The 273,290-nt window shown below is 36.4% G+C and overlaps 8 protein-coding genes, 1 long non-coding RNA gene and 1 pseudogene across 14 annotated transcripts; 5 read left to right on the top strand and 5 right to left on the bottom strand.

Moving 5' to 3' along the window:
• Nucleotides 1-21,082: 21,082 nt before the first annotated feature.
• Nucleotides 21,083-45,176, bottom strand: LOC127786690 (uncharacterized). Of its 2 annotated transcripts, none has more exons than XM_052314270.1 (10): nucleotides 44,882-45,174; nucleotides 43,357-43,744; nucleotides 41,727-41,927; nucleotides 41,369-41,611; nucleotides 31,426-31,492; nucleotides 31,204-31,314; nucleotides 27,294-27,385; nucleotides 23,653-23,829; nucleotides 23,438-23,574; nucleotides 21,083-21,530 (listed from the first exon to the last, which is right to left on the bottom strand). In XM_052314270.1, the coding sequence occupies exons 1-10, from the start codon at nucleotides 44,992-44,994 to the stop codon at nucleotides 21,293-21,295; spliced, it is 1,767 nt and encodes a 588-aa protein (XP_052170230.1). In that variant the 5' UTR covers nucleotides 44,995-45,174; the 3' UTR covers nucleotides 21,083-21,292. The 2 variants fall into 2 exon arrangements, with proteins under 2 accessions (XP_052170230.1, XP_052170231.1); XM_052314271.1 differs by having other exon boundaries at nucleotides 21,383-21,530; nucleotides 23,404-23,574; nucleotides 44,882-45,176.
• A 13,196-nt stretch (nucleotides 45,177-58,372) lies between these two features.
• Nucleotides 58,373-63,470, bottom strand: LOC127787621 (3-isopropylmalate dehydratase small subunit 1-like; annotated as a pseudogene).
• A 1,168-nt stretch (nucleotides 63,471-64,638) lies between these two features.
• On the top strand, nucleotides 64,639-66,219 carry LOC127786950 (RING-H2 finger protein ATL51-like). Its single transcript, XM_052314747.1, has one exon. The coding sequence runs from the start codon at nucleotides 64,774-64,776 to the stop codon at nucleotides 65,623-65,625; it is 852 nt and encodes a 283-aa protein (XP_052170707.1). The 5' UTR covers nucleotides 64,639-64,773; the 3' UTR covers nucleotides 65,626-66,219.
• Nucleotides 66,220-105,335: 39,116 nt separating this feature from the next.
• LOC127787457 (non-specific phospholipase C4-like) lies at nucleotides 105,336-107,604 on the top strand. The gene is made up of 3 exons (XM_052315512.1): nucleotides 105,336-106,119; nucleotides 106,325-106,905; nucleotides 107,035-107,604. The coding sequence occupies exons 1-3, from the start codon at nucleotides 105,374-105,376 to the stop codon at nucleotides 107,400-107,402; spliced, it is 1,695 nt and encodes a 564-aa protein (XP_052171472.1). The 5' UTR covers nucleotides 105,336-105,373; the 3' UTR covers nucleotides 107,403-107,604.
• A 1,474-nt stretch (nucleotides 107,605-109,078) lies between these two features.
• Nucleotides 109,079-238,902, top strand: LOC127787456 (putative acyl-activating enzyme 19). Of its 2 annotated transcripts, XR_008020162.1 has the most exons (19): nucleotides 109,079-109,455; nucleotides 117,033-117,533; nucleotides 119,583-119,779; nucleotides 146,759-146,962; nucleotides 149,267-149,962; nucleotides 174,902-175,551; nucleotides 182,645-182,720; nucleotides 182,811-182,897; nucleotides 183,103-183,146; nucleotides 184,730-184,838; nucleotides 208,706-208,765; nucleotides 213,892-213,976; nucleotides 214,351-214,415; nucleotides 215,258-215,317; nucleotides 223,395-223,439; nucleotides 236,469-236,578; nucleotides 236,653-236,881; nucleotides 237,319-238,635; nucleotides 238,754-238,902. XR_008020162.1 is itself a non-coding variant. In XM_052315511.1 (17 exons), exons 1-17 carry the CDS (start codon nucleotides 109,101-109,103, stop codon nucleotides 236,867-236,869), a joined length of 3,561 nt encoding a protein of 1,186 aa, XP_052171471.1. In that variant the 5' UTR covers nucleotides 109,079-109,100; the 3' UTR covers nucleotides 236,870-237,263. The 2 variants fall into 2 exon arrangements, 1 of the variants encoding a protein (XP_052171471.1); XM_052315511.1 differs by lacking the exons at nucleotides 237,319-238,635; nucleotides 238,754-238,902 and having other exon boundaries at nucleotides 236,653-237,263.
• On the bottom strand, nucleotides 156,263-157,625 carry LOC127787459 (uncharacterized). The gene is made up of 3 exons (XM_052315518.1): nucleotides 157,513-157,625; nucleotides 156,595-157,398; nucleotides 156,263-156,448 (listed from the first exon to the last, which is right to left on the bottom strand). The coding sequence occupies exons 1-3, from the start codon at nucleotides 157,604-157,606 to the stop codon at nucleotides 156,411-156,413; spliced, it is 936 nt and encodes a 311-aa protein (XP_052171478.1). The 5' UTR covers nucleotides 157,607-157,625; the 3' UTR covers nucleotides 156,263-156,410.
• A 2,049-nt stretch (nucleotides 238,903-240,951) lies between the features above and the next one.
• On the top strand, nucleotides 240,952-248,995 carry LOC127787458 (probable xyloglucan endotransglucosylase/hydrolase protein 30). Of its 4 annotated transcripts, none has more exons than XM_052315517.1 (6): nucleotides 240,952-240,989; nucleotides 241,139-241,166; nucleotides 243,400-243,445; nucleotides 245,235-245,335; nucleotides 245,490-245,698; nucleotides 248,190-248,995. In XM_052315517.1, exons 1-6 carry the CDS (start codon nucleotides 240,967-240,969, stop codon nucleotides 248,722-248,724), a joined length of 942 nt encoding a protein of 313 aa, XP_052171477.1. In that variant the 5' UTR covers nucleotides 240,952-240,966; the 3' UTR covers nucleotides 248,725-248,995. The 4 variants fall into 4 exon arrangements, with proteins under 4 accessions (XP_052171477.1, XP_052171475.1, XP_052171473.1 ...); XM_052315515.1 differs by having other exon boundaries at nucleotides 241,076-241,151; XM_052315513.1 differs by having other exon boundaries at nucleotides 241,076-241,166.
• On the top strand, nucleotides 245,703-247,692 carry LOC127787460 (uncharacterized). The gene is made up of 2 exons (XR_008020163.1): nucleotides 245,703-245,842; nucleotides 246,458-247,692. It is a non-coding gene; the product is annotated as an uncharacterized LOC127787460 (long non-coding RNA).
• A 7,790-nt stretch (nucleotides 248,996-256,785) lies between the features above and the next one.
• On the bottom strand, nucleotides 256,786-257,608 carry LOC127787620 (uncharacterized). The gene is made up of 3 exons (XM_052315681.1): nucleotides 257,453-257,608; nucleotides 257,255-257,359; nucleotides 256,786-257,157 (listed from the first exon to the last, which is right to left on the bottom strand). Exons 1-3 carry the CDS (start codon nucleotides 257,606-257,608, stop codon nucleotides 256,786-256,788), a joined length of 633 nt encoding a protein of 210 aa, XP_052171641.1.
• Nucleotides 257,609-266,914: 9,306 nt separating this feature from the next.
• Nucleotides 266,915-267,453, bottom strand: LOC127787619 (LOB domain-containing protein 17-like). Its single transcript, XM_052315680.1, has 2 exons — nucleotides 267,175-267,453; nucleotides 266,915-267,058 (listed from the first exon to the last, which is right to left on the bottom strand). The coding sequence occupies exons 1-2, from the start codon at nucleotides 267,451-267,453 to the stop codon at nucleotides 266,915-266,917; spliced, it is 423 nt and encodes a 140-aa protein (XP_052171640.1).
• Between the last annotated feature and the right edge of the window lie 5,837 nt (nucleotides 267,454-273,290).

Raw genomic sequence — 273,290 nt, 5'->3', positions numbered from 1 at the left:
ACTAATAGTCTCCTATGCTTTACTCTGAGTTTCCTTTAAAGGGTAAAAGGACTTATAATATGATTTTAATACCTAACAAAAGTATACTTAAATTTTAAAATTCCTCTATTTTTTAAGAGATTGTCTTTGCACGATCTCCACTATTCGTGCCCTTGATTTTAACAAAAATAATAAATTACAGGTGTGAGACTTTATCTCATTATGCTGGACAAAATTCCTCTACTCTTTGTTCTTATAACATAAGATGTGAGGAGTTGGTAATATTAATTTATAATTAATATTTAAAATTATTTTTGTTCTTAAATTATAATAACCCTCCCGTATATACTCTACTAGTAAATATTCTAAAAAATTACATACATAAGAAAAATTATTTCTAATAAAAAAAATAAATAAAAAATAATAATTATTTTATTATTATAATAACTATTCTTAATAGCACATAATAGAAAAAATGGCACCCAAACAGAACACAGATCGTGCATCTGACATGGGGAGAGGCGAGAGGGGTCACGTGCCATGTCGAAGTCAAAAGGAAGGTAATACAGCCAATAGATGTCGGCCACGATATCATCGGGAATCGGTCAAAGCTCAATAAAAGCGCGGAATTTTTTAACCGCCAAAAATAGGGTCCATCTGGACGGGACGTGGGTTGCCTCCACGTGCCACCCACCCCCCTTCCCTTCCCTCATGTTTTCTCCTTTCCTCTACCTTCTCACCTCTTTTCATTCTCAAAATATTTTATTATTATACTACTAATTATTATTAATCAATGATAAATATAGCTTATTGGTTTAATCACCTGGTATGATTGTTCCTAGCACTAGGGGTGAGCAAAATTTTAATAGTTGAAACTGCAAATTAATTCGGTTCAATTTTCAAATTTAAATGTTTCGATTATTTTAATTTAATTCGATATTCGTATTAAAAAAATAAAAATAATTAAATTTCTTTGCTTCAACTGACGACTTACCTCAACATTTTTCCTTTCCTTTTTGCTCCAATTAACCCCAACCCTTCCTACTCTTTGCCTTTGCCTTTGGCCCTTTGTCTTCCAATTCCGATCAACCACAATGATCTCGACTCTTCTTCTTCCTATTTACTCTAATCGACCCTAACCCTTCCCATCTCTCTTTATCTTTGCCTTTGGTCCTTTGCCTCCCAATTCAGTTGTCCCTCTTGCCTCGACCCACTATTGGCATCCCACACCCCTCATGCCTCGTTGTGATGCCTATCATTATTTGTGACACCTATCACAATCATTGACCATCATTTTCTTTGTTTTCTTTCGTTCTTCATCCTTCTTTTTTATGACTCGATGTTGTTGATTGAGCCAACCCACACCTCTGCAAATCGACGTCGACAAACTCTCATTTGCAAATTGTCTTCTTCTTTTATGTTTGGCTTCATCTTTCAAACAAAGATTTTTTTTGGCAGGTTTGATTTTTTTTTTAATTTTTGGTTTTTTATGGTTTGTTCAATTTAAGCATCTATTCTATCATTTCATTCATTTTTTTTTTAAAATGGTTCGGTTTATTCAATTTGAATAATTTGATCAGTTCAATAACTATATCGAATCGAATGCTCACCCCTACTTAGGAGTAATTCTCTCACGTGTTAAAGATTGGAGAGTTCAAATTCGAGTATTATATTTCTTAATTGTTCTACTAATCACTTAATTAATTTAGACGAGTTAAGTGTGTTTTTAATCAATTAAAATTTTCATCATTAAAGAAGATATAATTTTTGACATTTATTATTATCTTAATCCGGCCAAGTTAGTGTGTTGAGATTTGGGCACAAAATTTTAATATTTTGTGTAATATTTTACATTAATAGTTGAAAAACTTCCAGTAATTATTCACTATATAATTGTTTTGTATGCATAAGAAAATATGAGCGATCTTTTTAAATTGTTTTGAAAAAAAAAAATTATGATAAAGTATGAATTTGAAGACGAAAAATTAGAAATTATTATTTTTAACTTAAAAAAGACCATAGTAACTTTGTAATCTATCAATTCAAAAGTTTAAATGGAATGAAACTTAATTGACCTTGAAAAGCTAAAAATTATAAAGTGTATTAATGATGATGCAAAAAAAAAAACCAATAATCGATAAAAAATCACTAGTAAAATTTATATTACTTGAACAATCAGTGAGATCGACTCAATAACTAGGTTTTCGTTACCATAGAATTACTAAACCAAGCATGTGTATCCAACAAAACAAACTTGTTATAGGGTTGCTTGGAGAGAGTGAAAGTCTTTTGGTATTTAGATCAATAAACATGTGAAGATGTGAGCCTCTAAGGGTTGGAAGGCACCCAAAAAGATGATATGTGAGAGCTAAAGATAATTGTGAAAGAGAAGCTAGAAATAGTCGTAAGAAAAAAAAGAAAAAGGATGTAATAATCAATACAACTGTGAAGAGAACTAAAGTTAGATGATTTTCTAAAACAAGAGCATTTATAGGTTTGAGAATCCTTATTCCCCAAGACATTTGATAGGATCTTTGGCTTATCTATATAGATAGGGATAATCACACGATTTTTGCTAAGGTTAGGTGAATTTACACAAACTACCCTTATATTTTTGAAAATTCCACTCTGCCCTCTAATTAATTAAATGAATTAGTTAGAATTTTTGGAAGAAATTAGGTAGTCAAGACTATTTGAGAGCGATTTTGGACCATCAGGCAAGGGATTGACTAGACAAGTGGATGCGTAGAGGTTTAAACAAGGAAAGCTAGCTTAAGGGAATTCATGGCTTGAGATAGGCATGAGAGTGGTCAAAGGTAAGGATTAGGTTTTAAGCAAGGAAAGCTTAAGGTAATTCATGGCTTAAGATAAGTATGAGAATGATCAAAGGTATGGAGAAACGAGTATGGAATAATTATCGAAGCATGAAAGACTGCAACTCATTTTGCTTATTGGACAAATTTGGACATCCAAATTGAGGGTTCAGATGACCAAACTAGGGCTTCGAATGCTTAAATAGAGGCTTGCTTAAGTGACGGGTTTTTTTGACTAGTTTGAGTTACTGCTGGGTCTTGGAGCATGGGCTTAGAGATTTGAAAATATATCATATATTCAAACATTAATAACCACTTAATAATGGGACATTTCTAAGGGTAAAAAGTGGTCAATTAAGGCTCTCCACGATTAGACTAATTGATGGGAATTATGTGACTACTTGGAGTTAGGACAAGAGGAATTCAAATGTCTAATTATTAATATTTTTTTTATAACCAATGTCTAATTAATTGAGGTGTTAAACCGAGCTAATGACAAGGAATATTCCCATTGGTGTCTCTAGAAATTGTGGATAGATTTGGAGAATGAAATAAGAGGAAAATGAGGGAATTAGCATGTAAGATGGAGGGGACCATTGTATATAGAATTAACTAGAACTTATATAGGAATAAATCTGCACTATTGTTTCCAAATCTTAGTAGACCAACATGCCCTCATGAAAAGGGATTGATAAGGCATCAACCAGGGGCAAATTGGGTAATTGCTGGGGCAATATAAAAGGGCTTGGAACAAGGTTTTTTTTTTTTTTTTTTTGCTTATTCCATTCTATTATAGAGAAAATTTGAGAGAAAGAGATGAAGGGTAAAGATAGGTCCTGGGAGCTTCAGAAGACAATCTATCTCTTCCAAGACAAAAGACTAAGGAAAAAGGTGAGCAGCTAGCATCATATATAGGGAGAACTCTTGGTACTTGGAAGCTTAACCAGTACTGCAAGTCTTCCATGCATTAAACCCTTAATTTTGTTGTGCATAAAACGCGATCTATAGAATGACATGCATGGCATGTGGGGGTTGTGTGTATGGTGCATTAATTTGGGAAGCATGGATAATGGTATATATATGGCGATGATTGTCCAAAGAGGACCTCCATTGTCGGCGTGATGGGGTTCGTTTACTCCAAAGATGGTGACCATAGAACACACTAATAACAACACTAAACACTAAAATCCTTTGATAGCAAGCACTAATACGTACGTACCTCGAGCACCAAAGTCCACAAGGCATTAATTAGTTTTTATTTTGTCGTCTTTAACACACTTGCAATATAAATAATAATAATAATCCAAATTGGTTATATATAGTGGGGTGGTGGTGGTGGACCACTGATTAAGAATTAAAAGTAATTGGCATGCATCTTTTCTTTTCTTTTTCATTCTCCCAAGCTAGTGCTCAATTCAATTGGATAGAGCCTAATCTATAGTCGCCCATCTTTTGTCGCCTTCCATCTTAATTAAATGCTAATTACCAACCTTTTAATCCCATCGATCTTTGATTATCTCAAGGAGACAGCGTCGACGTCGCCATCCACCAATCACACTTGCCACTGCGTCCACGGACACAAGCTTTGTAATTAACGTTGTCTAATCCATGCTCAAATCCGAGCTAGGTCCCCCACCCACCATGTTTGATTAAATTAAATATATTTAATCTCTTCTCTTGCCAACTGCATGTTCAATGCAAAGAGATAAGACCTAATTAATTAAATATTAACTTTCTTTTTTGTCCTAATTCTTAGTTTGAAGGATTCAAACAAATTAATCCGAAACAGACAAGCTGGCAGTCGGGGCCTATATATATGTGTTATAATTAGAACAACAACCATTTTAATATAAATAATAAATTATTAGGTCAGACCGGCCCTTTAATTATTCTAATATTTTCTTGGTCTAACTACCGACCTCTTCAATTGCCCTCCTTGAATGCTTCTTAATTTGTGTTGACAACTTAAAAGAATGAGGGGTCAAGCTTGTATTCTCTAAGCTTAGCAAGATTAAGGATTTTATAAATAAATTTTTTGTTCTTTTAGCAATGAATAGCAATATTGATGGAAATAAAATAGAAAAGGGTAAGTTTTTTTTTTTTTTAAAAGTCATTGGAAATATAATTGGATTTTTGTTGGTTTTCCTTTTTCAACTAAATTTGGAATAACCGATGGATATTTGTGTATATTTTGTGATTCGTAATATTATTCGGTATAAAATTACTACTAACAGTAAAGAGATACTGTCTAGAGCAAGTTCGAAATTGACCTTTGCTTGATTTCGTAAAAACAATCTTGATTATAGAACAATATTAGTATAAATTATGTTAATAAAGTCCATGACTTCTCATTTTTTTTATTAAAATATCTATAAAAATTTAACTAATTAACAAAAATGAGAATCTTTTCAACTTTTACAAAGATTCAAGAAAATTAAACTCGAAATATGAAAAAATATGAAATCATACACGATAAAGATTACAACTTTTGTGAATGCATGTACTTTTGTTTTGTTGGGGGGGGGGGGGGGGGGGGGGTTTAATTGTTTAAGACAAGTGATATGATAGATGTGACCAAACCTTGAGATCGAAGAATCTTCCAACAATCATTTGGTGATTAGCACATCTTCAAATTAAAGTCTTTAATTTGGGGAAGCTTAGATCTTCCAACAGCAAAGTACCATTTTGTGATCTCAGTAGTACAAGGAGTAGTGGTGCATAAAATATGGGAAAACAGTAACTAAAGCTAAAAACTTTGAAGGACACTATATAATAACACATTAAGTACTCTCTCTTTCCCTACCTTCCCTCCTCCTAATACAATATTTGATTCTAAAACTTGTGATCTTAATTTGTTTCATATTTAATTAGTCAAAACTTAGGTCACCTAGCATTGTTCCATTAAAATAAATATGCCATTTTTTCATAATGTAAGTATATGTGAAAATTGAATCATTGTATATGAAGCTAATCTTCAAATTTAATGGTTTTTAGCTTATTTTAGTGTGGAAACAGTAATTTAGATCATCATCAACTTCTAGTGCTCAGATTATCTTAATTGATCCAAAAGTTGATGCATCTACTTGTATGTGGCCATAATTAAGAATATAAAATGGCTTTAAGGATGTCTCAATTTGCATGACATAATCTTCCAAGTAGGTAAAGATTGTTGATTAACAGCTTAATTAAATGTGTCTTCTGCAAACTAATTAATTAAAAGGGGGAATGAGCATTACCACAAAGAGGTTGATTTTGTTCACAATGCTATATAATATTAAACGGTTATATTAAAAATTAATTTTTAAGTTAAAGTAGTCCTTAATGGGAATGTGGCATTTTCTACATGAATATTAGTGATAAAACTGTCTGCATCTGATTTGGGTAAATGTATAGGTTGTAGCTGCATGGCCCCAATTCTGTTGCAGTCCAACAATTTTCTTTATTTGTTTGGCCCAACAGTTGACTCAGCTCGGCCCAGCCCAAATACCAATCCCATTGAAGCTTATCCTGTTTGTTAGTGGTGGGTGCTTCGTTTTTAATTCTTTTTGTTATTTTAGGAAAAAAAAAATGTAAGATGATGTTTAATATGTTTTTATTTTTTGAAACTTTTAAAAAAATTGAAAGTAAATTAAAAAGAATAAAATAAATAAGTAAATTATATTATTACTATTTCGACAAATATACTAAAATACCATTTCTCATGAAAAAGATAAGAGGACTGTATCAAGTAAAAAAGATTTTCCGATAACCTATATTTGATAACTCTAATTGCTGTCAACAAAAGGAGTAGATGGGAAAAAAATAAAAAATAGAAAGTAAATTAAAAATAAACCCTAGTTCTCAAACTAGTTTTTAAATTAATATTATTTTTTTAAGAAAAATTATTAAATTAACATATAATTGAAATATTTTACTTAATTAGCATCTAAGCACACAGATCGAGCGTATCTTATTCACTCTTCAATTGATCAAGACAGTCTTAAGTCTTTTAGCTGAGGGTCTAAAACTCACTAATTAAATAAGATGGTCTATATAAATTATCTAGTTCCCCCCTACTTTTGATAGTCTAAATCCTTGGATGTGACTTAGTTTGATTAAAAGTATTGTTACTCAAATATAACAATTTTTTTTTTTTTTACAAAAAAGTATCTCGATCAGGGTTTATGAATAATAAGGAAGAAATCAGTTAGAGACACGAGTGAGCCTCACCCGTGGACCCTTTAATGTTTAAGTTTGTCTTTTAGATGAAATGTAGAAAGCCAATAGAGTTATAGTTCCTATAGAGTTATGAGTGTACTATTGTTAGAAAAGAAGTCTCTTATTTATAAGGGGAGGAAGGATGTTCACTAACTGATTGATCCGCCCAAACTGAGCCCGACCAAGCCTAACCAAACCGAAAATCATGGATTTAAAATATGTTCGATTAGAAAGCTAGACTAACCAATAGGTCGATTCAATTAGTCATTATGACAATCCAAATCGGCTGACCGAACTGACTATATACATATATGCAAAACTATACTGTTTAAGTTGTAAGTATATATATGGACAAGGGCAGATCGGGGGGGGGGGGAAGAAGCACAGGCTACAGCCCGTGCCAACCTTAGCCCTCTTTCAAATCTTTCGTGAGATTTGGACTATTTAGGAGGAGAGGGGGACTGAAAACATTGACAGATCTAGGGCAGCCCTCCCCCATATCCATTCCTGCATTCGCCCTTGTATATGGATATATAGCTATTCTATTTTCCTAACCCCTATTTAAACACTTTCATCTCTTCTCTTCGGCAACAAGATTCATTCTTCTCTGTGTTTTATCAAACTATTCAGCAAAATGCGAACTCATCTTTGCTTTCCACTCTCCACCCTCACCAGCAATTACTGATTTTATCTTCTTTATCTCAACCTTTAAGTATCCTCTATGCTCTATTGAACGCCAAAGTGAAGTTGTCTCCTCACTACTCTCTCTCACGTCGCAGCGATTTGTTCTTTGTTTAAGGTAATTAACTTTAGTTTTGATTTTGTCTTGTGTGGGTTGTAATTAATGAGTCTAAATCAGATAATTAATTTTATCTGGTGCTGTTTCTGATATCCTTTATCACTGTTCATGACACCTCCTTTGCAAGTGGGTGCTTTCTTATTTGAAGCTACTATATATAAATTTGGATTTCGATGTTATAATGTCATCAATTTTTGTTCATTTTATAGTGTTATCGATGTTATAAATTTGGGTTTGTTGTCATAGTGTTAACAATTTTGTCATCTAAAATTTTTGTTTCAATGTGTGGGAAATAATTAATACAAAAGTCAATTAATTGAGATATTGGTTTTCCAAATTGAAAATGCTTAGGGTTCAATGAAGATACTAAATCCAAATGCTTATCTTAGCTTAGGGTAGGGCATAGGCTAAAAATTTCAAACCTTAATTTTGCCTTTCCTTTCCATAGACTTTATAGAAATTTTTGTTTCTTAAGGAATGAACCTGTTGATCCCAAAATCTGTTCTCTTGGTCTCTTTGTTGAAGTTGAAAGTTTGGAGCTTTATGTTTAGATTGTTGATTTTTTAAATGTATTGAAATGAAATTTCTACATGAGCAATTGAGCATGATATAGTTGCTCTTGTTCTGTCATCTAGTTTGGGTTGAGATAGGATTATTTTTCCATCTCTATTATATATATATATATATATTTTTGTCTAATCTGAATTTTATTTTATTTTTTTTATTTTTAGATGGATGAAGAGTTCATTGAGGAGAGGGATCCTCCACCAAATCAAAGTGAAGAAACTCCCCAAGCAACAATAATGGATCAAGTACTGGTGAGGGGATATTTTACTAAGGGTGAATTTACTCTATTATCCTCGGAGACTACCAACCTGGGGACGTGTGTGCTAGTACGCAACCACCATGTGTCTATCTTAAGAAGCGCCACAGCTCCTCTGGATCTCCGTCCTGGATTTGACTTGAACGAGAGGGATCCGATCAACCGAAATTCTCTCCAACATCATCTTTCAAATGTTATCTTATCTCTTTGGAGTAAACTTTACGCCATCTATAAATAGAGGTCAATTTCTACAGGTATGGGCATCTGAGTACTGAGTGACTTTCCATTTTTGGGTATTTTCTCTTACTGATTTGAGCGTCGGAGTCCTCCAGGGGGAATAAAGCCCCGTCCCTGTAGGTACTCGGTTCAAGGCAGATCTCAGTGATCGGTCCAGTATCATCAAGTACCATTAATAAATGTGGTGGAGAAAGACAAAGAGAAAGGTAATAAACCTCATATTCCAAAAAAAAGTTGGTTAGAAAGAAAGCAACTATAAATGACGAGGGAAACAAAGGTCTTCCGTATGGGATCACTTTACCAAGAATGATGATACAAATAATCTTAGGGCAACTTGTAATTATTGTGGTATAATATATGCAATTCATAGTAAAAATGGAACTAGTAATATGTGGTTCCGTTTGGAGAAAAAATGTGATAAATATCCTTATAGGGTGATTGATAAAAGACAAAAAAACTTTCTTTTAAACCTAAAAGGGAAGTAACAGAGAGGGATGGTACTAATGTGAGTAGTTTAAAGGCTATTAAGTTTGATGTTAACGAGGATAGAAAAATGCCAAATAAAATGGTTATTACTAATGAGTTACGTTTTAGCTATGGTTGAGGGTGAGGGTTTTCGAGCATTTTTGTAAATATTTGGAGCCTCGATTTGTTGTTTCTTCACTTATTACTGTATGGAGAGATTGAATGAAACTTTATGTTGAGGAGAAAAGGAAATTAAAGAGAAATTTAAAGAAGCAACGTGTTTGTTTAACTACCGATACTTAGTCATCAATCCAAAACTATAATTGCATGTGTTTAACTGCTCATTGGATTTCCCAAGATTGGAAGTTACATAAACGAATCTTGAATTTTTGTCAAGTTCTTCATCACAAAGGAAAGACAATCGGTAGTCATTGAGGTTTGTTTGCTAGAGTGGGGCATTGAGAATATTTTGACTGTAACTATTAAGAATGCTAGTTCTAATGACTTAGCTATTAGTTATTTGAGGGATGATATTCAATGGAAAAATAATGTTTTAGATAATGAGTATTTTCATGTTCGATGTGCAACACATGTTTTGGATCTTGCTGTTAATGATGGTCTATCATAATATAATAAGTGATGAGAATGTAAAATGTCATATTTTACTCCCTTAATATCAGTCTTTTATACTTATTTGGTACTTAAATGTACTAATTATTCTTATATTTTGATTTAGGATGCAAATGGAGGCATTAAGTGAAAAACGAAACTAATGGATAGTTTCGACATTGTTTCGTCATCCAGGCATAACTCTCTCATATGAGCTCTGATTGAGATGATTCAAGATACTATGGAACGAAAAGAAAAAGATCTACAGCTTTCATGTTTTGAGTTTTGAGAGATACTCGTTGCATCAAGGTCGAAATTGGGCTTGAAGTTGTTGCACCTATACTGTCGATGTTTTGGAATGTCCCTTAGCTTGCAAGTCTAATACACAAATTTGATGCGGTTTATTTTCTAAACTTTCTAGATTTGGTGCACGAAAATTCTAGCTAAAATCATCATTTTCCCATTTATATTAAGACTTTATTTTATTTTAAATATTTTCCTTAATTAATCATATTTGAATATTGTTATTTTAGGATAACATTTAGCTTATTTTTAGGGGATTTTGTAGGCTTCTAAGGGGTGAATTAACGGGAAGAGAAATCATCAAACTAGGAGTTGTCTCTCTCTCCTCTCTTCTCTAACTTCTCCTTTGAGTTTTCATCATAGCTCTGTGTGGCTAATTTTTTATAATTAGTCAGAAAGAAACAGAAGTTTCAGAATCAATAAAACTGTGAGATCTAATTTATTTTTATTATTCAATTTATACTTTGAGTATCAGATGCTCTTTTGTACCTATCTTCATGATTGTCTTGTTTAATTACTAAGAAACCTACTAGTTTATTATTTGTTGCAATCTACTGCTAAGTTAGATATCAAATCCATAATTATTTGATCCCTTTAATTTGTGAAGCAACTAAGATTTAATAATTTGCTACGTAGAAATTATTAGATCTTAGGAAGAACGCTCAACTAAATTAAATGCAACCGCTTGTGTTTATGTTATTTAGCTTCATCGATCTCTTTAATTCTTAAGACTGCTATTAGATTAAACCTTTAGCGTTTGTCTTGGGTTATTTAGTAGTTATATGGTTGATTAGATCGCCTATTTTCTAATTAATTATAACTATGAAAAGAAAGGAAAATAGTTTTAATGGTGAATATTCAAAGTGTGAATTGATATATACTTGCACCGATGATCAGTTGTAAGATTCCGATGATGGATGTTGACTTAGACCAAGGTTTATTCTTTTGATTGATTTCAATATTTCAATTTGAATTGTTCATTAGTCATTTTTCTTAAAATTATTTTCATTATACTCAACCCCCTCCCCCCATCATTGTTCATGTAGCATAAACTAGACTAGATATTCTCTGTGGGAACAATCCTTACTCGCACCACTACATAAATTTTTAGGAATATAAGTTTTATTTTTAGTTACCTGCGATAACACACCAATAAGTCTATTGTTAAGATTAGCAATGCAGTTAGATATATTAGATAATCTCCAAATAGGTTAAAATCCTTTAGAATTGTGTGGAGAAAGTGAAAATAGAATCTAAAAGCCTATAGAACAAACATAAAAAGACCTTTATGCGAGTAACTTTGAAATAGTTTACTCGATTAGGAAGAGACCTGCTTGATGAAGAGAAGCTTGAAGCTTGATTTATTGATCTCTCAAATAAGGTATTTATACAAGAAATATCCTACAAAATCTCCTAAAAGATAGGAAAGAATTTTTGAAAAAACAAGAAGATATAATGTACATCTGTTACAACGGGTACACCAGGGTTTATCACTTGATTCTAATCTCCAACTAACATTATCTCTTGATTCTTATCTATTTATTCTAATCTCCTTCTTATCTCTTAATTTCATCCATAGGATAAAGAGACCATCATTTTTGACTTTTGAATCCTCGTTCTTCATTCTCGGTATTCTTCAACACTCCCTCTCAAGCTGGCATGAAAATGTCATCCATGGCAAGCTTGCTTACCAGGTTATTAAATTGATTTTTTGTGTAGACCTTTGGTTAGGATATCTGCAACCTGGTTAGTAGTAGATTGTATATAAGGCATGCAGATTAGCCCGTTGTCTAGCTTCTCTTTGATGAAGTGTTTGTCTACCTCTACATGTTTTGTCCAATCATGTAGGATTGGGTTATGTGCAATTGAGATAACTGCCTTATTGTCACAATACACCTTAATAGGTGATGGAGAAAAAAACTTTTAATTCTTCTAAAAGTCTTTTTATCCATATATAATACCTCGCAAATTCCATGAGCAACTGATATGAATTCAACTTCTGCATTGCTTCTTGCTTCCGCATTTTGCTTTTTATTCATCCAAGTAACTAGATTGCCTCCAACAAAAGTGCAATAGTCAGATGTGGGCTAGCCTAATTTGCACCAATATAGGCTTTTATCTGTTGGTGTCATCTCTTTTTGAAAAATATACCTTTACGGGGAATGCCTTTCAGTTATTTTAGAATTCTAAACACAGGTTCAAAATGTACTAATCTAGGAGAATGCATAAACCATGTAATGACCCGCTAGTAGGTCTAGCTTGTTTTGTCGTCATCCTTGTGTGAATAATATTTTGTTATTATTACTCAATGTGTTGAATTTTATCTTGACTTGAGAAATGATTTTGAGGAATTATATGTGATGTTATTTTTTATGTTTGAAAAGTCTAGTAAAGAGGAGTTGCAAATTTTGTGGAGAAGTCAAAATTCAATTCGAGGATTCTAGGAGCAGGGTCGCCACAAACCAACTCACCATACCAACTGCAAAGGCAATATTCAATTGTGTGTGAGCAAGAAAGATTAGTCTGCCTATTTATCTTTGGTACCTTTCCTGGTCCATTATCTCTTCCGTCATAGCCGGCTCTAGTTTCATATTAGGCTTCATAGGAGTATCAAATACTTTGCACCCAAGCATCCATGTTTCTTTTAGTAAATCAAGAACATATTTTCTTTGATTAACAAAAATCCCTTCCTTGGATATTACAAACTCCATTTCAAGGAAATATTTTAGTGGACCTAAGTCCTTAATTTCAAACGTAGCTGTAGGTTTTTATTTCAATTTCAGAATCTCAACATGATCATCTTCAGTTATAATAATATCATCAATGTAAACAATTAGAATAACAATTTTACCTTCTTTGGTATGTTTGTAGAACATGCTGTAGTCTGCTTGGCTTTGGTGGAATCCACATCTCTTGATAGCTTTTCCAAACCGCTCAAACCATGCTCTTGAAGATTGTTTGAGCCCGTATAAAGACTTGTTTAGCTTGCAGATCTTGTCGATACCAAGCTGTTTCTCAAATCTTTGTGGTAAATCCATATAAACTTCCTATTCCAAATCTCCATTTAAGAATGCATTTTCTTTATCCAATTGATGTAGTGACCAATTGGAATTTACTGTCAAGGAAAGAAAGACCCTAATAGAATTTATTTTGACAACAAGAGGAAAGTTTCTTGGTAGTCTATCCCTGTAACATCTCGCATTGAGTGATAGGAAGGATCAGAACAACTTACCCTGATGGGCTTACGCGAACTTTACAGGGGGGTCACCTATTCTTGGATTACCCCAGGTCAAGCACGCTTAACTTGGGAGTTCTTTGTCAACATTCAGCCCAAAAGGTATCCAGCTGGTGTTGTTTCATTCTTTACTTATCCTCGATATATACTATTCTCCTCTAGGCTCCCGAGGTATTACATTTTCCCTCTTGAGCAAATGGCGTCCTCATCATGTGACCTTACAACTGGTCCCAGATCTCCCTCCTTGCATGGACGATGTGGGATTTGCATAAGGTGCCTACACGCACCTCCCTTAGGGACTTAGTGTCTTCATTGAGGTTTGCCCCACCACCGCGCTTAGAGGCTCAGGGGTCAGCTCTGATACCATTTGTAACATCCCGCATCGAGCAATAGGAAGGATCAGAATAACTTACCCTGATGGCCTTACGCGAACTTCCCATAGGGGTCACCCATCCTTGGATTACCCTAGGTTAAGCACGCTTAACTTGGGAGTTCTTTGCCAACATTCAGCCCAAAAAATATCCAGCTGGTGTTGTTTACTTCCTTACTTATTCTCGATATATACTATTCTTCTCTGGGCTCCCAGGGTATTACAATCCCATAAGTTTGTGTAAACCCTTTTGCCACAAGCCTTGCCTTTTATCACTCCACGCTCCTATCTGCTTTACACTTTATTGTGAACACCCATTTGCAGTTAACAATCCTTTTATTTGCTAATAGATCAACCACACTCCATGTATCATCTTTCTTGAGAGCAGCCATTTCTTCTATAACTGTCGACTTCCAATTCAAGTCACCTAGCACTTTCTGAACAATTCTTGGAACAAACAGGTTAGAAATCCTAAACACATATGCCCAATGATTATTGGATATTTTTTCATAGGATGGGTATTTAGGAATGTGATGTTTTGTGCAAGTACGAACTGCTTTCCTAATGGCAATTGGGAGATCTAGGTCAAAAAATAATTCTGTTGAAAAAGATAGAATAGGAAGGGAATTACTTTGAGTGATTGTTGACGGATCATTACTCGGTAGATTTGATCGAGCTTGTGCTAGAGAATCTAAATGAGTTGTATGATCTTTGTGTGATTTCCTTCTAGTATAAACCTAAAGCTCATATATTGGATCATCATCATCTCGTTGTAGTAATTCTCCCCCTGTTTCTGACACAATGATACTACTTGGCAAAGGTGTTTTGGAGTTTTCCTCATTTTCCATATTTTCAACAACATTTTCTTGCATTTGTTTGTTAGAAAGGATTGGTGAATCAGACCTAGGAAATGTGGAGTCCATAATAGGCAAGGGTAAAGGGCTTCAAAAAACATCTTCCTGATTTTTCTTTTCCTTCCTTGAAGATGATTCTTGGGAAAGTGAGGTTGATTTTCAAAGAAAGATACATCCATACTGATGAAAAGTTTTTTAGTGATAGGATTGAAACATTTATACCTTTTTTTTATTAGGTGCATAACCTATGAAAACACATTTTTCAATGTTTGGATCTAATTTGGACAGAGAATTGTTAGGTATGTAAACATAATATGTGTAACCAAAATTTTTTAATGGAAGATTCGATTTCAAACGACATGCGGGAAAAGATTTTTTAAAATGATTTAAGGGAGTCTCAAATTTCAAAACCTATGTTGGCATTCTATTTATCAAATAGGATGCAGTTAGAACATCCTCACCCCATAGATATTTAGGAATATGCATAGAAAACATAATAGCACATGCTACTTCAAGTAGGTGTCTATTCTTGCATTCAACAATTCTATTTGTTGAGGCGTTTCTTGACATGTGGATTGATGAATGATACCTTTGTCTTTCAAAAAATTTCTCAAACATTCATTGAAATATTTAGTTCCATTATCAGTGCAAAGAATACCAATTTTTATTTGAAATTGGTTTTCAATCATGTTGTAGAATTCTTTGAACAAGTGTTCAACTTCAGATTTTCTACTTAATAGATATACCCAGCATAAACGTGTATAATCATCTATAAATGTTACAAACCTTTTTTTCCCAGAAAGTGTATTGACTCTAGATTGCCCCCAAATATCACTATAAATCAAATAGAAAGATTTTGATGCACAATAAGTTTTTTGAGGAAATGTAACACGATGACCCTTTGACAAGTGGTAGATTTCACACTGAAATTTTGAATAATCCATTCCTTTAAACAAGTTAGGAAACAAGTGTCTAAGATATGAAAAATTTGGATACCCTAATCTATGATGCCATAGAATTATTTCATCATAAACCGAGATTGAACAAGTACTAAAGCCCTGAGCTTTTTTATTATTAAAGATAAACTCCTCAAAGTAATAAAGCCCATTCATTCCTTTAACATTGCCAATCATCTTCCTCGAGTTCTACTCCTGAAAGATTCAATGAGAGGGGTAAAAAATAACACGACAATTAGAATCCTGAGATAGTTTACTAACTAATAAAAGATTGCATGCAAGCTTAGAACATAAGAATAGATTTAAGGGTTAGATTAGTAGAAACTTTTATATGGCCTTTGCTTGCAATATGAGAGTAACTACCATCTACTATGCTAATTTTTTCAACCCCCGAATAAGGGAAATAGGTACTGAACAAATGAGAAACACTTGTCATATGGTCAGATGCTCCTAAATCAATGATCTAAGGAGTAGATTTGGAAAAAATTGATAGTGCATTAGGATTATTGCTTGTATGTTTCAGAGAACTATTAGGAATACTGGGTAATGAATGAGATTTTAGTAGCTTTAGAAGCTAGTCTATCTCCTGCTTGTTGAACGGATTAGATTAAACTTCATTTGTAATAGGAGTTACATGGTTAAACTGTTCATCGATTTTGCTTCTCTTTCCATTTGGTGGTTTTTCATGTATTTTCCAACAAGCCTCCCTAGTGTGCCTTGGTTTTCTGTAGAAATCACACCTTAGTTGGGACTTATCTTCAGTCTTGCATTGGTTTGGGGTGTTTTTGCAACTAACAAGGGCTTCAGAAGTCACCAATGTCAAGCTGTCCATAGACTTGTTGAAACTAGATGTCTTTTTTTTCCCAACATCACATGTCTACGGCTTTCTTTATGATGAACTTTGGCAAACACCTCTCCAATAGAAGGAAGAGGACTTATTCCAATGATACGACCATGTATTTCATGAAACTCAATATTAAGACCAACAAGACATGACTGATATCTACCATTTTCTTGTTGTGAGTATAATCATCCACAAATTTCCATTCATAATCATTGAATAGATCAAGATCTTGCCAAATCCATTTAAGAGAATTAAAATATTTTGTAATCGTACCAACACCTTGGTGAATTTTTGCAAGGTTCAATTTTAACTCATAGACTTATGATTGATTACCTAGATCAGAGTACATCTGTGTGACATTATCTCATAGCTCATTTGAGGTTGAATAGCACATATAGTTAGCACTAATATCTTCAACTATTGAATTCATCAACCAGGTTATGACCATCAAAATTTCAACATCCCAAGTAGAGAAAACATAACTCTTTTTGTTGGGTTTCCAAATATCTTATGTGATATATGAAGGAATTCACATATAGTGGTGCGGGTAAAATTAAAAATTTTATGTGCATTAGATATACACAGTAGAAGCAATAAATACACACACCATACACAACTTAGATATTTAAGCAACATGTTATTTCATCATATGAAATACAACAAATAAATACCTGATGTTCAATGTTAGGTTGGATACAGAAACTGTTTCTATATCGAGACCGAATCCACCTCAAGTTATGGTGGTCATAGTCCATCCACACCTAGCGTGTTACCCGATATCACTATGTGGACCTCTTCCCGTGATAGCTAGAGGATTCCATACTACCAACATTTGTTTGTCTCTTACATGTGACAATCATGTACATGTAATTTGAGACATAAACAGAAAAGGGCAGAAGAAACAGAGGAAGTAACAGAATAAAAGCTAAGTAGAGAATACTCTACAATTTCAATTGTTTCTCATTCAATTTGAGTTTCATCGCCACCCCACCTCTACCCCTCCAATTGCTTGCCACGTGGACTACACCAAGAGAGGCTGAGGCGGCACCGAAAGTTGATTCTCATCCACTGCCAGTCGATTGTCGAGGCATTCGACTCTTAGTGCTCCAGCACGCTAATAATTAACGCACTGCCGTCATTAATACTTAATGACATATCTAAGACATAATGGGTACATAGTGTTGATACTAGATGTAACACTATATGATGTGTGACTTTTTAGGTTCACTACTCATTAGTAAACAGATAGCACTAAAACTCGTTTGGTATCGATTAACACTTTAACCCATCACAAGAATCTCTCTATATCTCGGTGATGATCCGAGAAGTCCTGAGAAGCAACTAGTATCGGTTCAGGACAATATAGAGACAGTGAAATCTCATTTCAAGTGAATCTATTACAGTTGATGATTATTGTGTACTATGATTCTTCCATCATCTAACGTCCTGACTAAGCGAGAGTTATGGAATGATAAACTCACAAACTCAATAACTCATATGTCCGATCTTATTAGTATGACTAGATGACACCTCAGGAATACACTTTTTCTAATAATCAATCTACCTTAGCTAGGGATTGTTCTGTCACACTAATAGTAAACCACATAGGACGTTCATCTCATCAATACCGACAAGGGTGACAGATCATATCCCTGAAAACCTGCCTTCATATACCAGCAATATGAAACCACATAGATAAACCTCTCCACCTTGTAATTGGATAGTTCAACCCATTAGCAAATCCCGCACACTAATATACAAGACAACCGTGTTAATTCAAGTCTAAGGATCAACTATACTATCACAACTAGACGACATGACCATTATCCATAATGTCATGTCGTCAATCATTAGCGTCACATTCTGTGCATACTAGATGTCATCTAAATATAGCATTAAAGCATACTACACTAACAATATATCCTACCTTTCCCTGCCCTCGTATATATATTCAGATTAATAGTGACCACTACAAGAAATTGTCACCATTGAGTCGAATGGTAATGATTTGGATAGGATGATTATATGCAGGAGGCCGAGAGGTTTGGTAGGTGACAGTGGGGGTGGACTCGGTAGTGATGTCAGACATGATGGAAGAGCAATGAAAGAGAGGCCAAATCGAATTCGACTATGGCTCTAATATGATGAACAAAAAAAAAAAAAAAAAAAAAACCTTTATTTGAGTAACTTTGAAATAGTAAACTTGATTAGGAAGAGACTTACTTGATGAAGGGAAGCTTGAAACTTGATTTATTGATCTCTCAAATGAGGTATTTATACAAGAAATATCTTACAATATCTCCTAAAAGATAGGAAAGAGCTTTTAAAAAAATAAGAAGATAGGGTACATCTGTTGTAACAGCAGGTACACCAAGGTTTATTTCTTGATTTTAATCTCCAACTAACTTTATCTCTTGATTCTAATCTTCTTCTTATCTCTTTGTCCTAATCTCTTAATTTCAACCATAGGATAAGAGACCATCATTTTTGACTTTTGAACTCTCATTCTTCATTCTCGGTATTTTTCAACACCTATTATATCTTGATGTGGAGACTAGGTGGAATTCAACTTACTTGATGTTAGAGGCAATGGAAAAGTTTTTGAAAATGCATTTGTTAAGCTGCAAATGGATGATTCTAAATATAAGAAGTACTTTGAGAAAGAAAGGAAGTTGGGGACACCTGAAAAAAGGGATTGGGAAATTGCTGGACCTTTTGTCAAATTTCTAAAGGTGTTTTATGATGTTACCTTGAAATTTTCTGGATCTTTTCATATTACATCAAATTCTTTTTTCAAAAAATTGGTGTCAATGCAAAGAACATTGCAAAAGTTAACTAGTGGTGGGGGATAAAGTATTGGTTTCTCGAGCAATTGCAATGAATGAAAAATTTGCCAAGTATTGGGAGAATTTCAAAAGTGTGAATTACTTCTTGTATGTTGCTATTGTTTTAGATCCTCATTGCAAATTGAGGTATGTGAAATTTTGTTTTGACACTATGTATGAATCAAAAGAGACTGTTGATGTTGAAGGTGATGTTGGTAGTCCATCTTCTTAATCAATGCACATTGATGAAGAAGATGATATGGATGATATTTTTGCAAGGAAACTGCAGGAGGAACAATTTATGGAGAATATATCAGAATTAATGGGGAGGTATCTAGTAGACAATCCTGAAAAAAATGAATTCATCTTGTGATGTGTTGGGTTGGTGGAAGTTGAATTCTTCCCTTGGAGTAGGAAACCAAAAGTGTTGTGCCTTAAAAAGGGAATTCGAAGCTTACCTGTTGACAAGAATAGTATTCTTATACCTAATCATTTCTTCAAAATTCGAAAAAAAATAATTTGTTACAGAGTTTCACAATATTAGAGTTTTAGGTTTAAAAATAATTTGATTACAGTTTTTAAATTAGTAAATGTTTTTAAGAAAAATTTTAAATATTAGATTTTCTCATATGCTGTTGGACCCATAAACAACAAATTCTAGCAACTAATTGAACAGAATTAGGCAACACAATAATGTGCCTTCAACATCTAACCTTTTACCCCTTATAGAGAAAAACCAAGAAATGGGCTTCATCATGCCCTTCCTCCTCACTCTTCTATATATATATATAACTCAAATAATCATTTATAATGGTAATATAAGGTAAATCCAAGCCTAATTGGTTTGTTATGGAATTTGTCAAATGCCTTTACTTGAAAATGCAACTCGATCAAATGCTTTTAGAGTTTTGATGTAAGAATTTATGATGGGACACGTATGGTTCTTAATTAAGAAATAATTAAAAATATCATATCTCTAACTTTTTAAATTTATTGTAAAAAAAAAAAAAAAATACTATCCCAAAATTATGGAGACACTTCTCTTAACCTATTTAGTCACTCAAAATTGAAAAATCTTGAATTGAGGATAATATCACTTGTAATACAACACTTGTACTTGACCTGTGACATCATAATAAATTACTGCCTATCAAGGTAGCATTTATTTTAATGAATAAAATAAATTATATTAACATAAAATTAAATATTTTTTTAATTAAAAAATAAAATAATTAAAATAAATCTGAAAAATATTTCAAAATTTTTATCAATAACTTGTTAAATTTTTTAAAATATATTAAAAAAACATATTAGTCATTTTTTCTTATCTATAAGATCCTAAATAAATATATCTAAAAGAAGAAAAAATAAATTTATCTAAATAATTTAAAAAAAATCATATTATTTCTTTTTATTGAATTATAAAATAAATTTAACAAATATAATAAAAAAATACTTTTATTTAAAATACTTTTCATATCTCACAATTTTTTTAGTTCATATTTTAGTTAATAAATATGAAGATATATTTAACATCAGATAAACATATTTTTGCTTTGTTAGTCTCTATTTCAATGTTCCTATGTTTGATAAACGGAAAATACTAAATTTATTGAGATGACCGTCTTTACGCGGCTTCCGATGCTCATGCTTTCAATTATGTCATGGGAGATAAATCGCAAGTTGGGCCTTTCATCCTTACGTAGGGCGATAATCGAACTCGCAACCCACTGAATTGATATCGACATATTACTCATCTAATTGCTCGACGTATGCTTGAGGGCTAAAAAATGCTAAATTTATTGTAATGATAACAAAACGCACAAGGGACAAAACACATATTTCCAATCTAACTTCCAAGGATCATGTATTAACAACTGGAAACACCCAGAAACCATGACAAAAAAAACCTAAGGAAAAGCAGAATTATACACAAGGAAAAAAGAGCTCCCACTATATTCATATTGCTTCCGAAAGCTCATTTCAGGAGGATGACATTGATTCTTCCTCGCAACACCTACCTTCAGGAAGGCTTATGCCTTTCGAGAAGATGAAACTGTCAGCTACACCGAAGGCGTGGGCTATCTGAAGAATTGCTGTTTGACATGCTTCAGCTGTGGGCAGGAGAGCCTCCGGAAGGTGAGGTACGCACTCAGGAACAAAATCTTCTTTTTGGTAAGTAGGAGCATAGAGTTCCAGTACTGCCCGACAAAATATGAATCTGCAAAATTTGCAAGGAAATTACCTCGTGAACAGACATCAATATATCCAGGAGAAGTTATAGCTGAGGAAACAAATCTATTGTAAGAAAAGACGGAAGAGTTCTTCCAGGGACTATTCCATTGAATTTCCATCGATATTGGTACAAGAGGCACCTAATTAAACATTTCAACTAGCTTGAAAAGTCTACAATAAAATTCTGCCATAAATGTGGTCTCAAAAACTTCCTACCAAACTCACTTTTGTGGAAATGTCACCTTCAGGCCTGAAGAAGACAATTGAACCCACTTTTTATCCCTTCCTCCAGACAAAAGTTAGAGTCCTTTCTTTTCTTTTCTTTTTCACATTCAGAAAAAAAAGGGGGTAAAATGGGGGCAAAGATGGTTGCACTCCACTAGGACTAGGATGCAGCCCAAGACCCCCGAATTAACTCCATTTTCACTAGCTCTCATTATTCCCGACTGCTATCCTCTGAAATGGGTACCTAAAAGTTACCTAGAAACTAAGCAAATACACAATTTGAACAATAAAATCTAAGCTCGGAAACCTTTTTGGTTCATCCAATTTTAGAGATCATATCAGACATTTCCTCATATGTTAGGGATTTGAACAACGCCACCAGCATAGCAAGCCTTAATTCTATTAGGTAGGGTCAACTACATGAAAATCTAGCTCACTAATAATTTTTATTTATGGACATATGACATAACTTCCATAAGGCCCTTATCCATCATATCATGCTTAAGAGTCACCCCTAAGTTTTTCTTGGTCTTCTTCAACCTCTATTGCTAAAAACATGTTCCATTTCACCCACCCTCATAGGAGCCTCTGTTGGTCATCTCCTCCCATGACCAAATCATCTTAATCATGTTCCACGCATTTATCTTTAATAGAGCTATAGAGGTCACTCCAATCTTATTACAAATAACCTCATTTCTAATTTTATATTTTCTTGTATGTCAATAATCAACTTTCAACAAAGCCAGCGCCAGAGGACTATAATAAGCTTGCAAGGAATTTATATGTTTACAATCAGAATACATGTCAGTCATCCTTGATTGCAAGTGTCATTTGCCCCCCTCTACTGATGAGAACGCACAACCATTACCCTTCGGTGTGCACTGGCTAAATTCAACAAGCACGTGCCATAAGCATGTATAAATATGTGTGTGCGAGCTCGTCCTTATGGAGGTTTGAACATGGTCTTAAAGAAGATTGCTATGGTTTTTTACTATCAAGCTAACATTTGACTATTTGAGAGAATATTATGGATTTAGAATTGGGCCAAAATGACAAAGTTGAAACCAAGGAATATATGTTACATCAAAGGACCAACACTACAAAATTATCCAGAATTTTTGACAGATTCACTCTAAATATAAATAGTTTGGAAAGTGTAAACAAAATCAAAAATGTGTTTTGAAGACAAAACAAACAGGTTAAAGGACTATTTTATTCTGTGAGATATCCTGCATTAGTTTTACCATTGATTAGGCTAGGCTCCAAGAAATAAATCAATAGAAAATTTCAAAATATTCCCAAGGAAAATTTTCTCACTCTGAAATCACAAGTTCCTTTCAGTTTCCAGTAAATCTTGGAAATACACACAGATTTTATTTTCTTGTTGCCACATAATTTTACAGTTCAAAATGATAAAATTCCTTCAACTTCAAGAATGCGTTTAGTTTCTGTCCGGACTGGTCCGTACATTTACAGTGAGGTGCATAATACTTTCTTAATTGATTCATTTAATTTTACTTCCACCTAGAACTTGTCAATTAAGATTATTAAAACAACAAATTCTAAAGCTACTAATATTTTGAAAAAAGAAAAAAAAAACACTATCATGACTAGGCATAGAAGTGAAAACCTACCAAACAGAAAAAACCTTAGAATCATATAAAGTACCGTAATAGAAGCCTCCTCAGAAATGGATCATTTAAAACTTGAGACCAAACAGGATCAAGGGGTTCTGATGCTGCTAACAACGACCCCCAATCATTTAATGAAGACGAAAGCAAGTCATCTGCTTTGTTGTATGCATCCTGAAGCATACTTAAACTTTAGCAACAAAATTATGCAATTAGGAAACAAGAATTGATAACAGTATTGACAGCATGTACCATCTCAAGATCAGAGCCAGAAATTCCAAGCAAGAGGCAAAAGGCTTGTAAAGGAGTTGTAAGAAAACAGGTGAATAGGCTCCCACTTGGAAGACAAGAAGAATCTACAGCGTTGGGGATTGAGCTTGGAGATAGGAGCATTGCCGGTTGCTCTCCTTTTGCAGCTTCATTTATACTCTGCCCAAAAAGGAAGCGGATAATCTTCAATATGATTTTAGCAAACAAATGAATGAGCTACACTTGTTTAATAATAAATCTGACTCCAAATCTTTTAGATAGAAAATGAAGCTGCCAGCTCAGTGGTTTTCTTTAAAGTTGTAAACATGAGGCAAACCATTTTCTCTGATACATGTTACCAAAAAAGAAAAACTGAACAGATACCTTGAACTTCATTCATGTTCCATATGATCATCCTTACTGCTCTGAGTAACCAACTTCCTCACATCAGAGCTCAAGCATAACAAATGGTAGAAAGTTCATAGCACAACTTACTTTTTTTTTTCTTCCGCTCATAAATCTATTAACTGTTAATAGATAAGATACAAAGTTTCTTATCTGTCTAAGAAAAAGGATTACTGTGAGTGATGCCAATGCTTAGGCAGGAGCAGGACAATAAAGAAGCCAAAAGTTGCAGATGGAAGAGTCCAAAGATAGCAGTTTGACAACTAAAATCATCAGCCAGGCAAAAGAATTTTCCTAAGATGACATAAAGAAGCCACTGAATTCAGTTCCCCTGGCCACCCATGGGTAATAAATAGACCTTTAAGCAGCAACAAGTTCTAAGATTGATTGCCAGTAGAAATCGAGAGTTGTGCTCAGTTTCAAACTTCTTTAGCACTAAAGTTTCAGTCATTAACCTCTCTTCTAAATCTGCAAGAGCCCCTTACACGCCACCTAATATATCCCTTTGAACCATCATGGGTCACCTATAACCTCCTCGTCAAAGGCTCTACAGTCCACCGGGGGAAAAAAAGTAACTTTCACGAATCCCAAATTTAGTACCTGTATAAAATGACAGCATTAACCCAATCTAAGGGACATAACTAATTAATGAATCCAAGCATACAACTCAAGTATGTGAGACACGAGTGACCCATAAGCTCATCAATGGATATTGATGACTCCCTGCGTGTTCATCAACAGAAGCCTAATTCCCTTGGTGAATATGCTAAAAACATCTGATATCCCCCTCCCTCTCATAGACCAACCCAAGTAAGGCCATCATCACCACCTGATCCCACTGAGTCATCCCACATCTCCATATCGGTGCTCACAAAACCACCTTTCCATGTCTCTCAGACTCATCAAATCCGAATCACCACCACCATCTACCAATTCAAAGCATTGCAAAACTTCCCTAAGCCAATTCCATCAACCAAATCACATCAGCTAGCTATCACCACCTACCATTGGCCACCACAGCAATCTTCTTTGAGTTTCTAACCAAACTCAGGCAGTTTTGGTCTTTTTTGGCCCCAAACAGGCATATTTAAATGCATTTACCAAACTCAGACACTTCCCTGAAACTTTCCGCTGACAGTGATGACTCAACAAGAAGTGACTACCAACAATGCCACATATTTCAGTGGAGCAATGAAGTCATCAGCAATAGCTCCAATCAAGTTCTACCTATGACTTCAAAAGCACCTGGGTTCAGAACTATGGTTTAACTGTCTAAAGTTTGGGTTGGAGGGAGGCAGTTAGAAAAACTCCCCACCCATGATTAAGAACTCATCACTCACACCAAACCACCATTTACACATACAGCAAACATACACATCAATTTCACAATCAAATGCTATAATCATACCCACATGGAAACGTGGTAATTGGTTAATCAATTTGAATATCTCAGATCAATTACTCAGAAAGAAGAAAAAAGAATATTGAGAATGTACTCAGAACCAAAGCTTGATGGTTAAAGTAGAGAAGTGCATTAAGGATTTTATACTATAGTAAAATCACTTTCAAACTAAAAATCAGATGACTATACGAGCACCTTTGTTGTATGGCTCAAAAATGTTAAGAATTTAAGTATCAGAATGTACAAAATATGAGCATAACTGAAATGAAAATGTTATGGTGGATGTGCAGCTATAAAATGTTTTGGTAGAAATGAGACTATATGCCATAATGTTGGAATCACACTTATTGAAGATAATGCATGATATGAAATTAAGATAGTTTGAACATGTGAGAGAGCCAATAGACTCACCTGTGAGGTGAATGGATGGAACAAATGAAGTTTGCAACAAAAGACGTAGAGAAATATTAAAGAAAACTTGATGAAAAACCCTTAAACATGATATGGGGTATAATAGTCTAATAAAAGATATGGTCATAGACAAAGATTGTAGAAAAGTTAGAATGCATGCAGTCCACTCCACCTAATAGGATTACGGCTTTTAATTGTTGTTGCTAGAGAGACAGGGAGACAGGCCACTAAAAGGAGAATGATGGCTGGGAAACTGTTTCTACTGCTCCTCTGCATATGACTATGTTTTGTCACCTAGTACTATTTGTACATGCACTGTCAGACAGGGAGGCAGCTGTCCCTAACAAGGACGGACTGAAACTAAAGAATGGTCACTGGTAGGTAAAGTAGTTCTTATGGATACAATATTCTTTGATATAGGAGAGGGCATATAATATATATATATGTGATCCAGAGGATTTGAGTTTAGGGGAACCAGTTAAATGTTTCCCTGACCTACCAAAAGCCATGGATGTCACTGGCAATATGTTCTAGTGGTGTAGCAGGTCATGTGGTGTGGACATGATGGATCTTAAAGAGGTGCTATTTCCCAAGGCAAATTTAGTTAATACTGATGACAGAATATACTACAGATCTTGGATTCAGTTCACCTGATTGAGAGAAAAGGGGAGAAGAGAGAAGTACAGCAGTTCAGTTTGCTAGTAAAAGAATATTGTTGCGACAGGATTGGCTGGTCAGATGGTGTGTGTGTGTGTGTGTGGGGGGGGGGGGGGGGGGGGGGGGGTGGAGCGCTACCAAGGAAGGCTGAATGGTCTCAAAGAGACAACAGAGAATCCATTTGCTTGGATTTTTTCATAAGCTTGTCAGTGGACTTAGTCATAGTCCAATGGTTATCTTAAGGCCTTTTAACAGGAGAGAATCTTTGCACAAGTTATAAAGCATGAGAGCGGACACTAATTACCAAAACATTAACACATACATCTCTTGTTTGACCAAAACTCAGGAGAGATTAATGAATATTTCAAGAATTAAATATATAACATATTAAAAAAGGGATAACATGTGCGTTTAGGTACTTATTATCAACTCATACAAACAGAGGCACTAAGTTGCTTCTTTTTTTTCTCTTCTAATAAATCTAAAATTCACCAATAAGGTTTATTTTAGTAAAATATTATAGTCATCCTTTTTTACCTTATTCTTGGACAAGTTGTGTTCTGAATACTGGGTCACCAACATGGTGTCTGTTAATATTACATACCATAAAAATGTCTGTATATATGTCTATATTTCTCATAAAAACCAGAATTTTTTATCAAATAGTTATTCCTTGGCCCGAGGGAGGGAAGACATGGAGAGGGAGAGGGAGAGAGAAAGAGAGAGAGAAGATGAGGAGGAGAAATAGAGTAAGTGGTAGCCTGCTTGCCTTGAATGCTTTACTCCTGTCACTGTCAACCACAAAAAACAAGGGCCTTCTTGTGAATGGAGTGAAGTCACAAGGATAAATGCAATCTGAACCTGAAAATGGAAATTTTACATTAGAATAAGGGTAAATTACTCTCAGCACCTTTGAGATTTGGCAAAAAGACACAAAACCCCTTGACTTATAAGAAAAGTCAAGGACCTCCCTTGACTTTATGATCACACATCACTTTCTCCACTGCCGTGAGAAAACGGTTGTTAAATTTTTAGAAATGCTTAACATGCCCCCCTCTCTCTCTCCTCTCATTCTCCAGCAGCCATAGCAGCTGCAAGGCCTCTCTCTCTCCCTCTCCCTCTTGCTCTCTTACACCAGCGAGGGGGGTTGCAGGACCCGTCATTAGAAGTTGAAGAAGCATTCTGCTGCTGCCTTTGACAAAACAACCGTGATTGTTTGCCAGATCAATTGCTGAAAATCAGCCATCATGGTTGATTGCTGAAGAGGAGACCCATCCTCCTTTGCCGCCCACGCCCATTGCCTGAGGAAGAAGAGTGTTCATGATTGTAGCCAACGTTGAAGACCAACCTCATTGATAGAAGCAGATCATCCCTGGGTAGCCACTGTCGTGGATTCCATTATTGCTGTTAATTAAGCAGGGGTTGAGGTAGATGAAGACCCAATTGGAGAGAAGTTTGAGTGTATAAAGGGAGGCAAGCCCCCATTTGCACTGTAAATCCAATTTGCTCCCTTAACAGACGTGTATGTTAGCAATTCCATTCTCCACTGGTCTTTTCTTGCTTTTGTTGACTACACTCTGATCTCTTCTCATTTCCATTCATACAGATTCTCTGTCCCAACCTAAAACTTCAAAACCCTAACCCCTTAAAACCCTTTGCTAATTGTGATCGCATCACCATCTGCTCCTAGTTTCTCCACTTCCTTTCACTGTTACTGGGCAGAGTCAACTCACTTTGTCTGATTCCCCAGCTTCTGATACCACTGGACTCACACTCCAGCGGGGCAGCTCACTGTACTCAGGCATCTCAACTCTTCAATTGTGTCCAATGGCTTTGTGTCCCCCAACAACAGCAATCTCTAATATGAGCTCCAGCACAGGGTGTCGCCCTCGCACCACCACCACAAGGGATCCTCACTGTTTGTGACCCAACTGCGACCCTCATCAATAGGGTTGCATCTGGGCCTGGTGATGTGGGCAGCCGCCATTGACATATTTTTTTAATTTTTAAATGTTTATATATATGTAAATCTTTATCTAATATATATTTATTACTCATTTATTTAATTTATATTTATATTTTAGTTTCAGTTTATATATATTTTTGTAATTATAAAAGGAATTTTGTAATTAAAAAAAAAAAATATATATATATATAGAGAGAGAGAGAGATGTAAGAAAGAGAGGAGAGAGAGTTTAAAAACCAGGGGCTAAATAGTCGGCTTACATAACGTGTAAGTGTTAACAGCAAGGGGTCATTATTATTTCTAATAACTTGGGAGAGTTTTGTGTTTTTTTGCCAAACCTCAGGGGTGCCAAGTGTAATTTACCCTTAGAATAAGTAGCATCCAGTGCTGGATCAAACAAAAAGCAATTAATATAATTGGCAAATAAACAGAGTACATCTCATTCATTAAAAAATCTTTAAGTAAAGCCTGGCCAAACCAAGAGCAATCAGAAAATATGAAGCATATAATGTGAAAGCAACAAAATCTGAAAGTCCAAGAAACCACTTCTTCTCTGTAAGACAGTCATTTATCTAAGAAAACTAGTGGAAGGGAAGGAATCAGTCCATCAATCAAAAGAAAATTTATCTCTACAATGTCAGCATGCCCAAATGATGTGTCCTCTGTAAGAATGAGATTAAATCACCATTACAGTCCTACGTCCTCCACCCCCACCCCACACAAAAAAAAAAAAAAAAACATTCCATGCCAACCCCTCTATACCATATCTTGTCACAGCAATACACTTTATATGCCACACAAACAGGGTAAAATATTCCCACACTGTATCAAGTTATCTTGTCACCAATTTTGACATATTTTGTCATAAAGGCTCACTTGGTCAAGATTCAGAGAGGTTGCAGTGCAAAGAAGAAGAAACAAGAAAGGACACAAAATAATTTCTATGACTGGCCAACCCAAGAATTCATATGAAGTAATGATCTATACCTTCTAAGTGTGAACTACGTAATGAAAGAAACAGTTGACCAAAAATACTAATCCTCCATCTCCTTTCCATTTCTCATCAGAAATCTTTAAAGGACTTACATGTGAAAGTGAGGAACTACTCTGGTCTTTTCTTGTCATTTCTTAATCCAAAATCACAGAATGCCCTCAAGAGGCCTTTTTTTTTTTTAGAAAAACCAATTAGGTACATTATAATTTAGGAACGACATTCAAAATGAATTCCCAGTGTTTTTCCTAGATCAGAAAGAATCATGATTTTAGATTGGGGTTCTCCATTTCTCAACTTCTTGATCTTTATAATTAAATTTATGACAACTTAATCTTTCAGTGGCTGGAGCCCTTACCACCATTATCATCTGCAAATATTCAAATACATTGGAAAATAGAGAAAAATACAATTTAACCCACAACTTTAAAGTATACATGGAATAGTCCACATTTTCTATGATGGGTAAGTGAACTCTGACATGATTGAGTACATATCCACAAAAACTTGGTTGAACAAGGACACTTTCTGGAAAGCAAACAATGCAAATGAATTTTGATAACTCTTTAGTTTTCTGACTTTGGGTGCATATAGCCATGGTTAAAGAGCCTCTTGAAATGCCAGCATCCAAGTAACAGCAGCCTTCACTAACATAGCATCTCGAGGTAAGACCTTTTCTTTTTTTCTTTTTTTTTTAAAGTATTTCTTTCATGTAATTGCCCGAATTAATTCAAGCTAAGGGAATAAGCCTAGAAGAAATGCCTTGACTGGTGGTCATGCAGCAAGAGACTTAAGCATCAATGAAGTTGGTGATGCCTAGAGAGATGAAAACAGAATCAAGAAACTCTTCCGTGTCACAAGAAAATAATTACAACTGTAGTCAACCTGAGGAGACTTTAGTGCATTTTTTTCACAAAGAAATCCAATAATCAGAATAGAAAAAGCAGGCACAATCCACGTTCTCATGTTTATTGACCAAGCACCTATTTTTAGTAAATTGGACAAGATACAGAAAGCACTACCAAGAACCAACGTGACTAACCTATTTTAAAAGAAATACCTTGCTACACAGAATCTCTAAAAGTACAAAAATATTAATAACTGGTTTATCATTACAGATTCAGACTTCAGCACAATCTTGGGAAAATGTTTTGAGGCATCTTCATAATCGAAGTGCAAGATTAGCATTGACCACCATGGGGCCACCAAGATTAACTCTAGACCAGGGATATGGAGCCGAAACAAAGACACATGTATGTGTCAACTTGGCAATTTTCAAAAAATTAGGGCACAACACAGTGCGGATATGACTAATAATAAATTATTCAAATGAACTATATCTTCCTAAGATGTCATTTCCATATATAATTTTACACTTACAAGAATGAACTAGACGTCACTAGCGAACAGAGACATGGGCAATTTGCCGAGGCCAGCAAGTTGGGGAGCTGAAATAAGACACCATAAGGAAGCTCATACTGTATGACCTAATTAGGTTGTCCAAATTAGGTCATCCATGCCTCAAAGCTAAAGGCATGGTCACATGCAAAATGCTATTGCCAGATTTACTAAAACATGAGTTCTTAATGTCATGCCCAGGAACAAGCATAAATAACAGGAGGAATAGGAAATGTGCATGCTGAAGACTAGACAAATACTAGGAGCTCAAATGGTGAGTTGCTCCTATGTTATTAGGGCTAGAACTGGATGCATGTAGAATACCTCCATTTCCACGAGTACCAATATGTAAGCCACCAGGACAATAGCTGAAGCTATCCCCTTTGACTTGCCCAGGAGAATGGTTGGGGCTACCAGATATGCTGCTAGTGCTACCTGAAGCAATTTTAATACATAAACATAGTCATCTGAAGCAGTTTCAGTGATCTCAAATTCAATGAAAAATAACATGTCCAAGAGATAAGCTGAGATGAAAATTTTTGTTACGTGAAGCTGACAAATATATTAAGAGAACACCATCAGGAGGGAGTTCCTCGCACATTGTAGCAAGAACCTGACAAATAAAACACAATTTGTGCCTAATGTCAATAACACTTTGGGATAGAAAATTTGCAAAATAAATAATTTCTCCAAATTCTTCAAGGACATCTTTTATCATGGATTTAGGAAAGAACACACTCTCCATGGTCAAGGAGACTAATATAAACAAAGAAATCTAAGTTATACTAATAAAAATGGTAGAGAACGGGAATGCCCACATGTATAAAATTGGTTGAGAAGGGGGCCAAGCCTTAATCTTACTAGGTGAGATTGACTACATAGATTCTAGCTTGCCAATCATCTCTATTCATGATCATCTCTTTCTGTACGGCCACTATATCCTGCATTATGCCTAAGAGCTTCCCACCAAGTTTTCTTTGGTCTTCCTCTGCCCCTTTTGCTATAGTCTTCTTCTTTTTCATCCACTCTCCTCATGATGCATAATTGTTCTTATTAAAACCAAACCAACAAAAAAGAATCCCCCATACAATTTTACAAATATTTTCTTAAAGGTAATAACAAGTTGTAAATTGGTATTTATTATCTCAAGCTAGATTCATAAGAAATATTTTTGGAGGATTCACTGAAATGATATCAAACTAGCTCAAGCCCCAACAAGAATATGTTAGATAAACATAGATAGGGGAATTGAGTGCAAGCATGTGCTTAAGTGTTGCATTCATCTAATTCGTATTTACAAGTGCACAAAGGATGGATAAAATCATATTTCTTAAATGCTTATTTTATTTATTTAAAGTAAATGGCTTTTATAAGCTTACTTAGAGCTTTTTATGCATGGAGTCATCATTTCATGTGATACAACAGCATATTCTATATTATTAGTGTTTTAGTTTATTTGATTTGCTTAGTCAGTGTTCTAAAACGCGGCCTAGGCGGCCGCCTAGGCGTTAGGCGGACTCTTGCCGCCGCGAATATATGCAAGTCGGCATCCTAGGCGCCGGGCCCGATTAATCAAGTCTAGGCGACCCAGGCGGTGCCCAGGCGACCAAAGCACAAAACAACGCCTAGACACCATTTATATATATATATATATATATAAATATAAATATATTGTTTATTGTTTATATATATATATATATATAAGTTTCATTTGTCTTTTAACTTTGATTTATCTAAAAATAACATGTAATTACATCAAAAACTTTAAAATAAAAAATAAAAAAACAGCAGTCCGCCTAGGCGTCCTAGGAGCTAGGCCCCAGTCTGGCGCCTGACTAGTGCCTAGCACGTTTTAGAACACTGTGCTTAGTTATGGTTAGTATTTTAAGTTATTAGATTTCAGAAAGTATTTTATATTGTTAGCTTTAATGAGTAGTCATGTGACTAGCATGAACTTTAATAAAGATGGATGGCCAAGATTAGAAGGATTCCTTTGTAATCAACAACTAGGAGTTCATTATAGCTTCAACCCTAGTATAAATAGCTTTTTAAGACACCCTGTAAGTCGCCATTTTACTCCAACTGTTGAGGTTTTCTTAAACCCTAATTTTCATATCTTTGCTCTGAATTTGATCTTAAGCTGTTTTAGCCTAATTTCTGCACTTGTTCTCGCAGATTCTTCCTCACATAGTCAAACAATCATATAGTTGTGTTATGGTTTTCACTTGAGAGCCATGGCTCGATGCAGTAGAGGACATGGAAGAGGCAATCAAGTCCCAGACACATAATTGGTTGCAATGTGGTGTGTAAGATATGTTGTGAGCTGTGCATGCTTTCCAATGGCAGGAACATGTGGGAACCAGTATGGAGATTCCAGAAGGTGACCACAACCCTTTTTTTGGCAAAACACAACCCTTATAACATGCCAAAAGGTGGTCTTGACAACCAACTTGATGATGGAAAAGACGAAGCCCTTTCATGATGTTTGAACTGCAGATTTCATGGCACAAGGTAGATTGGAAGAGTGGTTCGTGCACGCACTTGATTTGTCAGGTTGTGGAATCTAAGTAGAAGTTCTTGATTTTTATTGTAAGATTCATGTTGGGACTATTTGGACTGGGAAGCAAGCTTAGAAAATTACTCTTTAAGTGGAAGCCTATGGCCAAAGACATGAAGGTTGCTTTTTTGTGAAGCTGAAACTGAAAGGCACTACCCTTGAATGGTGGAAAAGAGTTTTAGAGCAGTGTGCTTACCAAAGGGAAGCCAAAAATTCAGACTCAGGAACATGTGAAGGCTAAGACACACAAGCAATTTTTGCTAGCTAATTATGCTATGGAGTGGTATGAGATATTTAATTCCTTGAAGCAAAAGGGGATGACTGTGGAGTACAAAATTGACATTAATAATCTATCCATACATGTTGGGTTAAGTGAAACTAATGAACAGATGACCTCACAATATTTGGCCAGTTTAAACCAATCTATAAGAGATGAGATGGGAGTTGTATGCCTGTTTAACCTTGAAGATGTTGACAATATGCTTTAATTGCTAAAAAGATGGCAGTATGATGCTAGACATCCCTTAATGATTTGAGACACTTTTGTGTCAAGCCCCAAGGCTCCAGCTGCTGTTCAAGGCTGGTAAGTGCCCAAACAGCTTCAAGAAAGAACCAAACAAGCAGTAGTCTTGGAAGGACAGCTTCTAGACTTGTTGGGGGCTCAAGTTGCAGCAAAAGGGGAAGGAGTTCATGCATTTTGGAGCTTCAAAGGATGCTGGCAATAACTCTACACAATCTGCCCTTAGATGTTTCAATTGTCATGAGTTGGGCCATGCCTCTTATTCTTGTCCTCAACATTAAGTAATTTACTAGAAGCTGGAGCTGAGCATGAAGAAGACATTGAATAACCTTTTTATGATGAATAGATTGAAGAAGGCAAAAGTCTTGTTGTACAGCGGGTTTTATCTACTCCTGAGATGACAGAACAAGAAGATTGGAGAAGATATAGCATATGTCATACCAAGGTAACCAGTGGGGAAAGGTTTGTGATGTTATTAACAATGGTAGTATGGAGAATATTGCATCGAAGGAAGCGGTGGAAAAGTTAAAACTTGGCAGGGACAAACATTCCCAACCTTACAAAATCTCATGGAAATGGAAGGATCAGAGATTCATGTCACGTTGAGACATTAGGTTCCATTTAACATGGGTGGTGATTTCTATAAGGATGAAATGTGTTGTGATATTTTACCTGTAGATGCTTGACATATTTTATTGGGTCGTCCTCCCTGTTTGTTTGATTGTGATATGGAACATCACACCAAGTCAAAACACTTACACTTATGCACGATAATATACATTTTAGCCTATGAAGAATGAACCTATGAAAGCTACTAAAAGGACAAGACTAGTTATTTTCTCAAGCCTAACTACTTTGAAAAGATGACTTAAGGAATTAGGAGTTCTTGATATGTTAGTTGATAGAATTGTACAAAATGAGAGTGTAGAAGTTTCACATCCACCACAAACTAAGACATTGCTTGATGAGTTTGTAGATATTGTGAGCGCAGACTTGCCCAAAGGGCTACCAACAATGAGAGACATTTAGCATGCAAATAGATCTAATTCCAGGGGCTGCCTTACCTAATCAAGCCAGATATAGCATGTCACCACAGCATTGGGCTGAAAAGCATTGCCAAGTGGAAGCCCTAATTACTAGATGATTTATGTGAGAGAGTAGAAGTCCTTGTGTTGTGCCTACACTACTTGGGACCAACGCGCGTGTACGGTCCCAACTGCCAGGTTATGCCCGTGGGGGCTAAGTGCCTACACTACTTGCTCCAAAGAAGGATGGATCATGTAGGATGTGCATGGATAGCTGAGCAATCAATAAATCACAATTAAGTACAAATTCCCAATTCCAAGGGTAGAAGAAATGTTGGACCAACTTGTCAGGTCACTGGTGTTCTCTAAGATTGACTTGAGAAGCAGTTATCATCAAATTTAGCTCAGGTGTGGGGAAGAATGGAAAACAACTTTTAAAACTCCAAACAGCTTATCTGAATAACTTTTAATGACTTCTGTCCTTTCCAATACCCCAAGCACTTTCATGCCTATGATGATAGAGGTATTAAGACCTTTCCTAGGACTTTTATTTTGATGATATATTAATTTATAACTGCAATGAGAATAAGCATTGTCAGGACCCTAGTCCTAACTTCTGATTTTCTTGATAATAGAATTGAAAGAGTAGGAAAAATAGAGAGAAATGAGGGGGAATCGGAGTGAATAAGAGAGGAAAACCAAGAGAGATGAACGAAAATTAGACAGAAAGTAGGGAGAAAAAGAGAGAATCCAAGGGAAAGTAAGGGAGAATTGCAAAGAAAAGGAATATCTTTTAATTCACAACCGTAAGAAATAACTGTAAGGAAAATAACTACACTGCTCCTAACTGCAAATAATAACTGCAATTAAACTACAATTACTATTATATTTACTATTATATTCTTGGAGTCATGACAAGCATCTACACCATGTTAGAAAATTCAAGGAGGTTCTTTTACCTGAGAAGCTTTATGTTAAACTTAAAAAAGTGCTCCTTTTTGTGTGACCGTGTGTTCTTGGGTTTTATTATTTCAGCTAAGGTCTGAAGCTGTCTCAACAAAGTTGAAGACATAACTAAGTGCCTTACACCTTCCCTTGGAGATGTTTGTAGTTTTCATGGTTTGGCTTCTTTTTACAAAAGGCATTTGCAACTTCAGTGCTATCATGAGGCCTACCACAAAATACTTGAAAGTGGAGACATTTGCATGGACTAAGAAGGCAGAAGAAGCTTTCAAACATATCGAGACAGCCATGACTCAACCACATATTCTAATGCTAACGGATTTTGAAAAGCTCTTTGTGGTGGAGGGTGATGCATCACATGTGGGGATAGGAGTTGTCCTTAGCCAAGAGGGAAGACCTGTTTCTTTTTTCAGTGAGAAGTTGTCTGATGCTAAGCTTCAATATTTGACCTATGCCCTAGAGCTCTATGCTTTGGTTCATGCCTTTGAATATTGACAACATTATTAGTTATATCAAGATTTTGTTGCATATTTAGATGATGAGTTGCTTTGGTATTTGAATTCCCAAAAGAAACCCAATCTAAACATGCAAGGTGGAGTTTTTCTACAACAATTCTCTTCACTTTGAAGCATAAGTCTAGGGAGTCTAATAGAGTGGCCGATGCACTTAGCAAATGAGATTGCTTGTTGGCTACCTTACATGCTCAAGTCATTGGCCTTGAGGAGCTAAAAAATCAATACCAAGAAGATCCTTATTCCAACCAAATGAAGAGAAATTTGCACAATATATGGAGTCACCTAATCCTTTTATTGTGCATGATGGTTACTTATTTTGAGGTGACCAATTATGTATTTCAGAAGGCTTTTTTGCATGAGTAAATCATTCGAGAACTTCATGGAGGTGGTTTGGGAGGACATATTGGGCGAGATAAAAACTTTGGCAATGGTGAGTAAATGTTGCTATTGGCCTAAGATGAACTGCAATGTTAAGAGATTGCAAAAGCAGTGTAGACTTTCCCAACTTGCGAAAGGCCAACCCAAAATACTGGTTTGTATACACCCTTACCACTTGCTACTTCCCCTTGTCCTAGTATTTTGTTCTTAGATTGCTAAAACTGTTAAGAGGGCATGATTCTATCCTTGTGGCGGTTGATCAATTTTCCAAAATGACTCACTTCATTCTTTGTTCAAGAACTATTGATGCATCACATGTGGCTGAATTTTTTTTCAAAGAAATAGTGCGTTTACTTGGGATTCCTACTACTATACCATCGAACAGAGACAGGAAATTTATGGGACATTTTTGCTGTTCTTTGTGCAGGAACTCAATTTCAGGAAGCCTTGTTGATGACATTTGAAGGTTTGGGATACAATCCTTCCCCATGTTGAATTTGCTTCAGCAAGCCACACCAGTAAGAAGACCCCCTTTGAAACTATTTATCATCACGAGCCTCAACGTGTTGGATCATGTGTCATTACCACAATTAACTCAAGTAAGTGAAGATGTAGAAGCTTTTGGTGATCATATTTGGAGGATCCATCATCCATGAAGAGGTACATCCTACCATTATAGCTAGCAATGAACTTTACAAGGAAAATATTGATCAACATAGGACGTTCAAAGAATTCTTTGAAGGTGACCAAGTTTTGGTGCATCTTAGAAAAGAGAGGTTTCCCAAAGGAACTTACTATCAAGAACCCAAGCCTAACTATAAGTTCTTCGATGATAGATTTGAAAGAGAGGAAGAATTAGAAAGAAAAAAGAGAATGAATTAGACCGATTAAGAGGGAGAATTGGAGAGAGGAGAATTTAGACAGGGAGTAGGGTGAAATAAAGAGATCCAAGAGAGAGTAAGAGCGAATTGCAGAGAGAGAACACTTTTTAATTCATCCAAAAGCATAAAATGGGCCAAGAGGTGTATAGCTTTATACATAAGCTAACCACACCTTTTACAGGGCAGTTTCCATGCCTCCAATAGAGGTAACTGTTCCTAAAACTACTCCACAACTATCAATATTCTATAAATAAGGCAATAACTAACTCTTCTGTAGATTAATACAATTTGCAAAAAATAAAAATAAAATATAACTAGCCTAAGTCGTGACATTCCCTCCCCTTAAAGATTTTGTCCTTAAGAAATCTCAGCATTTGGCCCCATTTCTTCATCCAATCCCTGCAACATCTTTCCCTTCTTCTCCTTCATCCAATCCTTCGATATACAGTAATTGCCTCTTACACTGGTGGCCTGGACTGAATTTCTCACCACACCTGTAGCAAAACCCTAGCTGTCTCCTCTGATCCATGGGAAGGGATTTGACTGAAGTATTAACCCTAGGATTCCACCTTGATGTTGCAGTCCCCAAATTTCCTTCCAATTGCTGCCCTGTCGGGGGTTGACTATCTGCTAGGATCTGGTGCCTTTTAAAGATTGCTTCCAAAGTCATTTCTTGTGATCTTGCTTTCTTGGCAGCCTGCTTGACAGTTACAGGCTGCATCATTTTAACAATCGACCTCAATTCATCATTTAATCCACTGATGAAGTTGGAAACAAAATAATCTTCAGTCAAGGCAAGATGTGCATTCATCATTAGAGGCCTCAACTCTTTGAAATGGACTTGGTATTCTATCACTAACCTTTCTTGCTTCAACTTATTGTTGAACTCCTCGATTATATCTGTCATAGATTTCTCACCAAACCTTACACAAAAGTCTTCCACAAACTCTATCCAATTTGTCTCAACCCTCACTTTGTTCCACCCTTGAAACTAGGCATCAGCCATGTCATTGAAGTAGGCTGGTACAAGGTTTATCCTCTGACTTTCAGCCACACTATAATATTGGAATAACCTCTCACACCTCCTAATCCACCACCTAGGTTTAGCATCTTCAAACATGGGAATTTCCAACCTAGGTAGACATGTGTGGGGTGATTTGGGTGAAATCCCCTTATCTGGACTACCTGGTTTATTTCTGGATGTTCCTCATCTTCCTGTGACGTGGAAGCATGACGAGGAATGCCCGCTCTTGCCAAGGTTGGCTCTGAAGTGCCTCCTCTTGTCAAGATCGATTCTGATACGGTTCTTGGAGGGAAATCTTCCGACAGCTGGCCTGAGGCATCTTGAAAAACATTTTCAGGAGCCCATTCAACCTCTGGCTGATGATAGCCACTTCCCTCTCTAGCGACTACACAGCTTCTCTGGTGGCAGTGTTCTCCTCTCAACAACGGCTCAATTCTTCCGGGGTCTACCACAAACCCAAGTCTATAGTGTCCAACCTCGCTTCCAATGCTTCATGCGGGTCCCCTCTACCATTTCCTTAGTCAATTTCTTCTAATCTTCACCCTGAACAGCTAATGTAACTGTCTCCAAATTCCAGTAACTACCCTAAATTGGCTCCAAAAATCGGCTAGTCCTACTCGCCTTCAGGTCTTGAGTGAAAACACCTAGATCCAGCCAAGAACCAAACTGATCTAATACCAATTTGTTAGGAATCCCAACCTGAGAGTAAGTTCTTCAATGAGAGAATTGAAAGAGAGGAAGAATTAGAGAGAAAAAAAGAGAAAGTATCAGACTGATTAAGAGAGAGAATTGAGAAAGAGAGGAAAATTTAGACAGGGAGTAGGGAGAAATAGACAGATTAGAGAGAGAGTAAGGGAGAATTGCAGAGAGAAGGAATACCTTTTAATTCATCCAAAAGCATAAAATCGGCTAAGAGGTGTATGGCTTTATATATAAGTTAACCACACCTTTTACAGGGCAATTTCCACGCCTCCACTAGAGGTAACTGCTCCTAAAACTACTCCACAACTGTCAATAATCTGTAAATAAGGCAATAACTAACTCTTCTGCAAACTAATACAATTTGAAAAATATAAAAATAAAATATAACTAGCCTAAGTCATGACACTTACCATATGCTCAAGCCTAGAAAATCTAGACCGTGCAAGATTTTGACAAGAATAGTTCCAATGCTTCTATGGTAGAGCTTCCATATAATCTTCAGATCAGCCCTATTTTTAATGTTCTAATTATTTGATTGTCACGACCCCAAGTGAAATAGTCAGTTATGTTGTTAAATATTTATTTAGTTGTTATTTATAGTTATGTTTTATGAGTAATTGGGTATTATTTATAATTAATTTACAGTTATGGAGTAATGGGAGAGTAGTGGTGTAGCAGTAACTGCTACTATGTAATTGCCAGATAGCTTTATATATAAGGTTATGCATAGTTCCAGGAATCACATCAGAATTATTGGAATATCAAAACTTAGTTTCTCTCTTACTCTCAAATCTGTCCCTACATTGTTGTCAGTATTCTCCCCCATTTTTGTTTGTTCTCCCTATTATTTTGTCTGTTTCTCCCTCAATTATTCCTATTTCTCTCTCAATTCCAATTCTATCTTCAAAGTAAACATTAGTTAGGACTAAGGTCCTGACATTGATTTCCATGGACTTGATGGAGAGAAAGATAAAGCAACCACAAAGAATAGGTTAATCAATTGCCAAAGAAATCAAAAGAAGTTATTGAAGATGTGCTTGATATAAAAGAGGCTCGTTCTCAACCAGGCAATCTCTATCTTTGATGCCTGTCAAGTGGTTGGCAACCCTCCAACAGAAAGTACTTGGATATTCACAGAAGAGTTGTGGAAAATTGATCCTATCATTTATGATCAATACATCCAAGCTTTCTCGTCTGAGCCAAGTTTCTTTTCAACCAAGTGTAGGCCAATCTAGGTTAACAAAGGACAAGAAGAAAAGGAGAGAGGAAAAACCCAGACCAAGTTAGCCAAACGGAAATGCAGAAGAAGGAGAAGACAATGAGAGGGGAGGACCCAGATCAGGGTTCTCTGGCAGGATGAAAGAGAAGAAAGAAAGAAAGAAGAATTAAGAAAAAACAAAAGAAGAAGAATAGGAGAGTGAGAGAACCCATATCTAAAGAGCTGAATCTGGTTGGTCAGTCTTGCCTCCGGCTAAAATAATCAATGCATATTTTTAAAGAAAATGGCAAAACAGCCTTTTAGTAGATGACATGTAATTTATACAAAAACAAGAGATACCATATGTAATTTGTGCCAAAAAAAAAAAAAAGCGATCCATGCCATTGTTTTTTACTAGTTCAGTTCAGCAACACAGAATGACAAAACCAGAGACCTGTGGATGTCTCATGTTTGAGCCGCACACTGCATTAGCTGCATGCTTCAATTTTTTTTTATTCATTCACACACAAAAAAAAAGATTTCCGTTGGTATTTGTCCTATGTAACACTGAGGAAATAACATGCTTCATTTTCTTTTCTTTTTAACTCAACAAGAAAAAGAAGAATGAACAGTACTTCATTCTGGGCTTTTCTCATTTTTTACTCTGATTTGCTTAGTATAGAAAAGTGTATAGCTAAAAAGAAAATTGGACTAGTTGATACTCACTGCTATATATTGTGTGATTGTTGGGCGATACAAAACAGCTTTACGAGGGTTTGGTGGCAATGTAGGATCAGCAATATCCTGTGAGTAGTTAATGCGACTAGGCCCTGATGCTCCATTTTGAACACTGCTAGCACTCAGCCCACTCAAATGAGCTCCACTTGGCTGATAAAATGAACCACTAGGTTCCCATTCTAGACATTGAAGAATTCTAAAAGTGTCTAGTGTAAGCTCTGAAAATTTGACCTGAGAAAAATAATAACATAGAAAAATGGAGCGGTCACAACTTGAAAGCAGTAAGGGCAGATTAACCAATCAGTTAACTGCAATTATGACTAAGAAAAGAGAAAACAATACCAACCTCACTAGGATAATAGCTAGTCAACATAGCATCTCTTAATCTTAGGTTTCTCTTAGCAGCAGCAACTTGTGGTAGAAAATCTGGATGAAGGTCCAGTACAAGACTATATCTCAAAGGCCTGATATTCATAAAAGCTGTGTCAACTTTCAGAAACTTAACTATTTCCTGAACCACCAGCTTCCACTCTTTAAAGTCAGTTTCCTGGAAGTAGAATAAAAAAAAGGTCATTGAATTCATCCGCTATCATAATACAACAATATTTCTAGAGCCGATGATGCCGGTCATTAGATGAAGGAGTGCATATTTATCTCCCACGCAAATGAGCTATTTTAGTATCCTCGGATTGATCATATGAAGATTGCATGCAATGATGCTGCTTCCGTGCTACAATGTAATTAGTGTAGTTCATAAACATTGCTAAACACATTAAAATAACTTCCTTCATCATGATGAGATCGTACAGATTCTGATATCTCAAACGGAAGAATTCAATTTTCTTTTGAAATACAAATGCATCTATTTAACCCATGGGAGAGGATAGCCTAAAGTGGCAGAGCTAATATTTAAGACCAGTGGGGTCAGTTAGACATAACCATTAAACAAAATAAAGTAATAAAAAAACATATCTATGCTTATAATAATATTTTAGGTGCATAAATTTACTATAACAACTATCCAAGAGTTTCATATTTTAAAAGTTGCATTATTATCAGCACTGTTAACCATGTGCATAAATAATCCAACTTTAATAATGGGCATCCAATAATACAAACTCAATAAAAATCAAATCATATATACCATAATCTCTAATGTTCTATTTGATTCTCAAACAATTGATTATTACTAAATCTAAATATAAAGCTAAGGACATCCTAATCTAAAGTTAAGCAATAACTAACATACCTCAAATGTAGAAAGAAATCAGGAAAGGTTGAGTTTTCTCTCTCTTCCAACTTGGCTTTTAACAAGTGGGGTCAATTTGAAATTTTTCATTTTTTTAGTGGGTCAAACTATAATTGACCTAATTACCCAAAAAAAACAATAATTGACCATAAATTTTATATATGCATAATAAAGAAAACAAATTCCAGTGGGGTCAATTAACCCCAAGCAAATCATGTTGGCTCCGCCCATCATAGCCTACATTAATCATCATTTTAAATACTCCTGATCAAACAAACCCTTGATTAAAGTCATAAGTAGCTTTAGGTACACTTGTACAAAAGCATCGCCATTTCTTGAATCCTATAGGGATTCTTTACGACTAGTAACAGATGACTTCCATTTTTCCAAAGTCCTTAATAGTAATTTATGGACATACAACAAGAATTTCAAGTTCCCCCTCCCATCCAAATGCACAGGAAATGCTTTTATTCCCATATTTTATAATCATTCACAAGAACAGATACAATCCTACAAACCCATCAAAATTATGGGTAAATTTTGGTTTTCACAAAACAAAGTATATAAAAAGTGATGAAGTAATTATATTATTGCGTTTTTATTGTCATTGAAGAAACTAAGTTATCAGGGGTAACTTAACAATGTCCTCAGATATATATCCAGGTCCCAGAAATCATGAGAATGCCAAAACATAATACAAGAACCAAGGTCAGTAAATTGAGTTGACCTGGAAAGTCCGCTTGCAATCATCAACCAACAGTTTGAGCTGATTTACCAATTGGTAGACCATTTCTCGCCGGTTCAACATCAAACATACCATCAAAAACCTTGCAAGAAATCTTAGTTGTTTGTTGGCAAGATTAAGATCTTGAAATAAACCCTCCTTGAAATATTCCCTTGTTAATACAGCTTCATAGAATATGTAAGACTCAGCCAAATAACTAGCATCGCTTGTCCTCATATACTGTCCAAAATAAAGCTGCCCAATTCGAGAAGCAATATCACCAATCTCCCATCTCTTCAGCCCTGCTTCCACAAGCTTCTGCCGATTCTCTTGCTGGAACTTCCAGATTTGTGTGTAGACCTTGAACACCTTGTAGAAGTAAGTATCATACCTAAGAAAATTCCACAAACAATAATATCCCAGAATCATCATCAACATCCCAATTCTAAATAGCAACTTCAATTAAAAATCACAACACCTTAAAACCCTCAATTTATTTTTCATCACAGCACAATAATTAGGCAACGTCAATCACAATTCCAGTCATATGTTTTTTGTCCAAACAAAAAAATGTGGGAAAATGAGTTGAGAAAAATAAAATAGTCATGCAGCAGTTTAATTGATTGGTTCAAATTCTTCCTTTCTTTCTCGTTTCTTTTCTTTTAGCATCCAAAAAAAAAAGGCAATGGCATACCACTGATGGTAGTCTGGCATCAATTCAAGAACACACTAAACCTTCTAACACTATCACATTACAGAGGGATGATTAAGATGGTTTAGAGGCACATGCAAAATGAGTGACTGTCATGAAAGAAGTATGTGGCCAAAGACAAAGAGGAAGACTATGGCAAACCTGGTGAGAAACCAGTATATATAGCATAGGATATAATGATTATCATAGAGATGATTGGAAAACTGGAATTCATGTCACCGAGCCTACCTAATGCGATTGAGGTTTGTGATGTTATTGTTGTTATTATCCGTTCTTCCCTGTCACCCAAATCCCAATATAACTACAACGTCCACTACAAAACAACCACGCAGCTCGGTAAATCAGTTCAAATACTTCCTTGCTTTCTCCTTTCATTTTCTTACAGCAACCAAGTGAAGGATAATGGCATGCCACTGATAGCAGTCCGACATAAATTCATAAAACACTAGAACCTCTTAACACTTCACATTTTAATAGAACAATACCCCCATTCCCCACACCCAGATTGTATTTTTCATGGAAACAAACAGGAAAATTAATGGGAAAATGAAAATAGGAGGGGCGCGACGTAACAGTCTCTCCGAATTAATCGAATACCCAAGAAAACTACAACCTCCAGCACCCAAAAAAAAAAAAACGATTCAGCTTTTGTTCTGCATTTCATTGACACCAGTCTGACACAAATTCCATGACAGAATAGAACTTCTAATACCCTTGCATTGCAATTCAATAATTCCCTCTCTTTTTTTGACACAGATTGCATCTTCCCCTGAAACAAACACGAAAAAAAATAAAATAAAAAGTAGATGGAAAAACCTGCTGCGTTCGTGGTAGGGTAAATCTCTGATCTTAGAGAATTTCTTGTCGGCCTTGGCGACCAGAGACCAGTACACTTCGCTCACCGGAATGTTGTTCGGGTGCTGCGCCATTTGAACGCACACGCCTTCGATCCTTCAACAGCCACTTCGAATCATAAATTGATAATTTGATCAGCGATGAGAGAGACGTGGCGCCTCCTAGGATTTTACCCAATCGACAGTTAGGGTGGACTGCAACTCGAAGAAGGAGAAGACCAAAGAAGAAACTAGACGCAAAATAAGCAGTTTCATCGTACTGTCTCCTTTTATTCATTCCAGTAAAATAAGGCAGTTGATTGCGCTAACATTGAAAAACTAAAAAATTATATTTTTAAAAAAAATAAGAAATAGAAATATGGAGAAACAGTGTAAATAAAAAATTTAGGAATTTTTTAAATATAATTTTTAATATAAGAAATTATAAAAAAATAATTATTCAATCAAATATAAAGATAAATGTTATCATTTATTTAAGCATATAAGTTGTTTCTGTTTTTAACGTGGTCGTTAAAACAACAAAGACGAAATTACTTTCATTTCTAATATCATCGTAAAATAAAAATATATTTTTAATATTTTTTATAAAATATTTTTAAAATTATAAAAATAGTCTAAAATTTTTTTTATTTATATTTTTTCACGTTTTGAGATAAGAAACAATTGAAATGACATCATTTGGGTATTTTGTGTATCGAAGCATACTAGTATTAAATTATGTTGTAGAAATAGACTTATGATTATTAAAAAAAATATTTGGAAATGACCTATATTTGCCAGAGAAAAAGACACTCTCCAACGAAAGATTTGTTAAAGAAAAAGAAGAAGAGTCTCCAAGACATAAATCAAATAGTTATATAAATAATATGTCGGATTTGTATCGGTGGGTCGTGAATTTAATTCTCACCATTTGTAGTAAGGTAAAATCTCACACTTATAATTTACTTCTTCTGTTAGAATTGAGGATATGAATGATGGGAGTCACGCGAAAAAGAAAAGAAAAAAATAAAAGACCGGTGGATTGTAACCCAATATTCGTTGGCAAGTGTAGTGATCGCCATTGCTTTTCCCCTTTTGTCACTGCTACATTAAGACAGCACTACTCCACATTCCTCGTTGTTCCAGTCGTCACAACACAACACCAATGTAACACCTCCTCATTTTCTACAGTTGCGTAAAGTGAGGTATTTCAAAAAACCTAGCAATCTCACATTGCTAAGAGAAAAGCCTTTAAAGTACTTTAAATAAAGTGATCCACTTTATGGGCTTGAGACAAGAAGAAAGAGGCACGGGCTTGCGTGCACGTGAAAATGGCCTAATGAAAGACAAAACAAGCCAATAACTGCACGATATCCCGTGAGGCCTTGGCCGTGCCCAAAATTTGAAATTGTCTTTAATAGCTATTGTCAGTTATAGTCTTTAAAGACGGCCTTAATTCTTTTGTTACTATTATTATGTTAATTTATTATGTGAAATAAACACACAACCAGTTATAACAGTATCAAGATCCATGTCGAAACAAAATCAAATAAACAAAAATACAAACACAACACACATAATATAAACAGAAAAATAATAAACATAGTGTATATGTGTTCGAATCAAAACGATTTTACTCATAGTAGGTTTTCCTCCTAGTCAATCCACTAATATAATAGACAATAGATTACAGAGATATAAAAGAAATCTCACAGTCATTCGCAAATAAGAAAACACAACCAATCCAAACGCAACGGAGTACATTGCTCAATTACCGAACAATACCAACACTCAATCTCGTCAATCTCTCTCCCAACCAATCAAATAAACAAGTGATTCACACTTACAAAGAGTAAACATTGGATTTACCTTGCGTAATCCTTTTTCCCGATCATTGAGTTCTTTTTTCTGTTATCGCTTCTAGGGTTCTTGTTATCTTTTGTTTGTGTGTGCAAAAAACAGTGTCTATTGAAATGCTAAGAGAATAGCCTCATATACAAATGGGGGAAATGATGGCTGCCCTTGGATCAAGGGTTTTCTAGAGATGATCAATGGCCCATAAATAACTAGCCATTCTAACATAATAGATGTAAACCAAATGCAAATGAAATTAAATCCAAATCTAAATGAACATTTATCAATTGATTTTGAATCATAACTCAATATATTAGTATTTTAAAATTAAAGATGTTACAACTTTTAAAATTATAGCTATTAATATAGTATTATTTCCCTCTTAATTCTTTCTTTTGTAACTAAAAATCCCTCTATGGCCACCAGCCTATAAATTCATGTTCATGTTAGCTTCCAAACAACACATCTGCCAAGCCAATTCCTCTATCTCTTTCCTACTATTTATTCTTCTCTATTAGTTAAATAAAATTGTTATGTTGTTCCAGTTTCCAAATTGGTGAGTGCACACCAATTTGAAAGCCCATTGTATCCTAAGAGCTAGCCAGTTCAACCCTTTTGCACCTAAAAGGCGAAATCTATCTTTAAGGACAGTGTTATACATGCTTCAAGCAAATTATCTTATTCTACAGTACTAACAATCTTAAAGGTAGAAATGTCTGTTGCAAATAATACTATCCTTCCTTTTTCTTCAAGTAACGATAGTTATGTTGCTCCTGTAATCTATACTTTTGCCAATCGTGCAATCGTAATGCCATCCTCTATTACTGTTCATGTCCCAGTCATACAGTTTGCCAATTTGTTTTCTGACATCTCTAAAACTAAAGTTTTTTATGGAAATAATTTCAAAAGGTGGCAAGAAATGATTTTATTCGTGTTTGATGTTCATGGAGTTGCATATGTGCCTTATTTAGTTCTAAACCAAATGAAGCTGCTAATCCTCAAGCTTTGCAAGCATGGGAGCAAGCCAATAAGGTATGTAGATATACAATCTTTAGGACATTATCTAATGAATTGCTTGATGTCTACTACCCTTACAAGGAGGCCAATAAGATCTAGGATTCCATGGTGACAAAATACAGATGTTAGCCAATAGAAATTTATGATTGGTAACTACTATCATTGGGAGATGACGGAATACAAGGATGTCAAATCACAAATTAACAAGTATCACAAGCTGTTAGATTAAGACTTGAAGTCAGAAAACATCGAGTTATAATTACAAGAAGAGTACTTCATGACTAGAATGCTGATAGAGAAGCTACTGGAGTCTTGAAATGATTACAAGCATGGTTCGAATAACAAACATAAGCAATATCCATTTCTTGAGTTAATTGTTCATATTATTACAAAGCTAAAAAGATGGCATCCTAAATTTAAATGTTGAGTATAGTAACTAATTAAAAGACCATTTGTTTTTATTGCTAATCTGACGGTTCAAGCATTAGAAACTAATAGGTTAAGTGACAGATAGAAATCTCAAAATAGAAATGGGAACATATCATGATAGACATTGTGATGGGATTCCCTAGAAGCTAGAATGGCAATGATGTTATATGAGTCATAGTGGATTGACTCACGAAGTTCGCACACTTTTTGGTAACAAGAATGGGTTAGCTTGTGCACAAGTTTGTAAAGTAGTATATTGATGAGATAGTTAGGCTCCATGTAACACCTACGAGCATGAAATTGTTAGCTTAAGAAGGTTGGGAATTAAGCTCATCAAAAAATGAAATTTAAACTTGATTAAAAAAAGAAGAAATTTAAAGAATGTAGAACACATCATTTATAGTGATTCGGCTTCACTGCCTACGTGCACTATTTTAACTCTTTGTTAAGGATTTTTCAACCAATTTACTATATAACTTTTAACAGAATAAGCTAAAATCTCTTTACACAACTTCTACCAGGATCAGTTGAAACCTTCACAAGAGCTTTTTCAAGACTCAAGAACAAACCTCAAACAACTCACAACAAGCTAGATTTAAAACACTTGGAGAAGCTTACAATGAAACACACAACAATAAAAGGGCTTCTCACAAAATACAGAGATTAAAAGATGTGAAAATGAGGCACACTCTATCTGGATTTAGAGTGAACAAAAGATGTGTATTACATATAAAAACTCTTTTAATGACTTAAACAATGTTCATATTAGCTTTGATAAGTGTCTGACTTCATTATTTATAGTTTAGAATCTTTAATGTACTGCAGCATTATCCATTGGATAAAAGCATAAACCATGTCATTTGTAGAAAACATTCCCTCACCATGCATTCCAACAGTTAGTAATTGATAATTCAATTTAAATTTCATTCCATTTGCATGAGAGAAACATCATATCACTTTTAATGAACTGGTTTGGTCTAAAAAAGTTAATTCTACATGCATTAAATGCTTTACAATAATGGTTATATTTTCAAATTTTAGCATATAATTACTCAAGTATATTTCAATATTACTTGAGTAAAATTAGCAAATCCTTGAGTAAGGTCAAAGGTTAGTCAATTATGCTCAGGCATTACTTGATTACAAGATTTACTCAGTCGATTAACATTTAAGTTACAAAGACCCACTCTCTATTTAATAAATCTTACTCAACTAAGTCCATTTGTTACTTGATTATATAATGACATTATTTGAGTACAAACTGTTTCACAATTGATTTTCGACTTCTGACTAAATATTCGATTACGCACATTTAGTAGTTGATTACACAATGGTATTACTCGAGTAAAGAATAGATCTTATTCGATTAACATTTTAACTTCATATTTGTTACTTGATTAAACATTCTTGATATTTGATTATAGCATATCATTACTCGAGTACAAGATACCTTTGAGACTATTAATAAAATAGATACAAAGACTCACTTTCTATTTAGCACATTATACTCAAGTTTCTTAACTATTCGACTAGGGTAAAAGCTACTTGATTAAGCCTTCCCCTAAGTTGATTTATGTCTAAGTGTAGATACTTGACATTTTTCACCCAATTAATCATTCAATTAAGATTTTTGATTACTCAACTAAAAAAAAGAGATACTCAATTACTATTTTATTTTGGTCGATTAATAACCCTAGTCCAGAGACTATTTTCTTTCTCAATTACTAGATATGATTACTCGACTAATATCACAATTAGTCAAATATCATTTAGATTATTCGATTAAAGTTTTTCAACTCAATACTTGAATATATCAAACATATACTCAATTCATCCTCAGATTACTCGAGTATTAATCAATTAAATTGACAAGTTAGTTGAATATGAACACTTATTACTAAACTAATCATTTCCTTACTCGATTGACTTTAAGCCCATATATTGTCTTACTCAATTGACAGTATCAAGTATTTGAGTAATGTTTTCAAAGTTGGTAAAAACTAACTTTTCCAACCACATATACTCCATCAATATAAGAGTTTATTAGAATAAGTAATGTGTTACCCAATTGTCACTTTAATCGTTTAATAATATAACATTAAAAGTATTAAAGTTTTGTTTAGATTTCACCATCAAAACATAACTCAACAGACCTAAAATTACTTTGAGGTTTTGGTGAAGTCTCCAAGATTGCTTGGGGACTAAGTTGAAGCTTGGCATTATTTATCATTGGCAAACCAATGGACAGTTGGAAAAGATGATCCAAACCTTTGAGGACATACTGAGGGTTTGTGTCTTGAATTTTATAGGTGATTGAGATGAGTATCTACCATTGAAAAAGTTCACATATAACAATAACTACCATAGTAACGTCAGGATGGCTTCTTAAGAGACATTATAGGGATGAAAGTGTAGATAGCCTATTTGTTTCACTAAAGTTGGAAGAAATAGATTAGGGGACCTGGGTTGGTGTGAGAGACAACCAAGAAGGTACGACAGATACAAGAGAGGATTCGAGCTACATAGAGCCGACAAAAGCCTTATGCCAACCAAAGGTGACATAACTTGGATTCAAGGTGGGAGATTGGGCGTATCTCAAGTTGTCCTCATGACATCTAGCATCAAGGGATGATAAAAGATGGAAGTTAAGGCCACCATACATCGAATTGTACCCTCATGGAACAAATCAGGTTGTTAGCATATTGTTTGGCACTTTCGACATGTTTGTCCAACATTCACAATGTCCTCGACGAGTCAAAACTGTAGAAGCACATACCAGACTCGATGCATTGTGTGGAGATGATCGAGTTTAGAGATAATTTAAATTATCACGAGTCATCTGAGCGAATTTTGGATTATTGTGAGCAAGTTTTGAGGAATAAGATAATCCCACTAGTTAATATTTACTGGAGAAACCATATGGATGAAGAATTAAATGAGAACTTAAGGATGCAACCAAAAAGAAATGCCCTCACTTGTTTGAGGAAATGAAAGTAGAATAGCAAGACTCACTATATTCTTCCAAAATGTTGTGGTGTTTTGACTCATTAATGAAACTAAGCATTTTGAGCAAGTGATAGTCCATTTTATTTGTTGAAGGCTACAAGTATAAGCTCAAAAAGATTTCAAAATCAAAATTTCTTAATGGGGATTGGATATAACACTCCAAAATATTATTACAATATCTGAAGGCTTAAGGAAATAAATTCATATTTAATTTAGCGAACAATTTATTGGGCTAAGAGAATGGGTCAAATGGTTTCAATATATATATATATATATACACACATATTAAACAATAATATACGTGTAAACAAACAAAGAAAAAAAAAAGCCTAGTGGGTTAGCTGATGTGCTAGCCTACCAGGCTACCATGGGTGTGAGGTCCCATTCTATCAAAGGGACCTTACGACCCCATGACCCCTAATAGTGAGTGGTGTCACTTGGTTGATGTAACAAGTTGCACCAAAGGGTTGCCTTGGACAATCTTCTTACACTAAAAGGGATGGCTTGTGTAACGGCCAGCCTCCTGGAGTCCCCGTTAGCATAGAGGATCCGTGAGAGGGTCATTACTATAATGATACTGAACAATACACAACTACAATTCATGTACAATTCTTATTAAAATCATGTTCTTTTTATCATTTAACATCTCATAATCATTTTTTTACAAAAGCATTCATCACTTGGGCCCACCTGGGCTTACATAACATACGACAATCTCAAAAAAACATAAATATTAACCTTAACAAAGACACGATGACACCCAGGTTCTAGTTTCAGGAGAGCTCTGCACTTGCTACCATGACACGACGGTTTGGACCCAAACCCCGCTGAACGTATCTGCTATCACAGGCGTTTCTCTTACCTAGAATGATGTAAAGCAAACGTGAGTCACGAGACTCAGCAAGCTCTAAAAAGAAAAGCTGAGGGTTTAGGGTAGGACTCTTCCCATGACACCCCATGCAATTCATGTCAATGCAACCACACCATATCATGATTCATACGGCCTTATTTCTACATGCATAACATAAAGTTAACTGCACATAAGGGACCAGGGGCCCACATAGGTCACACATTGGCACCCCGGTCCCCCATACAAACCTGTTGCAGCCTAACATAGGCTACCATATCATCATTCTCTTAGACCAACCTTTTCCTGACATGGTCGGCTTTTCCTAACATTCAACATTTGTCTTTTCCTGATACTCGTTACATGCTCTTGTTGATACCCATTATACTCTCATGTGTTCTTCTTGTCATACATCACATAATCATATACTTCTGCGATCTTGGTCTTCTCTCGGGCCAACCCCGAGATAATATCTAAGCCGAGTCGAAGCTCGCATGAGTCGGTACTCCCGACACCTGGCACGGTACTCTCGTCCAGAATAATAATAACAATAAAATCATGCAATGCAACACATAAGAAATGCAATGGCCTTTGTAGCACAAACGTGATGACAAGGCCCTCATAAACCAAGCATCAGGCCCTGCTACGCCTCACATAGGAATACACACATGCAGCATGCTCTAAATGCATATGCTCACCTAGGATACCCAAGTTAGCTCATAGACCAACCGGGTCATGCAAATGCTCACACATCCCATCACACACAAAACATGTCCCCAAGTGAATGCAACCCAATCCCCTGTAGCACACACATCATGATATGCACAAATCAAGGCGGGAATTTGGAGTACCAGCTCTTCTGACCCATCTAGCGCTTATTGTAACAACCGATGACTGGTGCCCATACATCCAGCCATCAACTGTCACCACCCACGGTCGACAATTAGTGGCTTTGTACCCATACCCTTAGACACATTTACTGACACCATTAACTTTATATCTTCTAAACTTAACATTACCCATCATTTCTCCAAAACTTTTCATGTACATAACCACATAACATCATGATACCATTCTTATTCGTAGAAAACCATCTCAACATACATAATAGACTTTTAACATGTTTCCATAATGCCATATCATGTTCTAAGAACCTAGCCCCAGTGGATTCGGTATCATTCCCAAATGAAGCAGAGCGATGCGAAGCCCCGTGACGGTTGAAATGGAAGACACAAAGACGTCATTGCTTAGCTCTTTCCATTAACAATAAACCCATTAATAAAATAAAAGTCATAAAGCGGTTACCACGCAGATTATTATTATTAATGCGTGGAACCAAGTCATGGTGACGGAGGGTTTAAAATATGGAAAATAACGAAAACTCTCGCAGAAAATGAAGAACATGAGGAGATAGTTAGGAGATTGCCTGAAAACGGTTGATTCTTGACTTTTACACACTCCTGTTGCGAAATAAAACGTTTAACAAAAAATAATAAGTTTAGAGCCTATATTAATCAAATCTAACCGTATAAAATACGTAATTTGACCGTGTAAAACTTATAATCTAAACATAAAGCACTTACACTAATTTTATCTACGTACCTAATTATCTTTACCACGAATTAAATCAGACTTCCTCCCACCTCTTCGCTGCCGCTCGCTGTTCTCCTTCTTCAATCTTCTCTTCCAAATTTTTGTTCCCTCAATTATCCTCTCCTTTAACTGACTCGACAGACGCTCATGCCTTCCTCATTGTTTCACCATTTTATTTCCTTAACTTTTGACTTTTCTACAAACATATCCCTTCCATCATTATACATATTCCAATGCTAATATGAGCTTCCACGTTTATGGCTGGAATTACATTAAAATTGGAGAATAATTGCTTGGTCCAAAATTAAATTGAAATTGGTGAAGAGATAAGGCTATATTAATATATATATATATATATTATGCCATTGATATAATATGTGATATTATTATATATATTGGGAACACATCATGCACAACAACTTGCACCCATTTGTAATCTTTTCTTTTACTTAATTATTTAATTATTTTATTTTATATATATATACATATTAATTTTTATAGTATTTGATTTACCTTAATCACTTAATAATCTAAATTCTAGGAATTCTATAAACTTCCGATCACTTCCCTATTTAAAAATACAATAAATTTAATATCCTCATTTAAATTTCTTTAACTCTCAAGTATTCCATGAATCACCAATCACTCTAAACGTTGAAATTAATAGTTATTATTTATCTCCAAAATTTTGGATGTTACAACTTGGAAACCATCCATGTCTCCCCCAATTGATCCCCATTGACTCCTTTCCTTTTTCTCCTTCTCTCATGTGTATTTTGATATATTTTACAAGAAAATAAGGTTTTAAAAAATAAAAATCTCTCAAGTTAATTCATTTCTTTATGGGGAAAAGTAGGAGTCCTATAAAATGGGAAACTAGAGGATAGTCTCCTAACTTGATAAAGTTGAAGCAAGCGTAAGGAAGGAAAGAAAATATAGAAGAATAGATAAAGAAGGAAATAAGAGAGAAAACTAGTGAAGGGAAGAATAAGCTTTCATCAATGTGACCAATGAGAGGTTGGGAAACTAGTAAGAGCGAGTAAGATCTTTTCATTGTTTTTTCGTGTTGCATAAGATATTGACTTTTGGGAATTGTACTCTGATCATGTATGACCATACTAGTTTGCTATTCATTGCCCAATCCTAATGTGACATGGTTGGGGACTTTCTAAGAGGTTCTTAGGGCGTTGATCAAGAAGACTCTTAGAAGTATGCCTACATTGTCACAAATGACATTATGAAGTAGAAACTTGCATTTTCTTTAATGCACACTTTTTACATAAATGTTTTATTTTAGAGTGTTCCTTACTTAGAAGATTCATCTTCTAGCTTAGGTTAATTCCCTAAAATATTTAAATGTTTCAAGTGAGGTAAGCAGTTTGAAAGGAAATGAAGTTTTTGAAAAATAGGTTTTGAAAGCTTCATTATTTTTGTGGCATATCATGTTTTGTGGATGCTATGCATGTTTTTACATGATATGCTAGATGCATATATAAGTCTTATTTTGGTGATATCAAATGTATTAAACATGTCAAATCCGTTATACGAACTAAGTTTTCATTTAAATATACTATTTTATTTTGGTGGAAAAGAATGAGTTTTATGTTCATATCTTGAGTTATAGTGAATTATAAATTTATTATGAGAGTTTCTAAAAACTTCTGGTCAAGATGCTAGAAGAGTCCTTTTGTTTTTCCCTATTTTAAATTTAGTATTTCAAAATGAATTAAACATTTGCACACCTTAATATGAGTTAAAAACTAAATTAGATTTGATCTGTGAAAATGAGTGCGCATGCAAAGGCCCTGCCTTAATAAATTGAACCTGTAATACCCCATGTTTGTATGAGGTTGCCACATAATTTCGATAAGTTTAGAATACTGAAAAATTGGCTTGATAGCAGTTATAAGTACTGAATCGACTGCAGGGAAGGCATCAGAGTGAAATTATCTAAGGAAAATGATATGTTCTTGATGAGCATTCCAAGATAAAATTTATGGTATTGAAAGAAATCAGATCGAGAATGATTTTCGGTACAGCTAAAATACAGCTGCCATTTAGACTGTAAAATCGAATCATCGTAAGGGACTCCCAAAAAATCAATGGAACCCTAGGGAGGCTTCGATTTTGCGTAATGAACCCTTCAGTGGTTTCAGGATGAAACGATAGCCCAATGAGGATATTGAGGAGGAATCGTCATTATCGAGTAACTTTAAAGTTATTAATTTTGCGATTTCGATATCATAATGCAAATTAATTTGGTGTTTGAGGATATAAATGCAATTAGATAATTATTTAAGTGAAATAGAAATGAAAATTAGAATTTAATTGTGTAATTTTCTATATATATTAATGTGTTATATAGTGTATATATATGTGGGTATGCGTATGCCTCTGCAAGCATCATAGCCATGTCCCAGCCATTCCCTGCATCTTTAAGCCATCCCTCTGCAAGTTTTGGAAGGCTTTGCACGTAATGAGGTATGGGCAGTGAGGTGAGGAGCGGTTGACGGCCTATAAATAGAGGAAGCGTGGAAGAAGGAAGCAAACGAATAGGGGGAAGGAAATGGAAGTCGCGGCCAAGAGCTTGAGAGAGAGAAAGAGTTCGAACTTAGGCCGGACAACCCGAGAGAAGCGAGGGAGGGAGAGAGAAAGAGAGCTGGAAGGGAGAAGGGTCGCAGCCATGGCAGCACCGCAACGAGCAGGGGACGACGAAGCAACAGTAAGTGTGTCAGGCAGCTTGACCGACGGTGTGTGCGTTCATGGAAGCGGTTGCAAAGTCTGGTGGAGGCTTGAGAAGCGACCAGAAGCAACGAAGCCACAGCCATGGCTGCGAGCTCCAAAAAGCCGATGCGTCGTAGGAAGGCTGGCCGCGGTGGAGGAGGCTGTACGAGCGGCGACTGTAGGGTCCGGGGAAGCCGAGGCGATCGGTGGAGGGCCAAGCAGCGACGACCGTGAGCTGGTGCGTGGGAGTTGTAGGTCGCGCGGGGAAGAAGAAGAATGAGAAGAAGAGAAGAAGAAGAAAAAAAAAAAAGAAAAGGAAAAGAAGAGGAAAAAATAGAAAAATAAAATGAAAAAAATATCAAAAAATCCCAAAAAATAGGAAATGAATAATTATTAATATTTCAGATATTTTGGATGAGAAAATTGTTCGGGCACGCATTTTGAGTATATGACACGCATACTGAGGAAGCTTACAAGGCTAAGTTAAGGTAAATAAAATTTCTTAAAAATTTTCAAAAATTCAGGAATATTATTTTATGAATTGTCATAGTGAAATATTTGAGAAATATTTAGTTTGGATTTATTGAGGAAAAAAAGAGAGAAATAGAGAGAAAAATAAAGAAAATGCAAGAAATTATGGAAAATGAGTTTTAATATTTATTTAATCAAATATGGTGATTAGGATGCTTTGAGACTTAAAGTTGAAGTGACTTGTGCAAATTTTGAGGTTGACACGTAAATCGAGATGATGCACGAATTTTGAGGCAAGGTGCAAATACTGAGGTAGCTCGATAGGCTTGAGAATGTAAGTGGTACTTCTCAACGGGATTTAGGTTTATGAAAAATGTTTGGTTTGTAGGTGATTTATGTTTCCAACCCTGATCCTTGGAGATGCTTTCATCATATTAACACGCTCTAATATGTATCCATCACTTATACTGTATACATGACAGGACTATGAAATGCATAAATACACATTGATATCATTGATCACGCGCATGTTATCCGTTGGGAGTACAAACTGGCACTGTTGCTTTACCAATGGTGCCTCCATACACCCCGGCTTTGAAAGAGGTGACCGTAAAAATGATGAGTAGCATGAAGGGTGCAGTTGACCCCTACGATGAAGTAAGACATTTAATACATGCATGATAAAATATTTTGTGCCATTACTACTTAGATGATTCATCATCTAACTTGGGTTTTGCCCCTGCAATATTCAAACTTTCTAAATGGAGATTGTAGCAAATACGAGGATGAATGAGGCATGAAACGGCACTTAACAAAGTGTATGATGAATTGAATGATGAATGAAATGTACGTTATGTAGCCCATGTATTTAAATTCTACTACTTTGAAATCTGAATGTTTTGAGAAATGATGATGTAAGAACTAATTTATGATTAATGTTAAGATATCAGGTTCGATTCTTACATCCGCATTTGATGTGTATAATGATTCTCTTTCGAGAAAAATGTTTGAAAATTTTGGGATAGATACGAGAAATGATGTGATTTAGTTTTGAGTTTGAAAGAAAAAAATTTATTGTCCCAAGTTATACCGTGCTTGAGAAAGTGGGGCGTTACAGAACCAAATATAAGATTTTATATAGAAAAGTGAAGTCACTAGCGGTAAACCTCCCTAAGCATTGAGAATAATCTCTAATGGATTTAGAAAAAGTAAATAATGAAAATGGAAGGTTAAACGAATAATGGTAAAAAGAAAGGTGTTTCACCGTTAGAGGGTGTTTGGGAGGGAAGGGGGAGGGAGGGGGGAAGTAATTTAAATATAAAGATGAAATAGTCGAGTCATATAATCTAGGCCGAATAGACTGAGTTATCTTGAACTTAGGGTCATATTACAATTTTATCCAATTTTGACATTTGCTTCAATTTGGTCTACAAATCTTAACTTTGGTTTTAATTTTATTCTCAATTGGCTAGCCATGTGCCCCAATATACACGACGCTGAGATGGCGTGCTGATGTGTTCAATTATAGACATATTAACAAAACAACATTGTTTTGCCCATCTTCCTAGCATAGGCATAGGTGAAAGTCCCACTCTTCTTGGCATACACGAAAATCCCGCTAACCTGGATCATTGGCCCAGCATCCCTCGCCAGCTTTAGCTTGTACTCATTCCATGTCGTATGATTAATCAGCCTACTCCTACTACACCCTTCTCCTATCTTGATCGCCACCTATCCAACAATCCTCACCGATCTTCCCTTCTGACTCCAAGGGATACACCTCACCAGTCGCCATTGTGTTCCTGAAGAATATCCTGGCATAGGACTTTTCCACCATTACCCCCGTGCCGACAGGGCCGACCCTGGGCATAGACTGTCTAGGCAGCTGGCTAGGGCCTATGCCCATTTCAAGCCACTAGGGGGCCATACCCATTTTAATTTTTAGATTTTAAATTGATTAAAAATAATAAATTTAAAAATTAAAGAGACGTTAAGGGGGCCATGCCCATTTTAAACCATTGTAAATTTTTAATTAATCTCAATCTCTCACTTTTCTTTTATCAATAATTAATTTTATGCGCATCACTATAATTTTTAATTAAACTTAATCTTTCACATTCTTTTATTAATAATCAATCTTATTCCCATGCACCTGGCAATGGCACTCATCCCCTCACAACTATTTCATGTATTTTTAATTAATTTCAATCTCCCCCTTTAATGATTGTATCACAATTATTTCCATGCGCCTTGCAATTATCGCAACTCCATCATCTTTCTTAATTTCTCTCATTCTCAATTTTTTATCCATCCATTGTCATTGGTATCTGCCATCAATCTGCGCAGGCGTAGGTCCTCAATTCAACCAATTTCACAACTACGCATTCTCTTCAACGATTCTATTTTCGTGCTCATCATCCTGTTGTGTGACTTATCAGGTATATTTTTTGAATTTTTTTATTAGTCCTTAAATTATCAATTAATTTTATGTATACATTTCAATATTTATGATCCCTCTATTATTAGTGAATCTACACTAATAGATTGGCGATGGTATCTATTGAAAAACATATATTGGAATAAATTAATTATAATAGTTTTATTGTTAATTTTTCATTTAAAAATATTAAAAGAGTAAATTTAAAATGAAATATTATGAATTTTATTTTTAAATATATTTGTAGAGGGTCCTATAAAAAATTTTGCTTAGGGCCCTTAAAATCTCAGGGCTGGCCTTGCGTGTCAGTCGACCATCTCGTCGCCGAGGTGTTCTCACAAGACGAGTTGCAACCGAAGCTGGTGCCTACAATGATGACAGAGAACTTGGACTTGTGCTCATTGAGATTGATGCATCGGATTCGATAGGAGGAGGGGATACCGATAAGGGTGTAGCATCCGAGCTTCCAATACTTGTCGGGGTTGGAGGGGACGAGAGTTAGGTATTCGATGGGGATGGTTTGGTCGGTGTCGATGTTGTTGTCGATGACGTAGCAGGCGCCATGGATGGTGGTAGCGAAAGCTTGGCAAATGTGGGAAATAGGTGAGGAAATTAGGTGTTTGAAATGGTGGTGGTTTAGGGAAGTGGGGAGATTTGAAGAGAAAGAATGGGGTTTTTTGTTAGGAGAGATACAATTCCTAGAGTGTGAGAAGTAGTAGCCGCCATGGATGAGATGAGAGCTTGATCTTTTTCTCTTCTTCTTATGTTTGTAAGGCAATGATGGATCAGAATGTCACTGTTTTAGTGATGTGTCCATAATAATTAGACATATTAGCACACCATTTCAGCGCCACACACCTAGCTGATTAGGAATAAAATTAAAACTAAAATTAAGGTTCGTGAACCAAATTAAAGCAAATATCAAAACTAAATAAAATTTTAATATGACCCTAAATTTAGGATAAATCAATCTATTTAGCTTATAATCTATTACACTCAAATGAGGTCAGTATCATTTTTTCATAACATTTGGGTTGTTGTGCCTTTTAATCCAATCTCCTAGTGTTGTGTAAAATTTACTCATTTTACTTTTCAAATGCTTATATATACTTTTATTAGTTAATGGTAAATATATAATATTTTAAATATTTTATTAACAAATAAAATTATTTTGAATTTAAAAAGAAAGTATAATAAATCTATTAACATTATACTATTTACTAAAACAATTTCACTTGCAAGCAGGAAATGCCATATGATGCCCCAATGGGCATAGCACGAATGACAGTCAGATAGTAGATTGCAGATAAGGATGTAGGTTTGAGTCATGACAGTCGCAGTGTGAGAGTTTCATCCTCATGTGGGGTGACTCTTTGTGGGCACTATACACTGTGTCTCCTATCTGGTAAGCCGTCGTGTACTGTGATTAACCCCCCACGTGTGCGGGGTAATATGTAGGGGGCCCTTAAAGTAAGGAACTTCACCTTTTGCAGACAAGGAAAGGCCATATGATAGCTTCTTAGTTTCAAAATGTCACGTGCCAACTCTTGATTGAAAATTTTAATTAATTTATTTTGAAATTAAACTATCCAAGTATATGAATAAAAATTTTAATTTGAATGATTCACATTTAATATTATTTCATTTGAAAATTTTAGATTTAAAATTATATTTTTTGGATAAAAAAATTTAAAATTTGATTATTTAAAAAAGCTTTAAATAAAATCATTTTAAATTAACCTATTCAAATATATCCCATAAATAATAGTCTTAATTTGTAATACTCACATTTGAAATTACATGATTTAAAATTAAATAATTTGAATAAAATAACTTTCAATTTGATCAATTCAAATTAAAGCTTTTAAATAATAAATATTTGTGAATGTTTTTATTCTTATTTATGATCATTTGAAGATATTTTTATTTTTAAGGTGAAAAACACGAGAGATTCCTGATCAACAGCTTTTAGTTGGGAGTGTACTACCCTTTCAAAACCCTCACTCTTAGATTGGGTAGACAAGCAGGTGAGTCACAAGGCCTTGCCCTTATGAATATACGTAGATTATCAATAATCGTAAGAAGATAGATTTGATTTCATAATCTTGCAGTTATGTGGTTGACTATTTACACTATCCTTAAGAGGTTGATGATTAGAAAATATTATAGCAGTGTTTTTAGAAAGATAGGTGGAAGTTTTACTTCAACAATTATATTTTTGTTAACATAATTTTAAATTATAATTGTTCAATAAACTCTTTGAAAATTATTTTATTTGTAAACTAAATCATATTTATTTTTTTTTTCATAGTTTCCAATACTGCTAAGTTATTGTTATTTTTACATATTTACTCATTTCCCTTTTTATCTCTTACTTTTCAAGACATTTAGGTGGTGTTCTCTTCGTATTTTAGTTTTGAGTTTTGAGTTTTGAATTCATTTTTAATTTTGTGTTTTGAGTGTCTGTTTTAAAATTATTAAAAATGCGTTCTTTTTGTTATTCTAAAAAAATTGTTTCTCAAAATAAAAAACTAAAAAACGCGTTTACTTTCAAATTTTGAGAAATTTTATTTTATAATATTTTATTCAATAAATTTAATTCAAATTTATAAATATTTATTAATAAATTATAAATTTAATTTAAAAAAATTAAAATATAATACAAAAGATAACTAATAATCTAACCATATATAATACATTAAAATTACAAAGTATTTTCTAAAATAATTTTAATTTCACTCAACTATTAATTTCATGATAAATTTATTTTTACCTATAAATTGAAATCTCTCATTAATTTTGAGATTTAGATTACCTACAATATAAATATTAAAAAATATATAAATTATAAAATTACAAAATATTAATTTTTCAAAAATTTTAAAATATCATTAAAGAAATTATATGACAGAAGCTATAATATTAAAAATATCATTAATAGAAAAACTATAAAGCTTATTTGGGCATGGAGGGCCCTGACGAAATGAAGAAATTGCAGATGGTAAAAATGGTAAAAAGGCATAGGAAGAAATGGAAGAAGGGCAAGAGGAAGAAATGATCGACAATGATGGCGAATCTGGGCGTGGTAGTTGTGGGTGTGGAGGATGAACGAATATGGTAGTTAGAGGAGGACGAACAATAGCTGTCGGTGGCGGTGGCGGGTGTGGAAGACGAAAAACAATAGTGGCTAGAAGAGGACGAACGATGGCGGTCAGTGGCGGGTGTGGAAGTTGAACAACGATGGTGGCTGTAAGAGGACGAACGACAGTGTAGGATGGGGCTAATCTCAGTTGCTTGCTGGGAGAGAAGAAAATACAAAAAGAGAAAGAATACATAAGAGAATTCAAAACATGGCGTTTTCTGCGTTTTGGTTTTAACGTGTTTTGGCTGAAAACAGTCAAAATGCATTTTTTGTGTGTAAATTTTTTGTGTTTTGAAAAATGCATTTTTGAAAATAGGTAAATAAACGCATTTTGAGTATTTTGAAAAACTGAAAATAGAAAACAGTCTGAAAATAACAAAGAGAACAGGCCCTTAGATTTGAATTTTTTTTCTCTCTATACATATTTTTTATTTCTTTATGTTTATTTGATAATTACTCCATTTCCCAAGTTAAAATTTTAATTTTTAAGAACAAATAAAAGTTCAAGGTTATATGATCAATTTAATTAATGTCACCGTGACAAATTTTAAAAAGTCTAACGTCTAACTGACTAAATTTTAAATTTTAGAATATGTCTGAACCAAATAATTAAAGTTTAGAGGATATACAGTTAATTTACCGTAATTTAGGTCATACGGAGCAAAATTTGATTAAAAAAATTAATTGTATAGCCTTTAGACTTTAGTAGAAATATTGCTTAAATTTTAAAATTTATTATTTAATTTTTTTAAAATTAACCACGACACGCTCTGATGCTGTGATTAATTTAGGAAGATTGATGTTAATATTAAAAAATTTAAAAAGTAATTAAATGAATTTTAAAATTTAAAAAATACCCAAACTTAAAATACGTGTTTAATTTACAGAATTGTTTTCAGGGTTAGGAGCCCTCCACGCTCCAGGTGCCCCAAGGCGCGCCACCTAACGCGGCGCGCTTGATTAATCATTTCCATAAAACAAAAAAGAAAAAGAGGAAATTTTATATGGACAGCCGACATCGGTACTCTTGTCTTACGGTCGGATGACGCCATGCCGGGTGTCAAGATGAGTAAGAATTTTTTTGCTGGGGCATTATAAGTATCATTTTTGTATATCTTGAGCTACATAAGGGATATTATGACTAAAATATCTTACATCTCTCCATCCACCTCATGCGCCTCTATACGCCTCATGAGAGATATTTTTGTCATTGATATACCTTTGTGTAGCTCAAAGTGTACACAAAGGTGTACCAATAGCATTATTCTTTTTACTAATGGGTGAGTTTTTTTTCATTTTATTTCTCTCTTTTTTTTTTGATCCTTCATTAATTGCCTTTCTCCATTGATTTCGTCGCCAATTGTCACGGATTACTAGAAAAAGAAAAGAGAAAAAAGAGAGAAATATGATTGAGAGAGAGACCCACCCCGTTAATGAAAATTAATAGGAGTTATGTTTATCTATGTTGTCAGAAGGGGTGACCAAATCATTACTCGATGAAAATTAATATCAATTTGTTTATATATAAGGAATCATGCTAGATGTATATCATTTTTGTATATCTTGGACTACACACAGAGATATTATGACCAAAATACCTATCGTCTCCATGCGCCTCACGTGTCTTTATGCGTCTCATGAGGGATATTTTTGTCATTGATACATTTTTATGTAGCCTAAGGTGTACCAATAGCATTATTCATATATAAGTTAGGCAAAATACACACTTTTTCTATTTAAATACTTAAAAAGTTTTATTAATTTAATTATATCACTGAATTTATAATTTTAAATTAATTATATTTTTAAATTTTTTTATTATTTTAATTACATGGTTGACTTCATTATTCTCAATAAATTTGTTGAATAGGTAATTAACTTAAAATTGTATAATTTAAAAATATAATTGAAAAATAAAAAGTTTAAGAGAATAATTAACTTAAAATTATATAATTCAAGGATATAATAAAAATTATAAAAAGTTTAAATAGAAAAAGAGGTAAAGTAAAAGAGTTAAAAGTATGTATTTAACCATATAAAGTATGTATATATATAGTGTTAGATAATTGAATTTATTTTATTTCGGAAAATGCGTTGGTTCGGTGTTACATAGCACGTACTTTTTTACTATAAATATCAGTTAATATTAGTATTAATGTGAATTCTACCACACATTTCCTGTGGGGTCCACAAGCAAACCATCAAAGCTCAAAAGCTCCACTCAAGTCTCTAAGCCAACACAACAATCGCTCCAAAGACGAGAACGAAGGAAAGAAGGCTCTAGAGAAAAGAAACCCAATATGGCCTGCCTCATGATTTTGCTTCCTTTCTGAAGAAATTCACCGGAGATTGGCCATGGATTCTCTTGGGACCCCAGATCCCTGGACGCCGCCGCCGGACTGTTCGCAGCCAATTTGCACCGCCTATTGCCCCCAGTGGTGCTACATCATCTTCCCTCCCCCGCCGCCTTTCGACTACGATGACCATGCCCGCACCAATCTCTCCCCTCTCATCATCGTCGTCATCGCCATCTTGGCCGCCGCTTTCCTCGTGATCGCCTACTACACCGTCATCTCCAAGTATTGCCGGAGACGAGGCGCCCTAAACGCTAGTCCGGAACTCGAATCCAGCCTCAACGAACTCCACCATGGCAGCCGCTGGGAACCTGGTTCGGGCCACGCCGGCTTGGACGAGGCGATGATCAACTCCATCGCGGTCTGCAAGTACGCCAAGGGAGACGGCCTGGTCGAAGGCACGGAGTGCGCCGTTTGCCTCGCGGAGTTTCGCGACGGCGAGAGCCTCCGGCTGCTGCCGAAATGCGGCCACGCTTTCCACCTCCCCTGCATCGACACTTGGCTCAAATCCCAATCCAACTGCCCGCTTTGTCGCGCCGCCGTGGTGGCCGCCCCACCGCCGAGCTCTCAGAATTCTAATTCCACTCTCAACATTTCAGCTCTCGAAATCCGCCACCGGAACGATCTGGTCCTCGTGGTTGATGATCGGGAAAGAGTTCGCCGGGAAGAGGTGGTTCTCGGCGTCGCTAGCGATCCGCCATTGAGAAGATCGGTTTCAATGGTTTCCGTCGCTGATATATTACAGGTGGAGGAACACTATGAAGATCTAGAAATGGAGATCCAGCGATCGCCGACGGGGATCGGATCGTCCCAGGAAAACGGCCGGGAAATCAAATGGAAATGGAGGGTTTGATTTGCTTCGAAGATCAATCTCCACAGGGAGGCTCTTGATCACATGGCCCGAAAAAGGAAAGAGTCCCATCGTTCCCAACTGATTCATATCCTCACTTTTCTGTTCTTTTCTTTTTCTATTTTCCATCTTTTCCTATAGATTCAAGGCAAAACAGGAACATAGTCTATACTAAGTCTGAATTCTGATCCATAAGAGTTACTAAAACAGAGTTAATGAATCAATATGATAGCTCATGTAAGTTGATTAAATTTTGTGGGAGGGTTAATCACAGAAGTGATCTATCTTCACAATCACCACTTCCAATAGCTACTTTTGTTGGGTACAGAATGAGAGAAATTTTATTAGTATGGTTATAGCTAAGTATATGATCAGTTGCTTATGCATATGTATATGTCTGTATATATGTTTACAAGAAAATTCAATTTCAGTAGTGAAGTGTTCATTGCTCCTGAGTAATCCCCCTGCCTGCCATTGGGTGTCAATGTCATTGGCAACATCATAGCTTGCATGAGATAGTGAGTGGGGCACTTCCAATATTGTGGCAGTGGACTTTGAGAAGTCACTATGCCTCCATCAAGTACTTGGACTACCACCTCAATACTAACTATATGCTCATCAAGTACAGTGGATATGAGGCACTCCAAATATAGGTTAATTTGTTGAATGAGCAATATGTCCATGTCAGTGTTAATTTGATAAATTATAAGTTCAGTTCTTATCCTATGTAAGGGTCAAATGTCTAATCTATAATTTATTTTAGGATTGTTCAAAAAAACCACTGCACCGTAGTTTTCGGCCGAACCGGACCGGACCAAACCGGCCGATTTTTTTGAACTGGCGGTCCGATTTGGTTTGGAAAACTGCCAAACCGCACGATTCGCGGTTTGGCAAACCGACGATTCGGTTCAAAATCGAACCGCCCGTATATATAATATATAATTTAAAAAATATATAATTTATATATTATAAATATAAAAACAAAAAAGAGGCAACGGACCCTAGCTCTTCCTCTCCCCTTCCCCCCAACCAAACCCTAACCTTATTGCTTGAATCGAACTGCACCCACCCACGCCCGTCGCACCGCACCCTCTTTCTCTCCCCTTTCCCTCGGATGATCGTCAATCGACGCTAACCCACCGGCGGCCCCCATGCCGTCGCAGGCTCGCAGCAGTCAGCACCTCACACCGTCGCAATCGGCACCTCACACCGGCGGCCCCCACGTCGTCGCAGTAGTCCGACGCCCGTCGCCCCATTTTCTTCGCCCTCCCATTCTGATCATCGATTGTCGGTCGCTGGTATGCTCTCTCTCTCACTTTCTGTTGATTATTCTTTAGTGCAAATTTTTGGTACTCAAGCAATGGACTCACTTCAGCGACGATTTCGTCTTGTACTGTACTAGCTTGTTAGGGTCCTTAGGGATGTGTTTGTGCTGCGTTTGCTAGCAGATCAATTTGGTGTTTCCTTAGACTTTCTGGGACTGCCCTCAAAATTTTTTGAAACCGCGAAAATCAAACCGCACCGAACCGCAAAATGCAGTGCGGTTCGGTTCGATTTTCCGCACCAAATCAAACCGCTCGGTTTGATTTGGTAGAAAACTGAACTTGCAGTTCAGCGCATTAAACCGGCCAAACCGAACCGCAAACACCCCTAATTTATCTTCTTTAACGTAATCGAGAACACGAACACTGGGAGTCGTGCAAAAATGGTCATCCCAAGTATAGTGGATATGACAATCCAATCTTATGTTTGTCATTTATTAAGATAGTATTTGTTAAAATGAATAAAATAAAGATCTATCAAGATAATTTATTTATAAAGTTTAAGATAAATTATCGGAAGGGAAAAAGAGGTAAATTTATTTTAAAAGTTCAAGATAAGAAATTATGTTATTTTTTTAAAAAAATTTTAATAAATATAATAAAAAATATTTTTATTCGGAATATCTTTCATATTTTATCTTTTTCGATCTATATTTTAATTATCAAAAAAATTTTAGAATATATATTACTAAATATTTTAGAGATAACATTTTGGGATTTTGTAATAAGAAAATAGTTGACGCCGATAAGTATATATATATATATATATATATATATTAAAAAAATCACGAGGGCAGACGATAACACGAGATAGAATCCAAAATGACAATAAACTAATCGGTTAATAAAAATGAATAATTATGAGCCATCAATAATTGGTCCCCTAATAATTGAATTTGGTATAATATAATATATTAATTTTGGAACTATCATTGTCATCTGATCTCATTTTATATTCCATATATCTCTAAACTCTTTAATTTTGATTTTAATTTGTAAACCCCAGATTAACTACACACTGTTCATCAAATATTATATTATATAGATAATTAATTAGCAAACTTTAAACTTGTAAATTTGAGATTAACTTTCAATTTTATAATATCATTAATATTCATTTGATCAATTTAGTCAGCAACTTTGAAAATAATAAAGGATTTTGGGAGCCATAAACAAGGAAGGGAAAGGAAAGGAAATGAAAGTCGTCTTATCCGTTATTCTCAAACTATACCTACCAACTGGGAAGATAAGCAATGCAAGTTTTTTAAACATCAACACGCCAAATAATAACAATTTGAGGTTAGGTGTTGTTGCTCAAACATAAGGATAATATTTATTTATTAGAGAGAATCGTCTTTAAATCTTGAGAATTCTACAAAAACAAAGTGTAGGGTATTCCTCGCACAAACACTTTATTGGTTAAGTTGGATACTTAGAGATCATAGAAGAAAGTGCAAACCTTTTGAACTAATAAAAAATGACTTACCCTTTTTGAAACGAGAATTTACCTATTTATAGTTAAGTTGGGGAATTTGTGATAAATATCTATAATATTTCATGATTGACTAGGATTTAAATTATTATAGATAATTCATACCCTTTAAGCAATTCACAGAGGAAAATTTGAAGGTAAGTTTCCACGTTTCCTATGTGAATACCTCGCGGAAAGGGTTTTCAACAAATTTTGAGGGTCTCCTAGAGGATGAGCTTGCAAAGTTTGATTAATGGGTCTTCTGAAGACCCTCCTCCTAAATGGGTCTCTTGGGCTTGTTGTAGCTCTTTTGCTTTTATCCATTATTTTTTTTTGTTTTTTAGTTTCGGATTTGTTTTGGTGGCTTTTGATCCATAACACATCAATTACTCCCTAGTCTTTCCTTTGAGTCGCTCGCTCGAAGGAAAGAGTACTTGTGTTTTTTGAATCATCCCCCTGAAGGCTTTTCCAAAGAGGTGCTTTTTCTTATGGTGATAACATTTTTCTTTTGGTTTTAGCATGAACCTTGCATCACTAGATTTGTTTCTTTTCATCCAACAAGTGTGGTTTTCTACGACCTTTTTATTATATGATCATCTCTCGAGGTTTCCTTATAAAAGGGGACTCTTGATCATTTCTCATTATAAAGTCATATGTTAGGTTTTGATGTTGATGAGAGAATGGTTTTGATGATAATATGCAAAACAACATATTAGAGATGAAAGTTGATAAAGGTATAATCGAGTAAAGTATATTATCATTCGAGTATATTATCATATCACTCGAATGTAGATCATTTTTTAATCGAGTATATCATAATATTAATAGAATACAAATTTCATGATACTAAGTAAAATATTGATCTAGGAAATTGAGTCTCTGTACTCATCATTTTAATCGAGTACATCTTTATACTCTCTCCCGTAATCAAGTAAAATTTTTCTTTACAAGAATAATAAACTCATTCGACTATACTTATCAGTCAATTGAGTAAAATCCAGTTATATTCGAGTAAATCATTTCTACAAAAAAAAAAAAAAAAAAATCGATTACAAGTTAAATTGTATTCGAGTAAGTATGAAATAATACTCGACTAAATCTATGTTTGTAATCAAGTATTAATTCGTAAGAGATATGTCAAGTCTTTGGAGTATTAGTATAATCGAGTACTCAAAGTTATAATTGTGTAAATATCTCGCTATACAGAAGTAATTCAAATTGTAATCAAGTATTAATATTTTGATAAATTGTGTCTCTGGACTTTTAGTGTAATCGAATATTTAAAATTTGTAATCAAGTAGATGTTAAAACATAATAGAATAAATTTTAAAATACAATCGAGTAATCATTTCAAATCCTAGAAATGTAATAGAATACAAATGTTTTGTAATTAAGTAAAATCCAAAATTAGTTGATTACAATTTATATGCACTTGAGTAATTGACAAAATTAATAGAGTAATCTACAAATTGTACTAAGTAAATTCTTATTGTTTTTGAATTTATAGCCATTACAACGCATTTAATGCGCATAGTTTCTGCTTTTTAGTTCATAATTGGTTCATTAAATGGTGATTACTCATTTTTAGATGATTTATTTATTAAATATGTATGTCTAATTTCTTTGTGAGCTTATTTAGAGTGAAAATATGACAATTACAAAGAAGAAATTTTTTATTCAAGAAAAAACAGCTGAGCATTTAAGATGGGAACACTATATAAAGAGTTGGAAAATAAAGAAGAGATAACAAGAACTAAGATAGAATCGAGAAATCAAAAGCCATTTGCACTCTCAAAAAACTTACTACAAGTGTGCTTTATTCCATGCACATCCTTAGAAAGAAAAGAGAGATTGAGCTTATCTTGCCTATCATTTTCATCCCTCTAATCCAACAGAATTGATTGTATTCAATTATCTTTCTTTCAAAACTTCTCTTGTATATCTTTTATTCACATCCATTTGTGAGTTGTGAAGGTTATGACTGATCCTTGAAAAATGCAGTGGTTGTGGCTGATCCTGTTAATTAAAGTCATCTGTAAAAAAGTAAAGTGGTGTTCTCTTTGTGTTTCAATTTTGAGTTTTGAGTTTTGAATTCATTTCAAATTTTGTGTTTTGAGTGTCTGTTTTGAAATTTTTGAAAATACGTTCTTTTTGTCATTTTAAAAAATCATTTCTTAAAATAGAAAATTGAAAAAGTGTTTACTTTGAAATTTTTTTAAAAAAATATTTTATAATAATTTATTCAATAAATTTTACTCAATAACAAAAAAATTCAAAATCTTAGAAATATCATACTTTAAACATTAAAATCTGATAACAAACTTTAAATATTTATTAATAAATTATAAATTACAAAATAACAGAATATTTAATTTATCATAGGTATAATTCAAAATCTTAAAAATATCTTTAACAAAATTAATACAAAAAAATTACATTACATATTTAGTTTAATATTCAAATAAAAATAAAACAAAAAAAATAAAACAAAATAAAATAAAACGAAATTGCAGAAAGGGAGGGTAGCTGCAGCAATCAGGAAGAAACCATTGGTGAAGGGGAGACGATGCTCGGTAGTTCGGCGGTGGGCGGTGGTGGATGCTAGGGTTGTTTGGTGGTGGGCGATGCTGGGGAGTGGAAAACGAAACCAAAACAGAAGATAGTTGCAGCTTGCCAGGTCTCGTCTCATTCTGCCATTTTTTCCGTTCTTTCCAAAATCCACACTCTCTTCCCCTACGCTCGCCTATACATACATATAATCCTATCACAACTTCTACAAATTATAATACTCCACATAAACCATAAAAATTCGTTTCCAGATTGAGAATTCATCTCTTGGTTTGCGTTTCGCGTCTCGATTGATCGTTTGAGGTTAGTTTCTCCAGCTAATTCTTTAGTTCCAACAGCTTTCGCTCCTCTCGATTTTAGGGTTTAAGAGATGGGGGCGATCGATGGCGGTGGTTGCGGTGGCAGAAGCGATTAACGATGGTGATGGTGATGGCAATGGCGGTCGACGGCTAGAAGAGGAGAGACATAGAGAGGATAGATTTGGGTGTGTGTAGTGAGAAGAAAAGGGAAAGGCGAGAAGATATGAGAAATGTGGGTATGTGCACCGGCCGGGGAGCGTTTTTCATGTTTTGGTAATTTGGCTGTGTTTTCACTAAAAACGCCCAAAACAGCATTTTGTTGTTTTGGGTTTCCTTTACAATTTTTTTTTCTTGTTTTCGAAAATACGTTTTTGAAAACAGAGAAGAGAACACGTTTTTAGAGTTTTGAAAAACTGAAAAATCAAAACGGGTTAAAAACAGCAAAGAGAACAAGCCCTAAGTAGTTGATCTTTTTGTAAAAACTATCCAAGTAAGTTGGTAAGGAGCCAAGGTACGTAGTGGATTAGGCAACTACTAGAACCATTATATAATCTTCGTGTGTTGCATTCTTTAAGCTTTCTTTTGTCTTTTGCTTTAGTTAAATTGAGAAATTTTTAAGGGTGGAGCTTAATTCATCCCCCTCTTAAGCTAACTGTGTTTTTCAGTCATTTTTTTACTTTTCGCCTAGGCAATTCTTGTCAGATCTTTTGGAAGACCTTTGTATAGTTATTCAGAGAAACACACACAAAGGAACAATAAACCAAGAATTAAAGCAAACACACAATTAACACCAAATGTTTTTACGTGGAAAACCACCATGGTGTGAAGAGTAAAAACCACCGACACAAGCCAGCTAATCTTTCACTATCAAAATAATATTGGCAAACAAAAGTTATTCCACATTAATCAACTAAAGGCATATCTTCTCAATTAAATCTCAAGAATCATATTCTTAGCATTCACCATAGAAGAAAACTAAGAAAGTTAATCAACCAGGATATATGAAGAATACCCATAAAATGTTAAAACGACGATTAGAAATGTTCACCTTTTAGTACTCAAAGAGCACATCAACGTACTAAAATTTCATCAAGATTAGAGTTGAAATCACCACTTGATCTTGCCCAAAGTTTTGCAAAATTCAAACCTTTTATTTATTCTTCTTCTTTTGAATGTTGTTTCAATCGTTGCTTCTCAATTTCTTACTCTTTTCATTTTTTCAATTAGGGTTTTTCATGGGTGCATAGGTTACGCACAAGCACACATGCACATCTCTCTCTATCTCTATATATGTATTATTATTTTATTATAAGTGGGCCCCAATAGGCATGACCCACTTAATAATTCTCCTTTTCACACCCATATAAGGAATGACCATCCCATCTATAGAATGACAAAACTCAAATTTCTCTCTTGGCAAAAACTTTCTCAGCATATTAGACCTATTGTCATATGCTTTAATATGCAAGATCAATCGTCATATGCTTTAACATACCTGACACATACGATGGTCGGCATCCGCGGTGATTTTAAGGACAATCTCTACATGCAAATTAGATCCCGGAAACCCCAGTCTTGCATGTTTAACTAACAAGATCAATAATTTTAAACTAAATGAGTCATACAATAACGCAATGAATATAATAACAACAAAATACTATGGCCTTCCACAAGGTTCGTACATAATATTACCATAACAAAATACGTTGTACAATACTACCAAATGATAACAACATAATCATACAACATTTCATACATATATCAAAGTAAATACTATCGCCTCACAATACAACAACTATCATACTAAGCACCGTTAGCCTTCAACTAGCCACGTCCTCGTCTTCGTAGCAGTCCCTAACTGAAAAATTCAGGGGCATAATCCAGATTAGATGATAAAACATCTAAGTTGTGGCATGATACAACTTACTAAATGCATGAAACACACACACGAGCATGGCATATACAGACAATGACAACATGCAACACGTCTAACTTAAGAAATCTCCCTGACATACTCAACCTCCCATGGAAAATCCATTCCACACACCTTTGGGGTTAACCTTGTCGCGACATACTTAATCCTCGGGTGCCCTACTGTGTCACCCGTTCACTTGGATTAACCTTGTCTCATTCTCAAGAAGACCCTATCACGTCCCATACGGACACAACAATGACACGAAAATCAATACCTCGATGATTTGGAAAATCACACGCTATGCACCAACTCTTTTACAAGTAAAAACAGTTGATGCAATATACCACATGTTCAATATGCATACAATGCCACAAGTACATAAGTAAAACGCCTACACGATATAACCCAAATTCTAGAAGGTATAACCGCTCGTCAAATTTGGTTCAAACACATGCAACCTAAGCTCAGGAGGGTAGAACCGCTCACCTAAACCCATTACACACACATCAAACCATTTTCAAGACAAAGGGTAAGACTGGAATCGAATCACTCAGCTGAACGTATTCGGAATACCTCAATCCTCTTGCACTATCTCGATTTGTGTGCCAAATCACAAACACTCGTATTTATACTCAACTTAGAACTATGATACTCCTTAAATATCATATTTAATTAAGAAGCATCAAAATCAATTTTTCCTTAATTTTTCCATGATTTCCTTTATTTTTCTCCAAATTTCACCTCGAAAATTCAAAAATAATTATCTTCTCAAACTTTTTCTCATTTTTTTCACATGATAATTCCTAAAATAATTGAAGGAAAATATACAAAGAAAAATCCCGAAATTACCCTTACTCACGCGCCCTGCACGTGGTTGTGCATGAAGGATGGCGCGTGTAGCCACGCGCCGGCCTTCTTCCTAACTTCCGACCGCCGACGACTTCTCTGATGTCCTAACTAAGGGTACCCCCTTGAAGCCCTCAATAAACCAATCCCAACCCCACCAAACTCCGGCTGAAACACCACCAGAAAGGCCCCTTAACAGGCAATTGTAGGTGCGGCATGGTATATCGCCTCGCGTCTCCGGCCAGGCTTCAGACACCCTTTAAACACAACGAAAACCTTCCCCAAAACTCCAAAACTCTTTCCCTCGATGAAAGGATCAAAACCCCCTGATGAAATCCCTCAAAAATATTCAAAATCGCGGCTAAGTTGGTGCCAAAATTTTGAAACCCTCGGCCCCCTTTTATACCCAAAAATCGATCGGATCTCGGTTAATCACCAGCCAAACTTAGCCCCCAAGCATCCCTCGGCTGTATAAGACCTCCCCCAGGTCTCCCTAGGCCGTCCCATCGTCGGAATTGGCGGCCACGTGAGGTGGAAGGCAGTGGCCGAATTCCTCTCTTGCGTTCACACCCAAACTTTGTTTAATTGCACTTCTACCCCCCTGTTTCTTTAAGTCTCATTTATGCCCTTTCCATAGCACCCGAGCCCATAGAAGTTAGTATATATCAAGGATAGTGTAAGAAAGGAAACAACACCAGCTAGATAGCTTTTGGGCTGAATGTAGGCAAGAAACTCCCAAGTTAAGCGTGATTGAGCAAGGGAAGCTCAGGGATGGGTGACCCCCTAGAAAGTTTGTGTAGGCCAATCAGGGTAAATTGTTATGGTCCTTCCTATCGCTCGATACGGGATGTTATAGGTGATATTAGAGTCAACCCTCGAGCCTTTAAGCGTGGTGGTGGGGTAAACCTCAGCGAGAACGTTGAGTCCCTAAGGAGGGGTGCGTGAAGGCACCTTAAGCAAATCCCACATCGGTTATGCAAATGGGGGATATCTGGGACCGATTGTAAGGTCACATGACGAGGATGTCATGTGCTTAAGGGGAGGAGAATGCAATACCCCGAGAGCCCATAAAAGTTAATATATATCGAGGATAGTGTAAGAAAGGAAACAACACCAGCTGGACAGCCTTTGGCTGAATGTAGGCAAGGAACTCCCAAGTTAAGCATGCTTGAGTTGGGGAAGCTCAGGGTTGGGTGATCCCTTAGGAAGTTTGCGTAGGGTTATCAGGGTAAGTTGTTTTGTTCCTTCCTATCGCTCGATGCGAGATGTTACAACTACGGCCCACAAATTTAGTACACTTCATGTCACCCTTAAAACTCCCAAAAAAATTACCTTTTTAACCTTTCTCGGGCTAATTTTGAAAATTATACCTTGGCCCGGTTGACCGTTTTGACCTTAAATCTCTTCGTTTCAACCCGAATTCGCATAAGAGTTGTTTTACATGTAAAATATTGGTCCTCAAGACACTCCATTGACTCTTCGGATGTTCCCTACTTTGGTTCAGTTTCCTCAACCCGGTAGACAGTTGTACCGAAAACTGTTCCCGATCCAATTTTTTTTATCACCTAAAATCACGCCTAGAATTACTCGTCGGTACTAGCCCATTTTCCTTAGCTATCTAAGGTCCGGGGTACTCCCTTTGGCTGATTTGGTCACTTAAAGTTGTGTTAGTGTACCCTATAGCTTCATTTTTTCAAAAATTCCATTGTTGCCCTTCATAAAATTATAACCTCAAGAAATTCCAAGTATTACAGTCTTGCTCCCCCCCCCCCCCCAACTAACTCAAACTTCTTGTATCACTGTCTAGGTGCCTATTTCAAACCACAAAGACTTTTCTTCAATCTGCAAGCATAATCCTTTTTTCCTTTAACCATGAAACCATTTGGCTACTCCATGTATTTCTCTTCGTCTAGGTCACCATGAAGAAAAATAGTTTTGACATCCATCTGTTTGATCTTTAAATCAATGCTAGTTGCTAGACCAAACATAATATAAATAGATGACATCTTCATAAAAGAAGAAAATATCTCATCAAAATTAATGCCTTTTCTTTGGTAAAATTATTTAGCAACCAATCTAGTTTTATACCATGGGTGTAGGTTATGTTATTTATGTTTCACCTTAAACACCCATTTTTTATTTAAAGTTCTTTTACCTTTAGGCAACTTCACCAACTCAAAAGTTTTATTCTCATACAAAGACTTCAACTCATCTTTCATGGCATCAATCTATTTCTTCTTATGTTCATATTTCATAGCTTTTTTAAGACTCTTTAGTTTTCCCCTGTCAGTTAAGAATGTATAATGGCTACTAGGATATCTAGTAGAAGGCTATATATATCTAGTAGAGCTCCTAAGTATAATAGAGGGTGAATCCGTTAGCACTGGTGGTTGATCATGATCATTTTCATTTGACTCAATTTGCATGGGAGCATCAACATCATCTAGATCATGTTGGTCATCCTGTATCTCTTCTTTAACTTGTTCTTTGGAGGAGTTATTTCTAAGTCATTTGGATGGTAACTATCTTGAGTAACTGATTTTTTCAACTTTATCAATATCCTTATTGGTTTGGTCTTCAACAAACACAACATCACAGCCTTTAACAAACTTTTTTCTAAACCTAATCATAAAATCTATAGCTAAAAGCATCTTGGCTATTACCAATAAAAACGCATTGTCATGTCTTGACATCAAGGTTAGACCTCTCATCTTTTGAAATATCCACAAAATATTTACATCTAAAGACTCGTAAGTAATCATAGGAAACATCCTTTCCTGACCGTATATCTGTGGCACATAATATTACAAAGGATCACATGGTGAGAGATTTAACATGTGTACAACCGTATTAGAGCCTCATCCCAAAAGGACTTGGGAAAATTTTCATATGAAAGAAAATATCTCACTCTCTCCATCAATGTCATATTCATTCTCTCAGCTAAGTCATTCAATTGAGGTGTCTTTGGAGGTGTAGTCTAAATACCCTACTCTTTGCAATAATTTTCAAAAGGTCTAGTGTACTCACCACTATTGTCTATCCAAATGCATTTCAACTTCTTCCTAGTTTGTCTCTCAACTGAAGTCTAAAACCGTTTGAACACATCTAGTACCCGATCCTTTGACTTTAAGTTGTAGATCAAAATATTCCTCAAATGTTCATCAATAAATGTAACAAAATAAGATGCATCTTCAAGTAACTTTGTTTGCATTAGACCACATAAATCAAATAGTACTAAATCCAACACATTTTTCAATTTAGAAGGAGAACTCTTAAAAGCAACTATGTTCTGTTTCCCTATAAGACAATGAAAACACTTCCTCAAAAAAACATTATCCATTCCACTTAGCACATTTTGCTTGGGCAACCATCTCATCCTTTTCTTGCTTATGTGACTAAGTCTCTTGTGTCATAATTTCACTACATCACCTTTCTCTATTGCATTCAACGTGTTTCTAGACCACCAAGCTTGCATCAAATATGACACAAAGTGCTTCTTAGCTCTATCAACTACTAGAGCACCTTTAGTGAGTTTCCATTTACCATTATTGATGGTGTTGTAGAACTCATCATCATCAAGTCTACATGTAAAAATTAAATTTAGGTGAATATCTAGAACATGTCTAACATCTTTCAACACAAGCTTAGAACCATTATTTGTCCCAAATAAACATTTCCTTTACCAACAATCTTGGCTATACTGTCATTTCCCATTTTAATAGCTCCAAAATCACTTGTTGTGTAAGATGTGAAGAAATCTTTCTTGGATGTAACATGAATGGTAGCACTACTATCAATCACCCAATTAGACTCATGACTTGTTAGGTTCACACTATCATTATCAAGGACAATAAGAAATTGCTTTGTGATGGCTACAACATGTGCTTCATCATCTTTGTCATTTATTTTGTCTTCCTTGCCCTTATTCTTTTTGTTTTATTTATTAAGTTTTCGATAAAATCTCTTAATGTGGTCCTTCTTACAATAATAGTGACACTCAATGTTGTCAAATTTATTTGATTTGCCTTTACTTTTATCTCTATTCCTCAACCCTTGATTTGACTTTTACCCCTGGTATTTGTAACTAGTACTTCTAACTATGAAAAGGAACTATGTAACTTTCTTATCATCCCTTTATTCAAAGCACTACTTTTAACCAAACCCATTATGATATTTCCATCTTGGCCTGAGTTGGATAAAGATGTTCAAAAAGTTTCCCATGAGTTTGGTAAAGTACCAAGTAGCCATAATCCTTGTACTTCATCATCAAACTTGATTCCCATTCCAACTAACTGATTAATAATTCCTTGGAACATATTCAAGTGATCGATAATAGAAATTTCATCTTGGTATCTAAAAGTCATTATCTGCTTGATCAAAAATAATTTATTGTTCCATGTTTTCCTAGCATAAAGCTCCTCAAGGTTGTTCTACAAGGTGTGAGCATGCATCTCTCAACTAAAATGGTTCAAAACATTATCATCCATCCACTGCCTAATGTACCCACAAACTTGTCGATGAAACAACTTTTATTCTTCATTAGCTTTATTTTCTAGCTCTTTAATGGCAAACATTGACAAATAATGATCTTTCACATATGAAAGATCTTCCATATTTCCTTTCTAAACATGATAATTTGAACAATTTAGATTAATCATTTTACTTGTATTAGCTTTCATATTTAACACAAGGTAGAAAATCCTATAACTTGGCTCTGATAGCACTTGTTGAGAGAAACATGCACAAAAGAACAATAAACCAAAAATTAAAGCAAACACAATCAATACTAGATATTTTTATGTGGAAAACCACTCCGGTGTGGGGAGTAAAATCCACAGGCACAAGTCACTATCAAAATAATATGCAAATTCAAAAGTTCTTCACTAGATAAATTAGAGATGTATCTTCTCAATCAAATTTGAAGAATCAAATTCTTGACATTCATACAAAAGAAAAACTGAGAAATTTAATCAAACAGGATATATGAAAAACACCCAAAAAAAGGCCAAGATAACGATCGAAAATGTTCACCTTATAGTACTCAAAGAGCACATCAACATAATTTTATCAAGATTAGAGTTGAAATCACCACTTATCTTGGCCAAAGGTTTGCAAAATTCAAACCTTTTATTTTATTCTCCTTCTTCTGCACATCGTCTCAATTTTTACTTCTCAATTTCTTCTTTTCTTCAATTTTCCAATTAGGGTTTATCATGGGTACACCCCTATAATATATATATATTTATATAATAGATTACACAGTTATAACCTTTTATTTTATTGTATGGGGACAATGACAAATTAGTTGACTTTACCATCTGTGAAAATGTGATATCTAATATCGATGCCTCAAAGTGGCAAATAGCTATGGAATCTATGTACTCCAACCAAGTTTTGGTCTTGATAGATCCACCTAAGGGAATTGTTCTTATCGGGTGTAAATAGATCTTCAAGAGAAATATCAATTTAGATGAACATATTTTGACTTATAAAGCTCGGTTGGTGGCAAAGCGTTATCATTAGCGTCAAGGAATCGACTATGATGAGACTTTCTCACCTATTACGATGCTAAAGTCCATTAGGATGATATTAGCTATTGTAACGACTTGCCCCTCCTAAGGCGTGTCAATGTTTTGGGATTTTTAGATATATATATATATATGTATTTTAACACAATTTCTAAATTCACAAAATACTAGATTCCATAAATAATCCAAAATCCCTTGATACCTACTTAGCATTTCAGATATTAAGCTGAGTGAGGTAAATTAAATACTTGCGAAAGCAAACTCGAAACCTGTTGGGATATTATAATCCCAAATGAATTCAAACCGTACAATATTGTTCTCAATAATTATAAAAATTATAATATCCGACAGACAAACAACATATAATAATATGCCTAATATCATCAGAAATCCGACGATTCATCTTGTTATGGGTGTAACACATACATAAAACGGAAATCATGTCTCGACAATACCCTTTCCCTTTCTACTACCTGACCCACCTAGAATGTCGAATATTGCAGGGACAAAGTTTAAATTAGAAGATGAATCTTCTAAATAAGAGTTATAAAATAACTTTCATGAATGCATGATGCATGGATATGAATCAATCGACACCCTAGAGCAGGTTTTGTTAGCATTCTAGCCCTGATATGGAACCCTCGACAGTCACCCCGACAAACACACATGGCATGAGATACTTCTACTGTCATCTCGGGAAACATGGATAACACAATTATCGATACGCCAATAATATCATGCCCAATGCAATATCACAATTATCGAGACAAGATAAAAGGAATATACATATGTATAACAAGATGCACAAAAATCACATAAACTTGGCAAAACCATCACCAATTTCATGCTCATTTAGGCAAAACATACCATGTATAAATTTTTGGGGCAAACCTGTAACACCTCGCCTCGCCAGGTGTGTCACTATAAGGGTATTTTCAGGAATCTTTTTTTTTTCTTCCAAGTTCATCACGCGCGGTGATTTCAAGAACAATTTTCACATGCAGAAAATAGATCCCAAAAACCCCAATCTTGCCCGTTAAACTAACAAGATCAATAATCTTAATAACTAAATGAGATATATTATAACGCAACGGATACATTAACATCAAAATGCCGTGGCCTACCACGAGTTCATACAAGGTGTTCTAACACTGAAACGCTAATTACAAAACTACAAAATGATAACGATATTATCATACTACCATTCATACACAACCAAATACATACTAAAGCTTCCAAATGATACAATGACTAGCAAGCTAAACACTGTTGGTCTCAACCAGCCACGTCCTCGCCCTTGCGGCAGTCCCTGACTGGAACGTTTGAATGTTCCAGGGGCATAACTCAGATTAGATGATAAAACATCTAAGTGACGGCATGAAACAATTACATAATGCATGAAAGACACACGAGCATAGCATATACAGACAAACGACGACATACAACACGTCTAACTTGAGAAATCTTCCTGACATACTCAACCTCCTGTGGAAAATCCATTCCACACACCATTCGGGTTGACCTTGCTGCGACCTACTTAATCTCTCGAGTGCCCTACCGTGTCACTCGTTCAAAAGCCTTCTATCCATTTTCCCCAAATGCTCGGATTTTTGGTTGAAAACTTGGTGAAACCCTTAGCCAAAACCCACCCCTTATTTATAGCTGATTCCGGCCAACCCATCAGCCAATCAGGTTGCCCCCTTGCACCGATGACCAAAACATAGGTCATAATGGCCCTAAACCCCATCCCCGGACGTCAAGTAGACATTTGTCGGTGGTCACAGTGCAATCGTTGACTTGCTTGCAGTGTTCACACTCCATATTGCTATTTGGTCCCTTAGGTTTTTCCTTCTTTCACTTTGGTCCCATGCCTTCAAGTCCTTAATTTTCAAAAAAATCATACTTAGTCCTCATAACTTTGAAAATTTATGCTTTTACCCCAACAACTTTAAAAAATTACACTTTTGCCCCAATCAAAATTACACCTAAGTACAAAAAATTTTTGGGTATTACAACTATCTCTGCTTACTATGACTATGAGATATAGCAGATAGACGTCAAAATGACTTTTATGAATGGATTTCTTGAAAATAATATCTATATGGAACAACTGAGTGGATTTGAGTCCGTCGATCCTCGTCAAATGTGTTTGCTGAAGAGACCAAATATGGTTTGAAACAAGTATAAAGGAGTTGGAATATCCATTTTGATCATGAGATCAAAAGGTTTGCTTTCTTGAAAAATCCGAATAAACTATGTGTATATAAGAAGGCTAGTGGGAGCAACATGGTGTTCCTTGTCTTGTATATGGATAATATTTTAATTATGGATAATAGTGTGAACATGATGATGTCTACATAAGGCTGGTTGTCTAGAGTATTCTCCATGAAGGATCTGGAAGATGCTACCTATAATTTGGGGATTAGACTTTATAGAGATAGTCAGGAAATCGATAGGTCTCTTCTAGAGGTTGTACATAGAAAAGATGTTAAAGATGTTTAATATGTTGAATTCCAAAAGGGGACATTTTTTTATTCGGGTTGGAGTTCATTTCTCCAAGGATATGTCCCCGAATACTCTTGAAAAGAGATATCGTATGAATAAGGTACCTTATGTTTCAGCGGTTGGGAGCCTAGCTTATTTATGCAATGATATATACGATGTCGGATTACAATATGAGTGTTGTAAGCCAATATCATTTCGATCCCGATAAGAGTCATTGGATTGCAATGAAGTATATTTTAAAGTACTTGCGAATGATTTAAGATATGCTTCTGATTTATGGAGGGGGTGATTTCCATATGGATGAATTCACTAACTCAAATTTTCAATCGGATGTTGATGATCGCAAATCGAGATCTAGTTTTGTATATCTTTTGAATGGTGATGTTGTGAGTTGAAAAAGTTCCAAGCAGACAATCACAGTAGAGTCAACCACTGTAGTTGAGTATGTTACAGCATGTAATGCTATTAAGGAAGCTGTTTGGATCCCAAAGTTTCTTTCGAATGTTGATGTGCTTTCGGTCATTCGATCATCAGTACTTTTATATTGTGATAATAATGGAGCTATCGCGCAAGTGAAGAAACCTGTCATGAATACATTTGTGTTGTGACAATAATGAAACTATCACGCAAGTGAAGGAACCTAGGTCTCATCAGAAGTCCAAACACATTGAACACCGATTTCATTTGATTCAAGAGATTACAACACGTGGGGGCATGCAGCTGCAGAGAATAGATTCAACTGATAATGTAGTTGACCCACTCATTAAGGTTATGACAAATCACAGCTAGATTAGCATCTTGAGAATATAGGTATTCGATTCCTACCAATGGTGTAGTACTAGATGTACATGTGATGTAAATTAACATTAGTGCAAGTGGGAGATTATTGGTATTGTGTACCTTAATGCTAGATTTGGGTGATGTCTAGCGGCCTTGTTTTAATGCATTAATTGTATAAATCTATAAAAGGTAAGACTTTTTTCACTCATATTTTCTCCAATCATTTATATGAATGAGTCCCTAGATTTTCTATGTGAGAATCTTGTTCTCAAGGTTTTGAAACTGTATAACAAGATTCTCTAGTAACATAATTTTTTAAACTATTCCTAGTTCTTAGATTCTTTGGATATGGACTCCGATTAATCGAGTATGAACTAGCACAGGGGTTACTACCTCATTCGATATGGGGATACTGATGGGAAGATGGTGTATCACACGCCATATGACATTAGATGTCGTTAGTAAACCTATGGGTGGCAGTTGGGGAAAGATCATTTAAATGTGACACTGATGATTAACCACATGGCCTGGTGGATAATGATCGTGTCATCAGGTTGCGATGGTGTTGATCCTTAAACTTGAACTGGCACGGTGGTTTTGTTAAGCAGGCGAACCATCCAATTGGGAGTTAGGAACATTCATCTATGTGGTTCTGTATTGCTGGTATATAGAGACAGGTGTTAGGAATAAGATCCGTTACCCTCGTCAGTATTAAATAGGGTGAATGTCCTATGTGATTTACTATTAATGTGCTGGGGTAGTCCCTAGGCAGGGCTGATTGAAAGTCAGAAAAGGTGTGTCTTGATGTGTCATCTAGTCACATTAATGACGTGTGACACATAGTTACTAAGTTTGTAAGTTTATCACTCCATGACTCTCACTTTGTCGGGATGTTAGGTGATGGAAGGATTATAGCACATGGTAATTGTCAACTGTAATAGGTTCATTTGAAGTGAGAATTCACTGCCACCTATATTATCTTGAACAGCTACTAGGTGCTATCCAGGAACTCTCATAACGTCATTGGGATTTGGAGAAGTTCTGGTGATGGCTCAAGGGGTTGACCGATATTGAAAAGGGTTTCGATGTTATTTAATTGCTAGTGAGTAATGAACCTATAAAGTCACACTCCATATTGTGTTGCATTTGGTATTGACATTGTGTGCCCAATATGTCTCTAGAAATGGTTGGTTAAAAGTTGATGCATGGGCCCTCTTGCCAAAATTGCATAGTGCATAGTACATAGTAATAATGCAATGTGCATAGTGTGAAATCAATTATTAATTGCACAATAAGAGGCGACAGATTGCAAATAGTGCGTAGTGCACAATGCATAGTAAAATCAATTATTGATTGCACAGTAATCAAGGGCGGCAGACGTGAGAAAGAATGAACTTGGGAGAAGAAGAAAATGAGAAGAGAGAGGAGAAAAAATTAATAAATAAAGGGGCAGGGCCTCTGCCCCTTCCTCTCTCTCGCTCTTCCTCACGATTCTGTTTCTTTTTCTACTTCTTTCTTCTTCCTCTGAAAATATCATAGAAATTATACGTATAATTATTATGCGTATAATTTTAAGATTCGGGCACTGGTGCTATACAGATCCTCTGTGTTTAGCATGAGAAGAGGTGATGAGAACGGTACCCTATTACATACTAGATGTGGACAAACTAGAACCACCACAACGTAAAGTGGATACGGTCTCAATGCAGAAATTGTTTTTATACCCAAACTTTACATCGGGTAGCATCTATGTATTTATTTATGTATTCAATTATTGAACATGTGTGTTACTTAAATACTCAAGTTATGTATGATGTGTATATTATACTTTGTTGTGTGTATCTGATATACAGTAAAAAAAAAATTATTTTTGCTTGTATTGTCGTACTATTGATTCCCTTCATGTAGCTCCTGAGTTAGTCAAGTAATAACTAGATCATACTCGAGTAAGCCCTATAAATAATCGATTACTTGGAAAGTCTAATCGAGTAAGCACTATATTAGTCGAGTATCCTTAAAATTTAGTTGAGTAATTGGTGTCGGATTTTAAAAAATATAATCGTTACTTAGAGAAGAAAAAGAAGATAGTTTTAACTGTTAGAGCATTATCTTTTTATTTCATCAAATCTAACTATGTTATCTTATAAAGGAATGATAAATATGGTTATGCATTGTGTGCAAATGTTATATTTATATAATACGTATATGTTTTTTAACTAATTTGACTATTATCAATCAAACTAAAGAAATTGTGAGTATGTGTAAGTATCAAGGAAAATTTCAAGTCTCAAATTTCTATAAAAGGCCAAGTACTACATGAAATCATTGTTGGTTGGTTAATAGAGTTGTTGTTAAGCAAGCTTGAGTGTTGGTTGAACCACTTAAAAATTGATGTAGAGCTAATCTAAATCTAGACACAATTGAATTCATTTTCTGACCAATATTCACTACTTGAGTGTTAGTCATTCATGCTCATCTTCTTCACTTCAGGCAAATTATCTGGTAATGTTTTCATGTATATATTCTTAAACTAGATACTATTTTTAAAAGAGTTAAGTGTTTTATTCATTTATATTCTTATTACTCTCTTTTATTTAAGAGAATGTTTGAAATTATTATATTATCTTATATTTTTTTCTTGAAAAATTCTTTCACAAATTTTGTAAAACTTGTAAGAAGTTACGCCTCATCTAATGGTTGTGGCTGAACCTAGTTGTGAAAAAACCACACGTAAATATTATAGTTGCTCCTATAAAAGTTGGGGTTCTTACTTAACCAATGAAAACTAGATGTTATAGTTGAACTTGTAAAAACTATGAATAGATTATAGTTAAGCCCTAAAAGCTAAAATCCTTTAGTTGATAGTTTCAAAATCTTTAGTGAGTAGCTAAGATAGTGAACTAGACTTGTTGGCTGAACGACTTAAAAATTGATGTGTTCATGAGATGTGCTTCTTATATTTTGATAGTATTATTTTTCATCTATCATACAAATGTTTTCTTATTTGATTTCAGTTCATGATTTTCAAAGCATATTAGTTTTAGCCTTCATTGCATCCATAAAAAGTTTTTAATATTTTTACTTGCATTCATACTTTTCAAATGCATATATTTTCCATGAGACTTGAAATTCAGAATTTAAAAAAACAAACAGAATCTTATTAGTATTAGCATAATAGTTTTTTATTCATATCTTTAAATGATGTTTTTCATCTTTACCTAAATATTTTACAACTTAAATTTATTCTTATAAGACATCTTTTTACATACTATACAATGTGTTCTCATAACTTGTGTCAGTTTTTATTGCATATAGAAAGGTTTTCAAATCTTTCTAATTTTTTATATTGGTTTATAAGTGTTAACATTTAACAAAAAGTGAAAAAAAATTATTGTGATTATAATAATTATTTTCTTATATTTATATTCAAATGTTATTTTTCATTCATACATATTTTTTCTATATCTGAAGTAAGTTTAAATTAACCTGTATGAAAATGTTTTAATCCATATAAATTTATATTAAATTGCTGCAACTTTTTTATGTTATGAAAAATTTATTTCAAATTAGCTTTAATGCATAATTATTATGTTATGAAAAGTATATTTCAAATTAAGTTTAATGTATAATTAATTTTTAAATATCTCAAAAATACTTGGATCATTCAATTTACCCCCCTCTTGGATGATCTTTCACACATAATCAACTACTTAACCTTTACACTTGGTTTTTTTAATCTAAGTTCAGCCACAACTATAGTCTTTCAAGGATAAAGCATAACCTTTACAGACTTTTCACACTTGGCTTAGCCATAACCAATTTGCCTTTCAAGAATTAGGCCTAATCTTTACAAGTTTTCACAATAATGTGAAAGGATTTCTTAATAAAAAAATATAAGATGATACAATAAATACTTAAACTTTTCTCTTGAAAGAGAGTTACAAGATATGAAAATCAAACACTTTTTTTTTCTCACAAAAAAAAAAAATTGTATTTGAATGCACGTGAGACGATCAAAGCTTTAAAAAAATATTTGAATGCTTGCTTAAGCTCTTGTGTATGTATTCATATGTTTTAACATTTTCCAGTCAATTTCTTCTCCTATTTATAGATTTCATGCATTGAATGTTAGCTAACATGACAAATTATAATTGGAATGTTTTGATTAAATCACAACTGCAACTTTTTGTCTCTAAAAGCATTAAAGAATTTGTATTAATTTACAAAAGTACACCCATGTTGTCTAAAATGCATTTAATGAGCTAAAAAGATGAAACTGGTAATAATAAAATGCATCTAACGACAATATTTTTCAAATTCAAATAAAAAATAATCGACTAAGTTTTAGGCTTACTCGATTGAATATTCCATATAATCGATTATATGTTAAGCTTACTTGAGTATGACCAAGTCAGTACATGACTAACTTTTGATCCTCAAATATTTGCATTAATCATTCAATTACAAAGCTAAGTTTACTCAATTATATACGATTTTTACTCGAGTACAAACAATTGTTACTCGATTAAACTTAGGTCTAGAACCTTAGCCAGCTTTCAGCGCATCTTTACTTGATTAAAAAAAATATCTACTCGAGTACAAAACAACTTTACTAGAGTAAAATAATGCTTAGATTTTTGAAGGAAAGATACTCGATAACATAAATAGATTTACTTGAGTATAAAATATCATTACTCGATTATAAATACTCTTTATTCAATTAAATTCAAGATAACAAAAAATTACATAGCACACTCGAGTATAAGAATTATGATAGACGATTATATTATATCTCTACTCGATTATTTACATATATGTAATCGACTAATTTAAAAATAAATTGAGTATTACTTGATTATATTCAAGGTATACTCGATTGGATTTTCACAAAGAGCTTTCAAAAGTTTTACTCAATTATTTTCATCACATACTTAACTATTTTGAAAACATACTTGTTTATAAATTCGTCAAACTTAAGAGTACTTCAAAATGTTTTGAATATCATCAATGATCCAAATTTACTAAAAATATATTTTCTCATTTAAATTTATCAAAAAACTATTTTCTCATAAAATCAAAACATAAATTTCTTTACAGACGGTAATTTTGGGGGTTCAATATAGATTTGTGGAGATAGATCTTGAGAGAGTGAGGAAATGTTTCCCCTTCCTAGAGGATTATGAAATGAGACTTCCTGCGTGGGAAACATTGGCAAGACCCATGTTGATGAGGATTGTATAAATGTTCACGAGGTGTTTTTAATGGTCGGTCTTTGATTCCCTATCATCGAATTCGGATTAGGGTTTTTATTTAATGTAAAATCTTGTATATCTAGATAGGTATATATTTATCCAAAATGAATGCAATAGAATTTTTGTATGAGTTTCTTAAGGACTAGTCATTTACTACCAGCTCAACTTCACTCGAATAAATAGGCAAGATTGGTGGCCTTTTCTGTCTTTTTGCCACTAGTGGTGCCTTTCCTTGAGCTATTTAGTTGTTTCGGGTTTTTTTTTTTTTTTTTTTGGGGGGGGGGGGGGGGGGGAGGGTGGTTAGATCAGCGGATCAATGTTTTTACCCTTTATAGATTGCTAGGGGTCGATAAGCTATTTTCAAACCTTCCTAACAAAATAGGGAGTTTTGAGTATAATTGGTTTGTGGTGAAGTCTCTGTCCAATTGAAATGCTCAATGGTGTTTGGACGATGGGATATTAATTATATATATATTTTATCTTCTTTAGAATATGGTTTCACTTATTTTACATATTTAAGACTTCAAATTAACTCAAAAAAGAAAAACATAGGAGACGAAGAAAGAGGGGGGAAAAATACTAGAAAAAAAATCACTGAGTACTTGAAGAAGGAATAAAGTTATGTTTATCATAAATTGATTTTCAATTCTCAATCGTCTTTTTAGAATGTTTCCAATCCTAAAATGTCGAGAAATATCAAAAAAAATAATTTTGAGCTATTTTTGTAATATTAAAAATGCCTTTCTTGTCCTTGTAACAGTCCATCTTTTCATTCATATATATATATATATATTTTTTAAATGTATATATATAACTATGATTGTGAATATATGTACATATATAATTGTGATTCTATAAATATATGCACACAAATGTATATATATGACTATGATTGTGAATATATGTACATATATAATTGTGATTCTATAAATATATGTATGTGTGCATATATATATATATATATATATATAGAGAGAGAGAGAGAGAGAGAGAGAGAGAGAGAGAAAGAGAATGATGATAGAGTGGAGCCACTTATTTTCTTTTTTTGGATTTATTATTTTTTTAATTATTAACTCATGATTGATAAATAATAGAATTTGTGTTTATGTTTGTTTAAATTGATGATAAAATTTATGTTTATATTTTATTGAATAACTATTTTTTTATAATTTTTATATACTTGTTTCTTCTGTGTTTCTATTTTTTATTTTTTTTAAATATTATTTTTTTATTTTTATTTCGTATCAATCTGTTTTTTATTTCCATTCTCGTGCAATCTAGCCTTTAATTATGGAATGAGAGGGAAAAAAGATCTTTTATGTTTTAATTGATCAATAGTTTTTATATTATAATTAAAACTTAGGAGATAAATACTACAAACTATATAAATTTTATTCTTAATTAATTGATACTTTTTAAATTATACATAACCGAAATCAATACCTATAAATACTCTCAAAGCACATACCTTCAAGCAATCTACTTCTTATTCATCATCTTCCTCTACCAAACCCCTTCGATCTAAAAATACACCCCTCGTTAATTCTTTTTTCTATAAAGCCATCTTTCTAGCTCTCATTTCTACCTTTGGATGCCTTCAAATTCTTAAACGACCATGTTATCACATGTTTGTTGACGACTTACCCATCAAATATGCCATTTTAAGGCAAATTCCCAAATAATCCTAACAAGCCATTTTGCATACAATAAATTTACTTAATTTGAAAAATTCGCTATGATCAAAATCTATTCGTTAAATCGATGGTACCACTATTATCTGGATAACACAAAACTTATTGATATAAATGTTTTTGAAAGTATCAATCATTTTAACACATGATAATAATCTAATCATATGCTATTATGCATCGAGATTGTAAATTGATGGCCATTGTTTGGACATAATTTTTTTTTTTATCATGATTTTTAAATTTGGATGACATTTATACACCACCAATTTCAAAACTTAGAACATAAGAGCATCTCCAACGAATGCGGCATTTTCAGTGCCAATTGAAATTTGGCACAAGAACCTCTCCAACGAATACAGCAAAATGGTGTTGGGCACAATTTTCAATCACTAAATTTGATGTTGTGTGAATAGTATAACACCAAATTTGGTGTTATACTATTCACTAATACCAAATTTTTTTTTTCATTTTATTTTCAGGTTTACCCTTATTTGTATAATTTCAAAACAACTTATTCCATTTATATCTTTTATCACTTTTATTATATTTTTATATTTTGATTAATAATTAGAAATATAAATTAAATTATTATAAAAAATATATACCGATGAAAATATTTTATTAAGATCTATAAAAAGAGTATAATATTGAATATATTTTTAAATATTTAATATATTTTATAAATACCATGTTAATATAAAATGAACTATTTTTGTTTATGTATATGAATTTTTTTATTTTAATAATTACTTAATAGAAATAAAATATTCTTAATCTAAAAATTCAATAATATAATAAAAAGTAATAACATTTTCATTAATATTTATTTATAGAATATTTTTTAAAGATTTTCTTTTACACCAATTTGGTGTTACACATTAGATAAATCACTAATTTAGTGTTAAAAATTTTGATATAAATTATTATTAAATACTAAATTAACGTTAAATTTGATATCCAACATTAGACTTGCTCTAAGTAATCTATTATAAATTGGGATAAAGATGATGTTGAAGGACATGGCATGGAATGTGGAAGACGCATAGCATATGCTTTGGAATTCCAAATTCCAATGCGTGGCTTACCGTTAAAAAGTCCCAATTTATCAACACGTGGCATCTTTTGGTATGAAGATTCCCATTGGTGTATCCCCCATCAACCTTCTAACAGTGACCTCGCATTGGGTTGGATCCTTCAAGCCACCACCAAAACCACTCGCACATTTGGGCGTGGCTTTGTATTTTTTTTTTTTTTTTTTTTGAAAAATTCAATCACTACTCGATTTGAGATTAAATTTATATGATACTCAAATTAATTTAACCCATAAATGTCTTATAGTATATTAGTTTAGTGCATTGTTATCAAATTTGTAAGTCAAATCGTACGAATTTATGAGTCGTGTAACTTTAAACGAGTCAATTAATTGTTTATAAATTTGAATTTTTATAGAATTGAAGTTGGCTTGCGATTCAATACTATAAACTCAATAAGTAAACTTTGAAATTTATATTATATATAAATTAATATTTAAAATTTTTATTATAAATGAATGATGCCAAATGATAGAGTTAATATTTAGAAATTTTATATTATTTAATATTTATAAAATTAATAGATAAAGTTATTTTGAAATAACTACATATATATATTTTATTCATAAAGATTACGATTGTAAATTGTAATAATCATGTTATTAATTAATATTAATTAACTTTTTATAAAATTATGTCATTTTGAACATATATTTATATATATTAAATGATATTTTTAATTATTTTTAAAATCTTACGATTTTACGATCCAAGTTTACAATTTAATTTTATGAATCATTCATCGATCTCACTTAAAATTTTAATTTTAACAACAGTGGTTTAGTGGTTAGTATAAAAGATAACTATAAATGTCTATACAAAACAATGTATAGGGCATATACATTGCCAATTTTACTTTTGTTTTTAATATGTGATCGTTGAAAAATAAAGATAAAATTGATTATTCACGTTATCAATCAAAATATCATTATTTATATAAATAAGAATGGATAACTTACACATAGATTTGATAAAAATTAACAAAATTTTCTTGATATATTAGAAATGTCTAAGACATTTCATGGTAACAACTTGTTATGTAAATAGATCATTTTGCACTCATTATTAAACACTCATCCCTTGTCTCCCATTCATGCTAATTGAGTTCTCTTCTCCATCAATGATCATATTTTTCTACCAATGGCATTAATTAGGAGTGAGCAGAGGTTTTGTTAGATTGAATAAATCAAATTGACAAATTTGGTTCAGCTATTTAGGTGTTGGTTAGCAATTTGATTATTTTTGACAAAAATTTTGGTTAATATTTATCGATTCGATTTTCCTTGATCAATTAACTAAACTAACTGAATCACTACTCGCCCTTACTTGTATCTTTTTCTTTTTTGTTGTCCGACTCAGCCACCCACCACCACCTCTACCCCCTATCTCCACCACCATCCATCAGAGACGAAGACTTGGAAAAGTCAGAGAGTCGAAGATGAAAAGCCAATTGGCCGAGCAAATTGTTGGCCCTTCGTCTCCATCTCCAATTCGCTCATCCATTTATCTCCTTCGATGTCGACCCAACATCTCTCTCCCCCTTCGATTTGCACCACCATGCTCGCTTATCAACGCCAATGGTAACTTCGGTAAGTTTTCCGACAACTTCTTATGGGTGGGTATTCTATATTAAAACTTAAATCTACTAAAATTCAATCATTAGATCCTTTTGATTTTTGAGTATGTGGGTAACTGAGACAAGACAAATTTAATGGTCAATTTTGATCGTTGGAATCAGCCATGGATGGTGGTCTATGATGTTTTTCAAAAATGTGATTTGAGTTTTTTTACAATAAAATTAATTTTTAGATCTACAAAAAATTAACCGTTGCATCAAACTCATTTTTTGGTATATGAACCACCGTGGTTTGGAGCATCCGATGATCAGTTTCGATCACGGGATTCACCAGCCGACTAGGTGGTCAATAGTAATAGTAAGGCCAAACTTTAGTTCGATTTGTTTGGTTATTTTGTGGGAAAGTTTGATTTTCAGTTCAATTCGATTTTTACGAATTTTAGTCGGTTAGTTTCTTTTTCGATTAGTTCAGTTATTTAGGGTTTGTCGATCAGTTCAATTCGGTTATTACATGCGGTTCAATTCGATTCAATTACTAAAATTTGAACGATTCAATTCGATTATAACTGATTACACACTCATAGCATTAATCTTATCTTCTTTAGCTACTGCTTTTCTTTCTCTTTGTAGGGTTTAATTGAACCCTTTGAGTTGGAGATTTGCATGTCTTTAAATTGAACTTTAATACAGATTAAATCCATTTAGGTTTAGCTAATCAAACCCACTTGAGTTTTAGAGATGGCAATGAATACACTACCATTTAAATATCTGCCAAAACCTTATCTTCATGAGAAGAGTATAAGTGATTTAAATGTTGAATTTGCCTGGGTGTAAATGTGAATGTAAGTGAAGATGTGCATGTGTGGGGGTTGGAGAAGTGAAAAATCTCACATTAAAAAGGTGAGGAAAATTGCAAGCATTCATATACCCCCTCACTTGCTCTTTGGATTTGGGCCCTCAGGGGCACTCAAGTTTTGCGAGTGGGTGAACTCCTACCTCTATGGGTTTGGGCTAAAGCTTGCGTGCGCCACTAGCTAGTCGTGATTTAGTTTAAGGAAAAAATATGTATATATATTTTTTATGTTCGACGGCATTCACAAATTTAATTATTAAAATTAATTTGTAATTGTTTAAAATGATTTATAATTGAATTGAATAATTGATTTATTTAATTTTGATTTATAATTTAATTTTTGATTTTATATTTATTATTTAAGTTTTTGTAATTAAACCAAACGTTTTATTAATTATCGAATTAAATTTTTAGCTTGTCATTTTCGTGTTTGTCAGCTATATATAGTTGAGCGTTCTTCATTTTTTGATCATCCAGAATTTGAGCATCTGAATTCTTTTTTCCTTGCATATCTTTCATTCTTAGTTCTTGTATCAAAGAAGAGCAAGTGTCCAACGAATTCTGAGAAATCTGATTTTATTCGTGGTTGGAGTTCATCCGGAATCAATTGTTGTATTCTATTGAAGTAGTTGCTACAGTCTGCTTGTAATCGATGGAGGGCGAATTCTATCTTCAGGACAATACTTTCAACGTGCCTCGATCGTTGTTGTTTTTCTATTGCTGTTTTTCTCTTTCCAGTTCTTTATTACTGCAACTTTTGTACTAGTTCCTATGTTGATGTTGTTTAAGTTGTTGTGATTGCTCGAGACATTCTACTGAATGTTTGTTGTCTTTCTACCAAGTTCTTGGTTTGCTGTCAACATTTACTTCAAGTTATAGTTTCTGTTGTATTAGTTAGACTATTATTATTATATTTACACATTCCTGTCATATTTTCAACATTAAATACTCAAAGAGTATAAGTAGAGTAGAAGGGATAGGGCCTCCTACCCCTACCCTTAGACATGGCCACGGTTCATGAACCGCCGGTTCCGGTTCATGAACCGCCGGTTCCGGTTCAAGAAATCTTTGAACCTGAACCGAACCGCCCAAGGGCGGTTTGGGACGGTTCGGTTCCGGTTCCGGTTCGTGCCGGTTCGGTCAACGGTTTGGACCGGTTCGGTCAACGGTTTGAGCCGGTTCGGTCAACGGTTCCGGTTCCGGTTCAAACCGAATTTTTTTAATTTTTTTTTAAATATTGTTGTATTCAATTTTGGTCCTTGTTCCGTTGTTCGGTTCGGTTTGGTTTCGATTTTTAATTGTTAAATGTAATTGTAAATATAAATATTCTCAACCATATTTTTAATAAAAAAACACTACTAAAAATTGAAGAAATATAAGTAATAATTTCATTAAAAATAATTAAAACAACTAAACAAGTATGTAATATAAGTAATTAATTTTTACAAATGTGAAAAATAAAAAATAAAAAATAGAATTAGACTTAATTTCATTAAAAAATAATTACAACAAAAATGTAATACAAGTAATTAATTTTTACAAATGTGAAAAAAAATAAAATATGGACTTGGATCCTACGCATCTTCATTGGAGTCGGAAGTCGCCGTTGTTGAACCATCATTAACCCATTCGTCAGATGATGATGAATGGATAAGTTCTTCTTGACGTCGCATGTTAGCTCTTTCCCAATCATCGAGGCAAACTTGAGCTTCCAATGATTCTGGAGCCAATCTTGATCTTCTTTCGTCCAAAATGTTGCCTCCACTACTGAATGTTTGTTCAACGGCTACAGTTGAAGCTGGAACTGCAAGAAGTTGACTTGCAATAATTGCAAGAGTTGGAAATGTCTCCTTGTGCCTTTTCCACCACTCCAAAATTTCAAAATTTAAACCTGTATCATCACCAAACTCAAAAACTGTGGTTAGATAAGTTTCGAGCTCCGAATGTGAGCTCGATCTAGGTTTTTTCCTCCTTTGATCTAAAAATTTATGACCCCATTTCATTGGTTGGGAGGAAGAGGAATGCGGAGCCATGGATGGAAATGATTCTTCACTACTAGGAGCAATAACATATGCTTCATATAATTGATTGCATAAAGTTCTAACCTTAGAAATTATAATATTCACATCAATTTCTTCATTATTTTCTAATCCTAACAACGAATAATAGTTAGACAAACACTCAATTAAACCATCAAATTTACACCTAGGATCAAATACCATAGTAACAAGAAAAATTTCAGGAATAAATTGATAATAACGTAACCATTTTTCTCTCATTTCTAAAACAGCATGACAAATTTCTTCAACATTAATTCCTTCCATTAATACACCGGCCACATTCATTGCTTCTATTAAAAATTGATGTGAAGTTGGTTTATAAACACTACTAAGTGTATGAGTAGCATCATTAAAAATTCGTAAAATATTCAAAATTGAACTACAAACATTCCACATAGTTGGAAAAATAGGATATTGTGGAATATAATTTGCTGCAAAAGAACACAATAAATCTTTATATTCAAAAGATTGATTAAGTAATTTAAAAGTTGAGTTCCAACGAGTAGGGACATCTTTTGAAAAACGTTTTGGGGTTTGACCATTGGAGGTGCAAAAATGTGCCCATGCTTTTGCAGTTCGAGGGTGTACCCAAATATAAGAAATAACATTTCTAATTGGATCTAAATAAGAATTAAGTGACTTAATACCATCTTGAACACATAAATTTAAAACATGACATGCACATCTAACATGAAAAAATCTTCCACCAAAATTTGGTTGGCAAATTCTTTTCAATTCATTAATAGAAGCAGTATTAGCCGATGCATTATCAAAAGAAATTGAAAAAATTCTATTAACTAATCTATATTCTTGTAAAATTTGTTGAATTATTCTACAAATATTTTCAGCATTATGACTTTCATCAAAACATCGATACGCAAGAATTCTTTTTTGTAAAACATAATTTTCATCAACCCAATGACAAGTAATACCCATATATGAATGAGTTTGCCAATGATCACTCCAAATATCACTACAAATAGAAACATTAATATTATTGTTTTGAAAATATGTTATCAATTCAATTTTTGAGTTTTTAAACAATTTTAACAAATTCCTTTTCAAAGTATTTCTAGGAATTGATTTAAAACTAGGATTAACAAAGTTTTGACAAAATCGAGTAAAACCTAATTTTTCACCAAAACTAAAAGATAAATGATCAATTGCTACCATTTCAGCTAAACCAGACCTACAATTAGCTTCATTATAATGAAATAATTGAGGAGAGTTTGAAGAGGTAGCAAACCCGGATATTTGTGTTTGATCGCGGCTCAATCCAACCTTGAGCGGGTGCTTTGTTTGCAAATGTCGGGCGAAAGTACCATATCCACCTCCTTGCTTGAATTTGTATACTTGATTACAATAATTACAAGATACATCAAATTTACCATCTCCTTTTGGTGTTTTCTTGAAATGAATATTAAAAATATCAGAAGTAGAAATTTTTCCACCTCCCTTTTGTTGAGTTTCACTCTCTTGTGTTTGAAAATTTTGAGCTTCAAACTCAACATTTTCAACATTTCTACCTTCACTTGCCATTTTTTTGAAAAAAGTATGATAATAAAAAAATATAATAATGATAAAAAAATATAGTAACAAGTAATAAATAATTAATAATATAATTGAATAAATTGATAAATAACAAAATGAGAAGATTGAAGAAATTGAAATTAAAATATTAAATGAGAGACAAAATTGAGAGAATAATAATAGCTTGAGACTTGAGAGAGAGAGAGAGAGATAGAGAGAAAGTGTGAAAAATGAGTGGGGGAGGGAGGGGTATATATAGATAGGAATTATAAAATTTAAAAAAAAAAAAAAAGTTTGAGGGGGGGGGTCCAACGGTCCAATCCAATTTGGACCGTTGGGGGGGGGGGGGGGGGCTGTCCAACGGTCCAATTTGGACCGTTGGGGGGGGGGGGGGGCGCGCCGCGCACGGGGGGGAGGGGGGGGGGCCGCGCACGGGGGGAGGGGGGGGCTGTCCAACGGTCCAATTTGGACCGTTGGGGGGGGGGGGGTGCGCCGCGCACGGGGGGGAGGGGGGGGGCCGCGCACGGGGGGAGGGGGGGTGCACCGTGCGCGGCCGCACGCGCACGGGGGGTGGGGGGGGGGCCGGTTCCGCGGAACCGGAACCGGCGGTTCCGGTTCAGCGGAACCGGCGGTTCCGGTTCCGGTTCCGCGGAACCGGCGGTTCCGGTTCCGCGGAACCGGCGGTTCCGGTTCTCCGGAACCTTGAACCGGAACCGGACCGAATTTCGCCGGTTCGGTCCGGTTCCGATTCCGGTTCCGGTTCGGCCGGTTCCGGGTCCGGTTCCGGCCGGTCCGGTTCCGGTTCGAACCGCCGGTCCGGTTCAATTTTGGCCATGTCTACCTACCCTACCTTAATATAATTATATATAAATATATATTATTTTATTTAATTGTATATTATAATTTATATATTAAAAAAAATTAATTAAAATGTATTCTTATATTTTTGAAATCAAACTTAATTATGATATTTCTGGCTCTCACCCTCACCATCAATAAATTAAGGTGGTATTTTTTTATTACTTAATGTATTGGAACAATTTAAAATATTATAATTGTTACTTTTTTGTTTTTTGTTCGCACTAATGTCACAATTCTTACAATATTAAATCGTTGTGAAGTTATTTAAACAATGAATATAAAGTTGTTAAAATTACACATCAAGTACTTAGTACCCTAGGAGTGTGAAAATTGAGAATTAAACAAAATATTTTAAGACAACGTTTGTTAAAATGAGCAAGATAAGGGAGTATCAAGATAAGTCTAGAATGATTTTCGGACCAAGATATGGAATGGTCAAGATAAAATTAGGAAGCATTCCAAAATTTTTATTAAACTCTTTGTTAAATTTTTTAAAATGCACTAATTGATACATATGTTCATTTTCTTCTTTTCTATAAAGACCAAGATATGTTTATCTTGAAATGGTGAGAGATAAACATATATTAAAAGATCAAGATAAGAGATCATTAATAATTTTTTCAAAAATAGTCAGATAAGCTTAACAAAGATATTGGAAATAATAGAAGTCTGAAATGCATCCTATATTTTGACTTTTTCATCTCACATATTGATTAACAAACGTCCCCTAAAAATATAAGACACAATATCGAGAATAAGAATGGAGATACTGATACAAGGATGAGTAGAAAGATCTTCTACCCATACTCTCTCTATTTCCATCCCTACTTGGGCTTGACTAAATCCTGGTGGGGTTCAATTTCCAATATGCAAGTTTGATTTGCATATTTTCAAATTGAATGGCCCTACAATTTATGTGTGTCAATGGGGAGAAATGACAAAGCCTTTTATTTTTTAGCTATCCAAGCAACGAGAGAAAGAGAAAAGAAGAAAAAGAATAAGAAGATATAATGATGATTAGGAGCCTTTACTCTCATGATGGTGAGAGAGAAATGACAAAACCTTTGATAATGATGATGATGACGACGAAAAAGAAGAAGAATATATTGAATGGCCCTTCAATAAGCCTTTGATTTTAATTTCTCGATGATTTGGGCTTTTTATACCCAAATAATTTCTATTATTTATTTTTCAACAAACTAGTCGATGTATTTACTTTAAATCATTACAACCACTACTTTGTTACTAGTTGCATTCAATTATTATCTAAAATTCATTATGTTTGGTTGGAGAAAATTTAAATAAGGGTAGTCGTACGATTAATTCATTATATTATTAAAAAAAAAGTTGAATATCAAATCGAAATAGCCGACTCATTCGAACCAAAAATGTTTTAACACCAATTTAGCTATTAATTGCTGAATTGGCCAAATCGGAGGGGGAAAACCAAATTTAAAAACTTCAATGCATACTTGTGAATGTAGAAAAGCGAAATTTTAAAGTTCACACATTAATTACTATGGAGTCTTATCCTTAATTCATTTTTAAAATACCATAATTTATTTTGAAATTACGATTAAGGGTGGTAATTAGAATTTCAAAGTTTTTACTATACGACTGAAGAAGTCAACTGTGTTATTATTACCAAATCAAACATATCTTTTTTTTTCAAAAAAATCAAATAGACATGAAACATAGTTTGATAGAAACTAAACTTTCTTTACCCTAACATGCAATTTTCTTGTAATTCAATAAGTTACGTATTATTCCCATGAAGTTGTCAAGATGAATTGGTTTATCGTAATATTTCGTTTTAAATTGTTTGGACGATCGAGTTGTACGCGAAAATTTATTATTAAATGTAAAAACAATAATGTTTCACTAATTCTTGCGGCAAAAGTTCAAAAAAGCTTTGGGCATGAGATAGTTCAGCAGACAAGAAGTGATCATGAAAAATAAAAAATATTTGTTGTCTTCACGTTTGCGGTTATGTGTCAAAATCTACTTGTTGGATTCCCTAATCTACCTCTCCTGTTAAAATCGTGGAGCCAAACAGTAAGGGGCGCTTGTGATGATGCGTTAATAAAAAAAAAAAAGTTCAAAAAAGCATCATAGCTTCTAAGAAAAATATAGTTAGTTCACTTCTATATAGTTAGTCAAATAATGTAAAGAAAAGTTTGTTGATACCTCTTATAACCTACTTTACTTCTATCATCTTCTTTACCCAAAGTCTTATTCTTCTTCTCCTTAATTAAGGCTCTTATCTTTTTCTCTTTTCTCTAACTTTCTCCTTTATCCTTTATTCTCATTTTGGGTTGATTCTTCGATCTTTTTCTTCTCACGACTCTTTTCTTCTCATGACTCACACACTATCACACTTTAATATTTTTAAAAATGTGGAGGCCACCATGCTTTCTCCTTTATATATACTCCAAAACTCTACTGACCCTTTACTCTTTTTCTTGAGTTATAGTGAGATTAAAGAAAGATCTATAAAATCAAATTGTAAACTCGGATTGTGAAATCGTAAGATTTTAAAAATAATTAAAAATATTCTTTAATGTATATAAATATATGTTCAAAATGACATAATTTTATAAAAATAATAATTAATATTACTTAATAGCATGATTATTATAATTTATAACTGCATTCCTTATAAATAAAATATATGTATGTACATATTTCAAAATAAATTTATCTATTAATTTTAAAAATATTAAATAATATGAAATTTCTAAATAGTAAGTTCATCTTTTGTCATCATTCATCTATAATCAAAATTTTAAATGTTAATTTATATATAATGTAAATTTTCATAAATATGCAAGTTTACAAATCGAGTTTACTGAGTTTACAATATTAAATCACGAGTCAACTCCGATTCTATGAAAGTTTGAGTTTATAAACGAATTGACTCATTTAAACCAACGTGACTCATAAACTCATATAAGTTGACTTGTGGATTTGACAAAAATGTTAACATATATATTTTATTATTTAACCACTTCTTAGGTCATATTTGGTCGGACAATATGGTTTTGAATAGAAAGTAAAAGGGAATGAGAATGAAAAGGAAAATAGAATTTTTTTTTTTGTCGCTATGTTTGAGCTGTTGGGTATGAGCGGGAATGAAATAACTATTCCATACTATCAACATGTTTGATAAGAGTTGATTTTGATAGAATTGAATGGTAAAAATAATCACTTGATATAAATATTCTTTTACATTATAAAAATGATATTTAACTCTAAGAAATCATATAATTACTAAATATATTTTAAAAACTATTCTTCTTTTTAGTTTAAAAATATTAAATAAAATTGAATATATATAATTTTTATTTAATTTTTAAATAAAATTAATTTAAATAACAGCAGACTACAACTGACGATAAAAGGCTATGAGTGATGATTCGAAGACAATATTAATGGGTGGTTGTGACAGACAATAGGTAATGGGATGACGGTGGCTGGCAAAGGCTACGATAATAGGTGACAAACAATGACAAGTTTATATACATTATATTATGTAATTATCCATAAAATGCGAGTACAAATATAATTATATCTTTTATTCTATGCCTATTTTGTTATGAAAAATATTTCCATTAATTTGAGGGAATGACAATTCTCTTGGAAATCAATCACTTCATTCCTTGATAGTAACTAAACAATCTTTTGTGGAATTCTATCCCATCCCCATTCCGTCCAACTAAAGATAATCTTACTAAAATGCACTTCTATTCAAATAAAAAAATCAAACCAAATTAAATAAAAAAATCAAATCAAAATAATTGAAATTCAATAATTCAATTTGGGAGTTCTTGTATCCAAATGTATTGTTTTTTATTTGATAAGGTGAAGCTCATAACTATTATGTTTTAAGTGGATGTTAAGTAAATTGTCATGTAGTGCTAGTGTTTGTTAAAATGAGTAAGATAAAATTATAATATTTTTTGAACCAAGATATGGAATGATCAAGATAAGACTGAAAAACATTTCAAGATTTTTATCAAACTGTTTGTTAATTTTTTTGGAATGTACTCAAGGACATATGCGTCTTTTTTTTTTATTAGTAAGGACTAATATAAATTTATTCGGAGGAGAAAAGAGATAAATCTATCTAAAAAACTCAGATAAGAAGTCACATAACTTCTTTTCCAATAATCGCTAGTTAAATTTTGGTAGTGTTTGTTAAAATGAATAAGATAAGATTATATTAAGATAAGATTGAAATATTTTCCGGACCAAGATATAGAATTGTTAAGATAAAATTAGGAAGCATACCAAAATTTTTATCAAACTGTTTGTTAAATTTTTTGAAATGCACTGGAAACATATGCCATTTTTTTTTTTATCTATAAGGTTTAAAATATGTTTATTTAAAGGGTGGGGAGAGATAAATATATTTGAAAAATGTCAGACATGGGTTTGAAAAACGATAAATTGTGAAAATCAACCGTATTGCGCATTTTTTTTAGGGAAACGATTTGAGATGGTTTGACAAACTCATAAATCATGCAGTTTGTAATTTGATAAAAATATTTTCAGTTTTTAACCAAACTGCCCAACTGGTATGACAATATGAAAATTAAAAAAATAAAACCCAAAATATGTTGTAGTTTGTTTAAACTATTTATTAGTATAGTTTTTCTTTTCTTTTTTTCTTGTAAAATAGTTAATTTCGAAGTGAAAAATTCAAAATATGTTAAAATGATAAACCATAAAAACTTTAGGCCCAATTGTTAATCTACCAAGTGTAACATCCCGCATCGAGCGATAAGAAGGATCAGAACAACTTATCCTGATAGGTCTACGCGAATTTCTTAGGGGGTCACCTATTTTTGAGCTTCCCCAGCTTAAGCACGCTTAACTCCAGAGTTCTTTGCTTACATTCAACCAAAAAAGTATCCAGATAGTGTTGTTTCGTTCATTATTTATCCTCGATATATACTACTATTTTCTAAGCTCTTGGGGTATTACATTCTCCCCCCTTAAGCACATGACGTTCTCGTCATGTGACCTTACAACTGGTCTCAAATCTTCTCCCCTTAGGGGCTGCAATTCTAGTAGCCTACCAGAAACAGCTCCTTGTACAAGCCCTCAAGCTCCGACGTCACTTCCTACCTTCATCAGACCTCCTTCACCAAGGGTCGGCTCTGATACCTCTTGTAACTTCCCGCATCGAGCGATAGGAATGACTGGAACAACTTATCCTGATGGGCCGACGCGAACTTCCCAGGAGGTCACCCATCCTTAAACTTCCCTAGCTCAAGCACTCTTAACCCTAGAATTCTTTACCTACATTCAGTCCAAAAGATATCTAGTTGGTGTTATTTCCTTCCTTCTTTATCCTCGATATATGCTACCATTTTCTGAGCTCTTAGGGTATTACACCAACCCCACTAGCAAGCTCACTAGGACAAGCCGCGAAAATCATACCATATTTTACAGTACGTTTTGGTGTGATTTATGGAGACCAAATCAGATCGCGTAATTTGGAGTAAATAAAAAAATCACACATATGGTTTGGTGTATTGAAAATGGTTTAGATCGACCAAATCGTATCGTGAACACCTTAAATGTCATATAAGAAGTCATGTGACTTCTTTTTCAACTATTATCAAATAAATTGAAAATGACAAAAATTTGGAATGATTTTCATATCTCATCGTTTCCAATCCATATCTTGGTTAACAAATTCTACCTTAACAAATACATTGAAAATTACTTTTGTTTGAAATATTTTTTATGTCACTTTTTCTAGTCTATATTTTGATTAACAGACATTACCTCAATATACGTAATAACTTACAAATCACACATACGATGTAAGCCAACTAATGGTTGACAATTTGATGCTTAAAAAAAAAAATTGCTCATTTTTATCTATTAAAACATTAGGGCCTGCTTTTTTTTTTTTTTTTTACTTTTTCAGGCCATTTTTAATTTCTCAAAACAATAAAAATGTGCTTATTTTTATATTTTCAAAATTATATTTTTGAAAAGAAGGAAATTATTTTTAAAGAAAACTCAAAATAATGAAGTCATTTTAGCTGTATTCATCACAAATACACTCAAAATTTTTAAAATACGAAAAATGCTATAAAAAAATATATTTTTAGTAATTTTAAAATAGATAATTAAAATACAAAAATAAAAATAAATTAAAAATTAAAATAGAAAGAGAAGAACCATATCTTTTCTTTAGATTTGAGATTGACTCAAGAGAGAAACATTTCAAACATTGTAATTTAATGTGATAATGATATTCTTAAAGCTAAGAATAATTACAAATCACTTATAGTAAAATAGGGGACTTATATAATCAATAAATTAATCATTTTAAGATAATTAATTGCAAAAGAAATACCGAACTTAATTTTAGCCTATTTTAATTTTATTACAAATTTTTAATTTTTAATAATATACATATTGAATTTTATGTCTAATTTCAATTTATAATAAATTTTATTTTTATTTTTTTCAATAATATACCTAACTTTGAGTTTCGATTCAGTTTTATAATAGATATATAAATTATCCTAATTCTTATTTAATTTGGATCATTTAAAAGATAATTCCTTCTAACTTAAAAAGGCCTTTGAAATTTCTTTTAAGTTAGTTTGTTCTTTTTCTTAGACGAAATCATATTCCCTTAATAATGAAGTCAATCAAACTCTAATTAAGCTAATTAATTAATATTTTAATTACAAAATATATTTTTAGTAATAAAAATACAACTATAAACTAATAAATATTATTGTTCTTTTCTGACTAAAGGAGGGACGATTGGAGGCGGGGCACAAGCTTTGGTGACGGGTCTGTCCAGGGGGCGACTGACACCTGTAAGTACTCTGACGGTTGAGTGAGTAGGAGAGTAAAATGAGGTAGTGTATCAATAGGTCAGAGATGAGAATATACATTGGCTCTGAACAGAGCTGGTTGATATAAAATGAATAAATGTCTTCTTGCATGCACGAGACGTGTATTTGCAGGTGATGGACTCGGTATCCGGCATCAGGAGGGTTCCCAGGTGGTAGCATGGTGGCGACGGAACTCTCATTAATGTAGATGAGATCCGTTATTATTGAGGATGAGATCTGAGACGGCTATGCGAATATCCACTGACAGCCATAATGATGCCATGACAGACTGGTGCTGGGTCCAGAAAGGAGATCAGATTGAGCCTAAGGAGAGGGTCGAGATTGGACCTGGACGGTCCAATTATTTATTATGGTACTATTTGTTAAAATGAGTAAGATAAAGTTAAATTACTTTTTAGATCAAGATATATAATTTTTAAAATAAACTTGAAAAGTATTCTAAATTTTTTATTAAATTATTTGTTAAAATTTTTGAAATGTATTAGAGAATATACGAGTTATGTTTTTTTATTTATAAAGTATAAAATATATTTATTTAGAGAGAGAAGAGAAATAATTATATTTAAAAAACGTTAAATAAAAAAATCAAGTAATTTCTTTTTCAGGAGGAGCCTTGCTTTTGTCCGAGAGCATTTCAATTGGGCAGATATGCTGCCACAATAATCGGCCCCTCACGCGCCTTAACCGCTAATTGAATTGAGATTGCAATCTCAATGGCGCAAGCAAAAGCAACCCCAATCTTCTCCCAGCAAGAAATCCCCACGCTTTCTTCATTTTCCCTCGATCCAAACACCTTTAAAACGACACTCCAACCCATCCCCAAGCCAACAACACTCGCCGCCGTCATGGCCGCAGATATTTCCAATCGTTATTTTCCGATTAAAACGGTGGTGGTGCTAGTCCAAGAGAACCGCTCGTTCGACCACATGCTCGGCTGGATGAAGACCCTCAACCCCCACATCGACGGCGTCACCGGCGCCGAGTCCAACCCCCTCGGCTCCACTCGGCTCTTCTTCGGTCGCCGCTCCGCCTACGTCGACCCGGACCCGGGCCACACCATCCAAGCCATCTACGAGCAAGTCTTCGGCCAGCCGTGGAGCCGAGACGAGAAGGAGCGGGAGCGGGAGCCGACAATGCAAGGCTTCGCGCAGAATGCGGAGAGGACGGAGAACGGCATGGCGGACGCGGTGATGAACGGGTTTGAGCCGGACGCCGTGCCGGTGTACAAGGATCTGGTGGCAGAGTTCGCGGTGTGCGACCGGTGGTTCGCGGCCGTGCCGGCGTCGACGCAACCAAACAGGTTGTTTGTGCACTCGGCGACGTCGCGTGGCGCCACGAGCAACGACACGAAGCTTCTGGTTGAAGGGTTTCCCCAGAAGACCATATTTGAGTCTTTGGATGAAGCTGGTTATAGCTTTGGCATATATTATCAGTACCCTCCTTCCACTCTGTTCTTCAGGTATTGCAATGGCTAGCTGTTACAATAAACTTTCGACGGCTCAACTTATGTTTGGATACGAGGAAAATGGAAAGCGAGATTCAAACTGATATTAATATGTATAATGGCTTATAAAACAAATGGAAATTAAAACGATCGAGCTAGTACTATACATTTCTCTTTCATATATATATATATATATATATCTGGTTTTCTCTGTTGCTAGGAATCTAAGAAAGCTGAAATACGTAAAGCACTTTCACCAGTTCGATCTCCACTTCAAGAATCACTGCAAAGAGGGGAAGCTTCCAAACTACGTGGTAATCGAACAGAGATACTTCGACCTCAAAATCTTGCCGGGGAACGACGATCACCCTTCTCACGACGTCTTCGAGGGCCAGAAATTTGTGAAAGAAGTTTACGAAGCGGTGAGATCAAGTCCCCAGTGGAACGAGATCCTGTTCATCGTTGTCTACGACGAACACGGCGGTTTCTACGACCACGTGCCGACACCGGTGGCAGGAGTTCCGAGTCCGGACGGCGTAGTGGGCCCTGAGCCGTACAACTTCCGGTTTGACCGGCTCGGCGTTCGTGTCCCGGCGATTCTGATCTCGCCGTGGATTGAGGCTGGAACTGTGTTGCATGGGCCGTCGGGGCCTTTTCCGTCGTCGGAGTTCGAGCATTCTTCGATTCCGGCGACTGTTAAGAAGATTTTCAAGCTGAAAGAGTTCTTGACTAAGAGAGACGCTTGGGCAGGCACTTTTGAAAGCGTTCTCAGCCGAAGCAGCCCAAGAACTGACTGTCCAGGTGAATCTAACTAATTTAGTTGATCAAACTAATACAAATTAATTAGCGACAACTGATTTAGGTGAATCTAAGTAAGTTAGAAACATGAGAAAGTGTGTTTCTTTTGCTTTCGGCCTTACAATATTGCAGTTAAACTGGCGGAACCAGTGAAGCTGAGAGAGGCCGAAGCCGAAGAGAAGGCGAAGCTGACAGATTTTCAGGCAGTGCTGGTGCAAATGGCGGCGGCATTATGCGGAGACCACCAGAAAGACAGCTATCCCGACAAGCTGGTGGAGAAGATGACCGTTGCAGCGGCGGCTGAATACGTGAACAATGCTTTCAAGAAATTCTTGGACGAATGCGAGAAGAAATCCCGGGAAAGCAGCGGGGCAGATGACGAATCCCAGATTTGTGTTCCTCCTGCAGGCCGAGACGACGCAGCAAAAGCAAAATCTAATAACAAGTCCTTTGCTTCCAAGTTGTTTTCCTGTATGATTTGTAGCCCTTCCAATAATTAAGCTTCATGCAGATGATCAAGAAGTCGTGGGTGGGATCCATCCATAAGCTTCATTTTGTGTATGCAATGATGTGGGGATTAATTTGCTTCATTTGTTTATGTCTAATGTTGATTGATCGATGCATGACGTTTATGATGAAATGTATTCATTCCAATTAGTCATATTCTTATGAATAAGAACCAAATTTGATAACATTTATATATATTTTGAAGATTAATTATGAGGACTTGCAGACATCTATTTTTTTTTAATAAATTAAAAGGTAAGTTTGAATTAACTATTAGAGATTAGACTTTGTAAGATACTTATTTTTGTGTTAATCTTTTCCTAGTATGCTAATTAAGATACCATTAATGAGATCATAATATTCTTTGCTATGCTATGTTTTAATAGTAGTATTATTAGTCTTTTTACCCTTGGACTTATGATAATCTCAATAACTTTTATCTAACACTTATTAACTATCATCATAATACTCATTTTCAATAACTATTTGGACCGTTCGGGCCCAATCTCGGCCCTCTCCTTAGGCCCAACCTGATATCTCTTCTAGACCCAGCTTTAGCCCAACACCAACCTGCCACGGCATCATTACAAACCCACTAGATATCAGTGCAGCCATCTTAGATCTCATCCTTATTAATTGCGGATCCCATTTAGAGAGTCTCGTTACCACCATACTACCACCTGTGAACCACTATCGACGCCGAATAATCAGTCCCATCACTTGCAAACATACGTTTCATACATGCAAGAGGACATTTCCTTCTTTTATATCAACCAGCTTTCTTCAGAGCCAATATATGTTCTCATCTTTGACTTACTGATACACTGCCTCATTTTACTCTTATACTCACTCGACCGTCGAAGTGCTTGCAGGTGCCAGCTACCCCCTAGACGGACCCGTCGTCAGAGTCCGGGCCCCGCCTACGATCACTCTCCTTTGGTTAGGAAGGAACACTACTTTTTATGAGTGTCTTAAGTTAATTAAGTAATAGAATTTATAGAAGTTTAATTTTTAAAGAAGTTTTGAATGCTAATTTTAGAGATAATTATATAATTCAAAAGATTACTATATAGTTTTAGAGAAGGTACGACGATTTTGACCAAAGATTATACGTTAATTAGGGATCTATTGAGATTTCTATGCTAAAAGAAAAAAAAAAATTACTTAAGAAGAATTAAATGATGATTTGAAAAAAGGAAAATTTTTGGTGAAAACGCATAATATATAACATACTAATTCCGTGAAGATCAACACACTTGTTATCTAAAACATTCGAAAGATTCTTACTAGAAATTTTTAAATGTAGTATCTTGAATTTTTCTACCCAAAAAATCTATAAACCTTGTAAACATGCAATTACTCAAACAAGCTTAATATACTATACTCAACCCATGAGATTTAAAGTGTTGGCATGAGGGGTATCAGCAGCAGACCTATTACCTTGAGTGGTAGTGGTCATAATTTTTTATAAATATTATTATTTAGTTAATTGCATATTCACTGAAATAGATTTCCCCAAATTGGATGTGGGCCGAGTACAGGGTCAAAGCTCAAGAAGAGCCCATGGACTGAAGTGCCTTCCGGCCCAACTCACAATCTCAATCCAACACTACACAGACTGGACTATATATGAACTTGAATCAATCCCAACGGTTAACTTTCAGCAAATCTCTCTCTCTCGTGGTAGAGAGATGGCTTCCGTTGCGGAAACGAAGCTCGATTGCGGCTGTATATCCCACGCGTTCTTCAAGGCCGCGAGAAGGGACCCCGACAAAGTCGCCGTCGTACACGGCGCCGGCGGCGCCAGGATCGCCAGAGAGTTTCGCAGCAACAACCGCACCGCTCCGCCGTCCGCCATCGATTACGACAAGTTCTTTGCCGACCTTCTCTCGACGGCGCAGAGTTCTTGTCCGCCGCTGTACGAAGGCGACCGCTGTTTCACTTTCTCAGAAATCCTCGTCGCTGTCGACTCCCTCAGCTCCCGACTCCGCCGCGTCCTCGACGGCGGAGATGATCCCTGTCTTGTCCGAGCCACCGGCACCACTGGTTAGATGAAACCCCCTCTTCATTGTATCTTTACTGTATTTTTATGTTGTTGATGCTCTCAAAGATCTCTAAAGTTTAATCCCTACTGTTATGTTCTAAAAAGATGTAAGGTAATGCGACACATTCCTCTTCTCCAGTAAATGCTCCCGTTACATCGCGACTTCTTCATTCCTCGCTTAATTTATTCTTAGATGAATTTGGAGACTTGTTTGTGGAACCTAACTCTCTACTACCCCCATAGCTCTAAAAGGTGCATGGCGCAAAAGGTCATGGAGCTTGAGATGCGATGCGCATGAGACAAGGCGCGTCTTTTAGAAAAAAAAAAACTCAAAATCTTGTAAAATCATAAAAAATTATCAAATTATCAATAATAACACATGCATATCATTAATGATTCATTATTTTCAAATTTTAAACTAATATCATCAAAGTTGATTCATTCATCATGCAAATTCTAAACTAGAAACATCATCAAAGTTTAAATTTAAAGTCTCAAACTCAAACAAGTACCATTCATCATGCAAAGTTCTAAACAAACATATAAACACTACAAATCCACAATCAATAAAGAAGTTTTAATCAATCATCATCAAGGAGATTATCAACATCAAGGTCAATATCTTCATCATCCCTTTCAATCAAGAAAATGTTTTCATTTTGAAAAATGCTAATTTTCTAAGTCTGGAAGATTAGCGCATTATAAGGAGACATATAAGAAAATATTTTCATTTTGAAAAACTATCTCTCGGTATTTTGATAGCTAATATTCATTGTTGTTAAAATAATTTTTAATGAATTTTTCAAGAAATAATAAGTATGTATTTTGGGGGTGGTTAAATCATTAAATCCTGAGTTTATACTAAAGCCAAAATTCTATTTTCTTGTTGTTATGGATTTTGATTTTTTAGATATTTTTATTGAACCCAAATGGGGGGTACTTTCTTATTTACATTTATGTATTAAAGTAAATGGAAGATAAAATATAAATAAAAGAAAATGTGAACATTTATGTTGTAATATATACATGTTGGAACTAAGAAGAGGGGAGGAATTGGGCTGCCTAGGTTTTAATTAAAACCTAGGTTTTATACCTAGGTTTCATGAGGCGCGTCTCTTGCCTCGGCGCCTCACCGTGCAAGGCGTGCACCTCACTGAAATCGCCTCACCTCGGCCCAAGCGAGGCGTTGAACTGGCGCCTTGCGCCTAGGCGTGCCTTTAACAACTATGACTACCCCCAAGACCAATAGACCACACTATCAACCTCAAACCCAATGCTGAGCCAATTAACATTTACTCATATAGATACCCCCTAAAATAGAAGGCTGAAATTGAACACATGATCAAAGACATGCTAAATACTTTTGTTATACAACCAAGCACCAGCCCCTATGCCTTTCCCTTGCTATTAGTAAAGAAGAAAGACGATTGTTGGCGATTTTGTATTGATTACTGCCAACTCAATTCCTTAACCATAAAGAATAAATTCTCTATACCCATTATCGAAGACCTGTTAGATGAATTGCATGGAGCTAAAGTTTTCTCTAAACTTGACCTCAGATCGGGATATTATCAAATTAGACTGCGTCCTAATAATATCCACAAAACTGCCTTTAGAACTCACTAAGGGCATTATGAATTCTTGGTAATGCCCTTTGGATTGACCAACTCTCGAACAACTTTCCAAGCCCTTATGAACCAAATATTCAAACCCTACCTACGCCAATTTCTTTTGGAATTCTTTGATGACATTTTGTTTTACATCCCCACCTTTGCCAAACATCTAGAGCACTTAAGGACAACTCTACAAGTCCTTCGATTCAATAAGTTGTATATTAAGAAGTCTAAATGTGCATTTACACAATCCCAAGTGGAGTATCTTGGCCATGCCATTTCAGGGGCAAGGGTTAGCACAGATCCCCAGAAGGTGGCAACAATGACGACATGGCCAAGCCCTGTTAATGTGAAAGCCCTACGGGGGTTCTTGGGCCTCACAGGTTACTATCACAAATTTGTCAAAGATTATGGCACTCTTAAGTAGACCAGTAATAGAGTTGCTGAAGAAGGAAGGATTTCACTGGAATGAGAGGGTCGAGGAAGCTTTTGGAAGGTTGAAAGCTACCATGAGTGAGGTGCCTACATTGAGCTTACCTGATTTTAATCAGTCTTTTGTACTAGAAACCGATGCAAGTGATAGTAGGGTGGGAGCAGTATTGATGCAAGGAGGAAGGCCTTTTTCTTTTATCAGCTAGGCATTGGCCCCTAAGCACTTGGGTCTCAGTGTCTATGATAAAGAGCTTTTGGCTATTCTAATAGCCGTAGAGAAATGGCAACACTACCTTGAAGGAGGAAGGTTCATTATAAAGACAGATCACGATATTGTTACAACATAAACTTCATACCCACCTTTAGAGGAAAGGCATGTCGAAGTTAATGGGACTTGACTATGTTATTTAATACCGAAGAGGCCAGGAGAACAAAGCAGCCGATGCTCTATCTTGTTGTGTGGAAGAAGGGGCCTCTGTTGCTATCACTACAATTACTCCGGATTGGTTCTAAGAAGTAACAACCAGTTACACAAAAGGAGAATGGATCAAGGAGCTAATGGAACAAATGATCCTGGAACTAGACAACAAACTAGGTTATTCCTTGAGGAATGGGTTGCTGAGATATAAGGACATAATACTAATTGGTGAGGATAAGGCTCTCCAACAAAAGATCCTAGAGGCACTACATGATTCCATCGTGGGTGGCCATTGGGGGATACAGAACACTTATAGCAAGATTAAACAACTATTCTTCTGGCTAGGGTTGAGAAGAGAAGTGGTAGAGTATGTGAAAGGTTGTGACACTTGAAACAGGTGCAAACATGAAAACATCCACCCCCCAGGGTTGCTGCAACCCCTACCCATTCTTAACCAAGCATGGACCCACATTAGCATGGATTTTGTAGAAGGTCTGCCGAAGTTAGAGGGTAAGGATTGTGTGCTAGTGGTGGTGGATCATATGACCAATTATACCCACTTCTTGGGCTTAGCACACCCCTTTACTGCACAGGAGGTGGCAAGACTTTTCTTAGATTAGGTGGGCAAGCTGCATGGGCTACCTCAGGTGATTGTTTCTGATAGGGACAAAGTCTTCACAAGCCTTCTATGGAAAGAGCTAATGAAATCCCTAGGAACACAGCTACACATGTCATCCTCTTATCACTCGGAGACAGATGGACAGACCAAAAGAACTAATCAATGCCTTGAGATATACTTAAGATGTGTGAGCCTACTGCATTCTACCGTGTGGCACAAATGGCTCTCCCTACCTCAATGGTGGTACAATACCACTCCGCACTCCTCTCTGAAGATGACACCGTTTGAAGCACTCTATGGATACAAACCTCCTTTCTTACCACTAAGAGGAAGCCATAGTGGACGATTATCTATTTTAGAGGCAGTAAATGTTACAAGCCCTAAGGAAGGAGCTAGCCAGTGCCCAAAATCGAATGAAGCAATACATGATACAGGAAGAGGAGTGAACGAGTCTTCTCAATGGGAGACATGGTGTATCTAAAATTGAGTCAAGTCCAATTGAAGACTTTAGCTCCTAAGTCAGTTACTAAGCCGAGTCCCAAATACTACGGGCCTTATGAAGTGATAGCCAAGGTGGGACGAGTGGCTTACAGACTCCAACTTCCGGAGGGGTCTCACATACATCCTGTGTTTCATGTGTCACTCCTCAAATCATCACCGAGCACCAGTCAAGTCAGTTCTATCCTACCCTTAACAATACAATCAGCATAACAAGAGACAGAGCCAATAGCTATAGTGGATAGGAGAATCATCTATAAGCACCAAGCACCTATCACTGAAGTGTTAGTCTGCTGGTCCAATCTCTACCTTGTAAACAACACTTGGGGAATGCCTCCTTGAAGTAGTTTCCCAAGGCAGCCGGACTTTTGTGACTTACTTGAGGACAAGTAATGTTTCTAGCAGGGGGGGAATTGCCACGGGACTATTATGTAAATAAGGAGACTAATAAGGTAGAAGGGCAAGGGGTACTAGTGTAATATGGATTAGATTGGTAGTTACAACACATGGGTCTAATTCAAATGTATCCCAAATATTGGCGCTAAGGCTTGGTAATTATATAGCCAACCCTCAGCGGCCATGAGAAGCATCTTTGGAGAATTCAATTGATTCAATTTTCCCTCTTAGCTTCTCGATGTCTCTCTCTTTCTTTCTATTCCATCAGTTCCCACACAATTCTCACTGAATTGCTCTCTCTCTCTCTCTCTCTTGTCAGAATTACATTCTGACAGATACACAATGACGGCTTAGGGTTTTCTCATCGGTGGCTTAATACCATGTGAGAATTTAGAGAGAGAGAGAGAGAGAGAGAGTTTGAGGAATTTCTCTTTCATTACAAACTAAGAGATGGAACACATATATATACAAATTCCATGACATAATGCTAACTCATGACTTAAGCTATGACATAATGCTAACTATCTCTATATACAACTCAACATGTTCCATCTGTTCATTCCTTGGCTAGAGGGTTGCACTAGGAAGGGCATTGGACATAAAATTTTGTCACATTGTTCTTTTGCATTGATTTTGTATTGTTAATTTGACTTTTAGAAGTCATTTGACATTATTAATGTTGTACTATCGACCCTAATTTGTTTAGGATAAGGTGCAATTGATGATGTTCCGAAATGTTTCCATAATTTGTTATGTACCAGTATCGGCACTAGGGATTTGAATTGTAGTCATTTCCTTTTCTTTCTACTGTGTTTTCTAGAGTTAGATACTGGAAAACGATTGGTAATAATAAAACACTAGTTGATCTATTCCTTATGAAGATGGTTTGGGATCAGTAATTGATATTAAGTCTCCTATCCTTGTCATGTTCCTTAAACAGATACAACAATTGAAGCTTCTCTCTGACAGTTCCCATGGCATTTAGACCGGGACACCCATCTTTTGTGGTTTTAGGGAAACTATTTCCTATTGCCTTCCTTAGTTCCTCTGACTCAAGGTATGATTAAGGGGAGGAATGCTGCTAATAAGGAGGAGTTGAAACAACTAGATGATACGACACAAGATATTGCAGATGAGGATCATGAAGACACTATGTTATTCTTGCTTGAATAGAGAAAGATGATAAGGTATTCTTAACACAAGTAGACCATCAAACATACTCTATATAGCCGATCATTATCCTTGGGTTCTGCTGAAGCACAGCCTTTTACTCCATTGTTAGGACCCTAGGATGTATAAGAGCTTATGGTAGGGTTGAGTATAGCAGATTATCTCTCAGGAGTAATAGTTAATTCTGTTATGTTGTTAGGGTAGTTATCTTGTAATCTGTTGAGTTGTTAGGGTAGTTACCTTGTATTTTCTGCTAAGCTGTTGTAATAGCTATATAAGGCTACTAGGCTGTTGTGGGGATATGCTGAAAATATCAATGAAAACATCTGTTCTCCTCTCTCCCGAACTCTCTCTCTCCCTCTCGGACCTGTCTCTTCTTCCCCTCAGCTTCTCTTCCCATCTTTATCCCTTCTGATTCTCCTTCTTGTTCTCAAATTCTGCCCTAATTCTTCCTAAAATTGGCACTAATTCTCTGTTGAAACCCTAGGGTCATGACATCCTTCATTCAGTTGGTACTTTCTCCCATCTTCTATATTGTCATGTACCTAATGTTTGTACCTAAACAGCAGTACTAGTAGCAGTTGTACTTAAAGCTAGCTGCTCATAGTTGTACCTTGAGATTTGTAATTGGCAGCCTTGTTGGTGCCAACTTAACTAACTGCTTGGATTAGTATATAAAGCTAATCCATCCTAATGCAAAGCTATCAAAGTATTATTCCAGAATTCTCTCTCGCTCTCTCTCTCTCGATCATTCTCACTCTCTTTCCTCTCTCTGTTCTTCTCTCTCTCTCTTTGAATTTTCCTCTCAATTCTCCCTACTTTCTGCCCTAGTTATCGCCAATTGGCTGAGAATTCACACTGTCAGATCTAAGGACCTGACATATATCTCTTACCAATGCTTTGGATATTCCTATTGCTCTTAGAAATGGAGTTCAATGTTGTATTCAGCATCCAATTTATAACTTTGTCTTGTATGATTCCTTTTCTCCCCCCTATAGAACTTTTGTTCCATTGTTGTCGCCTATTTTTATTCCTAAGAATTGGTAGGAAGCACTCTGATATTCAAAATGAAAGACGTCATGGAGGAAGAGAAGAGATCCTTAGATAAGAATGACACTTGGGAAATTGCAAATCTTTCAGTTGGAAAAAAGGTGGTGTGATGTAATGGGTCTTTACTGTAAACACAAGCCTGATGGAAAAATAGAGAGTTTTTAAAGCATGTTTTGTTGCAAAAGGATTCACCTAGACTTATGGAGTAGACTATCAAGAAATATTTGTTGTTGTAGCAAAAAGATATACATATATTCTGGTTGTTTTCCTTGTGTTGCTAATCTGTTCCTTGAAAGGGATTGTTATTTGAAAAACATGGACATTTGAGTATGCTGGATAGAGACCTACACTGATGCTGATTGTGCAGCTTCACTAGATGATAAGAGATCTACAATAGGCCATTGCTTGTTCATTGGTAGCAATTTGGTCACTTGGAGAAGTAAGAAGCAAACTATGATAGCTTGAGCAAATGTGGAAGCATAATATAGAGATATGCCTCATGGTGTTTGTGAAACTTTGTGGCTTAAGAAAATCATGACAGGTATAGATAATTAATGAAATACCTCTCATCCTATTTTGTGGCAATAGGGCTGGGATTGATATCTGCAATTATCTGGTTCAATATGACAGGATAAAGCACAATGAGATTGACAAATACTTCATCGAGGAAAAGTTAGATGATGATCACCTTTGCATACCTTTAGTGAGGTGTGAACATCGGTTGGCTTGGCTGACATATTTACTAAGGGTCTTAGTGGTAAAATATTTCATTCTAGTGTAAAAAAGATGGGCATGAGAAATGTCTATATATTCTCTTGATGGGGACTGTTGATTGATATAAATCTTGGATGACTAATAGGTACAATCTTGATCTAATTGCTAGCTTTAATTGTGCTAAATTTTTATCCTGATGTAATCTGTCCTTTTGAATAATAGTATAAATATGGGTTGTAGTTGTAGAGTTGGGAGACATAGCAGACTAAAACCCTCTCATCATTCTTCCTTTTACAACCTTTGTACAAATTTTTCATTAGTCTTACTATTCAACTGTTTGAAATGGGTTGTCTTGAAGCTCATGAAGTAGTGTATATTAATCTCGATGTCATGCTACTTGAGTTGTATTAGCAGGTTGATCTTATTTTTTATTTGTTAACTACAGATTGGTGACTCCATGATGGTATATTAATTTGTTGCTATTGTGATGATTGTGGTGTTTTAATCCCGATCATGTTTTAATGTGGAAAATGTTTAATGAAATTGGTATGGTCTCTGCTGAAGTTACCTTTATGTAGTTGGAATACATATTTGAATGCGATTTTGTGATTGGCAAGACATGGTATTATTCATGTGTGACCGGATAAACAACTTCATCTTTTTTTGCAGGTAGTTTTCCTACTGAGCCGCCAGTGTGTGGCTGCATTTCTGAACATTCCACAGTGTCAAGTCCAGTTGCAGAGCAGTTTACTGAAGATCAGCATTCAACTACTCTGAAAATATTGGGAATATATATGGAACCTTCTGTGGAGTACATAATTGCTGTCCTCTCTGTTTTGAGGTGTGGGGAAGCTTTTATGCCTTTGGATCCTTTATGGCCCAAAGAAAGAATATTGTCCGTTATTTCTTCTTCAAATGTTGATCTTATCATTAGGTGCCTATCTACCTTTGATGGAAGAGGTTATCTTGAGCCTGATAAATCACATGGGCTTGTAAATAGTGGCAGTTGCCCTGAATTATTTATATCCATTAAAGAAATCCTTCAGCAGCAATTTGTGCCATCAAATTTAGCTTGGCCTTGTGAAAATGAAAATTCAAGGTCATTTTGTTACTTAATGTACACATCTGGATCAACTGGGAAGCCTAAAGGTGTTTGCGGGACTGAAACAGGTAAAACATTACTTCAGTCCCATTTAAAAATTTTGAGGGACCACAAATCAGGCTTCAAAGTTATGCTGTTGTGCATGCAAATTTTTTTTTATGCTAGAAATGGAATAAACCAGCACGTGGTACATTTTCTGGAAAACTTAACTTTAGAGAATGAAGAGAAAACAAAGATATATCCAAATGGAGAAATATAAAAGTTGTGCATGCTGTGGTAAGGGAAGGAAGGAATAAATCTAGAAAAATTTAGTAATAATTGTTTCATGTTGTTAAAATTTGACTATCTGTTTAGAAGTTTAGTTGTGTTATAGTCTGATTTTCTAGTTGGATTATATGAATCAGAGACGAAGAGATTAAAATCATGTTGTGATTAGTGGAGAATATACAGAGAATTTTTCTATTAGGCTGCTCTTCTTCTTCTTCCCCTCTCATACTTTTCCCCCTTTGACTTGGTATTGGAGCCTTATTTCATTGAATCTATGGTATCACAAGTGCATCAACTAGCAGTATCAGCTCACAATTCTCCTATTCATCCATCTTACTGTCACCAATAAAGCTGTCTTTCAATTTTCTCCATCCATTGCAGTCATGATAGCCTTTGTCAACATGGTTACACTATGGCTACACTAGTTTTAAGCACATGTTACTTGTCTTCCACCCTTTTCTCTGAATGCCTGACAGTCTTTCTCATCTTCCCCCCCCCCCCCCCCCCCCCCCCCCCCCCCGCGGGCAACAAAAAGAAAAAAAAGTGAATGAATTGTTTCCCTGGACCAAAGAAGAACAAACATTCTAGCACGATGATCTTCAAGCTTTACGCTATGCAGTTGACTCCTCAACAGAGCTGCAAATGTGTTCCGTTCATAAACAGCACATCAAACATAATGGATCTGCATTTCAAGCTTTTTTGCCAAGCACAATAGGGGCGTGCAGTAAGTCGTGAAAATAGGAGCTCTTTCACATATATTGACATTCACTTGGACCAAAACAAAGCAATCCTTAAGCCATGCCTTTATATGTCAAATTCCTTAGCTATGAAAACCATTTTCCCACCTCTTCACAGGGCCTTGCAAAGGAAGAGACTGGAAACACCATATTCGGAGTCCTTACAACCAAAGTGTCTTGAGCTCCATTTTTAACTCTGGAATGCTGGGTGGCCCAAAGAAGACCTCAACTGATTCCATCTCCTAGTCCTAAATCTCCTCCTGGAAAAGTGGAACCCAGACTCTTCTAAAAGATGAAGAATGCCAGAAATCTGCCACTGGAACACCTGTCATTTCCCAAACTTGACCCTCCTACCAGTAACCACCTGAAAGAAATTGGAAGTCATCCTTTTAACTGTCATAACGCCTTTCCAAGGGTCCATTCCCTTAGGCACCAGGAATTAGCATGATAAAATTTTGTAATATGAAATCTTTTTGCCATTTTGAGGTCGAAAATAATTGTGTGATAGTTCTCTGTTTATTTCCCAGTCAACTCATTTCAGAAGGATACAGGACAGTGTCATGATCAGATATTGTGTTATTTAGCTTGTGTAACTAAAAGATGCTAGAGAAGTGGTTGACAAACTTTCTTTTTGCCAGCTTGACTTTTATGGGGTTCGGGTAAAATTTTTACCCCTATGCAAATTTAAGTTGGGTTTTGTTTTTATATGTGACATGGTTTTCTTTTTGTTTTTTTTATTCATGTGAAATCCATGCTGACCTGAACAATCCTTCCCTTATGGTTATTTCCTCTCTGCTAATGTTATTTTTGCTTCTTTATTGGATGTTGCTGAATCTTTCATATCATTAAAAAAATGAAAGAGCATGTTTCTTCACCATGAATTGGATGAAAATTAATTGATGATTGTATATCTCACAGCTTTTTTATTTTTGGTTTTGTTATCTCTCATAGCATTAGGTTCCTTATCAAGTTATTATGTGTTATCTTCCATAGAGAATTCTTGTATTTTTCAGTGAGTTCATATAGATTTTTGGAATTTTATGCATTTCTCTTTGTGTGTTCTCCAAATTTCACATTGTCCTCTTCTACTTTAACTTTACATGTCGTTTTCAGGTCTAATGAACCGTTTTTTGTGGATGCAAAAGCTGTATCCCATGGTTGGTGAAGAGTTATTGCTTTTCAAAACATCAATAAGCTTTATTGATCACCTTCAAGAATTCCTTGGAGCTCTTCTCAGTACTTCTACATTGGTCATTCCACCTTTCTTTGAGCTCAAAGAAAACCTGTTCTATATGTATGATTTTCTCCAGGTACAGTAAAAAATATAAAACTGCATTCTTGTTGCATTGTTGCTCTGTTTATTCGCTGCTCATTTGTTGAAGCAATCAAATCTTTCTGTCTGCTATTTTGAGACATCTCTAACAAACATTTGCCAAGTGGTCAAATCTGTAGGTAAATATTTTAAAAGATATTTGAGTTGTGTTTTGAGAGAGTTGTCCTAGTTTAAAGAATTCATGAAGATGGGAAATCTACTAAGCTCCAGGAATTTTTCGTTTGGATATGTAATTACCTGTTGACCAATTGAATTGCTAAGCTAATACTTTATAGAAAGTATAGAACAATGCCAGCCAGCTGTACAGTATTTGTTCTGATGAGGAGAGGTTGTGAAGAGTCCAGAGAGTTTTGACAATTGACTGAGTGAAGCACTAATCTTGTGGCTCAAATGTACCATTGCATGGTCATGATCCTTCGAGGACAAAAAACTATGAATATTTGCTTTCATCTTTTTCCTTATTATTTATGTTGTGAAACTTAGTTTCTAACAAAAGAAAAATATTGATTAGAAAGATAAATTTTTTTTAAGTGTGTCATGGTTGTGAAGTGACAATAGGATAGCACTCCTAATTCCAATTGAATTGGGAAGGTACAATCAGTTTAGTAGAGAAAACAAAGAGAATGAGGAGAAAAAGACAGAAGTAGAATAGATTTAGAAAGAGAGAAAGATAGAAGAGAGGAGGAATATCAAGAATTCTATTGATCTTCGTTACCCTTCCAAGACGATCATTCCTTCCCCAACGGCTGTAACAATATCTTTTGTCCTATTCTAGCCCTTTACACGTGGGTAATCATTGGCTAACAAACTATTCTAGAAGAAGTTACAGCAATAATAAGAAATACAAGCAGTGAAAGTAATACTACAAAATATTTATAAGATTGAAATACAAAGTATTTGCAAATTTGGGATTGTCAATTTGCCTAAGAAATGGTTTGTTGGTTACAACTTAGTGTCATGACCCCAAGGATCCTCGAGGATAGATTAATAAATATAATAGTAGTAGTTTTCATGTATTATACAATAATTGTAATTCCCTCCTCCATATTCTCTCTCTCGACCTTTCTCTCCCTCACTATTCTTCTGATTCTCCCTATTCTTCTTCTAAATTTCCCCCTTCATTCTTCCAATTTCCAATCCAATCCTAGGTTAAACCCTAGGTATATGACAATTGGTATCATAGCCAATGATTCTCAGCTATGATTATGTCAAATCCTATTAATATTCAATGAGTAGAGTTTGGTGAATTTTGGTGGTTTCGAAGTGATTTGACAGTGATTCAGCAGTAGTTGTTCCCTGGCTTTGGTTCCAATTTGATTAGAAGGCTACTGAAATTAATTTCAATGAATAAAACCAGAGAACAGAGGTTGTTGATCCATCAACAATTCAATTGTAGATCAGAGGCACTCCTGTTCGAGTTTTGAAGATGAAGATGGACATTGAATCTCGAAATTGAACGAGCAAGCTAGGCAGTTCCAATTGATTTCTGGTGAAATTCCTTATTCATGACAGCAACCGTTCCATGGTAGGAGATGACGCTGATTGGTGATTGGCTCTCGCAGTTGGTCAAGTCGAAGGAAGTGATTGGGTAAGCTGAGCTTCTAGCAACCCTCGGCTTGTGATCTAGAAGTATTGTTGATTTTTGGAGGCGAAGTTGGCAATGACGCTCGGTTGTGAAATTCAGAGTGTTGCCGACTACTAGAGGTGACTTCGAAGGACGGTATCTGGCTATTGATTTTCCAGATCTGACTGTGATGGAGGAGGTGAGATACGACCATGATTCTCAGCAACCCAGGCGAATTCAAGGAGCTAGCATCTGCTAGTGGTCCTTGGCCAGTGGTTAAGATTACATTAAGTAAGGAGTCACAGGTTGGAGGCAGATCTGAGTGATTAGGACCCTAGCGATCACGATAGAATCGACAAATTGGGGGGATCCACCGCGGTTGATTGGGAATTGTGGATTGCCGATCCACAATAGGTGTGTGATCTGAGCTGATTCCTTCAGGTTGATCGGAGTTTACAGTCGAAGTAGAACTGGAGAATTCTAGTCGTAGAATCCATTGCGACTGACTTGCCATAAGCTAAAGTAGATTTAAGGCTAGGCGATTGCAAATTGGAAGGTGTCACAGAGAGAAGCGACTTGTAGGAGGCTGAACTGAGCCGTTGCTTAAATCTTCGACCATTGAATTGGATTTGGACGAATCCATGTAGAGTCGCTTAAATTCTGAAGCAACTTGAAGTGGTACAAGAGATGGTTTATTTTTGGAAATTGATTCCGATGCCTTGGGTGATAGATGACTGTTGTAGCATTAAGGTTTGGAGTTTGAGAGGCGGACTTTGTCGGTGAGCTAGCTAGGTGAATTCCAATCCGTTTAGGCTATTGCTGGTTGACACAATTAATTTCCAAGCAAGAGAGCAGCTCTCGATTCGAACGTTTGAATTTGGAAGACGAAGCAGGATGGAAAGAGCTCCGATTTCTTGGCCTGTGGCTTGTCCCGTCTATGAAATTTCTGCCATGACAAACAATGCAAGTATGAGACCATTGGAGTCTCAATTGTAGCAAAAGAATGCTACATTTTTAGTGGGATGTCCTGTTCATGAGATGTCGGCTATGGGGAGATATGCACACATGAAACAAATGAGGTCTCAATTGCAATAGAAGAAGGTTGCATTTTTAGTTGGAGGTAGAAATCACGAGGATTTTGGCTAAAAGCATGGGATAGGGGAAAAGAAATTTGATAACGAGTCCAGTTGATTGGACAAGGAAACAAGAAGAGTGATACATGAATCGTGCGTGGAATGGGGTTGTGTACTACGAGAGCAGCTGCAAGAGTTTGCGAGGATGGTGTACTTTCTGTAAGAAAGCCAGGCATACTAAGGGGATGTGTTGGAAGTTAAATGGAAAGCCACCAAGTAAAGAATGGGGAAATAAGGGTGGACAAGTGCATCAGAGTCGGTAAGCCAATATGGCCACTTCATACTCGGAAGAAGAAATCCATGAACCAAAAGAACAGAAAGAATTCAACAAGGAGGAGATTGAAAGGTTGAGTTAATTCCTAAGTACCTTGGACAAACCATCTATCTTGGATAATTGCTCCTTGATACATTCAGATAAACCTCCTATTTCTTTTGCTTTAAATGCCTCTGATACTTATTTTCCAGATTCTTGGATCATAGATTCTTGCCCACTGATCATATGCCACCTTTCTCTCAGTTCTTTCACTCATATGCTCCCTATTCTAGCTATAGGGAAATAGCTATTGTTGATGGTTCATTAATCACAGTAGCTGGCATAGGAGAAATTACAACCAGCCCTACTCTTTCTCTTAAAAATGTCCTTCATGTGCCTAAATTGTCCACCAATCTCCTTTCAGTATCTAAATTGTCTTCTGATGTTAACTGCAAAGTTATTTTTCTACCTTATTGTTGCTTATTTCAGGACCAAGTCTTGAGATTGAGGATTGGGGGTGCTAAGGAAAGGGATGGATTATACTACCTTGACAAGTGTCACAAGTCTGAGAAACAAACTGCTCCCAAATGGAACCATTCCTTAACCTACCTCTTTGAACTGTATCAGCCCCACAAGGACATTATTTGGCTGCATCATTGTAGGTTAGGACATCCTGCTTTCTCCTCACTCAAGATTATGCTCCCTTCTTTGTTTACAAATCTAGATATTAGCAAATTTTTATTGTGACATTTGTGAACTTGCTAAGCACAAATGTGCTCGTTTTTTCTCCTAGTAATAACAAAAGCCCTTTTCCTTTTGATTTAATTCATAGTGATATTTGGGGTCCATCAGCTATTCCAAATATTTCTAGTGCACATTGGTTTGTCACATTTATTGATGATTGTATATAGGTTAGATGGGTCTTTCTCCTTAAATCTAATTCTAATGTGAGTGACATCCTCCCAAATTTTTTCTCTATGATCCAAACTCAATTTGGGGCTCAAATCAAATGGTTTAGGTTTGATAATGCGCAGGATTATTTTAACCAGACTCTTTCCACTTATTTCCACCAAAGGGGTATTATTCATGAGTCCTCTTGTGTTTCCACCTCACAACAAAATGGCCTTGCAGAAAGAAAGAATAGACACGTTCTAGATACTGCTAGGGCCTTGTTTCAGCATAATGCGTGTAAACACTTTTGGGGGGAAGCAGTCCTTACTGCAACTTACACCATCAATCGCTTGCCATCCCACATGTTAAATTTTCAAACTCCAATGTCCATGTTATCCCACTTCTATCCGGGTCTTTCTTCCACATCTTCCCTTAGCCTTAGAGTCTTTGGGTGTGTTTCTTTTGTTTTTGTTCACAGCCATAATAGAGGCAAATTGGATCCTCGAGCAGCTAAATTCGCCTTTGTGGGCTATCTTTCTAACCAAAAAGAATACAAATGCTATCACCCTCTCACTATAAGGGTTCTAATCACTACTGATGTTACCTTTGTTGAGTATGAATCCTATTTTTCTCAACTTTATCTTCAGAGGGAGACTTCAAGTATGGAAGATAAGGATGAGCTTTTGCCTCTCCTTACCTTATTTCCATTTGAAGTGCAGAAACCTGAAGCTGCACCCAATCCCATGCCAAATCCTTTACTTAAATCTACAAATCCTGAAGAACCTGCTCCTGAACATACAATTACAGAACTTACCCTCACCCTTGCACCAGAAACCCAACCTCAGCCTGCCTATCCTGAACTAGAATCCCCTATATCGAACCTCCTTGAACTCCATGAACCTGGAAAGGGACAGACCATTACCAACAACTGTTTCTGGAAATGAGGTAAGGTCTCTTAGCTCACCTTCTAAGACTGGTTTTGGGACATAAATAGATCTGCCCATAGCCCTAAGGAAAGGAACCCAAGAATGTACAAAATATCCCTTATATCCATTATCTCATTTTTTATCCTTTCAAAGGTGCTTTCCAGCTCATAAAAGCTTTCTTGCAAACATTCATACAGTATCCATTCCTACCACATTATCAGATGCTTTAAAGTGTAAAAAGTGGAAGAATGCTATGAGTGTTGAAATGCAGGCCCTGGAAAAGAACAATATTTGGGAAATTGTAGATTTGCCAAAAGGAAAGAAACTGATGGGTTGCAAATGGGTTTTCATAGTCAAATATAAAGCAGATGGGTTTCTTGAAAGGGACAAAGCTTGGTTGGTAGCTAAGGGATACACCCAAACATATGGAATTGACTACGAAGAAACTTTTGCTTTAGTAGCCTAAATGAACACGATAAGAATTCTTTTGTCCTTAGTAGCTAATTTTGACTGGCCTTTATAGCAGTTCGATGTGAAAAATGCTTTTTTACATGGAGGCCTTGAGGAGGATGTCAAGACCCTAGGGTTTGAATAGGAATTTAGAAGAATAAGAACAGAATGGGGAAGGAAACAGAACTGGAGGGAGAATGAGGAAAAGAGATATAGGGTGAGAGAACGAGAGGGATAAAAAGATAATTTGCATTATTCCTTGCACAATCCTTCCCATAGCGCTGAAGGTCCTTATATGGGGAACCCCTAGCCAATTCAACATTTATTCCCTTTTGAAGAAATCCTTGAAGGAATAGGATTTCTAAGTTTTCTATAATGGTAGAAAACTTTACAAACGGAATTTGTCCTTCTATGAATACAACATGTCTTTAAATACAAGAGAATTCTATCATCTATCTCCTAAAAACTAGGAATTAGAAATACAAAATACAACATATTAAGTTGGAGAATTTTTCTCTAAAATCTTCTCCTAAAAATTAGGAGATAATGCAGCTAGATCCTTTCTTATTTTTTAGGACTTGCTTCGGCTGATTCTTTATCTTCTTTTAAATCTTTTTTTACCAACACTCCCCCTCAAGCTGGTGAATGAATATCGATCATTCCCAGCTTGCATTCTAGATCTTCGAATCTTCTAGCTGCCAATTCTTTTGTCAATAAATCTGCCACCTGTTTTTCAGAAGGAACATAAGGTATTTGGATTATACCTTTTTCAAGTTTTTCCTTTATAAAGTGTCGATTAATCTCTATGCGTTTAGTCCTGTCATGTCGCACAGGATTATGAGTAATGCTTATGGCTGATTGGTTATCACAAAATAACTTCATCGGCTCATTGACTGAAATCTTTAGGTCTTCTAGAACAATTCTGCTCCATAGCAACTCACATAAGCCTAGTGCCATGGCCCTGAATTCTGCCTCTGCACTTGACGTTGCCACTATGCTCTGCTTCTTACTTCGCCAGGAAATCAAAATATCACCTAAAAACATGCAATAGCCGGTGGTAGACCTTCTATCCATAAGTAACCCAGCATAGTCCGCATATGTACATCCTTGTGCTTCCAATGAATCACCTCCTGTCTTGAATAGAACTCCTTTGCCTGGGGTTGTTTTCAAATAGCACAGTATTCTTCTTATAGCCTGCATATGACTTTCAGTAGGGCAATGCATGAATTGACTTACCAAACTCACCGCATAGGTTATATTTGACCTAGTGTGTGACAAATAAATTAATCTCCCTACCAATCTTTGATACCTGCCCCTGTCTTTTAGAGGACTATCATTATCTTTACTTAACCTTGCATTAGGTTCTACTGGAGTACATACTCCTTTTCCGCCCAACAATCTTGTTTCTTTTAAGAGATCCAATATGTATTTGTGTTGAGATAAGAAGATACGTTCTTTAGAATATGCTACTTCTATTCCCAAGAAGTATTTGAGTGATCCCAGGTCCTTAATTTCAAAATTTTGAGCCAGATTGCCTTTCAATGCCTGCTGTTCCTTCAAGTCATTTCCTGTTACAATAATATCATCCACATATACCAATAATACAGTCAGTTTTCCATTCTTAGAGTGTTTGAAGAAGAGCGTGTGATCTCTCCTACTCTATTGATATCTCATGAGCTTCATAGCCTTAGAGAACCTATCAAACCATGCCCTTGGAGATTGTTTGAGACCATAAAGAGCCTTTTTAAGTTTACATACCTCACCTTTGTGTCCTTCGAATCCTGGTGGCTATTCCATAAAGACCTCTTCTTCTAAGTCACTATGAAGAAATGCATTCTTCACATCTAATTGATGCAATTGCCATCCGTAAAAGGCTGCCAAAGATAGCAAAATTCTAACTGTGGTCATCTTGGCAACCAGAGCAAAAGTCTCCAAATAATCTATCCCATATGTTTGAGTATAACCCTTAGCAACCAATCGAGCCTTGTACCTTTTCAAAGATCCATTTGCATTATATTTCAAGTTGTACCCCATCTATAACCCACTGGGTTTACTCCCTTTGGCTTAGGCACCAACTCCCATGTATCATTTTTCTTTAGGGCTCTCATTTCCTCTTCCATGGCTAGCTTCCATTTTTGATCCTTTAAGGTCTCTTCAACCGTTTTAGGAATAATAATGGAGTCTAGAGAAGTCAGAAAGCTGTAATGTTTTGCGGATAACTTGCGGTAAGATAGATAATTGGCTAGAGGATGCTGAGTGCATCTTCTAACCCCTTTTCTAATAGCAATAGGAATATCAAACTCAGTAGAAAAAGTATGAATAGGATTTGGAGGCTGGTTCATATCAGTACCTGACTGTAAAGGAGATGTTGGTCTTGGCTAAGGAGCAGATATGAGCTACTATTTTCAATGGTACACAAAAGGGGATCCCTTAAATCTGACCGAGGATGATGTCTCTAGGTGTTGATCTTGTCCAAAAATAGGGATTTCCGAAGGGTTTTTAGCTGGAATAGGAGCTGAAATTTCAGGAACAGTAGAGATAGTGGCTGGAATTTCATAAACAGCAGTAGGAACAGTGGGGATAGTGGCTGGAATTTCAGTAGGTGGTGCTGGAAGGTCTAGATCAGGTAAACCTTGGTCACCATTCAAGTGTTTCTCCCCCTGGAGACTAAGGTGAGTAGAAGTGAAGTAGGGTTGAGATTCCACAAAGGTTACATATTTAGAAATAAAGAATTTCCTGGTAGGAGGATGATAACATTTGTAGCCTTTTTGAGTAGGGAAGTAGCCAAGGAAAATGCAACGAAGAGCCCTAGGATCCAGCTTGTCTCGAGGCTGTTGAGGTATGTGGACAAAGGCAACACATCCAAAGACCCTAAGAGGAAAAGGTGTATGCAAGCTAAGATGAGGAAAGTGAGAGATGAGACATTGGAAAGGACTGTTATAGCCAAGAAGTTTGGAGGGCACTCGATTAATGAGATAAGTTGTTGTGAGGATTGCTTCTCCCCAAAAAGTTTTAGGGACATTGCAATGATGAAGGAGAGTTCAGTGACATTTAAGAGATGTTTCATCTTCCTTTTAACCACTCCATTTTGTCGTGGAATGTTGATGCAGGAAGATTCATGAACAACTCCTTTTTCAATAAATGATGCAAGTGATGATTAAAATAATCCTTTGCATTATCAGTCGTAAACCTTTGAATAGAGGATCCAAATTGAGTTAAGATTATTGAATAAAATTGAGGCAAGGTCATGCTAACTGCAACTTTATCTTTTAAAAGAAAGATCCAAGTCATTTGAGTGCAATCATCTATAAAAGAGATGAACCACCTACCTCCCAAACAATTAGGGATGATACATGGCCCCCAAACATCGGAATGAACTAAAGCAAAAGGGTGTGAAGACCTTGTACTACTAATAGGATATGAAACTCGATGGTGTTTGGAAATTTCACACACATCACAATGCAAAGTACTAAGATTTACTTACTGAAATAATTGAGGAAACATTGTTTTTAACAAAGAAAATGGTGGATGACCCAGTCGATAATGGTGAAACCAGATTTCAGCATGTAATGGTTGAGATTGAGATGTGCAAGCTAGGGTGGGTAATAAGGTCCTTTGGTTTAGAACATACAGTCCATTCTTCTTCTTAGCTGCACCAATCATTTTCCCCATTGCCAAGATTCACAAGAATGAGGAGAGAAAATAACATGGCAATTTAGATCCTTAGTAAGTTGATGGATAGAAAGCAGGTTGGTTGACAAATTTAGAACATGAAGGACTTGGTTGACAGAAAAATTAGGGTTAAGAGTGACTTTACCTTGTCCTTTGATGGGAATGGATGTGCCATTGGCAATAACAATTTGTTTTGGAGTCGGGTGGGATTTGTAGGAATCAAAGATAGTAATATTATGGGACATATGGTCTGTTGCACCTGAGTCTAGAATCCATGTATCATCCCTAATGATTTTAGGGGTTGTTAAAGAATATAAATTGAAACAATCACCTAGTTTAATACCTGATTGAGCAGTGGAACACGATCCATCCTGGATTGTTTGTAAAAACTGCTTAAGCTTGCTGATTTCATCAGCATTTAGTTGATTTAGTTCCATTCCATTCGTTGTGTTAGTCTTTTCGACTCTCTCTTCTTGTTTGTTTGAAAGATAGGCTTGATTTTGAGCAGGCATATTTCGAAATCCCCTTATCTTTTGAAGGACTGCTTCCTTCCCATTTAACTTAAAACAAGTTTCACGGGTATGCCTTGGTTTTTTACAATAAGTGCACCATAAATTCTCCTTCCACTGTGGCAGAGACTGTCCATCAGTTTTTCCTCCTTGTTTAAACCGTGGCCTTTCTTCATCAGCTCTTCCTAGTTGCGGTTTGGACTGCATCCTCTCTCCTCTATTGGTTAGCATTGCAGATCCTTCAGAGTGGATCTCCCCCAGCATTGCAACTCTCCTATTTTCTTCATTGCGGACAACTACAAAAACCTCATTAAGAGATGGTAGCCTTTCCCTTTCGAGTATCTGAATCCTTACTTGGTCATATTTAGGGTTAAGTCCTGGCAAGTATTCCACAACTCTATTCCTTTCGAGAATCGAGCATAGAGATTCTGTATCTTTTCCACAAACCATCCTAATGTCTTGATAATGATCAAGTTCCGGCCATAAACCATTCATCTTGTTGTAATACTCAGTAACCGTTAGTGATCCTTGTTTAGTGCTATTCAATTTCATCTTAATCTCAAAGATAACCTAAGCATCCTGAACTTTTGAATATGTACGCCTAACAGTCTTCCATACATCCTTAGCATTAGACAAAAATATGTAATTTCTACTAACCTCAGGCTGCATAGCATTCCACAGCCATGTCATGATCATGGAATCCTCAATATCCCATGATGTAAAGCCTGGATCGGAGCCTTTAGGACCTGGATCGGTTAGGTGATGTAGCTTCCCTTTACCCTTCAGGAAGGTTTTCACCAATTGAGCCCACTGTAGGTAGTTGCGCCCATCCAACCAATAAGATTGGTGCAGCCCTAGTACGTCCCCAGTGACCAAACTTCTTATCGTAGTATCACCCATGTTGGGCCCTTCTACAGAGGACGTGCCTTTCTTAGATGTTTCAGACATGGTTGGAGGAAGACATGAAGAGGACTATTGCAATCAAGGCAGGAACTGAACAGAATGGTTGAAGCAGCAGTGCAATTGCAACTTAAAAATAAACCGGAAGAGCTAGAACAACAATGAAGGTTGAGCAAACGAAGGCTTAGAAGAGATTTAGAGAAATGGCTCTGATACCATGAAGAAATCCTTGAAGGAGTAGGATTTCTAAGTTTTCTATAACGGTAGAAAACTTTACAAACGGAATATATCCTTCTATGAATACAATATGTCTTTAAATACAAGAGAATTCTATCATCTATCACCTAAAAACTAGGAATTAGAAATACAAAATACAACAGATTAAGTTAGAGAATTTTTCTCTGAAATCTTCTCCTAAAAATTAGGAGATAATGTAGCTAGGTCCTTTCCTATTTTTTAGGACTTGCTTTGGCTAGTCCTTTATCTTCTTTTAAATCTTTTTCCGCCAATACCTTTCTAACTACTCAACAGCCCAACAACTAATTGTTACACAGATTCTCGCCTACTAACCACCCGCCCTATTTAGTTAGACCCCCAACGGTTTACAAGGTTAGTTCCCCAATTATAGTACTACCTCTAGGGTCGTGACAATCCCCATCCCTTCAAACAATTCCTGTCCCCAAGAATTGACAATGACGGTGATGGTTCAACCGATCCTTACCTTCAATACTTGCCGCCTTCTTCTCTTCTTGTTATTGTTTTGCTTTTCCCCTTTGAGTAGTCGAAGTGTAGCAATGTTTGCCTTTGGCTGTTCCTCTACTGCTTTAGCCTTTCCTTCAAACACTTCAGTCTGTATAGAATACTATTATAGTTTGCATCGAGTATAGCCTAAAAGAACGAGAAGAAGTCAGTGAAGTCAAGTTAGTTTCAAGCGGTAGTGTTAGTTAGTTAGATTGAGTCTAACGATAATGGTTATATGAGGGCAATTTAGACATTGTGTAAGTCTTATTTTCAACCTTGTATTGTCCACCCTAAATGCCTATAAATAAGAGGCATGAGGCAATCGCCTGGTATCATTCATTTTACATGTTGAGTGTTATGAAAATTGAGAGAAAAGTCTAGACAGATAGTGCTTTGTAATCTCGATTGTGTTGTACTCGTGAGAGGGTTTCTTGTATTGATTTTTTCAAGATTCTAGTGGATTAGCTCTTGGGACAGGAGGCTAGATGTAGGATCATCATTGATGATCTGAACTAGGATACATCTTTGTGTACTTGTGTGGTTTGCATGTTTCTTTTCTTATTTTAATTTTGTTCTTATTGTGTTTTCTGTTTTGGGATAAATCAATGTGTGTGACTGTAAACTAGGTAGCACGAAAACGTGTTCGGGACGCCGTTTCGGCGTTTCAGAACCGTTTCCCATTTCGAAGACGACAAGAACGGCCTGAAACGAATTTTGGGGCGTTTCTGTAAATTGTAAAATGTATGGGGGCCATTTTGCAATTTACTAAAACTTACTGGAAACGCATTTCAGCCTGAAACGCGTATTCGACGACAACCGCCTCGCATTCCGGAGGCGGAAAGCCAACCGCTTGCCCACGTTGCATGCTTCCTGAAGGCCGATCGGACCTTCGCCCATTTTCCCTTTCTTCTTCTTTTTGGTTGTTTCTCCTCCATTGTCACTCACGCACACTCGGCTCAAGTTGCTGCTCTTGGTACTAGCATTGCCTCCGACTGTCGGTCCATCCGTCACTTCCGATTCCAGATCGTCGTTCCTTGCCGGTCCGTCGTCGCGTCCGATTCCAGGTTCGTCCGTCACTCGGCTCAAGTCTGCGTGTGTGTGTGTTCATTAGTGTTAGTGTTTGAATTTGGGTTTGTATGTGTTGTGTGTGTTCATTACTGTTTCGATTTGGATTTGGATTTGTATGCCTTTTCTTTGTGTTCATTACTGTTTGGATTTGAATTTGTATTGTATTTATGTTGTTCTTTGTTCTTTGTTTAGTTTAAGGATTTGTATGTGTTTGTGTTTGGATTTGTATCTATGTTGTTCTTTGTTTGGTTACAATTTAGTATTTTAATTTTAATCTGTTTAATCTATTACACTTGAATCCTTTTGAAGTGTTATTAACCTCAAGCATATAAGGAAATTATATAATTTATTTTATTTGAACTATTTTGTATAATTTTTTATATTAAAAATTATATTTACAAAATGTTAGCGATAGCAGATTCCTGAGAGTCCTATCAAAGAGACGCTTTTATCTCTATCTTCTCTTAGTATTTATCCATATGTATTATCAGTTTCTTATTTTCTGTTTTATTGTTTTTTTTGTAATCTGTTCTCCTCCTACAAATTGTGAGAGATATTAGGGAGTAATATTATAGTAGGAGTCTTTAGGGTCTAAGAGTGTATGTCTATAAGAAAGCCCTTGTATCAGTTTTATAGATGAAGAATTAGATTGATTTCTTCTACATGGTATCAGAGCCTCGTTAATAGGCTGATACAGTAAACCTTAGTGCCTTCATTGCACAACCACTTCATTCTTCCAAAGTGCCTTCATTGCATTATTCAAGTCGGAACCCCTCTGTTTGGCCATCATCTTGCACCACCACCACCACCATTAGGTTCGCCATCTCTAGACCGGCCAACCCCAGAAAAATCACCGCAACCGGAACCCCACGCGTTGCTGTTCAAGCTCGCTCCGACCCCACGTGCTGGCGCGTCCACCAGTCGTTCGCTTCCAGCTCCTCCAGATTTATCCTTTGACGTCTTTTAAGCCCATCCCTGGTGTCGAAATCCTTTTTGTTCGTGCCTTCCAGTCGTGTTCGTGTTCCTTCGTGTTCGTATTTTTGTGTTCAACTGTCTATTTCCCTCGTCCATCATGTCAGACACTTCAACAACAAATCCGACTCCAACAGTCACCACCGGAGACATCCTTCCATTGGATTAGCCCCTTATTGCTGGAGAGTTACTAGGCATTCATCCATTCTATCGGTTAGATGGTAGGAACTTCCTCCAATGGTCTCAGTTGGTCAAAACACTTCTTAAAGGGCGAGGAAAAGGCAGCCACCTATCAGCAAACCCTCTAGCAGCTAACAATCCTAGCTTCAATACATGAGATGTAGAAGATTCCCGCATCATGTCATGGTTGTGGAGTTTGATGTAGCCAGAGATCAATAAGAACTTCATGTTCCTTAATACTGCTCGTGAAGTTTGGGAAACCGTCCAACAAACCTTCTCCAAGGTTAGAGATGCATCCGTGATCTTTGAGGTAAAAACAAAGATCAACTTCACTAAACAAGGGCCGCTAACAGTGACCGAATACTACAACCAAATGAGGGGCTTATGGTTGGAATTCGATCAGTATCAAGCAATTAAAATGGTGTGCAAAACAGATGCTGCTGCCCTTCATCAAATTGTGGAGAGAGATTGAATTGTAGAGTTCCTAGCAGGCTTGAATCAAGAGTTTGATCAAGTTCGGGTACAAGTCCTAGGTAAGGACAAACTTCCTACCTTAAATGAGGTTTTTGCCATTGTTCGAAGTGAGGAGAATAGAAGAAGTGCAATGCTTACTGATTATAGTCCTGAAGGATCAGCCCTCTTTATCAAAAACAAAGAGGGAGATGGAATGAGGTTTGGGAGATTAGTCACCCAAACAAGGAATACAAGTCGAGAAGGACAATGGTGTACTCATTGCAAGAAGCCTTGACATACGAGGGAAACTTGTTTTAAATTGCATGGAAATGAGGCTGTGTTGAAGAAGATTGGAGGATTCAAGAATGAGATCTCAAAGTTATCTCTCAAGCAAGGATCCAGAAGAAAAGGGTGAAAAAGAAGAGCCAACAGAGGCTGATCTAAAGCTGTTAAATGTTGAAGAACTCAGCAAACTAAAAGCTTTCCTAAGAACCTTCCAAGATGGAGCTTCATGCTCCACTGATCAGCAAGGTATATCTCTAACCAATTGTTCTTTTTCAACTTTGAAAATTGATAGAGATAACATGTGGATCCTTGATTCAGGAGTCACGGATCACATGACACCTAATCCCAATTTTTTTGAGACCTATGAGCCCCTTACCACTGCCAAACAAATCACCATTGCAAATGGTGTATCAGTCCCTATTACCGGAACATGTACCATTCACATCAGCCCTTCTTTAACCCTCAGTCATACAAAATTTGACTACCAATCTGATTTCTATTCATTAATTAACCAAAGATCTAAACTGCTATGCTGTTTTTTTTTCTCATTTGTGCAAGTTTTAGGCCAAGGACATGGGGAAGATAATTGGTGTGGCTAAAGAGTATAATGGGTTGTACATTTTGCAAGGGGAGAATCCTAACACAAAAAGAGGAAGGCTTGGGATGGCATATTCCACTGAAACCTCCACTGATTTCTCCTCAATTTGGCTCCACCATCTTAGATTAGGCCATCCTCCTTTCATTTTATTAAAGAACATGTGTTCCCTAGTTGTTTAGAAACCTAAAGCCTAGTGATTTTCAATGTGATGTGCGTGTCATAGCGAAGCACCATCGAGTGACTTACCCTATCAGTAATAAATTATCTTCTAAACCATTCTTCTTAGTCCATTTGGATGTTTGGGGACCATCTAAAATTTCAAACTGTTCGGGAGCTAGGTGGTTCATCACTTTCATTGATGATTGCACTAGAATGTGTTGGGTGTACCTTTTAAAAGACAAATCTGCCATTGGGTCCACTTTACAACATTTTTGCAAAATGATTCTTACTCAATTTAGCACATCTATTCAACAATTCCGGACTGATAATGCAAAGAATTATTTTAACAATTCCTTGCATCTATTTTTCCAAAAAGAAGGCATTATTCATGAATCATCTTGTGTGGACACCCCCCAACAAAATGGAGTGGCCGAGAGAAGGATGAGACACCTTCTCAATGTCACCCGCACTCTTCTTCACCATCATCAAGTTCCAAAATAGTTTTGGGAGGAGGCTGTACTAACAACAACTTATGTGATAAATAGAGTGCCATCTAGGGTCCTAAACCATCAAAGTCCTCTCCAGAAATTAGCCTCCTTCTATCCTGATTTTTCTTTGCATTCTCAACTGCCACTTAGAGTCTTCGGGTGTGTGTGTTTTGTTCACATTCCAAAAAACCACCGGGACAAGTTTGATCCAAGGGCTCATAGGTGTGTCTTCCTAGGTTATTCTCCTACTCAAAAGGGCTACAAATGCTACTGTCCTACCCTAAGAAAGTTCTATGTGTCTAAGGATGTTACATTCCATGCAAATGAGTCATACTTTGCCCCTCTTCAAGCCAGCAGTCAGGGGTGGCCTAATTTCAGCAAAAATCCAGCCTTTGAAACTTCTGTTCCCTTGGCAGAAACCAGCCCTTTGGACCTTCACTGCCCTTCCATCATGAACCAGCCTCTATTCCCAATGTCTAGCAGTGCCCATCAACCATCCCGTGTCATTTCCCAGCCATCTCCAATTCGGTACAAGGGTTCTCCATTTGTTTACAAAAGAAGACAACACATCTCTACTCAGCAGCCTATCCAATCACCAGTCTCTTGTCCAGCCCTGGAACCTACATCAAGTGAAGATGATGCTCTAGCAGAGTGCAGTCCATGCCTCGAACCTACTGACCTTGATCTCCCTATTGCTCTCCAGAAGGGAATTAGATCCTGTACTCAACATCCCATGTCCAACTATTTATCCTATCATCGCCTATCATCTAGCCACGGGGGATTTCTCTCTTCATTGGATGCTATTGTTATCCCAACATCAGTAGAAGAAGCTCTAAAGAACCCTAAGTGGAAAGAAGTTATGCTAGAGGAGATGTGGGCACTTAACAAAAATCATACTTGGGATCTCGTGGCCAAACCCAAAGGTGTTAAGCTGGTTGGCTACCGGTGGATATTTAATGTGAAATTCAAAGCTGATGGTACTCTTGACTGGTACAAGGCAAGGTTGGTTGCCAAGGGTTACACCCATTCCTATGGCATTGATTACCTTGAAATCTTTGCCCCGGTCGCAAAGATGACTTCTGTTCGGGTTCTTATTTCATTGGCAGTAATACATGGGTGGCAACTCCAGCAATTTGATGTGAAAAATGCATTCTTGCATGGGGATTTAGTGGAGGAGATATTTATGGAACTACCTCCTGGTTTTCACCAGGAAGGGGAGGAAGAGTATGTAGACTTAAAAAGGCCCTCTATGGGCTCAAGCAATCTCCACATGCTTGGTTCGGTCGGTTTTCTAAAGCTATGTTATCTATGGGATATCATCAAAGCAGGGGGGATCATACTCTCTTTATCAAGCATCATGGTGATCTGATGACAGCTTTACTTGTATATGTGGATGATATTGTGGTTACTGGTAATGATACTACTAAACAGGTAATCTTAAAACAGAACTTGGCTAAAGAATTTGAAATTAAAGAACTTGGGGTGCTGAAATATTTCTTGGGCATTGAGGTTGCATACTCAAAAGATGGCATATTCTTGTCACAAAGAAAGTATATTATGGACTTACTTATAGAAACAGGGCTTCTAGGAGGAAAAGGATCTAGCATACTAGTGGATCCTATTAACAAATGGAGATGGAGAAAAAATGATTTTCTCTATTTTCTATCACACAGATACATGGATTCCTCTTTGTATTTATAGAGGAAGAGTACAATATGAAAAGAAATAATAATAGCAAAAAGAAAGAAGAATATTTTCCCATATTCTCTACAAATAAAATATTTCTACACTCCCCCTTAAGCTGGCTTGAAGATATCTTCCATGGCTAGCTTGCTCACTAATTTTTCAACTGATTTTTGTGTAACCCTTTTGTAAGAATATCGGCAATTTGATCAATTGTTGGAATGTAGGGCATACAAATTATCCCATTATCAATTTCCTCCTTAATAAAGTGTTTATCCACCTCTACATGCTTAGTCTTGTCATGGAGCACTGGGTTGTGAGCGATGGAAATTGCAACTTTATTATCACCGTAAACTTTAACCGGTACGGAAGCTGAGACCCTTTAGTCCTTTAGTAGTCTCTTTATCCACATGATCTCACAAATCCCATGGGCAACTGAACGAAAATCAGCTTCAGCACTACTTTTGGCCACCACGTTTTGTTTTTTGTTCCTCCAAGTGACAAGATTACCTCCCACAAAGGTGCAGTAGCCCGATGTAGATCTCCTATCAGTAATATTGCTTGCCCAATCTGTGTCTGTATAAGCCTCTATGTGAGTCCACATTTTTTGAAGAGCAAACCTTTTCTAGGAGTTCCCTCTAGGTACCTTAGAATTCTGTAGACAGCTTTAAAATGTTGTGAACCAGGTGCATAAATTGACTTACTACACTTACTGCAATGCTATATCAGGTCGAGTGTGAGATAGATAGATGAGTCTGCCCACAAGCTTTTGATATTTCTCCCTTTCTACCACATCTTTGGCTTCGACAAGTTGTAGCTTCAAATTAGGTTCGATGGGAGTTTCAACTATCTTACACCCGAGCATTCCTGTTTCATTGAGTAGATCCAAGACATACTTATATTGGTTGACAAAGATTCCTTCCTTAGATCTTGCAAACTCCATCCTAAGGAAGTACTTTAGAGGGCCCAAATCCTCGATCTCGAACTCATGAGCTAGTTTCCTCTTAAGCTCGTCAATCTCTCCCCTGTCATCACCAGTCATTATTATGTCATCCACATAGACAATTAGAATAACTCTCTTACCGTCATTAGAGTGTCTGAAAAACATTGTGTGGTCTGCTTGGCTCTGAGTATAACCATAGCTTTTCATTACCTTTTCAAACCTTTCAAACCATGCTCTTGGGGACCGTTTCAGACCATACAAGGATTTTTTTAAACTGCATACCTTGTTGGTACCGAGGCTCTTCTCAAATTCAGGTGGGAGGTCCATAAACACTTCTTCCTCCAAATTGTCATTTAGGAAAGCATTCTTTACATCGAGTTAGTGAAGAGTCCAATCAAAATTTACTGCAAGTGAGAGGAGGATTCGAATAGAGTTTATCTTTGCCACTGGAGCAAATGTCTCTTGATAGTCGATGCTGTATGTCTGGGTGAACCCCTTGGCAACAAGACTAATCTTATACCTCTCTATCCTCCCGTTTGCCTTACATTTTACAGTGAAGATCCATTTGCAACCTACAGTTGTCTTGCCTTTCGGTAGCTCCACAATTTCCCAAGTGTCATTTTTTTTAAGAGCATTCATCTCCTCATTTACTGCTAACTTTCGATCCGGATCACCTAGGGCATCCTAAATTTTTCTTGGTACATGCAAGTTAGAAATATTTGAAAGAAATGCCTTGTGGCTATTGGACAATTTTTGGTATTACAGGTATTTGGTGATAGGATGTTTAGTACAGGATCTTACTTCTTTTCTAGTGGCAATAGGGACATCAAGATTAGACAAATCAACTGAGGAAGAATTTGAAGGAGTAAGTTTAGAATTACCTTGAGTGGAAGAAGGACCATCATCCGAAGATGTCAACTGCTTAGTTACTAGAAGGATATTCGGATCAATAGCATTTCCCTGAGGTTTTCTTCTGATATAAAACTGAAGCTCAGGTTTCGGATTGTTTTGATCCGTTTGTAGTAATTCTCTCCCTGATTCTGATTCCATTATGATGCTTGGCACCTGTGAACAAGACGCATCATGTTCATTATTGTTTTGAGCACTAATTTCCTTGGATCATTTATCAGAGTGGAGAGGGGTGTCCATCATATCAAACATATTTGGAAGAGATTAAGGAATTTTCAAAAAATTATCTTCTTCTAAAGGTTTAGAAATTTGCAAAAAATTATCTTCTTCTACAATATTCTCCCCCTGAAGATAATTTTTGGTAAAATAAGGTTGATTTTCTATGAAAAACACATCCATGCTTATGTGAGTTTTTTTTTGTCAAATGATTAAAGCATTTGTACCCTTTTTCCTGGGAGCATAACCAACAAAAACAGATTTTTCAGCCATTGGATCTAATTTGGATTGAAAAATTTGTGGAATGTGAACAAAACAAGTGCATCCAAAAATCTTTAAAGGTAGCTCAGAATACAACTGGCACATAGGAAAAATCTTTTTCATTGAATTTAAAGGTGTCTCAAAGTTTAAGACTCGAGTGGGCATCCTATTGATTAGATAGCAAGCAGTTAAAACAGCATCTCCCCAGAGGTATTTTGGGACATTCATAGAAAACATAATAGCCCTAGTTACCTCAAGTAAATGTCTATTTTTTCGTTTAGTTATGCCATTATGCTGGGGAGTTTCACGACATGTTGATTGATGTAAAATACCTTTCTCTTGTAAAAAAACCCCTAAACATGCATTGAAGTATTCTGTTCCATTATCAGATCGAAGAATACTAATTTTTGTTTGAAATTGGGTTTCGATCATGTAAAAGAAATCTTTGAAAACACTTGCTATGTTTGGATTTCTTATTAAGCAAGTAAACCTAACATAGTCTAGTATGATCATCAATAAAAGTTATAAACCATCTTTTACAAGATAGAGTGGTAACTTTTGAGGGTTCCCAAACATCGCTGTGAATCAAATAAAATGGTTTTGAAGGACGGTAAGGTTTGGGAACAAATTTAACACGATGATCTTTAGACAAATGACAACTTTCACATTGATACATAGAGCAATCCACTCATTTAAACAATTTTGGAAATAAGTGTCTTAAATAAGGAAAGCTAGGATGGCCTAACCTAAGATGCCATTGCATTATTAGATCAGAAACAGAAATTGAACTCTTACCACTCAATCCTTGAGCTTTTTTATTACCGAAGAAATCCTCATTGAAGTAGTAAAGTCCGTTTATCTCTCTAGCACTGCCAATTGTCTTCCCCGAGTTCTGGTCCTAAAATAGGCAATAAGAATCAAAGAATGTAATGCGGAAGTTAGAATCTTTGGAAAGTTTACTGACAAATAAAAGATTACAAGTAAGTTTAGGAATGTGAAGTACTGATTAAAGATCAATACTTTCAGAGATTTTAATGAGGCCTTTGCCAGCAATTGAAGAAAAACTATCATCTGCTATCCTTACTTTTTCACTACCTGAACAAGGATTATATGAATCGAATAGATTGGACAAGCTGGTCATGTGATCAGATGCCCCTGAATCAATGATCCATAGAGTAGATTTTAAGAAACTTGACAAGGCTAAAGGAGTTATACTTGAATGGGCTAAAGAACAATTAAGTGTGCCAGGTAATGAATCGGATTGTAGCAGTTTCATAATTTGATTAAGCTGCTCTTTTCTGAAGGGTCTTGTTTGTGGCTGATTGAGTGAAGGGTCTAGCAAAGGAATATTGCACTTCAACCTACCCATTAAATAACCCTGAACAATATCAAATGATTTAAATGAGAAACCTAATTGAAGACAGACCAAAAATACTAAATTTAGGTCAAATTTGGGCAAGAAAATAGATCTGGAACGGGCTAGCAGTCTGTGACAGGTCTGGAGCGGCCCAACGGGTTAAACCAGATCTGGGTTGGCTGAACAGCCAACAATGGCAGGCTAAAGATCTTCTACCGACAGAAGAGATGCAATCGATTAGCTACGACAATACAACTCGCACGGACGTCGTCAGCTGGCCAAACAGAACCCAAGGGCAGCGTCGACCTTAGGGTGATGCAGCGACGGTGGGCGGAAGACCAGACATTTGTCAACCAGATCTGAGGAGGTGACGCAGCGATGGAAGGCGGCGGCGACCGATGATGGACGACGGCGATGGTGGTCGACAGATCTGATGAAAAGGCGGTCGGCGGTGGCGCGACTGGAGCGATGGCTGCTGGGTGAACCACGACGGCCGATGACCGCTATCGTCGGCCCTGTTCGCTAAACTTCTGGTGGCAAGGAAGTCCTCCTGTTCGCTGAACTTCTGGTGGGCAGAGCGGTGATTGGGTCTGACAGAGGAACCCAGAGAGACCTTTCATTAAATGAGGGCAGGTTAGCCAGCGATGAAGGCCGGCAGATAGAACAAGTCCTAGGACCTAGGATCTTTGCTCTGATACCATATTAACAAATGGAGATGGAGAAAAAATTATTTTCTCTATTTTCTATCACACAGATACATGGATTCCTCTTTGTATTTATAGAGGAAGAGTACAATATGAAAGGAAATAATAATAGCAAAAAGAAAGAAGAATATTCTTAGCATATTCTCTACAAATAAAATATTTCTACAGATCCAAACCTAAAGTTGCAAGCAAACACCAAAGATGAGGTGATAGATAAAGGGAGGTTTCAACGTCTGGTGGGTAGGCTGATTTATCTCTGACATACTAGACCTGATATAGCATTTGCAGTGAGCCTTGTAAGTTAATTTATGCATAATCCCTCCTCGGAACATATGCAAGCAGTGAGGAGGATTTTGAATTATCTTAAAGCTACACCAGGTAAGGGAATCTTATTTACCCCAGGGGATGTTTTAAAGATTCAAGGATATGTGGATGCTGACTATGGGGGGTCTCTAGTAGATAGGAGATCCACAATTGGGTATTGTGTGTTCCTAGGGGGTAATCTGGTATCTTGGAGAAGCAAGAAGCAAGGATTTGTAGCAAGATCAAGTGCAGAAGTTGAGTTTCGAGCTATGGCTCTAGGAGTATGCGAACTTCTATGGTTGCAAATGATATTAGAAGATCTAAAAATTCCAGTATAGAGACCCATTGAGTTGCTATGTGATAACCAATCAACGATTAGTATAGCTCATAATCCGGTCCAACATGACCGGACAAAACATATTGAGGTTGATCGTCATTTCCTCAAAGAAAAGCTTGATTCAGGTCTCCTCAATATCTCATATGTGCCATCAAGGTGTCAAGTGGCTGATATTCTAACAAAAGGATTGCCTATCGCACAGTTTGAAGACCTAGTATCCAAGCTAGGGATCAGTGATATACATTCCCCAGCTTGAGGGGGAGTGTTGGCGATAGCAGATTCCTGAGAGTCCTATCAAATGGAGGCTTTTATCTCTATCTTCTCTTAGTATTTATCCATATGTATTATCAGTTTCTTATTTTCTGTTTTATTGTTTTTTTGTAATATGATCTCCTCCTACAAATTAGGAGAGATATTAGCGAGTAGTATTGAAGTAGGAGTCTTTAGGGTCCAAGAGTGTATGTCTATAAGAAAGCCCTTGTATCAGTTTTATAGATGAAGAATTAGATTGATTTCTTCTACACAAAAAAATCCTTATATTTTTAAAATTTACAATTTACCCTGCGTTTCCGTTTCCTACCTTTTTATAAAAATGCCGTTTCAGTATTTTCGTTTCGTTTCGGAAATGTATCGTTTTTCGTTTCCATGCTACTTGGATTGTAAATTGGCAATAATGAGTGATTCCACTGCTCTCGATTTCACAAATACTGTTGTAATTCTTCTCTGATGATCACCTTGGCTCACCTATTTCCTCATGGGAAACATCTTCTTCTACTAACCGTTCCTCTTCTTCTTCATCGTCTTCATTAGAACCCTCCATTTTCAGCATTACCCTTTGACATTGATGCCCTAGACTGTACTTCTCACCACACTTGAAGCATATGCCCAATTGTCACCTTTGCTCCATAGTTTGATTTTTGTTTGCCCCTGGACCCGTGGCATTCTTGGCCCCTCCTTAACCTGCTGCCCTTGTTACAGCCTTGAGATTACCCTTAGATTGTGTGTTTAGACCTTTACTAGGCTACGACCAAGGCTGTGTCCACTATTTGTTCTTCTTGAATACAGCTTCCCATGTCAATTCTTGCAATCAGGCCTTCTCTGCCACTTGTTTAACTGATGATGGCCCTGGCATGTTTACCAGCAATCGCAACTCGTCTTCAATCCGCTAATGAAACTTGACACGAAATAAGGCTCAATCAAGCTCGAATGGGCCATTCCTATCAACGCTCTCAATTCTTAGAATCTCCTTAGGTAATCTTCCACTGACCCATCTTGCCTCAATTTATTAAATTCTTCCACCACATCTGCCATGCTCTTCTCACTGAATCAACCACACAACTCTTCTGAGAATTCCAACCAAGACACTACTCCACCCTCCGCTTGCTTCCAACTTTGGTACCAGGCGTCCGCAGTGTCATTGAGATATCTCGTTGCCATCTTCACCTTCTACTCCTTTCCGACCCGATACAATTCGAAAACCCGCTCACAACGGTGGACCCACCATCTTGGCTTCACCCCCTCAAAGATTGGAATTTCCAATTCAGGTGTGGGGGTATGGCTAACGCCCAAAGAAGCAGGACCCCTTCCTTGAGTTTCTCGCTCCCATGCAAACCTATCCTTCGCCGTCTTCGGCCCATTTGGTCTTGGCAGAATTCCGTCCCTATTAAAGATCGATTCTAGCCTCGATCTTGGAGGGAAATCCTTCGGTAAATGAAATTGCGGCAAGGCAGGCAACATGTTAAACATGCTGCCAATCCTTTGTCCATGGTAGTCTGCCCGTTCTTGGCTCTTCTCCAATTCATGTACGCTATCCCTCAGGGTTGCCATATCATCTCGACTTTGGTCCTTCATGGCCGCCATACCAGACTCCAGAGCCTTCATATGAGACTAAGTTGCTTCAAATGTGTACTTGTTGCCATGGCTTGGGTCGGAATTGTTACTTCAAAATTGCTTACTTGCGATCGCTTTGGGTCTCTGTCTTATCACTACTGTCTTCCTAACCAGTTCCACTTTTACTCTCGTCTGTCAATCCCCAAATCGCTCTTGCTTCGTGTACATCTATTCTGCCTTGTCTTGGTCACGCCTTGGGTCCTGCTCTTGCCAGCGTCTGTTAGTCCGATTTCCCTTTAATAGCTCGCGATTCCACGTCGCCCATGCTAACACCTCTTTCTTACCCAAGTATGTTCTTGACCTTATAGTATTTCCTAGGTATAGAAGTGGCACGATCTAGGCATGGGATATTCATATCTCAACACAGGTATGTTCTTGACCTTTTGAGGGACACAGGGAAAATGGCTTGCAAACCAACCAGCATCCCAATTGATCCTAATCACAAATTGGGAGAAGCAAAGGGAGACAAGGATACCGACAAAGAAGCCTATCAAAGATTAGTTGGTAGGCTGATTTATCTATGTTACACAAGGCCAGACATAGCTTATGTAGTGAGCATAGTAAGTCGGTTTATGCACAAACCCAAGGAGCCTCACCTGCAAGTAGTCTATAGAATTCTACACTACCTCAAAGGCACCCTAGGAAAGGGAATTTTGTTCAAAAAGAGGGCTAAACTTATCCTAGAGGCCTATATTGATGCAGATTATGCAAGTTCAATGGTTGATAAGAGGTCTACCACAGGGTATTGCACTTTCTAAGGAGGAAATCTAGTTACTTGGAGGAGTAAAAAACAAACTGTTATGGCTAGGTCGAGTGCAGAATTAGAATTTTGGGCAGTGGCATAGGGTATATGTTAGTTGCTATGGTTGAAAATTATTATTAAAGACTTGAGACTCAAGTGGGACAGCCCTATGAAACTCTATTATGACAATAAATCTGCTATCTGCATTGCACACAATCCTGTATAGTATGACCGAACAAAACACATTGAGGTTGATTGACATTTTATTAGAGAGAAACTAGACAACAGGCTTATTTGTACTCCCTATGTACCAAGTGAATCCGAGCTAGCTAATGTTCTAACCAAGAGACTCCTTAGTCCTGTTTTCCACAAGATTATAGCCTAGCTGGGAATGGACAATGTCTATTCATCAGTTGAAAGGGAGTGTTGTGAATCAAGGAAGAAAAATCAAGACGATTTGCTATAAATCAAGGAAGGAAGATTTTCCATAAATCAAGGAAGGATACATCAAGAAGATTGACAGTAATATTCTATAAAGTTAAAGGCTGTAAATTAGGTCTATATTTCTATAAATAAAAGAGTGTTCAATTAGGAAATATCTCTCAATTAGGAGAGATTCACTTCCATACTTAGGAAGCTAATCTGTATATATGGTTATCAAGTAAATGAATGGAGTGTGCAGTTTTTTCCACACTACATTTGATACCTGGGATGCAAAAGACTCGATTGTTATGTCTTGGTTGTGGAATGTTATGCTGCCAGAGATAAGTGATACATTAATGTTTTTAAATATAGGCAAAGAAATATGGGATGCTGTCAAGTAAACCTATTCTAAGGTTATAGATGTTACCCAGATCTATGAGATTAAGACTAAGGTATCAGCCACAAAGCAGGGGAATCGATTGATCATTGAATATGCCAATCCTTTGCAAACATTGTGGCAAGAGATGGATCGTTATTAGTGTATTCAGATGAAGTGTAGTGAGGATGCAACCCTACTTAAGAGGTTTGTTGAAAATGGCATAATCTATGATTTTCTTGCTGGACTAAATATTGAATTTGATGCAGTTAGAGTTCAAATGCTGAGAAAAGAAGATGACCCATCTCTAAATGAAACAATTGCCAGGGACAATTGCCATTGTCTGTCTTGAGGAGGGAAGGAGAGGAGTTATGCTTGAGACTCTTGCAGTTAATGGATCGGCCCTAGTGACTAGTACCAAGAAGAATCCTGGTTTGGAACGTTAATTGCATGAAGAAAGAAAGTCATTGGATGGATCTAGATCAAGCAATAAAGACTCCTTGTGGTGTACTTATTGTAAGAAACCCCGACACATTGTAGATAAATGTTGGAAGCTTTATGGAAAGCCTCAGACAATAAGCAAAGGACTATCATGCAAAAGTGGACAAATAAGGGGACAGGGGTAGGCATACATGGCAGATGCACACCAAACTATTGAAGAGAGTTCCCAAGAACCACAACCACCAGTTGAGTTTAACAAGGAGGAAATAACAAAGTTGGAAAATCTACTGGGGTCATTGGAAAAACAAACAGGAACAGGTACGTGTACCTTGGTATTTTCAAGTACATTTGTGAGTTCTCATGATCAGTTTGCTGATTTGTTCGCTAAGTCTCTCAGAGGTACTTGTGTGAGCTATATATGCACCTAGCCAGGTATACTCAACATCTATGCTCTAACTTGGGGCTTGGGGGGGGGGGGGTGGGAGTTTTGAGATATGATTTGCATATAGTATCTCTATAATATAGTAACTATATATCTTTGAGACATACATAATATATGTATGAGATATGTAGAATATATGGAGGATATATTATTTCCTCTTTTAGGAAGTGTTTGTTAACCAAGAGATGTGTTGGAAAAAGTGGGATATGCAAAGTATTTCAGATAAACGTGTTTTCCATTGTATTTGTTAAATTTATTTGGCAATCCACTGAAAAGAATTCACGTAACTTCTTATCTGAAATTGCTCAGATAAATTTATCTTTCCCCCTAGATAAATTTATCTAGGACCTTACAGATAAAAAATAATGACTCATCTACCTCCCGATATATTCCAAAAAATTTAACAAACAGTCTGATAAAAATCTTGAAATGTTTCTCAACCTTATCTTGACCATTCCATATCTTGGTCCATAAAACATTCCAACCTCATCTCGATACAACTTTATCTTGCACATTTTAACAAACGCTACCTTAGTAGTCTAAGTTCATGTATATAGAGGCTGTATAGACCATTCGATGGTGATACGAAATACATTATTCTATTACAGAATTTGTTTTGTTTTTCTTTTCCTGGTTAATATAATGAATGGCAGTGTTTTTGTGATTGTTTTCTAATTCCTTTTGCAGGCTTACTCTATCAGTAGACTTATTGCTGTTCCATCTATGATGAGGACCATTCTTCCGGCTTTACAAAGCCCTTATAATATTAGAGTTCAGAGTTCCTTGAAGATGCTGGTGCTGAGTGGTGAAATCTTCCCTCTTTCCTTATGGAAATTGCTTTACAAACTATTACCAAAAACTACCATGTTGAATTTATATGGATCCACTGAGGTATCATCCCTTTCTTACTTTTAACTGTGCAATCACTTATGCCAAAGTCATGCATTGTTTATGTCATGAAACTAATAGCTACTGGTTTTGATAGTCCTGTGTATACCATTTGGTTGCTCTTTGATATGAGTATTTCTGCTTGTTATTCTGTTAACTATCCCAGATTAGCAACTGGAGAGGGACTTTTGTTATTTATTTATTTACTTTTTATGATTGTACACACATGTGCGCACAAATCAGAATAAACAATTTGGCTGCAAGTTTGAGCCACTGGTAGTTACTACTAGTGTCATGACTTGAAGTGGGGGTCTATGAGTGGTGCTGACACCAAGGCATGCGTGCGGCATATTGTGGTAATGGCAGGATCAGCAGGCCTACCGTAGACCTTATTGATGGATAGTGTCAATTGATGAACGACTGGATAAAACCATAATTGCATATGATATGGCAACACAACATAAAACGAATAACTTGAAGGCTCTCACAATAAGTTTGATTATGACATGAATAGGATGAATTACCTGCTCTATTATCATCTCATGACTGAAATACCTTTCGTGTGTGTGTGTGTAACTAGAGTCAAAGAATACATCTTTTATAAGCAGAATACTCATGAATTAAAGTTTTTTTTTATGGTGATAGCATTGGGTCATGTGATATGATGGGAACATTGTGCTAAATGGTAGGGCAAAAGGCCAGGTGCATCCCCGGTGACTCCACTGGGTACTTGTGGGATAGGACCTAGGTGTTGTGGTCCCTTGTACACACTGGATCCATGGGCTACATTGAAACGCCCATTGAGATGACTGTAATATTGATTGATGTGTTTAATGGTTTCCTTTGTTGTAATACATTCAAATGGATATATGCCACTCTTATTGCTACATGTGACATGATTTAAAATTGTTGCATTTTGTGAAGAAATTACTTTTATTGTATACATATGAAAATGCCATGTTTTTTGTATATGTCTATCGCATGCAGAGTGTCTATTGCTGAGCATGAGCTCACCGCTCTACCTAACATTTTTCAGGTGAACGGCTAGATGCTTAGGAATGGGCCCGGGTTGGGGAACAATCAGTGGACACATTCGGACCATTCCTATTTATTTTGTTGGACATGTAATAATCGGCCATTGTACTGCCAAATAACATTGTTGCATTTCCATGGTTGACGTGATGAATGGATGTTAGGCTTTGTGTTCCTTAAGTTTCAGCTGGGTGAACATGGCCAGTCATATTACCCACAAGAGGGGGTGTGACATCTACCCTCATCACCCACAAAACATACAAGATAGATAGGCTAACAAGCGTCAAGGTTTCCATCCTGGCATGGTTAATTATGATTAGAGCTGCAATGACTTGGTCTTGTAATGAGTTTTTATGAAATCTTGACTTTTGGATATATTGGTAGGAAAAATAACCCGAAATAATGACCTGTAGTGCTATTGGTGTTTTATCACTGTTATTACCACAGCTGTCTAATGGACTGTTCCAGTTGATCTAGCATTATATGGAGATAAAATCTATTGAACTCTGTTAAGAGAAGTAGTGTTATTTGTTCTGTATAAAAGAAATACTAGCTACAGTAGTTACCATCCAATCAGTTAAGTTTGTTAGTCAGGGCTTGTCCAGTCATGGTTAAATTTGTTAGTCAGTTGGGGCATGTCCAATTATTTTTGTGTAGCTGTCAAGTACAGTTTTGTCTCTAACAGAGTTAGTTGAGTACACACACACACACGCTTATACTCAACTGCTATTCTGATTTTGTCATTGAGAAACACTTTTCAGCAAAGTTTCAGTTTGCTCTCTCTCTCTTTTTTGTTTATTTTCTTTCTCCTTCGTAAAAGTTCTCACGTCAAACTCTTCTTCCAATTATGTTGTTGCATCTACTTTTGCTTATTGGCTGTATCGTTGTTTGGATGTGATATTTTTTCACTTGTCAACTCCGCATTTAGAGTCCTGAATATGCATTTGATTAGCATTAATTAAGTTTTAACACCTCTTTCTACTCATAAACACTCTGTATGATTGTTGGCATAATTTTAGCTGCTGAAATGTTTTGGCAGATCATTGTTTGGAGATGGCACTTTTTCATGGCCACTTAGCAACTCTGCATTTAGAGTCCTGAATATGCATTTGATTAGTGTTAATTACTTTTAACAGTTCTTTCTACTCATGATCTCTCTGTATGATGGTGATGTTATCTTGGATGCTGAAATGTGGGCCTTCATTTAATTACTGTTAATAATTGCTATTACTCCTAATTTTCAGATGGCTAATGCATCAATTTTTTTGACCTTAGGTTTCTGGTGACTGTTCGTATTTTGATTGCAAGAGGTTGCCATCAATTTTGGAGAGTGAAGAACTGAGCAGCATTCCCATTGGCATGCCCATTTCAAATTGTGATTTGGTTCTTGTTGGTGAAGATTCATCCATTCAAGGAGAAATATATGTTGGTGGACTCTGCCTTGCCACTGGATACTATTGCCATAGTTCTGCTGTACACCAGGACTTTGTGAAGTTGCCTCGAGACTCTTCTTTTGGCTTTTTCCAAAGATACTATAAAACTGGTGATTTTGCCAGGCGTCTTCAAAGTGGTGACTTAGTTGTCCAGGGTAGAAAAGACCGCACTGTAAAGGTTAACGGACAGCGTGTTGCATTAGAGGAAATTGAAAGTACATTAAGGGTATACCCAGATGTAGCTGATGCTGCGGTGATTTCTTGTAGTGGCCAAGGAACACTACTTGTGGCATTTTTAGCAATGAGAGAGAAGAGTGCATGCAATGAAATCTTGAGATCTTCCATCAGAAGTTGGTTGCTTGACAAACTTCCTTTAGCAATGATTCCTAACAGTTTCTTCTTTACCAAATCACTTCCCATGTCTTCAACTGGAAAAGTGGATTATGCTTTCTTGGCTAGTGTGATGTTTTCCATGAAATACAAGCAAAATGAGATTGGTGAAACTCCGAGCACTGAACTCTTGCATGTTATAAAGAAGGTTCACTCTTTACTTTTAAGCTTTTCAAGGAATATTTCTCTCTATTGTTTTCTTCTTGTTTCTTGTGAAAGAAAGAGCGAGAAAGAGAGAGCCAATGATATGGAGGGAAAATGAACAACTGAATTATCTGTTCACAGCTAGGTATTTGTACAGCTCTATGAAACAAACAAACTCAAGGTACAACTAAGAGAGACACAGTACTATTTACAATACTACAAAGCTGCATCCTTCTAACATTTTTCTTTTTCTGTCCTCCCTGAAGTTCTTATATTGTTATTTTCCTTCTTTGGAACCTTCTTTTGTATTGTTGGCAAGACTGGCCATTTGCAAGCAGAATGGGACCACTATACCTGAGGTTTTTGACCATTTGCATAGTTATCACAAAATCTCTGATTGGACTGGTCTAACGGTTCACTAGTTTAATTCTCATTCCACTGCTCTTATATTATAAATAAAAGATCTGAAAGAAATGTAATTTGGTTACAAGTGCTAGATGATAAAATATTTTGCATTATATTCAGGAATAGCATCTATAAATTGTTATAGTTTAGCACAACGAAAAGATAGTAATGCCTACTGTCAAGAGTAAACTAGTAATCCGATCTGTATTCTCTTAGGGTAAAATTACCCAATTATATATAGTTGGTCAATGAAGAGAAGAACATAAACTAATCTCTAAATTAGGCAATTGCCTAATCATAGTCTACAATAATTTGGAAACGCATACAACCTAGAATACAACCTGTAATATACATGCAGTCAAGATAGAGATAGGATCTCCTAGAAAAGGAATATGGAATTATGGATCTCGGTATCCTCTAATACTCCCCCTCAAGATTGTGAGTGAATGTCCTGTAGTCCAATCTTGCTCAGTAATCTTTGACACATAGGGCTGGGAAGTCCCTTTGTGAGAATATCTGCAAGTTGATCTTCGGAAGGCTCAAACAGGGTGCAAATCAAGCGGCTATCTAGTTTTTCCTTTATGAGGTGTCTATCCACTTCAACATGCTGTACCGGACTATGAGCAATATTGATAGCTGACTTATTATCACAATAGAGTCTCATAGGTTCTTTCCACTTGATTTTTAGGTCTTCCAAGATTATCTTGATCCATAGTAATTCACATATTCCCAGGGCCATTGATCTAAACTCTGCTTTACCTCTTGATCGGGCTACAACACTCTGTTTCTTACTTATGCAAGTCACAAGATTATGTCCTAGAAATGTGCAGTACCTCGATGTTGATATTTTATCCACAACTGACCCTGCATAATCTGCATCAGTATAAGTCACTTCATTTTGTTGGGGAGTATGGACACAAGACAACTCATGAATTATGCCTTTTTCGTGAAAGAAGGATGACAAAGACTGATTGAAATAGTCTTTGGCATTATCAGAGCAAAATCTTTTTTTTTCAACACCAAATTGAGTTTTGACCATATTGTAGAAGATTGAAAAAATGGTGCACACCTCATATTTGGTTTTCAAAAGGTATAACCAAATTATGCGAGTGCAATCATCAACAAAGGAGACAAACCATTGAGTTCCAAAAATATTAGGAACAGTTGAGGGACCTCATTTATCACTGTGAATGATTGTAAATGGAAGAGAACTTTTATTAGTTATAGGGAATGAAACTCTCTTATGTTTTGCAAGTTCACACACATCACAATGGAAATCCTCAACATCTAATCCTTTGAACAATGAAGGAAACATTAATTTAAGAACCCTAAAAAAGGGATGACCAAGACGAAAATGATTGAGCCAAAGCTTATCTTTATTGGACTTGGAGGACTCAATTATGAATGATAAGACGGGAAACTCTCCCTTTATTAACCTGTCCACCAAGATCTTCAAGATAGTAAAGCCTGCCTCTCTCTCTAACACGTCCAATCCTCCTCCTCGTGCCCTGTTCCTAAAATTCACAAAAGGATGAATGAAAAATTACATTATAATTGGAATCTATGGTAAGTTTTTGAATTGACATGAGGTTGGTGAAAAGCTTAGGAACATGGAGAACATTTTTAAGGGTGAGGTGACTGTTTATGAGGACATCTTCTTGGCCGGCCACAGTTGTTACTGATCCATCTGCCATGGTTATATTTCTAGTGCTAGGACATGGTGTATAGGATATAAATATGTGAGAGGAACAAATCATATGATTTGTGGCTCCTGAGTCAAGTATCTAAGTATTTGGAAGGGTTATATCCGAAGCATGAAAGGCATGAGAAGAAGAAGATATACTTGTAAAGGCAAGAGTGCAAGTACCTGCCCCAATTTTCTTCTCCAATGACCCCAATAGACTTAGTTTTTCAATCTCCTCCCAATTGAGCTCTACTGGACTTGCCTGTTCTTGGAGTTTTCCTTCAATAGGTTACTGGCCACTGGCCACACAAACTTGCCCCTGTCCTCTGAATTGTCCATTCTTAGGAGGCTTACGATGAAGCTTCCAACACTTCTATATGGTATGAGGAGGCTTCCTGCAATAGTTGCACCATGAGGAGTCCTTGTTCATTTTTGATGAATCGGATGGCTTCTTGTCCTCTCTAGGTTGCTTGTTCAAGCTAGGATTCTTCACAATTACAAGAGCTAAACTGTCTGTAGAAGAAGTCTCAAGCATCACTCCCCTCCGTCCTTTCTCATCACGCACAATTGCAATCGTCTCATTTAGAGAAGGCAGGTCTTCCTTTTCAAGGATCTGAACTCTAACTGCATCAAACTTCAGATTTAGATTAGCGAGAAAATCATAAATTCTTTCGTTCTCAACAAACCGTTTTTCTATAGTTCCATCATCACTGCACTTCATCTGACTGCATTGATAATGGTCCAACTCTTGCAACAATGTTTGCAACAGGTTGGCATATTCAGTGATTAACCAAGGTCCTTGCTTGGTAGCCGTCACTTTTGTCTTGATCTCATAAATCTAAGCAGTATTATGGACTTTGGAGTATGTGAGTTTAACTGTATCCTAAATCTCCTTGGAAGTGCTTAGGAATATAATCGTGTCACTGATTTCTAGTAGCATGGAGTTCCACAATCAAGACATGGCCAATGACTCTTCTTCATCCTAGGCTGTACATGTAGGATCATCTTTCTTAGGCCTGGTCCCAAGTAGATGACTCGGCTTCCCTTTTCCTTTTAGAAATGTGCGGATTAATTGAAACCACTTCAAATAGTTCTTTCCATTCAGTCTATATGCTGCCTAAATGTTCTGCAGCTCCCCACCCGAAGTTGTGCCATTGCTTCCACTGAAAGGCGCCGCTGTTGTATTGCTGGATTTGTCTATCTTTCATGGTTCTAGGGTTTTAGGGTGTTGCTAAAGTGAATTGGATGTCAATACTGGTTACAACCAAAAAAAAAGAAAGACTGAAGGCAGTGCCCAATTCTAGGAATATGAACCTAGGGCTCTAATACCATGTCAAGAATAAACTAGTAATCTGATATGTATTCTCTTAGGATAGAATTACCCAATTATATACAGTTGGTCAATGAAGGGAAGAACAAAAACTAATATCTAAATTGGGCAATTGCCTAATCATAGTCTACGGTAATTAGAAAACACATTCAGCCTAGAATACAACCTATAATATACATGCAGTCAAGATAGAGATAGGATCTCCTAGAAAAGGAATATTGAAATATGAATCTTGGGAATATGTATCTTGGTATCCTCTTACACCTACTAATGAGGTATAGATTCATCCATCATAGTGGGGTTGGTAACCCAAGTTTTCATCACTCCCAAGCCTTGACATACATCTAACATTATTTGGACTACCTCCTCTAGGATTGCATTATGATAACTGGTGTGGTGAGATTTAGAAATAGAATGCAGTGCCTTTATAATTGCATTTTTGACATGACAAATTTTTGGGTGGTAGATGAGAGTGTGTTTGCACTTGGACTAGCATTGCCCCCTAAAGAAGGTGGTCTCTAAAACACCTTCAACCTCTATGAGAGTTCGCTAGTAGCCCCCTTATAATTCGCAGAAGAATCCATCTTTTGTTCTAAGGAATCTTGAAATAAGGCACATTGCCACATTCTTGAAAAAAAAAAGGAAAAATACTTCATGAAAGCTTGCTTTGTTTGCCAGGGAAATACATGGCGTTGGTAATTCGATTCCTGGGTTTTGTACCTATTAGAATTATTATATTGCATATTGATGTATGCGTAATTAGGCTAAACCCATAAGTTAAGCCCGTAGATTATTAGGGCCGTTGTGCCTATTGTAAATAACACACTAAAAGACTAATCTCTTAGGTTTTTCTCTCATAATTGTTTTCTTACATGGTATCAGAGCCACCGGTGAGAAAAACCCTAGCCACCGCTGTGTCTCTTTCTCCATCGGCCTTCAAACCCTAGTTTTCTCTCTTCACCGTCATTGTTCATGTCGGAAACCATCACTGTTCATGTTGGAATGTCACTGTCCGGCCGTTGTTTGCTGGAACTGACCCCACCCTAGGGTTCCCAACTTTCAGGCCGAGTTGCTGCCGGAAAATTGTAGCTGCCAGAGCTCCACACGCCGTCGCCACACGCAGCCGTCCACCCCCACGCGTCGGCGCGTGAAGGCGCGTCCGCCAGCCCTTTTCTCCCGGCTTCTCCAGATCAGCTCGCCTTCCTTCCCTAGGCCTATTCTCGATGTCAAATCCTCGCTATGTCTGACCTCAGTGACGCAGTTTCTGTTGGTGTTACTCCTGCAACCACACCTATTGCCCTTGCTGCCTCTTAGTTTTTTACTGTCTCCAATCTTGGAACAACCAATATCACCACTGTCAAGTTGATAGGGTTTGCGAATTATCTCTCATGGACAGCCTCTGTCAAAATGTGGTTCAAAAGGCAAGGCCAAGCCGATCATCTTACCACAAAGGTTGAAAGTGTGCCGGAAGCCAATCGAGCTAGATGGGAACAAGTTGATGCCTAGTTATGCAGCTTCCTATGGCAGTCTATTGATCCATCTGTCATGCAACTCTTTTGCCCATTTGAAACTTGTGTTGACGTGTGGAAGGAAGCTAAAGAATGTTATACGAATGACATCTAACGTTTGTACACTGTGGTCTCTAATATCAAGAATATGAAGCAAGAGTCGTCCAAGGAATCTTATTTGGGACAGGTTCAGGCTCTCATGCAGGAATTTGATGCTCTTCTTCCCATTACTACGACCAAGACCGAACAGATTGCTTAAAGAGAGAAGTTTTTTATGGTATTGCTCTTTCCGGTCTAAAACCAGAATTTGATGCCATCAGGCATCAAATCTTGACCAGCTCCACTATCCTGATGCATATAGTATGTCCTCTTCTTCTTATGTTGTTCCTCCAGGCATAGTTCTGAAAGGCGCAAGGCGCAAAAGGTCCTGGAGCCTGAGGCGCGAGGCGCACGAGGCGAGGCACGCCTTTGCGAAGTGAGGCGCACCTTTTAGGAAAAAAACTCAAAATCTTGTAAAATCATAAACAACTATCAAATTATCAATAATAACACATTCATATCATTCATGATTCATTATCTTCAAATTCTATAAACTAACAACATCAAAGTTAATTCATTCATCATGCAAATTCTAAACTAGAAACATCAAAGTTCAAACTTAAAGTCTCAAACTTTACCAAGTAGCAATTATAATGCAAAGTTCTAAACAAACACATAAACACTACAAGTCCACAATCAATATAAAGAAGTTTTTTAATCAATCATCAAGGAGATCATCAACATCGAGGTCAATATCTTCATCATCCCCTTCAATCACCCCTTCATCTTCTTCTTCATCTCTCAATTCTTCTCCCTCTTCCAAGTCTTCATCATCTTCGGTCCCTGCCTCACTTTCCTCCTCCTTTTCAATTTCCTGAGTTACTCGCCGCTTTGAAGTCGAAGCCGAAGTTGATCCCAATTGTGATCGAGTTTGTTTAGTTCTAAATTCATAACTAGGCTCTCCAACTCCTGCAGCCGCAACAACATGACTCCATGTCAACCCATCCCCAACGTCATCTGGAAAAATAGTTTCATCATCTTTATCATTCTTCTCATCAAGTTTTTCAGTCAACCATTCATTGCTTTCATCAATGTCGGTCAATATGATAGGGTCAATGGTATCACGCATTTGATACCGACGCCTCAATGCTCTATTGTATTTCACAAACACCAAGTCGTTTAAACGAAATTGATCAAGCTTGTTTCTCCGTTTAGTATGAAGCTGTAACAATTTATGCAAAAACATACTAAGAATAAGTTACATGAAACAAACCAACTACTAATAAAAATTGTAAGTGTTATATATACAATGCACTTACATTTTCAAACACACTCCAATTACGTTCACACCCAAATGAACTACAAGTCAAGCTAAGAATTTTAATTGCAAATTTTTGCAACGTGGGTGTTGACATTCCATATGAAGCCCACCATTCAGCTGTCCAATAAAATTCATGGGTTAGTTATTATCTATTATCTAGAATGATTATATATATAATGTAATATATATATATATGTGTGTACCTGGTGATTTCTTAGCTCTCTTTCTAATAGCCATATAGTTTCCAAAGAACCCATCTGTATTGTTATACATCGAAAGCTCAGCATCAATTTGGTCTTGAACCTTTACATTTATATATATAATGTAATATATATATATATGTGTGTACCTGGTGATTTCTCAGCTCTCTTTCTAATAGCCATATAGTTTCCAAAGAACCCATCTGTATTGTTATACATCGAAAGCTCAGCATCAATTTGGTCTTGAACCTTTACATCTAGATTTAACTTTCTAATGCATTCATTTAAGCCAGTCATGATCTTTGGATCTATACGTTCAGCCTTGTAGAAATATTCTGGGTTCAAGTACCAACCCGCTGCGTGCAAGGGGCGATGAAGCTGAACATCCCATCGATTATCAATGATCTGAAAAATAGGTGCATACTTCTTTTCATCCCCATTAAAAGAGTTAGCAATCGCTTCTTTGGCCCTATCCATGGCCTCATATATGTATCCCATAGCAGGCTTCTTCTCACCATCCACTAAGCGCAATACACGCACCAATGGACCAGCCACCTTTAAAGCAAATACAACATTGTTCCAAAATGAAGGCATCAAAATCACTTCTACAACCTTTTTAGCCCCCGCTTCTTTTACCCACTTGCTTGTCATCCACTCCTCGGAGGTAAACATCCTTCTAAGGTTGCTTTTCAGACTATGCATCCTGCCCAAAGTGATAAAGGCAGTTTCAAACCGTGTTTTTGCAGGCCTCAACAACTCTTTCTTGTCAGTAAACCTTCTAAGCATGTTTACTAGACCCGAACGAGTATAGATATAGCTATTCACCATAACAGCTCTCTCAAATGTCTTCTTCATATTAGGCAACTTGAAAATATCTTCCAACATTAAATCCAAGCAATGCGCTGCACATGGTGTCCAAAATAACGTAGGATATTTTGCCTCCAAAAATCTTCCTGTTATTATTTAGAGTGAAATTAACAAGATATTAGTAAATAATAAATATCTAATGAATATTCAAATTGTTCTATTTATAAACATAATACAAATTACAAAAATGAATTTCATACCTGCTAAAACATTGTTTGAAGCACTATCGGTGACCACTTGCACCACATTTCTTACTCCAATCTTTTCCACACATTTACTTAATAATTGAAACATCTTTTCCCTAGTCTTTGAATAGCTAGAACTATCAACAGACTCCAAGAACATACTTCCTTTAGGAGAATTGACTAAAAAGTTAATCAATGTCCTTTCCCTCTTGTCTTTCCAGCCATTTGACAAAATGGAACATCCATATTTGGCCCACGCCTCTTCATGATCTTTCATCATTTCACGAGTGGCTTCCACCTCTTGTTTGAGAAGGGGAACCCTGACTTCATGGTAACTAGGCGGCTTCACACCCAGACCATACTGACCAACTGCTTCTATAAATACTTTAGAACTGTCATATGTCACTACATTGAATGGAATGCCTGCATCATACATCCATCGTGCAAAGCTTCTACAAACTCGAGCTCTTAACTCTTTTTTTGCAAAATCATGCTCACCCAACCTTGTTTGCTTTCCTTTGCCCTTGCTTTTCAACACATTAACTTCTGGGTCTTTAAGAAAAACATCAAGTGGACCCTTTTGTGTTGGCCCTTTAACACTACCAACACTACCGGTACCGCTTCCACTTCCGATAGATACATTGGGTCTTTTTCTACTTTGAGGCAGCGGCTCATCATCATCATCATCATACCCTTCACCAAATTGAAGATCATCATCTAACGATGCTATATTTCGCTCATCCCTGTTATTTTTCTTCTTTTGCATGTACTCTCCAATCTCTTCTTTTACTGATGGAGGACATTTTAGACAAGCTTTAGTATTCCTAAAACCTCCTAGAAGATGTTGTTTCGCCCGAAATATACCACATTTTGTTACTTTACGACAAAATTTACATGTGGTGGTATTTCTATCATTAGGATCAGCTTCAAAATAATTTCATGCCGGGTCCATTTTGGAAGTGGTTGACGACATTTATTGGGCTGTTGCAACACAGTTTTAACTTCCACAAAATTCTCCTAATGATAGAAATAAACTATAAAGACTTAAAAGAGATATTAGCAACCAGTTGCCAGCAAAAGGAATTAGGCAAGAATGCAAGAAATAAACAAATAAAATACAAGTAAAAAACTTACAAGATAGGAGAAGACCGTGGGTAGCCTTAGCAGCTTCAACTTGAAGAGCAGATGAGAAGAGAGGCAAGGAAGATAGGAGAAGATCGTGGGCAGAGGAGAATAAAGGAAGAGGGTGCAGCTGGAGAGGAAATTAACAAGCTAGGAGGTGGGCGTGGTTGGATAGGAGAGGAAGAGAGGAGGCAGGCGCTGCCTGCTGGAGAGTGGAGAGGAAAGGAAGAAGAAGATCAAGGGGTCGTGGCTGGAGAGGAGAGGAAGAAGAAGATCGGGCGAGCTGGAGAGGAGAGGAAGAGAGGAGGCAGGTGCAGCTGGGCTAGAGAGGAAGAGGAAAGGAAGAAGAAGATCAAGGGGTCGCGGCTGGAGAGGAGAGGAAGAAGAAGATCGGGCGAGCTGAAGAGGAAAGGAAAAGAGGAGGCAGGTGCGGCTGGGGCTAGAGAGGAAGATCGGGCGAGCTGGAGAGGAATAGAGGAGGGGGTCGCGGCTGGAGAGGAATAGAGTAGGGGGTCGCGGCTGGAGAGGAGAGGAAGAAGAAGATCGGGCCAGCTGGAGAGGAGAGGAAGAGAGGAGGCAGGCGCTGCTGGGGCTGGAGAGGAAGAGGAAGATTGGGCGAGCAGCGAGCTGGAGAGGAGAGGAAGAGAGGAGGCAGGCGTGGCTGGGGCTAGAGAGGAAGAGGAAGATCGGGCGAGCTGCAGAGGAAGAGATGAGGGGGTCGCGGCTGAAGAGGAGAGGAAGAAGAAGATCGCTGGAGAGGAGAGGAAGGGAGGAGGCAAGCGCGGCTGGGGCTAGAGAGGAAGAGGAACATCGGGCGAGCAGCGAGCTGGAGAGGAGAGGCAAGCGCGGCAGATGCTAGAGTCAGGAGGAGTGAGGAGCGATTGGGCTGCAAGATTTAGTTAGAAGACCTAGGTTTCATGAGGCGCGCCTCACGCTCCAGCACCTAGGCGTGCAAGGCGAGCGCCTCGCCAAAATCGCCTCACCTCGGCCCAGGCGAGGCGCCAAACTGGCGCCTTAAGGCGCCTCGCGCCTAGGCGCGCCTTTGATAACTATGCCTCCAGCCAAATCTTTAGCCCTTGTGTCTCAAGTTTCTCACTCGGGAGGAGATAGAGGTCGTAATAATAATCAGTCACGTCCACAGTGTACCTTTTGTAAGAAATTGGGTCATTTTGAGGATAGGTGTTGGAAGAAACATGGTCGGCCAGCTGCTCTGCCTACATCATCTACTAGTGTAGCTCATGCATTCTAGAGTGATCTTAGTTCTGCCCAATCTGCACTGGGTTCACAATTGATACCTATGTCTGCAGCTGAGTATGATGTCTTTTTAATGTTTCAGGCCACCCAACAGTCTCATCCTGGTAATCTCGTTGGTTGCGTTGCTAAAAGCCCATCTCTTGGTCTTTGGATTATAGATTTTGGCGCCACTGATCATGTGTGGTAATGAACTTCTTTTCTCTTCACTTATTTATTCTGATACCTTGCCTATAGTTACCCTGGCTGATGGCACCAAAACTGCAGTTAAAGGGATAGGCCAAGCCACACCCACTTCGTCTTTATCTTTAAATTCGATTTTATGTCTCTGGCATTCCTTTCAATTTGATTTCAGTTAGCCAGCTTACCAAAACCCTTAATTGCTCAGTTACTTTCACTCCTACCTTTGTTTGTGGACAGGACCAGGGTACGGGACGGATGATTGGCATCGGGCGCGAGTCACAGGGTCACTATCATGTTGCTATGCCGATGGCTTGCACCAGTGCTGCTTCCCCAGATCATCTCCACTTTCGTCTTGGTCATCACAACCTCTCCAAATTGAAGAAATTAGCTCCTAGTTTGTCATCGTTGTCTATTTTTGATTGTGAGTCATGTTAGCGTACTAAACACGCACGTAATTCTTTTTCCAGTCGTGTCAATAATAGGGCTGAGGCTCCCTTTTCTCTTGTGCACTCTGATCTATGGGGGCTCAGTCGTGTCAATTCTACTCTTGGTTTCTCATATTTTGTTACTTTCATTGATGACTTTTCTCGCTGCACTTGGTTGTTTCTCATGAAGAGTCGGTGTGAGTTATTTTCTGTCTTTTAGATATTCACTGCTAAAATAAAAACACAGTTTGGAGTTTCTATTCGTACTTTACGTAGTGATAATGCCCCTGAGTACTTTTCTTCTCAATTTACTACTTTCATGACTACTCGTGGCATTTTGCATCAATCTTCTTGTCCTTATACACCTCAACAAAATGGTATTGCCGAGTGTAAAAATCGTTATCTCATTGAAACTGCACGAACATTACTTTTACATGCCAATCTTCCCACTAAATTTTGGGGAGATGCTGTTTTTACTGCGTGTTATCTGATCAATCGCATGCCATCTTCAATGCTAAAGGACAACATTCCTTGCTCTCTTTTGTTCCTCTCCCTGCCCGTTTATTCTGTTCCCTTTCGTGTATTTGGATGTATCTATTTTGTGCATTCCTTTTCACCGGGACAGGATAAACTTGCTGCCAAATCCCTCAAGTGTATTTTCCTCATTTACTCTCGGTTGCAGAAAGGATATATGTGTTACTCTCCTGAGTTGAATCGCTATCTTATGTCTGCTGATGTCACATTCTTTGAACAACAGTCTTTCTTCTCGGTTGCTCAGTCTGATTCATAGCGTCTGGACCAGGTATTGCCTATTCCTTCTCTTTCGTTACCCTTATTAGATCTGTCTATCTCCTCCTCAATGGACCCTCCACTTCCATCTTCCGGTTCGCTCTCCCCGAATACTCCACTTCTTACTTATCATCGTCGTCCTCATCCTGCTCTTGGCTCCGGCATTCCTCTTGAGTGCGACTCTCCTGACTCACTTTCTCCGTTAGTGGTCACTCCTGCCATGGATCCTGAGCCCGACAACCTTCTTGTTGCACTTCGCAAAGGTACACGGTCTACTTGCAATCCACATCCTCTTTATAACTTTTTGTGTTATGATCGTTTATCATCTGCTTATAGTGTTTTTGTTTTGAGCCTTTCTTCTATTTCTATTCCTAAAACCACAGGTGAAGCCATGTCCCATCCTGGTTGGCACCAGGCTATGTTAGATGAGATGGGTGCTTTGCATTCTACTGGCACTTGGGATTTGGTGCCTTTGCACAGATCTATGGGCTGGATTATAGTGATACCTTCTCTCCAGTTGCTAAAATGGCTTTTGTGCACTTATTTCTCTCTATGGCCGCCACGCGTCATTAGCTGCTCTATCAATTGGACATTAAGAATGCATTTCTTCATGGTGATTTGCAAGAGGAGGTTTATATGGAGCAACCACCTGGTTTTGTTGCTCAGGGGGAGTCCAATGTAGTTTTCAAACTCAAGAAGTCTCTCTATGGTCTGAAACAATCTCCACGAGTGTGGTTCGGCAGGTTCATCACTGTAGTTCAAGCCTTTGGTCTCACTCGAAGTGAAGCTAATTATTTAGTTTTCTATTGATATTCTTCTTTTTTATGTATCTACCTTGTTGTTTATGTAGATGACATTGTTATCACAAGGAGCGATCAGGTTGGTATACAAAATCTGAAGGAACATCTCCATCAGCACTTTCAGACTAAAGACATAGGCAAACTTCGGTATTTCTTGGGGATTGAAGTTGCTCAATCAAGAGATGGGATCTCAATCTCTTAGAGGAAGTATGCACTTGACATTTTAGAAGAAACTGGTATGGTGAACTGCAAACCGATTGACACCCCAATGGACCCAAATGTCAAACTCTTGCCGGGACAGGGGGAGTCTTACTCAGATCCTGAAGGTATAGAAGATTGGTAGGCAAACTGAACTATCTCACAGTCACTCGTCCCGACATTGCTTTTGCTGTGTGTGTGGTGAGTCGGTTTCTCAGTTCTTCATGTGATTCTCACTGCGATGTTATTTTCCGAATTGTGAGATATATCAATCAAGCACCGGGTAATGGGCTACTCTATGAGAATAAGGGGCACACATATATGCAGATGTAGATTGGGCTCGTTCTCTTTCTAATCGTTGAACGACCTATGGATATTGTGTTCTTGTGGGAGGAAATATGATTTCTTGTAAAAGTAAAAAATAGAATGTAGTAACTAGATCCAGTGTAGGGGCAGAGTATCGGGCTATGGTTAATGCAACTTGTGAGTTCATCTGGCTTAAGCAACTCCTGGAGGAACTCAAGTTTTGTGAACACCCCTATGAAGCTTGTTTGTGATAATCAAGCTGCCTTATACATTGCTTTCAATCCAGTGTTCCATGAGCGGACTAAGTATATTGAAATCGGCTATCACTTTATTAGAGAAAAGCTGGTTGAAGGTGTTATTGTTACAGAGTTTGTTAACTCCAGTGATTAACTTGCCGATGTTTTCACCAAGTCTCATAATTGTTTTCTCACAGTACCTATAATTAGCATGTTATTGCAGATGACATGAGAAATCTCTGTTAATGCAGTTACTTTAAGTTGCAACCACCGTCCTCAATCTGCCAATCTATCTTGTTTGTTTACTTAGTGGGGATGCAGTTGGTTCAAACAGTGCGGAGTTAATGAAGACTTTGTAAAGTGACCTGCTTTATTGGTTCAAATTGATCTCTTTGCAGTTTTGATATGAAACCTGTAGTTTGGGGTCCATTTACCAGCTAAACCATCTATGTCAGCCCAGGTCCTGTAAAACTGACCACTTGATGAACTATGGTTGGATTTCTTAATGCTACTTTTTAATGAACCTATTAGTTTAGGGGGGATAGTTGGAGTGGCAAAAAGAGGCTAACTATTCCTAGTACCTAGGGTGGCGGAAGATTGAGGTCATGTATTCTAATGATCAATTAATGGCTAATTTGTTCTTTGCTAATCTGAAGACTGCCATCATTCATGATTCCTATTTTGTACCACATACCTGTTTTTGATATTTGTGTCATTTGCATCACGACACCTATCACCAGATATTTTGTCACATTTGAACATGAATTTAAAGCAATTGCTATGCCAATGTGGAGCCTAAAGATGTTCAAAGAATAATGTGCAATACAATGCCAAACAATGATCCAATAAAATATATGACACAGAGGTATAAACACAAGCATTATTTGTAGTCCATGTACACATCCAAATGGTGAAATAAACTAAATCTCAATGTTAGAAAATTGGATCAAATAAAAAATAAGGTAGGTTTATGGTTCAATGGTCGGATTGGGGTTGAACTAGGGTTGAATCAAGATGCATTTTTATGAAATAAGTACATATGTATTAATTAAGACTATGGCAAAGAACATAAAATTTATTACATAATGTTAACAGATTTATAAGTGTATTAAGTAATATTGTTCGACAAGTTGAAAAAGTTTATACAACAATATTAACATAAATTTATGATGAAAATAAAATAAGACTAATTATTTAAATTACAAATCAAAAATTAAAAAAATTACCAATGAATAAACAAAGTGATAGATGATATTCAAATGGTGGGTATCAACTCCAAAATATCACAAATTATTATTATATTTTAAAATAATAAACCCCCCCTGTAACATCCCGTTCGAGCGATAGGAAGATTCGGAACAACTTATCCTGATGGACCTACACGAACTTCTCAGGGGGTCACCCAACCCTGGATTACCCTAGGTCCAGCACGCTTAACTTGGGAGTTCTTTGCCAACATTCAGCCCAAAAGGTATGCAGCTGGTGTTGTTTCCTTTCTTACACTATCCTCGATATATACTAATCTCTCTGGGCTCTCGGGGTATTACATTCTCCCCCCCTTGAGCACATGACGTCCTCGTCATGCGACCTTACAACTAGTCCCAGATCTCCCCCCGATGCATGGCCGATGTGGGATTCGCCTAAGGTGCCTACACGCACCCCCTCAAGGACTCAGCCTCCTCGCTGAGGTTTGCCCCACCACAGCGCTCAGAGGCTCGGGGGTCGGCTCTGATACCACCTGTAACATCCCGTTCGAGCGATAGGAAGAACCGGAACAACTTATCCTGATGGGCCTACACGAACTTCCCAGGGGGGGGGTCACCCATCCTTAGATTGCCCCAGGTCAAGCACGCTTAACTTGGGAGTTCTTTGCCAACATTCAGCCCAAAAGGTATCCAGCTGGTGTTGTTTCCTTTCTTACACTATCCTCGATATATACTAATCTCTTTGGGCTCTCGGGGTATTACACCCCCCCCCCCCCCCAAAAAAAAAGAGCATGGCCAGTTCAACCAATTGAACCAGTCAGGTTCGACCATGGTTCTTGCAAAAAAAGAAACAATTTTTTCATGACCAGTTTTTTCCATGAACTGGACCTGTTTTCCAGCTGATTCCCAATTCACTTATTCTCAAAACACTGCTAAATACAACCAAAATGATAATAGTTTAACATATATAAAATTCAGAAAACAGCACTGTGTTAAAATCCCCTCTTAAAATTATTTTCCATATAAGTAAGATGGTTTGTAGTTGTGTAATATATCCTATGATTCAGTATCTTAATGAATGCATCCAACTATATTTGAATTGATTGAATAATTCAAGTTGTATCATGCTTGTAATTTGTGGCACGAGTTCTAATAAGTGATGCACTGTTCTAGTTTGCTTTGTCCATTCTACATCAACATGCAGCTCTGGCCAATTAGAAGTACTTTCAGAGTTATAATTGAAACCAGCAAGCTTTGGAAATTGGCACCTGCTTTCTTGTATTTGAGTTGTGGAACACCAAGGAGTTGGAATAGATGCGACATTTAGCTAATTTTTGGTTTCATACTCAAAGATGATGACTGAAACTCTAAAATAATAGCAGAATAGAAAGCTTCTGTTAGAATATCTTGGGAATATTGGTTTAGAATATTTTATTGATCTTTTGTATATTCTTTGTGTTGGAATAGGTAGAATGAATGCCCGAGATTAATGGATAAGGTTGTTGTTAAGAGATAAGAGAAGTTTCCGAGATTAAACGGATGAGGTAGCTTGAAAGAAAAAGATAACTCTAGAAATTTAAATATAAGTTGATTTGTTTTATCTTCTAAGCCTAATTCAAATTTGTTCCTAATTTTTAGGAGATAGTTTAGGTGGTTTATGTGTATATATATCCCATACTCGAATTCAATACAAGATCAAGTAAGCTTTCTTAAGATTCAACTTATTTCATGGTATTAGAGCCAAAGTCCTGGTAACCTAGATCTTAAGCGCTGGACTATTCAATTAGTGAAGCATGGTTGGAAACCAACCAATTCCAGCAGTAATCGATGCCTTGACCACTAGTTCTTCTAACCCTCATCCCCAGCTGAAGTTTTCTACAAATCTTATTGACAACCATTTTGCTATAGATTACTTTAACATAAACTGAATGAAACTAATTTCGAAAAATGGTTTCAATCAGTTTCGCTAGTGATCAAAGGGGAATGGAAGAGCCAGATATTTGACACGAACTATTCCTACCCCACCAAATACAACAACAAATTCCGACACCTAGAAAGTAGAAAATTCAATCATTATGGCATGGCTTATCAACTCAATGGAGCCAAGGATTGTTAAAACCTATCCCTTCTACAAGACTGTAAAGGGCATTTGGGATGCAGTACAAGAGATGTATTTAGATTTAGAAAAATACCTCTCAATGCTTTGAAATTAGGTCAACTATTTGTACAACTCGACAAGGTAACCTTAATGTTACTGAATACTATAATATTTTGACAGAATTATGGCACGAGATGGACTTGTTCTACAATATTAGTAGGGATTGTCGAGCTAATGGTATAAAATATAGTAAAATGCTGGAGAAGGATCATGTTTTTGATTTTCTCCATTGTCTTAACTTGGATTTGGATGAAGTTCATGGAAGATTGTTAGGTGCTAAACCTTTGCCTACACTCAGAGAAGTATTTCTTGAAGTAAGGAGAGAGGAAAGCTAGCAGAAAGTAATGCTCATTCAACCTGCAGACTCACACTTAAGTGTCCAAAATTTTTCTCTTGCTACAATCAAAAGAGAAGGCACTCTGTCCAGGGATCAAGGAAATGCTAAGTAATGGTGTGACCATTTTAATAAACCATACCACACAAGAGAAACGTGCTAGAAGATTCATGGAAAGCCAGTAAATTGGAAGTCACAAAATAAAAGAGAAACAACCCGTTTAGCCTATGTTACAAAAGCTCCTACTAAAATAGGAAAAAACACAAACCTAAACCTATCAGCTGAGTAGATTTAAGCTTTTTACAAATTACTAAATCAAACCGCAGGTACAAAACTCTCAAGTCCTAATACTTCTAAGCCAATAGCCTCAATTGCTCAACAAGGTATTTTTCAGTACTCATTGATATCTCGAAAGCTTCCTGAACATGTTTGGATAGTTGATACAAGTGCATCTGATCATATGAAAAGTTTGGTTAATTCTATATTAGATTATACAACTTGTAGTACTACCATTAATATTTATATCGCTAATGGCGCTACTTCTCTTGCTTTGGGGTATAGAACAGTTAATTCATTGAAATTAAAGCTTCAATCTGGTTTATATGTACCTGGATTAAAGTGTAATTTACTCTTAGTTAGCAAACTAATAATAGACATGAATTGTAGTGTAACATTTTTCCCTTCTTACTATGTTTTTCAAGACCAATCATTGGGGATGATGATTGGCAGTGTTAAGGAAAAAGATGGTCTCTACTATGTTTCAAGAGATGGTGTAGCCATTCAAAATCCTCCCACAAATAAAATAGTTCTTGCTCTAACTTCTAATGCCAATGCACTGATACGGTATAAATGCCTAGGACAACCTAGTTTTACATACCTAAAATTCTTATATCCTCATCTTTTCATTAATAAGTGTCAAAGGTAGCTGGAATCTAATATCTTACTCATTGTAGGTTTACAAGAATATATGCAAACTGGTCTCATAATTGGAAGTTTCCTAAACTGGATTTAAGGAGTATTCACAAATATATAGCCAAGATAGGATCTTCTAGAAGAAAGATGTAAGATGGAAATATAGAAACATGGATCATGTATACATGGTTGTCAAAATCTCAATTCAACTCCTACGATTTTACAATTTTACGTGTCAGGAACCTCTAAATGACTCAACGCTCATATAAAATCTAAATTGTAGTAGAATCGGAATGAATCCTGATTCAATTTGGTAAAATCAATAGAATCTCGAGTTGGACAATGATTTCACCGATTTCAGCTTTCATGCACAGAAAGGTTAACATGGTATTAATTCTAATTCGAGGATGCCCTCTGCCTTTGTGAACCCTTATCTCTCTCAGGCACCTTCGCCACTGCCTTCCATTGTTTCCCCTTGTTGCATGGTTGCTTGGTGCTCAATGTTGCTGTCGATTCACAACTTCAATTGCTCGATGCCACTATCGATTCAAAAACACAAACTGTTAGTTGAGCCGCCATCGATTCATAAACACGAATTGACGTTTCCATGCTTGCCTACTCAGTGTCGTCATTTTCGTGCAACATGAATCGATTCACAGCTCTGATTGTTCGATGCCACTATTGATTTAGCTTAAAAGGGTATAAAACTTTGTATGTTTTTTTCTTTTGCAGTTTCTTCGTTTGTTTCTTATTTTGCAATTTCTTAGTCTCATTCGGTGATTCCTATCCACCACAACTTCATCTATTTCTTCTTTGTCTGCCTTCATTAATTTGATTATTGTTAGTTTCCTTAATTTAAAAGTGAATTATTGTTGGTTTCCTAAAGAATTGAATGTTTGTTGGAGCTTTTATTATAATTATTGCTTATGATGTAGAAGTTCATCTAATTAGTTCACCAATGTTTGAAATTTGCATTATGGATGGATGAATGATGATAAATAGACTTAATATTTAGAAATTTCATGTTATTATAATTTTTGAAATTGATAGATGAAGTTATTTTGAAATAGGTAACATGTATTTCATTCATAATAAGGAATAAGGTTGAAATAATCATGTTATTAAGCAATATTAATTTATTTTTTTATAAAATTATGTCATTATAAACTTATATTTACATAGATTAAAGGATATTTTTAATTGTCTATAAAATCTTACGATTTTACAATCCAAGTTTACAATTCGATTTTATGGACCCTCATTCGATCCGACATAAAATCTCGATTTTAACAACGTTGCATGTATATCAATCTCCAAATATGTATAGGAATCTCTATATCTTCTAACGAGTCCCCTCAAGATTGTGAGGAATCTCTCTTGTTCCGTGTCTTTGATGTACATCTTCTATACTTTCATTAATATATTGAGCTCACATTTTTCAAAAAAAAAAAAGATTGTGAGTGAATATCTTGCATTCCAATCTTGCTTAGTAGCCTTTGACACACAAGGCTAGATAACAACCCTTTTGTAAGAATATCTGCTTAGTTGATCGCTAGTAGGTGCAAATGGGGTGCAAATCAGTCCATTGTCTAGCTTCTCCTTTATGAAATGCCTATCCACTTCAACATGTTTTGTTTGATCATGTTGGACTAAATTATGTGCAATGCTAATGGTAGATTTTTTGTCACAATAGAGTCTTATAGGTGTTGTTCGCGTGACCCTTAGATCTTCTAGGAGTTTCTTAAGCTAAAGTAATTCACAAATTCCTTGTGCCATAAACCTGAACTCTGCTTCAGCACTCGACTGGATTACAACACTTTGTTTCTTATTTCTCCAAGTCACAATATTACCTCCTAGGAATGTGCAGTACCTTGATGTAGACCTTCTATCAACAATTGACCCTGCATAGTCAGCATCTGTATAAGCTTCAAGAGATAACTCACTCCCTTTTTTGAACAATACACCCTTACCCCTTTAAATAATGTAAGATCCTGTACACTACTCTTAGGTGAGTTCCTTTGGATTATGCATGAACCGACTGACCATACTCACTACATAAGCAATGTCTGGTTGTGCATGTGATAGGTAAATGAGTCTTCCAACCAGCCTCTAATAGGACCCTTTATCCACTGCACTATCTTCTAGGACTTCTCAGCATACATGACTCATTTACAGTGAACATCCACTTATATCCTACCGAATTCTTTCCCTTTAATAGTTTGACCAATTCCCAAGTTTGATTTTTCTCTAGGGCTGCCATCTCTACCTCCATAGCACTCTTCCAGTTCTCATTGCCTATTGTTTCAAAAAATGTCTTTGGTATAGGAATTGTGTGTAGTCTGGTGAGAAAAGCTTTGTGATTTGGAGACAGATTTGAATAGGACATGAACAAATGTAGCGAGTGTTTGCTACAGGTCCTTGTTCCCTTCCTGATGGCAACAGGAAGATCAAGGTCATTGGGATCGGGCTATTCACAGTCACCCAAGTTAGGATCAGTTGCAGGTTTAATGGTTGATCTAGGTTCGGGAGTAGAAATACCAGGTTTAGGATTTGGGTCAGATGGTGTAGCCTACATAGGTGGAGGAACTAGTGCTTTTCTCCTTGAATACACCTCTAGTAGACAAGAGGAAGGTGGAAGTTTCTCCCCTTGTATCATGTCCTATGAGTCCTTTGCAATAAAGGTCATAGGAGGGACCATATGAGGGGAAGAGGAAGGTCTAAAAGAAACATATCCTTGTCCTTGTCTTCCAAGAAGGCAATAACCTCCCCTTGAAGATAAGGACGATGAAAGTAAGAAGCATCTTCCACAAAACTCTCATCAGCTGAGACAAAAACCTTCTTGGTGGGAGGATGATAATACTTATAGTCCTTTTGAGTGGAAGAATACCCCCACAAAGATACATTTGAGGGCACGAGGATCAAGTTTGCCTCTATTTGAAGTGTGAATGTGGACAAAAGAGAGGCAACCAAACACTTTGGGAGTTAGACCATTAGAAGCATCAAACTTTGGGAAAACTTTGTTAGGAGTTGAATTGGACTATGGGAATTAAGACTTCTAGAGGGTAGCCGGTTAATGCGGTAGGTGGCTGTCAAGGTTGCTTCTCCCCTATATTGTTTTGGAACATTGTTTTGGAAGAGAAGAGCTCTAGTAACAGCTAGAAGATGACTATTCTTCCTCTCAGCTACTTCATTTTGCTAAGGAGTATGAACACCAGAAGACTTGTGTATTATGCCCTTTTTTTTGAAAGGAGGAGGATAAAGACTGATTAAAATAGTCTTTAGCATTGTCAAATCTATGCCTCTTTATTTCCACACTAAATTGAGTTTTAATCATGTTATAAAAAATTTGAAAGATAGTACATACTTCAGATTTAGTTTTTAACAAGTATAACCAAACCATACGAGTACAATCATCAACAAATGAGACAAACCATTGAGCCTCTAAAATGTTAGGAACAATAGAAGGACCCCATATATCACTGTGAATGAGTGTAATGGATGAGAACCTCTTTTATTAGTGGGAGGAAATGAGACTCTCTTGTGTTTTGCAAGTTCACACACATCACAATGAAAGTCTTCAACATTTAAACCTCTGAATAGTAAAGGAAACATCAATTTAAGGGTTCTAAAAGAGGGATGATCAAGACGAAAGTGATGAAGCCACATCTTATCTTTTTTAGACTTAACTAGGAAAGATAAAGGGAAAATTCTCCTTTTATGAACCTGTCCACTAAGATCTTCAAGTTTGTTAAGTCGATCTCTCTCCCTAGCATGCCCAATCATCATCCTCGTGTCCTATTCCTGAATTTCACAGAAAGATGAGTTAAAAATGACACGAAAATTAGCATTGATAGTAAGATTTTGAATTGATAGAAGGTTAGTAAAAAGTTTAGGCACATGGAGGACATTTTTAAGGGTGAGGTGACTGTTTATAAGAACATCTCCTTGGCTAGCCGCAATTGTTATGAACCGTCTGTCATGGTTATTTTTCTTGTGCTAGGACATGGCGTATAGGATATAAATCAATGAGAACATGTCATGTGATCTGTGGCTCCTGAGTCAAGGATCTAGGTGTTTGGGAGAGTTATATCTGAAGCATGAAAGACAAGAGAAAAGGAAGATATACCTGTGAAAGCTAGAGTGTAAGTACCTGTCCCAAGTTTCTTTTCCAATGATCCTAACAGACTCCTTAGTTTCTCAATCTCTTCTTGGTTGAGCTCCATTGTGTTTGCCTGATCTGGAACTTTTCCTTTAGTAGGCTGATGGCTACTGGCTACATGCAATTATCCTTGTCCTTTTGGTCGTCCTCCCTTCAGTCGCTTACCATAGAGCTTCCAGCACTTATTTATGGTATACCTAGTCTTCTTACAATAGTTACACCATAAGGAGTCTATGTTGATTGTTTTTGAGACATCTAATGCCTTCCTTTCTTCTCTAGGCTATTTGTCCAAACTAAACCCCTTTATAGTGACCAATGCTGAACTTTCTGTAGGGGAGATGTCCAGCATCACTCCCTTCTGTCCTTCTTCTTCACGAACAATTAAGATTGCCTCATTAAGAGAAGGCAAATCCTCATTTCCAAGGATCTGAACTCTCACTGCATCAAACTCTACATTAAGACTAGCAGGAAAATCATAAATTCTTTTTTTCAACAAATCGTTTTTGTATGACTACATCTTCACTGCATTTCACCTGAATGCATTGATAATGATCCAACTCTTGCCACAAAGTTTGCAAGAGATTGGCATATTTGATAATTAACCGAGATCCCTGTTTAGTGGTTGTCATTTTGGTCTTGATCTCATAGATCTGAGTAGCATCATGGACCTTTGAATATGTGAGCTTCACCACATTCCAAATCTCCTTAGTAGTTTTTAGGAACATAACAGTGTCACTGGTCTCAAGCATCATGGAATTCCAAAGCCAAGACATGACTAATGAATCCTCCTTATCCTAGGCAGCATATAGGGGATCATCCTTCTTAGGTCTGGTTCCAAGTAAGTGACTTAGCTTTCCTTTGCCCCTCAGGAACATCTGGATCAACTAAGACCACTTTAGGTAGTTCTTCCTATTAAGTCTGCAAGCTGCCTGAATGCTCTGTAGCTCCCAACCTGAGGCTGTGTTATTGCTTCTAGCAAAAACTCCTTTCGTTGTACCACTGAATTATGTGGAGTATGTCATAATTGTAGGGCTTTGGGAGCTATGTAAGTTGATTAGATATCAACGTAGGGTACCGTCAATGAAAGCCTCAAAAAACAGTGACTTGACCCCAGATATATGAACCTAGAGCTCTGATGCCATGTCAAAAGTAACTGAAAATCCAATATCTTACTCATTGTAGGTTTACAAGAATATATACAAACTGATCTCCCATAATTGGATGTTTCCTAAACTGGATTTAGGGAATATTCACAAATATACAGCCAAGATAGGATCTTCTAAAAGAAAGATGTAGGATGAAAATATAGAAACGTGGATCATGTATATCAATCTCCAAATATGTATAGGAATCTTAGTATCTTCTAACAATAAGGAACAACCTTCTATTAAGTGTGAGCAATGTGTTCTTGCTATATAGCCTTGCTTTCTTTATCCTATATAGTCCTACAAACCATCTAAACTTTTTCATTTGAATCATAGTGATATTTGGGGTCTTACCCACCCAACACTCAAATGTCTTAGGTACTCGTCAGTTTATAACCTTTATTGACGATCATACTAGAGTTTGTTGGGTTTATCTCATGAGGGAAAAATTTGAGGCTAGTAGCATTTTCAAACGGTTTCAGAAACTTATCTTGAATATATTCCAATCTTCCATTCATGTCCTTCGAATCGATAATGATCGTGAATATTTCTCTCATGATTTCATTCAATATCTCTCCAAACATGGCATATTTTATCAAAGTTCATGTCCATATACCCCTCAACAAAATGGGATGGTTGAAAGAAAAAAACAGACATCTTCTATAGGTTGCTTAACCATGATGTTTGCTAGTTATGTTCCTAATTCCTATTGGGGGGAAGCCATCCTCACAACTTCTTACCTCATCAATCGTCTTCTCGCCAAAGCACTTTGTTTAAAACCCCATCGGCACTCTTTGTGATGATGGAGAAAAAGAAAGATATCATTCTACCCAAAGATATGAATTAGGAGAAATCAAGGATGATGCACACGTAGAAAAAAAAAGATATAATTGGTTGGTGGGAAAATTAATTTATTTTTCTCTTACACGATCTGATATAGCCTATGCAATGAGTGTGATAAGCCAATATATGCTTTCTACCTTAAGATATATGAATGTTGCTATCCATGTCCTAAGATATATAAAAGGGACATCGGGGAAAAAGACTTTTATTTTTGAAAATTACAGAAAGAGGAATCAAGGGTTTTATCGATGCAGATTGGGTCGGCTCTATTAAAGATAGCGTGTCAACTTCAGGTTATTGCACTAAGTTATGGGGAAATTTGTGAAGTAATTTGATTAGAAAGATTGATTGAAGATGTATATATTCCTTTTTCACTGCAAACAAGAGTGTAGAATGATAGTAAATAAGCAATTAGTATTCCCAATAATCTAGTACAACATGATCGGATGAAGTATATGAGAATTGATCGAAGTTTTATAAAACGGGAAATTGAAGAGGGAGGAATTAATCTGTCCTATATTCCTACAAAAAGTCAAACTGTTGATGTGCTTACCAAACCTATGGCAAGACTAGGTTTTGAATCACTTATTGGCAAGCTAGGAATGACAAATATTTGTTTACCAGTTTGAGGGGGAGTGTTGGAACATGTAGAAGAAATGCCTGAGATTAGTGGATATGGTTGTTAGGAGATAAGAGAATTTTCCGAGATTAAACGGATGAGACAGCTTGAAAGAAAAAGATAACTCCAAAAATTTAAATATCAATTGATTTGTTTTATCTTCTAAGCCTAATTCAAATTTGGTCCAGATTTTTAGGAGATACTTTAGGTGGTTACTTGTGTATATATATCCCATACTCAAATTCAATGAAAGATCAAGTAAGCTTTCCTAAGATTCAGCTTATTTTACTTTGTAATATTTCCATAGTTGTTTATTAGCCTTTTTAGGTTAGTCTTTTTTACCTTTTAAGGTAAGTCAAAGACCTTATATGTACCCATTTTATACATTCTACAGTACAATACCAGGATACAATATTCTCTTGCTTCAACAACTTCCATTCATAAAATTGGATGACCAGTTTAATGCACGATAGACATCATCCGGTGCAGGATGCATAACCATGTATTGTGGATCATGGTATCAGTATGTGATGTAGATGGTGGTATATAATTCTAAAGCTTTTGTTGATATGTCATGTTCCAATTTTCAATCATAATGCATAAATAATCTATGCAATTTTTAAACATAATACTAAATTTTTTCCTCTTTTATTTTAGTTTGTCTAGTATGCAGATCATAGAATCCATTTCTTCTCATCCCTGTTTAAATTTCCTTCCAGGCGTTTTGCGATGCTTTGATGGTTGAAATGGTGTCAGATGATGATGATTTCTTTGTCTTGGGTGGTAATTCTATCTCTGCAGCACACATTTCTCATAATTTAGGGATTGATATGAGGTTGGTTTACATCTTTCCAAGTCCATTGAAACTTCAAATGGCACTTCTAGAAAAAGAAGGTTTGTCCAGTGATGTAAGTAAAGATACTAATCAGGCTCATGGGAAAACCATGCCTCTTTCCTTCGACTCTAAGATGCCTAATCTTTACACCTTTAAGTCACATGGTAGGTTCTTGAGCAGCAAGAACAGTCGCAATCCTGATAAATGCCAGAAGATGGATTCAAATTTGCACTGGAATTCTAATGGGACTAGTCTTGGGGATGTTTATCCATGGAATTCCAACTCAGTTCCTGTTTCATGTTCATTTAGCAGGTGCAACAAAGTATTGTGTGAAGGAGAACACATGAGTAATATTGTAGGTCAACCAAGCTTGGTGGAAATTCAAAGAAATAAAGGAGGTGCAATGCGAGAATTATGGAAAGTTCACTTGGAATCCTGTGTTGATGCATCCCCACTTGTTGTATTTAAAGCTGGGGAGGTTTTTCTTTTCATTGGATCTCACTCATGCAAATTTACTTGTGTCAATGCCAAAAGGTGACTCTGATTTTATAGTCTTTGAACGAGAAATAGAGTAGTACATATGCTATTATTGGAACCTGGAAGACCTAAATGTTTAGAGTTGTCAGAACTTTGGTTACTTGTGATTTTTAAGTTTTTATTTTTAGTAGTACCTGTCAAAAAAAGAAAGATGTTACTTTAACTAATGTTTTAGTTTAAGCAATATGCCAATGCTTTAATTTTCGCATTGGCATGACAGATTTGTTGTTTTGTTGGCCATCATTTTTCGTGGCAAATGTTTCCACTGAAGAAAATGTTTTATTTTTTTTTTCTTGCACAATCTTAATCCTCTGTAACTTCATAATAATTACTGATGAAGAAATAAAATTGCAAAGATTTTATTCTTAGTATCAATGAATCGGAAATGCAGCTGCCACTACTAGTTGGGACTTGGAAAAAAGAATTAATTGATTTTTTAGACAAGCCAGAAATGCCTGTGAATATTGTCATTGTCTTCAATGAGAGTGTGTAAACTCAGCACATGTTTGGGTCTTTATGTGCATGTTGGTTTATGCAGTATTCTTGTTAATGTTGGGTATGTTCTTAGTATCATGGACCGTGATTGATGAGTGAACTGTATTTATTATTAAATAGGTTACTGTGGCCAACTCGAGATGAGAGTGGTTGCCTAGTTTTGTTATCAGGTTGTGTGAGGTTTAACTGCAGATTTGGACGAAAATGAATAATGATTTTGTAGGCAGAAATTGTAAGATGTGATTTCTAGATGGCTGGAAGCCATAGATTGTTCTGACAATTCAGTGGCAGGAATAAATTGTATTAGGTGAAGATGAAGGAATACTGAACATAGTAGACAGCCCCTTTTAGTTGCATGTCTGAATCTTTCTTCAGTTTTTGAGTAGCTTTTTTTTTTTTTTTCTTTCTATTATTTATTTAGTTATTTGTCTTTGATCCTTTTCTATTGCTTGCACTACTTCATGTGGAACTTTTACAAAACCAATGTGATTGATTGATTGGATTTATATAAACAAGGTTGAGAAAATATGTTTCTCTATTTCTTAAGATTAATTATACATTGATTCACCTTTTCTCTTTATACAAGAAGAGAATAATACAAAAGGAAAATAACAAAATAGGAAAGAGGAATATACACAGAATATACATATCTTCTAAAATATACAAAGAATATTCTATATTAAAAAATACTTCTATTTCTACACTCCCCCTCAAGCTGGGTTGAAGATATCTTCCATGGCAAACTTGCTCACAAGTGTCTCAAACTTAGTTTTGTGTAATCCTTTTGTAAGAATATCAACCACTCGGTCAACTGTTGGAATGTAGGGCATATAAATTACTCTATTATCAATTTTTTCCTTAATAAAGTGTTTATCCACCTCTACATGCTTCGTCCTGTCATGGAGAACTGGATTATGAGCAATAGAGATTGCAGTTTTATTATCACAATAAACTTTAGCTGGTAGGGAAGTGGAGACCCTAAAGTCTGATAGAAGCCTCTTTATCCACATGACCTCACAAATACCATGGGCAACTGCACAAAATTCGGCTTCAGCACTCATTCTAGCCACCACATTTTGTTTCTGACTCCTCCAAGTAACAAGATTGCCTCTCACGAAGGTGCAGTACCTTGATGTAGATCTTCTGTCAGTTACACTGCCTATCCAGTCTGCATCTGTATAAGCCTGTATATGAAGATGTCCACGTTTTTTAAAAGGTAGACCTTTCCCAAGGGTTCCGTTTAGGTACCGCAGAATTCTGTAGGTAGCTTCAAAATGTTGTGAACCAGGTAACTGCATAAATCGACTTACAACACTTATAGCAAAGGCTATGTCTGGTCGAGTATGGGGTAGATAGATAAGTTTACCCACAAGTCTTTGATATTTCTCCCTTTCTACCACATTCTTGGCCTCAACAGGTTGAAGTTTTAAGTTGGATTCAATGGGAGTTTCAGCAACCTTACACCCAAGCATTCCCGTTTCACTAAGTACATCCAAAATATACTTGCGTTGGTTAACAAAGATCCCCTCCTTAGATCTTGCAAATTCCATCACAATAAAGTACTTTAAAAGACCCAAGTCCTTGATCTCGAACTCATGAGCTAATCTCCTCTTAAGCTCTTCAATCTCTCATTTGTCATCACCAGTCATTATTATATCATCCACATAGATAATTAAAATTGCTTTCTTATCGTCACTAGCGTGCTTGAAGAACATCTGCTTGGCTCTGAATGTAACCATAGCTTTTCACCGTTTTTTTAAATCTTTCAAAACATACTCTTAGAGACTGTTTTAGACCATACAAGGATTTTTTTAAACGACATACCTTGTTTGTTCTGAGGCGCTTCTCAAATCCTGGTGGAAGATCCATAAACACTTCCTCTTCTAAATCACCATTTAGAAATGCATTCTTTACATCAAATTGGTGGAGTGGCCAATCAAAATTCACAGCAAGGGAGAGGAGAACTCGAATGGAGTTTATTTTAGCTATTGGAGCAAATGTTTCTTGATATTCAATGCCGTATGTTTGGGTGAATCCCTTAGCAACCAGCCTTGCTTTGTATCTTTCTATGCTCTCATATGCCTTACATTTTATAGTAAATACCCACTTACAACCTACCGTTGTTTTGCCTTTTATTTTGTTCGCAATCTCCCAAGTTCCATTCTTTCTGAGAGCACTCATTTCCTTCTGGACTGCTAACTTCCAATCTGGGTTACCAAGGGCATCTTGAATTGTTCTTGGGACATGCAGGTTAGAAATATTTGAAAGAAGGGCCTTATGATAATTAGATAATTTTTGGTATGACAGGTATTTAGCAACCAGGTGTTTGGTACAAGTTGTCACTTCTTTCCTAGTAGCAATAGGGACATCAAGATCGAACAAATCAAATGAAGAATAATCTAAAAGAGTGAGTTTAGAGTTATCATGAGAAGAAAAAGTACTATCGAAAGGCCCATCATTTGAAGATGTCAATTGTTCAATTGTTAGATGAATATTCGGATTGATAGTATTCTTTAGGGTACCTTCTCGTATAAAACTGAAGCTCTGGTTTTGGAATATTTTGATCCGTTTGTGGTAATTCTCCCCCTGGTTCCAATCTCATCACGCTAGGCACCTGTGAACCACACACACCCTGTTCCATAATGTTTGGAATATTTATATCCTTAAGTTGTTTATCAGAGTGGAGAGGAGCACCAATCATGGTAGGACGAGGATCATAGAGTTTTAAGGAATTATCCTCTTCTACATTAGAATTCAAAAAATTATCTTCTTTTGCAATATGCTCCCCCCTGAAGATGATTTTTGGGAAAGTATGGTTGAGTTTCAAGGAAAGACACATCCATACTAATATAATTTTTTTTTGGTGATAGGATTAAAGCATTTGTACTCTTTTTTATTTGGTGCATAGCTCAGAAAAACACATTTTTCAGCTGTGGGATCCAATTTGGAATGAAATATTTAAGGAACATAAACAAAGAAAGTGCATCTAAAAACTTTTAAGGGTAACTCAAAATATGTACGACATAGAGGAAATAGTTGTTTTAAAGAGTGTAAGGGAGCTTGAAACTGTAGAACACGAGTGGGCATACGATTGATGAGATAGAAAGCAGTTAAAATTGCATCACCCCAGAGGTATTTAGGGATATTCATAGAAAACATGATGGCCCTGACAACCTCTAGTAGGTGTCGATTTTTTCGTTCAGCAATACCATTTTGTTGGGGAGTTTCACGGCAAGTGGATTGATGTAAAATTCATTTTTCTTTTAAAATAACCCCCAAAGATTCATTAAAATATTCAATGTCATTATCAAATCGAAGAATGCAGATTTTTGTGTTAAATTGAGCTTCAATCATATGGAAAAAATCCCTTAAAGTTCTAGGCACATATGATTTCTTTGCAAGTAAGTAAATTCAACGCACTCGAGTTTGATTATCAATAAAAGTAACAAACCACTCTTTGCTAGACAAAGTTGAGACCTTAGAAGGGCCCCAAACATCATTGTGTATCAAATAGAATGGTTTTGAATGACAATAGGGTTTTGGAATAAATTTAACACGATGATTTTTGGATAAATGACAACTCTCGTATTGAAACATAGAAGGATCCACTCCTTTAAACAACATAGGAAATAAATATTTCAAGTAAGGAAAACTAGGATGGCCTAGCCTAAGATGCCATTGCATTATTTGATTAGAAACGGAAATAGAATTAGTATCACTTAGCCCGTGAGCTTTTTTATTACGCAAGATATCTCCATCCAAATAGTAGAGCCCGTTTATTTTTCTAGCAATGCCAATCGTCTTCCCCAAGTTCTGGGCCTGAAAAATGCAATAGAAATAAAAAAAGATAACACGACAATTAGAGTCTTTGGAGAGTTTACTAACGGATAGAAGATTGCAGGCAAATTTAGGAATATTGAGTACTAATTGAAGATCAATATTGTCAGAATGTTTAATGAGACCTTTACCTGTAATAGGTGAAAGATGGTAATCAGCTATTCTTATTTTTTCACTACCAAAACAAGGATTATACAAGTTGAATAGATGCGATAAACCAGTCATATGATCAGATGCTCCTGAAATAATGATCCATGGAACAGATTGAAAATAACTAGACAAGGCAAAGGAATTTCTACCTAAATAGGCCAATGAACAATTGGGTGTACTAGGGGACAGATTAGGCTTTAGCAGTCGCAGAAGTTGATCAATGTTCTCTTTGTTGAATGATCCTATATCAGCTTCATGGGCAGTAAGTTGGGATCGCTTCGATCTAGGCTTCCAATTGGCTGGCTTGCCATGAAGCACCCAACAGGTCTCTCGAGTATGGTGTGGTTTATTGCAATGATCACACCAAACACGAGGCTTTTCTTCCACCTTTCTTTGACCCGCACTATGCCATCCACCAGCATTAGCATCAACAGTCACGAGCGCCATATTTTCAGATAGCCTACTTTCACCACTCTTCTTCTTGCCCAAAATAACCAATCTTCGGCTTTCTTCACGCCGAGTTTCAAAAAAAGCTTCACTTAGAGACGGGAGTAGATTTCTACCGACGATCGCAATCCTCCCTTGGACTTCATCATACTCAACATTGAGTCCAGCGAGAAACTTAATTACCAGCATCGACCATTTTCTGATAATATTTGCAATCTTCTGTGTTTTTCCACTCATATGTGTTGAAGAGATCCAAGTCCTGCCATATACACTTTAAAGGTATATGGTGATAGTATCACTACCTTGTCGAATCTCACCAAGTTTCAAGTTGAGTTCGTAGATTTGGGATTGATTCCCCAAATCGGAATACATGGCAGTGACTTCATCCCATAGTTCTTTTGTTGTAGAGGAGCACATATAGTTCGAACTTATCTCTTCCTCCATGTAGTTAACAAGCCACGTCATCACCATTGAATTTTCGGCATCTCAAATGTCATGTAATGGGTCTTTACTGTCTGGGGCTGATGTGGCGCCAGTCAAATAATCAATCTTTCCCCGACCTCGAATGTACATACGAACAGATTGCGACTAACGCAGGAAATTGGTACCATTGAGACAAATGGTCGTAATCTGTATCGGATGTGAGTCAGAGGAGCTTCTTCGAAACTGGTATTGGGAGGACTAAGATTGCTAGGTTGGAGTGACTGAAGATGCAGAGTCAGTCATGGTGGCCGAACAACCATATCAGGGTATGAGTGGTGCCAGCAGAGCTAGGTTGTGCAGTGCGTGACCAGGGAGTGGCCAGATCTGCACACAGTGGTCGGATCTGGACACGCCAGAGGTGACCCATGGATCTGGGCACTTGGATCTAGGCACCCAGATGCCCAATCTAAACAATAGAGAACAAGAACTTATCTGGGTGACAGAGACAACGAACTACGATGAACGACGACCAAGGACGGCACTAAACGGAGCACAGGGGTGGCTCTGATGCGCAATATAGAGGCAACACGAACGGTGACCAAGGACGACGGACAGAGGCGGCTCTGATGTGCGATGCAGAGGCAACAAGAACAACGACAGGTGCGACGGATGGTGGCCGACCTTCATTAGAGGCTAGGAGGCCGTGGTCGTTCCAGAGGTGAGAACCCACTGGAGAACGACGACGAAAGTAGTGGTGGTAGTGGTAGGGATGGCCGAATCTTAGAGGCGGCGGCTTGAGGATGCAGTGGTGACAGGCGGCTGGTGTAAGGGCGACGACGGTTCTTGGGTATAGCAAAGGAATAGAAGAAGGAGTTAGGGTTTCACAATGGACAGCTGTGATTTAATCCCTAATTCTTGCTTTGATACCATATAAACAAGGTTGAGAAAATATGTTTCTCTATTTCTTAAGATTATTTATACATTGATTCACCTTTTCTCTTTATAGAGGAAGAGAATAATACAAAAGGAAAATAACAAATAAGGAAAGAGGAATATACACAGAATATACATATCTTCTACAATATACAAAGAATATTTTATATTAAAAAATACTTCTATTTCTACAATTTATAATATTTTGAAGTTAAAAAAATTTATGTCCATATCCACTTGTCCTACACTTGATAGATTGTATTTTTCTTGGAAGAAGAAAGTGTTAAAATAGAGAAATTTCTAAGAAATACAGTCACAGTAGCTTTTTTAGAATAACTGGTTAGCATGCTGCACACTAAGCCATATGTTATTGGATTTATTCAAAACAAATGCAGTCAATAAGGTACTTGAATTCTTGGACTACATCCGATCATGTATAATTTCCTCCACTTCAGAATGTGCTCGATTCTTTTGGTTGGTTAAGAATGTGAGAGACAAAAGGTTGTGTTATGCCTCAGGATTGTATGAGATCATTGTTATTGTTTTATAATTTATTTGAAACTATTATGCTTGTCAATTTGCAACCATTATATAATATCTGATGCCATTATAGAGACTTATCCCCTTATGTTCTGTTTATTGTATCAAAATGCTTTTCAGTTAGATGGGTTGATCACCATTATACTTACAGATGTAACTGCTCTACTGCCGTGATATGTTTACATGCACAGCATAAGTAGCATTATATGTTTGTTAGGATTTCAGTTGCTGATTAGAGTGCTAATTATCACATTATTTGGTCTAGTGGTCTTGTCCAATGGGAGATGAGACTACAAGGACGGATTGAATGTTCAGCAGCAATTCTTGAGGATTTTTCTCAGGTTGACCTTATTTTATTGTTTATGCTGCAACCCTTCTCTTTCAAAATTATGCAGCAAGTTTATCATGTTTTAATATCAATGTCCTTTTAGGTTGTCATCGGATGTTACCAAGGAAACATTTACTTTCTTGATTTTTCCAATGGCAACATCTGTTGGAAATTCCAAACACATGGTGAGGTATCATATTCCATCTTAACTATGGTGGTGCACAGAGTATTTAACTTGTTCATGATCAAAACAAGTCGATTGTACTTAAAACTTTCTAATCTTGTCAACTTTTGGCAATTTTACTCCTACCACACTGCATTCCTTATGTTAACATAAGAAACAGGTAATATCTCATGCATTTTGCTTAACTCTATTTTAATTTTGAACTTTGAAGGTAAAGTCGCAGCCTGTGGTGGATGGTCGCCGGCACTTGGTCTGGTAATGATCATGTTGCATCCCTGCCCCCTTCCTTTTTCTATCCTATGGCTCAGAGCCAACCCAGCTATATATAATGACATATTGGTGAAAATTTTCAGTGAAGTTTATCCTCTTCTAAATGTAAAAAAGACAGATGCATGGGTAAATATGCAGCTTTATGCATTAAAGCTGGGCATAAATGTAAATTCATTAATATAGACATGTGGTCCTGGCTCATGCTTATTTAATTTTAATGTATTAAAGCTGGGAAATATTAATTCATTGTGTTGCAATAGCAGGCAATTAGGCTAATTTGAAAGGGTAGAAAAAGACACCCTACCTCTCGGCAATCCTCATATTTATATCATTGGTATTTATAGATTAGGAGTCTTAGAAAAGGAAAGTATATACAAGGAAATAATCTTCTAATTACAGCCTACATACAAGATATAACTTCCATTCAATAATTGCTGTTTTCCCTGATTTCCTCCATAGAATCAGTCTTCCACAATCCTGTACTAATAAGTCAATCTTTCCAAAATAAGCATACAGCTGTAAATGGACAGCTATATGTAGTAATACGAGACTTTCCAACACATTGATATAGACACGTGGTCTTGTCTCATGCATATGGAATCTTAATGTATTAAAGCTGGGAAATATGAATTCATTGACATAAACATGTGGCCCTTGGAGAGCTAATACTTGCCTCTAGAATTGGGTTCCCTCCCTAAAAGAGAAAAGGTCAGTATGAGTTAATACTTAGTGCAGTATTTGGGAAATATTAGGAGTTTTGGAGAAATGTGCTCAACCGCAAATAATTATATGAAGTATAGAGTACCTTCATATATTGGAAAGGCCTAACTACTAAACAAAACAAATCCGTAAACTCCTTACATCAAAAAGGCTCAACGAAATCCTCTACTATTGCTCAGCGCTAAGTGTCACCCTCCTTGGAGTCCAACTATACAATATGGCAAAATGAAAACTCCTCAACATATGCAAAGGTTTGTGAAAATCTTTAAAAACATCTTGCTGATTAGGTACAAAATGGAAAATGATGCCAGCAGCAATTTATCTTCCATGTGACTTAAGATAATTGACAATGAAAAGTTTGGGAAAACAGTAAATGAACAGATTTTGTTCTAGGGATATAACACCCGAGAACTTCAACTAAGTTTGTAGAACTCAAACTTGTTAATTGATTCAATGAATAGAAGTCTATTTATACAAGTTCTAGGCTATCTAATCCTAATGTTTAGGAGATAATTTACAGCAATAAGATATATAACAGAATTTAAGCAACAAATAATAAAAGATAATAATCACATCTACTCCTATTATTTCTCCTTATTTCTAGAAGCTTTAATCTTCAAGATTTCTGCTTTATCTTTCCAACTCCTTTAGCAGTCTTCTTTATCTCTTTAGTTTCGGTAACAATCCTATTTCACTTAGGACTCTCCAACAGTAAACTCACACTAGGTTTGAATTTTAACAGTGAGCATCATTATTCATTGCCCTTTTCCAAGTAATATCTTTTGTTACTATGTAAGTTGTAGGATCTGAAGTATTCTCTTACATGTCTTTTAACAAAATGTTTGCAGGTGTGGGTCACATGACCATAACCTCTATGCTCTTGATTATAGAAATTACTGCTGTGCTTTTAAGCTTCTATGTGGTGGCAGTATCTACGGTTCACCTGTAATTGATGAGGTATGTTTTGGAAAAGCATACATGAGGAAATGATTTTTCAGAAGTTAGATCTAGTTTTAGGTTGACCAGTATTATTTTTTCCTTCTTAGTTGTATGCATTGCTTGTGGTGTGACCAACTCTGCCCCTCTCTTCCTCTCTCAGCATGTATATAATGCAGCATGCTTTAGCTCTCACTCTTTGTTGCATTGATGAATGCTTGGATGTAATGGCCGAAATTTCTAATAATTGAATATCTTTAGGTAATTTTTTTAAAATATTCTCCTAGTACTCATATCTAATTCAACTTTCAAAGTCCTTAAAACCCCTTAAAATATTCTCCTGTAAACCCAAACTTAAAATATTGTTTTAACTCTTAAATGAACACCAAAACTCACATAACTTAATGGAATCATAGCTGGAATCATAGCTTAACGTCTGTATAACCAGTGGGAAATTTCCCAGTACTGAAATGACCGTATTGCCCTTAACCATTTACTGCTCTAGGCTGCATAAAAACAGAGCGGCCAAATGAAATTTCCAGAACTTTCAGGGCCTATTCAGTTGTAGAAAACATTTTCTAATTTTCCAACTCCAATTTTCTATTGAATGATTGACTCTCCAATTAGAATACAGAAAAATCAAATAAGCCCCAAGCTTTACTTGATTGCACAGTCATTTATGTAGTATGATAATAGCTTTGCCTGTCACATGCATAGTAGGTTTCTCTATGTCAACCAGTTATAATGATTCTAGGTCCTTGTTAAGTAGTCAAAATTGGAGTCATGGCAAGACTAAGTGATGATATGTTGTATGGCACTTAGCAGTTGATGATTTTGAAGCTGTTGCCAAGAATGTTCTGAGAGGAAAAATACAGCTGTTAATTTCTTTGTTCTTTTCTCAAATACAAGTTATATTATTTTTAACATTCTAGTTTTTCAAATTAACATTAATAATCTATTAATATGGTGTTGCTACTTGACTTACAAAGCACTGATTCTTGTTAGTCATGTAAGGCAAATTGATTTAAAGATTTCTATATTTCTTTATATGCATATTGCATATGCTTCGAGTTGCCTGCCAAGCTACTCCAATTGAATCTCCACAATCTCTCTCCTTGGAATGGAGCTTCCATGTGAGTCTCCAAATGCTAGTTGTTTAGTTGAAAAATTGGAATTGAAAATTAGAAATATTTTTACATGAAATTTTACCAGTATATTTCTGAACGCCTTAGGCATGTTCTCTAATTTTTGTGGAAGTTTATAATGATATTTAGAACCCAAAGAAATTAGTGTTTTATCTCTGTGCTTTTGGCTCTCACAGAATATGTTTTCAGTCGTAACCTTATTTAACCCCGTTAATGATTTTTCTTGACTTCATATATTCTAGAGTCAATATACAGATAGTTTTAGGATATTCTACATATTTTTATTGAATGTTTCCGTAAATTTTAACCCCATTCAAACACCAAACTTTCAGTTTTCTATATCCTGAAAGTTTCTGGGATGTTTGACTCTTTGGATGAATTCACCTATGAAAAGAGTTTATCTTGGATCCTAATTTTAGAGGCAATGTATCAACACTGTCGGGAAATAAGGAGTAATTTTCAGAATTATAAGATTTATAAGTTATTTGTTTTCTTATATAGTTATTGGTTTGTTTTTCAGTTGTATTGTCTGTTAGTGGGCTGAGTTATGGTCCATAAGTTGTGTTTGTTTTCAGATTAGTGGTTAGGTGGTGGCTTCTTATTTTAAGGAAGTGGGGAGTACTTCTCCTAAACTGTATATATATTGAGGTATAGGCTGGAAATAAGATTAGTTTTTCCTTGCCAATTCGTAACAGACACAATAAAGTTGATTTATGAATGTTACTAGAATTTATATTCACCTCTACATTGACTGTTTCTATTTTTCTTCCTAAGATACTGAATTTGCTGAAAACATTTAACAACTCATTTCCTTGTTTTTGCCTTAATGTCCATTATAGCTCCAATGAATTAACAAAATCTACTTCAACAAAACCTCTAATGTCATGATAATCAACAATAAATAACATTCTCATGAAAACACAATAGCTTAAAATGTGATTCTAAAATGATGCTATATGTAACATTCACATTGGTTCTTAATTCTACTATCACATCCCAGAAACAAGTATGTTCTAAAGATTACATAACTTTCAAATATTCTTATAAACTCCGAAGTTCTGGCATGTTTCTAACCATCAATTTAGATATTACATCAAAAGGAAACTAACTACTGGATTTTTTATGAAATTGGGGAAATGGAAGTTAAGAAGACTAAATAACAAGGAAGAGAGTGCCATAGGTATTCTTGACCTTACTATGCATCAATACATATCTTCATGGCATATAAATCATATGAAAAATAATTATCTCCATCTTGTGGCTTTCAACCTGAACAAATAGTGGAATAAACTACAAGAGGTTAATAGATTTTCCATGCCCCCATCAGGCACTATGCCATATATTCATGCATGCATTTTAACTTTGGGAAATCATGCATAAGACCTTTTCAATTAAGTTCGAAATAACAAAGGTGACAATTTTGCCCCTACACAAAAATACTCCCAAAGACCTTTTCAGTTGGGATTGTTTCATACACAAATCTACCCAAGGAGGATCAAACTCCACTTGTTTCGTACACAAATCTACCCAATGAGGATCAAACTCCACTGGACTCACTCTCAACCTTCGCTTTCCTCTTACCTAGAATGATGTAAAAGCAAGTATGAGCTGTAAGGCTCAGCAAGTAAAATTTTTAAAACAGACGGGAATCAATAGAAATCGAAGCAAGCGACGGAATTACTTATTAATATTAAACACACCCACGCTATGCTTCACAACATCATATAAAATTATATATATGCATAAATGCACACATATGGCCATTGGGGCCCACATAAGTAATATTGGCACCCAAATCCTAAAAATACGTACTTAACTTATGGTCATATACCTGCAAACATAGACATTAATCACCAAATTGTGGACCGAAGTCCTTCCTCACGTCAGACTTATGTCTACTGAGCTTTCGGCATAATAGCCGTCCAATACAAGCAGAAGCTCTCTCGCGTCAGACTTTCGTCTACCGAGCTTATGGGTATACCTTGCAAACATTGTCCGCTGTGCGCATTAATCCTCATGTAACACTTAAATAGTTTCAAAGAATAAAAATTCATGCATGAACATGCAAAATATTCCAAGCATGTGATCATATATTACACACGTGCATAACTTTTACAACAAGGAGAAAGATAGAGAGAGCCTTGTGCACCTGCTGCTACATTTATATACGCCATATATATATATATATTCTATATGAATGGATTAATCAGATAGAATGAAAGAATAAGGCAACGGTACAGGGGCCGCTTGAAAAGAGAGCACTTAGGAATTATAAATTGAAATCGGTAAGTATAATAATAATATTATTATCATTTTATACATTATTTCTCAGTAGGAGGGGAGAACTTTTCTCCCCACGTCCCTTCATAAATTTGCTCCAGGTTTCACTTAGTCTCCCAACACAATTGCCTTTTCATTTACTTTTTAATAATATAATATCATATATATATATATATATTATTTCTTGCTCCAGCCATTCTTTCCAATTCACTACACCTCACCAGCTCGTAGTTCCTTTCTTTTCCAATAACATACAATATGATAGTATATATTTGCACATATTTTTAATTACAACAAGTAATTTCATTTATGTGTATAATTTTTTTTTTATAACAACAAGGAATTAATTTAAAGTTACTGGAACACTAGTGCCACTAATGACATTAATGAATTAAATAATCATCATAGACATGTATTATAAGGTTATACACACTATTTGAAATAAATATGATTCATCAAGAATCTAGTAGTTAGAAAAACATGAATCATCGAAAGAAGAACATCATTCCTTTAAAAGTATAGGGTGGACCGAAACCCTAATTAAACTTTTGAACAAGATTCAACAAGTATTCCAAAAAGAACAACGAGATTAAACATGATAGAGTAGGCAAGAATCATAATATCAAACTCATCTGAAATAAGAATTTCAGGAAAAAAAATTTAGAAATGAAGGAATAAATTTTCTGGGATAGAAAAGAGGTTTAAGAACTTGCAAAAATACAAAAAGAAGAGAGTAGGAACTTGCATCTGAAATTTGAAATGGAAAGGGTGGAAGAACTTGCCTTAAATATTTTTCCTTCGACGTTTGCAGTGAGCTTGAGAGAGAGATCTAGAAAATTAAATAGACAGATAGGATGGAATAATGAAGACGAACGGAGCACTGAGGCAACACTAGAAATTGAAAGAGAAAGAAGAACATATAGTGCGTTCTGCGTGGAAACACGAAAGGGGAAGAGAAGAGTGCTCTCATGTGCGCCCAAAGCGCTTCAATTAAAATGGACTGCCAATTTGCTTATCTTCTTTTTTATTTCTAAAATAATAGTATTATATATATATATATTATTTATATATACTCAACATAAGAGAATAAGTTTTCTCCCCACCTTCCTTCTATAATTCTTCTCACTTTAATTATTAAATTAAAACTCTCCTCCGCATAATGCCTCCAACAACTCGTACTTCACTTTCTTTACATTTTAAATTACACCCCACTTCCCTTTCTTTACATTTTAAATTACATCTCCTACTAACCCATTTACATTTTAAATTACACCTCTTGCTTACATTTTAAATTACACCCTTGTCTGCCGCATTAAATTCCACTCAATTTTTTTTTTTTTTTTCTTTTCCACCATGCCTCTTAGCCACCTGTGGCCCCATGCCACGCCTGCATGGCCCTACACCTGCGCGCATAAAATTAATTCTAAAAATTCGCACCTACCTAGCCCGTGACTCAAACCTGCAACCTCTACTTTCACACGTGCGTGACCACCTAACCTACAAGTACCCTTTCTAATACATATGCACCAATTAGCTATATACTAATCTCAATTCCCTTAACTAAAAATAAATTCCAACATTTCACTCCCAAGGTTCAAACCCAGAACCTGTCAAATCCCTCTCGCACACATAACCACCAAGTTACAAGACTCCTTTGTTCATACTTATGCAACAATTAATTTTATACTAAATCAACTAGCAGATTCTAAAATTATATTTAGACTCTAAAAAATTAAAAAACCTCCAATCTCATTATATTTAGGTCAGGATGGGTCTTTGTACACATAGGAATTTTGAGTAGAGTTAGGGTGGCATGCATTAGTTAGGCATGAGTTTTAATAAGGATTCATATTCTAAATACTTTGGTCGTGCAAGAAAATGAGTACTTGTTGTGGACAGCTGCCAACCCAAGGTCAAGGAAGGCCAAGGCCGTGGTCAGATTGTACCTATACCTGTAATAGCACCTGTACCAAATTCACCGGGAGAGGCTAACAGAAACTTACGACATGAAGTAACTTATGACAGGAATATTGTGGGCAGCTGACATGCTAACTGCTAACCGGTTAAGATAGGACCAGGCACAATAGAGAGCTAGGGGTAGTCCAACTAGAAACAATAATGGTTAGGCATCTAATTCTGCGGCTCAAGAAACTGATGGTAATGTCAGGAGCCTGCTGCTGAAGAATTTTATGACACTTCGACCTCCCGAATTTTACGAAGGAATAGATGTTTTAGCTGCGGAGAATTGGATACTATCAGTGGAGAAGCACCTTCGGTCTATGGGGTGTAACAATGCACAAAAGGTGTAGCTTGCGACTTTCCTATTAAGGGGTGATGTAGAGAGATGGTGGAAAACCGTCAGATAGAGGGACACTGGCAGGGAACCATCATGGGCTAAGTTTCAAGAAGCATTCAACGAGAATTATTTTTCGGAGTGGATCCAAGAACAAAAAACTTACGAGTTTATTGAGTTGGTACAAGGGAGCAGGACCGTGGCTTAATATGAAGCAGAGTTCATTTCTTTAGCTAGATTTGCTTCGGAGTTGGTCTCCATAGAGGCTAAGAAGGCCGCGAAATTTCCGAGGGGATTATGTGTTGACATCCAACACGCACCAGCTGGTGCGAGGATCATGGACTACCCTATCATAGTGTAGAGGGAATATGCAAAATAGCGGGACAGGAATGGGTTGAAGGTTGGTCAAGTAGCTCTAAAAGGAACGGGTACCTCTCTAGGTCACAACAACAATAAGAAGAGGAAATGGGAAGTGGGTCCAGGCAAGAGCACAGCAAGAATCCCGCCATGTGACATTTATGGCAAAAAGCATAAAGAACCCTGTCATTTTGGTAAAAGGGGTTGCTATCTCTGTGGTTAGACAAGTCATGTTCGAAAGGACTATTCTTAGGAGGTAACGTGTTTCCGATGTGGTCAAAAGGGCCACAAGGCAAATAATTGTACACAACCACCGCAACATGGAGGGCAGAGACCAGGAGGACAGGGTCAGAGACCTAATCAAAGGCCAATTGTGCCATGGATGCATGGAGCAGCTCCACTGTTAGCATTGCAACAGGCACAACACCCTACTACCACTGACAAACCCCATGTATAAGGATGCTTGCTCTGACAACGGTTGATGCAGAAAGAGGGAATGACACTATCCAAGGTATTCTCTTCCTGAATAGTATTGATGTCTGTGTGTTCTTTGATACAGGTTCTACTCATTCTTTTATTGCTCCTTGCATTGTATGTCATGTCCCTATCCCTAGAACTTCATTGTCGTACTATTTAATTGTGACTACGCCAAGGGGTATGGTATTGATGGGTGGTGAAGTATTCAAAGATTGCGATATTAAGATGTACAAGGAATTACTTGGTGATTTAGTTGTACTTAACATAAAGGACTTCGATCTCATCTTAGGTATGGATTGGTTGTCTCGACATTATGCTAAGGTTGATTGTCGATGGAAGGTGATCCATTTTGAAATACCCTAGCAACCAAACATTGTATATCGGGGTATCAACCTGATGAGTTCGACTCCAGTGATCTCGGTAATGAAGGCAAAGAGATTGATATGCCACGGTTGTGAGGCGTACCTCACTTTTGTGACAACTAGCACAGAAAACAAGCCAGAGTAATCTAAGATTCCAATGGTCCAAGATTTTCTTGATGCGTTTCCGAATGAATTACTAGGGCTACCGCCTCAGAGAGAGTTTGATCTCTCAATTGAATTAATTTCGAGTACCCAGCCTATTTCCAAGGCTCCCTATGGGATGGCCCCAAATGAATTAAAGGAGTTGAAGACTCAGTTGCAAGAATTATTAATTGATAAGGGTTTTATTCATCCCAGTGCATTGCCTTGGGGTGCTCCGATGTTGTTTGTTTAGAAGAAAGATGGATCGATGAGATTGTGCATCGATTACCACCAACTGAATCAGGTGACTATAAAGAACAAATATCCATTTCCGCGCGTGGATGATTTTTTAGATCAACTTCGTGGAGCTTCGATCTTTTCCAAGATTGATTTGAAGTCGGACTATCATCAAGTACAAGTTAGAGAAGAGGATGTTTAGAAAATAGCTTTTCGTGCCTGCTATGGACACTTAGAGTTTGTAGTTATGCCATTTGGGTTAACAAATGCCCTAGCAGATTTCGTGGATTTGATGAACCGGGTCTTCAAGGAATATTTAGACTGTTTCGTCATCACATTCATCGATGACATCTTGATCTACTCACTGAGTCCAGAGGAGCAAGAGACACATCTCAAGACAGTTTTGCAGAGACTTAGAGAAGAACAATTGTATGCAAAATTCAGTAAGTGTGACTTTTGGATGAGACAGGTGGGGTTTCTCAAACACGTAGTATTTGGAAAGGGTATTTCAATTGACCCTGAGAAGGTCAAGGCCGTAGTTGACTGGCCGATCCTACTACAATGACCGAGATCCGAAGTTTTCTTGGACTTGCTGGCTATTACCGGAGATTCATAGAAGGTTTTTTTCGTCTATCTTCATCCATGACTAAGTTGATGAGGAAGGAAGTAAAGTTTGATTGGAATGAAGCATGTGAAAATTGTTTCCAAGAATTAAAGCGGAGATTAACCACAACTCTTGTTTTGGCTATTCCGAGGAGTGGAGAGAAGTTCACGTTATACAGTGATGCTTCTTATACGGGTTTGGGTTGTGTATCGATGCAGGATGAACACATGAATGCATATACCTCTAGACAATTAAAGAAACATGAGATGAATTACCCTATGCATGATTTGGAATTGGCAACGGTCGGGTTTGCACTTAAGATTTGAAGACACTACTTGTATGGCGAGAAGGTGGAGATTTATACTAATCATAAGAGCTTGAAGTACCTTTTTTCACAAAAGGAGTTGAATATGAGACAACGGCAATGGGTGGAATTGTTTAAAGACTATGATTGTGAAATCCTATATCACCCAAGAAAAGCCAATGTGGTGGCCAATGCTTTGAGTCGGCGTGGAGCATCAATTGCAACAGTGATGGTACAAGAATGGATGTTATTGAAGCAAATGAGTGAATTAACTATCTCTACTTCTAAGAAAAGACCTGTTGTGTACTGTGCTTATATGAAGGTGCAATCAAACTTGATTGATTAGATTCAAGTCCAGCAGCAAAATGATGTGAAGCTAACAAAAGTCTTAGTAGATGCAGAAAAGTTCATCTCTTTGGGGTACAATCAGAGGGGCGATGGCTTATTGTTATATCATGGTCGAATTTGTGTGCCAAATAATGAGGAGATAAGGCAAGAAATCCTAGCTAAGGCTCATAAGGCACACTACACCATTCATCCAAGTACAACAAAAATGTATCAGGATCTACGACGCCAGTTTTGGTGGGATGACATGAAAAAGGATGTGGCAAAGTTTGTCTCGCATTGTTTAGTGTGCCAACAGGTGAAGGCAGAACATCAGAAACTTGTAGGCTTATTGAAATCGTTGCCAATCCTGAAATGGAAATGGGATAACATATCCATGGATTTTGTTACGAGTTTGCCTAGAACATTGAAGGGTCATGATGCGATATGGGTTATAGTTGACAGGTTAACGAAATCAACACACTTTTTTCCGATTAGGATGACCTTTCCTTTGAATCACTTAGCTAAGAGGTACATTGAGGAAATTGTGAGATAGCGTGGAATTCCGCCTAGCATAGTATCTAATCGCGATCCCAGATTCTCTTCTCATTTTTTGGATGCTTTGCATGATGCCCTAGGGACTAAGCTGAAATTCAGTACAACATTCCATCCGCAAACTGATGGGCAAACAGAGCCGACTATTCAAACTTTAGAGGATATGTTGAGGGCATGCGTGTTAGATTTTCATGGCAATTGGGATGATCATTTATCATTAGTGGAGTTTGCCTACAATAACAACTACCATTCCAATATCAAAATGACACCTTATGAGGCACTTTATGACAAACCTTGTAGATCTGCTATTTGCTAGGAAGAGGTAGAGCACTATTAGGGCCGAAGATTATTGAACAGACATTTGAGAAGATTCAGACCATCAAGACTCGAATGAAGGCAGCTCAAGACAGGCAGAAGAGTTATGCTGATAAGTGACGGCATGACCTAGAATTTGTTGCAGGTGACCATGTATTCTTGAGGGTAATGCCTATGAGAGGCATGTAAAAATTTGGAGTTTCTAGAAAACTCAGTCCTCATTATGTAGGACTTTTTGAGATATTGGAGCGAGTAGGATCCTTAGCCTACCTGTTAGCCTTACCTCCACAGCTGGCCAACGTACATAATGTTTTTCATGTGTCCATGTTACAAAAATATGTGTCAGACCCACAACATCTCATTGATTATGAACCCCTTGAGATCAAAGAGGATGCATCGTATGAAGAGTTGCCTACTAGTATTATGGATCGAAAGGAGAAAGTACTAAGGAATCGATCCATTCCCTATGTGAAGGTCCAATGGCAACGTCATAGTCCAGACGAGGCTACTTGGGAATTAGAGAAGGAAATGAGACGTGTCTACCCTCATTTATTTGATTAGTCGAGTAAGAATTTGGAGGACCAAATTCTATTAGGAAGGGAGGGAGATTGTAACATCTCGATATTTTGGGAAAAACTAATTTATGTATATAAGATAATTTATTTATCATTTATTTTTTATTTGTGAGTTTGGGGAATTTAATGGGAGAAATTAAAATCTTTGTGTTGAAATGAGAATGGAGGTTTTTGAAATTTCTGGGGTCTAAATATAATTTTCGAATCTGCTAGTTGATTTAGTATAAAATTAATTATTGTATAAGTATGAACCAAGGAGTGAAATGTTGGAATTTTTTTTAAGGGAACTGAGATTAGTATATAACTAATCGGTGCATATATATATTAGAAAGGGTACTTGCAGGTCAGGTGGTCATGCACACGTGTGAAAGTAAAGGTTGCGGGTTTGAGTCATGGGCTAGGCAGGCGTGAATTTTTAGAATTAATTTTATGCGTGTGAGTGCAAGGCCTCGTGGGTGTGCACGGCGTGGCCATGAGGGGCAGGGCCATGTGGGCGTGGCATGGGGCCACAGGTGGCTGAGAGGCATGGTGGAAAAGAAATAAAAACAAAAAAACAAATTGAGTGGAATTTAAAGTGGGAGGCAAGGGTGTAATTTAAACTGTAAACAAGAGGTGTAAGTTAAAACGTAAATGGGTTTGTAGGAGATGTAATTTAAAATGTAAAGAAAAGGAAGTGGGGTGTAATTTAAAATGTAAAGAAAGTGAAGTAGGAGTTGTTGGAGGCATTATGCGCAAGAGAGTTTTAATTTAATAATTAAAGTGGGAGGAATTATAGAAGGAAGGTGGGGAGAAAACTTATTCTCTTCTACTGAGTATATATATATAATACTATTATTTTAGAAATCAAAAAGAAGAGAAGCAAATTGGTAGTCCATTTTAATTGAAGTGCTCTAGGCGCACATGAGAGCACTCTTCTCTTCCCTTTGCGCATTTCCACACAGAACACACTGTACGTTCTTTCTCTCCGTCCATCTTCATTCTTCCATCTTGTCCGTCTGTTTAATCTGCCAGACCTCTCTCTCAAGCTCACTGCAAACAGTAAAGGAAAAATATTTAAGGCAAGTTCTTACACACTATATGGAATAAAAATTTTGTTTCTATTCTCTCATCAATCTAATTACATGGGCTCTTCTTTTATAGAAGAGGTTTTACATAAAAAGGAAAGTAATCAATCTAAGAGATATTTACATAAAAGGAAAACAATCAATTTGTGCAATAGGAAACTATAGATCTATACACAATAGGAAACTATATAATAGGAAAGGATAGCAGTTGTATATTTAGGAGAGTTTCTTAAGACTAGTTTAGGCAAGATTCCCTAAATCGATTTTAGGAAACTCATATCACCTTGAATTCTCCGAATGCTAACATAGTATAACCCTATATTTTTGGGTCGAGCCGACATTGCCTATTTGCTACGGTAATGGGTCATGCTACGACATTGTCTAGTAGCATGACCTAGGCTGGCCCACAGGTGGCCCAACTTGTTTGACACCTCTAGTTGTATCCTTTGTTAGATAAGGTTCTCTTCTATTATGAGTCACATTGACCAAACTACAAAACACAATTTATTGAAATGCCATTTTCATTAAAATCTGAATAGAACATTGGACCTATCTCCAAGATACAGTATTCACAATTGTTGTTCGGTACATACCTTGGACCTATTCCTAATATGGAGTATTCATTATTATTGTTTGGTTTGTCTTTTGACTTGGATCTTGCATAATGACTTCTTTCTATTCATTTTTACAAGTTGTAGATCAATTCAGTTGTTGAGTTGATTTTAGGAAGAGACACACTGGGAGCGAGAAAGAGGGAGAGAGCCATGTTGCTCCATAAATTGTCATGACCTTCATAGCTTACTCCATTTGTTTGTCCATGTCAAAGTTTGTTTCAATTATCTATTCCTAGATAATACTCCCACCTTAAAAAATTGGATACATCAGTTAGAGTAAAGCATTCCACTATGCAGAAATCCCCTTTTTTGGAGAATAATTCATTATGTTATTTCCCTTGGGAATGTCACAAATATATATATGCACAATGGATCCTAAGAATTCTCCTAGATTTTAGAGATTAGATTCCTACTTTGTAGGACTAGATTACAACAACCTTAAATACAAACAAATCTAATCAAAACTAACTAAAAAAGATAAAATATAACAGCAAGATAAATCACGGAGAATAAATCAGCAGATAACGAGCTCAGCAGCTTGGCCCTCCATCAGCTCAGCAACTTGACCCTCCATCAGCTTAGCCATTAGCTCGACAACTCAACCCTCCATCAACTCGGCCATCAACTTGGCAGCTCGGCCTTCCATCAGATTAGCAGCTCGGCCTGACAACTTCCAATCTACACTATCCCTCAAGCTAGGCTGAATATATTATTTAAGCCAAGCTTGGTATTTAACTCATCAAATACTCTTCTTTGTAATGGCTTAGTCATAATATCTCTGAGTTGGCTGTTTGTAGAAGTAGCTTGGCTGAAAAATTCCTTATTCTAGCTTCTCTTTGATGAAGTGCCTGTCAATTTCTACATGTTTTGTCCGATCATGGTAAACCGAATTTTGAGCAATACTGATAGCCGATTGGTTGTCACATAATACTAGTATTGGTTGTGCCATAGTCACCTGTAACTCTTGTAGCAACCTTTTTAGCCATACCCTCACAGAACCCATGAGCCATAGCTCTAAACTCAATTTCTACGCTACTCCTAGAAACCACTAATTGCTTCTTACTGCGCCAAGTAACTAAATTTTCCCAACCAAATAAACAATATCTCGAGGTTGACCTTCCATCATAAATTGAATCTGCCCAATCAGCATCATTGTAGATTTCCACCCCTATGTTCGTTATTTTCCTGAACATTAGCCATTTGCCTGGAGTTAACTTTAGATATCTCAGAATCTGATATACAGCCTCTAAGTGTCTTTCTCTAGGATCATTCATGAATTGTCTTACCACACTTACGAGAAACCTATATCTGGTCTAGTATGTGACAAGGATGAGTGTTTTAGAGAGAGAAGCTCTCAACCATGTGTATGTTCTGTGCGCATGGGTGCTCCTGGATGTGCTGATTTCTTGGATGATGGCGCTCGTTCTGTGATTTGCTGGGCATTGCTACACGCATTTAAGGGGTGGGTCCTCGTTGACCATTCTCGGTGCTGGAAGCAGTGGTTCTCTCGGTCATTTTTCAAATTCTAGTTTCCCGCCTAGCACTGTCGGAAGTCTGCATTAGCGGCTGGTGTCGCCAGATCTCGCAACTTGCTTTGGGAGTGTGTCCTCTCCCTGGGATCCCTCCCAAGGATTATTTATTGCGATTTCTGAGCAAGGGGTCCTTGTTGCGAGGTGCTTTTGGTAAGCGATGGTGTCGGAGTCCTAGAATCTGGGTCTGATCCTTGCTCTTACCCATCTTATCAGATGGGTAGGAAGAAGGTGAAGGAAGCAGCAAGGGAGAATGGCCCATTGGTTGAGGAGGTTATGAAAACGTTCAGGATTAAGCCATCGGACAGCAAACCGATGGAGCCAGGTGCGAATGGTAAGGATAAGGTGCTGAGGGAGGGTTGGATTCTTCTGAAAGGGAAGTTGAAGGAGACGGTCCCAGATGTTGTTGAAGTCAGAGCCTCCCCAGTAAAACCCGGGGGCCAAGGTTGGGTTTGTGTGGAGGAGCAAAGCCTGCCTAGCGAAGTCTCACCAACAACTAAGGAAGTCTTGGCCTAGGATCCTCTATTCACCCCTGTTTTTGTCGCGAACCCTGGTTCGGAGTCTGGCGCTATGCAGAAAGACGCTGTTGCAATGAAGCCCTCAAAAATGGGGTCATGGGTGGGTCTTTTCAAGGATAACAGGAAGCTAGACTAGGGCACATGCTGAAAGTGATTGAAGATGATCAGGAGGCGGTGACTCTTGGAGCATCGGAGGTGTACGCTGTGAAAGAGGCTTGGGGGTCTTGCTTGGTTGGCTATTTTGTAGGCAAATTTCCAAGCTGGTCCGCTCTCTTGAAATTGTGTGAAGGATGGAATGTCAGGTACCAATACTTCCCGCATGCTAGTGGATGGTTTGTTTTCAAGTTTACGGATGATGAATTGAGGGATAAGGTTCTTAAAGGAGGACTATATTTTGTATTTGGGAGACCTCTTATGCTTAAAATCATTCCAAATTGCTTTGAGTTTGATCAGGCTAGCTTAAGCTCGATCCCGATTTGGATTAATCTTCCGGGGCTTCCGATTGAGTGTTGGCACCCAATTGCTTTGAGCAAGATTGTGTCGAAGGTGGGAAAGCCCATTGCAATGGATAAGATGACTGCTACACTGGAGAGGACTTCCTTTGCTAGGGTGCTTGTGGAGGTTGATGCTACAAGGGAGTTAACCCAAAATGTCCGAATAATTATGCCAACTAGGAAGACTCGAGAACGTGTCGCTTATGAATTTGGGCCCAAATTTTGTGTAGAGTGCAAGGTGCTGGTTCACTCAAAGGGGTCCTGTAAGGGCAAAGAGAAGATTCTGCAGAAGAGGGAGAAGGAATCGGGTCATGGAGCTAAGGAGGATGCCCAGAAGGCTCCTGATAAGGTGAATGATGTGGGGATTCTAGTTCACCAGAAGCAGTCAGGGCCGGAGAAGCAAAACCTCAACGGTAGTGAGCTAGAACCCAACAACCATTCAGGAAATGCGGTTCGTTCTAGGGATGAGAAGCTAAAGGCCTCTTCTGATGCTCAGCTAAGTGAGAGGGAAGATCCTATTGTGGACAAGGAGGGTCCATTCCAGATGGTCACATACAAGAAGAAGCAGAGGGATGATGTGGAGGAGGGGGAATGCAGCAAGTCGGTAGTCTCCATGAAGGAGCCTAGCAGTAAACCTCAAGGTGAGTCTTTGAAAAAGAGTCATGCACAGAGGCGGGAGAATCCACCAATCAAATCTGACAGAACGAAGGGCGGTTCAACCCTTCCTTCACATCCATGAAGATCTTTAGCTAGAACATCAGGGGTTTTAATATGCCCCTGAAGCAAAATGGGGTGCGAAGCTTCTTGAAGCTGCATCATGTGGACATTATAGGTGTTTTGGAAACCAAGCTCAACCACGAGAAACTTTCGCGTGTTATCAGGTATAAGTTTCAGGGTTGGGAGCAAGTGAATAATTTTGACTTGCATAGATGTGGTCGGATTTTGATCCTTTGGAACCCGATGACGGTGGACGTGATGCCCGTGGAGATTACACCTTAGGTGATTCACTGTAGGGTTAAGTGTAAGGTTTCTTCTGTTGTGTTTCATTTAAGTTATATTTATGCCCCTTCACGCGATCACCAGTAGGAGGCAACTTTGGAACAATCTTACTGATTTTGCTCAGCATTGTGAGGGGCCTTGGATGATTTTAGGGGACTTTAATTGTGTGCTAAAGGACAATGAAAGGATTAATGGGTGTGTAGTCAATTTCTATGAGATTAAAGACTTCCTGGAGTGTTGTCTGTTGGATGGCTTATCAAACATGGCTTCTTCTGGTTGTTTCTATACTTGGACAAACAACTTAGTTTGCTCCAAGCTTGATAGGGTGCTCATTAACAATAGCTGGCGTATGCAGGGGTTTGAAGGCCAAGCCATGTTCTTGCCCTCTGGTTGTTTATCGAACCACTCTCCCGCTATGGTTTCTCTTTTCCATCAGAGGAGTGATCCCAGAAGGTCCTTCAACTTTTTTAATGTGTCCTAAACATAATCAGTTCCTTCCCACTGTTCGTGAATTATGGGAGGTTGATTCTTATGGGACTAGCCAGTTCATGTTATGTAGGAAGCTGAAGCAGCTTAAGGGGCCTCTTAAGATGCTAAATGCTAAGCATTTTAGCCACATCTCTCTGAGGGCTGAGATGGCTAGAAAGGAGCTGGAAGAGGCCCCGCTTATTGTTCAAAGTCACCCGCTTGATGTGGAAGCCCAGAGTAATGTGGCTAAGCTTCGTAAGAGGGTCTTTTTCCTGTCTGATACTGAAAGAATGTTCTACTGGCAGAAGGCTAAATGTGAGTATTTAAGGCTGAGTGATAGAAGCACCAGGTTCTTCCATGATATCGTGAAGAGAAATGTTAGGCGTAATTTTATTCCCATGGTCTTTAAGGCAGATGGTGAGCCCACATCGTCCTTAGAGCAGGTTACCGGGGAGTTCATTAGGTTCTATGAGATTCTGCTGGGGTCGTCCTCCCCGTGTGAGCCTGTTTCCATGGATATCCTTTGTTCGGGGCCTCGGGTTTCCCAGATGCAAGCTGATATCATGATTGGTTTTCCCTTGGATCAGGAGATTAAGCTAGCCTTCTTTGATATTGGGGATGACAAGGCTCTTAGGCTGGATGAGTTCTCTTCCTGTTTCTTCAAGAAAGCGTGGAGCATTGTGGGTTATCAATTTTACCAAGTGCTTAAGGAATTCTTTAACTCTGGCTCGCTGTTAAAGCAGATCAACCATGTGGTTATTATGCTGGTGTCAAAGACTGCTCATGCCTCGACTGTGACTGATTATAGACCTATAGTTTGCTGCAACGTTTTGTACAAAGTTATATCTAAGATTTTGGCATCAAGGATGGTTCCGGTTCTCAGTTCTATTGTTGACCAGGCTCAAGCTGCTTTTGTTGAAGGTAGAAGCATTGCAGATAATGTTCACCTTGTTTAGGAATTGCTGCGAAAGTATTGCAGTAAGAGGATTTCTCCTAGATGCATCCTTAAAGTAGATTTAAGTAAGGCGTATGACTATTAATTGGAGTTTTATTAGGAAGGTGATGGGGGGCCTTGGATTTCACTTGCGGTTTGTTGGGTGGGTCATGGAATGCATTACTTCTCCTTCATATTCGATTGTGGTCAATGGAGCCTTGTGCGAGTTTTTCAAAGGGGCTAAGGGGCTTCAGCAAGGAGACCCTATATCGCCTTTCATTTTTGTGTTATGCATGGAATATCTCTCTAGAGCATCGAATTGTGTTGCCCGACAACCGGATTTTAACTTCCATCCCAAGTGCCAGAAGCTCAGTATTTCTCATCTTATTTTTGCGGACGATATTATGCTCATGTCTAGGGGGGATCCCATTTCTATTTCGATGCTTATGTGCTGCCTTAATGATTTTGCTGCTATATCTGGTTTGTCTACTAATTTGAGAAAGTCTAGCATTTTTACTACAGGGATCCAGGGTGGGGATATGCAGGATATCCTTAGTATTACAGGCTTCCAAAGAGGCAATATGCCCTTCCGGTATTTGGGGCTCCCTATTGCGTCTCAGAAGCTAAGAGTAAGCTTTTATGCGCCTCTTATTGACAAAATTTCGAATTGTATCAATTCATGGACAACTTCTTCATTATCGTATGCTGGGAGAACCGAGCTTATTCAGGCTGTCCTACAAGGGAGCGAATGTTATTGGCTTCTGATCCTCAATGTTCATGGTGCTATGATTGATAATATAGCTCTGTTGTGTAGGCTCTTCTTATGGAATTCTAAGTTCACATTGGTTCCTTGGAGGTCTGTGTGTATGCTGAAGTTTGAAGGTGGCCTGGGTCTCAGAGGTCTTAGAAGTTGGAACACTGGGCTGCTATCCAAGTTATTATGGAACATTCACTCTAAGGACTCTCTTTGAGTGAAATGGATAGGCCATCAGTATTTAGGCGCAACATCCATATGGGAGAGGGAGCGCAGAGAGGATGATTCCTCTTTACTCAAAAAGTTGATGAGTATCAGGGACACTCTACTACAAGATGGAGGTTCCCTCAATGGTGCACTGTCTATTTTTGAAGGGTGGAGCAAAAGTGGGTCCTTTAGCACCAAGGTAGCGTATGATTATTTTAGACCGAAGGGGTAGAGAGCTATGTGGGCTTCAGTGGTGTGGAAGTCCAACCTTATTCCCAAACATGCTTTCATTTTGTGGCTGTGTGCCAAGGCGAGAATTCTCACGAAGGATAGGCTTTTGTTCCTTGATATCGATCGTTCATGCCCTATGTGTGGCGTTGCTGATGAGTCCATGGGTCATATTTTCTTTCAGTGTCAGGTTAGCTTGGACATTTGGAGCTCGATCGAGACTTGGCTTGGCCTTGCTCGTGCTATGTCTTTGCTGCCAAGGGCGTTAAAGTGGTTGCAGCATCAAGCTAAAGGGTCTTCCTAGCTGAGTCGGGTTAAAAGGATGGCTTTGGCAGCCACGATCTACCACATTTGGGAAGCTAGAAATCATGTTGTTTTTGAGAATGTTAATCCTTGTCGTGAGAGCATTTCCTATAGGATTAAAACCTTTTGTATACAAAGCTATGTTTTCTTTGTATCCCCATGTTTTAATCCAGTACGAGTCTCTTGCTCAGGGGCTTTAGTCTTGGTGTTTCTCTTTGGCCCGGGTATACCCGGTGTATACTGTACATTTTGATCTTTATAATATTTACATCTTGATCAAAAAAAAGAGTATATAAGTTTTCCCACCAATCTTTGCTATCTCCCTTTATCCACTGGAGCACTTTCTTTGCAAACATCCAATTTTGAAGTGGTTTTCATTGGTGTATTAGCTAGTTTGCATCCCAACATACTTATTTCAGTAAGAAGATCTAGGGTATATTTTCGTTCAAAAACTGAAATTCTTTCTTTGGACCTTGCTACTTCCATGCCTAGGAAGTATCTTAGGCTTCCTAGATCTTTGATTTCAAACTCTCTCGCCAAGACTTCTTTAAGATCCTTGATTTCAGAAATATTATCTCTCATAACAATTATATCATCAACATACACAATAAGAATGGATATTTTACCTTCCAAGGAATGTTCGATAAATAAGGCATGGTCTACCTAACATTGGATATATCCATACTTCTTGACTGCCTTTGTAAATTTCTCGAACGAGGCTCTAGGAGATTGTTTGAGCCCATAAAGAGATCTCCTTAGTTTGCATACCTGTTTCTTGTGAGGTTAGTTTCAAATCCGTGAGGAATTTCCATATATACTTCTTCTTTGAGGTCTCCATTTAAAAAAGCATTCTTCACATCCAATTGATAAAGTGGCCAATCTAGGTTTACAGCTAGGGATAGCAAGACTCTGATAGTATTCAATTTTGCCACCGAAGCAAAAGTTTCTTGGTAATCTATACCATAAGATTGAGTGAACCCTTTTGCAACTATGCGGGCCTTAAATCTGTCAATTCTTCCATCTTCTTTGTGTTTGACTGTAAATACCCATTTGCAGCCCACAGGATGTTTTCCAGGGGGTAATTCTGTAATCTCCCAAGTCCCTTTTTTTTTCAAGCCCTTCATTTCCTCGAGAGCCGCCTCTGTCCACTTAGGATGTTGAAAAGCCTCCAGAATAGTTCTAGGAACCTGCACCTTACTAATATTTGATATAAATGTTCTGAAATTAGGTGAGAGACCTTTGTAAGAAATGTAATTGTGAATGGGATGTTGAGTGCATGATCGTACTCCCTTTCTCAATGCTATAGGCCAATGTAAATCCTCATCCATAGCTGAAATTTTACATTTCGCACCAGCAGTCATGGTATTCTCCTTATATAACAATTCCGGATCTGGGTTCGGATCAAACTCTTGATCAGTCCTAGGACATGCTGGTTCCCCACTTCTTTTTTGTTTAGACTTTTTCCTAGAATAAACTTGAAGTTCGTGAGGATAAGAAGGATTATGACCAATAGGAGGTGAACTGGAAGAAGACTGATATGCTTTTGACTCCTCAGATTGAAGGTTGGGAGGAGAAGACAGATTTGTAGGGTTTGCGGGTGGCTGAATTTCAGGATGTTGTTGGTATTCCCAAAACTGATATTCTTGAGGATTGTTTGGTGTATTCTCCCCCTGAATATCAGATTTGGGATTATAGGGCTGGTCTTCAAAATAGGTTACATCCATTGATGTGAAGAATCTCTTAAGACTTGGAGAGTAACATTTGTAACCTCTTTGGTGGGGAGAGTAGCCAAGAAATATATATTTGATGGACTTTGGGTCAAGTTTGCTCCGAAATTAAGGGTGAATGTGAACAAAAGAGGTGCAGCCAAAATCTTGAGAGGAAGTTGAGAAAAAACTCGGGTGTGGGGAAAAGAAGCAAGGAGAAGCTGACTTAGAGTGTGATGTTTGAGGATTCATGAGGGCATTCTATTTATAAGATGGGTGGTCGTAAGAATAGCCTCACTCCAAAAATATTTAGGAACATGGGTGGAGAACAATAAGGATCTGGCCACTCCCAATAGGTGCCTATTCTTGCATTCTGCAACCCCGTTTTGTTACAGTGTATTTACACAAGAACTTTGATGAATGATTGTCTTATTGTGATAGATAAGTGCCTAGAATGGTATTGAAGTATTCTTTGGCAATATCTGTTCTTAGAACTTGAATTTTAGCATTAAATTGCCTTTGCACCACAGAATGGAAGGTTTGAAAAATGTGGCCAGCTTTAGACTTTTCTTTCATGTGAAAGATCCAAGTAAGACGAGTATGGTCATCAATAAAGGAAATAAAACACTAAGCCCCGGTAACATTTTTTACTCTAGAAGGCCCCCACACATCACTATGGATCAAAGAAAACGAATAGGATGGAATGTAAATTTGACTAGGATAATTAGTCCGAACATGCTTAGAATATTGACAAATTTCACATTGAAACATGTGTAAATCTGAATTCTTGAACTAAGAGGGGAACTATTTCTGAAGATAAGCAAAGTTTGGATGTTCTAATCTATAGTGCCACAACATAATTGCACTCTTATTTGAATGAAAAATAGAGAAACAAATAGGTGGAACAAAGTAGCAATTGCTAGAATTTACTTCAGTTTTTGAATTAGTCCTTTTAAAAACGTGGAGCCCCAAACATGCTTCAGCACTGTCAATCATCTTTCCTGAAGTTCGATCCTAAAATTCACACACTTTTTGAGAATTTTGCAACACAATCCATATCAATAGTGAGTTTACTAATAGATAAGAGGTTGTAGTCTAGGTTAGGCACAAAAAGTATAGCATTTAGTGTGAAATTGGTGGACAACACAACCGATCCAATGCCTGCCAACTTTGATAATGAGCCATTGGCAATCCTTACCTTCCAATCTTTGTCACATGGCTGAAAAATTGGTTAACAATACACTATTGCTAGTCATGTGGTCAGAAGCTCGTGAGTCATCAATCCATAGAGTAGATAGCTTACTTTTAGCAGTAAAAACATTTAGAAGGTTACCTTTGTGGGCTATAGAACTTGCTGCTATTGTAGAGGCCTGAAATTGTGTTTTACCAAAAGTATTTTGCAGCCACTCCATCTGTTATTTGTTGAATAAGCTCGGATTTAAGGCAGTAGCAATGTCTTCAATGGTTGTTAGGTTACCCCTACTCCGCCTTTCACGTGCTGGTTTCCAATCCGAAGGCTTGCTATGGATATCCCAACATGTATCCTTTGTGTGACCGGTCTTGTGACAATGGTCACACCAAGGACAACCCTTCTTTTGCATGATATTTGTTGGGTTGCCTTGGGTAAATAGGGCAGAGTGTTCCAGGCTTGGATTTGAAGGCTTTAACATCAGTTTCAGCCTACTTTCTTCTCTACGAACCTCAACAAATGCCTCCTTGATACTTGGTAGAGGTTTTGTGCCAAGAATCCTACCTCTCACGCCATCTAGGTTTTTATTTAAACCGGTCAGGAACTTATACAACCGCTTCTTCTCTACTATTTTCTTGTATTGTGTTGAATCTTCAATGTACTTCCATTGAATAGTGTCACACTTATCCAGTTGAAGCCAAAACTTATTCAAGGAATTGAAGTATTGAATACTCTATTAGAATTATTAGTATAATTAGATATATTGCATATTGTTGTATGTGTTTTTATTTATTTATTTATTGTAACTATGTGTAATTAGGTTAAGCCCATAGGTTAAGACCGTAGGTTATTAGGCCCGTTGTGCCTATTATAAATAACACACTAAAAGACTAATCTCTTAGGTTTTTCTCTCATAATTGTTTTCTCACACTCTCTATCTCAAACAACTCGGAGGTATTCTCAATATGGGAGTAGGCTTTTCTAGCAACCTCCCAAATTTATTGTGATGTGTCGTATAACAAGAAATTCTCACCTATCTCATTGTTCATTGAATTAATCAGCCAACACATCACCATGTTGTTCTCAACCTTCCAGATCTGGTGCTGCGATTCCTCCTCCTTCAGTTTGTTGGTAGCTCCGGTTAGATAATCATCTTTCCCTTTTCCACATATGAACATCATCACCGATTGTGACCATTGAATGTAATTTTGGCCATTCAGTTTGTGACCAGTGATAGTAAACGAATTGTTGTTATCTATGTTTACAGAATTGGTGGTTTGAAAGGAACAATCTCAGATGACTGGCTGCTTTTGCAAGCCATAATGTAAGTCGATTAGGTCCGGTAGCTATAGAAGGGATGGATCGAAAAGGGAGGGCCAGGCGACAGATAAAGGCTAGCGTTAACAAAGAGAAGGGAAAAAAGAATTTTGCTTTGATACCATGTAAAAATCCCCTTTTTTGGAGAATAGTTCACTATATTATTTCCGTTGGGAAAGCCACAGATATATATATACACAATGGATCGTAAGAATTCTCTTAGATTTTAGAGATTAGATTCCTACTTTGTAGGACTGGATTACAACAACCTTAAATACAAACAAGTCTAATTAAAGTTGCCCCCACGGGCATAGCCCAGCGGCTGAGATCGTACATGTGTTGGTCCCAAAGAGCCTTGGATTCTAGCTGCTATATAGCCAGTCACAGGTCCCGTGTTCGAATCTCACTGCTGGGTTTCGTGATTTACCTCTCCTGCAGAAATCTTAGAGTCGAGCTACGGGGGGCCCTTAAGGTGAGGGATTTCACCTTTTGGTCCCAAAGTCTAATTAAAGCTAACTAAGAAAGATAAGATATAACAACAATATAAATCAAGATAAATCACAGAAAATAAATCAGCAGATAACGAGCTTTGCAGCTCGGCCCTCCATCAGCTTGGCCATTAGCTCGGCAGCTCGGCCATCAGCTTGACTTTCCATCAAATCGGCAGCTTGGCCTAATAGCTTCCAGTCTACATACTCTAATGTTACTGTAAGGCCCACATGTGTCAATGGAAATTGTTTAACTTGGAATTTTTCTTAGTAAAACTTGGCAATAAGCAGTTCCATGCATTCACCTGCTGTGAGGACTATATACAGACCTCTAGAGGCCTCCATTAAGGTGATTGCTTATCATATCTTTTTTTTTTTCCTTATGGAATGGAGCTTTTGAGCAGAGTCATAATAAATTGTTCAAGGGGCTTTCTTGAAAAATTTGAGGTTAGTTGGATGACAGATATATTGTATCTGCTTCTTACTTGTTCTAAGCATATGATTATATGAATTTTGTGCAGTTTATGCACAGGGATTAGGCCTACTTTTATTGTTTGCTTCTTTGTTTCCATACAGTATCAAAGTTGAAGGTTAAACTACAAAAGTTGTCCTTGACTTTTGTTGTAAGGTGGGTTGTAATTTAGGGCTTTTGACTTCTATTATGGTTTTAAGGTGGTATACAAGCCTTTTGTGTGTTTGGGTCATCCTCTGAGTGCTTCTTTCACATGCATTGGGGGTCTGACAAAAACTACACACATCTTATGCTTTAGGTTCATTGTCTATATATTACACACTATAGCTGACATGATGCATGCATCCATTTCATTGATTTCTGGATTTCATGTATACTAATTATATCTTACACGATTATCTTGTACATTTTGTTGGGATTAAAAAGTTATTTAGCAACTTGTCCTCTACTAGGTGATTGTGTTCTAGTACTAGTATGATAAAGGTGAAGACTGAAGGCATTATTAATTTGCTCTATTTCTTGTATTAAATGTTGCTAATTCTCTGTTAGGATTATTATCTCTTGCAGAAGAATGAGCATTCAGCTTTTTTATGTTTTTCTGTTTTTCTGTGTATAACTGATTATTTTTAATGTAGATTCGGACTACACTTTATGTGGCATCTACTCGTGGCTGTGTTACAGCAGTAAGCATAAAGGTATGAAGATGCAACTTTGCATTTCTTAAAAATGATGGATGGAATCAGTTTCGTTACCTTTTAACATTTGGATCATTCTGAGACGTAAGTATCAGATTACCTAAATTTAGGATAGGACATATACTGTTAACAGTTATATTATGCAGAATTTCCATTCTTTTGCTTGAACAACCAACAGTCACAGTGCAATCAGCTTCCTCCTCAACCTATTGCTCTTCAATACTAAGTCAACATAGCATATTCTTCTTACATGTAATGTTCTGGATGTATACTTAAGCTTGGAACTTATTTTACACAGAACAACACTTTTTTGTGAACACACCCAATGCTCATCACACTCACAACAATATAGGCTGCACTTTGTTTTCCAAAACCACATGCATCAATAGGTTCAAGCCCCACTCCCATTGTTGGCCATCACAGCCCCTCATCCCGGCCAGGCCTCTTACTAAGCATCCTCACACTGAGCACAAGGGGAGTCCCTCACATGGCATTGAACTGTCACACACAACAAATCATGCTTGACTCACCATACAATTTCAGCATGCACAACTGTGTAGAAAATCATGCTCTTATGCTCATCATGCTGCCATTAACATCTTCGTGCAAATTGCCAAAGTGGAGAGACTGTAACTTGCACTTAACTCAGCTAGGACCTTAGCTCCATAAGCTTCTCTACAGAATCCCTTTCCATCCTCAGCGTGGCTCACTACTACTGCTACTTTTCTCCAGCGATTCTGTCAGATTGGAGCACTTCTCACTCTACCTTAACTTGTGCTAGATCAAATGGCTTGAGGTCCTACTTTTCCATCCTCAGCATGACAAGCTGATGAAGCCACTTGATAGGAGTCTTTTTCATTTCTAGCCAACCTAGCCCTAACTTTGTGGCATTTTCTGCTATTAACAGCTCAAGAAGAAAACCTAGCCCTAACCTAGCCAACCTAGCCCTAACTTTGCCTCAACACTACATACAACCTCCTCCATGTCTCCTGAAGCTCCTTCCATACTCAAGAATGCTGAAGAACCTTGACGAGATCAAATGGCTTGAAGTCCTATTTATAGGCATCCTCATGCAGAGACAAGCTGATGAAGCCACTTGATAGGTGTCTCCCTCATTTCTAGCCAACCAAGCCCTATGTTGTGGCATTTTCTTCACCATCAACTGGTCAAGAATTGCTTCAACACTATGTACCACCACCTCCTTGTCTCTTGAAGCTCCTCTTGTTCTCCAGAATGCTGGAGAATCTTGGCTGATTTGTTGGAGCTTCCTTAAGCTTAATTAACCCATAATTGTGCATTATCCACAAATTACAACTTCTACCATTCTTAACCAAATTTAATAAAATTTATATTTTTAGAATCCTCTCGTTATGCTTTGCAACATATCCAAGATGTAGGTATTTTATCCTTCATTTAATCCCCCAAAATTGAGTTGAAAGTCAACGACTTACCCGAAATAGTTCACTAACTTCAACAGTCAATGTGAAAGTTGACTTTCCTATCGACTGTGAGCTTCAGTAATGCATCTCCTTGAACCGTCCAACTTATGGTCAGCTGTCATCCCACACTGAACAATTGACCGTTGCCCCTACCTCATCTTTACTTTATTTGTTAAATCCTCAAAGAAGACATAGGATGCCATGGGTACCAGCACTGTGCTCCTACTGGCACTGTGCATTTTGGTGTAACATTTCTGTCTCATTTATTTATTTATTATTGTTATGATTGCTCTGAGATTTAATTGTTGGACTCCTAAGCTAATATTATTCTGAATAAACATTCTTTCGTCCTAAGATTTGATTGAAGTACAAGTTAGGCAGATGTTCATTTGTTAATTCTTCTAATTAAGATGATATGAAATCCAATGTTCTTTATCCCCAAGAGTAATAGTGAGCTGTACATATTCTTAACAAGACAAACCTATTCAAATATTGAAGTTAAAATAAAAGTTTATAGAATATTAAAGAAAACGATGCTAGTGTGTGTGCCCGTGCGCACGCGTGTTTAAGCAGTGGCGGGCGGCTGCAACAGTTTTTCTTCTTCCTCGGATCTGGCTTCTGGGTGATGGCTGATCGACAGGGAGGTGGGCAGAGACAGGTTTGGGGTTCTCTGTCGTCTTGATACATGCAATGAAGAAGAGATAATTGGCAGCGATAAGAGGGAGCCAACAATGGAGAACCGGCAGACTGGAGTGAATGATCTGGTGAGAGCAAATCTGGACTAATCTCTGCAAAATTGCGGGAATCTGGGGCAAAGGCTTCGAGACTGAAATCAACAATGAGAACTGGGCTCTGGTGAGACTGATTGTGCTTTCTGCTTCAATGTCTAGACATGGCAGAGCCAGAGAACAGCAAAGTTGGTGTGGCCAAACAATGATGGTAAGAAGGGGGAGAACCTGACGCACGATCTGGAGTCCCACAAGACAGCCAGCGACTGGCAAAGACGATGTCAGGATCTGGGTTGAGCAGCCGGCAAGACTAATGGCGCAATCTGATGAGTCGCACAAGGACGACCGGTGACAGAGACAGGGCCAGCGACTGACAGTAATGGCGGCTGCTGTGATGGCTGACGGCTGAGACAAGGCCGGTGACAGCGGCTGTGATGGACGACGGTGTATGACGTGCAGTGGCTTGTGCTTCTGTTTCTAAACTAACTGGGGTTTCTGCTTCTAAACTATCTAGGGTTAGGTTTGGGCTGTGAATAAAAATTAAGAAATAGAACTGAGGAAACAACGGCATAACAGAGACTGTGGATTGAAACTGGAAAAATCAAAAGTAAACGAAGACTTAAACAGAACAATTGGAGATTGGCTTAAACATAATTAGTCTTGTGTTTTAGAAAACATGAGAGTCAGTACACGAATCAACGAAGCTCTGATACCATGTTAAAAGAAAATGGGAAATATACGTATTGAATTTGATAATAATATTGTTGACAGTACAGAGTATTTGTGGCCAATTAACAAGATAGGATCTAACCATAATAAAGATAAATCTAATCTAAATTAAACTTAAACTGATATGATATGATATGATATGATCTGACTTGGATATGAGTTGATTTGATTATGATACAATGATTATCTTAACAGGGTCCAAAGAGTACTATTAGCTTAGAGAGTGGCTGTCCTTGGTGCACAAGGCTTCCTGTTGTGTCAGGTTCGGGGGAGGGTTGTATTTGTGAGCAGCCTTCTGCTGCTGTTTTCAAAATGACTATTTTTACAACTCAAATCCATGACCTTTACTCACAAAGGGGTGAACTTACCGTTGCCATCAGAGTTTGTCTTGTACTAAGTTTAGGGGAAAAAAATCCAAAAATGCACCTCATATAAAATTGGAACTCTATCTGTTCTTTTTCTTTCCTAGCTGGACAATGGTACACCCCTGAAGATGTTCCCCTAGCCTTGATTTTAAATTTGAGAGAGTCGAATGGCTCCTTTACAGTATAATATTTTCTTATCCCTGTTTCATTAATTTTTTCTTATTGACCCAAAAAGTGGGTAAACAAGTAAATAAAATACAGTTTTCATATCATAGTACTAAGAAATACTTCTGGGCTACTGGTGTAGAGAAATCAAATTTGACACCTGAAATTTTAAATATTTCAGCAACATTTAAAAAGCTGTATTATGTTATTACTTGAACTCTAGCAGTTTTTAATGGTATAAGTGGAATCACCTCAGCAAAATATAAAAATCAAATGGTACACAAAAAATAGATTTTGAAAATTAACATGATTATTAGAACTAACCGAAGGGTTCTGATCCCATGTACCTGCATGGTACTTCAAAGAAGTGTACATGATTTAATGTGGGCAAAATTTAGAAAAAGCTTATCACAAAGTCACTAAAGAAGTCTTCTAGAGGGTCTTAACAACGGGAAAAAAAAAAAAAGTTGAATTGCTTATATACACATTATCAAAGACATGTATAATGGAGCAAAAACACCTTTTTTTTTCCCTTTCTTTTTCATTTGATCTATATGAGAAGACTGGCTTAGATCTATGCCAAGGTTTCAGGTAGAAAGGATGTAGGAAATAAATACATGTGTCAAAACATTCAAAGGAGATATTGAGGCTTTTGAGCTTTTCTAATTACAATTTTATTACATAAGGATCTAAAATAAAAATTATTTCTTTGCCCTAGTGACGGACGAACTCTCAAGCAAAGGTGCTTTGGTGTATGCTATGTCCAGATAACATTGTCTTGGTGAATGGGACAAAAGGTGTGAATACTAATATCAAGATATGTAGTAGCACTTTAAAATCTAGAGTTTTTAGGTGGAGCAGATTTAAAACCAAATATATTGAATGTAAGTTTAAGTAAAAATATGTGTGGATGGTGCTATGGTGAAACTTGAATATCAAGCTTTCCCAAGAAAAGGCCTGTTCAAATATCTTTGCTCATTCTAAAAAGTGGAGAGACTCAGAGAGAATGAGGATGTTACAGATAGAATAACGACAGGATGGTTAAAATGGAAAGGTGCACTTGAAGTTTTAGGTGATAGTAAAATTTCGTTAAAGCTAAAATGAAATTCATATAAGATGGTTACAACACCAATTTCTTGTGTGACACAGAATGTTGGGCAGTAGAGTACCAATGTGTGCATTATATGAGCACAAAGGAGATAGGGATGTAATGATCTATGACCATGCAAGAAAAAAAATAAAATTAGAATAAAACAAGTCTTTAGACCAAAAAACACTTGGTGGGAGACTATTAGGTATAGTATGAGTTGTAAGAGCCTTACAAAAGATACAGCCATATATAGAAATGACTGGGGAGCTAGAGTAGCTAACCCCATCTAGTTGGATTAGGGCTTGTTATGTTGTTGTTTGATGTGGGCAAAGACCAGGCCTGTGTAAGGACTTAACATTTTTGCAATGCTGTGTAATCTTGTTGCCTTTTTGTTTTTTGTTTATTTGCTTGCTTTTTTTCTTTTTACAGTGCTGTGTAAGGACTTAACATATGTTTTTACTTCATATGTTGGGTCTTCCCTACCTGAATTATCTTGTCCCAAAAATCTGTTTATTTGTTTTATTAGTTCTTTCTTTCTTTATTTTTTCTTTTCCTAAGGATTTGCTTTATTATTTCCAATGTTTCTGTTTAACTATGTCTTCTAACACAGGCTATGCCATTTAGTAAACTTTGGCTGCATGAGTTGGAAGTGCCAGTTTTTGGGTCTCTCTCCATCAACTCTCAAAATGGAAATGGTATTGTTTTTATTTAGTTATTTTACATCTTAAAAATTTCTATCTTTCATGGTGATAATTAAGCTTTAGCAAGAGAATGCTGCTTTCAGTTAAGATCCATATGGAGCTTAGTTGTATTAGAGGCATTTTGAGGACATTCCGTTGGGATTAAAATACCCTTTTTACTTCTTTCAAGAAATTCCTGTTACTTGTACTTTCCCTTTGATACTCTTTTAAGTTATGGCCGATCCGTAGTTCCCTGGCAACTTTGATATTACTCTAAATTATGTTTTTCGGGAAGTTCTGTTTTGTCTATTCAGGAAAATATGGAGGTATGTGCATGCCTGTGCACTAAATGTCAATTTATTGCCTGACTGAACTGTTTATGGGTACAGTAATTTGTTGCTTAGTGGATGGTCATGTTGTGGCACTGGATTCAGGTGGATCTGTTATTTGGAAGGTAATAATTCCATTATTTTTCTTCAGGTAAATTGACTGTACACCCCCGAACTTTAAAATTTGCTCAATCGATCCCTGAACTTCCCAAAATTACCCATGAAACCCCCTCAAAATTCAACTGCTGGCTGGGCCAAATGACCAAAGTTCATGAGGTGTCTGGTCAATTTACCCTTTTTCTTTTTCTCCACTTTTGTTGTTGCTTTTCTGGTCTGTTTCTATTTATCCTATGTAACTAGACACAATTTCAAGAGCTATAAATGGTAGTGAGGTCCAGGGAATCCAGTAGAACATCCATGAAAGCTTAGGCTGGTAGAGTTATTGTGACCAAATTTATAAGCAAAGTCAAATGTACATAATGTTGATGATAAAGCAGACTCATGGTTAATTTCATTCCATTTTGGAACCACGAATGGAACGGCCAGTCATTCCTTGTATGAAGCTTTTAAGAGCTTATTGATCAGACTTGGATTTAGTTCATAATGATGCAGATGAAATACTTGGTGGATCATCATTACAATCATTGTCCTTTTGGGCTGCCGATGAATTGATCAGATTAGTCATCCTAAGACAGAAGAATGCTTTTATAGGGCCCTGGTTTTATTAGCCTTAAGGTTATAGGTGGGTTGCATTGACTTTGAGGCCCACTGCCGCTTTTAATTGAAGCATTGAGCATTCAGTGGAAGATTTAAATTAGTTATTTGGTGATGTAGCTGCAATTTTCTATCTTGCAATCTCATCTTATTGCCTTATGCAGACCTTTCGAGATGAATTATTTCCCTGATAATATTTTTCCGCTTACCACTTTTCCTTCTCTCAGACTCATTTATTTAATTGATTGTTCAGGTGAAAACTGGTGGGCCAATATTTGCTGGACCCTGTTTATCTAGTGCACTATCTTCTCAGGTAATGTTGCCTCAAGATGCTTTATGCTAAGCTATTTTGGGGTTATATTGTTCCACTATAATGGCCGTAGGTGAAGTATTGCTTTTTGTAGCTGTCTTCTAAAATCTTAATAATAATCAGAGTACTGTTATTTTCCAAGGAGAGAGCTACTATAGTCATGATAAATGACTTTTAGCCATTGTGTATTTTAAATCAAATTGAAAGTGGCATTCTCTTTCTAATCTATCATTCATGCGCTGCTATTGCCATGCAATGAGTCATGTATTTTGCAAACAAATATAAATGTCACGCGAAACTTTCATATCATGCAGCTTGCTAACTCTAAAAAGAAGTCATAAGCTTTATGCAACAATAAGTAACCAATCTATTGTATAATGATTTGCTGAGGATCAAATTGCTTCTGGATGTATCTTCAATGCTACCAATTAGGTAGGTTTGAAGAGCAAAGTCCAAAGGACCAATTGTAACCTCTTAACTGTTGATAAACACAAATGCTGTAATTCATTCACTCCCATAGTCTATAATATGAATAGACAACATGAATTGTTTCCTATGCCAATATTTTAGAAAGCAAGTATGTCACACCCCCCTCCACAAGTTGTGTAACCGACCATGAACCCTAAGCCAAGACTTAAAGTTCACAAAGTCTAAAATCCTTCCGTACTTAATAGCTAAAATAACTGAAAATTAGACCATCCCAAACTGAGTCTGCTAATAATCCCCTGACCCAAATCCACGTCTAACCCCCTGACCCTTCTTACCTAAAAAATTTATTAGGGTGATTGGTGAGCTCAAAGCCTAGTGAAGGCTATCACTCATAATAGATCATTAATAAAATAAAAAAAAAATCAGACAAATACAATAAAAACAAAATTCAGTTTAAAGATTCACTAATATTCCCCATGCAACAAGTATCATCCATATAGTTATGTCATATCAAAGCACATGGTGTAGCTACAATTTTCCACAATGTATAAGACATCAATTAACCAGGGAACCATAACATTCCATAATCAATTCAAAGCTCATTAAATATCTCAATGGGTAGTATAGCCTGGATTCAATCAATGTACAAGGGGACCTAGTAACTTCCCTAGGATCCACTCCTAAGTACCTGGTGGAGCATGACAAAATAATCACTTCATCTCCTCCCATTAAGAAACTAAAATGGCTCCTATAGATAGCCAAATTTTAGTTGCCAGAGTAACCCATAGATTTCTCCCAGTGGTTCCATAACAGTTTTAAAAAAAAAAATAATATGCTAACAACATCAATATTCTTTTCAAATTAACAGTTCAAGAATATACATCACATGACAAAATTAAGAACATTAATCGTATCAAAATAATTTTCAACATACATGGGATTTATTTTCAAAACATACTAGTGCAAGAATCACCACTCACCTAACTTCTTTATAGAGAAAAGCCCCTTAGGTTTTATCCAAATCCCTTTTGGTTTTGGATTCAATTACCTCTTTTATTTCTAATTCCCCAATTAATCATAATCCATATCAAATCCTAACTAACTAATATGTAAGTTTTTCTTCCTATTTGTCCTCGAAATTCACATTACCAATCCTAATCCCTTTTCAACAAGGAATTAGTTTGTCTTGGAAATTTAGATGAATAATTTTCTCTTCTCCAAGGAATTTATTTGTTTCAATTCCATTAGTTTTAATCCTAATCCTAATTGCTATCCTTATTGTAATCCTTCCTAAATCATATTAAGATAATTTCCATATATGTTTATGACTCATCTCTCAATTATCCCTTAGAGTCGATCCTAATCCTTCTCAAATTATTTTCAAATAATATATGATTTCCTTATTTATCCTAGCCTTAATCAGGTTTAATTCTGTAATACCCCGAGAGCCCAGAGAAGTTAGTATATATCGAGGATAGTGTAAGAAAGGAAACAACACCAGCTGGATACCTTTTGGGCTGAATGTTGGCAAAGAACTCCCAAGTTAAGCGTGCTTGACCTGGGGTAATCCAGGGATGGGTGACCCCCCTGGGAAGTTCGTGTAGGCCCATCAGGGTAAGTTGTTCCGGTCCTTCCTATCGCTCAAATGGGACGTTACAAGTGGTATCAGAGCCGACTCCCGAGCCTCTGAGCGCGGTGGTGGGGCAAACCTCAGCGAGGAGGCTGAGTTCCGAGGGGGGCGTGAGGCCCCTATGGGGGGTGCGTGTAGGCACCTTAGGCGAATCCCACATCGGCCATGCAAGGGGGGAGAGATCTGGGACCGATTGTAAGGTCGCATGACGGGAACGTCATGTGCTTAAGGGGGGGAGAATGTAATACCCCGAGAGCCCAGAGAAGTTAGTATATATCGAGGATAGTGTAAGAAAGGAAACAACACCAGCTGGATACCTTTTGGGCTGAATGTTGGCAAAGAACTCCCAAGTTAAGCGTGCTTGACCTGGGGTAATCCAGGGATGGGTGACCCCCTGGGAAGTTCGTGTAGGCCCATCAGGGTAAGTTGTTCCGGTCCTTCCTATCGCTCAAATGGGACGTTACAAATTCTGTTGAAGAAGATAAGATGGAAGAAACAGAAATTCAAGCTGACATTTTGAATAGAAACTGAGAGATGATGTGCAATGATAAGGAATATTTCAAACTAAAGAGATGAGAAGATAAAGAGATAAAGTGGTTCCATAAAAATAGGATAAAATTGCAACTCAAGTTTAAATTCTATTCTATCTATCTGTAACATATTTGAAATTGCTTGTTGTACTTTATCCTTGTATTTTAGGAGCAACCTTAGCTAAGCTCGTGTATATATACCCATCTTAAACTCAATACAAAGTGAGAAACAACTTGATTTGTTGATCTCCGAAACTACCTAAGTTATTTCTACTTAGGTTATTGGTTTTGTTCATGGTATCAAAGCCACCTGATCTTGTGGCCAAATACCTTATCCTTCCATCCAACAAGCTATAGATCTCATAATGGCTAGCAACTCATCAACGAGTGAAACCTCCACCACCTTCTCAACACCAACAAAGACCACACAAGTTCTGGTTGTTCCAATCTCTCCTGACAGCCATACCTTCAAATTACTCAACAAAACTAAATGGGACCAACTTTGGAGAATAGTCTCAATCAGTTTTGTTGGTGATTAAGGGCAAAGGGAAAGTGGGATATCTTACCAATGCCACTCCTATGCTAGATACTAAAGCAGCAACCTATGGTGTCTGGGATGCCGAGAATTCTATTGTTATGGCTTGGATAATTAATTCTATGGAGCCAAAGATTGGCATGACCTATCTTTTCTATAAAACAGCTAAGGTCATTTGGGAGGCAATGCAAGAGCTCTACGCTAACATGGAAAACATAGCCCAATGCTTTGAAATCCAGTCTACAATTCGGACAACTGGAAAAGGTAACTACTTGATAACTGAATACTATAACATTTTGACTAAGTTATAGCAGGAGATGGACTTGTTTTATGAAATTAGTTGGGAGTGCTCTGAAGATAGAGTGAAGTACAACAAGATGTTGGAGAAAGAACGAGGGTTTGACTTTCTCCAGGGACTCAACATTGATCTAGATGAGGTTTGAGGTCGATTGCCGGGAACCAAGCCTTTTCCATCCATACGAGAGGAGTTTGCAGAAGTAAGACGAGAGGAAAGCTGAAAGAAGGTAATGTTGAGTTCATTTTCTACCAATGAGAATAACACTCAAAAGTCAGCCCTTGCTACTTCCAAAATGAAAACTACAACATCACCACGTGGTGATTCTCAATGAGACAAATAGTGGTGTGATCATTCTAATAAACCTTATCATACAAGAGAGACTTGCTGGAAAATCCATGGAAAACCAGCAAACTAGAAGCCTAAAACTCAAAGGAAAGTTACTTAGTCAGCCTATGCAATAGATTCTGAGGTAGGAAGGACAACCAACTTGACTTTGACAATGGATCAATTGGAAATTCTACAGCAAGTACTAAATTAGACAAGGGTGTCAAAATCATTTGATTCAGTAGAGACTCCTAAACCAACAGTGTCCCTTGCCAAACAAGGTATATCACACCAGTGTTTACTCTCTAAAAACCTTACTAAAGATGTTTGGATTGTAAATACAGGTGTCTCAGATCATATGACAGGTTCAATTACCATATTATCAACCTATAAGAAATGTGATAGGGATGTGACCGTCTCAATGGCTGATGGGACAATCCCTTTTACTGAAGAGGAAGGATCTACCTACATAGTAGGCCTACACTTAAAATCCGTATTATATGTGCCTAACTTGAAATGCAACTTATTATCTGTAAGTAAGCTAGCCAAAGAGATGAGTTGTATGGTGACATTTCTTCCTTCTCACTATGTTTTTCAGGACCTATCTTTGGGGAAGATGATTAGCAATGTTGAGGGATGGGAAGGCCTTTACTATGTTTTAGGAGCCTGTGCTTGTACTACCTCTATTTTACATAACAAATACTCTTTTTTTGTTGTCTCAGATTCTAACATTATGTTATGACATAAATGATTAGAACATCCTAGTTTTAGCTATTTGAAAATATTGTACCCCCATCTATTTATCAATAAAGGAAGTGATTCTTTCCAATGTGAGCAATGTATACTTGCTAAACAAACTAGAATATCTCATCCTTTTCATTCTTACAAACCCTCAAAACCATTTTACTTGGTTCATAGTGACATATGAGGACTAGCAAGAATTCCTAACCTAACCAATACTCATTGGTTTATCACCTTCGTAGATGATCATAACAAGGTTTGTTGGGGTTTCCTAATGGAAGAAAAATCTGACGCTAGTACAATCATTAGAAAATTCCATCAAATGGTATGTAATGTTTTTCAATCTTCAATCCATGTCCTTCGATCGGATAATGGCAGGGAATACTTCTGAAATGAGTTTAACCAATATTTAGTTGAACATAGGATTATTCATCAGAGTTCTTGTCCCTATAATCCTTAACAGAATGGAGTGGCTAAAAGGAAGAATCGCCACCTACTTGAGACTACTCGTTCCATGATGTTTACCAGTTCAATCCCTACTTCCTATTGTGGGGAAGCAATTCTTACAACTGTTTATCTTATTGACAGACTTCCTTCCAAGGCTCTCAAGTTTAAAACTCCCTTGAGTACTTTTCTTGAGTTCTACCCTCATCACACAAGGATGCTTAATTTCCTATCATAAAAAATATTGGTTGTGCTGCTTTTGTGCATGATCATTCTCCTTCTCATTCCAAATTGGATCCTAAAGCTTTGAAATGTGTGTTTGTTGGCTATTCTCCAACCCAACAAAGATGCAAGTGTTATTGTCCTTACACTCGAAAATTCACTGTCTCTTGTGATGTCTCATTTCTCGAGAATCAATACTTTTATCCCACCATTTCTCTGTAGGAGTGGATACCTAATGCAAAGCAATATTGGGATACCTCCTTTTTGCTTCCTTTGCTAACTAATGTTCCTGAGGCAGTCACCATTCCTACTCCTACTCAAACTTATGTAACTGACCATGGGGGAGAACAAGCACAAGTTCTTGAGAAACCAACCCTGGTTTATTCTAGAGGACCTCGTGATCCTCAGCAAGGTCAATTGTCACTTCCGGAGACAAGTCCAATGACTAAAGATGGAAAAAAGGTAGTGATATTTGATGATCTGGACATACCAATAGCCCTTTAGAAAAGAGTAAGGTCATGTGCCTTCCTATATCTAACCACTTAATATATTTCATATTATCTCCACATTTTAGGACATTCACTACAAGTGTTGATGAGATCAAGATTGCTAAGGATGTATACAGTGCTTTACAAGACTCATAATGGAGAATTGTTGTGACGGATGAAATGCAAGCGTTTGAGAAGAATGGTACATGGGAGATTGTGACCTTACTTGATAACAAGAAGGTAGTTGGTAGCAAGTGGGAGTTTACTGTCAAATACAAATTGGATGGTAGTCTTGACAGGTACAAGGCCAGATTAGTAACCCAAGGATTAATCTATGAGTAGACATTTTCTCTAGTTGCTAAATTGAATTCTATACATATCTTACTCTCACTTGCAACTAATCTAGACTGAGAATTACACCAACTTGATATTAAGAAGCATTTTTGAATGGTGACCTAGAAGAGGAGATCTACATGAGAATTTCTCCTAGTTTTGAGACAAAGGATAAGAAATGAAAGGTTTGCAAGCTAAAGAAGTCCCTATATGGACTTAAACAGTCCCCTAAAACTTGGTTCAAATGGTTTGGTGTTACTTTGAACCAGTTGAGGTACAAGCAAGGGCAAGTTGATCATACATTATTCACAAAGCATGCAACAGATGGCAAAAAAACAATTCTCATTGTTTATGTGAATGATATTATTATCACCAAGGATAATTCTCGAGAAATAAAGCAGCTCAAAAAGTAGCAAGACATGTTTTTGAAGTAAAAGACCTAGGACAGCTGAGATAGTTCCTAGGGATGGAAGTGGCTAGAAGCCAAGGTATTTTATCTCTCAAAGGAAATACACCCTAGATCTATTAAGGGAGACAAGCAAACTTGCCTATAAACCTACTAGTACACCTCTAGAGCCAAATTAGAGGTATAAAGAAGGAGATAGAGAAGAATGTCCAGTAGACAGAGGGAGATATCAGCAGTTAGTGAGTAAACTAATGTACCATACCCCTTACATGCTATGACATTGCATATGTTGTGAGTGTAGTGAGCCAATTTATGCATTTACCCAGCAGCAAACATCTCAATGCTGCTTGTCACATTCTTAGGTATCTTAAGCGCACACCTAGAAGAGGGCTGCTATTCAAAGAGAATGAGGACAGAGGAATTATGGGATTTGTGGATCTAGATTAGGCAGCCTCTATTGAGGATAGCAGGTCTACATCAGGATATTGTACTAAGGTATGGGAAAATCTAATTACATGGAGAAGCAAAAAGCAGAATGTGATTGCTCATAGCAGTGCAGAAGCAAAGTACTGAGCTATTGTTCAAGGTATGTGTGAGGTTATTTGGCTTGAAAAACTAATGAAGGATTTAAACATGCCTATATCTACTCCTATGAGTCCGTACAGTGACAGGCAATTAGCCATAAGCATTGTGAAAAATCTGGTATAGCATGACCAAATGAAACATGTGAGAATTGATCGACATTTTGTTAAACAAGAAATTAAAGATGGAGGTATTAACCTTACCTATGGTCCCACTAAGTCTCAGGAAGCTGATATTCTAACAAAGGCTATGTCAAGACAAGGTTTTGAATTGATTAGAGGCAAGTTGGGAATGATAAATATCTATTCACTAGCTTGAGAAGGAATGTTGAAGAAGATAAGATGGAAGAAACAAAAATTCAAGTTGATGTTGTGAATAGAAACCGAGAGATGATGTGCAGTGATAAGGCATATTTCAAACTAAAGAGATGAAAAGATAAAAAGATAAAGTGGCTCCATAAAAATAGGATAGAACTACAACTCAAGTTTAAATTATATTCTATTCTATCTATCTGTAACATATTTGAAATTGTTTGTTGTACTTTATCCCTATATTTTAGGAGCAACCTTTGCCAAGCTCATTTATATATACCCATCTTAAACTCAATACAAAGTGAGAAACAAGTTATTTCTAAAACTACCTAAGTTATTTCTACTTAGGTTATTGGTTTTGTTCAAATTCAAAATTCCAACTGCATTTAAATCCCTTCACAACTAGGATAATCCCTCTTATCTCAATCTCCATTTAGAATCTAAACTCAATTTCAATCTATAATGGCTTTAAAAATCCTATTTCATCTTGGATTTTGTTTTCCCTCTCATTTGTCTCTTTCTAAAAATTTGGGTGTTACAATGTTATTTTGGTTTAAAAATAATATTTATCAAAACATATAATATCTATTAGTAAATCCAAGAGAGGCTTTGTTACTGCTTTAAATCTTGTTATTGTGTTACACATTACTTCTAATCCCAAATCAGTTAGAGATTTGTTTTCAGTTATATTGAAAACATGGGTATTGTCTAAAAGTACTGCATTACGTAAATCCCAGATATCTCTGGCACTGATAGGTTAACTTTAGCTAGCGCGAAAAGCTGTCTCACATTTTCATTCCTTTTCAGGTTCTCATATGTTCCAGAAATGGGAGTATCTATTCATTTGAATTGGTAAGATCTAGCTTTCATGTACCAGTATATGCATTTTCATGATTTCATCTAGTGACCTACTACCTGTCTGATGTGATCCATTATTATTATCATTATTTTTCTTTAGGTCTTGTTAGGATCTAAACCCTGCTAGAAATTTGAATAAGGAGTAGCTACGTTAATAGGACACTGTAATATTCTAGGAATTTTCCTTCTTTCCAATTGAACATGGGTAAATCATTTTTGGGAATTATTAAATATGGGGCACATATTTGCAGAGCTGACAGGTTTGAACTTTTTGAGAGTTGATAAGAAAGTGCAAGATCCTTTTAGAGGAGAATAACCCAGACACTGCTATGATGAATTACCAGGCGCAATAACTTATGTCTTTTCTTCTATAAAATATTTATCAGCATCAAAGGCTTGAAGTGACACTGCTACCTTATTCATATATGGATGTGATCAAGAGCATTCTATACTTTTTAGTTGAAAATGTATATGTTGATGCAATAGGAATGAGATCAAGGGCTGTATTTCTTACTAATTTCTGAGTGTATTTGTTAAGTAGCACATTCACTTAAGATTTAAGTAAGCCAATGTTCAAGGACATTATCTTGTGGAGTTTGCTTCCAAGATGTTACAAATTGGCAAAATTGTATATTAATACATGCGAAGGATATATATGTTTGAACATCTAGTTTAGTATGGACCCTTCCTTCTCCTAAGGATACACGATTAATTCTGTGTCTCAAAGAAGCAACAAATGGGCATATCTCTTCAAAATCACCATATATATTGTTAGTTCCACCCAGTTGCTGTGAATGAGATGATATGAAGTATTACTTTATTAGTATTTCCTTTTTATTTTGACTAGTTAATGGTTTTTATTTATGGTTTTAACAAATTCATACCGCTTTGACTTTGGACCCTTTATCCTAAGTACTAGCCTGGCTATGGTGTCTATTGGCAAGAAAGCATGTTATTATTAGCTTCTGGTATCTCTATCCTTTATTAAACTTCTTGCATTTAGGTTCAATTTCATATTAGTGGCAGAGGTCAATGAGCTGGTTCAGAAATGTAGAAAATCTAATAAGAAGCTAATTAATCTCAAGGATTGTTTTTATAAGGAAGTTTACAGTTGTCTTGGCTGAAGATCTGCTGCAGCTAGATTTGGGATGAAATGCTATGATCTTTCTTGTCTTTCATGTAAAGTATAAATTGTATTTCCAGTTCCCTTCTTGGACCATTTAAAAGAATTTTGGGCGTGTAATTAGAAAAAGCAGCAGAAGAAATCCCAATGCAGTATTGAAAATTTATATGAAGCCTGATTTGACCTTGTCCAAGGCAGTTCATATATGAGTTTTATTTCATGCTTCTTAGGATCTTTTACTATAAATTAGTTAGTGTTTCATTGTACTTGTTGGAAATAATTATGGAAAGGATATTATGAGCTAAATATAAGATAGTTGACTAGAATGACAGCCAATTATGATAGCTAATTCCTAGGCAATAGTCAAGGGAGACACCTTTTGTTATTCTGTAAATATGCTGTAAATTCTGTATTTTCCTTTTATATCGTCTCCTTTCTTATGTTTACTTTTTGTATCTTCCATTCTATATAAATAAAGAGGAGCTGTAGGGTAACTTCAACCCCCACCATTTGATTCTAGCCTAAGTCCCTGAAGTTCTAACATGGTATCAGGGCTAGGTTAGGCTAGAACTAGTAGGGTCTGTTGGAGAAGATAAAGGAGAAAATCTAAGCTATGACTTAGAGGATAAGAAGATGAGATATTAAAGATAGAGATGAAGGAGAGATCCAGCTGCAAAGATAAGGATATTCCTTAAAATCAGATAAGGAAATTCTGATTTAAATTGATCTTAATCTAAAGAATGATTATTGTAATCTATACCTAAATATTATGAGTGTAATGTAGTCTTAAATTTTAGGAGTTTTCTTAGGAAACTCTTTGTATATATTTACATCCCACGGTTCAATGAATTTGATGGAAGTTATTTCATTCATGAAACTTCCAGTGAGTTTACTCTTCATGGTATCAGAGCCATAGATTCATAACAGGGTTTCCACCTACTTTTTCTTCTCCTTCAATTGGTAGAACTCTATAAGTTCACACTATGGCTGAAAATCTGTCAGCGAGTGAAACTTCCACCAATCTAGGAACTGCAACAAGGACCACTCAAGTCCCACAACCTCCAATCACTCTCGATAATCATTCTCTCTAGATCACCCAGCATAAGCTGAATAGAACCAACTTCAGAGAGTGATTCCAGTCAGTTTTGCTAGTGATCCAAGGAAAGGGCAAGATTGAATATCTAAATGGGACGATTTCTAAGACAAGTTCTGATTCAGCAAATTATGGTACGTGGGAGGCTGAAAACTCGATTGTAATGGCATGGTTAGTCAATTCTTTGGATCCAAAGATTGGAAGGACCTACTTGTTCTACAAGATAGCCCAAGAGATATGGGAAGCTATATAAGAAATCTACTCAGACATGGAGAACACTGCCCAAAGCTTCCAAATTTGTTCTACTATTCGAACAAGGCCAGGTAACAGTTCAGTTACTGAATATTATAATGCCTTAACTAAATTGTGGCAAGAAATGAATTTATTCCATGAGATTAAATGGGAGTGTGCTGGAGATGGAAAGAAGTATGAAAAGATGATAGAAAAAGAGAGAGAGTTCGATTTTTTGCATGGTTTAAATTCTGATCTTGATGAAGTAAGAGGGAGGTTAGTTGGAACCAAACCCTTTCCATCAATAAGGGAAGTCTTTGCAGGAGTGAGAAGAGAAGAAAGCAAAAAAAAGGTGATGCTTAATCCTATAGGGGTGATCAATTCTTATGCCAAACTTACAGTCATCAGCATTAGTCTCCTCAAGTACAAAGACATCTAATCCATCCAAATGAGAGCTACAAAAGGACAAACCTTGGTGTTATTACTGCAATAAGCCATATCACACAAAGGAAACTTGCTGGAAAATTCACGGAAAACTAGCAAATTTGAAGCCTAAAAATCAGAGGAAGGGGAATCAAACAGCTTATGGAGGAGAAGCGGAAGCTGGAAAAACAACCAATCTAATCCTATCTATAAATCAGTTGGAGATGCTATAGCAACTATTGAGCCGAACCAAGATGGCTAAATCAAAGACAAGTGAATCTCCTAACCCAGTAGTGTCTCTTGCTAAGCAAGGTTTAGCTATACACTCTCTAATCTCTTTTAAATTCCCTATAGACTGTTGGATAATCGACACAAGTTCCTCAGATCATATAACTAGATCTTTGAAAGCACTATCAACCTATGAACCTTGTGATCAAGGTTTACCAATCTCAATGGCTGATGGTACCATAGCCATGGCACAAAGGAAGGGTACAGTTACCGATCAGTGTTGTTTGTGCCTAATTTAAAGTGCAACATGCTGTCAGTAAGTAAGTTAACCAAAGAAGAGAAGTGTTTGGTGATATTCTTTCCTTCCTATTGTGAATTTCAGGATCTATCTTCGGGGTCGATGATTGGCAGTGTTGAGGAGAGAAGAGGTCTCTACTATATTGCAAAGAATGGTTAGTCCCTTGGGTCTAGGTCTCAAAACCTAACTTCTTCGTCTACTATTTCATATTCTAAGCTTATGCTATGGCACCAGCATTTCGGACACCCTAGTTTCAATTATCTCAGAGTCTTGTATCCCTATCTTTTCATTAATAAAAGAAGTCATTCCTTCCATTCTGAGCAATACATTCTTGCTAAACAAACCAGAATTTCTTATCCATCTCATGCATATGAATCAAAACCGTTCTATTTGATTCAAAGTGATATCTGGGGGGGAGCAAGAATTGCTAATTTGACTAACACTATGTGGTTTATCACATTCATAGATGACCACACAAGAGTTAGTTGGGTGTTTCTAATGAAAGAAAAATCTGAAGCCTATGTTGTATTTAAAAGGTTTCATCAAATAATCAAGAATGTTTTTCAATCCTCAATCCATATTTTACATTCAGATAATGGTGGAGAATATTTCTCAAATGAATTCAATCATTATCTAACTAAACACGGGATCATTCATCAAAGTTCATGCCCTTACAATCCCCAACAAAATGGGGTGGCAGAAAGGAAAAACTACCACCTTCTTGAAACTGCAAGGGCAATTTTGTTCTCCAATTTAGTCCCTAATGCCTACTGGGGAGAAGTTATTCTTACTTCTTCTTACCTTATTAACCGGCTTCCCTCCAAAGTTCTTTCATATAGATCCCCTTTGATTGTCCTCCTTGATTCCTATCCTCATTACAAACGGGTTCTAAATTCCCTATCACCAAAAGTCTTTGGATGCACTGTGTTTGTTCATAAACATCAACCCTCTCAATCCAAACTTGAACCTAAAGCCCTTAAATGCATATTTGTTGGGTATTATCCCACTCAACAAGGCTATAAGTGCTACCATCATTCTACAAGACATTTCATTGTATCATGTGATGTGTCCTTCCTTGAACATCAACCATTTTTTCATACCACTTCTCTACCAGCACAAAGGCCTAGTGCAAAGGAACAATGGGACTCTATTCTGCCTCTACCTATGATCCAAGATCTTGAATCCTCTACTATCATTGAATCAGCCCATGAACCTCCTATTCCTACTCAAACTTCAGTGTCTAATTCAAGGGGAGATCTAGAAGACCGGATTCAAGAAAATCTAGCCTTGGATAAACCATTTTTGGTATATTCTAGAAGGCCTTGTGACCCTCAGCCAAGCCCAATATCTAATCTAGAGATAGGTTCAGAAACTGAGGGTAGTGATAGCATGAAAAAGGCTACTTCCAACAGGTTTGATGATCTTTATATCCCAATAACTCTAAGGAAAGGGATGAGATGTGTACAAAGCATCCTATTGCAAATTATATGGGATATTCAAAGTTGTCTCCATAATTCAAGGCCTTCACACTTAGCATTGATGATGTAGTGATTCCTAAAGATATACATCATGCTTTGCAAGATGAGAAGTGGAAGGAAGCAGTAATGAATGAGATGCAAGCTCGAGAAGCTAATGGCACTTGGGATATTGTCAATTTACCAGCTAGAAAGAAAGTTGTTGGCAGCAAGTGAGTGTTTACAATCAAGTACCAATCTAATGGAAGTATTAACAAGCATAAGCAAGATTAGTAGGCCAAGGGTTTACCCAAACCCAAGGACTCGATTATAAGGAGATTTTTGCTCCAGTTGCCAAACTTCATTCTATTCAAGTGTTGCTTTCAGTTGCTGTTAGCCTAGATTGGAAGCTGCATCAACTAGACATCAAGAATGCATTCTTGAATGGGGAGCTAGAAGAGAAAATTTATATGAGGATCCCCTTGGGTTTGGGGACAAAAAACACAAGAGGAAAGGTATGCAAGCTCAATAAGTCACTATATGGTCTAAAGTAGTCTCCAGGAGCCTGGTTCAAATGATTTAGTGATACTATTATTCAGTTGGGATACAAACAAGGGTAGGCAGACCATACCCCTTTTACAAAAATTGAAGTAGATGGCAAGAAAACAGTTCTTATTGTCTATGTTGATGACATTATCATCACAGGAGACAATACACTGGAAATTGAACATCTAAAAGGAAAGCTAAGGGCTGCATTTGAAGTAAAAGACTTGGGAGAATTAAAATATTTTTTGAGGATGGAAGTAGCCAGAAGCAAGGAAGGGATCTACATATCTCAAAAGAAATATACTATTGATCTGTTGAAAGAAACTAGTAAGCTTGGATGCAAACCTGCTAATACTCCCTTAGAACCTAACTGGAAGAATAGAAAGGACAGTAAACAGGAGTATCAAGTCAACAAAGGAAGATATCAGCGTTTAATAGGCAAGTTAATCTATTTATCACTTACAAGACATGACATTACATATGCTGTAAGCATAATAAGTCAGTTCATGCATTCTTCTAAAAAAAGGCATCTTAAGGCAGCCTATCATATTCTTAGGTACCTAAAAGGAACACCCAGTGAAGGACTCTTGTTTAAGAAGAGCCAAAATAGAGGAATTAGTGGATTTGTGGATGCTGATTGGATTGGTTCTATTGAAGACAACAGATCTACATCTAGTTTTTGTACAAAACTAGGGGAGAATTTGGTAACTTGGAGAAGCAAGAAGCAATCAGTGGTGGCAAGGAGCAGTGGAAGCAAAGTTTGGAGCTATTGCACAAGGGATATGTGAGGTTATTTGGGTGGAGAAAATGATGGAAGACTTACAACTTTCAGTATCCTCACCAAAAGTTCTTTCCTGTGACAGCAAGTCAGCCATTAGCATTGTGAATGATCTGGTACAACATAACCAGATGAAACGCGTGAGAATTGACTAGCACTTTGTCGAGTAAGAAATAGAAAGAGGAGATATAAGTCTAACTTATATCCTTACCGAGTTTCAAGAGGCATACATCCTTACTAAAGCAATGCATAAGAAAGGATTTGAATCTATTTGAGGCAAGCTGGGAATGATAAATATCTATTCACCAGGTTGAGGGGGAGTGTTGGAGAAGATAAAGGAGAAAATCTAAGCTATGACCGTGAGGATAAGAAGATGAGATATTAAAGATAGAGATGAAGGAGAGATCCAGCTGCAAAGATGAGGATATTCCTTAAAATTAGATAAGGAAATCCTGATTTAAATTAATCTTAATCTAAAGAATGATTGTTGTAATCTATACCTAAATATTAGGAGTGTAATGTAGTCCTAAATTTTAGGAGTTTTCTTAGGAAACTCTTTGTATATATTTGCATTCCACGGTTCAATGAATTTGATGGAAGTTATTTCATTCATGAAACTTCTAGTGAATTTACTCTTCAAGGTCATTCTCCTTTCTGTCACATGAAAAAGATAGATCCTCTGGTGTAACAGGCAATGTAGAAACCAATGAAGGAGTCAAAACTACTATGCCGATAGATAATCCCTCCCTTTTGATAAGCCCTGTGAAGTTGGATGGAAGCAACTACCTGGCATGGTCTTGTTCATGCAAGTTGTTCATCAAGGCACGGGGATTGGAGGATTATGTTGCTGGAGTAAAAGGGAAGAAACCTACTTCTAGAGATCCAAGTGCTTGCAATGGGAGATTGATAACTCCCTTGTGATGTCTTGGCTGATAAATTCAATGCAGCCAAGTATTGCCAAAGAATACTTACTCAATACTTCATGGAAGATCTGGAGTGTAGCTTCTCAAACTTACTCACAAGTAGGGAATGATGCTCAAATCTATGAGATTAGGAAGAAAGTCCATGAGATAAAACAAGGAGAATCGACCGTGGCTCAATACCATGCAAAGTTGAGCAGTTTGTGGCAAGAACTGGATTACTATCAAGACTTCCAAGCTAAATGTCCTACGGATGCTACTAAGATCCAGAAGATGATAGATAAAGAGAGGGGTTTTGATTTTCTTACTGGACTCAATGTTGAGTTTGATCAAGTAAGAGTCCAAGTCCTCGGTTGAGATCCATTCCCAACTCTAAAGCAAACATTCTCATATATCCAACTTAAAGAGAGTAGGAGGAATGTCATGCTCCAATGCACAACAAACAATAGGTTAGCCATAGCAATTAAGTCCTCATTTGACACAGGAACTTCAAGCAAAGGGACACAAAGACTTTGTTGTGATTATTGTGAGAAGCCAAGACATACCAACGGGACATGTTAGTCTCTTTATGGTCAACCTAACAGAGGACGAGGGAAGAAATGTGAAAACCCACCTCAAGCACACATCAGAGACTGCTTTAGTAGAAAATGAATCGAGGGCTGAAATTGATGCTACCAATCTATCGAAGGAAGAGTTGATGTTTTTACAGCAGTTGATGGCAAAAGTTAGGTTGGAGCCATCTCCTTCATCAGCCTCTTCCTCAATACCTTCCTCTCATTATGCTCAAACAGGTAAACCTGTTACAGGCCCTAATTCTGTTACAGCTCTTAATGTTTCTACTTCATTAGATCCATGTCCTTGGGTTATAGATTCTAGAGCCTCAGCAATATGATAGGTTCTTCCCAACTATACCTAAACTATTATCCTTGTTCTGGAAGAGATAAAGTGAGAATTGCAGATGGAACCCTATCCTTAATTTCTGGAAAGGGTTCAATAAACTGCACTTCATCACTAAAACTCTCTTTTGTACTCCATGTTCCAAACTTTTCAAATAACCTATTGTCTGTTAGTTCTCTCACAAATGATCTAAACTGCAAGGTCACTTTTTTCCCAACTCATTGTATTTTTCGGGATTTGAGCACAGTGAAAACAATTTGTTGTGGTAGAATGCATGATGGTTTTTATTTGTTGGAGATCTGTTCTACCAGTGTCAAACCTGACAGGCAAGCCCTACAAGCCACTCTTATGACCACAGCACAGAAGCAGCTGGTTCAGTGGCACTGTAGATTAGGACATCCATCCTTTTAGGTGTTAGAAAAATAGTTTCCAGATTTAGCAAAACATGTAGTCTCAAGACTCTAGTCTATGATGCATGTGAGTATGCTAAGCATACAAAAACTGTTTATCCTACAAGTAATAATAAAAGTTCTACTCCTTTTATGATTATCCACTTAGATGTTTGGGTCCCTAGTCGAGTAGTCTCATTGTCAGGCTACCGATGGTTTATTACTTTCATTGAATGTTATAGTCGCACTACATGGTTGTACTTAATGACTGCAAAAAGTGAAGCCAGTACATGTTTCCGTACATTTCACACAATGGTCTCCACTCAATTTGTTGCTAAGTTCAAAGTGTTAAGAAGTGACAATGGTTTGGATTACAAAGAAAGAAGTTATCAAGAGTATCTAAGTGATCAAGGAGATTGTGCATCAAACTAGCTGTGTTGACACCCCAGCTCAAAATGGTGTTGCTAAGAGGAAGAATAGGCAACTGTTGGAGATGGAAAGATCTCTCTTGTTTACTATGAAGGTTCCAAAATCCTATTAGGGAGATGCAGTACTCACAGCTGCATATCTCATTAATCGGATGCCCTTGAAGACCCTTGACTTCAAGACACCTTTGGAATTGTTCCTGGGTAATTCAGCCTATACAATTCCTCCAAAGGTATTTGGTTGCATTTGTTTTGTTAGAAATCACTCTCCAACATTGAGTAAACTGGATCCTGGAGCACTTAAGTGTGTGTTTATAGGTTATTCTGCCACACAAAAGGGTTACAAATGTTACCACTCTCCTACACAGTGATTCTTTGTTAGTATGGATGTTACATTTCAGGAAGATCAAAGCTATTTCTTATCTGCCTTGTCACCTCTTCCGGGGAGAAAATGGTGAATGAAGAGCTGACAGAAGAGCTGCCAACTTGTTATCATCCTGTATCATGGTCAGAAACAAAGAAGATCTCAGGTCGTTATGTGGTTGGGGGGGAGAAATATGCTGAAGAGGAAAACTTTGAAGTTGGAGCTGGTGAGGATGTTGTCCTAGAAGATGGGGACAATGCAGAACAGGGCTTGGCCAGATTGAACAAGACTGAGTTGCTAACCAATACCTATAGGAAACAAGCCATTCAACACATTCTACCTAGCCAAGGGGAATGCCGAACTCAACAGACACCTCTGGTAAGTACTCAACAGATCCTAAAACCATTGTTTCTGATTTGAATCTTCCTATGGCCATTAGAAAATGAGTTAGGAGCTGTAGTTAGCTGTCATGATCCTAGGGTTTAGATTGGAATTTAGGAAGGAACCGAGGGAAAATTAGATAGAATGGAGGGAGAATTAAACTGAAAGAGAGGGAAATAACATCAAGAATAGAGGGAGAAATGCAGACAGAACAGAGAAAGAAAGAGAGATTAGAACAATTGAGAGGGAAATCAAAATTCAATATCATTCAACAACATACCTTCTCTAACTCATATAGCCTATTTATAGGTTGTTAACTGAAAGGTACAAACATGAACAACAACCTAGAGTTCAATATAGTAAATGCATTTAAACTAACTACTATTATATTTACAATTATAGCCTTGGGGATGCTTGGGGTCATGACAATTCCCCTCTCCTTGAGAAAGTTCTTGTCCCCAAGAGCTTACAGCAATTGACCACAGTTCTTCATCCAATCCTTGCTTTAGCTATCTGATTTATCCTTCTTTCTTTCTTTCTCCTTCTAGGCCTCTTCTTCTTCACTTTTATGTTCCTTCTCTTTTGCTTTTACTACAAATGTAAAATGCAGTCCTCAAAAGATATCCATGATAAAGCTCTCTTCTCCAATTGATCTGCAAGTTCTAGTAATTTCCTGGACCTTCATACAGAAATTACGACTTTCCTCAACCTCCAGCTTCTTTCTTTGGTCCAGCTTCATCTAAGATTTAGACCTCCTGTAATATTTTTTTGGGATACTGAGGTCCAAAATTCCTATTCTGAAGACTTCATCCGCCTTATGATCAGTTTCCTTAGGGCCAATGTAAGATTGTTCAGGTCTGAATTGTTCGATCAGAACTTCTTTAACTGCATGTGAACCATCACAAACTTGATCCAGCCTAGGATAGATGTCACAGGCATACCTCTCATCAGCTGAATGAAAGCTGTCTTCATTGCAATCCTCCTCTTCCAATGCTACCTCATCAGCTTCTTACAAATATAAATTGTGATCCTCACAAATCTCCTTGTCCAGTTTCTCTTCCTCACCTGAGTCTTGGGTTACAATTGTCTGGTCTACTTCCGATTGTTCCTCAGATTCCTGCATACTTGATTGGCAGCTGTAGAAGTACCCTTCAATCTGCTGGCTGCTCATAGAACAACTTTTAGGTTGCAGACCATGCTTTCTGAAATGGCTTCCAGCGCCAATTCTTGTAGCCTAGCCTTTTCAGCCGATTGTTTTACCGTGGCAGGACGCATCATCTTCACATTAGGCTTAGCTCTTCATTTAAACCATTAATGAATCTCAATATGAAGTAAGACTCATTCAAGGTCAGATGGGAATTGAGCATCAGTGTTTTCAATTCCTCAAACCTGACTTTATAATCCATTATAGAGCCTTCCTGTTTTAGGTTATTGAACTCTTCACTGCACCTCTCATCTCCGACCTGATTTAATGTTAATTCATCCCCTTTCTACAAACTGGGAGCATTAGGTATGCTCCCAATGCTTGCTCGAATTGGTCCTACAGTGGATCTTACAAAAAAATTCCTCAGGTAAGCTGATCTGACACCTCTGTGAAATCAGGATCATTAAGTCATCCAATTTTTGATTGAGGTTAGTGGCTTTCTCCTGGAATCTGTTCTCCATCTCCACAGTAGATCAATCCACAGAGAATCGTCGGTTCTGTTGCAGTCTTAAATGAGCCAGAATCACAACCAGAATCGTTGGTTCTGTTGCAGTCTTAGAATTCACCAAGAACCGACAGAAATTAACAGCCTAAAAACGTCAAAAATCAACAAGCAGGAGAAGTCAAAGGCCAAGGACTGATCAACAGTCTCTTGTGATTCAATCAGCTCTGTTACAGTTAATAGACATCGCTGAAATTCCGCCAGAAACTGCCTGCTTCACCTTCACAATTCGAACCGAGAGTTCCTTGCTCTACTTTGCCTTCAAATCCGAGCCGAGAATCTTCGTAATCAGAATTCACTGTGTCAGAAATTAACAGTGTCAGAAAGCAACAGCCTAGAATTGTCAGACATTAATCTGCAGAGAAGAGTCGGAGATCAACCACCGAGAATCGTCAAAAATTAACTGAAACTGAATTCTTCTGAATTCTTAGCGCAAAAATTGCAGGGATCACAGCCGAGAATCATCATCTCTAATATCATTTGTCATGATCTTAGGGTTTGCCTAAGGTTTAGATTGGAATTTAGGAAGGAACCGAGGGAAAATTAGACAAAATGAAAGGAGAATTAGGCTGAAAGAGAGGGAGATAACAGCAAGAATAGAGGGGGAAATGCAGACAGAACAGAGAGAGAGATCAGAAGGAAACAAGAGAGATCAGAACAATTGAAAGGGGAATCAGAATTCAATATCATTCAACAACTTAGATTCTCTAACTCATCTAGCCTATTTATAGGATGGTTGACTAGAATGACAGCCAATTTTGACAGCCAATCCCTAGGCAATAGTCAAGGGAGACAGTTTTCTGTTATTCTGTAAATATGCTGTAAATTCTGTAATTTCCTTTTGTATTGTTTCCTTGTTTAGGTTTCCTGTTTTGTACCTTCCATTCCACATAAATAAAGAGGAGTTGTAGGGTAACTTCAACCCCTACCATTTGATTCTAGCCTAAGTCCCTGAAGTTCTAACAGTACTCTTCAAAGTTAGTGTTACTTTTCCTTTTTATGATGCATTAGGCTGTACAGCAGGTTGCGATATTGATTTGGGGCTTTTTTTTCCCCCTTTTTTAAGTCAAATTTAGGAGGCCCAGATTCAACCAAGTCCCAATGCCTATCTTCATGAGATGCTAACATTACGTTACCTTGGCTGCCATGCTTGTTTACTACCAGACGAGAACGCTGATTGTACAGCAATGCGTTTGGGCATTTTGCATCATCTGCCATGGGTATTTTGCATCATTAGTTCAACTTTTGACAAAGTATCCCAAGGTTCTGACTTGAAGCATCTGATTTTGAACTTTCAACTTTATTTATCCACATGGTGGAATCATTTCAAACAATTAATGGTGGTTATCCAAGCAAGAGCTTGCTGAAGGGTTCAAAGCATTTTGGATGCTATTGAGGAGAATATTTTGGCTAAATGTGATTCACTTGATGAAGGTTTTTTCTTGCATATGTAAGATGGCAACAACAGATTACCCTTAAAAGCAAAAAGAGAAATAACTCTTAAGATTCATGCCCCTTCCCTCTCCCATCTCTGTTTTGAAGCAGTATCAGTGGTTCCTGATTGTTCTTCACCTTTTATCATTCTCCTTTGTGTAAAAAGTTCTCCTGGTCATACTTCAACATGTTCCCTTTTTATAATTCTGCTACCTTTTCCTATGAATGCATTTTCAGTTGATTGCATTTGTGTCCAAAATTATATCTCAACATGTTTATTTAACATTCTACATAAAATGTTTAGTTGCCATTCAAACTTCTCATTTTATATAGGAAAAGGGTGGTCTGCTCTGGGAATATAATCTTGGAGACCCAATTACTTCATCTGCTTATGTTGATGAACACTTGCAGTTGGTATCTAGCCCCTCACTTCTTTATGATAGGTAATTAAACTACGATAAAGAGATCACTTTTTTATTTGTATATTTTTGGAACATTGATCCACTCTCTCTTTCAGGTTAATCTGTGTCTGCACTAGTTCTGGAATTATCTATTTGCTTCGAATACCTTCAGATTCTGCTGGAGAGTCTAGCAAAATTGGTAAAGAAGTGGTACAGGAGTTTGCTAGGTTGGACCTCCAAGGAGACATTTTTTCTTCTCCTGTGATGATTGGAGGCCGGGTTTTTATTGGTTGCAGGGATGACTACATCCACTGCCTCAGGCTTGAGATCTGAACCTCAGTGGACGTATGAAAAAGTCCATGCCTTCTAATATCTTCCTTCCATATTCTGCATTTTGGTTGCATGACATCATATTTAACTCTACCCTCCAATCATGCGCCTGATCTTTGCAATCCATCAGCAATCATACTGCTTTTGGCAATGATATTAGGTGCATCTGTTGCTTCACCCTAAATGTGCTTCATCACCATGAATTTCATGCTACATATGTTACCTGTAACAGCTCAAATGCCTTCCTCTTGAAAATGTATCAGATGACTTCACAACATTTGTGAGGGTAAAGTAAACCAAAGTACATATTTGCTGTTTTACCTGAAGACCTTCTGGTGGATTGTGTGATGTATGGTCCTAAAGATAGCGCTCAAGTATATGAGGCTCCTCTCTTTGCGAGGGTCGGAGGAGGATCGTTTCTGTATATAATCTTACTCTTGTTTTGCAAACAGGTTGTTTCTATAACTGGAACCTATGACCTTTCAGTCATAGAGGAGCAACTTTACCATTACTACCAAGGCTTTGACATCAGTCCTAAAGACAACATTGGGAGAAATGTTGAATGGAAGATTCTGGATGGAAATGCCTGCACCAACATTACATTAAATTCTAAGGACTCTGAAGCATGTTGCTCTTGCAGTGATCCTGATTTACTTTCAATCACGTTTAACTTCTTCATTAAATCATGCAGCCTTCCATTCCAGATAAGAACTACACTTAGTGCAAGCTGTGTCACCCTCTCATGGGCCACCTGATTCTACTCGTGGCTGTTTTATGTGTTGAACTTCTGGGAATTGGATGAACAGCCTCAAATTCAATTCTGCAGATTGCCGATAAGGTATCCACTTGGCTTGTTTGGATTATTTCCCAATTGACATGGAAGTTATTTGAACAGTATCTCAATCAAAGGAGCAGCCTGAAAATGTCATTGACCTGTTCTGCTGCAAACTATGTGATGATTTCTGTTAGCTCTGTCATGTTGTTCGCTTCATCTGGTTTCTATTTTGACCTCCATCTTGAGTATTAGCCCCACCTAGCTACCAACATGATAATGATATCATGTATATGTTTTCCATGAAAATCTGAAGATTAATTGTGCATTATGATTATCAAATATCGACATAGGTATTCCCAACAGACCGCTTATCCTGTTGCACCTTCCATATCAGAGGTTAATTGTGCAGTATGATAATCAAATATCGTAGCAGTATCCTGGGATATGCTGCTGCAAGATAACAGGTAAACCTTCAGTTATATGTTATTCCTTGGAGCATGTATCTCACTGATTGGAGTCCCTTTATCCATTGTATTGGTGATGGTGTTCTATGTTGTATAATTTGACCAATCTTCCGCCGATCCTTGTTCATCACCAATATGAGGTTGTGGATACAGTTGCAACAATGACACACCTATTCATCTCCATCTCAACACGTAACTCTGGGTTTTTCCGGTTGCTAACCTTGTGTATCTAAGTAAGTCTTTATACTCTCTCCTTCCAGAACTGAGTACATGTCTCCGAGTGTTAGCCCCCCAAACACTCATGGCATGTTCTCAGCCTGACTGATGGGACGAACAGCCCTAGCTTTCTGAATCCTACACATCCTTTGCATGAAAATTGGATTTTTGCACTAGAGTGCTTCCATTTGCCTGCTGACTGCTAGGACTCTCAAGGCCGCCCCATGGGATGCTAAGGGCAAACCCTCCATCAATGTCCTGTCCACAATACGCTCAGCTGCAATCTATATTTTTAGTTCTGCACTCAACATGGGGTACAAGTTTGTTGCATGACGTTTAAAGATTTCAAACTTCTTTGATTTGATACTTGTCTGTTCTCTTTAAGATTTTGCCCATTTATACATATGTATTTTTGTTTATATGTTTTTGCAGAAAGCGAAATGCAAGCCGAGGATGGCCCAAAAATTTTCTGAGAATAGAAGTACAGTCTGATAGCAAGATAGAAGTCTTGAGGAGTGGCACCAGAGTTATGAATTTTCCGTTTGTCTATCCCAGTTTGTTCAATGCATTGCTAAGCCAGGGAGAATGAGGAAGTGTCATTTTTGTATTTCAGTAAGCATTTCACCCATTTTCTCTTGTGTATTGTTGCAATGTTGGATCTTTTGCAAAGGTTCTGGAAATGGTTCTACTTTCTACTCTTATGTATGCATCTCACATGACAAGACTTGATTTGTTTTTTAGGGCAACAGATGACCTGTTGAGTTGGAATTTAACAATTGTAGCTGCTCTATTTTGAAAACTTCGATGTCTAATTGGTAGACCGTATTACTGAATTGAACTAAAAATGATTGGGTTAGTTTGGTTGATATTTCTTTTCTAAGTTGGTTTGAGTTGTGGTTTTTTTTTTTTTTTCTGTTCTTTTTGACTCATTTGACCTTGGGTCAAGTTTGAGTCAAAACCATTGAGTTTATGAACCCAACCTGATCTAACTGGTATAAAACTCTATTTTCCCTATAATTCTTTATTTTCTAACTTCTATCTGATTAAATCTGTTTGCATTACTTAGATGGGTACATGATCTTTTTTAGAATTTATATTAAAATAAATTTTATATATCTTAATACTTTGATTTGCTACTCATTTTTTATTATAAAACTTTGATTTAGGGGGTGTTTCACTTAATGGATGACCGTTTATATACTCTTCCTTCAACTTATAAGTTACATAGTTTATTTAATTACACATTTATTAAAAATTCAAGTGTTTAAACATTGTCGAGTTTAAACGTTATTATAATAGCATTTTGGAAAACCTATAATCCTCTTTCTCTCCTAACTTTTTCAAATAAACTGTTGATAGTTTATTTCGTTGATCAAATCAATTACAAATTTGCCCTCCAACAACTTAAATATTTACAACTCTCTATTTCTTAAAACATTACTCTCTCATCATTTTTCATTTCATTCTCTGATTGTCTTCTACATTGTTAACTTTCATCATTTCTGCCTCCAACCTAGCGTCGTTGCTATTGTCGTAGCCTAGATATCATCACATTCATCATCGCCTTCTGTTTTCAAATCGACCGTCTTTAGCCCATCTATGTTGCCCTAGCCCATTATTGTTGCCTCCATTTCTTCCTCTGTCGTCGCCTCCTCTCGTCATTGTTGTCTGTCACCCTTCATTGTATATATATATATATATATATATATAGTCTTGGTCTTTTAAGTAAAGGTATTTAATTTATATTAAATAATAAAGATGTGATAACTCAAATATAATGATGTTATAGGGCTTACTTATTTAATTCTTTCAACACAACTTGGTAGGGTAGGTCTTACATTATTATATTTGAGTTGTCACATCAACATTGTTTAATATAAACTAAGTAACGTTGTTTAAGAAATCAAAATTTTATATATATATATATATTAATGTTTATTGTATTAATATATTTTTTAATAATTGTATATAATTTATTAACATTGGTAAAAAATTTATTAGTTAGATATCAATTTAGTATTTTTAAGAATTTTATTTATATTATTTAGTAATATGTATATTTTAATTTTTTTGTTAAATTTTAATAGATTATTAGTTTTTTAAAATCAAATACATAATTATATAAATGATAGCAAATGTTAATGAACTTTTAAGCTTTACATAATTTATAAATAGAAAGATTTATAACTTGAATTAAAAAACGATAAGTTTGAGAGCCTGTTAGTCTTATATATTTGTCTTATATATTTTGGAATCTGCCATCCAATTAGATCCACTCTAAATTTTATTGGGTTTGGTTAGTTCAGCTTTCTCTTACAATTGAGTCAACTTTTGGGTTCAAAATTCTAGACTTGGTTATGATTTGGTTGGGTTTAGATTTATATAAAAGTTCAAATTGACCCAACTCACTTACTCTAAATTAATAAATGTGTAAATTTATTGTGCACCTGAAGTTTGGTCTTTTAGTCTGGACGCTGATTGAGTTACAAAATTTACCTAATCAATTCTTTTAACTTTTTTAAATGCAAGGGCTAATGGGATGAATCTTTCAGGTATAAGTCAATAAATCAAAAATTCAAAAGATGTGTATTTCCGTTACCTTAATAGAACTCCCAAGAAAACAAAGAACAGTTTGCACGAGTCTGATGGAGCAGCCGGCAAGAAACAGGTATGTCTTGTCTCTTTGATCGGCCTTGCCCTCTTGGCCTTTTAACTATTTTGGAATTTTCTAATCTGAATCTCTACTAGTTCCAGGAGTGCACTCAATGAACAAATTTGGAAATTTGTAACCCAAAACAGAATAAAATCCTTTCACAGGGATCTGTTGCAGGTGGGTGCATCCAAGGTTAGGTTTTCTGGGCCCATCTTTCACTCAGACCATTAGATTACAGCGTTTTAGGTCAACAAAGCACATGAAACTGGTTGTATTCAAATGTTTCTACTTTGATGCCATCTCTCTCTGTGTGTGTGTGTGTAAGCATGTGTTTACAAAAGAAAGAAAACACTGTTTCAGACTATAAAAACATAGTATTTGGCCGGATCGTTGGGCCTCACCTCTTGCTGGAGGGACAAGGATGACCCCTCCTTGCTTCTTCTTCTTCTTCTTCTTCTTCTTCTGGGGCTATTTTATCATCACCTCACCTGTACAAAATAAGAATTTTTCTTCTTGTTCTTGTACTTCTATATTAAGTTTGGATGCAGGAATTTTAGACCGTCACTTGAAATGATTCTGTTCTGTGTCCTATGTTTTTGAATTCAAATTTAAGGTGGATTTGGATCAAAATCTAAGTACTTGTAAAACAAACAATGAATTTAGGGTCAAATAATTCAATCCAAAAACCAATCTTCATAGAGAGGATGATGAATTTAGAAAGGATAAAGCTATTTGTACAGAATGGGGTGTACAAATAACTTTACAGAAATATGAAATGATTAAAATACCCCTGATTTGTTAAACCTAACACACACTCTCTCTCTCTCTCGCCTCTGCTCTCCTCTCCTCTCTCTCTCTCTCTCGCAAGCCCTCTGTCTCTCTCTCGTGCTCGCCTCTGCGTCTCGCCATCGCCCTCGCCCTCGCCGGTTGCTAGAGGTTGCAGCGGTGAGGAGGCGAGACGCAGAGGCGATAAGGCATAGAGAGGAGGCGGGAGGCGGTGAGGTTGCAAGCAACGGCGAGGTTATAGGAGCGAGGGCGAGGCGGCAGCGAGGTTGTAGGCACGAGGGCGAGACGGGTTGCGAGAGAGAGAGAAAAAAAGATGAATAAATCGCGATATATCGTGATTTTTTTATGTCAAAATCTCACGATATATCGCGTCTATGAAGGAGTTCTGCAAACCCCTTCTATACAAGCACGACCCATTTAGAAATATGTGGGTTGCGAAGGCAATTTTAATGGGTAATTTTGGATACGTAGTGGGTTTATTTAGTTTATCAACCTTTGCATTCTAGAAGAATAGAATTCACTGCAGTCAGTCGCATAAGTGGCTTTCATGCTTTCTTTTCCTATTCTTTCCTTTTCTTATTTATGATAGAGATGGCCTCACCCAACCATTAGACGGCGGAGAGAGCAGCTCCACAAGAAACAGAACAAATTCTTGAAGTGGGCCCGTTCTGGCCCAATTTCAAAGAACCAAGGGCCCACGAAAACAGAGTCTTTTTCCTTCATTTTCTTTCTTGCATAGTCACAGCTGGACTTTTCTCATCAACCAATCAAACTTTTCCAAAACTCTTATCCCCTTGCTTATGCCTGCAAATTCAATCAATCATCCCAATTCTGTCTTTTTTTTAGAGAAAGAGAGGAGAGAGAGAGAGAGAGAGATTCCTCTTATCAAAACATCAATTAATTTTTCCAAATTGTTAAATCTTGTGTTGGCATAGAGAGAGATGTGGACAAGTGCCTGTGAAGCTTTTGCTCATGTTGGCAAATTGGGCTCTTCCAATTATGCCTCTTGTGGGATATGTTAATTTAGATTAGGGAGTTGTTTGGTTGGTGCAACCTCTTTCAACATCCCTATCCTTTTAAGTTAATTAAATTAATTAATGACAACTCCACACCATCAATTGCCAACTGCCCTTCGCTTGTGCCATTTAACAATCCCACTCTCCACACTCAAGCCCATTTGTCCCATCTTATGTCCATTACTTATTTGGTTTTATTTAAAAAGAGGCAATTATAACCTTAAATATAGATTGGCTAAAAATCTCCACTTTTGCCACCCATAAATAAAAATTACAGCAAATTTTTATTTTTAAGAAACATAATTTGTGTGTTAAATTATATTATATTTTTAATTAAAAATAAGATATTTTTGTTGGATTTTTTCTTTGAAAAATAAAAAAATAAAAAATTCATATTAAATTGACTTGCAGCTATCACTCAAATGGCTCAGTTCATACACTATTAATATTATTTTTTTTATAATCCAAGTGTTTGAGATTTGTCCGAATAATTATAGAGAGAGTAGATTTTTCTCTGGTTCGCTTTACAGGTAAATCTAAATACGATCACAATCTATACATACTTGGAATAAATTTTTGAAAAATGACTATTCCCCCGTGGATTCCACCTTTTTATCTTGCAGACGAGATTCTTGAAGGGAGACAAGGTGCACCATGATCCTATCTCAGGTGGACAACTTTATCTTCTAACTAATGTTATTTTTTAACAATAATTCTGCTTTTTAAAACGCCACAAAAATTTAAATCTCCGATATTTTTGTTTTCTTCTTTATGTTTTATCACTGTGTCATGCTCGTGGGGTCACTATTAATATTAATATTATTGTATGTATGTATGTAGCTATCATATATAATATACTAATTGTAGAGATAACAAGAAGACATATATCTAGCTGTAACTATATAAGGCCACATACATACACATCTCTCCTAGGATTTTCGTTAAAAATATGAAATCAATTGACAAATAATTAGGGTGCAGTGATGATGTGGACACGTGGACACCTTGTTGTCATCCAACCATGATAAGTTGATAACTCTGAAGGAAGATGCTTAGTCAGATTCTAGCCCTTAATTTGCATCGCTCTCTTTAGTTAATTACCTTCTAATAATACATCTTCGTCTGTTTCTTCCTTCTTTTCATATTAATTAATTTGGCGATGGATTTTAAAATGTCAGTCACATAATTTATCAAAATTTAAATAAATTATATATGGGTCCACGGCCCAATAGGGCTAGCTAGGCCATTAATTGATGATGTTGGAAAGGATTAATTATTCATGAACTTGGATTTATATATAGTTCTTAGTTACCCATTTAATTTTATAATCTAACTCAACTCATCTACACTACTTTATGTCAATTTATTTTGAAGAAAAAAATTGACTTTGAGTTTTAACAAATAGGAAAGTATTGAGATCGAGTTTTATTTGGATAGAAAGTTATTGGGTTTTGATTATAATAAGAATGGTACTTTTATGAAAAGCGAGACAAAAATTTTATTCTCGACTTTTTAAAGCATAAAATTATATATCTTGTATTAAAGACTATTGGTAGGGGATGACCATTAAATAATTATCTAGGTTAAGAGAATTAGAACTATATATATATATATATATATCAGTTTGGTGCCAACCAAAACTAGCATGTCTGTGTATGTTAGCAAGGGATTGAGTGATTCACAGGACCATCATCAAATTACATGAATGCCAATTAATAAAACTGAGATACTCTGCTAATTAAGGTTCCCAAAATTATTAAAGAATAATATATGCTATCCTGATAACGTACATAATCTCAAGCAACTCTCTGATATGTGTATATATATGTCAAATTATTAATTACTGTAATTTATATTTGTAAAAATGTCATTTTAATGGTATTTATTGCAATAAGATTCTCCAACCATGCATGCTTCTTAATTCAACTAATAAAGAAATTTCTAAACCACTCTCTCTCTCTCTCTCTCTCTCTCTCTCTCTCTCTCTCTCTCTGCATATATAGATATATATATATATAAGCATAGTAATGATGAGAGAGAGCTTGAAGAAACTAAAGAATTATGGAAGCTTTGGAATTTCTGTGGAAAAGGGTAGCAATATCTCTGTGTCTGCTTCTCCAGCTCTTCCATGGCGCCATAGCCACAGCTTTCAACCTCACCACAATTCCATTCCACAAAGGCTTCACTCCTCTCTTTGGCCACCCCAACATCATCAGATCCCCCGATGACATGACTGTCAATCTTCTACTCAACCAGTACACAGGCAAATACACGCACGCACATATATCTATCTATCTATCTATCTATCTATCTATATATATATATATATGTATCTATGTTTGTGTATATACGTTTGATTTGCTTTATATATCATTTCATGCATTAATCCAAACACATATATAAATATAAAAGATGTATCTAATTAAACACCTATATATATATATATATATATGTACAGGTTCTGGATTCAAGTCGTCTGATCTCTACAACCATGGCTTCTTCAGCGCCAAGATAAAGCTGCCGTCAGATTACACCGCCGGCGTCGTCGTCGCCTTCTACGTATGTGTGTGTGTGTGTGTGTCATTTAATTAGTTTGTTAATTTCTTCATGAACTTATTGATCTCTCTTGCATACTAATTATGGGTTTTTATCTTCACGTACGGACGATGGATCATCTGATGAATATATATATATATATATATATTGATTGCAGGCATCAAACGGGGAGATATTTGAGAAAACACACGATGAATTGGACTTTGAGTTTCTGGGAAATGTGAAGAGGAAAAGGTGGCGGTTTCAGACGAACGTCTATGGGAATGGAAGCACGAGCCGAGGGAGAGAAGAGAGATACTTCCTGTGGTTTGATCCCTCCAAAGACTTCCATCGTTACACCATCCTTTGGACCAGCACCACCATCATGTCAGTCCGATATTCCACCTACTCCTTAATTAATTTCATAATTTATATTCTTCTTCTTACATATACATATATATATATGTTTTATTTTATATATATTTGCTGCTGTTTAGTATGAAATAAAGGGTTTCCTCTTTGCAATATAAGGTGCTAGATAATCCCTTGAATTCATATATATTTGATTAAGAGGAATTAAATCTCTTAAATAAAATCTAATCTTTGATTCTGCAGCTAGATCATAGGGGATATGGATAAATTAATGCAGTAGATTGCTATTTTACCCGAGAGTCTTATATGGAGACTTATCGAGAGGGAACAAAAAGACAAAAATGCCCCCCACCCAAATGTAAATTTACCCCATTCCCTACAACCTCCCCTCTCCCCTCTCCTCTCTCCTCTTCCCATAGTTGCTGCCTCCAATAAGATCTAGCATCCATCACTACCTCGCCGCCTTCCTCGTCTCGCACCGACCACCGCTATAGCAGATAGGGAAGATGCAACAACGGTCGGCACGAGACGGTGCGAAGTGAGGCAGCGAGACGATGGTAGGTGCTGGAGTTTGTTGGAGACGACAACCATGGAAAGGAAAGAAAAGAGATGGGAGATTGTAGGGAAGAGGGTAAATTTGCATTTGGGTGATCAGAGGCATTTTTGTCTTTTTGACCCTTCTCGATAAGTCTCTCTCTGAGAGGCTCTCAGGCAAAGTAACATTAACATTTATTTTATATATATTTGTTGTTGTTTAGTATAAAATAAAAAAAGATGTTAGATAATCCCTTGAATTCATATATATTTGATTAAGAGGAATTAAATCTCTTAAATAAAATCTAATCTTTGATTGTGCAGCTGGATCATGGGGGATATGGTTAATGCAATAGATACCTTCCTCTATAATTTCAATTACTATTACTCATGTTGGTAATTTGTGAGCATTTCAATTATAATTACTTGTGTTGGTAATTTATGATTTTTAATTTTATAAATAGTGAGAAAACTACATCATGGTAGGGAGATTTTAGTTTAATTTCTTAGTTAGTGCAAAATTATGTAAGTATTAAGATTGAATCATGTTAAATATTATATGTTTAGGTAAATTTTACAACTATAGGTTTAAAAATATTATACCTACTACCCTTGTGTTTTCAAAATGTTATCAACCTCTCTTGAGATTAAATCCCATTCAACACATACTTTCTTTTCATTAAATAACAACAATTAATTTTATTAAAATTCCTAAAATGCCTTCCCCATTCTCATTCTTCTAAAATTAAAATAAATTACTATTTGAACCTACTAGTGGGTTTACTGATGAAAATGCGTTGGATGAGAAAGAGAAAGAGAGACAGAGATGGAAAGATGAGTAGTTAGTTTCGAAGAACCTAGATTCACTTGACAATGAAAAACACAAACCTTTTAAATACAGATTTCTATGTTTGAACAAATTAACCAACCTTTAATCCTAAATGAAAGAATCGAGGGAGAGAAAAAAAAAAAAAAAAAAAAGTTACCAATTGGTTGCATCTTCTTCATCCTCTCTGACAAGCTATTTCTGGTGGATGCAAAGAATCAACGGATTGAGTTTCTAGTGGGGGTTTTAGAGAAAAACCTTACCATAAATCAAATTGAACTCTAATTTAGGTTTATCTAATCCTAGTCAAAACCCCATTACATGATAGGGTTTTAAATGGAGAGAAAGAGACACTAGGGAGTTAGTGGTTAACTAGTTCCATGGGTTACAATGCAAAACGCTGTAGGAAAAAGAAACAAGATGGATCTTGAAAATGTGTGAAAAGAGACAAAGAAAGAGATGCGATATCGGAACTAGAGGGGAAACATGGAAAGTTGTTTATATCCAAGGGTAAAAAAGTTATTTTGGATGTAGTAGTTGAAATGGAGGTGGATGTCTTTTTTAAAAATATAAGAATAGTTGGTGCAATTTAAACAATCTTAAAGTATATTATATAAAATTTACCCTATATATATATATATATGTTTTCATTTTTACATGTGACCATGCATTGGATTTGTGTCAAACCTATGTTACCACAAGATTCCTCATTTTGCAAGAATTAAGAAAAAATCATATTTTCATAGTATTTTTTGTTTATTTTTCTAAAGAGTTTATTTTGCACATTTCATACTCGTGACCTTTCAGTTGTAAAGGAATAGAACCTTAGGGCTATTTAATTTAGAAAATATTTTCTATTTTTTAATTTCAAATTTCTATCGAATGGATAATTCTCGAACGAGAAAATAGAATATTTAATTTTTTTTTATTTTTTTAACTTTATAGTATGAATCAGAAAACATCATTTTTAATATTTCTAAATTTTTTGAAAATAAATGTAAACATAAAATGTTAAAATATTTTTAGTTATAAAATTAGAATTAAAAACTAAAAAATATTTTATAAAACTTAAATTTAAAAGGGGCTTAAATTTTTTTATTTTATAAAATAGATCGTCGGAAGTGACATTTTCAATTTCTTATTCAGCTTTTACATAGACGAGATTCCAATTCGGGAGATATCAAGAAGCGACGCCATGGCCGGAGACTACCCCTCAAAGCCCATGTCTCTGTACGCCACCATCTGGGACGCCTCCGATTGGGCAACTTCCGGCGGCAAATACAAGGTAAACTACAAGTACGCTCCATTTGTGGCTGAATTCACCGGCCTTGTCCTCCATGGATGCGCCACCGATCCAATTCAAGAGGTTTTAGCCACTAGTCGTTGCTCCTCGGAAGACGACGATCAACTCGCCGGCACAACGTATGCCGGCGTCTCGCCAGCGCAACGCATGGCCATGAAGAAATTCCGGAGAAGATACATGTACTATTCCTACTGTTATGATACGATAAGGTACCCCATTCCGCCGCCGGAATGTGTGATTGATCCGTTGGAGAGGCTGCAGTTCAGGGATACCGGAAGGCTGAAGTTCAGTTTGAAGCGGCGCCGGCAAGATCGTCGTTCGAAGAGAAGAAACCAGGTTTCGATTATGAAGAGTTATGGAGATGAAGATGATGACTGAGATCGATTCATGGTGTGCATTTGCTTGATGTGTTGCCTCTATGGCAAAGATCAATGAATTGGATATCCATTCTTACAAAATTTGCATTTTATGTGTACGTATGTGTGTATGTATGTGTGTATATATATATATATATATTAAAATTAAACACATTTATATCTTAATTAGCTTTGTGTTATCTATTCTATTATTATATAAGCAAACACTTCATTGTTGTATTTGAAATCTTATCAATAAAATAAATGAGTTCTTAGAATAAATTTAAAAATAATATTACATTGCACTAACACTTATCTTCATTTAAATTCTCTTAAAAAAAATAAAAACAAAACTAAGATGATCAAGCACCATAGTCTTGGTTTGGAATCTTCAATTTCCATCGTTGAGACTACAAAGCCTTTAGAACTTCAAATTTTATTTGTGTTGTCTCTATTTGTTCTCCTTTAAATCTTTGGCGTACTCATTTAAAAAAGAATATAAAGCCTTAGTGATAGAGAATGTTGGAATTGAGGAAACATTCTCGGGAAAAGTCCCCAAGAAATGATAGGCTGACAATTACTCTTCACATTGGGAAACGGAAGAAAAGAATGGGAGCAACTATTATGCCCAACAAAGAAAAAAGCCCATGTAATAACCCATGTTTAGATAAGATTGCCACGTAATTTTAATAAGTTTAGAATATCGAAAAATTGGTTTGATAGTAGTTATACGTATCGAATCGATTGTAGGAAATGCCTCGGAGTGAAATTATCTAAGGAAAATTATATGGTCTCGACGAGCGTATCAAGATAGGATTTATGGTATCGAAAGAAATCGAATTCGGAACAATTTTCGGTATAGCTAAAATACAGCTGTCATTTAGGCTGCAAAATCGAATCGTTGTAGGAGACTCCCGAAAAATTAACGGAACCCTAGGGGGCTCCGATTTTGTGTAACGAGCAACCCTTCAGTGGTTTCAGGAGGAAACAACAGCCCGGTAAGGACATTGGGGCAAAATCATCCTTTTCAACTAAAAATTGGAATATTAATTTTGCGTTTTCGGTATTGTATTGCAAATAAATTTGAGGTTTAAGGGCATAGTTGAAATAAGAGAATTACCCAAGTGATATTATGATAAAATTGAGGAATTAATGGGTATTTTTCTATAATTATATTAGTGTAAAATATATATATATTATATAAGTATATGCGTGTGCTGTGTGTACGTCGCCCATGCCTCTGTAAAATCAATCCATAAATGCAACCCATGCCCTGCAACTCCAGATCAGCCACGCCCCTACAAGATTCAAGCCATGCCTCTGAAAATCGGTCGAGATTTGTGCAAAGAAGGTATGGGCAAAAGCGTGAGGTGAGGCGATGAAAATCGGCTATAAAAAGGGGGAGGTTGTGAGCAAATGGGGAAGTGCAACAGAGAGTTGCAGAGAAGGAGAGAAAGCAGCTGCAAGCTCAACGGCTAGTTTGCAAGCGCAGAGTAGCTCCCACGACGGTTCTGAGGCAGCGGGCGAGCTCGGTGGAGGCGCGAAAGGCTTTCAGCGTTGGCTGAAGCAACCATGGCAGCCGTGGAGCTGCCATTGCAGCAGCTTGGCGACGTGGCAGCAGCGCGCAGAAGCCACGAGCAGCGAGCATGGACGGCCGGAAGCGCAGAGAGGCGATTGGCGGAGGCGTGCGGTGGTGCGGGCAAGCAGCAGCGGCTGGCAGAAGGGCCGGGTGTCGACGGGCGCGATGCTGTGCGTGCGCAGGTACTGGTTGCAGGCAGCCGCGAGTGAAGAAGAAGAGGAGGAAGAGAAGAAGGAGAATGAAGAAGAGAAGAAGAAAAAGAAAGAAGAAAAGGAAAAAAAAAAAAAAAGGAGCATGGCTGTTTACGCATGGCAGAGGCGGGAGGAGGAAGAAGATGAAGTGGAGGGAAAAAAAAAGAAAAAAAGAAAAAGAAAGAAAAAGGAAAGAAAATGAAGAAAAAGAAGGAAAATAAGAAAAATTAGAAAAAAAAAACCAGGAAAATCCCAAAAAATAGGATTTGGATATTTATTAATATTTCGAAGATTTTGGGTGAGAAATCAGTTCAAGCACGGGTTTCAAGGATAGAGCACGCATACCGAGGAAATCGGAAAGACTAAGTCAAGGTAAATAAAATTTTCTAGAAAATTTTAGAAATTCAAGAATATTATTTTATGAATTGTCGTAGTGAAATATTTGAGAAAATATTTTAGAAATATTTAATCTGGATTTATTGAAGAAAAATAGGAAGAAATAGAGAGAAAATTATAGAAAATTTCAGAAATTATAAAAAAATAGGTTTTAATACTTATTTAAATAAATATGGTGATTAGGATGCTTTGAGACTTGAATTGAAGTGGCTTGTATGAATTTTGAGGTTGGCACGTAAATCGAGGCGATGCACAAATTTCAACATAGCCTGAAAAATTTGAGAAGGTAAGTGGTACTCCCCAATTAAATTTAGTTTTATGAAAAATGTTTTCATCATATTGACATACTCTGATATAAACCCATCACGTAGACTGCATACATGACATGACTATGAAATGCATAAATACACGTTGATATCATTGATCACTCGCATTTGAGGCCGTAGGGAGTACGAACTAGCACCGCTGCTTTACCAAGGGTGCACCCATACACCCCGATTTCTAAAGAGGTGGTCGCTAAAATGGTAGGTAGCATGAGGGGTGCAGTTGACACCTATGATAAAAGACATTACATAAGCACATGGCATAGCATTATGTACCCTTACTTAGATGATTCATCATCTAATTTGGGTTTTTGCCCCTAGAATATTCAAACGTTCCAGGTGGAGATTGTAGCAGATTCGAGGATAAATGAGGCATGAAATGACACTTAGCAGGGTGCATGAAAACTGAAATGTATGTTATGTAGCCCATGTATTTAAGTCTGCTACTTTGAATTCTGAACGTTTTGAGGAATGTTGAATTTATTTATGATTAATGTTAAGATATCAGGTTTCGATCTTTGCTTCTGCATTTGATGTGTATAGTGATTTTCTTTTGAGATAAATGTATGAAAATTCTGGGATGGATTCAAGGTATGATGAGATTTAGAATTAAGTTTGAAAGAAAAAAAAAATTATTATCCCAGAATTGTCCCAAGTCATAACACGCCCGAAAAAGCGGGGTGTTACAGCCCAAGTATGGCTAAACGGACTTGCAGTATATTGGGTAAGACTAGGCCCATCATGAGGTGGGATCAAAGAGGATCGGGGTGGGCTAAATGGCGAAGGAGACAGTTTTGGTCGAGTAAGGGTCACTTAGCAAGTTGGTTGCAAACCACGTAAGGGTCACTCGGCCATCAAATAGCCATACATGGGCCGCACAGCCTTATGCCACCCAAGAGACCCTCACATGTGCACGCACTCAGCACCAAGAGCCTCATCCACATGCACCAACCCCACCACACACACCAACCATGCCCTACAGCCGTGCCAACTAACTCCTCGTGTGGCACCAATCCATGCGAGCCATGTGCCTAAGTGAGAGACCAAGACTAAGGCCAAGAGACCTCCTCTCCCATACTAATGTTGAGAGACCTTTCCAAGGAATCCCAAAAGTCATTCGCCTCTCCTGAAGACACCCGAGAAACCCTTATTGGCCACCTAAACTCAGGAACCTTTCGACAAGCCATGCAAGAAACCTTCTTGAGAGGCTAAGAGTGACACAAAACCCTACCAACACCATCTCTAAGATGCTCGTTGAGAATAACAAGTCACACACCACTTGTCGATCTTCCTTCTCAGTATAAATATGAGGGTTATCTTTCTCATTCAGGTATGCTCACTACGTCATTTAAACTCTAATTCCTCTTCAGGCCAAGACTTCTTTAAGCATCAGAGGATTTTCACTTTTTCAGGTTTCTCGTCACTAAGGAGGTTTTCTATCAGAGGGTCACTCGTGATCAAAGGGTCATTCACCACAAAAGGGTCACCCACCATTAAGAGGTCACTCGCCCACCTCATTGAGATAATTTCTCATACTATAAATTTATTGTTGTAATTAAGTAACAACAAAATTAATCATTCTGCTTGTATTAGATTAATCATTATACTTGTATTAGCTTCCATATTAATTAAACACAAGGTAGAAAATCTTGTAACCTTGCTTTGATACCACTTGTTGAGCAAAACACACACAAAGCAATAAACCAAGAATCACAGTAAACACACTATCAACACCAAATATTTTTTGTGAAAAACTACTCCAGCGTAGAGAGTAAAAACCACGAGTACAAAACAATTGATCTTTCACTACCAAATAATGGGTAATATACAAAAAAGTTCCTCCCTAGCTCAACTAAATGCCTATCTCAACAATTAAATCTTCAAAATCAAATTCTTGGCATCTATACAGAAGAAAAACTATGAAATCTAAACGAACTAGAATTTATGAAAAATACCCAAAAAGAGCCAAAACGACGATCAAAAATATTACCTTGTAGAACTCGACAAGCACAACAACATACTAAAATTTCTTCAAGATTAAAGCTGAAATCATCACTTGATACACAATACCTTTACAATAATATTTTTTTTTTAATTCAAGTGAGACCCATAGGCAAATTGTATGTGGTCGTATTGCTTAGCTAGTTTGCTAGAGAGCTTACATTGCTTGTAGGAGAATTGTGATTCCTACCTTATTACTAAAGGTCTTGCTTGTTTAAGCAAAATGATATAAATTCGTAACTTGTTATTAAATGGCCTATCGGAGAGATAGGAAGACTATAGTAGATTGGTTAAAAAAATCTTTAATGAAGAGTTAAGGGCGATTAAGCTTGGTTTAAGTCAGACCATGATAAATTACTTTTGTCTCTCTCTTGTTTTTGTTCTTGTTTTATTTATTGCACCAAGAAATTCCTTACTTGCTTTAGAATCTCATTTTTCACTCAAATGAATTTCAAGTTCAATCAAATTTTTAAATAACCAAATTCATCGTTCTCTTGGGTTGTGGTGTCATTGTTATATAATTATAACAAATACCCCACTTAACATAATATGTGTAGTTTCTAATATTAATTGCATCTTATTTGTTGACAATTATTCTCATTTTATTTAGTTTTCCATGACGCTTCATCATTTTGAGCTATTTGATCTTTATATGATGTTTGCTAATATGGTTCACACTCATTTTTCTAAGAAAATCAAAGTTCATTTGCATGGACAATGTAATGGAATATACGGATTCCAAATTGACTAGCTAGATTCCTTTCTTGGCATGGTACACTTGTTTAGTGTTCCTGTCCAAGTACCTCTCAACAAGTGGTCATTCATTATGTCCCATCTTTTGTGCTTCATAAATAAGTCATTTTGATCAACATTTTTCTCAGTGGTGATCTTCATGATAAAGTATATATGCAACCCTCACCAAGCTATTGGCATCATCCTCATCGAGTTTCTTGCCTCTTGTCATACCTTGCATGGACTCAAGTAAGGTCTTCATGCTAGCTAGTTTGCCAAATTTAGTTCTATTATTATTAGTTGGCTTCACTCTAGTTCTCATGACTCTTACTTATTTGTTCAACCCTCATTTGTTGGTATTGTGATTTATGTTGATGACATATATAATTATCATTGGTGATGATACTCTAGGTATCTCTACTCTTAAACAACATTTTCATCAACTCTTTAAGATGCAAGATCTTTGACATTCTTTAGTATTTCTTGAGCCTTTAGGTCACTTCTTAATTCTTCTAGCTATACCCTCACTTAGACCAAGTATGTCCCTAATCTCTTGTCTTGGGCATGCATCATTAACATTGAGACTATCTATATACCAATTGAGTTTAATGCTTACCTTATATCTTAAGGATGACAACTAACTTGAGATCCTACACTCTATCGATAGCTAATGGGCAGCTTATGTCTTTAGTTATCACTTACTCCAACATTGCACCTATGTTGTAAATCTTGTTAATCAATTCATGTTTACCCATTACTTAGATCATTCCATATCTTTTGTTATGTTAAAGGCTTCTTGTTTTATGGTATTCACTATTCTACATCTTTTGTTCTTGCATTGTGTGCCTATTCAGATGTTGATTGGGTTGGAAATTCTATTGAGAATCACTCTATTGTTAGGTGTTGCTTATTTCTTAGTGACTTTCTCATAGCTTGGCTAAGTAAAAAGCAAATTTTAGTTACCTATTTAACATTGAAGTTGAATATCGACCTCTAGTTGATACTACCTCTGAACTTCTTTGGCTTCAGTGGCTTCTGAGAGGCATGGGTGTTCTTTCTATGGGTGACAATTTTGTACACAACACCCAAGCACAATTTGAAACTAACACAAAATAAATGGGTTTGGGTTTGAGTTAAATTGGATTGGGTTAAAATGGGTTGACACGAATCTAACATGTACATAATCATGTTCGGTGTTGGTTAATTTGTCAAACACGAAATTGACACAATTATTAAATGGGTTAATCATGTCAACCGTGTCACTCATACACATTTAGCCCATGCAACCCATTTAGCTGGTGTAACCTATTTAACCCAAAATAAATAAACATAAGATAATTAAAATTATACAAAATAAGATATAAATTTGATATATTAGATTTATAATTGTAAATTTGTTGCATATTTTCTTATGTTAAATTATTTTATGTTATTTTTTATACTATGATTTTAATTTTTGTAAATTAGTTTTATGCAAATTAATCATGCCGTGTCGGGTTATTAATCTTGTTATGATTCTTCATTAAATGGGTCATGTCTATGGGTTGTGTCTTGTAACATGTGTAATATATGGGTTCATGTTTGTATTTAAATTTTTGACAAATTTAATAATTATATTTCGTTCTTGTTCTGTTATATTTGTAACACGACATGTGAAGATCAATTGTCACTCTTAGTTCATTCCTTTAAAGCCACTCCTATTTTTGTGACAACAATGCTATTCAAATTGCTTGCAATAATGTCTTCAATGAGCCGCCAAACATAAAAAGATTGATTCACTTTATGCAACATCAACTTGCTTATAACATTTTTCACCTCCTAGTAGTTCGCTCTTTCGATCAACTTGTCATTCTTTTCACTAAAGCTCACATGTTAGGCCTCTTCACTAGTGTTATTGACAAACTCAAGCTATATATGCTACAAGAAAACAGCTATTTAGAGACAGATTTGGAGATAGATTTTTGGTTTGAGACGGATTTTGGTCCGTCGCAAAAATGCTCCTCACAAAATTTGAGACGGATTTTGAGACGGATTTTTCCGTCTCAAATTTGGGAAGGATTTTGAGACTATCATTTCCATCTCAAATTTGAGACGGATTTTTTCCGTCCAAAATTTGAGACGAATTTTTTCGTCTCGAAATCCATCTAAAATTTAAGAGAGATATTGAGACAGATTTTCCATCTCAAATTTAACACAGATTTAGAGATCGATTTTTTCGTCTCAAAGTTCAAACAGATTTTTTCGTCTTGAAATCCGTCTCAAATTTGAAAGAGATTTTGAGATGGATTTTCCATTTCAAATTTGAGACGTATTTTTTCGTCTCGAAATCCGCCTCAAATTTGAGAGGGATTTTTAGACAGATTTTTCATCTCAAATTTGAGATGGATTTGTTTTGTCTCAAATTTGAGACGAATTTTTTTGTCTCGAAATCCGTCTCAATTTTGAGAGAGGTTGTGAGATAGATTTTTTCGTCTCAAATTTGAGAGGAATTTTTCCGTCTCTAAATCTATCTGGATTTAGAGACGAAAAAATCCCTTTCAAATTTGAGACGGATTTTACCATTCTGTCGATTTTTAAGAGGGATTTTGAGATTGATTTTTCCGTCTCTAAATCTGGTTCAAATTTAAATATAATTATAAAATAATAATTTAATTTTCTTTTAAAAAATTTTAAAATTCAATGTGATAAACACATATACAAACTAAAAAAATTCATCCATACCATACAATAAATCCATAGAGTACACATTATCCATAAATATTAAAAATACATCATAAAATCTATCATCCATACTAATAACATGTCCATAAATAGTAAAAATACATAATAAATTCTATCATCTATACAAATAACGGATCTTTTTAATGATCCGAAGGATCCGGGGGCGGTGATGATGAAGACGGCGGTAGGGGAGACAACCTACCTTCAAGGGCTGACAGACGATCATGAAAGGGTTCAATAGTTGTCCTGACAGCTTCTTGAATTTGCTCTGTCAATGAGCTCGACGACGGCAGTGGCGGCGATGGTGGTGGTAGGTAGTAGGAACCAAAGATGGCATACGCTTCTGACCCTATCCCATAGATGCGACCCTTTTTCTTGCCACCCGCAACCTCTAACCATATTAATCTCTCATCAATAACTGGCTGCGAGGGCTGGATAGCGTCATTATCTTCTGGTTGGCCAAATGCCGATACCTGTGATAATGCCTCTTGTTGTTGCGTTTGGAAGTTAGCCTGCAAGCATCATAGGTATATGAAATAACTTTTATTATCAAAAGGTCAATTAACCATAATAGAATAATATAAAAAGAAACAAATAATGTATACTTACATAAATATCCTCAGACCTCCTATCAACAAATCCTGAACTGTCTCTCTTTCTATGTGTTGCAAAAAACAACTCAGTATGTGTGGGTGGGCGACCAAATTGTTTCAACTACAAAGGAAAAAAAATGTGTTCATGCAAAAAATGTTGTTTCTTAAAAAATAATTAAGTAAAATAAAAATAATAAAAAATATCAAATATTACTAGTCTTTTCTTATGCTCCGACATAGGAATGGAACTACAAGTATGCGTACTGCCCCTAACATCTGAAGCTCGATTTTTCTTTGCCTTTTCAGACTTGTCTTTGAATTCTGCAGAATTCCAATACTCTTTTAGGGCGTCAAATACAAACAGACACATCCAACCTAGTTTTTTAGTCAAATCTTTACGGACACAAAATAATATGTCTGTCATACGATCGGAAGCAGTCTTTTCAAAATTAATTCTGATTTGATGTTCCAATTCACTATCCCAGGACTAGTTCTTCTGTAATATTAAGATAAAATAGAAGTTACAAAAAAAAAATAAAACAAAATTAAAGCAAGAATATGTGCTAAAAAAAATTAATGTTCCAAATCACTCATATAATACACATGCTAAGAAAAATTCTTGAATAGAATATGTTTCTAAGCACTGACACAGTCAGGCATAAAAAAATGGATACAAGAATTAGAAAAAACATAGATACAGATAATAAAAAAATATTCATATATTGCATACTACCAACAGTATGAAGATATACTATTAAATCTATACTATTAATGACAAAAGTGTTGTTTTATTGTGAATATGAATAACTTTTTTACAAGCCATAACCATATCATTCACTTGATTGCAAACCAAATTAAATTTAGACATTAATAAAGCAAACCATCAATCATAGATATACTAAAGCAACATATTACCTTAAATTCGCCAAACCACATTTCTCTGACATCGGGGTTTATTTTTTTCCAACTTGGGTATGGCCCCTCAAACTTACTTTGAATGATTCGGGAAATATCTCATTTGCACAAATTGTTATCAAATCTGTTAAAAGACATGTTTGTGAACTCATGTGTTAAAATGAAAATTTCTTTGTTAAAGTAAAAATTTATTAGTAAAATAAGGAATACTTATGAGCAACCCAACGAACGTATCATGTGACGGTTTTGAGGGGTAGCCGTGGGTGTGGAAGAAGGCCCTTCATAGCTGGGGTAGGGTGTCTGTGGGCTAGGGGAATCAAATCTCATCTCTGTCGACGGAGATGAATGTCCCCCTGTAAAAAAAAAAGTGACTGTAAAAAGTTCGACATGCAAAGTAATAAATAAGCTAAAAATAGGGTGTAGGATGTACCAATGTGGTCCTCACCATCACTCTGTCTGAACTGGCGACGTCGCATAGACTGGCCTCTGTGTGTCATATTCTGTCATACAAGACAAAGAACAGTTAGTAGGCATGTGATAACAACTTTTAAATACTTTCAAAATAAAATATGATTTATCATGTAGAACAATAGTTTATATTATATCCATGAACTCGTTTTTAAAATTGTGTTTTTGAATTAATAGATTAAATGTAAGGATAAGATTGCAGTTTTTCACTATCACCTATGTAGCTATTATGTGTCCTCTGACTGCTCATCGTTATACTCCTCTTCCTCTTCGTCTTCATCTTCATCCTCAACTTCGTTCTCTTCTTCAACTTCTTCATCGTTTAATTGTTCATCACCCGCAGCAAGGTTCTGATTAAAGGAGTACTCATCCACCCATTCGAATTCACCAACTTCATCTCTAAGGGTGTCGCATGTCTACACAACGAGCAAAATCAGATGCATACCCATCATGAAGTTTTAATTGATATACCCATTCGCACACTACTCTCCTTTGTTCCATGTCAAGAGCATATCTGGCCTTTGGCTTTAAGTACTTTCCATTGCCTTGTGCCACTAACTCAAGTTCTCTACGTCGACAATACTCTTTTATGTCCATCCTAGCCTTAATTGTAAAACCCGGGAATAATTTGAGGATAAAAATGAAAATTTCATAAAGGGCATAAATGGAATTTTGAAAAAAATAAGACTATAAGGTACACTAACATAGCTTTGGATGACCGAATTAGTCAGAGGGAGTACCCCGGACCCTAGATAGCCAAGTAAAATGATATAGTATCGACGAGTGATTTAAATTATGATTTTTAGTTATAAAAAAATGAGATCGGGAACAGTTTTCGGCACAGCAAAAATACAGCTGCCAATTAGGTCGTATTACTGAATTGTTATAGACGATGTCCGAAAAATCAAAAGAGTGTGTCTAGGACTAATATTTAATTTATAGAACAACCCTTAAGTGGTTTCAGGTTGAATCAAGTGGATTTGAGGTCAAAATGATCAATCGGGCCTAAGTGCAATTTTTTGAATTTACCCGAGGGAAGTCAAAACGGTAATTTTTTGAAAGTTTCAAGGGAGAAATGAGAAGTACCAATCTTGAGGGTTTTAGTGATGGTGCTAGAAAGATCAGGGGCTTGAGGATAAGGGCCAAAATGCAAAAGAAAGTTTCTAAGGGGCTAAAGTGCAATTTTCGAAAATCTGCTCAAAAATGGCAGATCTGGCCGCAATTTGTGGCCAAAAAATCCAGAGATTTGCAGCTGTTCTTCGACAGGGCATGGCCAAGGTCGCGTAGGGGCGAAGCAATGGTCTTTGATTGGTCAGAAAAACGGACGAATTTGGCAATAAATAGCCGAGTTTTGTTGAGGGTTTGCATCAAAGATTTTACTTCGGATTTCTCACTTTTGGGAGAGAATTAGAGGTCGGGGATAAGGGGCTATTTTTCCCCAGGTTGTGAGGAGCAATTCTGGAGATTTTGAGAATTTTTGGAGCGGTATAGGGGTGTTTTTACATTCGGCCGTATATATATATATATCGAGTGAAGGTGAAATCGGCTTGTAGAGTGAATGATCGAAGGATCTAATAAGGGGCTTTTGGTCGTGAGGTTATGGGTAACTAATCTGGAAAGTTTCGTGTCAATCGGAGTTCAAATCAAAGGTCAATTTGGCTCGCCGGAAAACGCAAAGCTTCGTCGGAGCCGGACTGTAAATCGTCCAATCGGGCTATTTTCGGTGAGTTTTTCGGCCATGTGAGGGTGCCATTGTGATCGACTTGAGGAGGGCTTTAAGGTGTTGTTGTCGGATCAGCCATCGGAGCAGGTCGCCGACCGCCGTCGCCTAGAAGATGACCGGAGGTATTTTTTGTATTTTTTAAATGTTGAAAATATAGAAAATTCAAGAAAAAAAATAGAATTAAAGGAAATAAAATTCTGAAAAAATATCCAAAAATTCAAGGAAAATGAATAGTTTATTTTGATGAATTTTTATCCTGGAAATTTCTTTAGGAGATAATTATTTTGGATTTTAAAAGGGAAAGGTAAATGAAAAATAAATATGAGGGATTTTTATAAAATTCTGAGAAAATTCCATAAGGATAAGGAATTTATTTTGGAAGTTTTGGTGATTTTTCTTGAAGTAGATTCGAAGGAAATCAATGAGAAATAAATTTTCTTAAGGAAAAGTAATTATGAAAATTTGAGAAAATAGGAGAAAAATCTGGAAAATTTCCAGAAAATTCCATAGGCTTATAAATATTGTTTTATGAATTTTTGTGGAGAAAAAATTAGAAAAAATGCTTGAAGAGGTATTTACTTGAAATTATTGAGAGAAAAATAGGAAGAAATTAGAGAAAAATAATAAGAAAATTGGAAAAATAGATATTGATTTCCCTTTGAATGGATATGATGTCTAGGGTATCGTTGAGGCTCGAATTTGAACTATAGAGCTCCTGACACGAGAATCGAGATCGATCGGGCACGCATTTTGAGGAATATTGAATTTAGCCCAAGGTGAGTGGTTCTACCCGAAAAGACTTATAGTAGCATGTGAATGGTTTACTATGAGTATTCATCCCTATGGCTTGGTTTATTGTGATGGTCTGTCCAAACGGTTATTTACACATGCATTGAATTTCGTACGATAAATTGCATACATCGAAATGTTGATTTTAAGTTATGCATGTTATGATTTTTCGGCATTGACATGTTGTGTTGTCCATGTGGGACGTGGGTTGTTAACCTGTGACGTAGCTCTCGAGTGTCAGCACTCGGAATGCGTGCCAAGGGTTAATGCTATGTGACCCACTTGAGACGGGGCTGAGACGGACTTCACCCTACGGTACTCAAGTGGTGGGGCTGAGAGTGGACACCACCCCGATTGTTGGCTCAAGTGGCGGGGCTGAGAGTGGACACCACCCCAGGTTCCTTTGAGCAATAGCATTAAGGCCGAGATGTCATTGATTCCGGGGATAGTGCTGATGTGACACTCTTGGGGCTAGGGTTGCGTTGGGTTTTGGAATGCTTTTGAGTAGGAGCGTAATGCCTAACAATGACAATGGGGTGATTCCCGGGTTCACATGTCGAGGTTGTCCCTCTTAAGCATGATTGGTTTGCCAATGGGTCGGTGTGGTCGTGTCGCCTTTAGAGAGATTGCATTTTTCTCGGTTAGGGCTAAGTGCTATGTGGGATTTTCTTAGGCTGGGGCATGTCGAGGTTTATTGATTTTATGTATAGTTTTGCATATCTTCATGAAAATGTTTTTGAACTCTCACTTAAATGATTCAGCATCTAATTTGGACTATATCCTTGGAATATTCAAACGTTCCAAGTGAATGTAGTGACGCCAAGGGAAAGAATGTCATCGAGATGTAGCTGCTATGTTTAGTTTTCGTAGGTTTTTGTCTATGATTACGATGTTCAGAGGTTATGTAATATTTTGATATTTTCATGTGAAACATCGATTTGGTTATTGTAAAAGGAATTGTCGGTTATATACCATTGAGGTTTCGATCTTGCTTCCGCTAATGTGATTGATAATACCTGTCTTAGTCTATTAATTATTAAATTTTGATATGCTAAGGTACGATCGGGATCGTCGAGAAATGATTATGATGAAGGTATGTGTATCGAGAAACTTATGTTGTGTGTTTGATGATGATATTGAAAAAATATATATATATTCCCAAAATCTCGAATTAACGCTCGCTTGGGAAAAGTGGGGCGTTACATTAATGTTGTCCTTTGTCTTGCTCTTGACATCCATCACGGTATTAAAAACATTATCAAATACGTTTTTCTCAATATGCATTACATCCAAATTGTGGCGAATGAGATTTGTTTTCCAATATGACAACTCCCAAAAAATGCTTTTCCTTATCCAATTATGGTATGTCCCGTAGCCTTGAGTGCGAATTGGACTTGTTTCAATTATTTCTGGCAATGCCCAAACTCGACCCCATATGTCATCACCGCTCAAACGTGGTGGAGGCCCACCCTTCTCAACCTTATTCTTAACAAAAGCATCTTGGTTCCTTCGAAACGACTGATTCATGGGCAAAAACATTCGATGACAATCAAAAAATGATGTCTTCCGACCATGCTTTAGTGTGAATGCTTTTGAATTCTCCATGCAATATGGGCATGCTAACTTACCTGCAGTCATCCAACCTGATAACATGCCATAGGCGAGAAAGTCATTAATAGTCCACATCAATGCAACCCTCATCTGAAAGTTTTGTTTTAGTGAAATATCATATGTTGGCATGCCAATATCCCATAACATTTTAAACTCGTCTATGAGAGGTTGTAAGAACACATCTATTTTTTATTTTGGATTGTGAGGACCAAGGATGATTATTGTAAGAAACAAATACTCTTGTCGCATGCACATCCATGGAGGAAGATTATAAGAAGTGACAATCACGGGCCAACATGAATAAGTTTTTGCAGATTGACCAAAAGGTGTAAAGCCATCAGCACACAATCCAAGCCTAACATTGCGTGGTTCACAAGCAAAATCAGGATGCACATTATCGAAGTGTTTCCATGCTTCTCCATCAGATGGGTGAGACAACACTCCTGGCTCCTGTGGGTTTTCATAGTACCATCTCATCTCCCTAGCTGTTGTCTTTGACGCGTAAAGCCTCTGAAGCCTGGGTGTTATAAGTAAATACCACATCTGTTTAATTGGAACATCATTTCACCTCCCAGGTCCTACCTTGTGGCTTGTATATCGTGGGGTATGACAAAACTTGCACTCGATTGCATCAGTATCATCCTTAAAATAGAGCATATACATATTAACACAACAATCGATCTTTTGGAACCCAAGGCCCAACTTAGAAATCATCTTCCTTGTCCTATAAAAGTCATTGGGCATTCGGTTTCCTTCGGGCATCAACTCATTTATTAGTTGCACCCAAGCATTATAGCATTACTCAGATAAGTTGAAATCAACCTTAATGCTAAGCATCCTCATCGCTGTAGAAAGTTCAGTGTGAGTAGTGCAACCATCATATATAAGTGTTCTTGCATTATCCAACATTTCATAGAAGTCTTGCGTATTTACATTGGGCTCTTCTTCTTCGTTCTCCAAAATATGGGATCTAACAGAAGGACCTGCAGCATCCATCACCATTGCATCATATGCATTTGGATTATCCTCAGAAACCCCTTGTGCTTCATTATATGCACCAACCTCCGTTCTCACCTGGGATTCCATGGGGGGCTCTTCTTTCCCATGGCATGTCCAGTAATAATAATGGGCCATGAATCCCTTCTGATAAAGATGCAATGTCACATCATCCACACTTAGGAATTTTCTACATCGACACTTAACACACGGACACCTTAAGGTCTCATTATCCCGAGTGAACTGTGGTCGGGCACATATATAATGTATAAAACTCTCAACTCCACATATGAACTCATTTGTTAACCCTCAACGATTAGGTGTCACTCTGTTATACATCCATGCCCATTGCTCACATACATCCATGATCTGCAACAGATTCACATAAATTCTTAGCTCTCATCGAAACTCTCAACCCCTATAGTTAATGTGGCCAACTTATCTTAGAAGCCAAAATAATTACTTGTGTTGATTTAGTTATTAGTTCAACCAACATTTCCCCTTCTTGCTCCCACGAGCACTCCCTATCTATCTCATTAATTAAACTAATCTAATTAACTCTCATCTCTTTATCTCATTAATTAAACACATCAAATTAATTAAATATTTAAATCATAAAACTAAATAATAATATATTTATAATACATGTTTTCTGTTAATTATTGATTTTTCTCCTTCATTGGCTGTAGTCTTGAGAATTACAACACTATGGGTTTATAATTCAACTGGTAATGGAGTGAAAAAAATGTTAATGAAAACTTAAAATTTGTTTTTTTCAAATATGTAATTTGTCTGTTTTAAAATAATAGAGTAAAACATAGCATCAAATGATGAAGATTGATCGAATAATTTAATTTATCAAGTTACAAAAATTTAATATCACTAGCAGAGAACATGTATTATAAATAGATTATTATTTAATTTTATGATTTAAATATTTAATTAATTTAACATGTGTTAGTGGATGTCAGTAGATATTCATTCGTTATTTGAGAGCCAACATGCATTTAGCCCCTATCACACCTTTAGTTTATTATTTCTTTTAATTTTATATGGTAATGATCACAATGTCATGATTCTTTTATATAGTACTAATCACAAGCTTAATTTTGTATGGTAATGATCATAACTCTCAGTCCATCCCCTCACTTGCCTTTTTCATTCTTTTTTCAATTCTTTTAATATTAAATTATCAATTCTTTTAATGTTGTTGTTGTTATTAATATTAAAATATATTAATGCCATGGCCCTGGCGAGAAGATTCTAAGCAATGCCTATTTCCAAATCAAAAGTTGGCTTATTTTAATTAGAATTAATTATATAAATTTATTAATATGCCAATATATAAAAAAATAAAAATATATAAAGAAATAATGTTTTGTTCCTTCAAATTAAATGACTAAATAATATCAATTTTATAAATGTACTCTTGGATCTATCCACCCCCATCATAACGCCCATATCATTTACATTAAAATTTAATATTTTATTCCACTTTTGTACCCAGCCCGCACGACTAGTAGATAGACAAGGTCACTTAATTTAAATTTAATGGAATCAAGTCCAAAAAGTCAAGCTCTAAGGAAGCACTTTCATATCCATGGAGAGAGACAATATGTTTGCCACTGTGAAAAGGTAATGTTTTAAATTTTAATCTAATATGGTCTATCCCAAATTTAGGGCCGAATTGAAGACTTGGGCAAAAAGCAGGAGTACAAGAATACAAATTCTTAATAGGTAGCTCACATTTAGCTCAGAGTAATAATATTTATTAGTTAAATATTAAACTTCATCATTATCAAATAATCGCTGCAGAATATATACATGACTTGGCAACATTAAGATTTTTTTCACAAGCATGACCTAATGCAAAATTTAGAAACTAAAATGTAGACTAATGAAATTAAAGTGAAATTATATAAGCCGTGACTTTCTAAAGCATCAAAATAAAAGCAGATAAATGAGCTTCAATGGTTGGCATAATACACAAGAAAAAAATAAAATTTAACTCCGAATTATCAGAGGCTCAGAGATCTAATCTCATAATCTACTTTAGAACCATTATCAGAGCATCAGATATCTAATCTCATGACTTCCAAACAATATTAAAATACATAAAAGATAGGGATATAAAAGAGTACCTGAAATTAATTGACAAAGTTGAAGGAAGAGGAACAGAGGCGAAGGCAGATAGACGAGAGTGAATTTAGAGAGAAAGAGATGGAGAAAGACAAGGGGGTAGAAGACCCTGAACTAAATATTCTCTCTCGCCACAACTTAGTTAGATTTTATTTTATTGCAAAAATGAATGGGTTTGGGTTTGACAATGATGTCCTTGTTGCAGTGTCTTTGTCTCCTTTTGATAAAGTCTAATTATTATTTTATTATATTATTTTTTTTTTATGCCTAGTAAGATGCAAACGTACACTTGATGTTGGAGCATCCAATGCCGTGCCCAAAAAGGAATGAGTGGATGGGCCAAGTAATTGTCCAATCCTCCTTAATAAAAAAAATAAAAAGTAATAATATAAAAAGTAATTTTAAAAAATTCGTATCTATACATATATATAATATATAATATATAATAATATCAATTAGAAATATTGAAAATAAGTGAGGATGATTCCTTTTATTATTTTTTTGTCTCACTAAGTGAGGATGATTCTACACACACACACACACATATATATATATCAAAAGAGGCCTTACATATATAATTTAAATTATTATATTTCAAATTAATGAGGCAAAACTTGTAAACAACAAAAGTAAATATATTATATTATATTATATTATATTATTTATATATATTCAATTGATAAATTATTATCAATTAAATAAAAATAATATAATTAAATAAAAATAATATATTTAAATTTTAGATTGATTAATAACATGACCATATTTAATTTGATAAATTTCTTCTACTTTTTCTCTCCTTCATCCCTGTGTCTTCTCTCCTTCAAGATACTTAATATCAACTAGGATAGAAAAATGCCTAATATCAACTATCTCTCAAAATACTTAAATTACAACACATTCGTAAGATATGTACTCGCTAATCATTCCAACCATAGATCCAATATTACATATCATCTGAGAAAGAAATCATAGAATATTCAAGGGGTACAATATCATTATATAATCCTCAAATCTAATTTACCATCATAATGCTCAATGCTGATGTCTGCCGAACACAACTGGTCCAAGTTCATCAATATCTCCAGCGATGCTCGGATCCAGTTCTAGAATAGGATTGGTTTCTGGCGGAATTTGATTTTGAACATGTTGAAGGTTTGCATAAGAGTCTACAAAATCCTTCAAAAATGCTCGATAAATTTGCAGATTGATAACCCTAAAAAAAAAAAAATCACACATAATTAGTAAATTAAGTCCAGAACTCAAAAAGATTAAGGATTTAGGGTTCATCATACCTGCTGTTGGAGGATAAGAATTTCAGATACACAGCCGTAAGTCGGATCTTGAATCCTAGCTTGAGCCTCATATATCATTGTAGTAACAGCCTCATTACGGTCTTTTACCGGAAGATGGCTCAGGAGATTGAAGGGATTTTTGGAACCAAAAACTTTGTGGATAACTTCAAAATCAATATTTCCTGCTTCATTGTAGAAATAAGGGGCAAAGATGCACCCTTCGATATATCTTCTTCTCAAGTACTTGCAAGCACCGCATGAAAAACCAATTCTTGACATGATCTTCTAGTTGTTTCTAAAGAAAAAGATAAAGGATAACAATTTCAGTCAAACCAAATAATACATATATATGAATCTTCATCGATCTAAGCTTAAAATTTCAGTCAAACCAAATAATACATATATATGAATACATCATAGATGGGTGCGAGACTTACCTCTTTGTAGATCAATGTAATACTTGCAAGCGACGGACGGGAGAGATAGAGAGAGGGTTGGAGCGAGCCTAAGAGACGCTGGAGATGAAGCTACACGAGTAATAGATCGAGAGAGAAAGAGAAAGACAACCAAAAGTAGATTTAAGAAAATTCTGCGATAGCAATTTCGCGACAGCATCTAGACTCACGCAACAAATTTCGGAAAGCTGTTTGAAGACATGCTGAAGAAAATCCGAAAAGTTGTTCGGATATTAAAGAAAATAATCTATAATTTTTAACTTAAATAAATAAATAATAAATATATTTTTTTTTTGTCCTATCCAATTTGAATCAACTGACCCAAGGAAAAATGTAATATCCTAAAATTTAAAAATAAATAATAATTATTTAAATCGGTGTTTGGAGACATTATTGAATATTTGGGAATTTAAGAGAAAGTATTTATTTATGTGATTTTGAGGAAAATAAAGAATTAAAGGTAATTAATTAAATTATTTGGAAATAGTTAATAATTATTAATTATTGTATTTGTGGGTTAAAAGGAAATATTAATTTATTTGGATATTTGGAGATTTAAGAAAAAATGCTTATTTATGTAATTTTGAGGAAATAAGAAATTTAGGTATTTAATAAAATTAATTTGGGAGTATTTATGGAAAGGGTAAATAAATTAAGTTAGTGGAATTTTTGAAAATTTCGGGGTGAAAGTGAAATGAGTGGAAATTAGAATTGGGTGTGTGTGTGTTAATTTTAATACTTATGTGCTTAGGTGTAAAATCTGAAAAATGGACTGAGGATCCCTTTATATTTATTAGTGTGCGTATATATGATAAATGGAGCGGCTTGCGCGAGCGGCCATGTGCGCGTGTGCGATGGGTGAGGTCACGGGATCGACCCCGCGGCCTGTGCGTGCGCGCGAGAGAGAATTTTTGGTTGATTTTTATCAGCCCATGGTGCCCAAAACGGCGCCCTTTTGGGGCGCCAGTGCTGGCCCCTTGTGCTGCCACGTGGCGCGCCCAAGCAGCTACTTCCCCATGCCTCTATTTTTAGGCCAATTTGGCCATGTATTTTGGCCGATTTTCTCTTGTGTATTGGCTGCTATTTATGCTTCAAATTGAAGCTAAATTGGAGGAAACATAGAGCGAAACAGAGAGCATTCGGGAGGAAGAAAAAGGCGAAGAAAGGAGAAATTAAAGGAAAAATTGCAGAAATTGATTTTTATTCCGTGTAATTGAAGATCTGAAGGACGAGGTAAGTTAATCAGCTTGTATTAAATATTTTATATAGATTAAATCGTATTTTTAGACTATATTTTGGTTTATTTTAGTGTTAATATTACTTTACAGTGTGTGGGCATTTAAGGCCAAAAATCTACAAAGCTCTCTTTATTTTTTTAATTTTTAGTGATCTCGCATATCCGTAATAATTTCGATTTTAGATCGATTTAATCAGATTATTGGGGATTCGCGTATAGGCTTTGTATTAGTGTTTAGTATAATTAGTAATAATTGTTAATTTGTGCAACAGCTGAGCAAGGAGGTCGGAATCTATTATTAAAAGGCAAGCTCCTAACCCTCTCATCATGATCTTTAATTCCCGTGAAAGACCCCTTGATTTCTCGTATTTTATCTTCTCCCTTACTCTAATTTGGCGCTTAGCATTATTTATTGAATTATTATTCATTTGTTTTAATTTAAATTAAATCCGGGACTTCTAGAGTTTTATTTGTTGTGTGCCTACAGAGGTTTGTACCGCTCCCAGTCCTTTCGGAATGATGTCGAATCCAATTTGGGGACTAGGTTCATAGTTGTGCGGATTTATTTATGGTTTTCTTGGGTTTATTTATGATTCGGTTAGAGGTAACGAGTAGTGGGGCAGAGGTCGGCTATTTAGTGACGTGGCATGGACTACTGTACGGCCCTAGAGTGAACCGTCTGGTAGACACTCCTAGTCACTGGCCGTTGACCAGTGCCGGGCACTACTGGCTAGCTCTGGCAGTATGTGATTTATGGTATAATTTGATATGTTGTATTACCGTTCATGGTTTGATATGCACATGGGTACGAGTTGCATGTGGGGATATTCATTTATTGAGTATGCTTGGACACGGACATTCTAGCATGGTTAGGTTGCATTCTGGCACGGGCATATGCATTGCGGGTGGTTTATTATGTGGGCGGAGCATGCCTTGATGCCTGGATGTATGGGCGCCAGTGTATCATGTTGATACTCACTATGCCATTGCATTTCTATGTGCATTGCATGGATGCTAGTAGTGATTAGTTCTCAGACGGGAGGACTGTTCCGAGGGAGCCTATGGCTTGGGTGTCGGGAGTACCGACACGAACACACGGGTGGCGGGAGCACCGACCCGGGATGACGCGGGCAGATTGTTGGAGGTATTTGTTACCATCCAGAGTAGCGGCAGGTTGGTATGGGACTTGGGTGCCGTGTGTCTTGTGTGGGCACCAATGACCGGTATGTGCTTTTATTATGCTATACTATTGTGTTTTGATGTCTCATGACTTGTGTGTACTTGGGGTTGGTGTTCTGGGGGAAGTTTACTGGTTTGGTGCAGCCTTCAGCCTTTCTTTCCTTATGCTTGATGAATCTCTCGACTCACTTTATTTTTTCATTATTATAAGCAGTGACAGCGTGAGTCAAGGGCAAGGGAGTCAGCTTCTAGCGGCAGAGTCGGTATGGTGTACAAGCAGTCCCGTTAGTCCCTGTCAACTCTGATGTTTGAGTATGATTTACTCTATTATTTTGTACTGTGCCAGGTCTTTCCTCGAGTCTCGTGTATGTCGGCACAAGAATCTGTGTTTATTTATTTATCATGTGACCGCTATGTTAGTGGGGTATCCGTAGCACATGCATGTGTTTAGTTTCGCTTCAGTTGTTCTTATTTTTGTATATGCATGCCAGGGTAGTTTTTGTCTTGTGTTCCATTCTTTCTCCTTCCATAAGCGCTCCCATTCGGGTAGTCCTGGTGGTTGGGGATATCCGACCGGGGTGCTTACAATAAACATTTGTAGCGTTTGTTAACTTGTTCTCTAGTCATATCAGTTTAAGGGAGTGTTTTAAGTTTATGGGTTTTTAAGTACTCCTACAACTCATGGTTTACTGTAACTTTATATGAACATTTGTAGTGTTTGTTTATTAATTGAAATAAATTAATTAATTAAAAATTAAAAAAAAGAGTTAATATTTTTTTTTATACATTTTCTAAAATTTTGCCAAGGCTAAATTTATTTTTTTATTATTAAATGAATAAATTTGGCGATAATTAAGAATATTAATACACATTATTATTGTTATTATTATTATATACATATATCCATTCTATATTATTCTAATTGTATTTTTTCAGTGGTCCCTAGTGTTAATATATATTTTTTATTATTAAATGAATAAATTTTATAATTACATCTTATATAATTAAATATTGTAACAAAATATTATATACCCCTAATGACAAAATATTCTGGTTATCACCATGGCCGCCCCATTCAATATTCATCTCCATTATCTTTACAATTAAAATATTTTACACCAATATGTTTAGATAATAAAATAATGGAATAAATTAGAATAAATTAATTGATTAAAAAATAAAAAAAAGTTAATTATTATATATTTAATATATTTTTTAATTTATAAATTTTTATATATATTAGCTTACAAGTATATATACTTTATTTTATATTTTATGCACATGAAATATATTAATTTATGTGTTTAGAATTTAATTTCTATATCTATAAATAAAAATTTTATATTTTATAAATAAATATTTTAATATTTCATATTTTATAAATTAATTTTACATTTTATAAATTTTAGAAAAAAAAAATTCTCTCAAAGTTGAGACGGATTGTCTGCCTACCCAATGCAATTGAGTATTGCTATTATCTCCACATATGAGCAACATGAAGTGGAAACCTACTTTCACACTTTTTTAATATTTTATTTTGCTTTCCCTCGTCTCTCTCGCTCTCTCTCTCACCCTTCTCTCTCTCAACTCAATGGAAACCAACTTATACACTTTTTTTAATATTTTTAATGTTGTAAGAAGAAAAAATGTGAAGGCAAAAAGAATAAGAAGAATAAAAAATAATGATTACCAAAGAGAGTAATGATGAGCAAAGAGGTAGGAATCTTCCCGCCTCTTTTTTATTTTTATTTAATAATATTATATTTTATATTATATATTATATAACATTACATAAATTTTTACATTTTATGTTATAAATAATATTATATTTTATGTAATAATTACCTTATAAATTTTTTACATAACATATATTATATTTTACGAAAAATATTTTCACAAAAAAGACACTACAAAATTATTTGTTGAAACCGCTACAAAATTTAATAATAAAAAAAATCAAAATTAAAATTAGCGACGTTTCTGTCGAAATTGTTGCAAAATTCAATAATAAAAAAATTAAAAATTAAATTTCAAAAATAATAATAATTTAAAAACAATTTAATTTAATATTTTTGTAGTGAGATAAGAGAGGCACCTGAATCTATGATTCTAATAAATGATTTTTTTTTTTTATCTTCATCTTTATTCTTTACCTTCCTCTCTCTCTCACTCTTAGACTCCACCAGCACCGCTTTCCAGATCGTCACCAGCATCGCCTTCTAGATCCACCGCCTTCCAGATCTACACAAGCACCACTATCCAGATCCACTAGCACTGCCTTGCAAATCATGCAGCACCGTCTTCCAAATCTGCATTGCCTTCAAGCCTGCTCGAGTTGCAAATATATCGTTACCTTCAGATCCACCTTCCAGATCCATCACTGCCTTTAGATCTATCTCTTTGTCGTCACTGCCTTCCAGATATGCACCCGCCACCGTCGTTGGTGCTGCCTAGACCAATATCTACGGCCACCTAGATTCGCACCCGCCACCGGCTTCCAGATCCACCGGCTCCGTCTTCCAGATCACGATGAGTTTCTATATTTTCCTGGTTTTGTAGTTATTCGTTGGTATCGCCCAGACCCGTGTTGACAACCATCCAGACTTGCATCCGCCACTGCCTTCCAAATCCACCAGCTTCTAGATCCGCACTCGCCACCTATATCCACGTCGGCAGCCACCCAGATTTGCCTAGTACCTAGATCTACCCAAAACCTAGTCATCCAAGAAGAAAATGCGTTGTTTTCTTATTTTTAAGAGACTAGTTCGCAACTTTATCCAATCGAAACTAGCAGCAGTCAGTGGTCATTCTCAAATAATATCGATGAATTTGGATCCGTTGTGTTCGACAACCATCATTAATACTGAGCATCGACGAAATCTAAAGTTATTAACGTGAGTGAATTAAATTATTGATTTGTAGATTCTGTAATGAAGTTGTACCCCTTGAATATTCTATAATTATTTTCTTAGATGTTGTATAACTTTAGATACGTGGTTAGAAAAGTGAGCATGTAATTCTGACAGATGAGTTACAATTATTGTTTTTTTGTCAATCTAGTTAAACTGAAATAAATATATATTTTTAAAAATTTTGAAATAAATTAATTGATTAAAAAATAAAAAGAAGATTTGTATTTATTTTAAAAAAATTAATAACATTCTATATTTAATATTTATTTTAAAATTTAAAATTTATTAATTAATATTTAATAATTATTAAATTAATTAAAAAGTAACGGGTGA

This window comes from Diospyros lotus, chromosome 12, assembly GCF_014633365.1.
Source record: "Diospyros lotus cultivar Yz01 chromosome 12, ASM1463336v1, whole genome shotgun sequence".
NCBI classification, from domain to species: Eukaryota; Viridiplantae; Streptophyta; class Magnoliopsida; order Ericales; family Ebenaceae; genus Diospyros; species Diospyros lotus.
The sequence above is the reverse complement of the archived record's forward strand: the minus strand, read 5'-3'. Positions and strand labels throughout refer to the sequence as shown.

Coding starts and splice junctions, on each gene's coding strand:
- LOC127786690 (XM_052314270.1), bottom strand. CDS start 44,994: ATGGCGCAGCACCCGAACAACATTCCGGTGAGCGAAGTGTACTGGTCT. Junction 31,493..41,368: donor CAATCACACAATATATAGCA/GTGAGTATCAAC, acceptor TTTATTTGTCAG/GTTCTTGCTACAATGTGCGA. Junction 21,531..23,437: donor CTGAGGAGGCTTCTATTACG/GTACTTTATATG, acceptor CAAATTTTGCAG/ATTCATATTTTGTCGGGCAG.
- LOC127786950 (XM_052314747.1), top strand. CDS start 64,774: ATGGATTCTCTTGGGACCCCAGATCCCTGGACGCCGCCGCCGGACTGT.
- LOC127787457 (XM_052315512.1), top strand. CDS start 105,374: ATGGCGCAAGCAAAAGCAACCCCAATCTTCTCCCAGCAAGAAATCCCC. Junction 106,120..106,324: donor CCTTCCACTCTGTTCTTCAG/GTATTGCAATGG, acceptor CTCTGTTGCTAG/GAATCTAAGAAAGCTGAAAT. Junction 106,906..107,034: donor CCCAAGAACTGACTGTCCAG/GTGAATCTAACT, acceptor ACAATATTGCAG/TTAAACTGGCGGAACCAGTG.
- LOC127787456 (XM_052315511.1), top strand. CDS start 109,101: ATGGCTTCCGTTGCGGAAACGAAGCTCGATTGCGGCTGTATATCCCAC. Junction 208,766..213,891: donor TTACAGCAGTAAGCATAAAG/GTATGAAGATGC, acceptor CTTCTAACACAG/GCTATGCCATTTAGTAAACT. Junction 214,416..215,257: donor GTGGATCTGTTATTTGGAAG/GTAATAATTCCA, acceptor TTGATTGTTCAG/GTGAAAACTGGTGGGCCAAT.
- LOC127787459 (XM_052315518.1), bottom strand. CDS start 157,606: ATGTTTCAATTATTAAGTAAATGTGTGGAAAAGATTGGAGTAAGAAAT. Junction 157,399..157,512: donor TTCAAACAATGTTTTAGCAG/GTATGAAATTCA, acceptor AAATAATAACAG/GAAGATTTTTGGAGGCAAAA. Junction 156,449..156,594: donor GAGAGCTGAGAAATCACCAG/GTACACACATAT, acceptor AGAAATCACCAG/GTACACACATATATATATAT.
- LOC127787458 (XM_052315516.1), top strand. CDS start 244,838: ATGGAAGCTTTGGAATTTCTGTGGAAAAGGGTAGCAATATCTCTGTGT. Junction 245,040..245,234: donor TCTACTCAACCAGTACACAG/GCAAATACACGC, acceptor ATATATGTACAG/GTTCTGGATTCAAGTCGTCT. Junction 245,699..248,189: donor TGGACCAGCACCACCATCAT/GTCAGTCCGATA, acceptor TTTCTTATTCAG/CTTTTACATAGACGAGATTC.
- LOC127787620 (XM_052315681.1), bottom strand. CDS start 257,608: ATGTGTCTGTTTGTATTTGACGCCCTAAAAGAGTATTGGAATTCTGCA. Junction 257,360..257,452: donor CGGAGCATAAGAAAAGACTA/GTAATATTTGAT, acceptor TTTCCTTTGTAG/TTGAAACAATTTGGTCGCCC. Junction 257,158..257,254: donor GGAGGTCTGAGGATATTTAT/GTAAGTATACAT, acceptor TGATGCTTGCAG/GCTAACTTCCAAACGCAACA.
- LOC127787619 (XM_052315680.1), bottom strand. CDS start 267,453: ATGTCAAGAATTGGTTTTTCATGCGGTGCTTGCAAGTACTTGAGAAGA. Junction 267,059..267,174: donor TTCTTATCCTCCAACAGCAG/GTATGATGAACC, acceptor GCATTTTTGAAG/GATTTTGTAGACTCTTATGC.